This window comes from Motacilla alba, chromosome 6 (genome assembly GCF_015832195.1).
Source record: "Motacilla alba alba isolate MOTALB_02 chromosome 6, Motacilla_alba_V1.0_pri, whole genome shotgun sequence".
NCBI lineage: Eukaryota > Metazoa > Chordata > Aves > Passeriformes > Motacillidae > Motacilla > Motacilla alba.
Window position 1 is genome coordinate 11,816,193 of NC_052021.1, and position 288,358 is coordinate 12,104,550.

Sequence of the window (288,358 nt, forward strand, 5' to 3'; positions counted from 1 at the left end):
TTACAAATATCTGAATTTAGAATTGCTTCAGCTTAGGACAAGGCTTGCTGCACTGCCCAAAGATTTATGCTTTTCTACATGTGCTATTACAGTTTGGCAATGCCACTTGTCACCGATGGCCTTCATGCTGTACCTCCAACAGCATGAAGTGAGTGACCAGCTCCCATCTACAGCTCCTAAAGCATTTTACAAAAATGCATAAAGCTTCCCGACAGATGTGGGAGCAGGCACGTAGCACAGTGCATCTCTGCACCTTGTCCTCATTCGCTTTTGCTGCAGTGGCAGAGCTGAGCAGCACCTCCTGCCCTGCAGCCCCGTGTTGGGAGTGCAAGTGAGGCAAAGCAGAGTTGTGATGATGCAAGTTTAGACACACAGCCACATCACACTTACAGAAAGGAATACTCAACCACCAGCAAAGGGGCCAGTGACAGAATTAAAACCCGATGCCTGAGAGAAAAGTAGGTACTTTGGCTTTCTCTTCCAAAACAGCAGTGATCCTCTGAGGTCTGGCCATCAGCCCTTCCCCCTTTCCCCCCCCCAAAACATGGGCATTCCCTTGTGCAGTATAAAAGCCCTACAGGACTCATTAGTATCTCAGGCAGAATTAATAACAAGAATCAGGAATGATAGTCAGGGGCAGGCAGCTGCAGACCCTGCATAGCTGCTTCTGTGGGTAGGGAAGCAATTAATTTACTGCTGAACTCTTCACAAAGTGTTTTCCCATATTTTGGGAAGTTACATTGATAGTATAAGCAGCAAGTTCTCCACCAGAAAGATTAAAAAACCAAAAAATTCAACCCACCTCCACAAGTCTATTCTGTACTTTTTCATATTTGAGTCCCAGCACTATCAGACTAACGGCCTGAATGCTGTTTGTGTGTGATGAAGCTTCTGGCACACAGGGCTATTGCAGCATCTGCTATGGCCAGCCCTTGCTCCTGGCAGTCACTCCATTTGCAGCAGAGGTGGTGATGCCTTAAATTCTAGCTTTCACATTTTCCAGATTCTGCGCTGCATTAGTGTGTAACTCTGAACTTCATATAAAGTGTTAGCAAGTTCTCCTCACAGTTCAGTTGGACAAAACAATCCTTTTCCAGCCCGAGAACCAAGGGCACCATTGCAGCTTCAGGCCCAAAAAGTACAAACAACAGCAAATGGAGGAGAGCAATCTGGAGGATGGGACTTCAGAACCTGAAGCTGTAATTGGACAATTAACACCAGTGTGAAAATGTGTGACCCCTCATCCATCTTGGGTGTAGCCTCAGCCAGGCTCTTGTGCTGCCCAAGGTGTAGCCTTTGAAGGCCTTTTAATAAATCCCTGCTTTATTCCTTTAACACTGTCTCTGTTCCAGGTAGCCTCTCAAGGGATCAGTGGGAGGAGAGCTCTCATCTGCTGGGCAGCCAACCAAAGAGTTCCCAAGCAGGTGGGAACAGTTTTATGCTCTCCCAATCAAGGCAAGGCACACCTCAGTGGTGAAATTCCCAGGTGTTTGCTGTTCCCTCGTTAACACCGGTGCTGAAGCTGTAGAAAACAGTTTTGCATTTTGGAAAGATACCTTTAAACCAAGCTCTGAGGTTTGTGGGGTTTGCAGAGACCACCTCTCAAGAGACAGAACAAACCTAGCAGATGTTACTGGTCTCAAAGCACATGAGGTATCCTGTCCTGAGGGACTAGCCCTCATTAACCAAAAGCTACAACACAAGTAAGGTCAATAATAACACCATGTCCAACATTTGTAAATGGAATTCTGCAAAGCAAAATTTTTTATTGGAACATTCCCGACACATTTACATATGCTTTCACCACACTTTTGCCAGAAAGGACACCTTATAGAATAGAAAACCTGCCAAAAACATATGCAGTTCAACTCTGGGAATAATTTTTGAAAGTCTGTTCCTTCCTGGATGTGAGCAAAGGTTATTATGTGTCTAGAATAAATCCAGTCCAGACAGATGGAGCATCATGGGGGGAGGAGGACTGAACTCATGGTCTGTTTGTTTCCTGAAGAGCCTTTTGTAATGAACTTTTTACAAAGACTTTTTGTAAATCCATGAACTAAATTGCTTTATACAGCACTGGAATAAACAACTTATTGACAATTAGGGTTTTTTTAATTGCGTAAGAAATTAATCTTGGAAACAGAAGAACAAGGAGGAAAAACTGGATAAAATAATTTAAAAATGCGCACCTGTCAGTAGGCTGGAAATTAAACCTCTTCCAAAAAAGAGTTTCTCATTTAAATTATACAAGTAATCCCATCAAAAGTCAGGAGTTTATTATTTTCAGGAATAAAGATTTCTATCGTTCTTTTCAAGCTCTGACCAGTCTCAGATCACAGAATCATCTATCAAGATCCTCAATAATCCATCCTGTTCCCTGTGTCATTACTGTCTGTAATGAACAATGTGCCCTAGAAACTATCACATGATCTGAAGACCTCTGAATCTTTAACAGGATGCAGTCTTGTAAGATTTGCAGCCTCTCCTGGTAATTTTTGAAAGGGCAAAAAACACTGCAAACACATGCTGAAAATCTGAGCTTAAAAGAGAAATCTTATAACATAGTGGTGGTTTTCTTTAGCATCAGATATATATTACTAAAAAAAAAAAAAAAAAACAAAAAACAAAAAAACCCAAGAAACACAAAAAAAGCAGAATCAAAACAAGGAACTTATGATCTTAAGCCAAAACTGAGAAAGAGACCTGAGACAATCTTAGCAGGCCTTATGAGACTGAAGTGATTTTCAGCTACAGCTATTTTATGTTATTTTAACCTATCTTTGCTTGTAACAGTTAACCCTGTTGTGGTCCAACTCTTGTTCTTACTCAGGTACTGAAATGCCAGGTTTGGTGCAAATCCCAGAGGGAAGATATGAGCACATTTCAGTTCAGTTCCAGCTATGATACATCCCCTTCCTAGCTTCATCTCCAGCACAGTGCTTTTACTCCTTTCCCCATTCCTCCAGGAGGGGCAATGCAGAGTAAAACAGAGTGGTCGGGACTTCTGTCTCCAGGTCCTACTGACTGTTCCTCTCATGGGAAAACAAGACAAATTCAGGTAATTCAAAGTAAAAACCTTCTGCAAATATACAATTTGTGTTTGAGTGAACTCTTGAGTAAGCCAGTCTTTACCTAGTTTTGCTCACATTCAGGCTATGGTCTTCTACTACTTAAAAAAAACCTTGAGAGCTCCTTCACAGCTATTATCCACACATAATTTAAAATGAGGCTTAAATGGCAACCTGTTTATACCACAAAAGGTGAAATTTGTAAATGGATGATACTGTAAAAAATTCAACTAGCTTTTAATATTGAATTTCTATGGATCATAGGTTTGTTTCACAGCTCTGTGAAACCTGCCCTTAAGAGTAAATGAAGAATAACTACAATAGCATTTTTCAAACATGTTTCAAGCATGTTTTAATCATGACTGCCAGTACAAGAGGGGCTACAGCAGAAAATACAGGAAAAGCAAAAACTGGCTCAAGACTTTTCCCCCTCTTCTGCCTCCCCATGAGATTTTGCCAAAGCAGATGACGCACCAAACTGTGCTACATGGCAAACTGGAGCAGAGAATTCATCTGAGTCAAAAGTACCTCCCCTGTTTTCTTTCTTTAGACTCCACTGATAAAGGAAATTGGCAACATTCACTTAGGATCACTATCCAAATGCCCACATCCTTAGGCCATAATCTGAAACCCTGGCTTTTCACTCAGCAAACCTGGCATTTAGCAACAGAAATTCAAAGCCAAAGAGCCAGTTGCTCCAGACTGCATCATCACAGATGACCCATCTCGGGTTCACTGCTAAGTTATTTTGGTCCCAAATAACTTTTCAAAACAACAGTCTTCCAGCATAAGAATTTAAGACCCTCCAAAAGAGGGAAATATAAGCCAGAATGAAAATTTAAAATAAAATTTAAAAAAAAAAAAAGGGAAGACAAAACAAATACAAATTCAACTATACCCAGCAACATCTTGGGAAAAAGGAATGAATTAATGAAAAAGTTGTGGATAGCTCTGTATCTGATTTTATACAGTCAGCATAGAAATGCTTTATCATCACCTACAATATAAGCAACCCAACATTTTTAGTACTGTATAGAAGCACATTTTTTTTTGTACTAAAGAGAGTTAATTTTCATCTATTTCCTCTATTTCCTCCATTCAGGCAACTACTTAATACATTGATCTTTGTTGCATTTCCATTTTCTCCACCAATACACTTCTTGTAATTGGAATGAGCTGCTCTATTAAGCTTCTTAATAGATTCTATGTTCTCAAAACCCTATAACTTCAGGACAATACATTAAAATAGACAACAAATTAAGCTCGGTGTTTGCAAATGTGAGACCCCATCAACAGTGACCTTTAAAGTTACTGCAAGGACACTGTTTAGAATTGGCTGCAGAGAAACCAGTATCCAATATGTTCAATTGCATTAGTTTGTGCCAATGCTAAACACCCTGAGACTCTTCTGATGGCCAGGAACAAATGCCAGTTCTGATGTGAAGCAGCAATGCACACACGTGCAGATGTCAATGAATTCACTTAGAGCTGTGGGCGCACAGTGGTTGTGGAATAAACAGGAGCTCTGCATCACCCAGCACAGACATAGCCTGGTCTGAGTGATGGAGTCTGGGCTTGGGTTTGTATATGCAAGCAGTGTTGAGCGTTACACACAGCACAGAAGTATTTTGACAGTCTAACATATTTATTTTAATTATATCAATTTGATCCAATAGCTATGCCACAATATCACATTATCTTAGTTTGAAATACCATGTGAACAGAGTTTTTATTTGCAAACCATTACAAAGACGTAATTCCATTTAAAAATAGCAAGCAGTATAAAATAATTCTCTCAAAGCTGGTTAGCCCCGGTATGATTTCTACTTCTGCCAATAGCTAATAGCTACCTTCACATGCATTTTAGATCACTTCTAAAGTCAGTCAGAGGGGTTTTCTGCCACAGCTGAAGAACAAGGTGACCTGACAATGTGGAGAGTGAGCACCTGAAACACACTGAGCACCAGGAGCCCGGGGAGGGTCGTGCCTGACAGACACATTGCAAACTGCTGGAGTGGGTATTTGCCACAGCCCAGCCTCCAGGACAGGGCAGGAGGTCACATTTGCTCCAGCAGGTGTATCACCAATTCCAGCCTGAGATCAGACTGAAACAACACTAAGAGGTAGGAGGAACGAGGCCTGGTAAAGTGAATCTGGGTAGAGAGCCCAAAATGGAAGATTGTCTTCATCTAGCTTTATGTTTCCTGGGAAATGTTTTATTTAAAGTGAGTCCCCAGCTGCCCTTCACCTGGCATTAGCCTTTGCTAACCACTTCCACAAACAGCCCCATGGGTAACATCAGCAACACAGCCGCCCTCCTGGCTGCCAATCGACCCCTCACACCTCTATTTATTTTTGATCCCAATGCCTGTTTCCTTGCAATTTCAGTTTCTTTCAAGTTACACATTTCCGAGCCTCGCAGGGTGAACTGTGGCTGTTGAAATCCCCTGCTCACAGGCAATTAGTGAGTATACACTGCCATGTGAAATACTTTGGCATACAGTTCATTCTGCATTACCCTGCCTGGATGACCTGTATGGCACCTTCGACCAGCACATTACTTTTTTTAGCACGGAAATCGCTGTACAAACGACTTTGCTTTTGTTACAGTTTTTCACATTTGCCTCAGGCTTAATCACGAGCACAATTGCTAATTATTTGCACCTCCCACAGCGCTGACGGGGCTTATCCAAGATAAGAACAGTTCAGCCCCTCCTCCGCCACCTGCCAGCCCAGGCCTGTGCCAGCGCTCCCCTCGGTAACCCAGGCTGTGTCAGCAGCTGAGGACGAGCAGTAAATATTGTTTGTTTTCCTCGGGCACTTTTACTTGGAGGCCGTGGCGAGGGATGTGGGGCTGGGCGGGGGCACAGCTGAAACATTCCATGCTAAAAACAGGCCAAAAGCACTGTGAGAGATTGCTGGTACCACTAAAACCAAGATTTATTTAGCGTCTGGGGACAAAACCCAGGTACCTTGGTTAGCTGGCATGTGGTGGTTCTCTTCAAAAGCAGTATTAACATGTCTCCAGCCACGCAGGAGCTGTAGCTCTTTCCAGAGCTCCTCACCGGGCAGGGCTCCCTGGAGCCTGCCCACAGGGCTGGAAATACGGGAGCAGGAGCAGCTGGCAGGGAAGGCCCTGACCCGGCTCCCGGTGCCCTCGCCTTTCTCTCGGCAGGGCTGGAAACCCGGGAGCAGGAGCAGCCAGCAGGGAAGGCCCTGACCCGGCTCCTGGTGCCATCGCCTTTCTCTCGGCAGGGCTGGAAACCCGGGAGCAGGAGCAGCCGGCAGGGAAGGCCCTGACCCGGCTCCTGGTGCCATTGCCTTTCTCTCGGCAGGGCTGGAAACCCGGGAGCAGGAGCACCCGGCAGGGAAGGCCCTGACCTGGCTCCTGGTGCCATCGCCTTTCTCTCGACAGGGCTGGAAATGCGGGAGCAGGAGCAGCCAGCAGGGAAGGCCCTGACCTGGCTCCTGGTGCCATCGCCTTTCTCTCGGCAAGGCTCCCAATACACACCAGCTCCCACCTACTACCACTGCCTACTAAATTTGTCTACATTTCAAACAAGGCCGGTTAATTTCCAACGTCTTCTGTCCCACTGAAGAAGGCTACCTAAAGGAAACAAAAAATATCATCCAAAACAAGTATCTTGTACTGTCTTCCCAGGTGTAACATCCTCACGCTCAGTTGGCTCTCCGAGTGTTTCTCTCTGCAATAAAAAGACTGAAGCCCACCATTTTTGTCTCTGGCAGAGCTATTATGGATAAACCAGATCTAAGTTATTTTTCATTACATGCAAATGGCAAATGGGAAAACCTAAAGTCAAATGCTGCAGTGCTAACTTCCCAGGCAACTGCTTGTCACATGTGAACACATGGAAGATGCTAACAACAACACCTAAGATGGAAGTCAGCTCACAACAGCACAAAAACAGGGTTAATAGGAAACACTTCCTTGATGGCTTAATTAGACCTAGCCTGGCACAGCTGGACAGAAGCAGAAAAAGCCCTGCAGAAACAAAGTCACAGCAAACCATCCTGTACTATTCCATGGGGCAAAATGCCAACATTTTCCTTGTAAATCTCTGAATGCAGCAGTTGTCTATTCAGCAGAGACTCTTCAATTATTCAAACACAAACCATGTTTTCATATTCACGTGACCTCATCTGAATCTCACAAGGGAAAAGAAAAATTACTGACAAATTAATTTGAGTCAGGTGTTAGCCTAGTATCATACAGACAAAGATGGATGCATTAGAATTTCAATATCAGTAAACAGAACATTATGAGATTAATTAAGAAAATCCCAAAATACTAAATGTTTAAAAAAAATTCTACAGACCCATTCAACCAAAGGCTTTTGTGTGAGGCAGCCTGATTCCACATGGGATCTCAAATCTGAGATAGCAAATATTACTACAGTGTAACAATAATGAATTTCAGCTTGATGACAAAGAGTAAATTTTTTCAAGAAGGAGACCAAGAAATTACTGATATTATCTGCCCCACTGCCTGTTTGAGGATGAAGTTTTAAAAATAGGTATATCATAGTAACTACATTTTTATGCCATATATGGCATAAAAAATAAATACTGCTGGTCTTCCAACAAAATAATTGTTCAAAGTCTTCTGTCATACAGAAAAAGGCTTCAACTGTCAGTTAATTTAACAGGATTGAAATGATCTACCACCTCTTCTCTCCATTCATCTTAAGCCTAACAATGTACCATGAAACCCCCCCAGAGTAGCTACACACATTTGGGAAAGGTCTGATACTCTTGGCCCAGAAAGCTGCAGTCAGTGAGGGACCTACTGGCAGCCTCAGGGTGCCAAAACTGGCCAAGTAACACAAGATATAGATGCAACACTGTTTTGAAGATCTGCTTAATAACCTAGTGAGAAGTGGAAAAAACTGAGATGCTTTCATACAGGGGGAAATGATCTAAGCGCAGGAGTGAGCTACTCTGATCAAAGTTAAAGAATTTCCCAAACTCCTACCAAGTAACAGTTGATCTTCACACCTTTTGCCAAGGGCAAAACTTAGGTAATGGCTCAAAGTAAGGGACATATTTGGAGACATTCAGGAGAGTTTTCTTCCACAGAAGTCCACTAAGACAACACACAAAGAAACAATATTCTGTAAATGATTAAAATACTTTATTGGCTAGACAGAAATGTGCAGTATGTGTAGAAATATACTGAAATACAAAGTCCTCCAGAATATTCCTGTATAAAAACCACAATTCATACTTCTACATCTTATTTATATACACTACCAAATGTATTCAAGAGTATGAGTAAGGTCATATTTGCATTTCTTTCTTCTCTTGAAAGCACATCTGGTGTAGTCCAAGGCCTTTTTGTTTCTTCAGGAGAAAATTGCACACCTACCCTATTTCCTCATTTGGCCTGAAACCTGATGAAATTTTACATACTCTTCTCTCCCTTACTAGATCCTTTCAAGCTTGACTTCTGCCTCTTTTTCTCCCTTTGTCCCAGTATGCGATAGACTTTCTTCTTAGCCTCCTTTTGCCTCTTGAATTTCTGTTCATCCTCCTTCTGCTTAACTTTGAGATATTCTTTAAGCTGTTCCCGATGCTTTACTTTGGCTTTCTGTATCTTGTAATTATTCACTGTACTCAAAGCACTGAGTAGAGCTGATATCTAGAACAGAAAATAGACAATCAATATACATGCAGCTCAGTTTTGGTGAGCAAGAAACAGTGAAACCTCAGCAGACACATAATGAATCAGAGATTCAAGGCAAGTTCCTAATTATCTCTGCACCTGTTACCCAATTTCTAAAATGGTTTAATTATTTATCCTGTTAGGAAGTTAATCAAAGCTTTAATTTTTGTGAACTCTGATTTTAGTTAGATAGCTTTTAAAAGGCTGTGCCTAATTGCTACTATAGAACACTTAAACTGCAGTTTGGATCTTCTTGACTCTGCAAGCACTCTAATTCTCAATTTTGGAAGCAGAGTATTTGCTTCAAATCCTGTCTGTGTTAATAATGCATGGCAGTGGCAAGTCAAATAAAAAACTGCAGCTGCCAATTTAAGTCCCCCATAATATGAGAGCACTAAATCCAAGTGAAATACCCTGCAAGTGCTGTGACAAGGACAAAAGTCGTATTTAGGCTTCAGGTGACCTACTAGTCTAAAAAATAGACACCATCCACTCAGTGACAGTTCCATATACATACTGTGTGCCAAACAGGAACAAAACTAATTGCAAGTGATCCTTTTTCACGAGGAACATACATATCTTTAGCATTAGCAGTAGGTTCAAATGCCAAAACAACAGTTAGAAAAGCTTTAAACAACACATTTACCCTTCAGGAGTCCTTGTTTCAAAGTGATAATTACCTTCTTTTCATGAGGCTCCCTGATAACAGCTGGTCTCCACTGGTCTTTTGGAGTCTTGCCTTTCTTCTCAAGATTCTTAGGCTTGTTCTTAAAAGGCAGTGCCTTCTGCAGTGCTTTAGGAATGTGGAGCTTATTGAAGTGCCTCTTCTCCCTCACAATAGGCTAAGACAATGAATACAGAACATACATATGACACTCATGATCTTAAAAAGATTTAATTTTTCATCTTTTAGTGGAGAAAATACCCCACAAAATGCCACAAGCCAAAATAGAAATACACACTCCTCAAAAAAACCCCAAACCAAACAAACTACAAAAAACACAAACCAAAAGTAAAAAAACAACATCCTCTGACATCCTTGGACTGAACTGTAAATTATATGTTCACCTCAATTACTACAGCAGAAGTCTTAGTAAGCTTCCAAAGAAGATTTCCACCCTGCAGATTACTTAATAAACTTTAACTGATGCATAACAATCTACTCGCAACTGTTTAATTTCCATCTCATGCCAGGACTGTGCCTTGTAGATAAAAATTTGAAGTCACACATGCATGTGTATGAACATGTATTTATACTGCTCTCAGTTTGCACAGGTGTGAGACACACTGCAAATTTGACTGGTTTTAAAAAACAAAACAAAACAGAAATATACCTTATAGAGAGAATCCTTGTTTTGCTTCAGTTTGATGCCTCGCTCGTACCTCAGCTGGCCTGTTGTCTTCATTCCACTCCAACTATCTTTCTCACCTGCTGGTTTCAGCAGGGATGTTACGGGGTTATAAAACATTGGGATAGAAACAGGATACCAAGTCCTCACAAAAACAATATCTGAAAGAAAAGGGAATGTTAACTTGGCTCTAAAAATATGAAATGTAAAGAGTTCATCACATCCACACTCTAAGCAAAGATTGCCTAAACAGAACAGATACTACACCACATGCTAGCATTGTGTTTGGTATACAGACCAAATGTCTTCAACTTGTGGTAAAAGCAATGCAAAACCCCATAAAGGCAAGAACAGCACACATTCCTGAAGAGTAGGCAGCTGAATACCATCCTGTTCATCATTCACATTCAAGAACAACCAACAGAATTCATGTATGTAATGTGCCTGTATAATTACTGACAAAACAATTTTTCTTTTTCTTTGCCTATAAAAGAACTAACTTGCTTTTATTTTGCACTATCTGTGATTTTGGTGTGTTTATGAAAACAGGTCATATAAACCCAAGAAAGTATAAAGTCATATTCTCAATAGCACAGTGACAGTCAGCAAACACAGGAGATCCTCTGCACAATTTCCCCAAAAGGTTACAGAAAAAAGTTAACTGGAGTTACAATGACAGTCCTTGGACTTCTCAGAAAAGTGTCCTTCTATCACTTGTACCACTAAATTCAATTCATCATGTTCAAGGAGAAAGGCTGTGTAAAACACTAAAACCATGCTCCGTAAAGCATTAAAACACTTGAAGGTGCATGTTTTCAACTCAAGCCTTTTCATCTGCATACTATATGACATCTGAGTATAAGTGAAAGAAATCCAACATAAAAAATACTTCTTTTGAATTTCACTCTGCATCTCAAAAGGTATTTCTTACTCTATGAATTCACATCTCAATTATCAGATCCCAGAATTCTGAGACACGGCTTTACAATCTGTGAAGAAGGATAAAAGTTGTGTGATACCTTACATGCAATGTGCAACTTACCACTCATCAGCAACTTGTCTTCAAATGTTGCTCTGAAAGCACCCACGGGAGCTCGGAGGGCCTTTTTGATCTGTCCTCGGATACCACTCACACTACGGATCGCTGCACCTTCGAATTTAGCCACTTCCAACTGAGAGTTAAACATTCCCTGAAAATGTGAATTACCCACTGTCATTCAAGATGCCAAGTCTCTCTCTGGGTCCTATGCAGGCCACAAAAACAGAATTCCCACAAGCTATAAAGAAACAGGAGGAGCATAGCATTGTCTTTAGACTAAGAGTGCTGATCATACCAAAAACCCACTGAGCTGACTTTAGGTGAGCTACTGAAAGCAATCTACTTAGTCATACATCACAGGCAAGGTTGCTAAGCATTAAATATATATATTTAAAATTTCAAAACAGAACATATCTACAGAAGCTTTACAGTTCTCCTTTAAAGTAATTTGCTAGAACACAGGACACCTTAAAAACAACCAAGCTGCCCTACGTTGCTAGATCTAAGATTCTAATACAATACAGTTCTTGAAGGTTTGTGCTTCTTTCATATGTCACAAGAAAAGCAACAAAAAATCTGTCTATGCCTAGTGCAAGCACTTGAGTGCTTCATTGCTGGGATCACTGCTTAGCTGCTTGCTGCCTCAAATGCAGAACAACCTAAGCTTTGCCTGAGCCTGAAAGCCCAGCTAAGCACGGTGGGAAGGTCAGTGAACATTCACTTCTGCAGCACTTCCTACCCCAAACATTTTTGTAACTGCAACTGAGAAGTCTTAAGCACTGCTAGAAGTCTCCTTTGACTCCAGAGCTGAAATTTAGCAAGATCAGACTGATAAGTGGGATAAGATCAGGCACAGGTTTACATCCTCCAAAGGTGTCTGCCACTGCTAATCAGTAGGTTTTAGGAAGGAAGCAGGGGGTGGGAAGGAAAAAGAAATTACACTGAATGTGAATCAGGAGACTGTTCCAGAATTTTTGTCTGGTTAACAATTATTCATATTCCTTGGGTGGTAATCAGTACCTTTAGAGACCACATGGAAAGGAGCTCAAAAAACCACAGGCAGCTCCTGAGATCCAGAACAGCATTCAACAATAACTGAGAACGTATGCCTCAGGAAAAACAATCCCAGGTTGCATTCCTTCCTAACATCAGTACCTCTGGTTTTACAGTATACATACTTATGAACTTACCTTAATAAAACAAGTGTTCTTAAAAATTTTGAATGGAAAACCGGTAAGCTTTAATTTCTTTACAATAGTTATGGATTTATCTAAATCGAGCACAACTCCTGTGGCAGCAATCCGGAAGTCAGGCTGAAACATCAGACAAGAAAGACACTGTTGAATTTGTATTTCTCAGTGAAGACACCATTTAGAATCACAGAATCATAAAATAGTTCGACTGGAAGTCACCTAGATGACTTCTAAAGGTCATCTAGTCCCACCCCCCTGAAGTGACAGAGACATCTTCCAATAGATCAGGTTGCTCAGAGCACCAGCCACTCTGACTCTGAATATTTCCAGGGACAGGGCATCCACAACCTCTCTCATCAACCTGTTTGTGTTTTACCACCATTGTTGTGAAAAACTTCCTCCTCATATCTAGTCTAAATCAACTCTTTTAACTTAAAATTATTCCCCCTTATCCTATCACAGCAGGCCCTGCTAAGTTTATCCCCACATTTTCTTTAAGCCCTCCTTATGTACTGAAATGTTGCAATGAGGTCTCCCCAGAGCTTTCTCTTCCCCATTATGAACCCCAGCTCTCTCACAGCCTTTCCTCCTGAGAGAGGTGCTCCCTCCCTCCAATCTTTGTGACTGTTCTCTGGACCTGCTCCAACAGGTCCCTGTCTTTCCTGTGCTGAGGGCCCCAGGGCTGGCTGTGGTACTCCAGCTGGGGTCTCACCAGAGCAGAGCAGAGCAGAGGGGCAGAATCCCCTGCTCTGCTGCTGGCACTGCTCTTGCTGCAGCCCAGGATGTGATTTGCTCTCTGGGCTGCAAGTTCACACGACCACAGCATGTCCAGCCTCTCGTCACCAGAATCCCCAAGTCCTTCCCAGCAGGGGCTGTCTCAATCCCTTCACTGCACATTGTGCACTGACACTGGGGGCTGCCCCAGGTCTGGTGCAGGACCTTGCGCTTGGCCTCGTTGAACCTTATGGGCTTCTCCCAGGACCACTTCTGTTCCCCTGGACTGCATTCCATTCCTCAGGCATGTCAACCAGACCACTCAGCCTGGTGCTGCCTGCAAACTGCCTGTGTCACTGATGGTCAGTGCTGATCAAACAGTGCTGGTCCCAGTACAGACTGCTGAGGGACACCACTTGTCACCACTGCACATCAGGACACTGCTCTGGCCACCCTCCAGATGTGGCCATTCAACCAGCTCCTCCTCCACTAAACAGTCCACCCATTGAATGAGTATCTTTCCAACTCAGAGAGAAGGATGTTGTGGGGCACCTGCACTCCACATTTCACTTTGAAGATTCAGAATTTCTAACCTTTACAGAAGTAATGCAGCATGAAAAATGCAGATTGACTGGTACAGACTAGTTGAGGTCCTACTGACATAACATTGCTACCATTCACTAATGAGATTTCCACAACTGCCATTCTAATTACCTTGGAAACAATCTCAAAGTCCTTGTGATCTACCTCACCGTGTTCTCTTTATGAAACAGAATCTTACTCAGACAGAAAGTCTCAAAGGAGAAATGCTTTGTGCAGCACTCTACGGCACTGTATTATGTGAGGGACACATTATGAAAACAGACTTTTAAAACATGTAAAAAGACAACTGTGCAATACTACTTGAAGGCATATTTTAGGAAGGAGATAATAACCACCACTGATTACTGACAAGCTCATTACAATGCCATGCAAACCTTTTGTTACCAGGTCTGTACACATGAACCTACCTTTGATTACTATGTATCTAATAAAGATCATATCTGATAAATACTACTTTAACACTATTTATATTGGAATTATGGAAGTGCTTGGTTTGAAGGTACCTCAAAGATCATCTCATTCCAACACCTCTGCCATGGGCACCTTCCACTAGACCAGGCTGCTCATGGCCCCATGGAATCTGGCCTTGAATCCACAGCTCTGGGCAACCTATGCCAGAGCCTCATCACCCTCAGAGTAAACAATTCCTTCCTGAGATTTGTTAAAAAAACCCAACCAAACAAACAAAAATCCTCTCCATACAGTTTCCCACCTCAACATAATACACCTTTCAAAAGCTTGTATCCAGTTACTTTCATAGTTTCTACAACTATACTGTTTTATCATAATGTAAACTTTCTTCCCAAAACATATATATTTTGCACAAATATCCATAGAAAGCATTAATAAACATTCAGTGGTAACAAACCTACCGTCGTGCCACTGACAGACTGCACTGCCAAAAATCCTGTCCCCTGAGGAGTGATGGGCCCTAAAAGAAAATAAATTTTTAAATTTCTGAGAAGTTTTACTACACAATATCTAGTCCCTATTTAAATTCCAAAAGTTTAAAAAATACATGAAAAATATACTCAGTGAAGAAAACCAAAGTTTAAAGCACTCAAACTATTGCTCACATAAAGGAATGGTTAAGAAGAAGTTACACCATAAGGTGTGCAAAGTCTATCTGCACACAAATCAGGCTCCTCTTTAATACGCGACAACTTCGCAGAATGCTCAGAATTTGATTAAAAGCCAAGCAATTCACAAACTATTTAAATAATCCACAAATATTAGAGAACTGCCTATTTTCCCACACTACTTGGTGTTATTTTTTGTTCCACAAGGAAATTCCAAAAGCTGTACTGCTCATTCCAAAAGCTGCACTTCCTGGTACATCCCGCAAAGCCTGGGAGCTGTACAGCGCTGAAGCGAGACACGCAGCTGCAGCAGGCTCACCCCAGAAGGCCGCCCCGCAGTGCATGTGCTGCGGGGTGTACTTCAGCAGCCGCTGCCGCCCGTTGTGGTCCTCGATGTAGAACATGGGGATGGTCTGGAAGCGCCTCCAGCCCAGCGACAGGATCAGGGGATCGCGCGTCTTCAGGATCTTCTTGTACCACCGGTGCTTCTTCAGGCGCAGCTGATTGGGAGAGAAGGTGAACCATGCTACTACAGGATGGCAACAGTGATTCTGAAAGTCAAGCCTTAGTTTTTCAGGAATGATTGAAAGCCAATTCTATCTACACTAGAATTTTTATACACTAAGTTTTTTCTTTCTTTATCTTCAATAGCATTAACTGGGAAGATCAATCGGTATTTCACTCACTCTGAAGCCATGTGTGTATGCATACAAGCAAGTATTATATTAAAAAATACATTTATATATGTGCTAGTAGCTTTTCTGTAGTCACTTGTATATAGACCATGAAGGTCAGAGAACAATCAATGTTTGCAATTTAGCAATCACAGTATCAGACCTTAGTCCTGAGACACCTCTGCAGCTGAACAGTAAACAACAGTAACCTTTTCCAGTTATCCAATTAAGCCTGTAAAGATCCAGAATCTGCTACTGTTGAATTAAACCTTGTGTCAAAAGCAAATCCCTTTTCAGGAGACAAGGATGGAAATTTCTCTCTGTGTTTACTGTATTTTAAGTACACAGAAAGCAGTAACCCCAGACACCCTGAAGCACACCTGCACCGAGATGAAATCCACTCATCCCTTTAGCTACATACCTGTACATAGCCAACATTTCCCTCGCTGTTGCCTAGACCACCCAGGATGATGGGATAATGAGGATCAAAGTTCAGCACGAATTCACAGGGCACATTTTCAATCTCTATTCGAACATACATCCCAGGCCTGAATCCCTCATACTGCACTCTGGTCTCATCATCCTGATCTTCAAATTCCGCTCGATTAAGCTATGTGACAAAGACATAATTCACAAAACTCAAGTATTAGCAACTTCTTCAAGAAGGGATGGTTCTATTTAAAACATTCTAACATTTATATAAATCTTTTTGGGAAAGATCTAATATGTTTTGACTTCCTATTCAGAGGAAGATCTCTACCACCACAAAACCCTTCCAACTTGAGATCCCAAGTGGGCCTGTTAGTCTGCTTGAAAGACAGTACCCAGGAGAAGCAAATGGCTGAGTGACTTCTGATACACCTTTCACTGTGGTGACTTTGGATTTTAAAGATACAACTGTCCAAAGTACATTTTTTTTATTTAGAACCCCAAGTACCTTTTAAAGTTAATGCCCTGATCTTTAAGGTGTCACTTCATGAGGTTGCTGCAAGTCAGCAATTTAAAAATATTTTTGTGCATCTTCACACTGTACATCATCAAAAGCTCTTCTGTACCATAGGACAAGAAAGTAGATACAAGAAAGTAGTAGTTAAGAAGATAGCCTCATGAATAGCAGGAGCCTCACCCTCCTGTTCGTGCTCCTGATGTTTAGCTATCCATAAGACACTGATTCTTTTACTGGAATGTCCTTCTTTAAGTGCTCTCAGTGCATCAGCATACCAGAGCTCATATTATCCTTTGTGGCAGAGGCTAATACAAGGTGAGGATTAACTTAACAACCATTTAGGGCAAAATTTTGTCAGAAGACAAGACAGTGAAGTTATTAACATAAATAAAGTTATTAATGTAAGGCAGTTTTCTCCCAAATCAGTCAAAGAAGGAAGCTACTTTCAAGCTTACAAGTTCTTATGTAACAAAACAAAGGCCTGGAACAAAACCAACACTTCACATTCTGGATACGATTATGCTGAAGACTTCTACCACGTACAGAGCAGTAGTCATTAATTATTTTTTCTTCAAAATAACTTCACAGTTGGATGAAAAAGACTGTCACAGAGAATTTACTTCTCCATTAATAACACTGCTAAAAATCACACAAAAAATAGTACTGGGAAAATATATGGCAGAAATTAATATGAGGAGAATTTTCACCTTTCTACACATAAAAGGATACCTTTGTTTCAAAACTTTTTAAGTAGTTGAAGTTTAGATGATACATGCTGGCTTATTCAGTGATTTAAAGTATGGTTAAATACTGCACTCAGTTTTAATTAAGCTTACATTTGTTTGGCTTGTTTGCTTGTTTTCCTTTCCAGATAACAGAATCAAAAAGTGGAAGCATAAAAAAATCAAGCATAAAAACGCATGTATTTCTTTGTGTGTACTTTCTGAAATATCTCCTGAGCATCACCTGGGTCTCCAGAAAAGAATCTTTGGGGGACAAACTCTGTGAAGCATTTTTAAAAACATATAGCCAGATAAATTGTCAAATTAGCAGACTGTACCTGTGCTTGTTTATGCATTTCTTCTTTAAGATCGTCAAAGTATGTGGCATCCCCTTCATCATATTCTGCATCAAACATTTCTTTAAGTTTTCTTTTCTTGTCCATGCGCTCCTTTTTCTTTTCCTCCTCCTCAGGTTCTGGTTTGGACATTTTTTCATCTTCCTCCTCCTCTTCTTCACTTCCAGACTAATCAACAATAAGTTGTCAAACATGTAAAATGGTTCACTGAAAACAACCCATTCTGATCAACAGTTTGATAGATATTATTAAACAGCACTTTTATAGATATGATTAAACAATACTTTCTTATAGTGTCAATTATTAGACAATTAAAAAGCATTTCAATTTTAGACAGAAATTAGTAAGCTATTCATACAAGGAGACCACTTCAGCATGAGATCAAAAGATCTCATGATCTAATCATATTCCTTTTCACTGACAAAACTTTTTTGACTAAAGATCATTTTAACGTAAGGGAACAGACCTTAGAACTGACCTACCTGTTATTCTAGAGCTAATATAAGCATATATAATACAGGAGGAGAAAAAAGTAATTGTTGGTAGCATTGAGCTATCAACTGCTGGAAGGCTGGAAGCACTCTAGAGACCAGGGAGAAGGAAGTTTGTTCTCAGACCATTTGAAAACTGCCAAAATTATGCCATTACCCTCAGTTTTATAACGAATGCAAAGCCATCAAGTTGCTCAGTCCAAAAAGAAATTGATTTTTCAGTCTGTACTGTCACAGACAACTACAGTTCTGTTATTGGAAGATATCCAAGCCACAGCATAAAATTGCTTCCACCAACCTCCTTTATGCAGATAAGAGGAATGAACTAGGAAACTGTGTCAAGTTTCTACTGTTTGTTGTGTTTAAACAGAGTGCTATAATCTTCTGCATCAGGTGAGATGACATAGTACAAACAGTTATGATTACATTTGGTTTTAAAATACTTCTGTCCTGCCTCCAGATCCTCCAGCTCTTGATTAAGCCTGACACCTACTGTTAAATAAGTGAGATGACTTCTACATAATTAACTACAAACAAAAATTCAGGCTCAGGCTAAAAACATGCCACTCTAGATAAAGTCGGTAAAGAACATAAATTTTCTTTCATGCTCCCACTGATTTCCTTCCTATTAAATCTATGAACACCAAATTTATTACATAGGGTGCCTATCACTTGATAAGAAACACACACTCATGTTGTTAAAGAACATAAAAATGCAGAACAGACCTGCTCTCCTCCAGCAGCAGCCTTTCCTTTGTGCACAACCCCAGTTTCCAGATCTTCAAAATCTCCATACAGCTCTTCTGCACCAGTGAGCACCCAAGACATATGAGCATTAGTTAATCATTCTGCTGTATTGCTCCACACCCTTTCTCACGTGTTCAGTACTGTGCATTTCTCAGTGCTACTGTGGAGATTAGTTTCAGTCCAAATATTTTTGATTCCCATCAAGTTTTATACATTTGTTCTGCCCTCTCTACAGCTTCAGCTGACAATTCCCAGCTAAACTCAGTGTGGATCCTCCTTTACCCTTTCAACACCCTTATGATTTAAAAAACATAAATGAAGTTTAGATCACCCCAAAGGACTCCCAATACACTAGTTTGCACTCTAATGACACAAGACACTAGCAGAGCAATTGAACTCCTATGATTAATTAAAAAAAGAAATAGAATATAGCTGACAGTCTTTAGGTTAAAAGCATATGCTTATAGAAGCCTGTTAAAGCACAATCATGATGCATGTAAGATACAGCCACATTATTAATTTTTTCAATTATTTCCTAATTAAAAAACCACCACCTCCAAAACATCTGAAGATAGATCTCACTTTTCAGCAAACGTGAAAGGCAGGTTTGTCTTCCCAATAAAGAATAGCTTCTGTTTATTTCTACCATGACTATCCAAAAGAATAAACCATATATGATGAACAGATGAACTCAGATACATAATTCAAAGCTGGCATGTCCAAGTGTTGAGACTAAGGACTCCATTTTGTAATTTAAATTACATACTCTATTTTTTGGAAAGTAAATTTCCAGAATGTGGTATGTGCCTACTGTTTCTACAGAGACTGACAGCAATGTGTAATTTTGTTAGTATCTATATAATAATTTACATAATAGTTTGGAAAAAAAAAACCATGCAAATATAGCACTAAGGTACAATATTCTACAGACACAACTAAAAAGTCATACTTTTCTTAAAAATCTTGTATAGAGGAATAATTTTTACAAGTGTTGCACATACCATCTTCCTCCAACAGCTTTGCTGCATCTTTATCATCCTCCCACTTTCCAGTAACAAAGCAGTCTCGAATACTGCTCATAACCTGCAAAATAAATGTCATTGCCTTACACAGCTGCAGCTTTTCATCAACAGAAATGTTCCCCAAGACATTCCCCACTCCCCCACTGAGATACCACCTCAGAGACAATTCTCACATGCAGCTCCACATCAAGACACCATTACCAAAACTACACAATGCCTCCCCAAAAGCAGGATTGTGAACCCAGTTTAATTCTTGCCCAAAGATCTTTGCACTACCAAAATCTCTACACTGTATTTTTGCTTGGGCCTCCCATGCTTTTTACTTTTTGGCAAATAAAAAACAAACTGTTATCCACCAAATATTCAAGTGAGACTAGCATTAAATTGATTTACGGTAACTTGCCACTCTTCTAAGAAACAAACCTTGGAATCTTGTTACTTATACTGACAGCAAGTGGCAGAGTCCAAGACTCAGTGGCCATAGCTCCCACAGGTCTGTTTCAATGACATAAAGTCATACTTTATGAGACACAGTGAGGACAGAACGAGGCAGGATATGCAGAAGCAATTATCCAATGGCATTACCTCTTCTAAATCCCAATCTTGTGGCTTTTCTACCAGAAATTTGGAGCAGTCAAGAGCATTAGCCTTCTGTTTGGATGCTTTGTCTGGACGGCTGACACGAAACAAACCTCCAAGTTCATCATCTGCATCCTCACTCTCCTGGTCCTCGTCCTCCACAGCTAAACCAAACACAGAGGCTATGATGATTTCCCCCACAGTACATACATGAAATTCATTAACCACCTCTCTCCTTATGTTTCCCAACAGCTGCAGCAGTTTGAGGAAATAAAAGAACCAAACTGGAACAGTTTTAAATGTAAGAGCCTGAAGAAAAACATACACTTTTCATATAAAGTGAATTATATTAAAAATTCACTTATATGAATTTATTCACTTCACTTATTCACTTCACTTTTAATTATATTAAAAATATTGCCCAATAAGTAAACAGAGGATGCTTGTTCAACATCACAAATCAGAACAATAGCAAAATGACCTGTGAACAGGAAGGAACAGGAACAGGAATTAAGCTTGTATGTAAATCAAGAATACCAGACTGGAGAATCTGTCAGAAGGTCTTCCCACACCTGCACTGTGGAAGGTTTACAAAGGCCAAATTCTCATCATGTTCTACAAAGGTTCTGCACAATGAGATGGGCACACTCAGACAATCACTGTAAGAGTTGTGAATTAAAACAGGACAAATTACATAAATAGCAACTTTCCTTTTAAGCCACCTATTTTTCCCTTGACAAACACCTGATACGAAGTCATGTATAAGAGACTCTTCCACAGTCACTGTGAGACAGAAATTCCTGAAACCAGCCAACAGACAACATCCCTTTATGAAACACAATTACCACAATGCGTTTGCACAATATCTATCAGATCATTACACAAATTACCAAACCTTAAACGTTTGGAAGAAATAACTGTATAAGAAAACATGAGTAACAACTGAGTAGTCTGGAAAATGAACTCAAAATGCTTTTTATGGGAAAACTAAAAACTGTCTCCTCATTACAGTTATTAGTGGAAATGAGCATCAGCAATTAAAAAGTCAATTAACTCTCCTCAAGCCTCCCACCAAAAAACCATGCTCAAATATTCAGACTTGAAAACTTGGTAACAGCTAAAAGCCAGCATATATTGAGACAAGTTTCCAAACAGATCTGTACCTGTTCCATACACAAGTTTACGAAGATTGGGGGTTGATCGCTGCTGTCTTAGAAAGGCCTCAGCTGCCTTCTGTGTGAGGTCCTCTTTCCATTTAAGTGCACCTGAAAAGGGAAAAAAATTGCAAAAAAGAACAAGAATCAGCAACTACAAAAATAATTTAAATAAGGACATGACAAGAAGCTTAAGAAGTGTAGACACAACCCACAGTTTCTTTTTCTCATACTCCATATATACACAGAAACATAAACTGTGGATAACGAATTATACCACTGATTTTTATTTTTTAGGATAGAATTTTAAAAATTTATTAACAATAACAGATTTGATCATGTTCAGGATGATACATGTCTTCTTCACAGACTCACAGAATGGCTGAGGTTGGGAGGGACTTCTGGAGGTCTCTGTGTCCAGCCCCACTGCTCAAGCAGCCGCACCTAAGGCAGGTTGCTCAGCACCATGTCAGGATAGCTTTTGAACAACTCCAAAGATGGAGATTCCAGTTCCAGTGCTCAGTGAGTAGTTAGTGTATTTTAGTAACATTCCCCCGAACATGTTTTAGTCTTTCTAAATGTAATAGAGCATCATAATTTGTTTTACACACATAGCTATAAATATTAAAGAGAAGTATAGGCAAAATCAATGAAGTTTTGTTTATAAAATGGATCACCTTCGTTTTAGAGGAAGGAAACCTGACACTGCATACTACGATGTAAATGAAAGGCTTAATAGCAAGTATTGCAAGCTTTCCTAACTTGAAGTTTTGCTACTTAAGAACAATATATAAATACATATTTATATATGTATGACAGGCAATATTATGGAGTATTTACTAATTATATCCTTTAACAATTAATACAATTAGAGTGGACAGTAAGAATTAAACTGTTCCAGTCTACCTGTTGTGTCAGCAGAAAGATCTATTTTTTCTTCATACTCCTCTTCCTCTTTCAGCAGGTTCTCCACATCATCATCCTCAGTATCTACAGTTTTAACTTTGGTGTGTCTAACACTCTCAGCTTTCTTTGCTTTACTGTGCTGAAATCCATTCCTATTTGACTCTTCAGCTTCTAATTCCTCAGGTGATCCTCCTTCATCATCGTCACCCTCTTCAAGGGAAGAGTTCTCATCCTCAGATTCTGATGCCTCTTCCGCGGTGCAGTTTCCCGAATCTGTAGTGAGCACTGCTTTTCTTTTGGGACTGTGCTCTGAGATTTGTGGTTTCATTTCTGTAAGTTCACTATCCATATCATACTGCTCAGATTCAGCTCTTTTATTTGCAGCCTCGAATTCACTACCTGAGCTTTCATCTTCGCAAGTCCTTTCTACATCCCCCTCCTCCTCTTCCTCCTCCTCATCTTCCTCCATCTCACTGTCTTCAGGGGCAGTTTCTCCTTCTTCTTCAGAGCTCATCTCCAGATCATCATCGCTGTCAGCAAATGCTGGTAGCTCATTCACAGCTTCCTCCTGAGCCACCTCTGTTTTCAGACGCTTGGCTCTCCTAACAGCCATCCCTTCCCGCAAGAGCACTCTCTCACTTTCTTCCTCAGCATCATTTTCATCATCACCATCACTTCCATCTTCAGACACTGCTTCTTCTTCATCTTCTTCTTCTTGGTCATCTTCCTCATCACTTGCTACATCATCATTTTCCTTCTCGTTGTCTTCAAATACGGCCTTCCGACGAACTCTTCCAGTCTTCAAATCCACCTGCCTCTCTTCTTTTGGCATCACAAACCTGTTTTCCCAAAGACCGCATTTGGGGTAAGATGGTGAAGTACAAGAAAATTTTAATGAAAGAATGAAGCTTTATGTTAATATTTTGTAACAGTTCTACAAATTTTCTTTCAAAGAAAGTGAAGCTATGTAGACCATTAGAAAGGCACTGGCATCCTTTAATGTCTCTTTATTCAAGAATATTGAACCTTATAGCCAAAACTAATTCCAAGAAATTTCTTCATTTTCCATGGAATAAATTAAAACAGAAATGTCACTTGTATCAGCAAGAAATTCCTGGAAGGCAGGTCTACACTGCTTGCAAAACTTTCTGGTACCAATTACTTCTATCCCAAAATACAGTGTGGCATATGAGTAATCTCAGAAGAGGAAGAAACAGACAGTATGTCATTTTACTCGCTGAGCTCTATTCAGAATTTTTCCTAAATTAGAGATTCATTCATGCTCAAACACTGCTCAGCATTCAAAACTTACTCTTGTCCTACATCTTCTGAACCCAAGGGTTTAGAGTCCATGAAGAGAGAGACCTTGCTTGATGCCATCTTAACATCAATGGCTGAGTGTGTGGAGATGAGGCTCTGAACAAGTTCCTGATTTGGCCTCACTTCCTCCTGGAAAGACAAGATTTTTTACTGTTCAGTTAAGTTGAATAAACAAATGTCTAATGACAGCTATCAGACTAAACCAGCAGAAATACACATATGCAAGAAAAAACTGCAGAGCATTTTAAAGAAACATTTTCTCAGAATAGAATAGCAAGGTCTCCCTTCCTCTCTTCATATTTCAAGAATATCTGTATCAACCCAAGAAAAACTGAAGAGGGACTCCTTCACAATATGCAACCACTACAGTAAATGCCAGCAAACACAGTATCACAGGCCCAAAGGTATTTAACATTTAGCACAAAACAGGGGGAAAAAACTGAATTCAATTTGTTTGTAGGTAAATCATTTTTTCTCTCCCTTTGACCAGTCAAACCCCTTACGATTTCTTGCAACAACCACCATGTCCTGCAAAATAAGAATGGTAATAGTCCAGCACCAGGAGATTTCATAAATCTTAGGTCAATATTTGGAAAGCTATTACACAAACTTTAGGTATTTAATTTTCAGTGATCTTCCAATGTTTTGTAGAGTAACAGATAATAGAAATATCTCTTCTCTGAAATCCCTGAAGGAGAAAAGAACTAATTACCTACTATGGATAGATAAGGATTGACTGTTTTAAGGAAGCTTATTTTTAAACACTTATTTTGGCTTTAAGGATAAAAACTATACTTTCCAAGAGAATTCAAACCACCACCAGCAGTTTTTTACCTCTTCTTTTTCATGAGCATGGCTTCCACCAAGGTCAATGTAAACAGCATCTTTGTCATACACAATACCCCCTACTCCTGAGAGAGGGGCATAGACGAGCTTCTCTTTCTCATTTAAGGAACGTTTCTTCTGCTGCTCAGGGAGAGCACAGGGGTCTGGCAGGAAACTCACATCACTTACAGTGAAGTCTCCAACACCTGAGGGGACAGACAATGATTCATCAACAGGAAGCTCTGTACCAAACATCCCATTCCCCTGCCTTACCACTGAACTCAGAGAAGTATACATAAATTCACCAGAATCCCACAAAGCTTTGTTTGTTTCTTTGCTAGTTTTCAAATGACAAAAACAGCAACTCACTTTCCTGTGTAGGTTTGTAAATTTATTACTATGGTATTTCTTAATTTAAACTTTTTAATCATTCACTTAAAATATTCAATTACTCAATTCTGATCATAATAAACATATTACATAATTTACAAATTCACACCATTTAAATTAACTTTTCATTATTAGGGCTGACATGTTTTACATTTTAAACACTTTCTAAAGTGATACACTTTTAAAAAATTCTAAATACTGTGAATAATGTGTTTATCAGTGCAACAAAACTGCACAATTTAAAGCAGAACTATTTACAAGATTTATTTTCACAAAACCATGCACTATAAAAAAAATTTCAAAAACATAACAGGTATTTAGAAAGGTGAAAAATCTGTTGTATAACATACTTTAAAGATACAAACAATTTCAGCTATGCTATTTTTCACATATCAGTACAGAAAGAGTTCTAAGACTGATAAATTACCTGGCATATGAATTTGACTTTTGTTTTTTAAGTGTGCTCCTCTCAGGTATCCATACAGTGATATCTTCCTGTCACATTTGGGATTGATTCGAACATCCTCTGGGTTTGTCAGCTCTTCCATTCTACTCAATATTTAAAATAACAGTTAAAATATCCAGAGTCTCAATGGTAACTTTTGAGAAAAGGTAATTTAAGAAAAGAGAGCATTACTGCTGCCACTGCATGATCTGCAGACTCAAATAATCAAAATTGAATCCTCATAAGAAAGAAAAAAATCATGGAAAAAAATATCTTCTAAAAACATTTTAGAATTCTTTTCTAAAAGCTGTATAATTATGCTCAACAAATTTCCAGATTATTTACTGACACTTCACTGAACAGGTACTGCTTTCTTAGCACATTTTAACTACTCTTTATCGCTTTGCACACACAGCCCTCCTCTAATCAATTTCACCATCAGAGGGCAAACAGCTGAATGTCACATTCCCTGCAGCCACACAACACCTTCTTTTCCCCAAGAATGGTGGTGAGCAACACAAAAGCTACCACAGAAGAGCGGCTTCTGCGCAGGCAGAGGAGGGGGAAACTCCTTTCTACACTGCACATGGGAAGCAGCACACAGAGCCAAGGAAGAGAATGGGGCACAACCCGGCGTCAGATCAGCTTAAAGCTGACCCAACAATCATGAAACTGCAACACTCACAGCAACCTTAAACAACGTTACTGGAAAACTACAGAATGTGGAGTTTGCATTTTCCCTCTCTTTGCTTCATGTATTTTGCACAATGCTTATTTACTTCTCTGACAATTTTCCCTGAAGAATTACAGCTAAAGAGGTTCATTCAAGGCACCTTGGTTATTGTAGGAGTTTTGTCATAACTGTAAGCATTCTGACAATAAAATATGAAAGGTGAGGTAATTTCTCAAGCAGGCTGCCATCAGCTGCCATCAAGATTACTTTCATGCTCCAAAGAGACTGTGAATCAAATGCTATACTGGGAGACAGAGCAGAAGGGGTATTCCAGGGAACTCAGAGGACTAATTCACCAGCTGTTGTTTAAATCACTAGAATGCTGTCTCTTGTCCAGAGAAATTCAGTATACTCATCAACAAACAGGATTATTTTAATTATCCTGTGTTTCAAAAGTATTTACAATATACCAGAGGAGTGTACATGACCTGACTCAAGTGAAAACTGAACAGCACAAACCTGCAGAGGCACCTTCCCCTCCCAAAGCCACTCAGGGAACACCAAACACCCATTCACACATGGAGCCGAGGGCTAACAGCACAGCTTTTTCAAACAACAAGGTGCTATCTAGGCTGAGAATAAAGAACAGAAAGAAAAACACAAAGCACACACCTGTCTGCAAGAACATACGGGTGAGACGTTTGCCAAGTGAGAGGCCGGAATTTCATAACCGAGATAAAACGCCCCAAATTGTGAATTTCCTGCTTTTGATATTCTCCATGAACCATACCAGACAAATAAAACAACTTGGCACCCTAAACACATTAAAAAGACATAAAAACATTTAAAAAATCGATTTTATACCCATAAAGCTAACAAGAAAAATACATAGTTAACACAATTCTAATTTGTAAATCTTAATTGAAAATTACATTACAACTGGTTCTGAAAGATCAAACTAATCAGGTTAGTTCAACATGAAGACTGTCCCCTAAATCTCACTGGAAAACTATTCACATCCTCAAGACCTCAAACAGACCTAGAAGCAGATCCTCCTTGCACAGCACCTGCATCACAGACCTAGTAGCAAATTTAGCAGCTTATCACAATGGGATAGAGAATAACCACACGAGTATTTTAGCAAGCAGAAGAAAGATTAAACAATCTGATACAGTATCAACATTGTTCACTTCCCTATGTAAAAGACGTAAGAATATAATAAACATTTAAGTATTGACCCGCTTTTAACTCAGCTTCCATAAAGCAAAATACATGAAAAAATTAATGTTAAATGTCATACCGGATACACTTCAGTCCAGAATCTGTGCTTTAACTTCTTTTTAGTCTTCTTTAATTGTTTGTTGTTCTTGAACGTGTCCAAGTGGGTTAGAACTCCCATAATTTTGGGAAAGCCATGTACCTGGCAAATGTTCAGGAATTCAAATGTCTCCATCTCAAATCCAAAGCTGGCATCAATGAGCATGAGAACCTGTAAACACAATATTCACATTTCACTACAGCAATACCACAGTGCACACAGGAGCTCATTTCAATGACCACACCTTTAAATTCTTATGCTTCTCAGGAACCAAAATTTTGCAGAAGGTTCTGTACTTTATTTTTATATACCCTGAAAACCAACTTTTGCTTTTTATTTGAAGTATGGAACTTGGCTGCTAAAGATGTTCTAGAATCTCTAGGAATGCAGTAACACTCAGTATTATTCTGAACAAGTGTTTACCTGGTGAATTTAAAATATGTAAAATTGATTATCTTCCAGGATTTTCAGGAACATCTTAGAAAATCAATAAAATTCTTATATCTGTGTCTTGGATACACTAATGCCACTAAGGCCAAGTCTCTGGGTAAAATGAAAACAACTTTTTTCCCTTGTTGCAATTGCTGTTACACATCAGTAAAAAGCACTGACACAGCAGCCAACAGTCCCATGAAAATGGAAGCAAAGTTGGTTTAGGGTTTTAACAATGAAGAACTTAAAGTATACAGGAACTGATGCCAGATCTCCAAGTGCTGATATCATCTCAGCCCCCTAACAACAAATCCAAACAGATTTTCAGCACCACCATGTGCACACAGAATCTGAAAGATCCACCAGCAGAAATATTTGTACTGTTTGGTACGTGTCCTGTACTCAGTAGGAAACATAAAAGTAGAAGAATATCTAGATCAGTGTACACATGTATTTAGATATTTACATAGTTAATACTTAGACAAGCATCCCAATACCTAATCAGCTGTGAATAATATACTCCAAACCCACATGTAAAGTAAAATTCTTAACAAAGGGATCATGCACTGGATCCCCAGGATCACATGGGGCAATCTCTTGATCCAAAAGTTGCAAGTAAATTACAACAGTGATCACACTCCACTGAAATCAGCTGTATTACTACAAAATAGATGGAGACCTCAGGGTGCACAAAAAATCCCAACTAGCAAACTAATACATATTTCTACTTTGAACATTAGTTGAAAACTTCTTGACTAAAACTCATTTTCAGATTTCAGATCTGGTTTAACCAAATTCCTTAACGAGAAGCCACTGTGTCACCTTGGCTTGTTACAGCATCCTCCACTAGGAGTTCACCAGTTGCAGTAGCAATGAAGCTCAGCAGCATTTCCCTTGTTTCACACCCTCCCCACCATCACACACACACACACACACACACACACTTGACTTTCCCCCACCCTCAGGATGAGCAAAGTCCTGGGGTTGTTCCGGAACATAAGGTGTGTCAAAGAGCTCAGGTCTTGTTCCCTTTGAAACCAAAGACAGTTTTGCCTTTGATAGCAAAATATGTGTAGAGAAACCAGACAGTGGTGCAGTCCAATCAAAAGTAGAATTTTCAATATAAATTATAGTAGAGATCACATTCCATTGTTAACTTACCAGATCAGCAACTTTAGCCAGGTCAATCATTGTGTTAATGTCACATCCACATTCAATAATGGTCAGCCGGCGTTTTTTACCTGAAAACAGAATTAAGCATCAAAAACTGCAACAGAGGGAGCAAACCAATTTGTACAGTTTTCTTTTATCTGGGACCCAGATTCTGGTCCAGCATGTAAATCATCCAACACGCACCACTGCAGAAGTGTCTATTTTTATCTGTCTATAGTTGTACTAAAATACAATTTTTTAACTTAAAATTATCTGATCTTCATTTACTGTACATATGCCAGATCACACATCCAAATGATGCCTCCTAAATTCCTAAAAATCATGAGAACATGAGCACATCCCCGCTCCCAAGACAAGTAAGGAGCACAAAAGAAGCATTTCCATTTCTCCTATCTTTGTTCTCACCTGAAACAATTGTAACAGGACCCCGGATTTCAACCAGCTTTTGCCTTGTGAAGTTCTTGATGAGACACTTTATCACAGTGCTCTTCCCAACCTTGGGAGGGCCAACCACAACCACCACCACGGGAGGGGGCTCCAAAGGAGTCCGGTCAACCACGGGAATGTGATGCTTTTTAGTCTTCAGGTCCTGAGTTCTGAGGAGAAATTTGTAACAAATAAATACAGGAATGCCATGGATAGTGGCATTTACTACTTGAAAGTCTTCAGTATTTGCAAAGGCTTGAACACAAAATGGAGCACAAGCAGTGACACCAGGAACTCCCACTGAGCCTAAGGAGCTACACTGCTTTTCTCTGGATTAACACAGTGTACAATGCAACAGGGATGCACAAAGCACCCCACTCCTGACACACACACAAACACGGCGTGACTGGGTGAATAATGAATGCCAGGCAGACACACCAGTGAAAATCACAGTCCGTGCATGTCTACACAAAGTAACAAAGAAAGCCCAGGCGACTGCCACCCATCCAGCCGCCTCTGCGGGCTCTGGAGCCAGCTCCCACTCCTCACCGATGGAAAGTCCTGGCCATCCGCACAGCGGACTGCACTGTGAAGGCTTTGGGGTTCCTCTTCCGTGCATTCTCCTCATCGCCAATTCCCAGGTCATTGAGATAACGCTTCCTTTTCTTCTCTGCCTTTGGCCCGCTATGCTTTGCACGATGCTTCTTCTTCTCTTTTTCCTCCATCTTACTCGTTCAACAGTTGTTTACAGCAGCAGGATTCGGAGTACCTCCGTGTGACAGCGGGCGCAGCTGGCACAGGAAGAGAGCGCAGTTAGCACAGGGCACGCGTACGCAGCGCACCAGCTGGAGAACACCGAGCAAGCACCAGCACAGCCAGCTCACGGGGCCCATTCACGCCCTGCCCGGCGCACGGCAGCCCCCGGGCCCCGCACTCCCGGCCCAGCGCCCCGGCGGCGCGGCCGAGCGGCGGGGGGCTGCCGGGCACACCGCGGGCCCTCAGCTGGCGAAGGGATCCTGCCGGGGAGCCGCTCCCACGAGCAGCCAGCACTCACCTGGGCCCTGCGTGCCGGGGGCCCCGGTCCTGCCCGGCCCGACGCTGTCCTCCCGGCCCCGCGCTGTCCCCCCGGCTCGGGTGCTGTCCCCGGCCCCGCGCTGTCCCCCCCCCCGCGCTGCGGTGCTGTCCCCGGCCCCGCTCTGTGCTCGAGTGCTGTCCCCGGCCCGCTGCAGCCGCCCGGCCCACGTGTGTCCGCAGCGACCGCTCCGTTGCGGAGCCACCCTCCCGGAAACAGCGGCTGCGCGCGGAGTTCCGGGCGCGGCGGAGCGCTATTGGCGGCGCACACGCTGTCCCACAGGTGGGATAGTGGCCGCGGCGCGCAGCCCGCACAGGGAACCGGGACGGGAACCGGGAGTCGGCCCCTGTGCGCGTGTTCAGGAGTAAATTACTCTCCTGCAAGCTCTGTGAAAGCCCGCGGTAGCTGCCTGGCGGGGCCGGCCCTACAGCACCCGGAGCGGAGGAGGCGTGGGGACCTTCAGCTGCCGCGGGCTCGGGGCAGCCCCCGTACGAACCGGCAGCTGCGGCCCCAGTTACTGCGAGAAAGATAAAAAGTCAGTCCTTGCCAAGGACTATGGGAGGACGAACAAGTCAGAGGGTGAAAGCCTATGAAGAGCTTTCCCGTGCCGTGAGTTCTGACGGAATCCACGACAGAAACCGGGGATGTCAGCCCCGAGGGAGCCCCGCCGCGCCAGCCCCGTCCGGGCGCTGAGGGCCGCGCTCTGAAGCCGCCGGGAACGGTGACTCCACCACCTCCCCGGGCAGCCCATTCCAGTTTCTAATCGCCTTTTCTGTGGGGAAATGTTTCCTGATTTTCAACCTGAGCCTCCCCTATTGCAGCTTAACACTGTGTCCTCTCCTCCTGTCGCTAATACAACTTAGCTGGGGGCGTTTTGCAGGTACCAAGCCCTGCACGCACAGGACATGACCAGGCATGCAGAGGGCAAGGTACCCGGGTGAGAAGTGAGCCATTGTTTCATCTCAGGTCTGTGCCCCGCCTGAAGGCCAATCCCCCTGAGGTGTGCTGTAGGTGCAGACCCTGCTCAATGAAGAGCCCTCTTGTCTGGGGCGGACTGTCCTCACGGCAAGAGGCAGCGAGGGGCAGGGCTGCTAACGAGGTGTCCGGGCCGTGAACTGCTCCCTCTGTGCTGCTGCTGGCCCCATCCTGCCTCCCAGGCCGGTGGCTTCCAGCTGGACGTGCAGGGGCCGTGGCTGTCACACTCGTCCTGCTGCTGGAGGAGGCGGCTGTGAAGACAGGAATGTGATTTCAGGTTCCCATAAGGAGGAGCTCGGGACACCCTGCAGTGAATTAGCCCAGCCTGACTAAAAGTGACATTAGTGCATTTGTGTCCTCCTTATCTCTTTGACAAGCTGTGTAGAAGAAAATACATTTTTCAATATTTAGCACGTAAAATCCTCCCTTATTCTATAAACAGGAGTATTTTACAGACAGTAGAAGAGTAGTTCAACTGCTGAGCACATTTGGTTCCTGCCCCAGCATCACCTGACCATATGACAGCAGAGATGCTGGCCAGTCCAGGGGACGCTGCTATACCATTGCTGTGGAAGCACCTCCTAGGCGTTGAATAAGCATTCTCATCAAGAAGGTGTTATGAGGGAGAGGGTATATGTAAATAAATAAGTCTTCATGCATTTTTTTTTCAAAAATTTACTAAAAGAGTCATAGATACAATCATAAATACAATCATCTTTTTGTCCTTCACTCCCAAATACAACTTGTGTTCAAAGTGCCTTGCAGCTATTGTCTGAAGCCATACAGCTGTTCTGTAATACACGAGCTTGTTCCAATCCTTTAGGTCAAGGCAGAAAAGTTACAGCCACAGATAAAAATTACTGACAGAAGTCAGGCTAACTTTCTGGACTTCTTGTGTACACACCTCTATAGACAGTTTGTTCAGGGATATCAATTTTATTAATAAAATAATGGTCTGTGATTAAGTTTTATTCTCATTGTTTCTCTTGTTCTATAACAAATTGAGTTAATAACAAATGTATTACAATCTAAGCATACTTAAAAATATTCCAGAGCCACATTTTAAACCCAAAAATAGATCTGCATGTAGAGATTTCAGCATCCTAGGCCTAACACTGCTTTAACACACATCCATGGCAGTTCTCCAGAGGTACACGTGAAGAACCTTTCCATGATTACTGTGGACTTCTGGATAACCATGGATCTTGAGAATTCTAAAAATAGGCTCAATGTGCAAATGCAAAGATGAAACACATTTTTTCTCCTCAGAGTGCAATTCTACAACTTCATGAAGGTAAAAAAACCTTAATTTGGAAACTAGACAATCACAATTAAAAAAAAAAAAAAGACAATCTGCAAACAAATTACACAAAACAAAATCACAAAAATACTGCCTTTTAAAAGACTGTGGTCATTTTTAAATGAAAACACTATATATTAAGTACCCAGGGAAAGACCATTAGTGTTCTTTATGAGGAACACACCTAAATTACAAACACACCCAGTGAGATGTCCCCTGTCACCACCAAGGCTGTTTTCCCATGCTTGTACCCATCTTGTGTTAATGCTTTCTCAACTAAAAGCTATAAATAAGTCTGTTATCTAGGATTCCTTAAGTTAAAGTAAGTGAATTAAGACCAGAATAGAAACAAAACTCAGTACAGTAAGGCCACAAAAACACCACCATAGTGCTAAACCTCCTGGCAGAATTAATCCAGCACAGTGTGAGCACAGAGCTCTTCAGGGCTGACATCCTTCTGAAGATCAGGCTAAGCATGCAGGGTAATGTTGGGCTGCCCATAGCCAAACACGTGCAGGAATACTGCAAGGGGCTGGTGAAAGATGGCTTGCCTGGGGAGGCAGCTCACATGCAGCAGGCAGCCCTTGCTAACATGGCTTATCTTTCTTTCCCTTCCATACAGGGCACAAAACTCAGAAGAGCAAGCACTCTGCACGTAGACCTGCAAAACCTCTAGCCTCTTCAGACAACACTGGCAACTGAGAAAAAAAATCACATTCATTTTCCATCAGGCAAGTGGACCCACTGCCAGTTTCATGTCTGACCCAAATGACAGACTGAATTCTGGCCACCAAAAGCAGAAAGGTAACTTTTTGTCTGACCTTGATCTGCATTTTGCTCATTCTCAAACAGCAAATCTAACCCTATTCCCAAAATTTCATTTCTCATGCCCAGCCAATGAGGGTCATAATCATTTACTGTCTCCAGCAGCTGCTGCTCATACAATGGGGCGGGAGTGCCAAATGCCCTTTGACAGTCCCCTTCATGCTTTGGAAATACCGAAGGAGGACTAGCATTACTGGCTGCAAGCAGAGGTGAACTGTGCCTCATCTGCTCGGGCTCAAGCTTAGGTTCCCCCGCATCAAAACTGAAAGTGGAGCCCTTCCCAAAGGGAGAAGCGCTTGACTTGGCATACAAACAGTTCTCAACACTCAGGCCCTGGTTAGCACTGAAGTAGTTTAAGACAGGCTTCCTGTACGTGTTCTCTTTGGGTGCTGGGTACTGGTGATCTGTACAAGGCTGGAAAACGTCTGCATCTGAGTAGTAGCCTTCAGGGAAGGATTTCTTCAGGTGCGGATACTCCTGTGCCTGCTGCACAGGGAGCGAGAACGGGGGCGCACTCCCCACGCTTCCCGCACCTAGTGGGACCCCTCTTCCCGAGCAGTCCAAACCGAAGTCAGCTGGGGTCTGACCCAGGGCTCCAAAACTGTTATCCAAGCTCCTGAAATGCATGTCGAGCCTTGAGTACAGCTGCCCCGAGTAGAAAGGCGGCTGACCTCCGAAGCCCTGGCTCCCTCCTGGCAGGCCTGGCTGTGGGCAGAGACGGCTCCGCTCTGTCCCCGGGCCCTGCTGCGCCCGGGGCCGCTCCTGGCCAGCGCACCGCGGCGGCTTCGGCTTGCCCGGCCTGGCGTAGGCGGCGGCCTCGCTCTTCTTGTGGTTTAGCTGCCGGGCTCTCCGGTTCTGGAACCACACCTGCGGGACCGGCAGAGACTGAGCACCCGGGCCGCCGGGGAAGCCGCTCCGCCACCCGCCCGTCCTCCCTGCCCGGACCGCCCGCCCCTCTCACCTGGATCCGAGACTCGGGGATGTCGGTGAGGCTGGAGAGCTGCTCCCGCAGGGCGATGCCGGGGTACGGCTCCTTCTCGAAGGCGCGGACCAGCAGCTCCAGCTGCGCCTTGCTGAAGGTGGTTCGCTTGCGCCGGCCGCCCTCCCGCGCCGAGCTGGGGCCGCCGGGGCGCGCCCGGGGCTCTCCTGCGGGGAGAGAACGGGGAGCGGCGGTCAGCGGGGCCGGGCAGCGTCCTGTGCCCCAACGCCGCCAACACCACCACCATCACCGCCACAAACACCGCCACAAACACCGCCACAAACACCGCCACCAATACAGCCACCACCATCACCGCCACCAACACCGCCACCACTAACACCGCCACCAATACAGCCACCACCATCACCGCCACCACCAACACCGCCACCAGGCCCCCGCCGCCTGCCCGCCCGGCGCGGCTCACCGGCGGGTGCGGGGCTGAGGGCCGGGCTGGCGGAGGGGAGGCTGGCGGGGGGCAGACTGGCGAGCTCCATGCGGGCCGAGGTCAGCGGGCGGTGTAACGGCCCTGGCAGCTCCGTGCCTTAAGAGCCCTCCACCCCGGCCTTCAGCGACCCCCACCCACCCGGCCCGGCCCCTCTGCGGCTCCGAGGGTGACTCAGAGCCGTCTCCCACACCTCCATTGTCATCCCATCACTAAAATACACATAATGAGGGCTCGCCCCATCCAAGGAGCCAAAGTGTCTCCCAGCGAAGTCCCCGCTGCTGCCACTAAGGCATCCACCTTTCTTTAATTCAAATGGAGAGCAAATAATTTAATGAAGAAATGTTCCACCTTCAGCCTTCTGAGGGAGCTCCCCTTCTCTGTGCACTGCAGGCCTGAAGCTCTGCTGGAAACCAGGGGCTCCCCCAATGCAAGGAGGCCTCCATACCACCCTTCTCCTAAAGGCAAGCCATCCCAGCGCTTACTGCACCCAGGTGACAAGTCCTTGCCTTCCCTATTTGGTTACCCTGCTCCTATTCCCATCCATGGGACATTTCTCATCAACTTTACTGCAGGAAATAAAATGCTAGTGGCTTTACTAGACATTGCATCAACACCCAATGTTTACAGCAAAGGACAGAGCCTTCCCCAGCACACTCAGGTCCATCCAGGTCAGATGGAGCAGTCTCCCCCCGGAGTGCATGCTGAAGAGCTCAGCAAAGGTTTTCCCTTCCTGGGGCAGCTTTCTTTCCCTCCAGACAGCTCTGCTCATCCAAGTCAGGTACAGAACAAGCAAGGTCTGTGCTGTCAGCCCAAGGTGAAATCATGAACAGCATATTAATTCTAAAGAGTGGCCAGAAATATCATTTAAGAGAGCCAAGAGTGACATAAGGGACTTACAGGGAGCAACAGTTGCAACACTGAAAAGGATTAGATGTTAGAAGAGAAGCAAATCAATTAGTCAGTGTAATAATTTGTCAAATGAGGCCACTAATGGCTGTCACTGAAGGTGTTCAAGAACAGCAGCATCATTACATCATTTGTTTTCCATCTCAATTTGTCCCCATTCATTTTTCAGACTTGGGACCTACTCCAGCTTGCTGTGAATCTGAAGGGTACAGGGACAAAGTGTGTGTGAGCTGGTACACACTGTTTGCATTCTGTAGGGACCAGTGCGCCCATCATCCATGCTGCCACTTCTGGGTTGAGCTGCACAAGGGTTTTAACATTACACACACCATCACAGTGCTTCACAATGAAAAATTAATGTCCTTCCACACAGGGATGACAGTCATCTCCTGTGAGTCTGGTACTCTGGAGACTGGATTCCTTCAGCAGCTTGGTCCATAAGGCTCAGAAACCACTATGCTTAAATAATATTTTCAAGCAGAAGTGCATGTGTATCTGAGTGCTCAGATACAATAAGCAGACTTACAAAGCTTGGGGGCATAGTTTTATTGACAGTGTTCACTACAGCAAATTCAGCTTCAGCTATTAATTCTTGTTCTAAGCATGCAGGGTTCACCTCTAGCTGTCATGAATTCCTCACGGGGCTTTGCATCCAGTCGTGCACAAGCCATCTCCAGTGCTCTCTGGGCTAGCAAAGCTCATGCAGCTGCTCCTTCAAAAAAAAACCGATCACTTTTTTTTTTTTTTGGCCAGTTTAATTTTTGGTGAACTTAATACAAGCATCAGCATGGGACAGGGATGCACAGGGGCAAAGGGTAAGAGAAAATCGGGGAGCCTCAATTTGAACTGGCTCAATAAAGTATGGAATTGCATAGGACCTCTCCATCTCTGCAATTCCAATACAACTGTCCATGGGGTGCTGCACTGGATACTAAGGATGTTTGCAGGGCATAAAGAGAGAATACTCATTCAGCCTGGACAGAGGGAATGCTGGAACAAATGCTCAACATTTTCTTTCTGTATTTCCAGTTTTCGTGGCAGAAAAGATCATCTCTTGGAACTAACTACAACACAAAACTGCCCCTGTAGGCAGCCTGCAACATTGAGCTCAAAAGAGCAGGGAAACCACCTCCTCCAACACCCACATACACACCTTATAGACACAGCCAGTGCAGAAGAGATAAGAAGGAGCCAGCAGAGGCTTGCACAGACTTGCACTACTTGCTAACAGTGACTGTCCATCACTACTAGCTCGGCTCAAATAGAACAGCTTTTGTTAACATCCCCTAGCATAGAGAGAGCAGTTCACACTTCCCGGAGTTATTGTTTGAGGAACTCTGCCAGGCAGCCTCTTTACACCCTTCATTTTCAGAGATTTTCTTTGCAATGCTAATCGATAGAGATTGCGAGTTTTGTTTTTAAGTCAGATTCCAGGAAAGAAGATGACAATCGTTGCCTCCCCCTCCTTTTCCTCCTTTTCTGCTAAGGCATATGGACTTGGCCTAACATAAGAGCTAATTTCTGCCACGGCTGCAGATGGAAAATAGTCTTCTGACCCTTATTTTTGATTCATTTCACAAATAGAGAAATGGGAGAAGTGTGGGAAAAGAAGCAGGAATACCCAAAGCAGCATGCTTAGCAAAACCAGCATCTCTTTGGTTCATAGATTGTCTTCAGACTTCCACAAAAATCCACGGAATTTTGCTGTAGATTTAAGTAGAGTCCAAATGTGGAAACCCATTCTGCTGGGGGTCCTTTATGCCCTTTGTGATACAAGTGCATCTACAGAGGAATCCAAATCATGGGTGGGATATGCTGAGAATAGAACAGAAATGAAGGATACGTAAGTAAAGTGTATTTAGGAGCAACAACACAATTATCAGACAAGGACTAGCCTCAGTGCTCTTTAAAATGGCTCTCAAAAAAAGGTTTGCACCAATCCTATGCAGGGCACTGGAAGCAGCTCTGTTCTCTCCCTCCAGAGCAGCCCTCATGGCAGGAGTTGCAAGGTGGCCCTCGAGTCATGCTGGCGTGACTGGTATGCTGAATCACCCAGTGCAGCAGGGCTCTGTCACCAGGCGCCTGCCTGAGGAGTCTTCGGACAAACACCCTTCAGAAATCCGTACATCAAACATTTTCTAGGGCAGTACAAAGCTATTGATGTTTGAGCAGAACTTTCAGCCCGAAGGAGGCAAGATCAATTTCACTAGTTGGTCTTCAGACATTAACACCTCATAAAAAGGATGCTCATGCCTTGCTTATCTGGAATGTGTCTTTAATTATCTTTTGGTACACCTTTTGCAGCCCATTACTTACCAGTCAACACTGCTTTAATTATGGGCTTGGCAGTAGCAGGCAGCTCTTACATCGTTGAAATAAAAATGCCAGAAACCAACTCGGAAGAGTTGCAAAGAGATTTCAAGTTCAAATGGAAAACAGTGGAATTCAGCGATGGGACATGGATTCTCAGTCACAAAGATTTCATACCATGAGCAGTACTCTCATGGCCAGGGGCACCCAGGAACCCTCCAGAGAACATGAGCAGACAAGTGATGGTAGTGCTGTCCCCTGCTCCCCAGGGAAAGGAGCCCTTCCAGCAGCCCCACTTGCTTTGAAAAGTAGTTCAGTGTCCAGACATGTCCAATTCCATGGGCTGCCAGCAGGATAAGCACGATGGAGGCACATTTTGCACCGTGAGCAAAAAGAAGGCAAAATTTATGACAGTCCTTACTTTTCAAGAATATTCATTCCCCAGTCCAGAACTGGCTGTTGAGAGAGGCTGTCATCTACATTGAGCTTTCCCTAACAGTAAACACCTTTGTTAATCCAAGGCATTGCTCTAGACTTTTCTCCTACCAGAGATAGATGTTGCTTCTAATGCTTGAAGGTGGAGGCAAAAAATATTGCTGAAAACACCATGCACTTTTGGAACGTACCAGTCTTGCTCTCGTTCAGACTAAAATTTATATATTTCAAGGTGAAAAAGGCATTAGGCCCATTTCAGATAACTTGAAATAATTTTCCACTTCTACATATTTTCCGCTTATATATTTAAATAAATATAAGAAATAATTTAAATCGTTTATGTGACTGATTGTAATGCTCTGAAATCCAGGGTAATAATTAAAAAAAGCTTCTACCTACAAAACTGAATGTCTGTCTCACCTGATATTAAACTCTTCACCAATGACAAAAACTGGATACCTGCCATGGGAAGGTAGAAATCTATAACCAGCTCAGTAAATGACATACTGGTACTTTTTCTTGGAAATTATGATGAAGACCTCAGTCATTTTTCAGCTCAGAGTTTCTATTTTGTGAATTTATTCAGACTTTCTCTGAATGAATGTAAAATTTTAGCATTTAGAGCATCCTTTCACTAGGACTTAGTTTTCTAAGTTTAAACACTTAGTTTTCTGTGTTCTGCACATGTAACTTGCTAAAATCACTTGGTGCTTGCTGCCGCCCACCCAAGAATGTGGAGTGACCTTCACTGATTCCAGCAGTTCACACTGACCATTTTTTCATAAAACCCCTTCATTTCTCTACCTTCAGCCACCTCATTTCCAGACTGAAGAATCCCATCTTATTCATGATAGCCGCTCCATGCCTTCCTCATTCACATTGTCTCTTCCAGAGCCTTTTCTGGTTATGCTGTATCCTTTCTGAAAAAAGAAGATAGAGTGACTCTCAGAATTTAAGATGTAGAGGACTAATGGTGTTTTAACTACTGTGAAGGTATGTGCAGGTTTTTTCCAGGGCTTTCCTAACAGCTAACATTTGCTTTGTCTTTTTGACCCTCACTGAGCTTGCATTCTCATAGAAATATCTATCACACTCCAGAATCTCATTTCTGAGTTGTAATGGTAATCTGCTGTGAAACCTGAAAACAGTTCCTTACTTGTACTGTCACTATGCTCCTACTGGTGAGTTTTTGAGTCCTGTGGCAATCTTGAAAGAAATTGTCATCCCTGTAAAGAGAAGGCTGCCTTAAATTTTAAAGGAAGTGAGACCCTAGATAATACCAAAGCTAAAGTATTTGTAAAAATTGTGTACTTTGTGAAGTGGTAGCCCAGCAGTACCCAAAACTGTTCATTTTTTCTGGGCAGTAGAAAACAAGTCTTAGAAGATGGATAGGATAGGTAGGGAAGTGGTGATCAGTGCCCCCAGCCTCATGCAATACAATGTCTCCTGCTGTGGTGGAGGAAAAACCTGTCCTCTGTGGGACAGACCTGCCTGCCACAGCCACACATGGCACTGATCTGCAGTTTGGACAGGCTGAGCCTGAGGCTGTAAAGGGTCAGGATGACCACAGGGAAGGACAAATCAGCAGAGCAGAGTCCACACCAGTGTGGGAATGGGCTGGAGTAGGGTTTCCCTGTTCAATAAGCCTAATGAATAGATTATCAGTATTCTTGACCCCACAGGAGAAAAGCCACACAGCCATGCAGTAGGAAGCCTGTGGTCAGTAAAATCCTGCCTCAGGAAACATAAAAAATTGTGGATAAAATATCCTCCAGAAATCCAGGCTGGGCCTCCAGAGGGTTACTGAGCACAATTCAGTCTGGCGAGCCCTCGCTTGCTGCAGCACTGCTGAGATAAATATGATTTCCTTTAAATGTCATGGTATTTCATGCCCAGTACAGTCAGGCTCACAGGCTACCTTATTTTATGGTAATCCTTTTCCCTGTACTCTGTGCCGTGTCCTTCCCTGTCTCCTTTCCTTTGTGAGAAAGCGTCTGTCATTGTCCTCACCCGTGCTGTTCATGTAACTGCAGATATATCCTGTGACTGATCAGCTCCAGAAGCACTACTGGACTCTTAGACCTGAGAGGATCAGACCTCTAAACTGCAGATATTTTAGGAAAAGGACTATCTTCTTCTGTGCTGACAGAATACGAGCACACCACATGATACTACAGAAATACAACAGATCTCAACATTGTAGTCTGCTGAACTTGATTATGATAACTATTCACCTAAGGACGAGTGAATTTGGCCTTAAGGCTAGTCTGCTGGGACTGGAGACAAGTTGTCTGGAGTCTTCTCCTCCCTGTTTGAAGAACTATTGCTTTAACCTCCCTTGTCAATCCTATTCCTCCTCATCTCTCAAGTAACATCCCCACCCAAGTGGCAGTAGTGAGACATACTTCCCACCTATCTCACCCATCTGCCAGTGAGTGACCCCATTTCTGTGCTATATCTGTGCTGGCTCTTCTCTACTGCATTTAGTTTTCCCATCACAATATTCCTATTGCAGACACATAGGAAAAATATTCCGGACTATAAAACTGTGTCAATTGATATGACTTGTTCATTAAGTGAGAAGCACAAAAAAGATCCATTAGTTGGTCCCAATGGACCTTCAAGAACAGTCAACTAAATGGAAGCCTTTCCTTTTTCTCAACACTGCACTCTGTGTTTACTGCCATACCACTTGGCAACATAAGGCAGTGTCTTTCCCAATAGGAAGCAGTAATAAAGAGTTAGGAATTCCTTCAGAGAGAAAGAAGAAATAGTGTCAGATTCCAAATACTATGCATTAAAATACACATGCACTGTCATGAAGTGGTTAAAGGCCAGAACAAGGCATCAAAATGCTGAGGGTTTGCTGGAGATTTAGTCCTGCATCCTGTTATAACCAGTGTATGTGCTGCAGGACACTGGTGTGCAGAGTCAGGGCACTGGACCTGTATGAAATATGTTTTTTAATAGTCTAAGCTGCTCAGGGTTTTCCAACATAACCAATATGAATAAGGCTGTCTGTCACAATTTATCCTTGCAAAGTACATTCAGTTTTATTAAATACCCTCCCCAAATGACATAAAATCATTCTTTGCTCCCATACCTTTAAAAAAAATCTTGTAAAATGCTTGTATTCACATCCAATTTTTAAAATTCCACCAGATCCATGTACCATAAATCCAACATTTATAAACTGAGATTTCAAATGGACTTGTTACTTGTTAATATTTCATTTTCTAAAGCTACCTCACATAATAAAAAAAGACATCAGAGATGTCCACAAAATATTTTTAGGACTCAAGTTACTGACTTCCAGCAGATATGGGTAGAAACAAGTAGAGATCTATAAACTGCACAGCTGTGGTCAAAACTGAAGCTCTCTGTGCAACCTGGACTTCAAACTGGTGAGCCTTAGCTGTCTCTTTACAAAGGCTTATTAAGGCAATGTTGGTTGAAGCACACCATGATAAAAATGGCTGTTTCACCTTCCTTTTCCTCTTTAATAAGAGAAAAACCCACAGTGATATTGTTAGGATGAGCATATGGAACTCTGACAGAAATTCACCTCTAAAATGCACAAACTGAATTTGTAGCAAAATCAATGAGAATTTCATATGTTTATAACTTAGGGGTGTTACCTTGTTATTAATCTTTGCAAAGAATAAAGTATTTAGCTGGGACCTTTATAGCTGACAATCTCCAAGACTTGAATTGTACTCATAATTGTGTTTAAAATGTGATAAAAGAGAAGTAGTTTTATCAAACACCCAAGGAATCCAATGAGAAATTAGAAGGATGCAGGAGATATATGCAAAGGTAACTCATTCCAAGTTGCAAAGGCTATTCACCACAGCATCAAACAGAATTACTGTAGCACATTGTCTCCCATTATGCACATCTCATTACACTCAACATTTCCTGTAAGTATGGGAATCTGTTGAAAATCTTGTCCATTAACCTCAAGAATTTAATGCTTGACAAATTGCAACACAAAATATTTTAGAAGGCCATAGACTAGCTTCTCTAGTCTTAGAACTAAAAGATTAAGGTGATACAATTCTGAGTCCCCACTAAAATTTAAAAAATTACAGGTTAACTATCTACATTAGGAACCAGTCATTGCTGGCAGTGGTTTCATTATAGCACTGTGCCATTTAGCTGTGATTAAAAAAAAAGTCCTGTTGATAATTCTATTTCCTTAGGTAACTTTCCCTGAACAGATGCCACCTCTTTTATACCAGCTTCAAATCCAGTTTAAAATATGCTCCAGTTTATTTCAAAGTAACTTCCTAAGAAAAGCCCAATCCCTAAATCCTTGCTTATAAAGAAAGTTGCTGTTTAAACAAGTCACCTCACTGACTCTAGCATGATGACTCATGCCATAAAATTTGTTCTGAATTTGACTAATCCTCCCTCCTGCTCCTTCTTTTTTTTTTTTTTTTTTTTTTTTAAGGAATTTTAAAGGACAGGGAAGAGCTAACGTGTCTCTGTCTCTATCTATTCTCTGGCATCCACCGAGAACACCAAACAAAAGAGGCCGACTACCTGGCAAATACCCTTTGTACTTCCCGATGGAAGTGAGATAGCCAATATCTCTAAGTTAGAGATAGCAAATGTTCCTAAACTGAAGAGGCAACAGTTTTCTCCACTAGTAGGTGCAACAGGAACTTCAGTATTTGAAAATTGAAGAGAGTGATCTATTGATGTAAACAGCATGTGAAATGAGCCAGCTCTGTCTCAGGGATTAAGTAGAAAGGATGCACAGGTCCATCTGGTAGTTCATGGAATTAACCCATCTCAGTGTACACACCCAGTCACTGTGGAGACTTCGGGATGCCCTGGACACAGCTTCAGTGAAAAATAAACTAAAATGAATGCAGCTGTCTTTGAAACTTCAAAGAGAATCTTATGTCCCATCCTCATGGTACCATGTGGTTACTTTACCTGTTGATCTCATAAAGAACAGCTCTTTCAGTTTTAGATTCTTAATAAATGCTTGAGTGTTTAATACCAACCTAATTATATAAATGCAAGGGAAAAAAGTTATAAGGGAATAGGCTTTTTAATGTTTTTTTTCCTTTCCATTTTTTTTTTTTTAAGATTATGCTTTCCCTCTTTGCTATGGCCTCGACCACTATCAAAACAGCCTCGGTTTAGCAATCTGTGCAGCCTGCAGCAGCGTGAAGCTGGGTTAGCTCATCTTCTCCAGGGCTTAGGGAGCCCAGTCGTGGGGCTGGCTGTTGTGTTGATTGCTCCCTACCAATATCTGCGTGTTCTCCAGCACAGGACAGGCCTGAGAAAGCACGTGAGCTGTGGCAATCCTGTCACAACTGACATGTGTGTTCCAAACTACAACTCTGCATCTGGCTTTGGTAAGCATGGCCAGAGCTGCCTGCTGTCTGCACTCAGCCTTGGTGGTGTTCTGGGGTGTGGCATGCTGCTGAGAGCTGCCAGTTCATGACAACACACCATTCACTCACTTTTCAGCTCTGATTAGGATAAAAGGAAAGGAAATCAAAGTAGAAATCTCAGAAGTTATGGCAAAATAGTTTTATTTTCTGTAAACTCAGCAAAGTGAATTTGTTCTGTATTTTTTCAATAAGTCACATAACAGTGTTTGGGATTTGTTGTTTCCAGTTTAGATTAGACCTGTCAATAAATGCAATTCGCTGACAAATAACATTTCCAATGCTGAAACCACAAAGATAACTAAACTGTCAAAAATATGAGGGCAGAATTTCAAACCTTCACAAAATATGATAGAGCAAGCTTTTCAGCTACTCTGGGAAATGACTCCCTCAAAATTAGTTATCAGATGTATTTAACAACACCTTAGAAACCCAAGAAAGATTAATCACTGAAAGATGTGGACTTTCTGTTTTATGACAACTTGAAAGAAAGACAAAATGCCCCTTGAAACATCCTGTAAGTGCAAGTCACTGACCTCTATTCAGAGAAGCAAGGTAATATTTAATGGCATGTGCTGGCCAGACTAGATGATGCTACAGGTCTTCTGGCTTTAAATTATTAAAACTGGAGCTATATTCAGCTTCTTAAATACTCTAAAGATTCCTCTCTTTATCAAGAGAAATAGAATGTTTTGAAAAGTCAGGTCAAAGACACTGTCCTGGATCAAAATTGGAATCTCTGAATGTCCAGCCCCCAAGAAAGGCCTGAGCAGGGAGTTGTCTTCATGAACTATTTCCACATTCAGGTCCAAGGCTGCTGAGATGCCCAGGGCTGGTAGACCTGCCAATGCTGCTGCCCCACATGAAGCTAGAAGAATATCACTTAATAAAAAGATACTTCAATTTTTGGCAACAGAGAAACAAAAGTAAGCCAGCTCCCTGTCCTCTGCGGTGCGGGCGGTCCTCACTGGAGTGTGGCAGCGCGGGTGACACGACACCGTCTCTGACCCCACCTGGCCACCCTTGGCCACCCAGGCCAGTCTAACGAGGCAAACGCAGCAGCGGCGGCTGGTGCTGGCAGCCCGTGCCTTTGCCGTGCATGCACTGCCCTCTGCAGCCACCACCGCGCAGCTGCCCTGCAGCGCATCCGTGCAGCGCAGCCCCGCAGCGCATCCCCGCAGCGCACCCGTGCAGCGCATCCCTGCAGCGCATCCGTGCAGCGCATCCCCGCAGCGCAGCCCTGCAGCGCATCCCCGCAGCGCAGCCCTGCAGCGCAGCCCCTCGGCCCTGGCCGCCTTCTGTCGGCACGCCCAAACACGGGCCTCGCTGGGACCCGCCGCTCCCAGGCTCTCCGACCGCAAAGCTCGGCCCGGATCGGGATCTCAGCTCCGCCTTTGGGCGCGGCATTACTGGCAGGCAGCAGCAATTGTGTAGAATGTTCTGAAGAGGAAGAAATTAACGAATAGGCTACCAAAACACAAACCAAAGCAAAGCAAGCCAAACAAACCCGGGAGAAAAAAAACCACAAAAAAGTTAAATTTCAGAAATTTCTCCCAGGTACTAAGTAAGTGGGGCCACACACTCTTCTCTCCTGCATCAGCAAAGCAACACAGGCAAATTTCTGAATCAGGTTTAAGTCCACATAGCCAACCTCACTGGGTTTTGTAGACAGGATTCCCAGCAACAGTTTTAGCACAGCAGGATTTTTTACCAAACTCTCTTGTAATCTCCAAAGAACGCCCCAGAAAAAGGAGGAAAAAGAGAAAAGGGGGAAATAAAGCACAGGCATGTAATTAGCACGTAAATAATGGAGCAATGTGTTTAGCCTTCGTGCAAAGAGAAACAAGACCACAGTCCACATTTTACCGTGTGTCTCTACTGGCAGTCATGCCAAGCAAACAGGTAACAAAGCTCAAAGGAAAGCATAAACCCACCCAACCCACTCCCCAATATTTCTACCCCTGAGCACCTTTCCCAAGGCCCTGGTCCGAGACCAGATTCCCAAAAGGGCACAGAATTGAAAACGCTGGACTTAATACGCTTTGAATCGCCAGTTTTCAAAAGGGAAGGCACTCTGTACTGCTGTAGATAAGGACTGAACTGCCCAGTGGTAGGAAGGTCATTGTCTGTTTATTTTACCCCAGGGGCGCCACTGCAGTCCGCGACCCGGGCTGTGCAGCGGCAGGGACAGCCCCGCGCGCTCCGGGGGACACCGGGAGCCGCCTCCGCCCCGCGGCCCCGCGCGGCGCCACGAGAGGGCGCTCCGGTCCCTGCGGCGCGGGCCGGGGCCGCCGGGAGCCGGGGGAGCCCCGCGGGCCACAGCCGCTGCGAGTGTGCCGTTCCCTGCGTGTTCTACCCCCCGAGCAAACCGCGGCAGCAAAGCAGCAAGGAGTCAAGTTGAAAAGCTCTCTCCAACTTCTGTGCTGCTCCACGCTGCGCTCGGTACAGAATCGCAGAATCGATTAGGTTGGAAAAGCAATCTGTGACCGAACACCACCCTGTCAGCTGGACCTTGGCACTGGGTGCCACGTTCAGTCTTTTCTTAAACACCTCCAGGGACGGTGACACCACCACCTCCCCGGGCAGCCCGTCTGGGTGTCTAATCACCCCGGACTGCCCCTGCTGTGGTTCTGGAGTATGTCCTCTTGTCCTGCCACTGGCTGCCTGGGACAAGGGACCAATTCCCACCTGGCTACGCTCTCCTTTCAGGCAGTTGTTCAGTGATAAGGTTTCCCCAGGCTAAACAACCCCAGCTCCCTCAGCTGCTCCTCACAGTGCTTGTGTTCTTCTAGACCCCTCACCAGCCTTGCTGCCCTTCTCTGGGCACATTCCAGCAGCTCAAAACCCTTCCCTATCTGAGGGGCCCCGAACTAGACACAGCACTCGAGGTGTGGCCTCACCGGTGCCAAGTACAGGGGGATGATCTGGCCTGGTCCCGCTGGCCGCACCACTGCTGATCCAGGCCAGGATGCCAGTGGCCTTCCCGGCCAAGCGGGCACCCTGCTGGCTCATGTTCAGACAGTGCCGAGCAGCACCCCCGCTCTTTCTCCGCTGGGCCGCTTCCCAGCCACCCTGCCCCTACCCTAGGCCTGTAGAGACCACGCTCGGGAGCAGACACTCGCTCACAGCGGGGCTCCCTCCAGCCGCGGCAGGCGGTGCCGGGCCGCTCCCCGCCCGGGCCCGAGGGCAGTGCCCGCCCCGGGCTGGGCGAGGCCGCCGCCTCCGCCCGCCGGGCCCGCCCCGGCCCCGCCCCGCTCAGCCCGGCCTTAGCGGCGGCGGCGCGGCCTCCGCTCACAGCGCGGCGGCATGGCGGCGGCGGCGGAGCGCGGCCGCGATGGCAGCTGCCACTTCCAGCGCTCCCGGCTCATCTGGATGGTCGCCATCATCTTCGGCATGGTCCTCCTCGGCGTAAGGAGCGGCGCGGGGAGGGAGGGAGAGAGGGAGGGAGATCGGTCAGAAACCGCGGGGTGCGTGGAACAGGTTCCCTGCACCGTCCCCGTGTCCGCGGAAACGCCGCTCCCTAAAATAAACGGGGAGAAAAAGGAAACTAGGGGTGCCGCTTTGGCCAGGCGGGGAGGAGGCTGGACAGAGCCGTGCAGGAAGGCCAGAGTGCGGGAGAAGCCTTTGGTCGGCGAAGGGAAGCGAGGCCGTGGCGCCGGGGGCGCGTCCCGGGCCCGGTCCGAGCATCCCAGGCGCGGCACCGAGCCGGGGTTTGCGGGGCAGGTGCCCCGGGAAAGGGGCTGCAGCATTCCCAGCGCTGGGAGCTGAGGCGCTGAGCATCAGCACGGCTCGCTCCGGGACAGCGTTAGGGCATGTCAGTCCCGTAAGGTGCATTTACTGGTGAGGGCTTTAGGCACAGGCTGTACGAACTGGTGGTGATGGAAAACACACGAGTTCAGTCGCCACGTTCTCTTAATTTCCAAAAACAGACTTCAGCTAAGTTAGTTTGGATTACAGGAGTTGGGATATTAATGGCTTTTTGATGTATCTGACGAGTTTAGGAAAGTCATCCCTTGACTTGCACATGTTGCAATTTTCTTTCTGTTTGCACAGATTTTCTAAACTTAAGAACTACCACTGTAAAAATGATAGTCAAGGCACGTTAAGCCACTCACAAAACAGTTTTTGGGCTGTTTCAAGAAACAGAATGAGCTTTAAGCAGATTCCCATCACCACACCACATCTTTGGCGTAGCTAAACGTACATATAGTGAGAAACTGCAGTGTTGATAGCAGAAGCAAGATAAGGCAGTGTGAACTTTGGCCTAGCGCTTACCTTACATCCCCGGTGGCCTCTGAAGTGCACAGCTCATCACTCACTGCCTGCTTCTCCTCCCGCCTTGTGAAAAGCAGCGTGCACAGTGCTACACACTGCGGACAGCTCTGTGACAGGAAGGAAACCGGGAGAGAAACTCTGCATCTCTGGTCTTGGGATTCCTGCTCAGTGTTCTTCTGTGCCCTGTTAAAAATAAACAAAAATCTGACATTTTGTTTTTTAGGGGAGGAGAGAGGAAAGGCTAATCCCCTAGTTGTAGATAGTTGTTCCTCCTGAGCAGTGTATTCGTTGTTTGGCCTCCTCAGGTCACTTGCCTCAGATTAACTTCTTCAGGACAAAGACAATGGAGGTTTTGCAGCTTCCATGTCTAATAGGTAATGAGCTTACAACTTAAATACCACTTAACATGCAGATGCACTCTTGGTCCCCAGACAGCAACCTTAAACTTATCCCCTTGGCATCTGGTATGTCAAGGAACAGAAATTTCCTAGTTGGAATCTTTCAGAGGCTACTGGAAGAATATGGTCCTTGGACAAGGTTAATGGAATGAAAGAATTTTAAGTACTATGAATAAATGAGCTCTGAACTCATGGGGCTCAAAAATAAAGCTATTTTGAAGGTTAAATTGATAGTACTTCTGCCTTGAAGTAAGATAACTTTTTTTTTTTTCTTTTTTAGTGGGTAACACTTTTTCCTTCAACTATACCTTATAGTTACTTGGGATTATTTGGTACCTTCCTTAATTATTTAGTGGAACACCACCACAAATGGGTATGCTACGGGTAAGTTACATTTGACTGTGTAATTATTTTGCCTCTCTCTGACTCTTGTACTTAGTCTGTGTTATCAAGCTTTCCTGTAACCCAGTTGTTAATTAGATTTAAAGAGCTCTCCTTTCAAGCTCATTACAATTAAGGGTGTGGGGTAATAAGTATGTAGAGAACTAGACAGGCTAAGACCAGTTTGATAGTTTAAAAATTCAACTTCGAATTTGGCATCACTGATGGTTTAACAAGAAAGGGAGAAATGTTAAGATACTACTTTTGATGACAGTTATTAGTCCAAAGTTATACTTGTACCATCTACTGCAAGTCTTTTTCTTCTCTAGCTGTTACTCGAGCAGTCCAATTCTTTCTTTAGGAATCTTTTTTGATCCAGCTTCAATTAAAGAACATTTTCTACCCTGGTACTCACTTCTCCTGATCTACATGAAAAATAAATTGTTAACAAACTGCATAGTGCTGTTTTGCTGGGTTACAAAACCTAGTTTTTGCTACTGTAATTAACAAAAGAGCTAGAAAATATTTCCTTGAGCTTGCTCACTTCCTGTAAAGACAGAAATCAGTAGAGCTTTCTTGTTTATTTTACCATGTATCATGTAGAACCTTCATCTTTTGTCAGAGCATCTTTTGCTTTAGCAAGGTATTGAATTGATTCTAACTGAATATCCTGTCTTTTTTTTCCTACAAAAGGTTCTATACAAAAATTTGTTGGCCAACTGTGGCTTATCAAGTCACATTACATATTCTGAATCTATACACACATTTGTTTTTGTAGAACTAAATCTGTTAAAACTTAAGTAGCTCCTTAGGACCTAAAATACTTGTGTAAGTAAAAGGATAGATTTTGCATGCTTAACTAAGATTAACTTGTACTGCTTTCACTAAGCATTTAGCTTTTTGGCTTAATCTGAGTGATGAAAATTTTGGAAGCCTGGTGGATGCTTCAAATAGCAAGTCAAAGCTTATTGCACAAGTTACAGTTGCTCTGATTTTCTCAGTGGGCTTCAGTTTCTTTTAAGTATACACTTGTGGGGTTTTTTCAAGATGAAAAACACCCCTTCCTTTCTAGGTTAAAATAAGTTGTTGCTTCAGTGCTTCCAGATTGTTATATCCAAGATGCATTATGCATCTTGGAGAATATAAGTCTTCTCCCTAATTGTCAGCAAAATAAACTATGTTTTCTTTCCACCAGGTTCTGGATATCCTGGTTGATTCACATAGTGGAAGCCCTCTACGGTATTAAGTTATGCCAGTAAGTTGTTCTCTCCTCTCACTCCATCACAGGTTCTCTGCAAAGGATTTCTGAATCAAGTAGCATAAGCTACAGACTGATTGTGGCGGCTCTCAGCAGCAGTGAACTCAGAGGATGCTGGTAAAATTCTTGCTGCAGTGATTATTTGCTGTCCTCCACAGCTGGTTGCTGCCACTTCTCCCAGTGGTTACTGTTGTGCAGGGCAGCAAAACCAGGGGCTGGCAACTTGCAGAAGTGGCAGCAGCAAGGTTTGCCAGAGCTTGTCTGGCAGCCTCTGAACTCCGTGTTCGCTGGGTAACACTGCTGCTCAGGAGGCAGAGGGAACAATACACAGTGTAGAAATAGTCTGATAACTTCAGGTGTTAGAATTTTATCAGATCTTACCTCATCAGGATTGCAATACTGCTAATTACACGCTTAAACAATCTCACTTGTATTGTGGGAGCACAACTGGGCACTTGCATCTGGGGACTCTTTCAGATCTACTGGCATCTGCAGGTCCCTGGGATAAAATGCTGGAACTACTCAGAGCATACAAGCAAGGCCATCTGAGTCTCGGGTTAGGATAACCATGTGCCTGGAGGGGAGTGCTGTCCAAACACATCATTCTCCTGTTCACCTGACTTGTGGGTGCAGTAACTCAGAAGAATGTAGGTACTCATTAGGTTCTCATGCTCTGCAGCGTCAGGCCAGTCTGGCCACAGCCAGGCCAGTCTGTTTGCCGTGATGGGTTCCTGCTTCATTTGGGTCATTCACTGCTGTCTGTCCCAGGCTTCTCAGGTGACAGCTCTTGGAAGCAACAGGATTTTGTTTCATGGAATGCTGCATAAGTTGTTTTTTGGGGTTTTTTTTAAGATAGTAGAATATGGATTAATAATTTCTGCCTTCAGAATGAGAGTTAGTAAAAATTTAGTGTTTATCAGACTCTCATTTTAAGTCTGAGTGTGCAAATAAATGGGTATCAGGGCCTAAGGCAATTCTTCTAAGTATGAGGAAACTTGACTACCACTGAACATACCAAGTGAGTGTATTGTAATTAATTTTAGTAATGAAGTTTTACAGTGTTAAAACCCACAAAAAAAAAAAAAAAACAAAAACAGAGATGGGCTGCCCATCATCATCTCATCAGGAGGGATGCTTTAGATTACCTAACAGTTGTACTTCTGTGAGCACCAAACACCATTTATTTTTACTTATGTAAAAGTTGTGTCTACGTGGCAACATCAACAAAGGAGGCACAAGGGAAAACTGTGAGGATTCAGATACAAATTTGTTAATCAGCAGTAGTATTGCCATTGGCTCTTGGCCTGTATTGCTGCACATGGTCTATTCATTAAGCCTGCCTTGTAGCAACAGGTACATTTCTTAAGCCCTTGCTCTCCGGGTTTTGCACTAATTTGCCAACATTGCAGCTAGGATTATAAACAGAAAAACCACATTTATGGAATTGCTTACAGGAAATGTGAAACCACTTGTGTTTGCTGTTATGTTTACACTGCTTCCTTTCAGTAGGAGTACTTCTCAAGAACACTGGAGGAGAAAATGACATTTTCTGTAACATACAGAAAAAGTCACGTATGTTATGTTGAAACTAACTAACATAAGGAAGGTCTCTTCATAAATTAAGTGAAATGCCTTCAGCCCTGTTACCTGTCTTTGTCCAGCCACAAACTCAGGTACCTGTGTTTCACCATCCCCCATCACACAGTCATTGTCAGGTCTCTGCCCTGCCAGCATAGTCTCCCTTGACTAACACAGTCAGCAAGAAATTATATCCAGACTTGTGTATTAAGATCAGTATTCAGCTACTACAGTTTCTTGCTTCTTTGCACACAAACTTCTGGGATAAGTAATTTCAAATAGGACAGATGGAGATTGCCATTTATATATTGTTGAGGAAATTGTATGCATAGAATGTCTGAAAGAACAGACATTTTGTTCAATAAATAGCTTAAAATCCTAAAACAACAAGAACTGGTATGTTTAGTTAGCACAAGAAATGTCTCAGTAGGTGGAAACTAATGTGCTGAACTGAAATGTTCTAATCCAGTCTGAATCTCAAGGATGGGTAGAGATAGCTTACCTCACAAAGTAAGTTCCAGTAGAGCCTGCAGGAGCCTAAGTCTTTTGACGCATTTTGTGTTTTTGTTACAGAGCTAAAGGAATCACGGACCCAGCTGTTCAGTTTCAGTGGTTTGTTCAGACCCTTTTATTTGGATATGCTTCCTTCGGTCTCCTGGTGTCTTACAAGCCTACAGACAAGAAGCAGTACTAGAAGACAATGAAAGAGGTCACTTCTCACATACTAATCTCATTTTTCTGAAAAGACCCCTACACACCTATCTAGGTGCTGTAATTAGCGAAATTACATTCCTGCTGCATGATGCAGTGCCCTTCTACCCAAGCAGCTCTCCTCTTACTAAGCAACACAATTAAAATTCACAGGGCCCTATGGATAGTTCAGTAGAAAATCAGCTCTTCAGTCTTGGCACTGCCAAATTTTAATCCTATTTGTTATGCAAGAAGCCAAAAGTTGCTCCTCTGCAGATTTTGACATGTACACTCTGTCACTGACAGCTGGTAGCAGTGGTTGATAAATTACCTTTCCATGAGGAGAATTGTTCTTCTGCAACAGGGAGGGTTATTGACAGCCACAAGGCAGCTTGCGCCTGTTTTGTAATAGGATTTAAATTTACCTATATTTTCTCTCTGGGACTGACATTGTTGTTAAAGCCTGCTCTTTGCACTTTGTTTTGTCTGCTTACTTTGTTCCACAAAGGACAGACCACTGTACTGCTGCAGGCACATTGAAAAGACCAGGTCTCAGCTCAGGCTGAGGGACAGTGAGCTTGGATACACGAAGCACTTTAACTTGGTTTTATACAAGTGCCTTAAAATGCATGCAGCATGACCTCATCTTTGTAATGAAGATTTTAAGTTATGAGTTATTATCATATAAAGTAGCTTTGAGGGCAGCTTTTTTGAGAAGTGATTTATTATCCAAAGGAAAAAAAATGCTCATTCAAAAATCTAGCTGAAAAGTTGATATTTGGCAATGAAATTAGATGTAGTGAATAAACATATACATACCACTGGTTCCCAGATGCTGGTCTTCAAAACCTAAGGTTAAGAGACCATGATAAGCACCTCAAGAGTATTTCCTGTATGTGTAGTGAGTCTTCCATCAGATTGTCTTTTACTTTTGAATATTTGAACAAGAATTTAGCCTGTGTAGTTTTAGCACTTTTAAAAGGAATAACTATTTAAAATACTAACTCTGGTGTGGGGAGAAGTTTTACCATGCCACTTGCCATGATACTGTTCTGGAAGAAGGGGTAAGAAAAGGTTGTTCTTTAAGCTCTAAGAGCTCCACAAGGTGGTAACAAGTAACTTTGTGCCTTGTGCAGTACCTACAGGCTGGAACGCTTCTATGTGGGAAGCCTTATTCAAGCACAGATACATAAAGTTTTTTCTTTCAGTGGGTACTAAAAGCATAGAGAACTGAAGGGTTTGAGCTGGTGGCTTGTCGTTTGGGTGTTGTTGTTTAATGGCAAACTGTTAACTTAAACATTTTATATAGAAGTAGAAACTCATTTAGTGACTAGAAATCCAACAGGAATGTCAAGAGCCTGAGCTATGCTTTACTGTGTAACCTTTTGTCTTAGTCTGTGACCCTGGAATAAAGATTTTTAAAAAGTGAAGAAGTTGTTTTTAATACAGCCTAGAAATAAAATGCCCATACAAAATTCATAGACACCTTCTTGACACCAGTATCAGTGTTCACACTTAGAACATGGAGGATCAACTTTCCCCAGTCCCATCACTGATACTACACTGCCTCCCCTCCCATGGCCAGGCTGCACTCCAAGCACTGGTCAGGCTCACTCTCAGCCCTTTCCACTGGGCTCTGGAGTGGCTACAGGTAAATCACAGCTCTGAGAAGTTAACCACATCCTGTCAGAGTCCCCTAATTAGACAGGCTTCCTTTTAGATGGGCAGTGGCAAAGCTTCCTCAGTGCAGCCCAAGGAAGCTACAGTAGAAAAAATATGTACTGCCTTAGTTTAAAAAAATTACCAAGTTAGAACAAGTTTTAGCCAGGCCACTGGCAGCAGCCCCATTTTTTGAAACCTCTCTGGGGTTTTTGTTTAGCATGACAATTTTCAGCAGCTTTCTCTGTGGAGGTTGCTGGGCACTGCTTATCAAAGATTCTAGAAATGCAACTCCCAGGTATTCATCCACTTTCTCTCCCCAGCTTTGCTTCGCAGCTGTTCAGTTTTAACATTGGTTTAAAAAAAACACAAAACACCCCCAAAAATAAAAACCCTAACGGAAACAAACCAGTGTTTGCTGTCAGCCTCTGTCCCAGAGCTGTAAACAGCACAGATGCCTGTTTGCTGGAGTTCTGGAGGCTTCACAACATGATCCCGACTGCAAACCTGAGGAGCCTGGGACAGGTAGTGCTGACTGGCCTTGAGGAAAAGGAACAAACCCACAGCATGACGAGACTGAAAATAATATTGAGATATCATTTCAGAGTAAGTGTTTGTAGTGCCCTTAACAGCACAGTGAGATAAACATACCCTGAATATGTTAGAAAATTATTTTTAAAAGCCAGTAGGAGCACGAACACAAGCGGCACCTCAGCTCACAAAGACACATTGCTGGCATTGTCAGGCTCTCTGGAAATGCTGCTGGTTACACCAGGCATAAGCATTTCTCCAGGCTAGTGCTAGAACTAAAGGCTTACTCTTAATCATTACAGCAATGCTTTCCACTGCAATCCAATGTCCTTTCCACAACAGAAGGGCAGAGCAGCAGAAGTGCACCCTGTGTTCCCAAAGGGTGGGCTGGGAGTCAAACCACCCCCATCAGCACCTGACCCACCCAGCTTGCCAAAGGAAAATACTGCAAATTAACTAATTCACTCTAAAATATTTCAAAATATTGCTTCCCATTGAAAGGAAACCCAAATGAAACACACAGAAGAGCTTTTACTGTTGGAAAAGACCACTAAATAAGAAGGTCAATCACCAGGAAAGCTAAGATGACGTTAATAAAGGTTTTTCAGGATGCATATTTCTGCCATTTTGGCTGGTGACAGCACTGAAAAATAAATACTGTTTAGACATCCATTTCAAATTGGAAAGAAGAGAAAAACCAACCCTTGCTATGAAAACTAAGTGCAAGACTGGGTATGCATTATATTAACAATGTAAAGTAAATGCCAAGAAAATTAAAAAAGCAACCATGCCTGTTTTTTTTTTTGACATATTAAAAAACACCCCTATTAATTATTTTTTTGGCCTGCATTAGTGATCAAAAGGAGTAATTTCATACAAGTCAGAACCACCTTACTCAAAACAGTACTTTTATGCTGTGATTGCTTGGTAGCTTTGTTGCAGAAGAAAACAAAGAAACCACCCAGACCCATTTTCACCCTTAAATCACAATATATGGAAATGAGTTTAATTTAATCCTTAAAGTCAGGTTATCCGAATCAGCATGTTTGGCAAATCACTGCTCAAATCAAGCTTTGTTGAGGAGATCTGGCTGTGTAGATCAGGACATGCATCAGCTCAGAAACACTGCAGAGCCTGGACAGAAGCAGTGAGAGGTCTCCCACCCATTTTCAAGAACTTCTAAAGCTTTCAGGGCTGTAACTCATTTTTGTGAGGGAGCAATGAAGAACATTTCCCAGAATCTCAATATGTTGTCTTGCTTTGCCTCTTTTTCACGCTGACCCAGATTTTTCCAAACACAACAGGACTCAACTGTGCCAGACTTTGGAAATACCCAAGTGCTGGTTAATTAGGGACATTTAATTAGCTGTAGGGCCAGGCGGCTGGGTCCCCTGCAGAGCAGTAGAGCCCTGGTGAAGCTGGGGAATGGCCTCCTTGGTCACTGCCTTGGAGTCTGCAGTGAATTTGACCACTACAGGCAAGTCCCACAGCCTGATGGTTGTGGGCATTCTGGTACAGTCTCTTTTTGCAAGAGCTACATGAACAGCTCAAGAAATTACCATAGCTTGTTGAAAGCAAAATAAACAAAATCCCTCAGTATTTGCTTTCCTCCTGCTTTTCAGAAGAGCAGTAATAATATGGCCACAATCCACATACTGTGCTAGACCTTACAGCGCCCCTGCAACTCCAAACATACCTACAGCACATGCCTGAGGGGAAGGAGGGGAGAGGAGGAGAGAGAGGTGTGAGGAACATTATTGTACCATTTATCAGAATTCTTTGAGACCATTTTCACAAAGGAAAACCACTCAGGTGCCCCTTGTGGGAATACACAGGGTGACCAGTTTACTAACTTTAGCAATTACACAATTTAAAATGTCCTTCTGAAGATGCTCCAGGCCTCTTATCAAAAGGAAAACCACATCCTTCTCCAAAATTTCAGAAGTGTGAGAGACAGGGATTTTCACAGTTGCAACTGCACTTCCCCCCCACACCAGGCAAGTAAAGCAGAAGTGAATCAGAGTGCCTGCATTTAGAGGAGCTTTCAGACATCAGCAGCACAGGACAAGCCCCCTATATCCTTTGTGTGGATGCAGTCAGATGTGACTGATCTGGCTCTGTCCTTAAGGACCCTTGGTTTCTTTAGACTGACAGGCTGTATGGGCTCAGCTGAATCGGATGTTGATCATTTTTGACATACTTCACAACATTCATATTTGATTAGAATATTTTCCAAATACTGCCACCAGTTTTGGCTGCAGCTTAAAAAAAAATAAAAAAGTGCTTTTGAACATGGGAAATTCATCAGCTCAGGAGGGCACAAGGTACGGAAGGATTCCTCCTCCTCTGAGATGTAGCAGAAGTTTGGGAGCGCATGGAAGCAAAGATTTGTAATAGAAGAAAACTCTAAAGCCTTCAACACCCTATACATGGCAGATGCTTACAATTAAACAAACTGCAGAGAAAGTGACAGGAGAACCAAAGCCATCCAATAAACAACTGGCAGGAGTTACAGCCCAACCCCAGAGTGTTGCAGTTTACTTTTCCATTCAGTAAACCACATGCCTGTGTTTGGGTCTAGCAAAAGTTAAACAATAACATGTCAAATGCACTGAACTGCGCCGTAGGATGGGGAGTTTATGAATCTCCCAAAAGCTGTGGACCAGAAGGCAAGGTGCTGCCTGTGAGGACATGCCACCTGCATGGGAAGACAAACTGCTCCTGATGCTGCAAAAACGTGTACTGGCAGAGATTTAGATGTTAATCCCCAGCTAATAGGACCTGGCTGAAAAAAGTAAGGAATTAGTGTGGGAAGATATTTTGTTTCAATTTTAGATATACCTTGTTTGCAACAGTCCTGGGAAGAAGTTGTGCCGTGCCCCTGACAAGCAGCGTGTGCCTAGGACAGCTCCCAAAGCAGCTCAGCTGCAGTGGACCTACCTGGGTCAAGGCATCTTGTGTCTCTGGAGACAGGACTGTGCATTTTAGCCAGTGGCACCCTGGAAGTGAAGGATGGGTTTCCCAAAGTTGTTTCCCAAAGTTGCAGTGAGAATCCCAGAGAGCTGACTCAGCTGGTCCCGTGGACTCCTCTGACCCACCTGAGCCCAGCCCAGGACGCGCTGCGCCAACTCACTGCCCAGGAGCACAGCTAGGCCCAGGGCAAGGAACAGCACCTCCGTCTGTGCCACTGAGCAGGGCCCGTGTGGGACTGAGCAGGATCCGTGCTGGACAGTCCATGCTGCACTGAGCAGGGTCTGTGCTGGACTGAGCAGGGTCTGTGCTGGACAGTCCATGCTGCACTGAGCAGGGTCTGTGCTGGACAGTCCATGCTGCACTGAGCAGGATCCGTGCTGGACTGAGCAGGATCTGTGCTGGACAGTCCATGCTGGACTGAGCAGGATCCGTGCTGGACTGAGCAGGATCTGTGCTGGACAGTCCATGCTGGACTGAGCAGGATCCGTGCTGGACTGAGCAGGGTCTGTGCTGGACAGTCCATGCTGCACTGAGCAGGATCCGTGCTGGACTGAGCAGGGTCTGTGCTGGACAGTCCATGCTGGACTGAGCAGGATCCGTGCTGGACTGAGCAGGGTCTGTGCTGGACTGAGCAGGGTCCATGTTGACTCCCGCCAGGCTGGGGAGCAGTATCACACTAGAGAATTACAAATGTTCCATTGCTGAGGTGGCATAGCAGAATTTTAATTATTTTTCAAATAAATACAATGGTTAGATTTATATTTTGCTGAATAAACCATTAGTGAAATTTTAAATAATTATTAAAGTTATTTTTCAAGGTACATACACCACTCTATATAAAAATACTTCTTTAAATAAAACATTCAAAACCACATTATTAGATCTTTGAAACGCCATAGATCTTATTATATTTCATAATTCAAAAAGGAAAAGGTTAGCAGCACAAGTATTTAATTATTCTTTCCAAGCATACATTCATTTAAATGTCTCATTTTGAGGTTTTTTTTCCCCTTGGAAGATCTTAATTTTGTCTTTTAAGCCAATGAGACTTCAATAAAGGCAATATAGAATGTAAAACACCTCTGGTATTATTATATTCACATATAAAGTGTTTATTACCGAAGAGTGATTTACACTTTAAACTATGTTTAGACTTAATAAAAATAAAACCAAACTGCAAATATCATGTTCAACATCTTAAGCACCTTCTGGACATCACCTTCCTTCCCCCCACCCCAAACACATTTCTGAAATCATACAGTGATTTCAAGTGCATTGATTTTTGGTTGCTCCATCTGCTACATCTTGCCCCAGGTTTGTGAAGACTTGCTAAATGCAGCTCCCACTGATTAGGAAAGAAGTTGTAAATGCTCTGAGCTTCTAAAACAACAAAGTCCACAAAGTCCAGGATAATACAACATTTTAAACCAAATGCCCAGACAGCAGAACCTGTTGGCCACTACTGAGAACTTTATAACCAAAATTCCATTTTCCTCTCATGTAGGTACCTGAGGCATCCTCAAAATTTCCTGAGACTTGTGCCAAAAAACATGAGAGGGTAGTTAGGCCCTTACCAATTGTGGGTTTTCATCCCCAAATCTGCTCTTTGATGATGTGGTCCATTTCTTGTTCCAGTGGAAGCAGCAAGTATGTAATATGGACTCTGTCATCTATTTCCATACAGATTTCTTAAACTCTTCTGGCAGTGGAGAAAGGAGTTGTGTCTGAGAGGACACAGCTGTGATTTACAGAACCAAGGCCTATACCCATCATTCTGGACAGCAAGAAGGGAACAAAACTAACCATTGGGGCATCAATAATTTTTAGTTCCTTGTGCAAACCAATATGGTCCTTCCAAAACCAGACCAAACCTGTCAACTTCTATTTTTTGTCCACCATTTGTCAGACTCTGTAGTCCTGCTCCTTTGTGAACTACAACAAGAAGGAGAAAACACATTATTTCTGAGAAAAGTTCTACTGCAGAGACAGCCACAATGCTGCCCTTCTCATCCCTTCTTGCCTGTGTAAGCTACAGGGAGAGATGGATCATGGAACCACAGAATGGTTTGGGTTGGAAGGGACCTCAAAGACCATTTAGTTCCAGCCTTCCTGTTGTGGAGTTCTGTTCACTAGACCAGATTGCTCAAAGCCCCAGCCAGCATGGCCTTGAATCATTCCAGGGGTGGGGTATCCATAACTTTTCTGGGCAACCTGTGCAAAAGCCTCACCACCCTCACAGTAAAACATTTCTTCCTAATACCTAATATAAATCTGCCCTCTTTAAAGCCATTGCCCCTCGTCCCATGCAGCTTTCCTGGGGGCCCTCTTTGGGTACTGGAAGGTGCTTTAAGGTCTTCCAGAACTGATGTTAAATTCTGCCCAAATGAAAAGGCACAACTGTGTAGTGTGCACATTCAGAAGAGGGCCTGAACTTCTCTTACATTTCCTGCCATCCCCCTCTGTTATATTATTAGTTGGTCTCTGCCTGTAGTGATAAAAATGGTATTTAGGTCAATGTGTTCTTTGTTAATTGCATTAGCCATGTGCCTAAGACTTAGGCTTCCTCTTCTCCCAGCACTGCCTTTGGCTATTAACATGTGCTCTTTAAATACATGTCACTATTAACAGTGTACTCAATCTGTCAGGTGAGATGGATAGAGCCTGTTTTAGACAGACTAAGATAATCAGTGGAATGCTATTTACAAAATTCACATGGGTAGTGGGACCCCTTTTTATGTAGAAACACAAGCCAGTTGCTACTTTTTATACTGAGTCTCCAAAAGCAGAGGGAAAGAATATATTTGTGTTCGGTTTATGAGCTCTAATCATACTCGGTACTTTTTTCAATTTCTGCAAAGTATTTTGGAATTTTCTTCTGCAAATAGGATCATTTTCCCTTGGGAAAAAATTAATATTATATTGGCTTTTATCTTCCAAGGGTTTTTCTGTCCGTGTTTAAATCACCTTCTATTAGCAGAATTTTTCCTCATATAGTAGCAAAGATCAGAACATATTCGTGTTCAACCCCACACACTTCCTGAAGCAGATTTAGCAAACAGAAACTGCTTCTGGCTTGGAAACAGAAAATTTCTGTACTTGCAATGTGACTAAATCCAGCAGAAGGAGCTGTATTACTTCAACAAGGGCATCAAAATCAGAAGACCTTTGAGAGGTCTATATTCAAATGTAAAGAGAAATGCCTTCTCCCTGTTTATGGAATATCATTGGGTTCTACAAACTAGCTAAAATCCAGGCAGCCAGCTGATAACGAATTGAGGAATTCCAACACCAGCAGAGACTAAGAGCTTCCCTTAGCTAAGCTAAAGTTTTGAGTTGAACTTTTTTTTCCCAAAGACATTTACTACATTTTGAGCAGGAAATAAATATCCTGAAACTATTTGCTAACTGTTCAGCTTTGAAAGGTAGTATTTGTTGTGAAAGCCTCAAGGCTGGGGCTCTGCAGAATCCTTGTCAGAGGCCCTGTGCCCCCGCCCCGCGCCATGTCCGTCACCGCTCCGTCCAGGCTGCTGTGGGGTAGCGTTCCAAGAGCGCATTCCTCAGCTGGGCTGTGTGGATCTTGTCTCTGGTCTCCACAGTGCAGATCACCTGGAAAAAGAATTAGGACCATTCCTGATGGCATGGCAGCAATCTCAGACAAAGCCATTTCCAACTTAAACCTAAAGTACACTCATAAAAACAATCAGTTCAAAATAAAAACTCTGGCCCTCACATCCGCTCTCTGTGCTGGTAAGAGACGTGACATTGCAGACATCTGGGGCTCTTCCAGCCCATCTGCATGACCATAAAACCTTCCAAAACCCTACTTTATTGCCTTCAAAGTTTAAAGAAGACAGGCTGATCCTCTGCTGGCTCTTGGGCAAGGTACCTCTCTGCTCTTGGCCTCCCTGAAAACATCTGTTAGCAGCTTCTCTTTCCCTTTCCCTGTACATGGCATTGCTGCCACCTCACCCACCTCTGACTCTTACCTCATCACATTTCTGTATTTCTGGTATGTGTTTGTTCCAGTACCTCCATCTTTCAAGCTTTTTGTATCCTCCTTCTCTTGTCTGTCATGGAGTTATCCCCCAGTTCTTTATCATCTCTGCAGTATTTTGGCTGGTTTCACTTCTCACACACCTTCTTGCTTCATTCTGTTTTTTGTTTGCTTATTGCATCACTTCTAGTTTTCTTTTATGGTTGTTCTGCTGCTAAATAAGACAACTTGGGCAAAACCAATCTTGATAGTTTTTTTTTAATTCTTCACTTGCCTCAACAGGTACTATTGAAATCCTGTCATGTAGCCACTAAATATAACAACTTCAATGGCATTTTTTCAATTTTTCTATAATCTCTCTTTTTTGCATACTCCCATCTCTGCCCCATCACTTGAAAGCCTGGGCACTGGCAAAGATGAAGCACCAAAGTAAAGGCACAGAAGGAAAAATATACTTCACAATTTGAGACTCCTAACTTCCATTAGTGATAGTCCTGCTGGAATAATCACTGGTGTTGAAAGTGCCACATGGGGAAAAGACCTCACAGAAATGTGGAAATCTAGCAAGGAAAGGACCCAAGATGAGTCACGGTGCAGCTACAGAGAATTCATTGTAGCAGGCAAATCTACAGAGAGCAGAGAAACAAGAAGCCATGATAACCTTATGGTGGGCTGCTCCAGACATGCCATGTCAAAATGTTCCTATCAGAGCTGCATCCCTTTTAGAAAGCAACTAGGCAAAAGATACTCTAACTTGTTTACAAGGACATTTCTAAATAAGAAATTCGAATTCATGTTTTCTGGAACTGTCTTAAAATAACAATAAACCTTTAGCAAAACTGTTGAATAAAAATATAAAACACTAACACTCCAAGTTAATCTAAATAGCCATAGCTCTCTTAATTAGAAAACTGGCTACAGCTTCTCAAATACCCATCATGAAATAAGCCACAATTCTCATCTGATCTTGTAATTCTTCGCCTCTTGTGTTGCACATAGTTCTATTTGTTTGGTTCTTTGGGATGCAAATTAGATGCTAATTTCTTTCTTCTTCAAAAAAGTGGGATTTAATCTCAAGAGAAGGACAGTCGTAGAGGACAAGTAATAATGAGGAAAGGGGAGAGAACACAATGATTGGGAAAAGCATCTGAGAGCGCCAATGTACCCAACACCCATTATCCATTCCCTGGTTCGTGTAAAATCCCTAAAGCTTTGCAATGATATCTTCAAGGGGACACACACATCTCACATGGAGTCTGTAATTAAAAAAGCAAGATTTTTTCCCCTTCCATAGAAATCATGCCTGTTTTGTCCTGAGTAAATCAATTGCTGCTCCTGGAACCAGTCTGGATTGACAGATTCAGCCTTGAATGTCCGGTAGCAAGCTGTTGCTCTGCGCTGGGAGCAAGCATGGGGAAGCATTTTGATTTATGGCTAATTATCCTCTCTGCCCTTTCCTTTCTGCTCATGATGGAAACCAGGCAGACCTCACTAGACTGGAGCCAGAGAGCTTGTGAGAAGGTTGGATAAACTCTGTCATTTTGTTCTAAGCATGCAGCACAACCAGCAGCTGATATGGGAGATACTGTGCTGCAGTGCATCATGAAAGTACTAACAGCAACAGCAGTGATAAAAAGCAACCCCAGAAATTCACCTGATTTTTCACAGTTGTCAAAGAAAGGAGTAGAGAACATTTGGTCCCAGCAGGAATGAAGAGAGAATCACACAACACCTCAGGGCAGCTCAGATCTCAGCAGATCTCAGATCTCAGCAGATTTCAGCAGCAAGGAAGGCAAGAATTTACTTTCTTGCTTAGATTAAGCCAATTTACACTGCAGTTCTACTTTCACAAACTTTCTCTCTTGCTTGCTTTGCCTGGGACACATAATTTACATGAGTGACCAACAGAGCAACCTTCACATTCACAAGGAGTTTATGAGGTTATATTTCATGTGGGATGCAGAAGCATCCCAGTACCACTCACTATAGGAGGTTGTACAGCTATCGATGACCTAAGAGTAAGTGCCCCAAAATGGTCTTATCTAAGAATAAATGACAGAACCTATTGTCTGATCTTTCTTGTACATCAGACAAGGTAACTTATAACAACTAGAGAAAAATTTACTTTAAACTTATTTCATACTGATAAGTCCTCAGATAAGCCCCAGAACTAGACATGGGATTCCCAAACCTGCAGAGCTCTTATTGGCTGCAGGGCCAGCTGTGCACAGCACACCTTGCTTTTCTGTGCATCAAAACCCCCACAAAACCACCAATAACAGAGTGCATTTTATGAATTTCTCTCCTACATATATATTTGCTGGATTAAATAAATAAATAAACATCTGGTCCAGTAAACCCTTAAAATAACCAGACAGACGGATCTTTTACTGCATTTGAAGTTCCATTCCCTGTGACAGGTAATCTAAAGATAAATTTAAGCCAAAGGGTTCAGTCAGCCTGTGAGTTTTTTTCAGAGTAGGCCTACAAGTTAAAATTAAAGGCAAGAGATTTCACTGAATATTGATGGCTTGTGGGGTTTATTTAATGACTGGAAATTATTGAGGAAGCAGGACAAAGGCTGAAAAAAGATTAAAGGAAAAAAGGTATGACAAGTTATTGCCACACAACACCAAAATCCAGATGCATAAATCCAAATACTCTTCAGAATTACACTGACTTCAAAGAGAGGAAATTTCATCACTTCACAAAAGGAAGAAATTTGCAAAGTTCTGTGCTGAATAGGGTGGGCATCTCTACTCCCTTTTAACTGCAAGATCTCATAATGGAGGCACTTCACCTTTTAGATCTTATTTTCCTAGATTTTAAAAATGAATTTGGCATGCCTCTCAGCTCCCTGATGCCTACTATCTGTAGGCTATGTGTGCAACTAAAAACAGTGGGTGGACATGCTGAGCCAATGTTAGAGAGCAGAGGAAATGTGAGTAGTACTGCTGAATCAAGAGATTTCAGTCTTTTGTGCTTTTCCAGGCTCCATGTAACGTGCATCCTAAATAACTATTGCAGTTCTTGATGTCTGTGAATCATCCATTGAACCTTTGTATCCTGCTTCTTTAATTCTAGAAATCATATTCATCATCTTAAGCTGTCTTTTTGCATAACTTAGTATTCATGATACACCACATTTAGCAACATTATTGGTTTGTTTGCACAAAAGTCACCGGAGTTAAGAGTGAAAACTTGATTTATATACTGGTTTCTGTTCTGTATTCAGTTCTATATTCAGAAAAAGGGGTTTCTTTTTAAAAAATCAACAACTGGGCAATTTTCTGAATGATTTGGTAAACACCCAGTGTAGATTACTTCACATTACAGATTATTTGGTAACAGCAGCTCAGTTGATGGTTTGGGGATCAGCTGCCAGATTGTCCCCATGGTCAGAGCAAAGGAATGCTTGAGAAAGAGTCCCGCAGCTGTCAGCTGGTTGTGCAACCTGAGCCCTTATCTTTTGGCAATGGGGCATTCAGGTGGGTGAGCACGAGCAGGAACAAGCTGCAGCCGCATTACGTAAGGCAGGTAATAACCCAGCAGGAGCACTCCTCAGACCCTCCCCAGGGCCAGCCTCTCATTCTCCAGCCAGGCCAGGCTACCCTGTGCCAGTCTGCTGCGGAATGCCACCAGAGAACAGGACCAAATACTTCTGGAGAGCCTCAGAAGAAATGGAGTGTTGAACTTCCCACTCGCAGTGTCTCCACTTTCCAGGTGGGGAATGGAAACAGAGCCTTGCCCAGGGACATGCAGGAAATGCTTTGGGAATGATAGCATCCTCCTGCACATCTCAGCTGTACAGCTGCCTGTGTATCTGCTTCACAGGGCAGTAACAGGCAATATGTTGGCAACTGGCGACTCTAATCCAAAATATTCCCTTCCATCCTTTACAGAATGCAAGTTGGCCCAAATGAATTTATTCAAATTGACCAGAGCAGACCAAAATAAGTTATTGAGTTCTGGCCCGAGGTGAATGAACTGTATGAGAAAAACAGGCACTATACCACACAAAGCCAGGAATTTCAGCACCACTGCGTAAAGTTACTGAATGCGTAAAGTTACTGAAAAGAAAAGGAAATATTTGATTTATGATTTAGCATTTTCATGCACAGACAAGAGGGAGAAGTAGTGTGGTGGATGTTCTTTTTACAGCTGCTTTCTTCCAAGTTCTTCAAAACCACAGCACAGCGAAGCTCCCAAGAGGTCTGAAGTGAACAGACCAGAGAACCCATAATGCCAGACAGGAGTGAGCTCAGAGGGAGCACTGCCACCACTGCAGTGCTAAAGCCACCCACTGAAAAGCTGTTGGAGCAATTCAAAACCGTGCAGAACTGTGGCAATTCAAAACCTTACAGAACCCTCCTGGACCTGCCAGTTTGATTATGCTGGAGTTTCAGTGGTGAGAAGATTTTTCTAGCAAATTTATGAACTCAAAAAAAAATTTTTTTTCAACTAGGTTGCCTGAGTCCAAAAATTACACACTTATTAAGCAGACAAGATCCTGAACTACTTCATAGCAAAGAATGTCCTTAGCTTATTAAATTGCCTATTGATTTTGTTCATTGACTTCTCCCTGAGCCAACAGTAATATGAAATTAAAGGGACTTAAATGGTTTTGAAGAGGTTTACATATGGAAGCAATTTAAGCGATAAATTGTCCCAATTGCATCTGAGGAATACAACTGATACAGAACAGAGAAAGTTCACAGAAGCAGGTTGTAGCTTCCTCCCATGAATTGGGTAGTCATTTAGATATCTGTATCCACTTAACTGGTGATATCAGGTGATTATTTCATTAGCTCAGATCTTTCTTCTGTCTAGATATTCCCAGTCATCTAACCTCCTTCAACAGGTGTAAAATGTGAAGCCTACCAGACTGGTTACCTGTCTGATTTGCTACGAGTTATCTATTTCAATATAGGGACTTTGGAAGAAGTTTCCTAACCAGACAGGTAAGACTGAATTAGGGTGTAGTCCTCAGCAAGAAAGAAATCCAGAATGAATCACAAGGGAAGAGACTCTAAACTGGAGGTATGAGCAGGCAGAATCCTAAAGAAACTACCATCATATTCCATGAAACACAAGCAGCTGATCCATCTGCACAAAGCACTTCTTACTCTAATATAGACATACTCCTTCCTTATTTTTTAGTAAAGGAAAAAAAACCACTTATTTTTGCCAGTAAAATATTCCAAAAGTTTGGTTGGTTGGTTTTTTTTTCCAGAAGTGTAGTTTGAGCATAAAATTTCATTTTAGGAAGTCCTTACTTTTTCATGAAATCAGACTATCAGCAAGGATCTTCCCACACAGTGTTCCAAGTGTGCACTAGATGAACAAACACTGACCCAGAAAGGCATCTCACTAGAATGAAAAAAAACCCAACCAAAGCAGCTCTATCATCCTGATAAGTGACTAGAAGCCAAGTTTCTCTCTTTTTCTTTAGAAATAAAAAGGTACATCTAAAAGGATGATTAAATACTGAAGCAATAATCTTGACAGGACAGATTTAGTGTTTCAAATCAGCATCTGTGCTCACTGCTCTGTTCTGTCAAACACCTAATCTACATCCACAGTCAAAAGCACACACTAAAGTCAGAATGAAATGGGTATAGCTGCAATGCCTTCCTTGTTATTACTGCCAGTACAGCACAGGGTGGTAATTTTCATTCTTGATCCAGGTTTAAATTCATACATTGTTCTGTGTGCTGTAATTTATATAACAAATGCTTAAAATGTTTTGATGACACAGGTCTTTGGCTCTTAGATACAACAAAATAAAAAAACAAAATATCCCTCACAGGTATCAACTTTACTCTGAAAATAGGTATTTTTTTTCCTGTAGCTGGATAGAGCAAATTCATTTTGATGCTTATATGTCAACTCTATATTTTACCCTTTTTAATTACATGTGTTTTAATTTTCAAAGACAGCTTCACAATTCTCTAGATATCCGCAGATAGAGCTGCCTGCACAGGTTTGTATGTCTGGGTCACTACTTTGTACTTCACGTCTAATTATCCAATAGCCTTTCCCAGACTGATTGAAAGTCATCATGCAAATCCAATATCCAATTAAATTATTCAGGGATGCAAATTCCTCCCTTCAACCCTTTTGTACAACACTGTCAGATTCTTGAAGTGAAATTACACTGTGTTTAAAGTGCAGAGAATAGTGTATGGCACTGTTTGCATTCAGGACCAAACAAAAAAACCCAAACCAAACAAACCAAACAAACCAACAAAAAAAAAATAAAACACCTAAGACAGTAGATTTCATTTGATTTGCTTAATAGCAGTAGTAAAAACTACAAGCCTCGCTCCATAAAAATGGCATTGAAAACTTTATAAGACTTACAGGTTTTATTGAATCTAACCTTCAGTGAAAGAGGTTTGCAGAGCTAAGTGAGTCACTCAGTGGGATTTATCCACCTCGTGCAGCGAGTGTCTCACTATCTCCAAATCAGCCAAAGCAGTGAACTGGCCTGTCATCATGGCACACTGCAGAACAATGTGCATTAAGTCCTAGATGCTTGAGAGTATTGATGATATCAGGTACTACAGTGATCTGTAACCTACCTCTTCTTTATATCTGCAAGTGAAAATATTGGGCAGGCTTTTGGATCCAGGTGGGAAATTAAATTTAAACGCCAAAATCAAAGAGATTGCTTACCCAGCAACATTTCTGTACCCCAATTATGAGTGTGTTTAGCAAAGATCTCTAATTTGACTTCCACCTGGGGTTTCACAAATTAAGTCAGGTTGGACCTGGACAGCAATAGCATGAAATCAATAGGGCCACACCTTTGCCAAACCAGTTAAAATAAGAGATGCACCACAAAAAAAAAAAAAGGTCCTTTTAAGAGACACCATTAGCTGGTAACACCTATTCACTATTTCTACATCCAATCCTCAACAAAGGAATAATGTCTTTCCTGTGTGCTCTTGGTGGCTAAGAAACAAAACTGAGTCCCTAGTTTAAAAAGAAGATTCCTTAAGAGTAAGGGTGTTCTCTACATTGCTTTAAGGCAAACATGTCAGACAATTACAGCCAGCCTACACAGCTGGCTCTTCAAGTTCTGGATGGATGCTGCAGCTTGCTCACCTCCTCCAGCACCTGCCACACGTCAGGAGGGTTCATACCAGCAAAGTGCAATGCAACACCTGGAGTACTTCACCAGGGTGTTGCAACAGCAAGTAAAACTGGTCCTGTGTTATTTATATGCCGGCTAAGTGTTTGGCAAGAAGCTGTACAACACAGAGGAAATAATCTCTGACACTGCACACTCTGTTGTCCTTCTTCAACATAGGCATAAAGAGACAGGGAAACAGAATGAACCAGGGGAGGCCAGTACTATTAGAGAAACTGGAATTGCATCTCCTCTTACCTCGACAGTGAAGAGTTCAGACGTCACAAATGTGCGTTCTTGTTTGATATCCAAAACTCTAGATCACATAAGGGACAAATTAGAGATCACAACAATCCCCTGACATTGCAAAACAGTTTCTGAAAGTGTTTGGAGAGTAAATATCTTTCCTTCTTTCTGAATTAGACACAATTCTATGCTACAAAGGTGTTTTGAGACTGGAACAAAAATGAAGGAAATAAAAACTTTTCTGCAATATAACAAGAAAAAAACCCCTTTGATTAAATAATTACTTACAGAATTGGCTTCAGAAATGTTTGGAAATATTTCCCGATCTTTAATAATCTTTGTGCTAGGCTGTGATTATATTTCCCAACTATTAGTCTGATTTACCTTGCTTCTTCCCGAGCCAAAATCTCCAGTAGCTTTGCCATGTCTCCTGGGCAGTCAGAAATCACAAGGGAAAATCTGCACACTCTGTTATCCAGGGTCAGGGCACGAGCTATGCACTGTTGCAGCAAATGTAATTCCAGGTTTCCACTGCATATAACAACTGCCACTCTGAAAACAGACAGAAAAAAAAAAGAGTTTTGATTAGCACCTCCCTGTGTAAAGGAACTATAAATCATAAAGACTGTGCCAGTATCAGCCTAAGGTCTGCTAGAACCTCTCCTCAATAAGAATTACAGATTAGAGGGCTCCTGCCTCAGTATCCATTGGGAGCAGGTAGGGGAGGCCTAGAAGTTGGCTGCATTAGCTGGTCTGAAATGTTGTTTTCATTTCTCATTATTTCTCATTTTCTGGAGATTTGAGTTTATTAGAGATAATTAGCTGGAGAACTGTAGGTCTAGGTTTCAAGTTTTAAGAATTTGACATAATTCTCACCTGGAAGTTCTAAGTTTCAGCCTCTTACTGATGAGACAAAATGTATGTTCGAGGCTTTCTGTAACCATTGATTAAACTCATCATAACCCTGAAAAATGAGTGCAGAAATGTTTGAAGTGCAAGTGAAGAGCCACATGATTAGTCTAGGAAAATCTCTCTCTGCAGAGTCAAACCTAACCTCTTTGCATTTTCCCTTTTATTGTAGCTGTGTTGCTGCTCTGTGTGTACTGTCAGCCTCTTCTGAGGAATTCTCTCAGCAGTATTTTAGTGTACAATGCTGTGCACTAGAAATTTTATTTTGTCTTGAGGGCACGTATGTTTAAATACATTCTGGACTATGACCTGAGCCAAGACTCAATCCACTTAAGTGCTGAGTCCTCAAGCTGAGAGGCAAGGCAGCACTTGGCCACATGTTGAACACTAAGCACAAGGATAATCCCTGATTGTGTGGACAGTTCTCACGACTGGGAGGCAGGTGCCACTGGGTCACGGCAGCAGACAGCCTAGCTCCTGTCCCACCACAGACAGGGCTGGATGCCACAAGCGGAACAAGAGGAGACAACAGGCTGACAAGAGCAGGACACTGTCCTGGCAGGTGCGACGATGCCTTGTGGAGTTTCCAAATATCTGAATCGAGGAAAGGGACAAGATTTGTCAGGTCTCCAGGCTGGCATCTGTCTGGTTCAGCACAATCTTACCACCTGTGACCGGTCCAGTCAGTCTGAAATTTCTGCCACCTTGCCAGTTCAGGGGCAGGAACTGCCTTGTCACCCACAGAACAAGTAGATTTCCACCATTTCCTAGGACCAAGGTGCTCAGTCCCATGTTTGTGCCTCAGTTCCCTGCTTGCAGTAGCAGCTGTACCTTTTACCCTTCAACTCAGGCAGCTTCCCTGCCACCAGTGCTGCAAGCCCAATGGCCCCCTCTGCATCAACCGTGGCTCGCTCATACTCCAGCAGCCTCAGCATGGAAATGAGGATGTCCTCCTCCCTGAAAGCAAGAGACTTGGGTCAAAACAAAACAAATCAAAAGAGCTCCCAAAAGCAGAAGATAATACATTTATGGGTAACTGGGTTCTTGCCATCCACCCAGATACATGTGATCCCAAGGTGGTGTTACAGAATGCTGTGCTGCTGGGGGTGAATGTACATCTCAGACTCATTATTAACTGAAAGATAGGAGGGCTTGTTTACTAGAAATATCACCTAAATCCTAGTAGTAAGTATATTCCACAAATGTGGCTTTTTTGTGAAGATTTAGAAGAGGTTTGTCAAGGGCTGCCTTCAAGTGTTGTAGAACACAAGGACAAGTTTTACACCCAGAGCATGACCAGGTAGTAGTGGCAGGTGAAATTTTGGCCAAAGGTTGAGTTTGGACAAGACTTTTAGTCATATCACTTAGTTTTAGATAATCCTGTGAGCAGCTGGGAGTTGGACTTGATAATCCTTCATACATATCTTCCAGTTTGAGATATTCTGTGATTTCTCTGATATGTGGGTCTGGGTAGAAAGTCTTCATTGCCCCTCTTGGAAGGAAAGCTGCCCCATCCCCACACTCCCCCAGCCTGCATGTTGCATTTTTCATATACAGCAATGTGCATCCTGTACTATTCATTTCACTGTTCTTCACCTACCTCACAGCAACAACTTTATCCACAAGCTTCCCAGTCAGCTGCAAAGAATTGCTGCCAAAGCCAACTCCACTCACATCTGCAGATTTCAAAAGACAAAAATATGAAGTTGGCTGCTTTAGACATATTCAACATTTTTTAGAATCCTGGCTGGTTTGTGCCCTTAATGAGTGCAGCACACTGCTGTTACATGACCTTAAGTTGCTTGATTTTTTTCATGTGACAGAAATGTGTTTGGCAATGAAAGACTAACTCTCACAAGAAGATTTTGCAATTCTGGACCCCTTCAACAAACTTCTGATACTTCACTGGCATTGTTGCAGTGTGAGAGTGACCCTGCAGCCCAGTGCTTTTCACTGTTCAATGAGGATTGAAGGAGAGGGGACCCAAGCACAGCACTGGGCTTGTTAGCTCCAGCAGGACAGCTGGCTAAGAGTGCAGACGCAGGCAGAGCTAACTAAGAGAAATTAGAAGTTTCTTACAAAACTTACATTTAGTCCAAAACTTCCAGAAATTTGAACATCAGGCAAACAGAATGTTCTTATATTGCTTAACAGATGAGGGTTTTTGAGCAAATGATAAGGAAAGAACACTACCATTTATAAACACTTTTGTTCTCAGAACAGTTTTGTGTCTAAATATTTAAGCACTGCATCATTTTCCTGCCTTTTCCTAAAATCAGTGTTTTACACAAGAGCTTTCCCATTGACCTCAGGGGTTTAGATGCTGCATGTGAGCACAATGTTCAGACAAATATTGTCATATTTCTAAGTATTCGCATGCACTGGAAATAATATTTCACCCCATCTGGGTGTGGGGGGAAATGTGGCAGAAGTTGCTCTTACAGCTTGAATTAAATTCTGACTCTTCAGAGAACTCCCTTAAAATATGTTTGAACTGAAATAATTTGAAAATTAAATAGTTGGAGAAATCTGTTACAACCTTTATTTTACCTCCAAAAGAATACTGCATTTTCTCACCTCCATAGAAGTGATGGTTGTTGCAGGCCTGGTCGTCATTTGGGTGGCCAACTTTTAAGGACTGTTGCAATACTGGGAAACTTTCAGATTCAACTCCCTGAGGAAGAGAGAGGTTGTCACTTTTTTATGGAATCAGTTGTAACAGAAGTTGCCACCAAATAGACAGCCAAATCTACAGAAATTTCCTCTTCAAATTAACAATCAATTTCAAGTGTCAAAACAACCGTGGTACCACTAAACTGATTCCATGGCTTACTTAGGACCAAATTTTTAGAGTAAGGAACTTATTTCAAAACACAGAACTGGGTTTTATTTGCTTAGGAAAAGTCTTCCCACACTTTTCTCTTAAATCCTGCCAAACGCCCAAACACAGGAACTTCCCTGGTTCTTACAGGGTCTCCTCTGAGGCAAAGCCCATGGGATCAGATAGTTCCTGTCCCCAACATGGGCAGTCTCTGCAAGTGTCACTAGATATCAGTGTCTTTTGTAAACAGCTGTGGTGAAAGCCACCCAAACACAATGCTTAATAGGCGAAAGGCAACTTACAATTACAGAAATATGTGGGTTGAGGTGTTTGAGTGCAGCAGCTGACCCTGCCAGCAAGCCACAGTGGCCTCCTGCAGGGAAAATCACTGCGTCCAGCTTTGGCACCTGCTCATACATCTCCAGCCCCACGGTTCCCAGGCCTGACAGGTACACAGCACTGTCCTCCCTGCGGGAAGGAAGGGCACAGATCAGCAGAAGTCACAGTTGTCAGTGCAGGAATTATAATTTCATCTACTGCTTTCAAGATATTGTTCAGCAGAAAAAGATAAATGTGAGAGTAAATCAGCAGCACATGAGGGGAGGAGGTGATGCAGCAGGATGGTGCCATCAGGTGGATCATAGCATGCTGCTGCCTACTGGGGGAAAACTTGTGCCCTACTGGAAGAAAACCTGTGCTGTAGACAAGCCCCTCAAAGAGTTTTCAGACTGAAGAGCATTAACTCCCATTTTTATCAGGGGCTTACAGAACTGGCAGGGAGAAGTCACATTTCCATTGCCATCACTACCTCCAGCTTCATAAATTTTAAATGTTGCAGCCTAAACTACAAGCCAAGCCTCAAAAAGAAATCCCCTCTTTACTTATCAGTGGATTTAGTTTTTGTAAGGAATGGAAATTTTCATGAGATTTAAGCAGTGTGTTCAACCTCATAAATATCAAAGAGATTGCTAGAGTTGTCTTTCCAGAGTCCATGGCCAATATCTGATACCTTTGCATTAAGCAAACCATTTAGTAATGCCAAGTATTTACTGGCAAAATACTTTCAGGCAAATGTAGTATGAATAATAGGGACAAGCAGCATTTAAAAAAATTGAAGAAAACTCCACTCTACAGTCATGACTTGGATCTATTTCTAAAAGCTGGTTTGCATTTTATTTACAAGTTAGCGATGATGTAAATGTAGACCTACCAGTAAGAAAATAAATATGAGCTCCCTGTACAATCTGTGTTTTCTGGCAAACAGAATTGTAGATCCAATGGCTGTACTTGATTTACTTGAGCCAAGGATGTTTGGGTACTAGGAAACTGTTTTTATTACTGTACCTGTTAGACAGGCACAGAGAGGCTCAGTGTAGGAGCACAACATTCCTGCAAGGAGGAGACCAAGGCCCTTAAGAAGTTACCTCACATATATATAAAGACACAGAAAATTCTTCAGGGCAAGGGTCCATATAACTTCATAAGAAAGGATAGGAATAATGAACTTCCACTCCTTAGCACAGCCAAAGACAAAGGCAAGAAATCATAGTGGAATGAGTAACTGAATCCTTGTATTTACTGTCTTTATCAAGACACTGAAGGAGCTCTCTCCTCCTCCTTATATGTGACAAAATATATCACTGGTGTCCTGAACAATTCCAGAGACTTATTCCCAAATAAGATTCAGATCCAAGTTTGTGGAGCTACCCCTGCCATACTTACATGGGGTACAAGGGGATCTGCAAAAATGGAAGGCCTCACTGAAGGAATAAAGCCTCTCTAACAACTGAAAACTGCCCAAATGAGACTGCTCTGAGCATGGAGAGCTGTTAGCAATTTGAATCAGAATTTCAGATCATCATGTTTTCCTTGCTAACATCCAGTTGAAACATGAGTTCACTGATCAGCCATCAGCTTTTATAATAAAATGGGTGAATTTCTTTGCATTGTGACTGATAACTTTTGCTTTTTGAAAGTAAAAAATATATCATATGCCATTGAGGCAAAATGAAGGAAGAGGGCAGATAAATCTAAAGACTGTAGACTGAAACAAGCATTTTTGAGCCAGAAACTTGGATATTTGCTTCCTGAAATGTGTGATACATCAGCAATTGAAGATGGGCTGTCAGGCTTTAGTTTTCCAATGAAGTTTTGGTGTGGCAGGTAGAAGGCTCTGCTCCTGTCTGTTCCAAGGAGAGAACTCAGAGTCTGTTGGATAGAGTAAGAGACTAACCAGATCAGAAATAATCAGGTTTGATCAGCATTTAGATATGGAGTTACACAAGAAAAAAGTGGGCTCTCAAGGATGGAAGGTGTGTAATTCAATCTGCAGCACTCTTTCCTCCCTGATTCACAAAAGACTGTTTCTCATATCCTCACAGAGGTACTGAGTTAGTTATTGGCAATAGTCACATTGCATTTGTAATAAGGTCCTGAGCCCCTATAGTTAGTAAAAATTTCATGGCACCTAGGCAGCAATTAGGCAGACTTAATGATTGGATTCCGATTTGAAAAATCACATTTCCTTCCTGGGATTCCCCAGGAAGTTGCAACCGAGTAAAAAGCGTGCTTCATCTATTTGAATTCTTGCATGGTCATTTTCATGACACAGTATTTTAATTGCACTCCAGCAGTGGGAAGGGCTGACAGTGACACACCCAGCTGCCAGGCATCGCCCCTGCAGGCACAGCCCAACCCAGTCACGTAGGGGCTGCTCAGGAAGGGCAGAAGGAATTCCTGGGTGAGGAGACCCAGAGACCAAATTGCTAGGGATTGTATCCAAGCTAGAATTAAACTGAAATACAATGACATTTTGGGAGTTCCATTCTAACACTTGGGAGCTCAACTAGTATTTTACAAACAGCTTTGGCAAGTGACAAGAATTTCCCAGTGTAATGTGTGCCTTTATAGATAGCCAGTCTTCTCCAGTGTCAGACCCACACTGGAGAAGACTGGCTATCCGTAAAGGCACACATTACACTGGGAAATCTCTCCAGGTCTACACCTAACAAAACATTTTTCAGATATCCCATTATGAAAAGCCTCACAATTGAAGTGGGGGGGCTTCTTCCTTTTTCTTTTTTCAGTGAAAAATTGCATCTGTGAGGTTTTAATTGAACACAGTCACAGATTGAACAACTTGCTTCTTGTAACATGAAACGTGAAATAAATCAGAGTGCTTTAGTATTATTAATGGTAGTGTGTACATTTAGAGTTCCTCAGTGTTGGATGCTGAAGTTCTACACATGCATTGTCCCTGGAGCTTCATGAACCTGGAGAATATCTACCCTATGTAACTTAAATCATTATTTAGGGATTAGGGGAAGATTAAACATCAAATTACCATAAAATAATTTACACCTTCTGTGTGAACGTGATAGTTGATGCAAGCCAGCTGGAGGTTAACACACCAATTGAAAAATGGCTGACAGATATTTGGGAATCACCAAGTTATGGAAAACTGTGGTTTTCAAAGGAGCTTAAAAGTGTTTAAAACTCATTTGGATTCAGGGCACCTCACTCCCCACTGAAAATCCCAGTGTGGGACAAGACTGTGCCCATGGTGGCAGACCAGGCCCACGAACCAGCCCTGTGTGTCACTGGCTGGTGGCAGAGCTACAGAGGAGTTGAACACTAGTCTGTAGTATTGCCTTCCCAATACACCAGCTGGGAAAGAACTGAGGACTTCCTCTGTTCTGCTCATTCTGGGATCTTCTTCCCAGGCAACACCTCTCACCATTACTGTGCTTGAGGCAGCAGTGCCTGGGAGCTGGAGGGGAACGGGCACTCCCTGCAGGAGATGCCATACAAACACCCAGAGTGGCATGAAGCCTGCACAGAAGCAGCAATGGCAGGGGGACAATAACATTCCAGCTCAGGGTATCAGAGGGACCACTGTTAATGATTCACCCCCCTGTACCTTTGGAAAACTTTCTTGAAGAAAGGTAAAAAAAGAAAGGGGGTGGGGCAGGGGAATGCATAAGAGGCTACAGAGATTAAAGAGAAAAGGGAAAAGGTATGAGTTCTAAGCAGTTTTGCCCGTGTTATTTATGTTTTTGTTAGATCTGCTTTGTCCAGTGACCTCAAATAGTTCAAATTTTGATTTATGCTTATCCTTAGATACTTTAAAAGTATGTGTGAAGTAGCCTCTTAATCACCTTTTTTTCAAACCAGTATCAGTTTTATTCCTCGCACCAGATATGTGAAAATCTTAGAGCATTAACCTCCTCTTGCTCCACATTTTCCCACTGAACAATTTGCATTAAAGATTAACTTTTACCCACCTACCTTCAAACAGAGAGACCAGAAATGAACACTAGCGTAATGCTTTCTGACACAGTTACTAAAGAATTAACCTATAGCCACTATTATATTAGCCCACAGAAATCAGAGCTTGCCTAATTTAGGGGCAGAGAAGTGTGTTTCATTTTGGTCTCCATCCCCAGCTGTTACAGAAAGACATGGTTTGTGCCTGGGAACACGCAACTGTCCATATTGCAGGTAAGAGGAGCGTTTGGCTGAGCCGTGATAACGTTTTAATGAAACTAATTGATTTTGCAGAGCTGTGCAAGCATCTAATGAGCTCTCTCTAATGCACCTGGCTTTCACTCACTCTTCCAGGTAGAGGTAGCCATTCTCCTGAGCCAGCCTGCGGGCGTGCACCTGGGAGTCCTTGGCTGTGGTGCCGTAGGAGATGACCATGGCGCCGTAGTCGCGGCACATCCTCACCCTGGCCGGAGCCGTGCTGGTGGACAGGATGACAAACACAGGAACACGGAGCTCTGAGGCGTGGTAAGCAACAGCCATGGAGAAGTTACTGTCCGAAGCCACGATCACCCCTTTTCTTTGCTGCTCCTGCAAACCAGGGTTGTTATTGCACATTAGACGGTGCCACAGAGCTGTCCCATGTGATCCTGGATCATTCTAATGATCTGGCTTCCTTTTTTCCCTTCACTAGCTGATTAAATTGTGATGTTATGGTACACTATATGCGTGTCTGGTGTGATCTTAGGATTTAGACTCAAAGCTAAAACAGCACAAGATCAATCCCTGTGCCTGCACTCCTCTGGGTTCAATTCTTGTTCCATGGGAAAGAGCTGAAAAACTCAAACTGATCATGGAAGAGCTGATAGGAGGTCCCTCAGAGCATATATCTCTGCTCTGCCTGTATGAAATTATTTCATTTCATGCTTCCTTTTAATAGAAGATTTAATTTATATTATTACGAAAGGCAGGAATAACCACTGCTCTGGGCTGCTGTCTCATGCCTACTATAACAATTATTACTGCAGAGACTCCTATGACAATGGCAACAACCTCCTATGACAAATGAATAACAAGCTCTTCATGTAAGAAAACTGAAATTCATTACAAAATCAATTGGTGATCTAGATCTTTGTCATCATTCATTGTAATTCAATTTCATCATCACTCATCAGTTTGGTGGTTTCAACACATCAGAACTACAGTACACATAAAAACACTTGCATCTTAATGCCACAAGAAAATGCTGATCTTCCATTTTGCAAGCTTTTGTTTCCAACATTAAGAATTTCACCAGCAGATGAGCCAATTGCAAATAAAGTAGTATTTTACATTCAGACCTATCTCTGTTCACATGCTGTATTCAGTACAAAGACAAGAAAGGTTGTGATTCCATGGAGATTAGAGGTAAATTTATCTTCAACTCTGCTCCATTTTCATGAAGCAGAACTACTCCACTCCTTTTTAAATGCTGACATTTTGCTATACCTGAGGCAATGACATCAGAAGGTAAAGTACACCTCGTTCCTTCACAGACCCCGTGTACTGGAGGAACTCCTTCTTCAGGTAGATGTCCATTCCATACTGCTTGGATAGCCTAGAATACTGGAGTAGATAAATAATATTATGTCAATATATGTACTGTTAAGAAAAATCTTCCACACCCCATCAGCTGCCTGTTGAGGCAAGAATTCTACTGCTATACATGAGCTCTAAAAAGCAAAATTCATCTTCTGGTTCTTTATAAATTCACAACAGCGTGTTGTTACCTACCAGGTCCTTCTGCTTTATGGAAGTGATTTTCAAACTCACAGCAGTGAAATATGGACCACATGCCATTAAGAACTCAGAAAATAGCACTTGCTTTGGATCTTGCTGTTAAACACAGTACATTCAAACACAAACACAGTACTGTTCACACATTAAAATAAATATTCTCAATTATCTCAAAACCCATGCTTCCAGCACTTGCCAGAACTGTATATTGACTACCCAAGAAATAAGGTCATCATCTAATACATACAAAGGCCATTGGAAAATACCACCTTGAGCCCCATTTTGGCTCTGCCATGGTTTCTGCCACTAATTCACTACTGAGTGTTGTCTATTTTGCATCCTAAGGCAAGTAGAATATTAGTAAAGACATTTCTTACTCAAAGAAAAATGGAAACAATAAAAAACAATTTCCCAGGACTGCAAGTGTAAGCAGCAGCTGTTTGGAAAAGCTTGGTGTTTGGAACAGAAATGATGCCTGAGCTGAGGGGAATTAGCAAGCACATTACATGTGATGCAGTGCCCAAGTGCATGATTTAAAAAAAAAAAATAATGGCAGATATTTGTTGAGCTTTATAATAAGACACTCCCAGCATGTATCAACATATTAATTTCCTATTACCATATTCATTAAACCCAGAGTTTTACACAAGAGAACTTGTGAAACAGAGCTGCAGTAAGCCTGTGGGTGCCAGCTCCCTAGGCTTACTGCAGCTCTATTTCAGAATTGGCTCCATCTCCTCTATTGGCTGCCAAAGCAAATGAGGCCCTGGTGATTTAGGGGATCAAGTCCTCATTTAAGATAAGTCATGAAGTGAGACAGTTCCAAAACCAGCATGACAAAATATTTTTCTCAAGCAATATCTGGCGGTGTCGTACATACAATGTACAGTGTACACACTAATATGCACTCGCATGGTTTTCAGACTGCAGGACTTTCCAAGTGAATTTATATAAACTAAATATATCTGAAGCAGACACTTGCTTTAAAGTATGTTACTACATGTTTCAGGAGAAGGCTTCAAGGGTTTTTAGTGGATTTCCAAGCGTATGTTTAAGTTCCTCACCCATAGGTGGGGCCAGATTCTCTATTTTGCTTCTGAAAACCCTGACATGGGAGCTACCACTTTCTGCTCCTTTGCAAATCTGGCTGCAGAAACTGAAACAATGGAAAGTGCTTAGCACGCTAATAGGATAATAGTTTATATCCTAAACATCCTAATCTATGGAGAACATCTATGCAAAATAGAACAAGAACACCATAAAAGAAATGCTACTAGTGCTTCACATAGCATGCTTGTTTTTGTAGAGAATCTTGGATTCTAGAGCGAGCAATCAGAAAAAGGATTTAAGGAGATGAATCCTGTGCATAATAAAGTTGTTAAGCCTCCTGCATTTAAAACTGTGTCATTAAGTAGCTCTTTCCCACAGGGGTGGTGTACTTTGGATTGATATTTATCTTTAATTTTGATAGTCAGGATTTTAATTCTTTAGGTTATCCTTTTTGTCTTCCTTTAACTGAGGATTTTTTCACGTAGCCTAATTATAGCAATTCCCTCTAACAAAGCAGGCATCAGTGCTATTTGCAGTTGAACTGACCCGATGTGTGACCTCCTAAGACTCACTGAACCAGCCTGTAAGATTTCCTTTTAGTCACTGTGATCTTATCTAAGGACTACAGATACCATGTCTAAGGTACAACACACAGCACAGCCTCCCGCTGGCATCCACAAAGCTAACACAACACAACACAACACAACCCTTGCAACTCCTTCATCAGTAGCCAAACCAGGTGTCCAGCTTGATGTCAGTTCCTAGTTACGCTTACTGCCTCTTGGACATGTTACAATTCACTCATGATGCTGTATCTCAGCTCCAAGGCAAACTCCTGCCTAAGGAACCAGGATGCTCCATCCATGGTTTTACCTGCAGATTAGGAATCACCCTATACCAAGTGTTTCTCCCTTCAATCAACTAAATGGATTCTAGTCACACTCACTTTTTTAGTCTAAACAAATATCCTTGAAAGGGGCTCTTACCTCTACATGATGAGTCAAAATGAAGGTTTTCTGTGTTTTTCTTGACACCACTCTTTGCTTTTGAAACAGTGCATGAAATGCACTAATAACTTCTGCAGGAGCATTACTTTGAATAACAACAGTCATGGGCTGTTTTCACAGTAAAATATACAGGGTTTTATATGGGCATAGGTTTTCATATTCCAATAATTTTAAAAGCATAGTTCATAAAAAAAGACTGAAGAAAGTGAGACTGTTTAGCTTGAAACAGTAAATGCAGAAAGGGGATACAACTGAGTCGCATAAATCTGCCAGGGACAACTAGGAGAAAGGAGCTATTTAAGCTGAGGGGTGTCATGGTTTAACCTCAGCTGGCAACTAAATATCATCCTACCACTTGCTCATTTCCCCGCCCCTGTGCTCTGGGAAAGATGAGAATTGGAAGGGTAAAAGTGAGAAATCTCATGGGTTGGCATAAGAACAGTTAGTAAGAATAAATAAATAAATAACAACAATGTAATTAAAAGGAAAATAACAAAGAGAGATAAATAAGGCCCAAGAAAGACAGCTTATGCAATTGAAAACAATTGCTTATGAAGCAGCTGATGACCAGCCAGGCCCTGAGCCACATGTCCCCAGCCAACTTTCCCCATAATTTTATTGCTGAGCAAGGTGTCATATGGTATAGGATGTCCCTTTGGTCAGTTCAGGTCAGCAGCTCCAGCTGTCCCCTCCTCCCAACTCCTTGTACATCCACAGTCTACTGGGATGTACAAGGTGGGATGCAGTGAGGAAGAGAAAACACCTTGACTCTGCGTAAGAGCTGCTCAGCAGTAACAAAAACATTTCTGTCTTATCAGCAATATTTTCATCACAAACCCAAAACACAGCCCCATACCAGCTACTGTGAAGAAAGTTAACTCTACCATAGCCACCACTTTCCTGCATTCCAGCCAAATCTTTTGTGCCACTCTACAGCCCCAAACTGTCTTGTGCCATGTCCTTTGACACAAGACACACTTCTTCAGTAATGTGCTACAAAAAGCACAGCTGTCCTTATTTTGGGAATGCCAGGCTAAAAAACCTACACTGGAAGTAGTTCTGATGTCTCTGGATCAGCAGGCATCATATAGGAAACAAGGACAACTTTGAGGACTCAACCACTTCACTCCAGGGACTGCTAATCCCAAGCAGATTGCAAGGGTCTTACCCTGTGCACGTCAGAAAAACAATCCACAAAGATTCACTGAGAGTATGATTTGGAACTGCTGCTAAGAATTGCCATTTGGCAAAGACACTCTTTTCAAAAGGAAAAGAGATTACCCAGAGACCCCAGAGTAGCCTGCTTGAAGAGCTCCCAAGGGTAGAAAAACACTATGAAAAAGTACAGAAATACAGTACAGCTGCCATTGTACTTCTCTTATGCTTTAGCAGACCTTGTACTGGGATATCTCAGTAATTTCTATACCAATGACAGGTGCACCTGTGGAAATACCTGGTTACAGAACATATCCAGCCCTTCCTGGCTGGCCTGACTGAGAAGGCAAATCTGTACCTTCAAACCCTCCAAATATGAGGGCTGGTTGCAAACCAGACCCTCCCACAAGAGTGCTTATCCAAACACTCGTAGTCTTCCACCTCCAACTCAGGTTCCTCACAGCAGGAGTCTTTCACTGGGAGCATAATACCACAGTGCATTAAGTCTATGCCTAATGTGGTTTATCCTTTGTTTACAGCCACTGCAATCTTTGAGGGTTTAGGTTAGTGTAAACAGATAAGAAGAAAATTATTATTGACAGTAAATACAATTAATATGAACATGAGTCTTCTCACACAGATCTATCTGCTGCAATTCACACATACCCTTTCTTCATTTCTGATCGACTTTCATAAGGAAAAAGAAAAGAAACATTGAGAGAATGCAAAACCATAAAGATTCCCTACCATGCAGGGGGTTTTCTGAACACCACACTGGATTTTGAAGGCTGCTGCACTAATGTCTTCAAATCGAATCAGCCTGTTACAGCTTGCCAGGCTGGTCCTACTGCTTGGCTGAGGGATGCAGGAAAGGGCATCCCTAAGTAACTCCTCATTTCGGCTCACTATCTTCATTTCCCAGGTCTTCACATCCCCGTTCAGGTAATCCTCCTCACCAAAATCCTTCAGTCTCTCGGGGTTGATAGAGGGTGGCTTCTGCCCAATAAGGCCATTTCTTACAGGGACATCCTTACAGCAGTGAAGATCACAAACTGCTGGGATATCTTGTTTCTTTATTTTATTGTCATCCCTGAAAACAAATAAAAGAAACTTGTTAGAAAGGCTTGGATGATTACAGCCCAATATTTAGCATTTTAGAAGGATGCACATCTCAGTTGCTCTTTGCCAGCCTCAAACAGGCAGAGTGAGTTGCTACTGACATAATACCTACCTGTAGGTGCACTGAAAGATACTGTAACCTCCCAGCTGTCAGAAAAGCCACAAATAACTCAACATGTGGCCAAACTGTGAAACTGTCCTACCCAAGAAAATAAGAAATATATATCTGTGCTGTCTGGACAGCAAGACCTTCCTTAGTACTCAGTATTCAACCAGAAAAGATTCTAGTTCAGTGATTCCAAAAATTTTGGAATAACTGGAGTTGTATTTTCTGTACACAATTCTGTCCTTTTCAAAAAAGGCAAGGAGCTGCTGCAGACCATTCCCATAAACTATTAATAGCAGTTACAAATGCCACAATGTTGTACACATGCTCTCTGCCCTTGCATACTTGCAGAGCATACTCTTGACAGCCATCAACTGTCTCGTGAGGGGAAGGAAATTACTTTGATAAGGTATAACAATTATCTCCTTCTATAGAGCTAAAGAATTACATCTTCTGATCTGTGGTTTAACATTTCATGGGTAGATATCTGTGCAGATACGGCAGAAATGTGATGGCACAAAAATCTCCTTTCCCAAGAAACTTACGAGAGACAGTCCTGCTAGAAAAATGTGCTGGATTTGCTACATTCGACCGCCTGACTCTATGGTCCACAGCATTCTGTCCACAAGGAACAAGGTACTGTAGTGCAGGATACTGCAGTCCTACTAACAGATAAATGCAAAGCTTCTAGGAATTCTTGGAATTTAGAGATTATTATGGGGAAAGGGAGCATTAAGCAGAAGACCAGTGATTTGGGAAAGAGCTGATATCACCCCTGGTTTGTAGCTGTGATTAGATAGATGGTATAAGCTCCTCTACATGACTCACTATCAATCTATTTGGTGGAAATAGTTTTTTAAAAACAAACGTGTTAAATCATGTCAGAGATTCCAGTATTATCCCCAACAAAAAATATTTACCTTTTTCCTAAAATAATTTGGGTCTAAGTTTTGCAGCTATCCATCAACAGGACTGGCTAAAGCACATTTCACAGCAGTGATCAACACCATAACATGCTTTGCAGCAACTTCCAAAAGAATTTTTAAATATTTAGAAACATCTGGTTTTTGAGCAATTGCCACTTCGGGCAGTATCATCCATTTCCTTAATGGTATCAATAATCTGTGCCAGTAGCTCTGGTTCCTATTACACTTCCAATTTTTCCACTGTGGAATTCACATAACAATATGGGCAACATAAAATATTTTATTATTAGAATCAAGTAATATACTATAGCATCAATCATTCTGTATATCTTCACAGGAGAAAATTTTTGTAGCAAGATCTTTTCTCTCTAAAATTAATGAGACTAATTTTCTAAGATAAATAAAACATATACACATTTGTAACCTCTTTATGTTGAAACTCGTTATCTAAAGTATTTTCCCGATACAGCCTAACACCCGGCATTCTGCTTTCAAACCAAGTAACTTATCAAGGAGCTCTGTTCTATACTTTTCTGCATCTCTGCTCCATTGGGGTTAGACAGCTGGAACACTTCATAAAGATGTTAAGCTTCCAGTGTTAACTCGGGTGCACATTAGTCTGCTTAATGCAAAGCTGAGAACCAGATCAGACTGCCTCCCTGTGAACTTGTTACAGCACAATCCCCAAAAAACAACAGCAGCAACATCCAAGAGGCCACAGCACTAGTAGAGTTCATTCCATGCCTCTCCCTTCTGAAAAAATATTTTCCATGTCACAGGCTCCCATAACCACTCCAAAAGGAAGAACAGATACGTCGTATTGCTGAGCATACTGTCTAAAATGTTTAGCAAGCATTAGCAATAAATCATGTTCTTACCCTATAAATGGTTTAAAGGGGTCTATGTAGGGTAAAGAAAAAAAAAGGCAGATCAAAAGTTTGTGAGTTTGTGGGTCAATTTTTTTTAATCCAACTAGCATTTGAGATAGGAGAACAATTCTCATTTTTCATTGTATCTATTGCAATCAAAAAGTCTATAAAAACACCCAGCCAAAGATGACCACAAGAATTTTATCAGTGAAGCAGGATTCTGTGAGAACATACAAGTGCATGGTAATGCCTCATCACACTAATGCCATCAAATATTTATATCGCAAATAGACTGAAATGGTACATTGATTTTTTTGCCCTAGTCTTAGGTTTTCCCTTTTTTGGCAGAAATAAAAGGAGGGAAGTAAATCAGATTCTCAGTCGTTGATGTGCAGTACCACTCCCATGACCAGTGACTCAGGACTCCAATGGAGACAACACCTTGCGACCATTGGAAAAGAGGAACAGAAATCAAATAGCTGTAAAATATGTATAGGCTTTTCAGGCTTGAATTAGCTGTAGAGCACACCTGAATTATTGACATCTCAATATTTAATACAGAAAGTATCACACATTTGCATCTGAAAAGTCAGCAGCCTCTTTATCAAGGGGATATCATTCTATTGTATACATTATATGTATTGTGTGTATTTATTTCAGAATAACTTTGATTCTTCTTCTACACCCACATGTCTCATTTACATTAGAGAATTACATTTTCCCATATTGAGCCCACCCAGATGTGCCACAGACCGTCCTAGAGCTCTCAAACTCCCAAGGTAAACAGTAGGCTGAGGTTTGATCCCATATCACAAATGGGCAACTCATGGCCCTGTTGGGTCAAAAGTATTTCTTGCCTCAAAAGCATTCCACGTGCTTGGCAGAGATCTAGATGGATTTCTTTTACAGGGACAGCCAAAGCAGGCAGCAAAGCATGCAAGTGCTCACAAAAACACAGCACATGACTTCTCAAGCACAGTCACAAAACACAGCCCCTGCTCCAGCAGCCATGTCCACCAGATGAAGATATAAACCCAATATAAACCCAAACCCCAGCATTATAAAGCACTGTTCCTTTCAAATGGAGCTTTTCCTTTTTTGGAGCTTGTCACAAATTTTCATTAAAAGGTCTGTTTATTTCCAGACGTAAAGCAAACACCCGGCTGGCAAGCTTTGTTACATGGTTATAAATTACAACATTTTACCTTTAAAGTGATTAGTAAAAGCAAACATGAAAATACAGTTTATAAACCTACTTTTTCAAGAACAGCTGCTCAGCATAACTGGAAAAAAAAGAGAACATCCATATGCAGACTTTCCATAAACAATTAAGGCACAGGAAAAAATATCACTTGTTTACATAGATAACTTTACATATTTTAGAATCTCAAAGTCAATGCAAAAACAGTGTGTACCAAAATGTATTCCTACAATAATAAAAAGCAACAACTTGGAATGAATAACTTTTCTGTTTCCAGTTTGTTTTTTTGAACACACTGATAATATTCATCAAGTTAAACAGCACTAGGGAAAAAATTCAAAAATAGCAATATTAACAAACTAAGAAAATAATAAAACCAGCAAAAATAATTTTGGGAAGATGAAAGGCAATAAAGGATACTATACCTAAAGACCATAACTCGTGCCTTTGTTAGACAGAGATGTGTCCCAAGTGTGCAATGATGGACAGTTAACATGTTCCCATGCTGAAGCACTTCAGATTGCCTCCCTCAGGACCCACAAAACAGACTAAACAGATTAAACTGATGCACTGGATCTCCTCAGCTTCTAAAACTGAAGGAGCAAAATCTGCAAAATCACACATGTCCAGGGAATTGCAAAGTATGAAATACTAGTCACCATCCTGCCCAGTATAAATGGTAGGGGGAGATGGTATTAAAGTATTAGATAGAAAATTTAAAATTTCCCTTCTTAGAGAAAATAATTAGCTCACAGAAGTCATCGCAAGAGGACTCTACGAAGAAGAACAATGTAAATGGGCTCCTAAAAAAATGCACAACTAAACGGAAGTAGTGACCAGTACACACATTGTTCAAAAATTATTCTGTGATTCAGGAAGCTCCTGAGCAAACTTCACGAAAGCATGTGAGACAAAGTGTCTTAGGTGGCTTTTATTTTCCTCCCAGTTCCATTACTGGCCGCCCCTAGAGAGAAGTACAAAGTTCACCCAGCAGGACTGCTTTTTGGCCTGACCCAGTGTTGCCATTTTGATCGCAGAGGCACCCAATGCCAGCAGTTGGCCCATTTGGCAGCTTGTACGCTTTCAAAACGAATCACAACAGCATGTTTTGAAGCAGACATGAAGTGAAATTATAGACATACATTCCCATGTACTGCTTCCCAGATGGAAATTCAACTGTCACAAAAGGAAACTAATTTTAATATAAGACTGAAAACTCACCCTTTCTTTGTAATTTCCACAGCAGCTTTTGTCATCTGCATTCACAGTGATACACATTCACTATAAAGAAGGACTGACAGCATTGCAAAATGTGCAAATGTAAAATTTTCTTAAGCAAGGGTGTTTTTGATGTTTGTATATTTTCAAGCCTAATCAACAAGAAGGGAGGTTTAATCCATGAAAGAGCAGCTAACAAGCTCTAAGTGATGTTCATGTGCTAGGAAAGCAAATTACTTGTTGATAGAATTGCCTCAGTAATATTCAGGGCTTGACATGCTTCAATGATCTCAGACTTCACGGGAGTTTAACAAAGCTTGGGGAGAAGGATGTACCACTGATAGTGGACACAAAAAATACAGAATTGATGGGCCCCAAGGACATTTTGGCAGAATTCCCACGACAAAGGGGAAATTAACAAAGTCAACTCAGCAGCTGTGCTAGAATCAGCTCTGACTGAGTAAAAGGTGATTCTGGCAGGGGCAGATTGTGACCACCAACCCAAGAAACCACTGACTTGGGAGGAGAAACCACTGACAAAAGAGGAGAAAGACTGAGCACGAGGACTAATTAACATGAGAAACAAGAGAATCATTAACCAGTAGAAGATAGAATGCTTATTAATAAGAGAACTTGTAGCAAATGAAAGCTAATTCCTTTGTTTGTTAAAATGTATAGATATTAAAAAGCATTGATAGTTGGTGTGCTTGATTTGTAGAACCCACAGAGCACCCAAGCTTGTGCAACTCTCAAGTATAATGAATGGCTCTCTCAGTGTGTAATTACTGGCTTGTTGCACACCAAGTAAGGAATCTGATTTTTGTGGACAATGACAGCATGGCACAAGTTCTGTGGAATACCTTTGCATTCTTATAGGCCTGTGCCATGACAAGAAGGTCCAGCTCCAATGCCCAGCTTGGACTGAGCAGTCACAAAATGTTAAGCTTGAATACCACTTCAAACTCATATGCACATGTTCTCTAAATGTGGATGTTAATTTTGTCCTTTTTTAATATTTTGGGTGTCAGGGTTTCTTAAGGTCATACCTATATGCTGCCATCATCTTCAGGCTCCCTGAAGACTTTCCTGGAGCACGCTGACCAAGAGACATTGGTAAGATACAGCTTTAGACATACTGTCATGTGCTTTCAGGTAACTGGGCTCAGATCTTACAACTGCAAGTTCAGAATACTTATTAAGGCAAAAGGTGACCCCATTTGAAGTCACTTCTACCTCTTTCCTCAGTGTTGAGCAGAGATGGGTCATGTACAGGGGGCAAGGCAGGGTGAGCAGCCTGCTTATGACTGCAGTGGGGCTGGGGCTGGGATCTCCTCTTACAGGAGTGAGAAAGAGGCTATCCTGGGATATGACAGAGAGGGCCCTTTCCCTCATCCAAATCCCTTTTACCCAGAATCTCTCCAGCTCCATTAATCCTTCTAATTCCATATCCCAGCGCTGTGTCCTCTGAGCCTTCTTGCTACATGAGCTTCCCACACCCCTCTGATACTTTCCTTGTTTGTTGCAATCCCCTTTTCCAGTAGCTCATAAACATTCCTGTTCCATCTCAGCTCCCGTTCTACTTTTTTACCCATTCCCAAATACATCCAAATACTGCAACAGTAGCAATTCTTTAAAGCATCTCAGCAACTTGTGCAAGAGTGACTTTCTGAAAGACAAATGGTAGAAAAATAGAGATTTGCTGAGATAAAAGTATCAAGAAGGATCACACCAAATGTCATCTTCACTACCAGAAATTCCAGGTTATGCACTCAATAGCGTCTGAGCGCCCTGCACACCACTACAGAGTGACAAGTAAACTCCTGCAGGCACAGGGAAAGAACACAATAAATTTGACAATTCTCTCTCTTTGACAATATATTCTAAACAGATCAAAGACAATACTGCACTCTAAATATGACTGTCTTGAATTATCATTATTTTGATATTGAATTGAATTATCAGTTTTATGTGTACTACTATTAACTAGAAACACCCATTTGAGACTCTATCACTCCAACTAGTGGCACACAGAGGATGGAAATATAAAATGCATATCTGACCTTTATATATCTAAAGCCTATGCAAAGTGAGTGTTCCTAAATCCCATAGAAATCACCACCACCTTCCCCTAAACAGAATGACAAGTTCAGCAAATATTAGCTCAACTTTATTGACGGAAACTGGGACACAGACTGATCCAGTGACTTGCCTAAGACTTCCGCAGAGCTATTTATCAGAGTGTCCTAAAGACAAGAAGGTCGGGGCATAGTAACCATGCTGGGTGACAAAAGTGTAAAGCACTGTGACCATCCAACGAGATAGCTACATAACAACCATGCCTTGAGACAGAGCAGGCCTTTAGAACTCTACTCACTGTATACAGGTCTGACAAACCCGTGTGACGCTGCACCAGCAACACGCACAAAGAAAGCCCAAGCTCATGCAGCAAACAACCAAGCTGTATTATCACCTCTGACAAAATCTCTCCTTACTTTTGGCAAGTCAGATATACCAGAGCCTGAGCCTAGCACTATATATGCCTTCATCTGTGGTCATAATCCATTGCCATTCTTCTGTACACACTATGCACATGTCATTGCTTGCTGCTGGCAATGGCAACTGGGTGTCAGCTGCTAAATAGAAAGCACTAGGAAAAACAATCTGAAAGCAAGAAGAATTCACATGGCCACCCATGATGGAAATGTTGAAGCAGAGGTAACCGTCTCTCAAACAGACCCATCCATCTCAAAAGTTCTTATAAGACATTCACAGCTGTGAATGTCAAATGATAGCTATCCAACCCTGCACAGAGTTGGGCAGCTAAAACTCACTGAGCAATTAAACTTTTTCCTAAGTTGAATGTATTCTAAGTCTAGAGGTTCCCTGGTGACTAACACATCTCCATAATTCACTTCCAATTGGGAACGAATAGCATAACTCATAATAGAGGAAAGAGTGGTCCTGTGCTGAGAGGAGATCCACAGTGCACTGCAGAGCAGCTCATGTAATGGGTGACTTTGGGCGAGCCCTTTTTACAGTGCAGACCTTGTCTTCCCATTTATTAACAGCATCAAGCCCACTGAAGCAATCTAAATGTTAACAACATCTGTGACAAGGAGATGCAGGAAATGAGAATTGTTCCTCGTTTGTACCACATCTGGCAAAAACAGAGCGTGCTCTCAATAGTGGCATCCAAAAAATCAAATGGAGGGAAAAACAAACTATGGAAAAGGTTAAGAATGAGGTTGCACAACACCACCATGCCGTGTGTGTACACAGCCTCAGCTCATGCTACACAAGGACACTAGATGACTCTTAAATTCCATCTGCACCATCCAAGTCTGAAAACAGGAATTTAAGATCACCATTAGCACCATAACAAAGACAACCACAGAACTGTAATAACAGGATCTGACATGGGCTATCCCAATATAAATTCTAAGCAGTCCACTGGCCTGTCTAGAGTTATTTCTGATACCATACTCATGAAGAAACAAAAAAGCTGAACTCTGTGGGCTAAAAATATTAAAATCTCCACCACTTCTAGTGGATAATTCCAAGAGCAACCCACATGCACAAAACCCTGGGAGATTATGGAAAATTACAATTTCCTGGATTTTTTGTTTGGTTTGATTTTTTTAAGGAATTAAGGAAAGGAAAAAGAAAGCATTACCTATAGAGCACAGCAACTAAATAAACAACGAGGCGAAGCAAAACTCCAACTACGACACCATAAGGAGGCAGGAGGGGTCCAGGGGTTGTCATGTCCGTAGGGCTGGCCCTGGGGGGACCCCGAGGGCTGACCATGACCCCTGAGGGGGATAAAAGAGAACTCTAGCTCTAAGTCAGACAGCGATATTCTCCAACCTTTGCCAGAAAGGATCGTAGTCTTCGTCTTCCCTGTAGCGGTCCCTGGGACTTCTGTTTTTTAAGACCCTGAAGTAGATAAATTGTGCTGCAAAATTCATTGTAACTCCTGGTGCAAAGCAAAGCTGGGAGACTGCTGGCAGGAGACACACTTGCCTGTGAGAAGTGTCAGCCCTGCACTGCCAGGGTGGGAAATAGCAGGCAATGTGCTGTAAGCAGCTCTCGGGGCTGGCTGGGGGGGAAGTGCCTTTGAAAAAGATGGCTGCTGCTATTTAAAGAGATTATTTCAGAGCCCAACCTGTCCTTGTCAATTTGAGTCAGGGCCTGGATTATGCTTGGGTGACACTCTGTTAGCAGGACACTTGAAGCTTTAGTTACTTATTGCTCAGCTGTGGAACATGATCCCCACCGGCTGCAGGGCTGTGGCAGGCAGAGCAGCAGCAAAGGGATGCCAGGTTTGGGGTGGCTGAGTCTGCAGGGATCCTTTATGGCAGCACCAAGGGACATGGCTCCTCATGACTGAGGCACAGAGGAGACAGCTCAGTTTGTGTGGGTCTTCTCTTGGCACAAGTCCCTGCAACAGGAAAAATACAGGTATCTAGATCATAAAGAACAGAAAACATCATCTAGGGGAAGGACTGTAGCAAGTTAGCTATATCTATATAGATATCTGTTATATCTATTGATTTATATAGAAATACATGTGTGTGTGTATATACATACATACATACATATATATATATATATATATATATATACACACATATATATATCAACTCCCTCTAAATCTGTCTTTCTTTGCCCTGAGAGAGCACTAGCAAAGGCAGAGTCACAGTTCCAGATACAGAAGGGCTGTGCAGTGGGGATGGGGCAGAGGTCCTTTGATGGTACCTCTCCTCTCAAATATATTCCTGATGGAGTGCAGTCTCCAGAGTGCCTGGAGGTGAACCAGGTATCTATTTCCAGATATGAGTGGGCCCTCAGTACCTTCTGCTTTCTACTGAGAGCATACAAGATCTTAATCTCTAAGACAGAGAACAGACATGTCATGAAATCTAACCCAAGCTGTGACCTAACTCTCCCCACAGGATATCATGAGAAATTCTAGAATCAGATTTATATGGGAGAGTCAGAATAAATGCTCAAATAGTCTCCTGGGAGCTCTGGAAAGTCTGAGCTGTGCTGGTGGAGCCTTCCCTACACTGGCGTGGCATACAGGCCCATGTTCTCTTGCCTTCATCGGTACTGATGAAGCTCCAGATTCAACATTTTTTTCCAATTTCTCACACACAGACCCCTTTTATTCTTTCTTTTCCCGGTGGTGGATGTGCAGGTTGTGGTGGTGCCATGTGCTACAAGTGGCCACAGCCCAGCAGCACGCTGCTGCCAGGGGAGATGAGGAAAAAATGCACTCAGCTGCTGCCAGCACTTGCAGCCCTGCAGCCAAGTTATGTTCAGGCCAACTTCACTGGTGCCTTGATGTGCAGGGGGAAGGCAAGGGGAGTTACTACTCTGTTCACAACACAACTGAGCTGCAATGGTGGGCAGGAAATAGAACTTTATAGCAGTAAAAATGGCAATTCCTTTGGCTCTTGGGTATCTGGGGGTGCAGACCGATGCGCTCAAGTCTAGACATGAATTCAGTTCCTCACAAACAAGGCTCTGCTCTGTGACTGACACTTGTAGACCACACTGCATGAGTGAACGGACTGCTGGGACCATTTGGTCAAGAAGCTGGAAAAAAATTAATCAAGCTGTTGCATGACAGAAGTACAAGAAGCATTGAATTGCTATCTTTGTAAAACACTCCCAAACAAGCAGCCAGCTATAGAAAAAGGATCTTTGGGAATTTCTGCTGCAGATTTCAGCCCATGTCAAACATTCTTTCAAAGCCCTTGCCACTTCCAAACCTGTTCACAGTGCTTTAAAACATACCACAACTACCACAGGAAGGAAAAACTAGCTTTCAACTTTGACTTTTTCTTTTATATGGGTGGAAGGAAAGGATAAGTAAGATACAATTGCAGTGCTGGTACAGTCAAGCGATATCTAACACAATTGCCATGAAGCTGTCAAGGATACTAAGTTACAGGTCACCCCAGATGATAGTTCTTTTCAAATCTAGAGTTTCTTCCTTCCTAGCTGCTCTTTGGTGGGTCCTAAGGGAAGGAAGCCAATGCCTCAGTGGTGTATATCTTTCCGAAGGTTTCGTTTACAACTTCCATGCTGCCACCACTCACACTTTGTGTGTTTGTGCAAAGAAACCATCGTTCATACCTGCCCAGCTTTAGGCTGAGACCTCAGTAAAAGCAGACTTGGTCAGAGGCACTGTGTACATCTGAAATGGCAGTTTTTGGGAAGTGGTTTTATCCACATCATAATCAAATATTATCTTGTACTTAGATAATTTTGAGTCCAAAGAAAAAAATAAACCACGCAGTTAAATCAACAGAGAGAACTGGAATACAGTGCTTGTGTGCTGGTGTGTAAGAAAAAGCAATGATTAGCCCTGGAAAGAATTGGAAAATCCAAGTCCCAGAATAACAGTTTTACACTCACCAGGTCATATATAACTGCCAGCCTTCCTCCCTCAGTCCCTGGTGCAAAACCCATTAAAAATAGCATAATGTGGAGAGTAACAGCTGCTCCTTTTTCTAGAAAACCTTTTAAACAAGGTTATGCTGCACTTTTCCTGAACTAAAAAATAAAATAGAACCATTTTGCTGTCAGAATGGAAAACAATGCTTCATTCTCTTGTAACCAGAGAGAACTCAGTTTGGACAGCACTGAGAAAAATAGCTATGGTCATTGTAAATAAGGACTTTATTGAATTACAAGACTTGAAAGATTGTTTTGAAGGGTTAGCCAAGCTTTTCCCTACACTAAATAAAATTAATAACATTTCCAACCTCAGTGAGAACAGCATGGGTGGGAATTGATAGTCTATCCAAAGCAGAGAATTCTTTACAGAATTTGATCACTTGCAGAAGGAAAGAGGGTGGAGACAGTCTGCAGTTAAGCCAAGAAAAACAATAAAAGTTTCTCAGAGAATAGCAACTCAGAAAACCAAAATTATAATTGAGGATTATGCAACATATTGATGCAAATGTGGTGGTAAACCACTGTGATAATCAGTATGGATAAAAAAATATGGGCAATTCATAAAGAATTGCCAACTTAAAAAAAAATGAACTAGAAAGAAGGAAAAAAAGAAAAAATAGGCACCAAAAAGTTTCCCATTTCCTTCTAATTAAAGATACTAATTTAACTCCCATCTCAGACTCTTCATAAATCAATATTCATAGAGCAGACCGAAGTTTCAGCCCCCAGTGTTTATATTTTTATTTGTTTATGTTTGTCAGCAGCTGACCCACAACAGTAAAATGTCACATTCCCATTTACCACCTTTAGGGATCTCAGAAAAAGCTGACAAGGTAGATTCAAATCAGTGGAAACAGAATTAGTTTCCTCAAGCTGTATTTCACAGAGCCTAAAAGAAAGGGCAGGCATCAATTCAAAGAACATATTTACTGGAGCAAGAGGCAACAGAGAAGCCTGGATGTGCTTTATCTAAAGTTATGGTACAGACGGTATCTGTTAGTGTGGGACAGACTGTATCTGTTTTATGTAAATATTTTGCAGAAAGGATGAGATATTTCTCAAGGCAAAGAGCAAAAGTTTACATTAGAGTCCAAAAATTATCTCCTCAAAATAGTATCTATATCCATAAGAGGGCTAGTACTAAGATGCTGAACCAATAGCATTCGATGAGGAAAAACTGGCGGCACAAAGCTTGTGCCTTGCTGTAACAAAAAAAATGTACATTCTCTTCTACTGAGACTAAAAAACTGATAAGAACCAGCAAAATATTTTGTGCTGCTATTTGAGATATTTAACTGTAACATCCTGCTTATCTCAGTTTCAAGTGGTAGGATAACATTTATAATACATGCAGAGGCAGCAGATTAGCATTGCAGATGCATGAAAGTACCCAGCAGTCCATTCTAAGCTCCCTCACAAAACTGTATTAATGAACAAAGACTGTATCTAGTTATCTTTGAGATCCCTTATGCTATCACTGGCTCCAGGGTTTTTGCCCACGTGGGTCTAAAGCACTGGTCATGCAGTTGTGTTCACACAGAGTGGAAGTGCCCTGGCTGAAGCCCACACAGGGAATCACTGAAAATACACATTTGATTTTCTGTGCAGAGAGCAGCAACCGTGATCAGCTGTTTCACTTCTGCTTTTCCAGACACACTAGGCCATCAGAGTGGCACCATATAATTTCAAAGTACTATTGCAATAATTTTTTCTCACTAACGGAGATCATCAGGCATTCAAATGGAGAGCGAACGTGAGCTGAAACACAATTAACACTGGGGGGTTTTAACAAACTTATCTCCCAAAGGGATTCTGATTTGCCACAGCCCGTACATAGCCACTACACGATGCTTTTAAAATGCCTCGGAGGATGTCTGACCCAGCACGGAGAAGAACAGGCGGCGTTTCTGCCGAGCGCGGGTCGGTGCTGGCCGGGTGCCGCTCCCCAGCCCCCGCAGCGCGGGCACGGACCGAGCTCTGCTCCCCTGCGGCCCCAGCGCGCCCAAGGTCAGGCACCAACAGTCGGGGCTGTGACCTTGGCCGAGACACTCGCGGATCCAAATCCCCCTCCCTGCCCTCCCGCTGAGTCTAATTAACACTGAACTCTCGGCTGCAGCTCAGGCTGTGCCGGAGATCAGCTCACCTGAGCTGCTGCGGGAGGACGAGGGAGAAGCAGCCGCCGGAGCCAAAGATGGGGCAGCAGAGGAAGGGGCCCCCGGGTAACCTGGTGGCCAGAAATAGGTCACCTCAGTGCCACCTGAGGGGCAGCTCCCCAGCTGCCAGGGGCCATTCACACGTATTTGCCAGCCCGCTCCCCACGGCCCTTCCCCTGCCCTTCTGCCGGGCTGCTGCCCCCACCTCGCCTCGCCTCCTGCTCCCACGCTCCCCTTCCAGCAATCCCATCAAAGCTGGGCAATCAAGTCCCTCCCAGCGGCCCCAGCAGAACACTTTGTGCACCCTGGACTGCTAGAATTTCTTCTAAATTCAAACCATAGGCGTTTGCCCCATAAGCTTCTCCTAATGCACTTTTTTAATGATCAAGAGATTACTTCAGAATTATTTATAGTATCCTGATGATTCAAGTGACTCCTGTCCTCACCTTTGATGCTTCTTATTCATCGAACACATGCAACGAGCCCTCCATTTCCCTTCGACTTTTTTATCCTCTAATCTTGTATTTCCTCTTTTCTCAGCGCTAATGAGAAGAGACGTTGGAGAGTCACCACTGTGGAAGTCATACCTTCATTATTCTGTAGATAGCAAAAAGCAGTATGCAAAAAGCTAAAAACAGATAGCACTCACGGAAATAAAAATTACAGAATGACATAGATTAATATCGCATTAAGACATAATAGTTCTGTTATTCTTACGAAGAGTTCCAGTGGGTGGGTATGAATTCAAGAAAATTTGGGATAGATAATCTAAAGCATTTTAGTGCATCTGGACAGAATACTGTAGTACATCTTTTAACTTTGAGCCATCTTTCAGCCAAGGCAAGGAAGGCTGTCCTAAAAACTGACATTGGAAACAGCGTCCATGCTATGCCAATTTCCTACATGGATGCTGTTTCAGGTGATAATTCTTGCTCTTACTTCTTTCATCCTTAACACTAACTAAACACAGCAAACTAATATCAAGTGTAGCAACCATCAGGCTCCCTCCTATGAAATACATATGGAACCAATTGCACTTTAACAAACTCATTAGAAAAAAATTTAGAAAAGGGGTGGAGGACAATAGTCGAGTTCACATCTGTTTTCCAACAATTGGAATTAATGTTGTGCCTCTAGAGTTTGTGGAGTGTGCTAATCTGTTCATTTGTTCATATGCTCACAAGATTTTTCATGCCTTGAATCAACTTCTAGTAGAAATCTTTCCATGGGCCCTTCTCTTCCTTCTTACAGTTACACTATTGCCCTATGGCAACTACCACACATTCTCCTGTTAAGGAGTGGCATTATGAAAGTATTTAAGTGATCTTTTACTGCAATTTTTTCAGCTGAAATTAAAGAGGTGAGAAGCCATCAGTACCATACAGTAATAACTAGCTGTACTGTTGGGGAATCTTGTTGGACAGGATCCATCATGTGATTAACTACACAGGCAGCAGGATGAAAATAAATTCATATACATTCTTGTTCACTCTCTGGCTGGAAACATGCATTGGAATCATGTTTGAAGAAAAATTGCAGCTAAAGACCTAAGGGATCTGTAATAACAAAGGAACTACTATCATCCTGCTACAGTATTGTATATTCACTCACACACGTATTTTAAAAGGAATTTTAACCAGGGATTTTTACTGCATTGGCTTTAAAATTATACACATACTGTAAATTTTCAGAGAAATGGCAGCAGAACGATTAGCTTGGCTTCTCTCTCTGGCAAGTCATTCTTCCCCTTGCAAGTCTCCATGACCTTGTGGTAATTAAGAGGAAAGGAGACCATGCTGAGTGTCAAACAAAAATAATATTTATTTCAAGCTGTTTCTCTGTTTTGTTAGGTATCTCCACTCACATGACATTACCTCTATTCAAAGGCTTCACATACGTGACTGATGCCTTCCCTAATGGAGAAAGGCACACAGGTGTTAAGTAACAGACCTTTGCTATTGTCATGACTCGTGTTCAGCAAGGTGCTACTCAACACATTAATAGCTTCTCAGGTAGTAGCAGGTCCTTCATGGAAGAAATTGTGGCTTCAGTTTCAAGCAATTATCTCATTTAATTGGTGTGGTTTGCAATACCGATCTGCTAAAGACACTAGCTGAGTAATTCTAATTTGGGAATAATCAAGTACTTCCCCTGTATTATTTTCCCCGAATATTATCCACCACAGACTCACAGATCTATTTCCCATTTTTATGTGACGCAAATGGGCGCACATAAAGTTACAACAGCAAAGGGCCACAACCTTCTGCAATAGAAAATAGAGCAAATATCAGGCCACCATATGTGAAATACAAGACTGGGAGTAAAGAGTCTATTCCTGAATCACTAATTTTGCTGGGAATATAGTTAATCCAACTTTCTAAGGTTTCTTTTAAAGAAAATAAAGGTTTATTTTCATTAAAATGGGTGGGTGCACTGCATATCATATTTCATAGGGTTCCTGAGGCATGGCCAGCCTTCATAAAATGCCTGAGATCTGTCAAATGAAAGGACATAACTTGTTAAAATACAAAACAAACAATATAATTCACTAATATTCCATGTGACCCACCTTTTCCTTCAGCTCTCTGATTCAGTTTCCTTGGGGATCATTGCTCAGGAAGCTGAAGCCACAGACTGAAAACAGCCTGAAGCCATGGGATGCTTACCTAATACTGGCAAACAGAATCCAGCCTAGTGTGCTGGCACCAAGATGACACCAGAGAGTCAATTCCTGTAGCTGACTCACAGCTGGCTCTAGGCGTAGCACAAAATGTATTGTTTTGAAGAAGGCTGGATCAGAGTTGTTTGCTCCATGACACACAGGCTTGTTAACCTCTCCAGGGAGGGCAGAGGCAGAGCTGATCTTCACAGTGCTTCACTCTACGAACCACGTGATAAGGGTTTTTTAACTGCATCAGAAATTATGCCTTTATGACAACAGTAGGAGAACTTGACATTTTTTGATGTCCCCGGCAAACTGAGATAATAAATATGAGTACAAGTCGATATGCAACAGACCAGAGAGGGGCTTGCACTGGCACACTGAAGGTGAACACTCATTCAAGGTGATCACTCATTCGAGGCTGCAGCCATAAGACCTGTAACTCCAACAGAGGCTGCTGAGAACGACAGAGGCATGGAGGCTTTGTGTAGACTGCCAGGGATGTGTGCTAAAAATCTCTACTATCACAAGCTTTCAATGGCAATGTCTACTTTATTCTAATGAAATCACCACTGCAAGAGGCCCTGCTCACCAAACAGAAGTACTGTTGCAGAGCAAACTTCTGCTTCCCTGAGAAGCAGCCCAAAAGCTGCATGTCTGCTCTGCACACATCAGCCTCTCCAGGTAATAAAATTCTGTTTCTGCATCTGTTCAACAACTACTCCAACCCAGCAGTCAGAAACCAAATGAATTAAGAGAGTGAAAGTAAGTGACCCCTTCCAAACGGATCATGTAACAAGTCTCAATTTACATTAGGTATTTAACAGCCTCCAAGTAGCAAGAACTCCTGGTCATGAGCAGCTGACAGAAGTTAAGCCTGTGACAAGAGCCTAAGGTATCTTCACAGTATCTAATGGAGATGAATCTTCTCTCAGGGGCAGGTAGGCAGACTACACAAACCTTGCACAGATTTCATCATCCACCAGTGTTAAATCCAGGGTGGTGATTATACTCTTTCATTTCCTTCTCTTCAGGGTAAGGCACTTTCCTCTCCCTACAAGGATTGCTTTCCTACCATATTTTTGTCTCCTGAAGTAATCTCCACTTAATTTTCTCTGTGTTTCACATAAGGTCCTGTTTTTCCCAAGAGTTTGCTCAGCTATATCCTTTGTCAGCCCATGCTACAGGATTTCATGCCCAATAGCAATGTGATTTTTTCACATGGCACATATGTCCTCTGTCAACCTATACCCTTTATTTAGTCCATTCCTTCTCCCTGTGCACCCCGTGGGATCGCTGTGCAGTTATGTATTGCTTTTGCCAAGCATTTAACTAGTCCAAGAAAGAGATACAGAAAGACTGTACCAAAAACAAACAAAAAAGCACCTCCCAAAATAGACTTAGTCCTTATGTTTGCTCTCCCTTTCACCAAACTGCCTGCTGGCATAAATTCACATCCCTGTTCACTGGTATGCTTTTCTTGGCTGCCAGTATCTTGGGAACATCTCAACAGCTGGATTTTGTGCAAACCTACATTCATATATGATCTCATTGTGTTCTCATATATGGCCATTTTGAAGATGAATGTGCTAAAGAATGCTTTCTCTGATGGCAATCAGTTACTGACTAACTTCTCAGAACACAAATATGTTTGCATCATATTCTTTCTTCTGCTCTCACATGTCTCTTCTGAAAAACCTGCTTTACAATTTAATGGGTATTGCCACATTCCCAGATTTTCTGTACTTTAGTTGCCAGTTGTCTTACCCTGCAGCTTCCTTCTGAGTATTTATAAATTACAAAAGCAATCTGAGGTAATTACCCAAGATGACCAAAAATCTCAGGACAGGTAGTCCTTCTGAAAAGCAGAATCCCACTTGGCAGAAATATTCTTTCTGGCTGCATTTCCTTGCAGTGGAAAAATCTACTCTCTGATTACAGAAACAACCCCTGGAGGATAATACTAGAGAAAACCCACACTATTTTGTTTAGTTCTCCATGGCTATCAGACCAGCACCTCACTGTAGTCAAACATAACACAGTATGCAAAAATATGCAGCAAGTGCCTTAGAGGGACTGAACTGTTCCAGGAGTCTGAGAGCAATTCAGGAGGAACCTCAAGGAAATGTGCTCTTAAAGAGGGTGAGTGGCCTCAGCAAAGGTGGTCTGGAATGGAAATTGCTGTATTTTTTACAGTGTGTTGAAGGGAAAACTGTTTCAATGAATGTTACTGCTTTTTAGTGTGTGGCATAGAGGATGGCAGAGAGCACTTGCAGAAATCCTCCATGAACAGGCTCCCTTTGCAATACAGAGAATGCCTTGGGTGATTCTGCTTAAAAAAGAGACAGAGCCAAAGGACAAACACATTCAGAAAACAGCAGAACAGCAGCCAACTATTCATAAAAATTCTTCTTGTGCTCCCCAGTTCCCTCTCTTTAAATCACAGACAACACACAGATAACTTCTCACTTCAAAAATCACAGCCTACCACATCAGCATCTCCTATTGAAACACAGCGTAAAACTGAGGCTAGACTCATTGTTACCTTTTGCAGCTCCCCTCTCAGGACTTGTTAACAAGAAATTAAGATTTATGTAAGTTTTCAGCAGGCATAATAAAATTTATTCTCAAAACAAGAATTTGTAAGAATTGCTGTACACTATCGTGATTCAAGCCAGAATACCCAGAAAAACACTGCCACTCCAATTTTCATAGCTAATTTAATTTTTTATTTCATAAAAATGTTAATGTATTAAAACTAACCCTGAGGGCTTAATAAATATTGAGGTTGTTCTATGCCTCATCAAAGTTATCAGATAAATTCCAGTCACAGAATCTCTGTTACTGAGACCATTTTGCCTTGCAACTGAGCTTACAACCTAACTTGTTACGGAAGTCACTGAGGATGACTATTCCTCTGAACTCTAAGATAGCATCTCTACAGGATCATTTTCAGATATTCAAAGTACTTGATTTTTTGACTGCTGGGGGGGTGGTAAAGACCAAGGAAATCTGTTCTAGTATGCAGGGGTTTATTTTCAGTGCTTAAAACACTGTCTATTCTGAACAATGGCCTTCAGGATTAAGTAGGATGCCCTCTCATTTTTTCTTGCAGTAGTTTGAAAAAAGATAATTCAAATGAACACGAGGAATAATATCAGGAAGGAAACACCTTAAGTGTTTTAACATCAGCCTAGAGGGGTCAAAGACTGATGCTTATCCAGTCAATACTCAAGAACCTGCAAGACAATGTTGAACCAAGATCCCACTAAAAATCACACACATTGCTACCATGAATACTGCTATTTTTGTGTCTGATGTTACCAAGCCCAACCAATTTCAAACCCTGCCAAACTGAGAAGAGCTCAGATGGCTCCTCAGGAGAGCCTATGATAATGTCCAAACATGAAGCACCACAGACAGTTGTAACCTCCCACAAGACTGCCACACATTGTACTGCCCAAGGAAGATGTTTCTGCGCTCTTCAAAAAGAATATACAATGGTAAAAGCCCTATAAGCTCACGAGATCTAAAGATACTGTGTTTTCCAATGCCCTGTCTGCCCCAGATGAAATTCTGTAGGGAAAGAAACATCCAGCACCCTTCCTCCTCCTTTCTCCCTTCCTCACCTTGCCCTACTGCTATATTTACAGCATCCAAAGATTTTCATTGAATTCCATTGTAATCTGTGTAAATAAATACAAGCATAAAAAAACCCAGTTTTGGGGAGCCTGGGCCACTTCCAGCTTGTCTGAATATCTGGGCTGTGCATGGAGCTGGAAGGGTGTTTTTAAAAGGAGGGAAGCAGAAGAGAACAGCTTAAGAATCTTGGCTCAGGCTGGGCATATTTCCGCCTAACTCTGGCTAAACCTCAGCACGAAGGGCTGGACGAGGAGTCGATAGGAAGCTGGGGAGAGAGGGAGGGAGCGAGGGAGGGAGAGAGGCTGCGGGGCTCTCCAGCACAGCCACGGCAGAGCCCGGGCAGGCTGGAACCATGCTTTTCCTCTGGGCACTGGCATTTGTTCTAGTCCTGCAGGAGCAAGATCCTTTAGGTAAGTGACTCTGAATTTGCAAAGCAGAAACTGTGGCTTAGTCTCAGTATGGTCAAAGCCTTTGCATGGGGTGGGAGGTGGAGGCAAATAATTACTTAATTTCTCTATGGACTTTATGTGAAGGTGACACAGGTATGTGTCAAAATTCTCTGATTTGAGAGGAAAAATTCCATTTTTGCAACTTTAAAGTCTGTCTTGTAGGCACATTGCTTTGATAGATTTGGAGATTTTTTTACTTCTTACAGGAGATAGTATCACTCTACCTTCAGAAATTTAGGACCACATTGAGGTGCTGCAGACACAAATTCTGAATTTCCATAATTACTCTTCTGGCAGCCGTATTAATATCACACTAATCCACTTGGAAATGAGATTGAAGTTCAAGGTGATTAGAGAAAGATTCTCTTTTATTCAAAGCCTTCTTTTTAAATTTCCTGGCAACAGCATCACCATTTTGTTTCTTCTGTTTTGGATTGCTTATTCCTGAGATTTTGAGGTACATAATGAGTTCTCCAAAAGCCTTGGGAGAACAAAGTATAAACAGAAAACATCTGATAAGCCTGCATCTGAATTCTACTTTCATTAACAAGAGATTAGCACTGAATAACCTGTAATCACATTGTAGTGTGACAAAGCTATTCAGTTTGGCTAGTTCAAGGGTTTACAGTCCCTGTGTAACCACAAACCTGGCTTCCCAGCCTGTTTGTACTACATCTTTTCTGCTAGCTGAGGCTCAGATTTATTTTCCCTCTGGTCCTACTTTCTTGACAAGACAATAGTTGTATTTCATGGCAGGTAGTAAGATCCTATTACTTTCAAAACATTTCCTAAAAAACTCTTAGTCCCTTCTGCCCCAAGTTCTAGTCACTCTTCCTTACCCTGACTCCCTCCTACTTAACTGGCTTCGTGATGTTTATCTCAGTGATGAACTAAAATATCAAAGCAACAGCAAGAGCACTCTAACTTGTTTTCACTCCACAAGAATTCACTATCCTTTTCTGAGTTCTGTGAGCTTCACCAAAATAAATGTGAAATAAAAGGAAATAAAAAATAGCTTTGTCTATTACCATAAAAGTAGGGTTTTAACCTAAAATAATTCGCAAACTCAGATAAAATTCAGTTAATTAGAATAGCTCTTCAATAATAACTGCAGAGGAGACTAGCACCCTGTATCATGCCAGGTGGCAGCTACTCAGTCAGCAAACCATGTTTACTGTCTTAATGGTTTTCATCATGCAAAATGAGAAATTTTGTGTCTGTCATGGCCAGGGGAGCACCCTGCCAGACTGAAGGCTTAAAAAAGCCATCCCCACTTTACCTCTGCTACCCTTGAGTTGCAGAACGTGACTTTTGATTCCCTTGCAGATCCCCCCATCCTAACTCCCACGGGTTCTTCTTGAAAAATTATTCCGCCAAACTAGAATTTACATTTTAATTCAGCCATTAATATAAACAATCTCATATTCAAAGAGCTCAGTCACCAAATTATTCAGGAGGAGAGGCTGGCACAGGAGCTCTTCTGGATGCAACCATGTGCTCCTGCCACAGTTTACAGTGCTTTGCTGCCCGTGCCGGGTTAATTTGTGGGGTGCTGCTCACAATGTAGCCTGGGGCACAATACCTGCCCCATTTCAACGTGTTTCCAGGCAAATCGTTCTGAGGGGCGTGGCACCCCAACAGCAAAGATTTTGCTCCATGTTTATGAGTGGCAGAGAGGTGACCTGGAGTTCTTGGGTAAACAAGCACCTGCCCCCGCGACACGGGCCATTAGCAGAGCACACCAAACCCCGAGCGAGCGCCCTACCAGGGACAGCTTCCAGCGGAGGCACTGCGGCTCCACACCGCGGCGTGACTTGCTTTCAAACAGCGCAAGTTTCGTCCGGTTCTACTGGTTAAAGTAAACCAAGTGTATGAATGTTTCTCTTCATTCACCTGACATTCTTTGAATTCTCAAGATCTTTTGAACCCTCTGATATTCACATGCAATATCAAAGCTCTATAAGGAGATCTATAAGCCAGACCATTATCCAGAAAATGAAAAAAAAATCCTTTCAGAACAGCCAGATTCTGCCCCAAATTGGCCGATTGCATTATCACAAAGAAGCATTTTTTTTCCCTAAGAGATTAAAACACTGCATTGTAGAATTAAAGCCACAGTAAAAATTTATGATAGATATCTTATTTTAGGCCTGACTTGGACTCATATTTTTCTACTAACAAATTAATAATGGTTTAACCTATACTCCATGTTATAGGTATTTTCTGTCCTTATAGAAACCCACCAACATTATTGTCTCCAGTGAAAGGATTACAGTCATTGCAGAACCCACCTTTGAGCTCTAACAAGGAAGGAGAAATAAAGTTTGCAACAACAAAGTGTACCCCAAAATAACTGTAGTTTTTAAGACTGTGAGGTATCTGGAGATCAGGGTTCAGTACAGAAGTAAGCATTTTATAAAGAGATTTTATACATCTGTAAAGCCCTATGTTTTCTTATGTTTAGTTAAAAGGAATTTAAATTTTGGGGACATCGTAACCTCCACATGTAAAGCAAAAGTTAGTATCAAACTCCCCCAAAAAATTAGGAATTTAGAAATATAGGACTCCTGTTGTTCACCTGCAGGATGAGGCTTTATTTATAAATACAGCTGATCTGCTCTGGCTGAAGCAGATCTAAGTCCTGGGCCTGAATGTCAGGATCTACTATGTATGTATGTGCGTGCGTGTATCTGCCCTCCTCCTGCTATTCTACTTCTTGAGTTGCTGCAGAATGCATGAACTGTCTGCCAAGAGAAAACAGATCTTCAAGCAAGTTCTTAGATTCATTTAGATTTTAGGGGAAAAACTAAAATCATATTATTTCATTTTACTTCTTTCTACTGCCATGACTTAGACATATGAAAACTACACAATCACAGAGCTGACTAATAAGTCACAGACTCACCTCACCCACTCCCCATGACCATTGTTTCTATTACTAAATACAGACCAAAAGCCATGTCCTCAGACAACTGAGAAATTCTTTATCCCCTGATACCAGTTGGTTATCCTCAAACTGATGGTGGCATCCATTATTTCTGTCCCACATCCTCCATTTTCAAGCCAGCCTTAAGCTAATTCTGCACAACTCGGTCTCTTTATAGATACTAAGACACAACTCCTCTTCTTCCTAAACAGCTTCCCCTTCTCTAAACATGAGTGTGTCCTATACAGCTTCTAGCTATAATCCTCCTAACGAGGAAAATAAATCCATAATAAAGGCAAACTTTTATGGAGCCCAAAGCATCATTGTAGGATACAGCATGAATTAGAGTAACGTACCTGCTAATTACATAGCTTGTGTCTCTTATCAGTCCAATTCCCTGTAGTCATTTTCCATTGCAGAAGCAAGTGCAGGAGGATATTCTCTGGCTGCTTGTTCAGAAGACCAGCATGCTGAAAACACTCTCCAAGCCAATAGCTCCCTCACAGGAACATTTAATTACTATCCTTCTTCCTTTGAATGAAAATACACAAAACTTAAGTGCTTCTTACAATCACAGATATGGTCAAATAGCAGAAAAAGGAAAGTCTTTCAAGTAGCAATTTTGCTTCTGGCACATAGCCATGGCAAGGGCCCAGATTTTTCTCTGCCTTAAAAATAAACCACCCACCGGAAGCATGAACTATCCCTGGTCTTGTGCACTCCCTCTCAGCCTCCTCTGCTGGGTCTGTGAGAGATGGATCTCCTTATGAAATGAGAATTACATGGGTCACAAGAGCAAAAGCTGCCTGTACATGAAGTACTATTACACAGAAACATATGCTATCTAGTCAGGAACAATTGCTATGAGGTCCCAATTCTGGTTTTGCACATTTCACAAGCACAAGTGATGTGTGGGAGCAGAACACACTGTGACACCAAGTCCCATACACAGGTGGATAGGAAACACTGGGCACAGATGTGAGAACTCATGGGCTGGTACCTGACCCACCTTCATTAACAGATTCCCCAACCCATGAGATTCCCCCTTTGCTCCTTCTCTTTCAGGTAAAAAAGAATTAAAACAAGTACAATCTTAACTGATGTAGGATCTGAAATAATATTCATAGCAGCATATTCTACACCTTGATAAAGAGAATATGAACCACGTGTGCAATTTTGGAACTTGACTTTCTGATACGGTTATTCAGCTTCTAAAATTAATTAAAAAATAACTAATTTCATGGAAGAAGCTTATTTCAGGATGTTTCCCTTATCAGAGGATCATAAATCTTGGATACCAGAGAAATCCCTTGGATTTTTTATCATGTTCGAAAATTTTCCAGAACTTGACATTTAGGCAGCAGTTGAAGTATTCAGTGAATGCATAGATTACAGATTAATCCCTAATCAGGCATTAAAAACTTTCTGTTTACCTTCTTGAAATTAAAACAAACAAACAAAACCCCAAAACCACAAAACAAAAACAAACAAAAGCCAAACAAAAAACATCCAAAAACCCCAATCCTCCCACAACTCCTAAATTTCAGATCTTCCTATACTGTCAGTTTACTGTCTAATATACTATGCCTGATAGATCATATTTAGCCTGTATGAAATTTGCCTTGTCGTTCTGCCATAAAAGCTAGAGCCTAGTAAAGGTGTGCGTACATTTAAATATTTACATGTGTATGCATATATTTACATGTCTATGTATATATTTGCATGCAAATATAAGCAAACCCATGCAGTTGTCTCCAGTGTGAAGCATATGGCACTGTGTAAGTTGCTAAGGAATTTTATATATTTATTGCAATTCCTGCAGTCTTCATTGCAATCACTAAAGGTAATAATTCCCTTATCTTTAAGAAAATAGAGACTGAACTCTAAAAAGAGGTAGAACTACCTGGTTAGAACTACCCAGAGGTGTCAAATTCACAGCTAAGCATTAGTGTTTTATGGATTACAGCCAGAAAGATGCTCTATGTCCAGTTAAAGGTATGCTTCTGAGTGGCTAAGAACTTGAAGGGAATCTGTGCCCTAAAAAGTATTTTCAATACAACACTTGCTATCCAAATCAATTATTTTTGATGTCCTAACAATAAAATTTGATATGGCTTGAGTCACATATGACAGCTTAAAATGAATTTGGATATACTGGTGATAATGAAACTGGTAGTGACACAGAAAGTTAATTCAGTACTTCCACAGCCATGGATGCCAATGTAATTAATTATGAGCTGACATTACTGGAAACTAACTTTGATGCCTTGAAGAACAGCCACCAAAATTAAATATGACTCACAGTTTTAGCTTAACATAGTCTATGGTCTGAAAGTACTAGTACTGATAGTTATTAGTATCAGTTCAGGTTCAAAGCAGTTGAATCTTTCCTGAATTCAGCTGGAAGTTATCTTCACCAATCACTTTTGAAAACCATGTGATTTCTTGAGCTAGCATTTCAAAATTACATGCAAATTTCCAAGTGGAAGAAAGATTTTTAGAGAAAAAATAATTTAAGCAAGGATCAGCAAATCCATTGAGAAATCTGTTGCATTCCTCCCAAACTGGATAGTGGATTAATCATTTCAACTTGATCCTTCAGTTCATGACCTTTTCCCTTTGGAACATAAATCATTACTACTGCCATTCCTTTTCTCATCAAAGGCTGTCTGGCCACCTTATGCTCCATGCTTTAGGAATAAAATGATACTACTAAACCTAAGGCAGTGCAAACAAAAACACAGAGCATAGCATGATTTCTTGAAGAGTTAGTCATGTTGTCCTTTATTCCCCTTGCTCTGTCACGTGTTTTCAGGCTTCCTCATTTGCCATCTGGTTCCTGTTTCCATCTCCCATGTCTTCCACTTGGCTTGTGGCCTGCTTTGTTTTATCCCTCCCACCCTACTGAGTGCAAACAAGACCTTGCAGTCAACTTTCAAAACCACACTGATCAGAAAATGAGGCCAAAGAATTTTACAGGTTTTCAGACCAATGGGAAACATTGTGGTCACTCACCTTGACCTTCTCTGTAATGCAGACCGAAGAACCCAACCCAGCAATTTCTAGATCAAGCCTGTAACTTCATTTAGACCAGCAATGTGTCATTAGGAAGGTTACTTTAAAAGACCTACCAGATCTCTGTGGTCACATACTTCAGTTCTGGCAGTCCTAGTAACCACAGAAAATGACAGCAGAGGGGCAGCTGCTCAGGTTTATTCTGATGCTTCCCATTAACAGCTACTTGGATGATCAAAATGAACCATTTAACAGCACCTGGACAGAAAGAACCCTGACAGTCCTAGAAGAGAACTTCATCAGGGAGCACAGGGAAGCAACACCTTGCGGGTTGGGGAATATATCAAATGTACAGGAGGCAGAAGAACCTAACTGAGGGATATTCTTAATCAAAGGCCTATGCTCTTCACCTGTTTAGTGAGGCTGCTTTGATTCTTACTTCATTGCTCTTTCTCTCCCTTGCCATAAAATCAAGTTTTGTTCAGTCAGGCTGACCATAATACATAGATATTACTCTCCATTGTGCTACTTCTTTCAAATTTTAGGCATGTTCTTCTAGTAATCAAATCCTTATTAACAACCAGTTCACCATTTCCCTGCTGGTGTCTGACTGCATCACAGCCCAGGGTGGTTAGAACTACCCAGATTTATGGGCACCATCAATGTAGCACAGAGGACTTAATCAGAGGAAAAAAGGCATGAGTCGTTTTCTCATCTTGAACACGAGAGTTCCGGTTCTTGATGGAAAATAACCAGCCTATATATCAAATAGAATGGATTTCAAGAATTTAACTAAACATCTCGCTTGCAAGAAACATCAGGTGGAAATTTGCAGATGGGACATTAACTGAAAGGTAACGTACTCTCTGCCATATTGAAATGTTGCAAGTGTCTGCATGAAATAATCTATTAAGTTTCAAATGAGATATTTAAGACATTGAAATATGCCTCCTACACACTTGCCTAAGCTGTCAGAAGTTGCAAACACCCACACATTTTAAATATGTAATTTATATGGAATACAAAGAACACTTCACTTTTAAAAGTGGTTAGCTTCAAAACTTACTACCAAAGTTTGTTTCAAAGCACATGCATAGAGACGAGACAAGTATAAATTCCAATTTACATTTAAAAACTTTGGTTCAATAACTTCAGAAAGCAAGTACTGGAAGTATCCTAAGTCATTCGTCTTTGGATTACATAGTTTGCAGCCTTATGCTCTTCACTTCCTTTACATGGTGACTGTAAAGTCACATGGTGACTTCATATCTATGAAGTAGAGATGCTGCTGGAGCAAGGTCAGTGCCAAAGGCAGATTGTGTCCCTTTCTTTTCACCAACTGCAATAGAGAAGGGCAGTACTCCTATGCAACATTCCACGTGCTCTCTATGAGCACACGGAAATTACTGCTTTGGCTGAACTGCCTGACCATAGTGACCCAGGTATGTGTCATATTTACAAGGGACCAGATGCATCCTGTGAAAAGCCCATCCCAGAGATAAAGTTGTGGCTTAAGAGCTAAAGCCAAACAACAGAATAACAATGAGTGTTTTGGGAAGCCAAAGCCTCAAGTCAGGACTCAGAAAAAAGAAGAAATCTACACTGACTGTCCCAGTCAGCAGCAGCTGAAATAGCCTGTACTGGTGTGGTGGTGAAGGGGCAATTGCAACAGCCTGAGCAGCTCTGTTCTGGTGTGAAAGTCACTTACAAGACATGGACATGCAGGTCCTGAGAGGGTTTCTCCTAGCTCAGCCCTCTCACAGCTCCATACTGTGTGGTCTACAATTAGACACGCTTTTGCTTGTACTAACCCTTAGCCTTGCTAACATCAGCTGTCAGGTGCTTCCTGAGGCACTCAGGCTTGGCCTGTTTGTCAAAGTTTTAGGCACTGCACTAATTCTGTGGCTCTGAATGATATCTTACAGCCCTGTCAAACTAGGACTTGGTCCTCCTTCAGTAGGTCCATTAGAGCTGGTAGCGCAGCAATGAGCTGTGAGTGACGGAAAGCTGTCTCCCTCCGTGTCAGGAGAGGAACCCACCACCCCAAGGAACCGGGAGCTACTGAGTCCTGTGTCTCATAGCAACCTCTTTACCTCATTCTCTAGACACAAACAAAGCTGTGCAGTGCTTTGCTAAGCTCACAGTGAGATGCAACAACCTTACACTGGCTGTACACAGTACCTATCACAGTATGTATACATGTGCTTTGAGGAACTGTCAGTCATCCATCATACCTAACCTCCCCACCTACAAACACCTGCCTAGAGAATCAGCCACCACAATTTCAGCATTTCCACACTGTTCCAGTGAAAAAGGACACATAAAGAAGCAAAAATTTTGAGAAACAGCATGGTTCACTTGACCACTATGACAGTAACAAGGCTCATAAATCACCACCACTAGCAGCAAAGAGGGAAAAAAACGGCAACTGCAAAGCAGCTGGTGTTGAAATACCTGCTGTATTTTAGCACTCTTCTGTAAACAGGTAGACGAAGTCTTTGGGATTCTGTCCTAACAGCACCACCTTCTGGTACTGCACTAAAAAAACCCCCCAACCAAATCTCTGCCAAACCGATTTCTAAATCATGCCCAGTAAGTCAGGTCACTTTGTAATTCCTCCTCCTCTCCATCCTCCACCCTCCAATTCCAAGGATGCCATTCCAACTCAGAGTATATCTCTCATCGCCCCCAAACTGCAGTGATCCTTACTGACACATGTTTGCCATCACCTGACATCTACACTCCAGAAATCTTGGCACAGGCTTGAGATGAAGCACTGCAGCAGTTCCAAACCACTGCTCTGGCACACCAGCACTGAAGACAGAATTAGTTATTGCTCTTGTGTGTCTTACTGTTCATTACAACACAAGCTCAGTTTTGTCTTTGTTACAATCAAACAATGACAGAATGAGTTACTGCTGCTTCCTCATTACCATAGCTGCTTCAAGCATCAAACAAGAGCAAAACCTAACTTTACATGCAGGAAGATACATTATCACTTTAGCACAGTTTAAAATATTCCACTACAGTCCTCTGAATTTCAAACACATTTGAAAATTTAAATGTTACTGAATGCTGCACGGAAGTTATGAAAAGCAAATAGGCTCCACTAAAGCATGGACACCAGCAGCTACTGATCTTTCATGGAGCACAGCCAGCAGAATGAAAAGTTCAAAGAGCAAGAGCTCACGAGTACTGAGAGGTAAACACAGATAAGCGACAGAGAAATGTGACTTCGTATACAGCAAAGTCAGCAAATGTGCTCAGCAGAAAAACAATCTTTATTGTTTCCCGTCCCATTGCAAAGTAAGACTGTCTGGGACACCTTTTCTGGCTTAGAGGAATCATTAGCATCCATTTGGAAAGTGGACAAGCTTAGCTAGTCTTCAAAGTTTTACAGCACCAGCTGCTTCTGAAGAAAGTCTATGAGGAACTGTTGTGTAAGGCAGATCTTCCCAACAGTTAGGTTTTACACAGTCACAGCCTATAAACTCACCCTACATGTGTAGGAAAAAAAAGATTATGTAAAACAAACACACATACACAAAACAAATACCCGTGGCAAGAGAAAACACCTTGTTCCAACCAACATGATGTGTGAAGGCAAGTACTGGGTCACAGCTGCAGTTGTTGGAAAAGAAGTTCAATTCCTACATTTGGTTCATCAACAATACTGTGTAGCATGCAAAATACCCCTTCAGAAACCAGAAAGGCAAGGACTGCTATCAACCCTCTGCCAATTAACTGTGTCTCTATTTCCAGCTGCTGCTGATCCTGTCAGTATGGTACCTGGAAGTTTGGAAAGAGGAACCTGGTGTAATGAACATATGCTCCACGAACGCTTAGATACTATTGAAGAGGTAAGAGGGATTGTGCTGGCTCCTGAAACTTACCAGACCTCTGCCCTATCCTTTTGACTGAAGAAAAAGGATGTTTCTAGACAGTGTCCCTTCTTGACTTTATTCTAGTAAAGGCTGGACTACTCTTCTCAGATGGCATAGTTTGTAACTATCCATAAAGCCATTATCACCAGAAATATATCATCTTGATGAATTCCAAAAAACTGATTAACAATTTTTTATATATCAGCCTTTTCTAGAATATTTATAATCTAAACATTCTAATCTGTGCCTTTAATCTAAAAATCTCAGAATCTGTATTTGTAAAGTTTCACATTGACTTATGGGTAGATGTCTTAAGCACTCACAAAATACCTGTTAATTATTCTCAGCTGGATAGCTCCCAAACTTCATGCTGTGGTTCTCAAATGGGAACATTACCTCTCTTCTGCTCTAGTCCCAGGCCCCGTCTTTCCACCCCATCAGCTCCTCTCATCGTCCATGCAGATTCTTCCATTGCATTTAATAAATTCCATTTCTCAGAAACGAGAAAGAATTAAAAACAAACTAATGCAATGCTCCAAAAAGTCAAATTCTTCTTTATACAGGGGTGCTGTAACATAACTCTTGCAAAACCAAGTGCTAATAGGTGATGCCACTAGAGGCCAGCAGAACACAAGAAATGTTTAAACCTGCAATGCGCATTACACATTAAATTAGCTGTTGGCATTATAGGACATGAGGTTTGCATTTCCGCAAACACATCTGCTGCAATTCCTTCCCCTTGACCCTTTGACTACTTCCTTTCTCCATTTGTCTCCCTTGTTTCCATTAGAAGGTAATAAAAACAGTGGAGCACCTAGAATCAGAAGTCAAATCACTCCTCAACATCATCAGTGAGACAACACTGAATATCCCCACCGTTCCAGGAACTCCTCTTATAGACGTTTTTGATGGTCAGTATCTCGTCAGGTATAACCTAAGCTGAAAAAAGGGTTACAAATGTTATTATTAAGTATCCCATATTTTCTCTCTCAAGATATGAACTAATTCAGCTCAGGGTAGCTAAGGCCTCACAACTGGGGGCCTCAGGATCCCAACTGCGGGTCCAGTTAGGAAAACCAGATTTCAACAACCACTAAAGAGAGGGCTGGGAGAAAAGGAAGCAACTCACCTTAGAACATCAGGACAGACTAAGTTATCTCAAGGTTCCCTTCCAGATTTAAGATCCTGTGATTCTTTAGCTTCGTGTGTGACAAAATAAGGCACGGCATCAAAATTTTACAAAATTGGAGGTATTGCCATTTTGATATCCTAAATCCATCTTTGACCTGTAGGCCCCTCACACAAAACATGCTCCTGGATAAACGTTTTTGGAATAAATTAAACCACAACAGAAATTAGTTGGATGAGACCACTTATTCTACTTCACTTTCTTATAATGCTCTATGCTCTTCATCCTCTGCCTAAATATCAACAGTGCATTTAACAAGGTGAGACATTTTTGGTGGAAAATAAACCACTTATGGACAGATATAAGCATCCACAGAAATGTTTATGAAGTCAGTTTTGTCAGTGCTGGGCTGTTTGTTCATTTAAGGTAGCTACAGTGCACTTCCATGATGGAAGTGGGCTTGAAGCAGACAGAAGTGGAGTTTATGCTTGTTTTTGGTTCTTGCAGTTGGCTGTATGGATCTGGTAACCATGACTGATACTGTCCTCACCCACTTTGTTATCCATTGAAGTTTATGGTTTTCTGTGAGGGGCAGTTAACAGGTTAACAACTAAGTTACTCCCCTACAATGGAAGGGGCTATTCCAGTAAAGTGAAAAGTATTTCAGTAAAGCATTGCAGTGAATTTAAAACAGAAATCAGCACATTTGCAGCCAATCTATAGCAAGTACTACTCAGATGGATCTTGCAACAACTGCCAAACTGCTTGAGAATTACAGATTGGACCTTCCTTCTATGATTTCGTGAATCAAAGTGACAATTCCCCATTTCAGAGAAGCAAAATTGATGTTTTAAAAGAGATTTATCCACAAAGATTGATCCTGATCTCATAACCAAAAATAATCACATCAACTCTTCTCTATACAGATACCAGCTGAGCACTGTGAAGACAGAAGACAGCTGAATGTAACCGTGTGGTTGTCATAAACAGTTGCACTTCTGATCATTTAATAAACTTGTGTTTCCAGAATTCATGCAGGGTGAACAATCCTCAGCTGTAGTTTGTCTTCTGTGTTTCTGTGCTTTGTAATAAAAAGGTACAGTTTTAAACTTTGCATTCTAAATCTTTCAGGAGCCCTATTTTATCAAAACTGCTTTTCAAATACAGAACTGTCAGTAAGAAAACAAGATCAGGTGGTGTTAAGGACTAAAGCACAGCTAACAAATTTCCCCTAATTCAAAAGCTTCCTCTTGCAAAGAAGTCAACTCTTGCTATTGGTTTCAGCCAACAAAGACAGACTTCCAGCTGCAAATTCCTCTCAAGACATGCTCAGACTGTCTGAGAGAAATAAGTGTATGGTCTGCCTTTGGACACAGGACACTCTGCTGCCACTGACCAAAATGGGAGTCCTGTCAGCAAGTCCCAGTCAGAGTTCATCATTTGGACACACAGCTACCATATTCTGTAATCTTCACACTCCCCTCCCTTGCCATGGTGACAAATGCAATCCAGGATTAAATCCAGGACATTGCCTTTTTCTTTCAAGACAAATAGCAATACAACTTCTAAGAAAAAGGACCTGCCTGACCCCTACACAACAGAGGGAGAACATTTACACATATGTACTTCAATAAGGGGAGTTTGCACGTTCTCGATTAACAAGCAATCTATTTTCACTGACCTAGTTCAGAAACCTTTCCCCTGCTTTGTACTTTTTATCTTTATGTGTTTTTATTTTGAGAACAACAAGCTGGAGAGATGTCATCCATGCCAGCAGGGGAAAAAACTCAGAGTTCCAAGAGTAAGAGAAATTACAACATGCAAAATGAAAATACTGAGCAATAACTACAGATTACATGTCTCATGTACAGACAATTGCTCATCAGCAGCACACAACTCCCTAACTCTTACCAAAACAACAATTTCTGAATAATCCTGTGGAAGAGAATTTCTATGGAAAAACTAAGTTACATAAACTGAGTCATCACTCACGTACATCAATATGAACACCAAAAGGCACAGTCTGCAAAGACTTAGCTTTAATTTCATAATCTCTTCTTACATATATATATATATATATATATATATATATTTAAGGCACGATCCAAAACCTTTAAACATTAATGACAGAATCTTCACTACTGTCAACATTACTCCTGCCTTGTGACAGTCTGCCTTAGCAAGAATGAAATGTGGAACACATCTTCCTTGAAAAGAATCAAGGTAAAAAAACCAGAACTTGACAAAACTTCTTTAAAGCAGTCTTAACTAGACACAAAACCTCGAGGCTATCTCCACATATCAGAAAGTAGGCTAGCCCAAAACCAACTCTGCAAACAACAGATATAAAACTTGCATTAAAATGGCACTCAATGTTTATACAAAAGAACACCTTAAAATCATACAACTGTGATTGTTGTTAAACAAGCATTATTTCAACATGATATAAGCAGAAAAGAAGTAATGACCATTTATGGATTGCTGAGGGTACTGTACAGAAACCTGAGCAGACGGCACATAAGCTTGGTATTTTGGAGAGTCTTGGCATTTATTACCTACTACTTATGAACTGAAGATATATGCAGTGTTATCTTTTAAAATGCAATTGCTTTAGAAGAAACAGGTCATTACATATTTACTTATGGAGAAAAAAAGATGCTCTACAGCAAGTATGTGAAAAGAGCAGCTTCTTTAAGAAAAGCTCAGTGCTCCATTTAGTCATTTCCACCACACAACTTGAGTAGGATTTTCCGGTAGTCTCCTGAAGTATCACCCTGAAAAGGAAGCCAGAAAAAGAAAAGTTGAACAATCAAAAGAGGTGAAGCTACAGCTGAAAAGCTAACAACTTTCTTTCCAGGGACATTTTCGGCTCTACTTTTACAGAAATAAGCAGCAGAGCTTACATATGTGGATATGATCACCCCGTATTTACTGAAGCCAAGTTTTGACCAAGTTCAGTCCATTAAATTGATATGGCCTGTTCTGCTTCTGAATGATAAATTATAATGCCAGATCAAAAGAGGAACAGGGGGAAGAAGCCATACAGAACTTTTTCACCAATGTCTCACTGCTTTTTACTCATACATTGGTGGTTACAGGGCATGCAACTACTGTAGAAGAAACAGTTGGAACATGCTATCCTCCAGAATCTCTACTGGATTCTTTCCAAACACCACCAAGTTACAGCCCCTCAGTGTCCACAGCAGAAGGAATAAACAGGGGCTTAATAGGTTTGACACCCTCATTACAAGGTAAATCAAAGTGGCACCACTCACTCTCCTGCAGTTTTTATCACCCCACCACTGGCCAGGCATCCTCTGGGCTGTTGGTACCACTCTTAACAGCAGTAGCAGGGTGGATCAACTGCTAATGAATCTCAAGTTTAGTCTATTTGCAAAGTCTTGTACTTTCAAGAGAAAGAGGAGGCAATCCTTTAGAAGATTTTTAGAAGCTCTACATTCTTCCAACACACAAATGGAGTAGAGCAGCCCTGTTACTCAACTGAATGACTAAGTGGTTCCCACAAGATCATATAAGGAGATTGGGACAGAGGGGCCTCAGAAACTACATTGGACCAATTTCCCTTTCCTTCCTTGCCTGTTAACTTCCTCCCCATCTCTAGTTCATCCAGCCCCCATGCAAACCCAAGCGCCTCTGGCCCTCAGCCTCCATGCTCCTGGCAAATGCAGCAATCCAACACAGCCAGCCACAGTCAGTGCAGGTAACAGCTGTTCAGCACAAGCAGCAGTGTACTGCCATCATAAGGGGTGCCATGGCAGGGCAGGTAAGGTCTCCAGGGCTTACAGTGATGTCTGTGTAGAGGGATCTGCCATACATCCGCTTGTACTCTGCACGTATGTCCAGCAGGTCAACCTCGCTGCGCGATACCATGATCCGGATCAGCGTCCTGTCCTTTGTTCCTGCTCCCTGAAACAAACAAAGCAACAGTGTAATGTACTGGAAAGTGTATGATATAGCACCAGTGAAAATAATAAAATGCCTGTTTACTGACTTAATAAGCTTGAACAGAATTTAGCCTATCATGATAAAATAAATTAAATTTAGTGGTAGGACACTAATTTCTCTGCACAAGAATAGCTCAAAAAAAAGAGGGGGATTGACAGAGATACAGGGGGGTCAGGAAAATTTGCTGAGTTAAATGGCCTACTTATTTATTTCTGCTAGAATTCCCTACTTAAAAAGTATCAATTTCAATGAGTTTTAAGCATATTTTTGTTTCACCAAGTTAAGATTGCTGTTTAATGCACGATTGTATTTGTTGCTCTGTTAATTTGGATCAAATTAGCTAGATTTTTCCAGCCTTTCATAATAACGACTGCATCATGACTGTTAGTCATCTGCCCACTGAAAAATGTAATCCCTTCAGCTGCACAGTTCCTTCCCAAGAGCTGTACAAGCATTTAAAAAACTCCACACGATAAGTTTATGTAACTTGTCACAGACACCTACCTTCATTGCTTTATGTAATCTCTCTGCAAAAAAAGCTGGTGTGTTCTTGAGACACTTAACTGCAAAAAGGAACAGAGGAACAGTATTACAGAAATAAGACATTCCTCCTCAATCAGAAGTCAGCAATTTTTTGAGTTTACCCGACATAGTCACATGCTTGAATTTTACACAAACATACGCTTGATACAATGCAGCTTCCACTCCTTCCATTAGTCACTGAAATTATTTTTAATCCAAACAGTAGCTGCAATACAGTTAAAAAACCTACACTGCATGGCTCAAAGCAAACATTTCTGTCACTAGAAACCGTCTAGTGTGAAGCAACCATAATGAACCTTTGAATTCTAATGACCAGATTCTTGTCTGTGAAGGGAAAAGAGGGGATGAGGAGGGGGCAGAAGACTTGAAGTTATGCATAGGTAGTGGTGCTCCTGGCTTCTTAATTCTAAATTTTTAGGCCATGCATCTACAATGTGTGACAAATTCAAGTCCTGCCCTAGCACAAATTAGGAAACCACCTATGATAGCAGAGAATCTTAGGTGATTCCTTCTCCTTAAGGGTGAGTCATCACAACCCTTATTTTAAAGTCTTATTTTAGCCACAAAGTTCATCAAGACTCCTGAAAATTTTTTAACATGCTCATTTAGTAATGAATGGATGGTATATTTAATTAGCATAGTTCAGCAGAAATCTGAAAGAGCAAAATCTAAGTCAAGTTACTGTCATGTTAATCAGGATAATGAAAGAATCCTCCATCACTGATCAGAATTAAAATCTATATATTGATGCAACATTGTTACAAGTAAAGAATCGTGCAAACTGTGGCAAACTACAGAGGAAACAGACCACACTTGACATTTAATAGCACAGTAAGATATCAAAATCCATCACACAGAATCAACACAGAACTAAAGGTGTAAACCCAGACATGTTTTTCATAGCAACACACATTCTGTATAGGAAGTACTTTTCTCAGTAGGAAAATTTAGATGAGAGATAGCAGTTCACCACAAAACTGTCAATGATATGTACAATACTATTCAAAAATGAATGACAGAATGAAATGCATGTTTCTGTATCATTCTATTTAGCTAACAGAACACACCTGCATTCTAAGATGTTTAAAGATATTGTTGTAAGTTACCAGTTGTACAATCCAGAAAGCTTTAAAGAAAGCAAAATTAAATATTTTCAATTAGAAACCCCTTTTTTTCCTGCAAGTAAGGTTCACAGAAACAAGCGACATTAATATCATTTACTGATATAGGTACATGTGAATATACATATAAATAAAAAACCCCATAGAATCTATTTAATAAAGGGAGTTATTCAGTGAATATTAATAACAAGCCTTGCTCAAAAGGCTATTGATTTGTCTGCCAGCTACAGTCTCAGTTTTGAATCTGGATCTACATGGAGACCAGTCAAGTCACTATGAAGCTCCCTGAAGTCAAATGCCTTCTAAATGCTGAACAGTTTCTTTACCAAGGCAATATTTTTCTACAAACAGAGAAATATCTTTTCCCTAAGCTTGGTTTTCTAACAATAATTTTTGAGGTGACACAGTTTGAATCCTGGAAAAGGTTTGCAAAACAATCAGACACAATGAGCTAGATCCAGTTTGTGTCATTAAAAGATCAGTGCAATGACAGTGTGGCCAAGCAGCATAAGAACAGTAGTTACATAGCTCACACAAGCACAAGACAGGAGTGAAAGAATGAGGCTTTTAAAATTGATTTTCATTTTGCCAAGATTTTGTTACAAACTTCTGTGAAAAAAATATGTTGTGGTTGAACCAAATATCCTCTCCTATCTCATTTCCAAGTGATGCAAAGTCTATTTTTCCTATTTTGGTAGGAGTTTTTGGGTTTGGTTACATTCCTACCATATTCAAAACCAAAGAACAACACTTTTCAAGCAGGAGCTCTAGATACCACAGTATATTTACAGTAATAAACAGAAAAAGAAATTGAGATGTAAAGAAAATAGATAGGAAAATGGTTCACAGTTATATCTATAATAAAGCATTTTAAACAAAACTACCGCACAGCAACCTGAGGCCTTGTCCCAACTTCATGGAAACAAATGACTGCTTCTGAAGAGACAACAGTTGGCCTGAGGAAAGAGTTTTCACTCCTCAGAAGTACTGGGAGCAATTAAAAACAAAGATTTAATAAAACTGTAGTCGCAGGAAATGTGAGGAAAAAAACCCCTTTGCAATGAAATTTAAGTTTTCTTTCTACTAAATAGAGGTAGAACTAACTAATTAGAGGGTTAATCCCTGTATTTTAATTAATGCTGGATTTCCAAAATTGTCCCAAATACTCCCTTCTCATTGACCCAGTGGATGATAAAGTTCACTTCTTAAAACAGTGTCAATTATAGTTAATAATTCTCTCACCATTTTAGCATGTGAAATTTAAATTCTGCAGTTGCCTGAAATAAAAATGCTTCATCTGTCATTTTGAGGTTAATTAACTTTACTAATCACAAATGACTTCACAGAAAGCTCAACATTAAAAGCAGAAAGCTGGAATTACCGCTAATAATAGCACATCCTTAGCTGAAGTCAGAGGCCCCACCTGAGCCAACTGTAATGGAATAGCAGGAATGAGCGTGCTAAGGTAGCACATACCTACTGCCAGCATGCCCATCTCCAGGTCTCCAGACATCTCCCGGCATATGCTGCTTTCGATGTCCCGGTTACACATCCTCTGGTACTCGCTGAAGACTGCAAATGGAAAAGAAAGATTCCAGTTCCACAACAAGAGGTGGCACTGGAATGTGCTGGATGGCTTCGTTTCGGTGGCACTTCTCAGCTGGACACTACAGTGTACTCACACTAGTTTGAACATCTCAAGGATTAGTACTGTGTTATCAACCATTTACATGTTATGCTCCTTCTAGCTTGCCTAGATGTGTCCTTTTCATTAAAGGGCTAGACCAAGAAAGCATGGCAATTTTTTAGGAAAGCTTCAGGTCTCAATAAAGTTAAGAAGAAAATATTCAGGTTCTCATATAAGGGCCTCACACCCCAATAGCACAATGTAAAAGTTCTATGTAGTTACTAAAACATTTCCACCACGACAGACTGATGTAGCACCTTACATTAGCAAGTAAAAGGTCTTTTACTTTTTACATTTATATTACATCTTTTACATTTTAAGTGTCTTGCACAAAAAAGTATGCAAGACTGAAACAATTCTAGTTTTTCAATTCTTTAGTCAGAGGATCATTTGAACAATATGACCTCTACCTGCTGTGATATCTAAGAAAGGTGACTCTTGTTTTTCCTCAGCAGAATTCACCCTGTTTTTCATTGGTATCTTGTTGGGCTCATTTTACAGATGGAGGAAATTCAGGCACAGAGCAGTGTTGTACATTTTTATTATTACACACAACAGAATCAAGTTACAGTTTACGTAGGACATCATTACCTGCTCTAAGGTGGGCCCTGCTTCTTGCACACAGAATGGCATTGAATTTGGATTCATCAGTTCCTAGACGGTTCTCTCCAGCTGCATACAACTCCTGAGCACAGAAGGGAATTCACACTTCATTACTCAGAAAAGCAGTCAGGCTGAACAGCTGAGTTACAGATTTGCTTCCTTGCAGCCTCTTCTCCTTTTATACTTATTTCTTAGCCTATGCACTACTGCAAAACAGGAGCAAGCAATAAATCGCAACAAGTTCTAACCTTCCTATAATATGCTATGCTTACAGTCTTCCTAGCTTGCTGATGCAGAAGTGCTCCAACACAAGAGTTTCAGATCACTAAAGGAGGGGGCACTGTTCAAGAAGTACCTGAAAACTGTTTTTCCTAACAGTCCTTACATCGAGTTTTTCTTCTACAATTCTAGGTGTGCTCGGGGGGGACATTGTTGTGTTTTGGCTAAGGCACGCTACATAGAAAGCTAATGACATTACTATTTAAATGACACTAGTATGGCTAAAACAATCCAGGGTTTTCCCTTTGCTATGTAGTGAAATAGAACATACAGAAAAAGAAATGGGGCAAGCATTACAAAGTCAAAGTGCCTTATTTGCTTCAAAACTCCAGACCTCCTTAAACACCACGCAAAGGCTAATGCAGGTGTTGAATAGTTTAAAATTTAATCCACCCACATATCATCTCAAATCTCTTTGGACAATTTCCTTAGAAAGCAGCACAATCCAACACTTGCAAAAGCCAAAGACCTGACAGAATGAGAGGTAAAATATCCTATGACCTGTACTCCCAAGAGCTTAATCTCTGTACTGCACCTACATGGCTCTAATGCTCTGTCACAGCTTTTTATATCTCTTCCATGTACTCAAAGATAAGCACTGCATCAGAAGTCATCACAAGGTGTCTAGAACTAACAGTAAGCAGAATCCATGCAGCCAAATTTCAGCATATTGAGTTGACTATACTTAGAAACGACGAAGCATTTCTACTGACCTGTACATCTCTTTGGACAGCAGACATGTCAACATTTGTACTTTCATCTCTGTTTCCCTGAAAGAATTAGAAGATCCAAAAGTGTTACTGGTGGGCTTTGATGGGCTGCCTTTTTTTTAAAATTACCGAAAACACAATCAAAACCAAACCAAATAAAAACCACACCATCTTCAAACAGACAACAAACAAATTCCAAAATCCCAGCAGGCAAGTACCTGAGCAAGTGAAATTAAAAGCCTCTGAAAGTGTCCAGATGTGTCACTTTTTATTGCTTCCTCCAGAGTTTTCTTATATTCTGGAAAAGAGATAATCATGAATCCTCATACAACCCTGCTCATTTACTAAATTCTTACTATCAGTCAGTGATTGAGTAAGAAAAGGAAGAAAAGTTTGATGCAACAGATCAAACCTGCTTTATAGACCCTGTTGAGTTCCTGAATATGCTCATTACTGCGGGAAGCTAAGATTTCAATGAGACAATTTTCATCTGTGCCAACACCCTAAAACAAACAAAAGAGAAACACTTCAGAGTCTTCATTTTTACAACCTAGTACAAAAGAAATGTAACAAAATTATAAAGGAAAAAATTCAGAATATAATCTTGTATAGGAAGTCAAAGCAAGTAATCTGAAAGAAATCCAAACTTTTAAATGGCAACCAAGTATTTTATCAGCTCAACTATTTCCTCTAGGTTATAAATTTGTATCTCCTACACAAACCTTTATAGCTTCCTTGATTTCATAAGCATCAAACATCACGGGTGTCTTCATCATTGCCAAGATTGTCCTCTCAAAGTTGCCTGAGAGCTCAGACTTGAGATCCTTGATCAAATCCTAATGAGAAGGAAAAACAAGGAAAAAATGCATAAAGACCAAACTTGACAAAAGCAAGCACCAAAAATATGCATTCTACTAAGAATTCTTCATGCATAAGCACCAACAATGTATGTTCAAAGTAAAGTTATTCCACTTAACACTAAAACCAGTATAATGGTATATGTACACTGAGGTCATTTAGGTCCAATTAAATAGACTGCACAGATCCAAGAGTCAAAACTAACCATTTAGCAAAGAAACTGCTTTACATGTTTCATCTGCAACACTGCATGAAGAAGTCAAGTGTGGGTAAAAAGTAGAACCCTGAACTGGCTATGACTTAAGAACCATCTTCCCCTAATGCATCTTCCAATCCTCTTTTCCCACCACTAAGTCTTCTGACTGCCACTGAAGGGATGTAGGCTCTCATTTCTTCTTCTTTCTGTTCTCAAAATGTACTTACCTTTCCATAAGCTGTTTTGAAGGACAGGATTATCTGCTGCCGTTGCTTGTTTGAACGACTTCCAAGACAATCGATGATTGCCTGCTCATCAGTTCCTGTACACACACAGAGACATCACAGAATGAATGAGGATTCAGCTTTCTGTCTCTATTTCAGCCTGTTCTAAACCCAGCAGAATGACATAAATGCCTTGAATTCATCTACAGTACCTACTCTTGTGTACAACCACAGAACTTCGAGCTCACAAACACAGTAAGAATACAATGAAAACCTCAACCAAACTCATGATACTGTTTATGCCCACACGAACTTCCAGTAATACTTCTGATAACGAAGGACTCAGTACACACTCAGTCCCACTCAGTACACACACAGCAATAGAAAAATATCAGTGCTGAATGGAGATGCAATTCTACTTTTAACTGAAATGTAAATCCTCAGACTGCTCACCGAATCCTTTCATGGCCTTCCTTAAGACTTCTGCATCCTTCAGAGGGTCAAAGCCTGGTGCATCAGTGATTGTACCTCGGTTTCTGTGCTAAAATGAGATCAATAGTGTTAAACAGCAGTAGTGTTAACAGCATATTAGTGTCAAATAGTGAAATACTGTGGGGATTACTACTTAAGAAAGGTGATCACTTATCAGTTTTCTTTTTGTGAGAAAAGTAGTAGAGAAAACTCAAACCAATCCTGCCTTAAGCAATTTGTTAATTTCTAGACACAAATTACAAGAAAATTCAAGATCAGGGTTTGCTGACATTAAATCTTTGATGATACTGTATATACAACTGGCAATATTTGCTAAAGCTGGGAAAGGCAAGATTAATTAACTTGAATTCTTATCAAACCTTTTTTCTTGGATACCATGGTAAAACATAATTTGTTTCAAGACCATATAAGCCTATAGTGCTTGCATTTGGAAAGGTTCCATCTCTCTCTTTACTCAAGCTTCTTTTCAAAACTTTTTTTTCAATTTTGGGATTGGTTTACACTAACAGACACAAAGAAAATGCAGAGGAGCATATATACAGTCACACCTCAAAAGAAAAGCAGTGAATGCTCTTACGGTTACAGGAGTGACTGCAGGCCCTGTAGTTCCTGAGTAAGAGGGCATAGATGGGTTCACAGCTGGACCTGCTGGATAACTTGGCATGGGCTGCTGCCCTGGGTGAGTTGCTGGAAGTCCTGGATAGCTCATAGGCTGCTGACCAGGCGGTGGTGTGGGCTGGCCTGGCACAGGGCCACCCGGGTATCCTGGGTAAGGTGGCATTCCCGATGGGGGATTTCCTCCAGGTGGAGGGTACCCTCCGTACGAGGGCTGTTGTCCTGGTGGGGGTTGCCCAAAGCCACCTGGAGGAACTGGTGGATAACCCCCAGGTGTGGCAGGATACATGCTTTGTGGTACATTTGTCCCTCCAAAGGTCCCCGCCAGGTTGGATGCCTGCAATGACAGCAATAAAACAAGAGAGGGGAAGGAGCACCAAGAGCTGAATTTCAGTAACATCCTTAATACAATACAACCTCCCTCCCCACCAACACAGACAGATAGCTCTTTATCTGCAAAAGAGAGCAAGCAGGATGGAAAAACCTCCCTGAAATTTTACACCAAATAATCCTTTCTTTGCCCATGGCAGCTTTGTGTGATCACAAGGGCGCACCTGGATGCAAGGACTTGAGGCAACCTTTGGCTGTTTCACGATGTGTTAGTAGTTTACAACTAGATGTTAGTAGTTTACAACTAGCAGGAGTTCCTGGACTACATTTGGAAAGACTTCTCCAGAAACTAAAATGAAACTATTCCACTCCACATCAAAATCTTAGCACTGAAACCCCTCTTCTAGAGAGAAACCAGAAGTGACATTGAGTGACTGCAGCACTGTCAGATACTAGTTGCTGTGGATATAGGCTCGTGCATCCTAGATAGCTTGTTGTTCAATTTGCCTGCTGGCTGCCAAATCACTTCATTTAATCACTGCCTCAGAAAAACATCTATAATGCAAATATCTTCTTACAAACTGCATTCGTTATGCAGCATAACAGATTTCTGAAGACTAAAGTTGTCAGAAGTGTCACTCACTTAGGCTCTGTGAAAAAAATCACATTGGAAACGTCTACATTTTCTTCCGTCAATGTAAAAGGTTTTTACTTCCATCTGTTAAACATCAGTGCTTGTAAGAGACTGTTGATCCCATACTCTTTTCAAGGATGAATCATTGATACCTCTAATTATACAGCTTTTTCTCTTACTCTGGTCAAAATCCAGGTAAATATCCAGACTGTGTTTGCCCATGTGAATTCCTCTACACAGAAAATGTCAAGTTAAATTAGTTTTATGTCCACGACTTTTGAAGTTAGACTGTTAACAGCATTTAACTAGCGCTCTGTTTTCCTAAAACAAGAAATAGCTTGCAGTAACCATTTTCCTCAATAGGCAATATTGAATGCTCAACACCTAAACAGATTTGACACAAAGGCACAGAATTCAAGTGATAAACCTCTCAGTGACAATTGCAGAAGCACAACTTTGCCCTTAAGGATATCACAGCAGAACACATTAAATGAAAGCAAACTCACCATTCCAGCCATGTGGCTGGGATTGAACTGGTTGGCATAGCCAGCCACATTTTCCAGACCAATTGGAGGTGGATTTGAAGGTGGATAGGCAGCACCACCCCAAGGACTGCTACCTGAAATCAAACACAGATGTGCTGAAACAAGAAACGATGCCTTTTTAAAGTTCTTACTACTTAATTTCTAATGTAATGTATTTTCAACACTACCAGGGAAATCAACAGAAGAGGTGTAGGGTAGCAGTGCAATTACTATAAAAAGAGAAGTCTCACTGGGTATTTCTAATCATGTTAGTTATCACTGAATCTGTAAGTTCTCACTTAAAACAATTCTAAACACTCAAGACTGTTAACACTATATTTTGACTTGAGAGAACCTGAAGTACAAAGTTGTCTGGGTATTCCAGTAGGAAGATACTATTAATTCCACTTACTTTGCTAACTTGAGAGATATCCACAGAGCACAACAGTACATTTCCAGACAACAAAGTCATAAAACCTGTCTGCACACAGCAGTATAGTCTTAAGAAAGAATACTCTGCTGAGAAATAGGCTTTATCCTCCTGGCCAGTTTGGCTTCTCACTGTATACCGCTTCCCCTTGCTGAGCTAGCCTGCCTAACTCCACATTTCACCAGACCCTCATGACTCCAGTCCTTTCTTTCTACCTTACAACAACATTAATAACTGTAAAGTTCTTAATGAAAATACCCAAGCAGTGGTTGGGTATTTCATCAGCTTTATGTTATTATTAATTGCTACCCTTTTTAACAGGCCTCTCCCTTTTGTATGCAACCACCTGCCTAAGAATAGTGAATCAAGGATACTTTCCTATTTCTTTGGGGATACGGTTTTTATTCTATGAATGATTTCTCCCTATATTCATTTGTCTCACTACCTACCTTGAAGACTCAGTATCAACCAGACATTGATCCTTGTCATTTATTTGATTTAGTCAAGTTAAGACCATCTCCTAATGTTCTGTCCTTTATTTGAGATGAATGAAACTGGACATTACTGTATGAACACATGGCAGAACACACATATCAGACAAATCAGAATCCCCAGTCCAGAAAAAACAGGATTTAACAAGCAAGTACAGAAAGCTTTGGGGAGTCAAGGAAACCCTCCGCAGTCTTGTTCTTCATCCATGCCATGTTTCCACTCCAGATAGGACCACCACTGCATTTAATGTTTATTTAATGTTTGTTTCATCTGAACAACTTACCTGGGGCAGCTGGTGGGTATCCACCCGCTGGGGGATAGCCTGGGTAACTCATTGCAAAGATCTGAAAAGTATGTGTGATACAGTTATTTTCTGTAATGCTTCACTCATTACACCACATTACACTAAGGGGCAATATGTATATCATAGCCAGTTACCGAAATATAGACATAACCAGCACACCTGGTCCCGGCTTTTCCCTTGGAAACCTCTTCTTATTTCCTGACTAATAAACAGGCAGCTAAGCAGCTGCAGAGTCACTCCTCACACTATTTTTCTCATTTGTTGCAGTTGCTACTTACTGCTTGGTCTATTATGTCATTAGGGATGTACTACTTGAGCTTGCTTCCTTTACAGTGCTATTAAAACCTCCAGAAGTTTCCGGCCTATACAGAACTGTCTTATCAATGAAGAGTAGAAAATCATCTGACAAAGAAGCTACATCTTCAAGTGAGTAACTATAAGAAGTTGTTAGAAGGCACCTAAATGCAAACATTTGCAGAAGTGCAAGGTCAGAGTAAGAAGCAGAAGGGATACACCTTCATGCTCACACCACTGCCATAAAATATGAAGGGTTTACTGGTAGGATAAGATCACTAGAACAAATTGAGTCTCTCAAAATGGATAGTGCCTCTGTCAGCAAAGAAATGCACAAAGTCATTAGCTGTCCAAAATAGAAGTGGAGGTCAAAAAGGAACAGCTAAATGAAGGACAAAATGAAAACTGGCTTCCAGAATACAAGGGCCTTATTTTAAACAGAATAGCTACCAGCAAGAATGGTAAAAGTAACTATGAAGAAAAATATCTATAATGAGTGTTAACTTTTTGAAGGTTATTTTTAATGACAAGTCACATCCTATGTTTAGAATTGCTGTGGAAATTACCCCATTTTCCCCCCACTCCTTCCCCTAAAGCACTACCTTTTGCATCTGGCATGTTTTGCTGTGTTTTGGGTTTCAGCTGTGGAATTTTGTTTTAGATTTGGTTTGAGTTGGCAGGAGGGCTATTCTTGTGAAATTGTTTTCATTTTGCATGATCACACAAACTTCCCTTTCTGGTTTGCATGGCTCTATTGCATAGCAACGCTGAAATGGAAAAACACCTTTTTTGTGGTTTTCTTTTTTAATAAGGAAATAAAATTAGGAAATCTGCAATTTACTTAAAAACTGTTTGGACTTCATGCTGCAATGCTCATTTATATTTAAAGAGCGAGAAATGAACTAACAGAAACTGCAATGAACAGAGCACACCAAAAGTTATAATCCTGCTTTACTTCTGCTCCAGTATGTAGCATCTAACAGATTCAATAAATAAGTGAATGCAGCTTCTCAGCATTAGAAAAGCAATGCCTGCTCTTAGCCATGCAAAGACTGACCCCAAACTCACGAGGCCGAGAAACAAAAAGCAAAACATTCTCCCTCTGCTGCTGGAAAACGACCAGGCAGTTTCTTCCCTCCTGGCGCCTGGCCCCACAATTGCCAGAGGCTGGAGCGGCCGAGCCCCGGACCCACGCTGCCACCTCCGGGCAGGTACCCAAGCATGGAAGGGCAGAGAGGCCAGCAGAATAAAAATTACATTATAGAAACTCAACAGAAGGCAGCCTGGCACACTTCAGAGCCTCTCTAATTCAGAAATGGGCTTTGTGTAATAAAGCACAGAAAAATAAAAAAGAGCAATTATTACCGCATCACTCAAAAAGCAACCAAAGAACCCCCACAATCTTAGCATGCATAATGTCAATGCATACATTTTATATGCAAATAATTACAACACTGAAATTAATGTTATTTCTTTAGGTACAACCATAATTATATTTTTAGTTATTTTTTAGCTTTACATGTAAATACAATAAAAACAGGGTACTCAAAAATTTTAAGATGCCTTTTGCAATAAAGCTTTAGGTACACATCTAGGGCAAAAATCCCTTTTTTTCTGTGGTAGAGGGTGAGAAGCAACAGGATAGGTTTTGTTTTCTTAGCAAGTCTGTTTGATTGCTTTTAATCCCATATAGAACGCTCATTTCAAATTGTAAAAAAACCCCAAGATTAAAAGAGCCTTTTGGCTATGAAAGCTGAGGTTGAGAAAAAACAGCTAACCTTGAGCCACCCGAAAAAAAAAATGCTAGTTTCTATATAAAAATGTTCCACTTGCTTCTTTTGAACACTGTATTTATCCAGGGCTTTTCCAAGGGGAAATTTTCCCAGACTGGTTTGATTCCAGGCAAACTAGAGCTGCAAACACACTGACTTCTCATGTTCAGAAACTTCCCTGATCATCACCTTTTCCACAGTTCATTTGAGCTTCTGTTGGCCAGTACTCTAAATTTAGAAATATTAACATTGAAAGTCACCTTTCCCACCCATTCCCTCAATCCAGCCTCCATTTCATCTTCTACTCTCATCTTCCACACTTTCTCCCGCTACATCCGCAATATTTTATTAAAATTCTTGGTGATGAGCAGCACTTGCCTGCTGATAACGAAGGGGTGACACAGGCAAGGGAACAGAAGATATGGAAACCCACCCTGCTGTACAAACATTGCGTGGGAGGACACAGGAACAGCAAGGTCTCTGTTTGCTCAGTCAAAAAAAATGTAGTGCATAAGACAAGGGAAAAATCCAAACAACCAAACCACACACGGAAAGAGGGAGTGCCTTGAAGAAAATAAAGAACAACTACTGTCAAGGTCCCCTCCCCATTCCCAGTATTCAATCCCAGAGGTCCACCACAGAACTTTATTTAAAGACCTGAGGTTTTACTCCCACAGTGAACATTGCTATCATGCTTCACACTGCAAGCTATAAACCATTCAGGCTCTTGAGCATTTTCCTGCTGCTTGGCAAAGCAAAGAGAGAACAGACCTGTTCATAAAAGATTAAATCTGTAACAGACTTTCAACAGGAATCTTGAAAATACGCTTCTGTAAGATACAGTACAGAAGAAAAGGACTACAACTTGAAAAATTTATAAAAAAACTACATTCCATAATGGCAGAAATAAAGAAGAAAACTTCAAGGCTGCCAGAAAGGTTCTGTTTCAAGGTGCAACAGCAACAATCTCAGCCACTGCATTCACACCCATTCCTGGAATTTATTTAATGGCTGCTATTCAGGCTCCAGCTATGCCATGGTACAATAACTTAAGGACAAAAAAGGATGAAAAACCATAACATTTATTAGTTCAAAATTATTTGTTTGATTATGCCCATTTCACAGGGATCACTGAGTAAAGTTGAACCCTTGGCCTTGACTCCTCCACAAGGTTAATTACCAGGATATAGTAGACAAAGCAGCCCGAAGCTATAAATTACAGTACCTGCTCCGAGACTGATCCCTGATTGTGAAACCAGCAGAACAGAATTTATCACCTTACAATATGCTGTCGTTTTTCATCAGATATGAGCTCAGGCATCCACCGCTGTGCTTTTCCAAGACAAGGACAAACCACAGTCAGACTGAACCAGCTAACTGCTATTTACCAGCCTGAGCAAGACTTATCTTTGACTCATGCACTGCAGCATACAAGTTGTTCTCTCCTGTATCAGTTATAATATTTTTCATCCTGATGGATAAATATTCGGCAATTTTGTTTTATCATTAAGTCTTCTGTGTATGTGACTCCTGTCTATCCTTCCTTCCACTATGAAAAAAACTAATTTAGTAGAATGGGTTTATCTTCCAACAAGGCTGAGTTCATGCCAGCCAAAACTCAGGAAACCTCCTTTACACAGATCTTATCACTCATTGTTCACCTTTACAAACTTTTACTGGACTTCATCCAACAATGTATATTTAAGGAATATTAACACATCGTCTACTTCCTACAAAAAAAAAGCTTCCTTAACAAAAAACCCAAACCAACTCACAGCTGTGAATAGATGGTGGAACAAAACCAAACTCAAATACGAGGTTTTTCTAAAAACAATGAATTTTAATTGCTTGCTGGTATCATGACTCAGGAGCTCTGCCAGTTTTAATGATCTTTCTAATTTAATACAATAATCTATTTTATTACAGTAAATAATCTAAAATTGACCTGCTGGGGCAAGGGGGTGAGACAGGTAGCACTTGCAAGCTTTAGTCAAAATAAAATAGAACTGAAAAGAGATGTCATGTCCAACAAAGAAAAGCTGAATGGGAAGACGCATCCATAAGCTACAACTGAGCTGTAACAATAATACTAAGAACATTCCTGTTGCCTTTCCAGTGACAGAAGCCCTGCATATATATTCAGGGCTTCAAAATCCAAAGAACTTAGTTGAGCTGCGTGGACTTTCAAGATCTATATGCATCTAAAAACATGAGTTAATTCCAAGAGATCAGTTTCATTTTGGATCCCTACTCTGCCCTGATGCAAGTAGCACTCTTCTTCAGTACTCTCTTTCAAATACGTAAAATACACAGTCAAAACATTTATGACAATACAGATAGATGCCTCCCAAACAATAAAACAAGCAAGAAAAAAAAAAAAACAAAACAAATTAAGGTTAACAGATGTTTGAAGAAGTAATGGAATGAGGTTGTTCTATTTCAAACTCATAACTTGTCACAGAAAATCATTTGCTGAAAAAAAAAATACTATAAATAGTCTGAGCTGTGTTCCCAACTGACTAATGCCTCAGGGATGTATACTTCTCTATTTTAAGTTCCACCATGAAAGAATAAATTTTTACACCATTAGTACAAGTCAGAATATGTAAATACCAATTACTCCATGAACTGCAGCCATCGTGTAGTATTCAGCGCCCTAAAATAATTACTAAAAAAATATCTGATTGTTCATTTCACACCAGCAGTTTTTAATTAGCTGCTGTGCCAGGGTGTGGCCCCACTGCAAAGGCAGAGGCACCAGGAACAAAAGGACGACACAAGGTTTCCATCAGGTCTGCAGCTGCTTGGGCCGCAGAGGGGGCCGGGCTGACACCAGGCTGCTCAAGTGACAACTCCCACAGTCGGGCACACAGGCAGGAGCTGCATGGACAAACCCTACCTGTGACAAAGCCTCTCTGCTGACAGCCTTGGGACTCCCCAGAGGAACAAGAGGTACAAAGACATCAGCATTTTCTTAACAGTGATGACTTTCACACTTCAGGACAGGGAAGGCTTACACATTCAGCTATCCAGCATGGATAACTGGGATGGTTACTGCCCCTCAGTGAGCAAATGGACAAACCTTCATTCATTTCAGGCTATTTCATTTTCAGCTCATTAATTCTTTCCACAAACAGAATTATTCAAGAACCAACTTAGAGTAGTAAAAGACAGAGACAGGTATTTCAAAGCAACCATAAACAAGGAATGTGAAAAGAAAGCAAGACTATAGCCTTCAAATCTAGACTGCACTTGAGATCAGCAAGCTTGAGTCCTCAAAGCTTACTGCTGAGAAGTGTTTTTCCACCTGAATCCTAACATTTCTAAGATGCATTTATTCTCCTAGCTAATAGAAAACTAAGTATTTTTAAAACTCTGCCAAGCATAGCAAGCAACCAGTTATTTTGACTATAGATAAGTACACTGTTTACTGAATAAGTGCAAATTCCCAAGCTTAAAGTTGTTACCTCTAGCAATAATGAAAGACATATTCACCCTGTCTGCTTCAGGCAACTTAAGCACTTAATTCAGAGCAACTTACTAGGCCACAGTCCAAAATCAGACACGAAGCCAGAGGTCTTTGGGGTGCAGGAATTAATTATAGCAAGTATCACTTCACATACATATTGGCTATAGTAAAGTTTAGCACAAACAAGAGACCTTTAGAAGTATTAAAACTCATCCAGATCTTTAATATGGGACTAATGTATTTGACAGTTCTTAAGCTCACCAGAAGTTAAGATCTAAAAGCCTGGTTTGGAAGCCCACCTCTCCCACTGGTGAATACTTTCCCGACACTCTCAAAAAAACCCTCACCACCCACCCTTTGCAGTAAAAGAAAAAAAAAACAAACAACAACAAAACCAACCAAAACAAGAATTCCAAAATACTTTTAATCTTCCCTTACCAATTAAGACAGCACATAAGGCAAAAAAGGAGGCAACACCTGGGAAGAACTTGTTTCCCTTTCTTTGGAGATCTTAGACAAGACCATTTCTACTGACCAGAGGGCACGGTGACAGAGTGCACTGCACAGGAAACAGCAGGTAGTGGAGCTGGGTGGGGCTGTGTTTGTTTTATTCAGTTGCCACAATCTAACGACCGGCACTGGTCAGCATTCAGCATCTGTGACAGCTGAACAGTATGGATACAGTTGCACACATACAAACAAAAAACTAGCTGCCAGGCAAAAATCACACAAGAATGTGACAGAATTGTCTCTTAGAAGGACACCACTGAGTCCCAGCTCTGTCCCATAACTGATTCCAGGTCTACCTCATTCAGGATCTAACTTCTTATCACGGTTATCTAGCGAGTGCTGATAAAATCTGGAACAAGCACAGAGCAACAATAGAAGCACTACACAGTAAATACCTACTGCTGTTCTTAGGTTTGCTTTTCTACTTTGCATTCTTCCCAGCTTGGGGAACTGAGAAGGAAATTCAGCATTTATACCAACCACACCCACTTTCAAATAAACTGGCAAAAGGGACAACTCAAGTTTCAAAAAGGTAAAAGTGCTGCTCGCTGAGGGGTAAACATGCAGCCTTTTCCTCTCCTTTAAAAAGTCTTTTGCTACCTTCAAAAGAAACTCAAAACAAAATACACTGCATACAGCTAACAAGTCCCTGTCCTTATTTCCAGCAGTTTACGTAAAACACTTTAAAAATACATACAATAAGAAACATGGTTCAAGGTAGTAAACATAAACATATGAAATAAACAAAAGAAATAACATTGATGCCATTACTCAGTTGAATATTTAATGTAATGGAAGCCTCCAACCACAATTTGCAGCTGACAGAGAAATATCTACAAATTATTATATAGAGGATTGGCTAAAAATAAATGAAACTTTCAGTTTGTTCAAAAGCCCTACTATTTCTGTAGTCACAATTAAACCACCTGCTGTTTTCAATTATATCACTGCTTCAACTAGTTTGTTTTTTTATATATACCTCTATTGCTATCACAGAACTAGAATTAGGTTGGTTCTATCTTGGCTCTGATTAATGCAGTGCTATTGAACAGACCCTATGGAAGCTCCATCTTCCAAAACTTGCTAGAGGTCTAGGAAACAGCATCTCCTGTAATGTTCAAATCAGACAAACTTCTTGGCTTGATTTTTTATAGCAGATCAGGTTTTGTATTTTAAGTTGTTGTCTAACACTATGTCTTTACAAATCTGACTACATAAACACCCCCATGAAATAGCTCAATCCCACTGCTGGTTTTGTTGTATTTTCAGTGAATTTTGACATTTCACAGAGTTCTCAGTCTAACAGTTCAAAACTTCTGGGGACTACAAATAATAAGCTAAAGAAGTGACAAATCATATGAATGAATGTGATGGCTACTCCAGAAATTTTAAGTACAGACAGACATTTTGGCCCCTGACCCTAAACTAAAGTCAGGCAAGAGAAAGGAATAAAAATATCATAAATATAGTTGGCATAAAATCATTAGGCACTCAGCAGAAACGTATTGGGGACAGGGTTACAGGCAAACACATAAGCAATACTCAGTTCAAGTTATCTGATGCATCAGTGGGAGGAGAGTGGTCCACATGACTCTTACAGCAACTCAAAATACAGGAAGTTATATAAATAGCCAAGCTATGGGGAAAGCGTTCATACACTCAGGCTTTACAGCAACCATACACTTGCACTGGGCTTGTATTGTACCTGACATTACCCTGCGTGTTCCAGTAAAGCACTGACTCACTCCACAGAAAATAACTGTATGCAGGGGGAGGTACCAGGGAATGAACCTCCCGCCTCCGATAGCAGCTGGGCTTTCAGGTGCATAACCCTCGTAATCAGCTCCTTCATCAAAACGCTCCGCAGCAGCACTTTCCCTCTCTCTCCAGTCTGTTTTCTCTCCACACCTCCTGCCCCAGTGCCATCTGATCCCGTTCTAGGCTGAGATGCCTTCCATGCTTCTGCCACTCCCTTCAGAACGTTATTTCTCGACAGTCCCCTCTTAACAGGAAGAAGCTTCCAGGAACTACTATAAATGTATTTAAAAAGAAAAATATATTCCACACAAGTACTCCCTCACTGCCCTTACAGAAGTACTCCCTTACAGAAACAGGATGGGGACAAGAAGGAACTTTACCTTTTCTGAATATGGAGATATTTGTGCTGCGTTTTGTCACACACATAGCTACAGCACAGCAAGAGTTTGAAGAGTTTCCATTTTAAGAAAACTAAAGTGGCTTGAAGACACTTAAAGACGCTTAAGTGTCTTAAAGACATGCCAAGTACATATGATATAAGAAAAGGTGAAATATACTACGAGCAGTTTGGAGAAAGGGGCCTTCGGAGGGGGAAGCACTGCGTAATGGCCAGCCTACCACCTTAGGCTGCTTTCTTCCGACAACCGCACACATTAAAATTACAAACTACGGACACAGGCAAAGGACCGAACTGCAACTACAACAGCAAAACATGCCCCCTCCTCTGAAACCACACTTCCCCAGGAAACAGGCGTCGCTTCCTCCCAGCGGCGGAGCCGCCGCAAGCCCGGAGCTCGCCCCGCCAGCCCTTGAGCCGCTGCCTGTCACCCCGCGGGCTCCGGCCGCCCCGGGATCCCCTCTCCTCCCCGCGGGGCCACGGACACGGGCCCGGCCCACAGCCCCGCGGGCCCGCCCGGCCCCACCGCACCGAGGGCCCCGGTCCCAGTCCCGTCCCGCGGCGGGGTCGCGCCTACCGAAGGTCCTGTGGAGCCGCTGCCGCCGCCGCCCGTCCCAGGTGCTCGCCGGCGCTGCAGGGCGGTGCCGGGGAGCGGCAGGAGGAGGAGCCGCTGCGTCCCGGCTCACTCCGCCCGCCCCGCCGCGGCCTCGGTGCGAGGGAGGGCCGGGGCCGGCCGGTGCCAAAGCTGCCGGGGGCGGCGGGCCCGGGGCGGAGCGCGGTGAGCGCCGGGGAACAGCCCGGCCCCGGCGGGGACAGCCCGGCCCCGGCGGGGACAGCCCCGCGCCGGCCGCGAGTGGAGACCGCACAACAGGTTTGACCAAGGGGCGGCTTCAGCGAGAGGCCCATTGTGGATAAAAACAAAACACAGGCTATAGGAAAGGTAACTCCACCCGTCACCAGGGCGGCCTGGCCATTCCCCAAGAGCACAGCGTCGCCTGAGGGAGCGGGTGGCCTGGACACGGCGAAGCCAAATCCTGGAAGCTACGATTCTAATCCAGGTTGTAAGCGTTCAGCACAACATCGGATTTAAACCCAAAACCACCCCTGATTGTTCTCACCAGGAAATTTCAGAAAACATGCTTTCCAAAGACGGTGGTAGAGAAAACCCCCATTTTATATAAAAAACATACTTTTCCTTAAGTAAAATTCCATTAAAAAATCAAGAGGAAGGAGATTGTTCGTGTCGACCTTTTCTAGTACAAGCAGTAATAGCTAAAGGCTTCAAGAAACTTTTTTTTTTCCTACATGCATTCTTTAAAGATGAGTGAAGTTGCTCACATGGAAACATTTAGAGAGAGAAACCAAGATAATAAAAATAAAAAATAAAAAGAGCTAGCATTTTCCAATTTCTTTCTTTTGCCAAGACACTAATCAAAGTAGCAAACACAGCATTATCTAACTGAATCAGAGCATTATACAACTTGGGTGGGGAACAAACCTGACTTTGCAGCTGGGAATTTTGTGAACAGGGTCTAGAACCTCTTTTCCAACACTTGCTTCTCTAATATGTATGCTTTGTAACAGGCAATTTCATTTAGAATGAAACTAATTTGGATAAATGTGTTCACACTTCTTAAAGCATCCTGTTCAACCCCCAATAGCTTTCAGTGGAGGACCTGGACTTTTTCTCCTGCATACAACTTTCACATACCACAATGGCCAATCATTGAAATACAACAGCTGTGATTGAACTAAAGAAAAGAAAGTGCCATTTTCCCCTCTCCCTTATCAAAATTTTAATTGCTACCCTGGAGGCCAAGGCGGCACTCATGGGAAACAGCTACATTTAAAGCAGTCTAAAGCAGGTGAATAGCCATATTTGAATATAAGAACAGCGGTGGTGGTTTAAGCCCAGCCAGCAGCCAAGCCCCACATAGCATCTCTTCCTTCCTGGCCAGTAAGATCAGGGAGAGAATGAGAGAGGTAAAAGCCAGAAAACTTGTGTGTTGAGATAAACAGTCTACTAGGAAAAGCAAAAGCCACGCACACAAGGAAAGAAAAGCAAATAATTATCCACTTCCCATGGGCAGGCAGGCAGGTGCTCAGTCATCTCCAGGACAACAAGACTCCACCACACATAACAGTTACTTGGAAAGATATATGCCATCACTCCAAATGTCCCCCCTGCTTTCATAGACTGAGCACCATGTCATATGGTCTGGAATGTCCCTTGGGGTCAGTTGGGGTCAGCTGTGTCCTGCCCAACTTTTTGTGCACCCCCAGACTCCTCACTGGTGGGGGTGAGAAGCAGAAAGGCCTTGGCTCTGTGCAAGCCCTGCTCAGCAATAACAAAACCTCTGTATTATCACCACTGTCTTCAGCACAAATCCAAAACATAGCCCCCCACTAGCCACTGTGAAGAAGATAAACTGCATCCCAGTCAAAACCAGCACATTAGCTTATTGTGGTTTAGCACAAATTATAAATTATCTTAGGATTTCTTAAGCTTCACTGATAAAGACATTTCTTATTAATAGGCAAAGGTAAACATCAACACAGGTCCTGATGCAGAGTGTATCCTGATGTTCACTGTGCAGGCAGATGGAGAAATGAAGATGTGCCCAGAGTAGCTCAGGTGGAAAGAAGGCCAGGGATCTTTGTCCTCCGAATCCGCTGGTATTGCTTCTCTTGGGAGTTAAACTCCTCTCACCTGTGTCAGCCAAAAGGGGCCACATTAGCTCTAACACAAGAGTTCTGTTAACCAGAGTAACTTTGAAACAGGTTAGGAGCCATTCAGAGGAGCTGCTGCTCCCATCAGATAAGGACACAGCAACTTCTACAAAGCATTATTTCTTCTTCCAGCAGCATTTGAAAAAAAAACCAAACTCATATTTCTGCAACTTCAGTACTGCTATTTTTTCATGCAGAAAAGCCCTTTGAATATCAATGCCTAGGCTGGCGGGGGTGTATGAGGAAGCTTGTACTGCTGCAACCAGCCTGGTATTCATTCCAGACCAGGTTGTGCTCACTTTGAAGTCAATTGCAATCCTCCATGGGTTTAACCAAGGTCTACATTTGGCTTACTTCTATGAATCCCTCTATTTATCCAGGCTCAGTGACTGGAAGTCTCACACCTTTGATGCTCCATTCATAAACAGAAAACTGGACTAGCTGTGGCAGCATATGGAATATTCTTCTGACAAAGAAATCATTGTATGGAAACCTACTACCTGCCATTTTCAGACAGTCAGGGACTGAGACATTTGCTTAACATATTTTACTTCTGGAAATTTTTCCACAGGAATGATAACCTCTGAGCCCATGCTTTTTGGGACCTCTGGCTGGAGTAAAAGCCTTTTCCTGCAAAAAGTGCTACAGGCAGCACATGTACTTCTCAGCATCTATCTAAAGTTCCAGGAGTTTTAGTATCTTTTTATTTCCCAGCCCCTTGGGCTTTAATATTTAAGCTGGTATTTGACCAGGACAGAACCCCAAAGCACCATGTGCTGTGCCATTGAACAGAGGTTTACTTTTACTCATATAAAAAAACGTCACTCTGTATTGGCAATTCAAACCAAATTCATACAGGCAGTGATGCCACAGTCAGAAATGAAGCAGAAACAAGGCCTAAAATCCTCATTGGGTGTTGGGATGGTGGGAGCTTGTCTGTCATCTCAAGCACAGTCCCACTGCTTTCCGACATTGTGCCGATACTGACCCAGTACCAATTAAACAGAGAAGCCTTTGTGGGAGAACCCACAAAAAACACAGCAGCATTTCCTGCAAGCACTGCATTTTCCTAATGACTCTTCCAAGCTTACAAGCTCCAGCCTTGCAGTTTTCCAAGTGGATTTGTGCCATTATAACACACAGACCAGAACTGAGTGGCAGAAACTACTACAACAAAAGATCCACACTCTGTTATTCACAGGTACTGTCTTCTTCATTTTACAGCATTTCATTTCTATTCCTAAAATATTCCATTGTTGACAACTCAAAAAGAAAAATCTTGAGTGTTTACACACTAAAAGTCAGCGGAAAGTACTAAAGAAAACATAAAATCTGCAAGTATTATAACGCATTCTTTCAGACGTCTAGGACCCTCGAGTACCAGTCAGTGTGAGGTACATTTTTGGGAGCTCTAGCCTGGAACCCAAATGGTCCAGGTTACCCCAGAGGTTACCTGCATAAACTTGATCAGGTTCAGATCTCTGAAGGTGCACATATATACAGCCTACATTCATTTTGAGCCCTAAGGAAACAATATACAAAATTTATAACTCACTCTCTTATAAGAAAGGGTGTTCTCTCACAGTCGTGCTGGGTTGTAGCTCACTGTTTTACAGTCCTATTGGTTGATGGAGATTTTAGAAGGGCATTTGCCCAAATCCTTTCACTCTGCTTTTGCCACAAAATATATTTATCTTCCCTCCTTGCTTTTTTACTGCTCCTGAACATTCTGTAGATCATATACTTAATTTTTTTTTTTTGCACATGGGTTCTAACTCCATCAGCTTGCAACTCTTCTATGCACCTGTTTTCCTTCTTCATAACTGGGCCTTCAGTTAAACCAGATCGCTGCAAGACAATATCATGTATTTGGATTTGCCTCCCCTCTTTGTTCCTCCACAGGTTCTTTGTATGTGCCAGCATATTAGACTTGAAGATGACAAGCATTTGATGATAACAGCATTATCCCCAATTTGTGTTACACTCCTGAGAAAATTTTACTGCTTACAATCCATTGCTCAGAGGCAGGCTTAGCTGAAATGACCTCTGCACTCCAGCTTCATTTCCTCAGTGCATTTTTGTTGCAACAGGAGACTGCAATGTTTAATGTCTGCTCTGCTACTAGTGTGGAATAAAGGTAATACAGCCTGGGGCTCGACTTGCTGTGTGCTGAGGAATGCAACACTACAGCCATTTCATAACTGGGCCAGAACTTGTGATAGACTGTACAAACTATTTTATCAAAGACTATCTGCCTTAGACCTGGGTAGGTATCTAGCATAAAAATTTTTTGTTGAATTATTTTCCTGCGTGTATCTTGCAGTTTCCCCCAAACCATCATGGTGTGCGCTTTGATCTGTGAGGCTGTCATAGCATCTTCCATTGTTACTAAAGCATTCAAATTAAGTTAAGAGTGAATTGGAACGTCGAGCATGCATTTGTATGTAAACCATTATCCTCCAGATGCAGCCAAATATAGCCTTGAAATAAACATTTTCATCAAGGAGTAACAGATGGAAGTGCTTTCATTTCCATTTTGTATTAACAGAAACTTCTCATTAAACTCTTGAAGCATTACAATTGGATAGCTCTGTGCTTGGTGGGCATAGCCTGGCTGACTTTGGTGGGCTGACACTTCGCCACCTACACTCATAGAAGTCACAAATTCACACCTTTACAGATCGTATTTTCTACCATTTGTTTAGATTTTCTGCTTTGAATTGTGTCTTGTGAAAAACTGAATTCCGAACTCCAATCAGCATTTAATTCTAAATAACTAAGTTAGCCAACAGGAAAAGGAACTCACAGAAACAGACTGAGCACACACTTCACTTACAGAGTTTAAGCTCCCAGTACGGGGAAATAGAAAAATATCTGCTAGTATTTTTAAATACTGCTGAGTGCAATTCAGTTGGTTGACTGGGATCCCCATCTGCATGCATTCTGGATGAGCCATTCATCCCTATGTGTCAGCTGTGGCAATTTGTAACACCATTCTGAGCTGATTGTGTCATTATTGTAAATGACGTTCCAGCCCCACAAAGTTTCTGGGTGGAGCTTAATATGACGTAAACACAAATACCTACCTAACTACTTTTTTCTCCTCCAGGAAGTAGAGAACAAAGTAACTTGGGCATTCAGCAGTATCAAAAAGTTTTCAAGCTATTAAGAGAAGCCATTATTGTAGGGTTATGCAAAAAGCTTTATTAAAGAGTGATTTAACAATGATGATTAAACAGCTACTAAACAATGGCAACAAGGTGGTCAAACACTCTACTATTTACCACACTTCTAATAATTAGGCTAGCTTATGTAGAGGATGCTTTAGATTTAACATAAAGTGTGACTGACCTTGCTGTAGATTTCAGATGCCAGGCCAGGGATCTCTCGGTCTTGAGGAGAGGCCTTGGGAGGCACCCCTGCTCAAGGGGACATCACCACTGTGCAGCCACTGCCACATAGGAGAGCTCAGGCTCTGGGACTGCAGATATCTGCAGTGGAAAGTGATTGGCTTGTAGTCAACTCCTCTCTGGTGGCAGCCATAGAAGTTTTAGGTGTGTCTGGTCTCAGTTCAGGCTGGTCCTGTTAACTCCCAGTAAGACCCAAATTCTTTAGGTGAAGAGCTACAGCTTAGCATAATATCTCAAGGTTTGCACAGCAGGGCTGGCTTCAGCCAAGCCTGTTTGTTGGTGATGCCAACAAATGGTGTATCACTGACTCAGAGCAGGTGTGCCCATTACACCATCAAGTTTGGGAAAGAAAGATCTCAATTCTTATATTCCCTCACCTCTGATCTAACTGTTTATACTTCTGTCTCACAGCAATGCTTCTGTTGTACTCCTAATAGAAAAAGGTGGGATTTGGAGTCACTCATAAAGCTCCATTTAGCCTTGATTCTGGCTTTGACACCTTTTAGCTCCTCCCATCAGGTCATGAACCTACAGCTTTTTTCCTGTCCTATTTACTGTCCTGCTCACTAGAATTGAACCCTCTCCTCTATCTTCTGTTCTGCTCTCCTCACCTTTAAATCCTATGTCAGAATACACAATATTGAACTATTCTTCTTTTCCTTCATTGACTATATGCCCCTCTTTCATATTTGTGTGGTAATTCTGTGAAGAAAGATGTGCCTATGGCTTATATGTGTATTAAATACATCAAAGCACTCATGGAGCTGAAAACACAACTACTCAGTAAACATCAAGATCTGGGTAATTTTAGCTTACTATAGGCCTAGTATATGACTTCAGCCTGTTCATTCTTCAAATTCCCTTCCTTGACACTGGAAATAAATACCATTAATCAATCCTCAGTGTAATGATAAAAACTAAGAGGGCTACATAAATATCCTACATGTACAAGACTTCTTTGTAACTCTTAGTCAGAATTGAAAGGCTTAATAAAAAATTGTCAAGACTGCAAAAAACACAGTTCAAACTGTTGTTAAAAGTGTAGCTTTTCACAGGTTCTGATCACTAATGCCTGTGGGGGTCATCTGTGCACAGCGAGCTCTGAGGGGCTTCTTCACCTCACTAATGATATGGGTCAGCACCTCCTCAAACCATGCCTCCAGCTGCAGCAGCATCCTACTGTGGCAAAACAGTTCTTTGGGACATAACTCTTGGAACACAATACACCAAGTCTCATATAGAGAAGCAGCATAATCTTCCCATGACTCAGCCCTGACTCACCAGGAACCTTTTCCACATTTAAGGAAAACAATGTCATTCAAGCCATCTTTAGCACAGATGACCTTTTAAGCAAGATTGCTCAAAATATTTTGCAACTATTAACAAGTGCAAGCACTGCAAATTTGCCTTTCATAAGTGTCCCAGCCCAACCTTACTTGCAGGTAAGCACCCTAACCACAGACTAGGGGTCAGATCCTGAGAGAGCTGGACAACACAGTATTTAACTGAAACTGAATAGAGTCAGATTTATGTTCTTGGTATTGACAGCAACTAGACAGCATTTGTCTAAAAGGAAGAAGGCAAATTTAAAGCTGAGTAAGCATTTTTCCAACAGGTATTGCCCACCCAGCTGATACTTTGAATCAGCACATACTTCTTTGCTTGCCTTCCAGTTGCAGGAGTCTCCTGGTGGCGTGGAATGCACAGCAGTGCAGCCTCGGGTGGCCTCGTGGCACAGGTCCCCTGCAGCCAGCACCCCAACAGCCTCCATTCCTTGCAGCTCCGCAAAACTCCATGCAATGGTCATCCACCCTTGCCAAGGAAAACTCTTTTCTTTCTCCAGCTCACTGAGTCCTAGGTGATTACAGCTGGCCACAAATGCTTTTTGGTTTGCTTTTGGTTTTTTGTTTTGTACCTCTTATCCTTATTTTGAACATTGCAAACCGCCTTTGATTAAAGTGTTAAGGAAGGGAGCCTCATTGCATCCTGAACTAGACTAAATATTCATATTTAGAAGTAATAAAAAAAAAAGAAATTGTTGTTTTCTACAAAGCAGTTGCCATCAGCAAAGCCTATTCTCTGAGCTGGCTCAAAGCACAAAGGAATGACAGCTCAGTGCTAACATTTAAGATTCAGAGTTTCAGTCTATTTTAATACATTCTATGATGAGTCAGAGCCCTTTCCTAGAAATATGGAAAAGCATTTTTTCTTTGCTTAAAATAGTTGTGCTATGTCACCTGAGAAGCACTTAACACCATAAACATGAGCCACCGATATTCCTGCTTCCTTCAATTTTAATTTGCTTATACAGCAGAGAACACAAAAATGTGTTAATAGAAAAAATTTAACAATGATGCTCAGATGTAAAGAGACCAGAATTAAAGTGTCTGAGTTTACAGTTCTGCTGCAGATTGTGGCTAGTTAGTTTTGTTTGTTGAAGCACAACATCATTAACCAAATTGCTGAGATTTCACAAAATTCAAGTATCCCAGGAAGATACAAGAACAGAATAATTCTCATCTCTCAGTTACCCATAGATTTGCCAACAGAGGGAGTCCTCTTACTGTCTACCAAAGCTTTGTTGAAGTGACGGTGTCCCTGCTGAGCAGCTATCATCGCACTAATAGCAAGGATGAAAAAGGTTTGCAAAACAGAGTCACCTCGGGGTATTTAGCAAATCAAAACATGGGGTAATATCAGACATCCAATCACTAGGAGTGCACTGGAGGATTCAAGTGGTCGTTTGTGTTATTATAGCAATTATATCTATGGGCAGACCTATGAAATATCTGTGAGAGTAATTACTCTTAAATACATTGAGAAGAATTATGCCAGATAAACATATAGTTCCCTTATGTCTGCAAATCAATGTTTAACTGTAAAACTCCTTTGAGTTCTTTCCTGTTGTTATAGCTATAGCTCGTCAAACAGCAGCTATTCTGGCTGTAGTATGAAGGAAACAAAATAATTAAAACCAAACCAAATCAAAACAACCTTCCCCCCCCCACCCCCCAAAAAAACCCACCAAACCAAAAATAAGACTTTCTTCTACAATGTGATTTCCTTAAAGGATCATGTAATTTTGATCTCAGCCAAACTAACTTGTATACAGTAAGACCTTCACAACTTCATTTGCTTTTTCCTCACAGAATAAACCAAACTTTCTTGTGAACTATGAAAATGTTAGTATAGTATTTTATAGTCACTGTTTGGATCCTCATGGTTTCTGCTGCTTACCCTTTACCCCTTACTTGAAGTGGCCAGTTCCCTTATGACTTGACGGAAGGATTTCAACAGCTGATGTGATAATGACATGCATCATGTTCCAGATTAGCTTGGACACAGCATTTTAGTGCATTTAAGGGAAAATTTAAAAAAAGAAGAAATAGCATTATACTTATTACATCAAAGTAAACACTTTACAGCTACAATGTATTGCCAGGGCTAACAGTTTTGTGGAATATTAAGTAACCAAACCAAGAACTGAGCAGCAATCAGGTGTAGTGATTTCCTAGCAGTAGCATAAGGACAAAAATGTGAGGTTACAATCACATCCGTGTGACAGTAGCTCCTCCCTTCTCACAGAAATTGCCATTTTTACTGTAGTCAAGACTGAAGTGCTCATGAAGCATCTCCTAAACCTCTGGGTTTTCTCAGCCTGATATATCCCAGTGAGTCTTTTAGAAAAATAATACAAAACCAGTATTACCTGCATCTGTTCCATCCCTTTCATCCATTTACTGGGACCTGGATTTACACTGAGATTCCAGCAGCAGTCCTAACCTCAACCAATCATCTTCTAAAACAAGTTCAGGATCAGTAAACCAGTGCCAAGAAAACTCAGAATTGCACCTAAATTGAGCCTAATTATTGATGGGAGTAAAATTGAAGGTTTTTTTCTTTTTCATTTTCAGATGAGTAAAGTTCTTTGTTTTCTACTTCTTTTAACACTGCAAACAGATCAGCTTTGCAAGTTTTGGACGTCTGGCCATTTTAGATAAACATTCCAACCTTTTAAGTGTTTACAGACTAAACTGTAGAGCTAAATGTTTATGTTGCACTGAATAACTTCAGGTTTGTATTTAACAGAAAGACTGCTAAAGTAATATTGTTTCAATCAGTAGGTGAAGACACATGCTACTGAAATAACCAAAATTTTAAAGGAAGATATTAATACTAGTCTGTTCATAAATATTTAATACATCTCTATGTAGTAGGCTTTATAGTTGGAATATATGAAACTGCCACAGTTCACAGGGTTTCTAATTTTAAAACTATCCCCAGACCTTTCAAAGGCAATTATTATAGCCATTAGCTTCTAAAACTAGAACGCAGCTTTTTGGGTTTCAAATAGTATGTTTCTCCCCCCTAATTCTAGTTTAATATTAAATAAATCCTTGGCCATGTATTTCAAGGAACATGGCCTCAGATATTGCACAGAACAGGGTTTGGATCCTATTATTGTACCTGTGCAGGGCAAGAGTTTACCCTGACACATGCAAAACTACATAGAGCAGAGAACTGGTCTGGTCCAGAAAAGAGAATTTCTGGACCAAAATATCTGTTCTCAATCAAATCTTAGTCTTAAATAGCGATCTAGCTGTTGCTGCTAAGATTAATTTGAATCATGTCTCTCTCTCCTTGGTATTTACATTTTCCTTACTATTTGGGGACAGCAACAATATCTAATAGTGTGTAAATCTGAAAGTATATAGTTCACTCCAAAGTACCACTTTGCTTGCAAAATGAAAACAAGCTGGGGCACAATATTGCTTCTAAGAAGGAGGGAAACAAGATGAAGAGAGTTGCAGTGGCATCAGCTTGCAGGCTGTGTTATTCATTGCTCAGCTGCTCATGTAGAGACTTTCCACGTTAAAACAACACAACGATGAGGATATTTCTTAACTTCTGTGGTTAACTTGTATGTTTCCATTTGACTGTGAGTTTCAGCTGGATGTGTTTTCCACAAGGTCAGAAGAGTTTGCCCTGGATCGGCTCCTCTGGGGATCATACCATTACACGTTTCCTGTTTTGCTCATGACAACACAGTAAGCTTTTTCAAAGACACAAGCTGTATGTGTAAGCCTTCTGAGCAGAGTTACTACTGTACCACTGCAAGAGTAGGACAGCACAAAGGAAAAAACTCTTGACTGAAACTTTTCCCATCTTTCTACTGAGTCCTTCAGAAGCTCAGTTCAAGCCCACTGCTCAAACAAGTTGAATTCAAAGAGCAACCACCTAAGGGTTTAACGTGGATTTTCAAATTCCTGAGTGTAAAGTAATCAAATATAGCATTTAGGCTTTGTCTTTTGTCCATGGCTTAGGCAAGTCAGTTTTCACTGTGTCAGAGTAGTTGCTTCTCAAGTCTGGTAAGGTGAAGTTACCTGAGACTCAGAACAGATACACCCTTTCTAATGAACCCAGAGGTAATGAGTCAGCAGTTCCTGAACCAGCTGGTAAAAACTGGCATCACTATTCCTTTTTCACAGACTGCTTCATCAATGCTTAAAACAGCTCCTTATCCCAAACAACTTTCTGAAAGTTCCAAGTAATTTAGAAGTTGAACCATGTCAAGTGATTTACAGTAACTATGCTGCATTGAAGAAACATTTAGTCTTTTGAAAGGACCTAACCTCTGCAAGAGCTTTCTGTTAATATGTTGTATTGTAAAAGGATCTTTTTAAAGACATGGCAACAGTAAAAGCATGGAAATTACAAAGGGAAGTGTAAAAAAAATTACTATCAAGAAACACAGTTTTGGGGTTTTCTTAATCAGTTCAAGAGGAGATGCAATATAGACACACATTTGAAAGTCCTAGAGATGATCTATAAAACCGAGTGCTTTTTTAAAATTACCGAGTAATTTTAAGATGGTTTATAGCAGCTAAATATCACTGAAATTATACCTTAAGACTTGATGTAGATCTCACTTTTTCCTAGATGGCTGGAAACACAGTTCAAATCACAACATTGCATCCCTCATGCACATTTCTACTGCTGTCTGGCCACAGAGCATCTTTGGAGCATCTCAAAGATAAGAAAGAAATTGTCTAAAATGGTCAGGTTTGTCCTGACATGATCTTGAAATAATGTCATTCTCCATACAGGAAAAAATAAAAAGGAGGACTTTGGACTAATTCATAGAATCTGATAGCCCTCAAAATTGGGACTGTTATTCATAGTTCACAAAACTTTCCTGTGAGAAAATGCTTGCAGTATGTGGGACAGAACAGCAGGAGGGGATCAAGCAAGCCTTCAATTTTGGGAGCTTCAGGCAGCAGGGAATCCCAGGCATACCAAGACTGAGTCCTCCCTTCCCTCTGGTGATTTCTGCCTTATTATCACCCCAAATGAAGCTCTGCCTTTGAAGAGCCTCTGCCGCACCTGCAATCAGGAATGGAAAGCATTGACAAAGATGAGCCAGAAAGAGTGCATTGTACTGCAGGATATTGGTATCTAAACTTAACATTTGGGGAAAAAATCAAAGGAAGAATTTAAGAAAATGCATAGAAGCATCGTCATTCCATTCTGGTATTTCCAAGGATCTTGGCAACATAGTATTTCCTCAGCAAGCCAGGAGCCTGTTCCAGCTACAAAGATGGACCACCTCACTTCACACACAGTGAAAAACAGGTATAGAAAGCAATCTGATGACTGCTTGAGTCTCCCAGCGAGATCTGTGGAGGCAGATCCATAAACAGTGTTCAGGGGCTGCTTGCATGAAATTCAGTACAGGACTGGAGCTAAATTCTCTGTTCTGTCAGCTGTTGGTAGCGTGCAAGACTCCAGCTAGTGAGCTCAGATCAAGCCTCAACAGGCACATGCTCACCTCTTAAAATAGTACAGTCTAGCAATAGATTGTAAAAAGGCAAAAATACTCATGCTATAAAACCTAATTACCATTGCAGCCCATGTCATGGCCTGCCATTGCACACCATGCATAGTAAAGGAAGGGTTTTATCCAGGACTCTGACAGCTCAGCATGGTGGTTTCCCAGCCCTGGAGTACCCCAAAAAAGCATATCAAAGGAGAGATTCCTATCTATTTTCCTATAAAATAGAAATATTTTATGAATATGAAATATTCAAAATAGAAATAGAAAAATAGAAATATTTTATGCTATGAAATATTTCTGAAGGAGTGAGATTATCAATGCTAAAAATGGGAACCACATACCATTGATTCATCTAGTTGTATTCCATACCTAAACAAATCTGATCTCAAGTGTGCATTTATGCACGCTCCAGCCAAATTATTCTCTATGTGAAAAAAAAAATATTCCACTGCCTTTATCTTTGCAGCCTCATAGTGTTCACCATCAACAGAGTAGAGGAATTTCCCTTTCCTGACTACAACCTGATAGTCTCTGTTTTGCCACTGTTTAATAATAATCTAATGTTTGAGTTCACCAAGAATTTGTTGCCATTTACCTTGAATTCTCTGTAAGGGGACTTCAGTTCTTTGAGGGTTTGAAAAAAATTTCATTCTCTATTCATGCTCTACTAATGTACTAGATGAAGTGCTAGCTCTGCACATATTTTCTAGTCTGTCCATGTTTTACAAATATAATAACTGGGTCCTGACTATCAATAAAATGGCCAGTTTTGATCACTATCTTCTGCACCTACAACCCCAAGCTTGCCTCATATGTATTTCCTTGCAAAACATTGAATAATTTATTTCTTATTCACAGATTGCATTTCCACAGTTATTTCTCAGCCCATTCTAACATTTACAGTTTCTCTAAATCTGGTATTATATGAATATTTTACTAATATGCTGATCCTATTTTCTTTTACAATAGGCTCATGATGTACTTTCAATGAAAGCATTTCAATAAGTAGTTTATCTATGTACATGAGATTAAAAAAAAAAAAGAATAAGCATTTGTTCAGTGTTATCTCCCACTATGCCTTGCATTTGCAACCTATTGCTTCTAACCCTGAGTTCATTTCTAAATTTATTATACTCTAGGCTTTTAAAATTTGTTTGAAGCTTATCAATTGAAACTCTACAGTCCTAATAGTGGAAACTTAAGAAATAGTTTACTTACCATCTGTGTCAAATTAGACTCTTACTTCTACCTCTATGGCCAGAAATAGAAGAACTGAGCAACTTGAAGAACTGAGCAACTTAATTTTTAAAATCCTTTTTCTAGGATTTGGGGAAAGGTGGGGGAAGGCTTTAATAGTGCAGCCACACCTTGCCAGGTACAAGTTATTAACAGGAATTACTTACCTTCTTTTATAGATATATACACACTTGACAGTTGCGATGGCCACAGTACACAGAGTATCACCATACAATATGAGAAGGCTTTAAGCATTCACCCTTACAGAGTAGCACCATATCCCATCAGAAGGCCTCAGATGTCTCCTCAGAACAAGCTCCTCTTGTTCTTTAGCCCAGCCTTTTATCCCCCTCATGTTGATGCATTGCCCCTGTGTGCCTTCTGTTCCTTTGGTGGTTGGTCAGTGTCCCTGGGCACTCCATGGCTCATTGCTGTCAATGCTGCTCACCTGCTTCTCACAGCTGCGCCCACTGGGGATGAGGCTCCCACAGCCCCACCCCAATTACCACAAACTGTGCACCTACACACTCATATTAGCTACCAGTGTCTAAGAGATTGACATGAGCAAATCACATGAAACCTAAACTGAATAACACGAGTGAGAGAACTTCTTCAGAATATTCCAGAAAAGAGTGCCTGATGTGTTTGAAGAAAGTTTACATTCCAAATACACTTGGATTTCTAGTTAGGAAAGGCCCCCTGAAATAGGGGAACTCTCCCCTCAAGATAACCCTTCAACAGGCTCTTGCTTGGAAACTGAATATGCAGAGGGATAAGAATAGAGAGGCAGAGAATGCCCTGCTTAGAACAAGAGAAAATAGCAGCTGCTACTATGACTACAATGCACTTGTGCTTGCAGGACAGCTTGAAAGTTGCAAGGGACTAGAAAGCACTACTAACTTAAGAAAAATAAAAATAAAACCTCTAATTCAGTGCCTAATTATGTCTGTTTAATTTTAAGTTCTGCTGAGTGATCAGCTAAACACAATGAAACAAGGACAGGCTAAAGCACAGAAGATTTAGATGGAATTTTGAGCAAGGTTCTAACTCTACTCCTAAAGGCAAGTGAGCTCTTACTAATCCTGTCCTTAATAAATAATCATTTAAATTGACACAACTACTGATCCTATTACTGCTTAGGTACAAAAGCCACTTTTTATGTGTAATAATTGCACAAGCACTACTGAGATTTCCATTCAACAGGCCATCTAATGTCTGCAGTTCAAGACTAGGGCACAGCACTTCTGGCAGAAAAAAAAATAAAATTCAGTCCCCAGTGTAATTGCACTAAACTGATAATTAAGTGTTTAACGTGATGTGTAATGAAAGGTCGAGGGTAAGGTAAAAGAGATGACTTTCACCTCTGCTACAGCTTGATAGCAGGAAGATTCCTTTAGAACCTAGAGATACAGTAGGTTGTTGGTTGAAAAGGAAACATTGTGTGGATTTCTATGAGGCTTCTGTGAACGGCAACAAAAGTTGTCCTTTCTGAGAAATGTACCCAGAATGAGAATATCTACTGCTGGACAGCTTGGACAAAGAGCTGGGACTGCCAAAAGCTGTGGAAAGCTGCCAAAGGACGAGGAAGAAAATAAAGCGACAGAGAAGTGCTAACATTTTATCAAAAAAATCTTTAGGGTAGGGAAAGGCAAACTTAAAAATACCAACAGTCACCATACATGAACACCCTGAAACAGGAAAGAGCAGAAATTCCAGCTGGGGAGCACAGTAAAAGATTTTGCACAGGAAATGGGGAGATCACATTACCATCAAATGTTGATTTTCAGAGAGGGCCCAGATAACCAGTAAAACAGTTACAGTCCTGTAACTCCTTTTAATACTATGAATAGTAGAAAATGTAACATCTAACCTGCAAGAACCCTTATGGATCACCATCTGCAAACAGCAGGAAATAGCCACACACTTCACTTGCTGAAGTAGGATGCAGGCACATCAGTCTACAGACATTTTCAGGTAACGTTTGGCTGATATTCACCAACATCTGAGCTTTTGTTCAATCATTTCCTGGGTTAGAAGAAAATTTGTATCAATTGTTGCATAAAAATGATAAGGCTAAGCAATTAAAACCCCTATGGAGGATTACAATTTTGCAGCCACTCAATTGTTATGATTATCACTTCAAAAGTAAACCAAACTTTTTTCCTCCATATCCAAGATAAGTAGAAAGACCTCAGAAAACCTCCACCAGCACATTTCCAGAAAATAAGATCAGTGACATAGTGCTGCTGAAGCAAGAGACTAATTAAGTCCTGTCCTCAAACTGATTTTTCTTCATTCAAGCAAGCATTCTCACATATACTTCTCCACCAGTTTGGGAAGGAATTTTAGAGGAATATCTTCAGAGTTTGTTCTGTTCTCATGTAGTCAGGCCTGACTTTAAGAAGAAGTTACACCTGACTGTGGAAATTGAGCTGCTGCATTACTGCCACAGAGAGATTAGATATTACTAAAATTAAGATCATGGAGCCACATGTCATGCTTTGCAGCATAGTTACTTCTCTCATTACAATCTTTAGCAGCCGCTTGTTCAGTAGTATGCAATTCAGTGCAGCTACACAGAGTATGTGCCTATGCATTTCTATATGCATATGCATTCTATGTTCCAAACAAACGTAGCTGTTACCATATATACCTGCTCTTTGAGTCACTATTTTAGCATTAGATACTAATGGTATCCTGCTTTATTGTTTGGAAGCTGCATATAAAATAGTAAGAAAAAGTGGCACTGATTAATTTGCATGATTAGTGAAAGCAGTCCTGTGTAAGGATTACTTGATTACCACAGGCTGTATAAATTTCACTAAAAAGCATTCAGTAGCTGGCACTGAACTCTACGTGGCAGTAATGTACCAGCTCAGTCTGTACAGCCAAGGCTTAAAATAGGCAGAGGATTACATGTAGCAGGTGTAAATTAAGAGATATTAGGACTTGACCCTGTGAAGCATGAGAAAAAGTAACAACCTGTGAAACAAATTTAAAGAATCCATAATTTACTACAATTTTAGGAAGACATGTCCCTCCATCTCCCGCACAACTAGAAAAATTCCCCTTCATCTTTCTGAGAACATATTCATGCTTGCTAGAGTCTTAAAAATCTACTTATATTTTTGTGGTCATCCTGTCTGGCTTTGTAGAATCTTTTGGAAGAGAGCTCTACAATTTTCCACCCTAAGATATCTGATATCTACACTAAAAATAGCCCCATGGCAATTCCTCTGTTGAAGATACACCTACTGGTATGTGTCATGTTGATCATAGTTTAGAATCCTCTTGGGCACTCAAACTACTGCTGATGTCCCAGGGGCTGTAACAGAATGAGTCTCACTGTGCTCTTTAAACAATCATTAATAACTTATGCCCATAATAAACCACATGAGAGCGTATCTATTTTCTGCACCTCGAGTATCTCAAACTTAGTGTTCTCTGACCATGTGAGGGGAGGAAGGAGATGCAAATCAGCGAGCGAGAAGAGGGTATGAAAAACATGTTAGCATTGTTTGCACAGCTGTGGTGTCATGTTTTCCCCTTGCATTACATTTTTCAGTATTCCTGTCCCACACAGTTAAATACTCCACAAATATCAAACAATTTACCTCTCATAATTCATTAAGAGCCAAGAGTTATAAGAGCTAGGCAAAGTCCCAGATCTATGGCTATCTGCTCATCTTAGAGAAATGTGAGCTAGTTCTCACTAGGGTTTTTCCTGAAACCCACCTCACCAAGGCTTCCAGGAGTACAGCAGTAACTCAGGTGCCTCAGCAGAGACCTCCAGAGCTTCCCTATGGCTGCAGTTAGCTGCAGTGCATGCTCCTGCAGTAGAATGCTTCCTGACAAGTTCTGCTTTGTAGTTTCTTCATTTACATCAAATAATTGCATTCTGTGTGTAAGGAGTATCAAATATTATAACGAAAGAATTAAAAGGCTTGAAAAAGTGCACCTTTAAAATTTAAGTTCTCCTGTAAGGAAGCTCTGTAGTGTCTAGGTGTTACTCTGACTAAAACATCTCTTCTACCATATTCTGGAGAGTATAGGCCTCCATTTCTGCACTGCTCTATGAGCCAGCACTTTCTAGTTTATTGCTTGAAAAGACATTCCTGCTTTTTTTCAACTATTAAAATGGAATTTCTGGAGCAAGTAAACTGAATTAAAAAAAAAAAAAAGAAAGAAAGAAAGAATAACAAAATCAGTCTCCATTATTCTATATTCAAACATTCAAATTAGTCACTAGATATCTGCAGTCTTGCTTTTATGTTTTTTGGCAGCATAATTATTGCGTAGATGAACTTTCCAAATGGAAACCTACAGAACAACAGTCAGGTCTGGAAAAGTCTAGCCCATTTTCTTCTTTCAAACACAAGTTTGTAAAAATGTCTTATTGATGAAACAGGGAAACTGAGGCCACCTCAAAGCATGAGCAAGAACCAAGCTACTAATGATACTGCTCATGAGCTAAATTGCCATGAAAACTAATATGCACCAAAGGCAGAGAGAGGAATGGAGTAGGTAGGGTGAGGGGGAAACATCTTGAAAAGTGAGAACATGTTTGATAGGATCTCCCCCTAAGGGGTAGAATATCACTCCTCTGCCCTGGGAGCCTTTCACTGCTCCTTTCCAACTGCTGGCTTCAGCCTCAACTCCAGTCCTGTTACCCACATATGCACAGTTCTGGTCCATTTATACTCCAAGAGTTACCTCGATTGAACTTTTATAAACATGTTATAAACAATGTTATAAACCTAACAACTGTTATAAACACAACCGTGTCACAAGTTAGCAACTGCATGTACTGCAGTACATCATTCACCTGCCTGGAGTTCCATTCACTTCTTGCAGGTGCAGAATTCAACACTCTATTATTACCTGGCCTTAAACTAGTAACATGGAGAAGGTCTGTCCTCAGCTTTGGGAGTACAGGTACAGGGAAACAGGAAAGAGAAGGAAGTCATTAAAGGATTCTGATTCTAGAGACTTAAACTTCAAGTTCAACTTTGAGGTTTTTTTGAGAAGGCAACTGATAAAAATCCCTTAATTACTTGTAGAAAAAAACCCACATTCCTGCAAGTCCAATAAGGTACACAAAATATGATATCCAAAAGCAAGTAATGCAGTCACAGTTCATATTAGAAGGAGTTTCGAACCAGCATGATCCTTCCATGTGCTCCAGGCAATCCAGTTTCTTAGATATACAAACAAAAACAGATGTGTTGATTTTTAGTGGCAAAGTGATTTATCTCTATATATGGTATCAGTACTAGAAAACTGTGTACAGATGACATCCACAATTTAATAAGACCAGATGTAGTTTGGAGAGCAGGGTAGCAGAAAGGAAACACTTCACAAATTTTAAAAAGCTATTCTAGAATTAATTTTTTACTTGGTAATAAAGAGCCTCAAACAATTTAATATAGTAAAATGAAAAGGCAATATGATTATGGAACAAAAGAACCTTCAGAGAAATAAAGCACCATGTAATTAGAAAAACTGAAACATATTGGCCTGGAGAGTGGCACAGCGTCAGCAGAAAAAAAACTAAAGCCCACCCAAAAATCTGATAACCAGCAGCTGAGGACAATTTTAATTTGGAGAGTGATTACCCACTGGAGCCGATGCCCTTTCTGTTGCAGGGGTGTTCTTCAGATCAAGATGATGATCAAGAAGATATTTTTAGCCAACGATACTAGAAAGATTATACAATTCTTGGCAAAATTTACTATCTTGCTGACTAGGGTTGTTCAGAGCAAGCATTTCCATAGGCTTTTCCAGCTTTAACTCTGTGAAGAGTTACACCTTCTTCAAAACATTTTGAGGTGAAGGCTCTTACTTGGTTTTTTACACAAACTCCTGCCATCCACTAAGGTATCTTGTAACATCAACTGTATTTTTAACAAGGTTGCTACTTCACAGCAGTAGAAGAGAAGAAATATGAGCATACACACCAAAGCTGTTAAACCCAGTGCTAAAGTGCAAGCTCAAGTGAAGTGAGCCATGTTCCAGCTGTGTCTGTAGGGCTGAGTAGTCAATTAATTAGGTATGTCTTTTTGTAAACAGCTGGCAGTAATGTAACAGGGATTTTTCTTCCTATTCCATTCCAAGCAAAATTGAGTACATTGGATGGGAATTAATCACACATTGATAAAACACACCAGAACACACTCATGAGGAAATTCACTATTGAAACCTTGATCAGCAGGTTTGCTGTGCCTGCACAAAGCTACGTACTACTGCAGACACAGAGAAAAATAAAGGAAATCATTAGGAGTACGTATTTGAGATTGGAACTAGGCAGAGTTCCATCATGAAACCTCTTTATAGGTTTAAAAGCTCTTTGCTAAGAAATTGAAAAGACAAGTAAGAGGCATATATTGCTGATGGTCACCTCCTGAACACCTACATTTGACTACCAAATCTCATACATTTGTGTTTTCTGGGTACAATACATAGCATTCTCTCTTTCTTTTGTTCACCATATTTTTCTAGTTACTATTTCTGACCTTGATTCTTTTATTTTTTGGCTGGGGTACTGGTTTTTATTTGGTTTTGGGATTTTTTCCAAAGAGAAATTTTGACTTTTTTGTGCTCTTCACCATAGATTTTGTTTTTCAAACACCATGAAATTACTCGGCAACATCTTTCAAGCCAAGGAATTAACCTGAAAACACTTAAAAGAACATATAATTTTTGCCTCCTATTCCTCTACAGTACCAATCAAAATAAACAATATAAACAATATTGTTTATAACAATATAACCTGTTAGCCTGCCTTTCCTACAGTAATGGACACAGGAGCTGGAGCTATGTAGATGTGACCACTCTGTCCAGGCAGGCCTCATGCTGAGCTTGGCAAAAGAAAACAGGGGATAAAATATGCCTAGAAAAATGTCCACAAAATCTAAAAAAAAAAAAAAAAAAAAAGAAAAAAAAGAAAAAAAAAGAAAAAAAGGAAGTGAACAGAAAGAAGTGAAAGGGTTTTTCTAATGCCATAGAGTAGTTCAGTGGCTGAACAAGTAATAAGAATACAGTTCTTCCCAAGTTCCCTCTATTGCCCTACCCACAAGATGTGCTGCTGCATACCAGAGATTATTCTATGAGATCAAGACTTGACTGTGTCTTGATTCACTGTTTAGAAGCCGAAAACAGACAAACAGTTCAGAAGCGTAGTAAGAAATCAATGGATCACTGTTATTTCTTTTCCAGTATCCATTGTTTGCTATGAGATGCTTCCACACAGCATTTATGGGAGCTCTCTAACCAACAATGCAGCCCTTCTTAATCCAAGCAGTGACATACTTTTCAAAGTTTCATTTCCAAGAAGATACTTCAGCAGCTAAAGGTTTAAAATTTCTTAGCCCTTTGTCAAGCTCTATAAGGGGGCTGGGGGAAAGAAAAGATTGGTAGATTCAGCAGTGAAAATAAATTCCGCAAAGAAGAGAAGTTTTGGCAATGAATAATAAGTGGAAAAAAGGTCAAAACATCAGTTGTGAAAACTCAGACTTCTAAAAAGGTTCCTACAAGGTCTCAAATTTATTTACAGACAGTAACACATCTATAATTACAACAATCTTCTGAAATAGGTCAAGATAGCCTTTTCCCTGCAGATTAGTTATCCAAGGCACAAAAAAGATAACAGTAACTTTCCCAAAGTCTGACTTGCTGCAAAAATAATAAAGCCAGGTCCCATACTTTCTGGTCTTGATATGTAACTCATTCAAGACAGCAGGCTTTACTAACACAAAATGTTTTAAACACCCTGAAGAGGAGCAAAGAGTTTGTGGGGGGTTTTTTTGTTTTGTTTTTTTTTTATTGCAGCCATTTAGAAACACATGACAATGCTTTATCAGAGGCCCACTGTAGTAGTACTGACATCAAAATTCAGTTCTCAACATATAACTACTGATTTTTACTCACCCTGGTTTTGCTTATGAATGTAAGTAATTTGTACTTCTATGGCAAAGCAAAAAGTAAGAAAAGTTTCTTCTTTCTTAAATAGAGAACACATCAGCAAGTCATAATAGGTAATTACAAGAAGGTTACACTGCATCAAGAAATACTTAACAGTATGCTTAATAGATGTATAGAATGATATGCAGCTGAACTACTGAAATGTAGAAATTTGTTGACGATTATCTACTGCAGCTAAGGTTAAAAACAGGTACTTTGAGGAGAGTGGTCAGAACTCCAAAAGACAAGTGCCCATGCATTCGGCTGCCTCAGTCATACTGTAGGCTGTACAGATGCTGTGTGACCAACACTGTCAGAATTACATTTTCTCTTTGAAGACTGGAAAAGTGTGGTCCTACAGAGTAAGACTAAGGTTTGTGGTTTACTGATTGGAAAGATCTGCTGTGTCACTGTCTATATGAGCTCCATTGTGGCCAACCCTTGGCCAAAGGATAAATATATATGATTTCCTATTCTGCCAAGACATAGGCTCCATTGACATGTACATTTGAAAGGCTAAACTAAACTAACCCACTTCATCCAAGCATCTATGCAATTTAGCAATATCTCAAATCTATAGCTAAAATTGCAGGCTTTTCTGCCTGCAAAAGCACTGAGAGCTTTAACCAGTGTTTATTTTCAAGATAGTAAAGCAAGACCTGCAAAGAAAAAAAAATTAGTTTATGCACTAATGTGAATAATGAATTCCCTTAGGCATCCCTAGAGATCCCTAGGTTAACAGTTAATGCAAGGGGTTTTGAACAAATTCTGCAAGAAAATCTAGCTTAAGCTAAATCTCAAAAATAGAAGAGGTATCAGCTATTGGACAGGATAGTCAAAGAAGAAAAATTATATTTTAGCAATTTGTCCTTGGCAAGACACTATTTTTCTCTTAAAAATTTGTACAGTCATATTTGTACATCATTTTCCCATGGAATCTGAAATAATCAGAAGTTACTGAAAAGATGAAAAAGAACCACAGCCCTTTACACTTATACCCCATTTTCTTTTGGGTGAAAGCTGAAAAGGAATAGCTGTGTTATGTGCTAACAGATCATCAAAAGCCTTCCAGGAAATGAACTTACTGTCCACGTAGAGCAAGCAACAGAATCACTGAGCCTTGATTAACCAGTGGTTAAAATAAACAACTGGGAAGCACCGTTCCAACAGCCACTTTTAAAACCTGAAAACAAATAAATTTATAACTATAATAACTGCTGCTGGAAAAAGTGTGGGTGGTTATTGCTTTATTCTTAAGCCAGGGACAGCTTAAGTTAGGAGGCACCAAATTCAGCTATTACAAAATATACTTCTTCAAAGCAGAAGGTACTCTGTAGGATTTTTTAAAAAGCAAATAACAGTTTAGAAACCCCAAAACTATGTTAACAATGCATGTTAAAATTCAGTAGTTGCTTTAAATTTTTAATTTGTAAATTTTTTCATGAAGTGTCATGAGAAATTTTGGCATCCTGTATGTTTCATTTTGTTCAATTTAGAATAACCAAAATCATTTTTTATCACTTGGTGATTGAAATATTTACCCCACATTAAACTCTCCTTTTTTTATGTTCCTTCTGTGTTGGAAAAAAAAAGAGAAAAAAAAGCTAGAGGTGGGAAGTCTACTTGGAGGAAGTTTGTCAGTGCTACAGCTTCAGTCAACTTAAAGACTTGCAGTGTACAATACTTGAGAAGTTCTAGCTAACCACAGTCCATAATAAATAATTCCTTTTTAATAATCATAAAAATTTTACTGGAAAACTAGTGAAAAATTATTGGAGACAGCATAGTCTACCGTTGAGTTAAAAAGCAATAGCTGCTCAGTCAAAGCAAAGTGTGGCTCCTTTAAAGAAGATCTGTTCCCTCCTTCAACAATTTGACTACACTAATAAGTTAACAGAATAGACAGAATAGCCAATAATATGGTTTTATGTGGGTTTTTGTTTTTTTTCACAAGGCATTGTGAAGAGCTGTCTCACAAATATTAACAAGGAAAATAAATAGTTGTGAGCACACATGCATGTAACCAGAGACATCCACCTCTCTTCTGCTAGGGAAGAAATCACATAAATTTATTCTTCAACAGAGGAAGAAAAAATAATACTGGAACAACCCATTCTCTATTTATTAACTGTATTATTGCCACATTTATTAGAGATTGAAAAGCAGAAGAGAGTCAGGAAATGAGGGTGCTCTGAATAAACAGGCAAAGGAACTCTTTTTTTAAAGAGAATTAGAGGAATAAGAGGGATCAAGAGGAAAAGTATATTCTGTGTTGCCTTATATTGAAATACACTATCAATACTTAAAATTTTATTACACAAAAAGGCAGCGCCTAGTACTATTAAATAAATTGCTTTAAAATACAATTTTTCAAGAAAAATATTAATGGGCATCAAGTGTAAAGTCAAAACCAAATAACAGTTCTTACTGGCATATCAAACAAAGTTAAGTCATGAACATTTATACAGGTATATTTGAGAAAGTAAATCTTTGAGAAAGTATTTCTAACATTCAAAACTATGCACTGTGGTTTGCAGAGCAGATGCTGGACTCCTCCCAGGATGTGGGAGCATTCCACATAGAGCCAGGATGCTAGGAGTGATTATGGCAGATCCAGAGCCTTCCTCCTGTTAGAAGGGTGGATTATTAGTTCTGGGAATCTGTCACAACCAGCCAGTGGAAAAAAAGGGAGCTGGAGATATTCCACTTAAGGTATAGCATAAGTGGTTTTTTCATTGCAGGCTAGGGGGTTTTTGTTGGGTTTTGGTTCATATTAATTCTAACAATGTTGTCCAAAACCACCAATATCCCAGTTTAGCCTGTACCTATATTGCTGCATGAGCAGAAGTTGAAGAGTAATAGAAGAACTTAATGTGAAAAAAAATGGTTTAAGTGCAAGGCTCATAATAAATTCTTAGCTTATGCTTGAAACTTCAGGGTTTGGGCAGGCACTTGAAAGCCACAAACACGCAGGTGGCCAAACCAATCCCGGCTGCTGCAGGGATCCAAAGCCACCGCTGAAGGTTTGGGGTTTCACTGCCTTCTCCTGGGGACCTGTTGAGCTTGAAGGGATATCAGAATTAGCTGACACTGTGCAGTGAAGTGTCTGTAACAGACATAATCGATCATGGGAAGAACAAGAAAAACCTTACATTTGTTGCCCACAAGTATTCCAGAGGCAGTGAGCGGGGTTGACGTTTGCAGCCTTTCCCAGCTCGAACGCCGAGGAGCCCAAGGCAGACGGGCGCTTTAAATTCACTGCTTTGCGGGGAGGGTGTTTGCCTTAACAGTGGGGCAGCTTTACAACACTGTCTGAGTGCTGTGAAAAGAAAGGAGTAAGTTAAATGGAGGCTTTCAGAGCTCCCCAGTAGCTTCTGTCACTCAAAACACAGCCACTCTTAATCCCAGTTCCAATAAACAGTAGAAACCATTCCCCTGAAATTCGTGTGGCCAAGCAGCATAAAGTGAAGAGTTCAGACAAGCTCCTTGCTCTCAGGTCCTGGGGGATGCCAGCAGCTTTAGTAGTCAAGTCAACTCATTAAAAAAGGCAGAAAACTAGTTCAAAGGTAAACAATAAAATAAAAGACAAATATTCTTCACATGTCTAGATTCTAGTCCTTTAAAGAGGACTAGAATTCAGTGGGACAAAAATTCTGGAAGCAGACTGGCTGACTAGGATTTTTTTTTAATTGAAAATTTTTCTCATTTCAGAGGTAAAGGCACAATGAGACTTTGCATCCCAAGTGTAGACCATTTTTTCAAGGAAGGGGATGTATTTCAAGAATACCCACTGTTAAAGCACACTCATCAAGTCCCGGCTATGTGGGTTAGTGATTGGAGTTAGAAATTAGAGGTCAGAGCTTTGGCTGTCCCTTCCTGCTAGGGGTTCACATTTATCCACATTCAAATCAGGTCCTTGGTCCAAGTTTATATACCTACAGAGTTTGTTTTAATAACACCTAGCAAATGGATACACTAACCCTTATTTAATATTGATAAAGGACTTAGCAATTCAAGAGTACCATTGAGTTCAAGGTCACTGAAGAAAAATATTATTTTAGAGCGTGAAAATAATTATACAAGGCCATTTTCTTTTTCCCTTGATGGCTGAAACTAGTCTCACACCACTGATAAAATCCTGACTTAATGGGTGTTTAGTGTCCTGTGACAAATAATACATACTTTTGATTCCATTCCAAGCAAATAAGTAAACATCAGTACTAAATTGGGCCACTGAGCCTCACAGAAATGACAAATAGCCTCCATAATGAAAGAAACATAAAAATAGTACAAGTAAAGACAAACTATTCAAGGTATCACAGCGTGAAAACATTTTGTGATTCCAGAAATGCCAGTATGGCAAGCTTTCATGTAATATTCTGTGCTCTTCAAAAACACAGACGGGGGTCATCTTACCATTTTGAAACCCTTGTTAACAAAAATGCTTGGTTGAGAGCTGTCTTTCCTGCCTCCACAGAAGAGAAAGCATAAAAAGCTGTATAGCTGGGTGAGGAAATCAACAACAAAAAACCCAAACAAAACCCTCAGAAACAAACAACCCCCCTCAAACAAAGAGCCAAAACAAAGAAACCCAGCAACAACAACAAGAACCCACACAAGGGGGAGAACTACTATAATACATCCTGAATGGATGGGAAGGGGAAAGGCAGGAATTTGCATTTAGCCCCAGGACCATCACAGAAGTAACAGAAATACACTTCATCCTCTCAAGGGCAAGGAGGAAAGCCAGAGGGACAGTGGAGTTCACGTTCTGGTCTCAGGTAGGCTCACCTATAGAACATTATGCCAATGTTTTAATCCAGACCAGGACCATTCCTGTCATAATATTGTTGAGGTTGTTCTCACTTGTTTTTATTCACATCTCAGAGCATTCATAGCATGTGCTAAACAAATCTGTGCTCTTACTGCTGGTCTAGATGGCAAGACTATCATCTTGCCCTAGGGAGAAAAAAACCACAAAAATGTGTAGGTTGGGGATACCAGATCCATTGATCCTTTTAAAAATAACTAAATCACTAACACAGTGGTATAATCCTATTTGCTGTCTACCCCTTGCACTGGGCTATTACTTCTCCAAACAGACATTCAGAACAATAAGCACTCAAACTATTACAGGCCAAGAAATGAAACAGAGAATTTAGTGATAAAGAATAACTTAGTAAGGAAAAGTGAATGATTAGAGAAGCAGATTGAAAAGAATAAGGCTTTTCCCCAAACTTTGAGAATTACCAGAAGCCAAAAATTTAAGACACCTAGGCAGGATATATATGACTCCTTCAATTTCTACTGAGTTCTAACTGAGTGATTTTCAAGCTTTCAATGGAATATGCAAGTACCACAGAGCCATAGTAGTCTGATTAAAAATGCATTATAGAACCCAGGGAGACTAAACTCTATCTCTGGTAACTTAGTGGAATTTATTAGTCCTTGCAGACTGGCTGCTATTATGAGGAAAAGCAATTATTCTTGTTAAAGTGTGACCGTTAATTTAAAAATGTCCCAATGTAACCCAAGTCTCCTGCTACCATAGAGCCATCAAGCCATCCAGAAAGCAGATCTTTATGGGGTATAGCATGAACTATTTATTTATTGGTCTTCTAGAGCCATTCCTTATGAAAGAATTGCAGTCACATAGCTATGATGGTGGAAGGAAAGAGAAAATATTTCAAGTGTACAAACAGTACAAGGTAAAGGTACTTTAAAACAGAGAATAGAACTGAATCTGAACCCTGTTCAAACTGTCCAACCAGAGCTGAAAATTAATTATTATTTTGGAAGTACTTCTGCAACTCCAGCTGACACCCCAGCCACAATTGACCACAAATCAAAGCCAAACCACAACATTTTGCTGGGGATATTAGTGGTCACTGTCAGTTCTTCTCAGAAGACTTTTTAAAGATAATCATAATTTTGGCAATAATTGCAGCACAGTCATATTTTCAATTCATCAAGGGGAAAGTTTTAAAAGAAATAAAGGATTTTATTTCTAATATATTGTTGAATTCTCTACTAAATTTAGGTAAGCTTAAGACAAGTGAAATATTCTGGTAATGCTCAGTTTGCCAAGGGATGCCTGATATTCTTCTTCTAACACAATAAAAACCACAATACAGATAAGTCATTGTGGGGTTTTTTTCCTAGCTGTAGGAATCCTCTTATCTCACCTCAAAACATCTGGCAAAATAGGGAAACAGATGCAGGATACCAAGATCTTCATGCAAGTCATTCATGACCTAGAAAGAAACAGCTGAAAAGCATGATCCTTTCTTGTGCTGTGCCTCGATGGGGATGTTACTATTTCTCATCCCCACTTTGCTATATTTTGAATATAGATACAGTCAAAACACACATGCTTACACCAGAGAAAAATGACAAGCACATATAACATTACACCAGTGGTAAAGCACAACATGAATTTTTTTCTGAAGGGCCTTCAGTTGTGCTCTGGATCCCTCTGGCTCTCATTAATGAGGGGCAATACCCTGCACCCCAACTTTCAGACCATAAAAACCAACTTGCATCTGTTCCTTTGGAAGTAATCTGTACATGGCAGCATTCCAATTCTTAAAACAGTAGATAGTAACCCATTGCTAACATTTGAAGGGTTTTTAAAATTAATTCTCCTTTACTCTGAACCTAAGACAGCAAAGATGAGAACAGACTAGCAGCTGAACTCCTACTCACTGCCATGTCCTTGATTCAATGTACATTAGCAACTAAGCAAAAACAAGCTAGACTGTCACAAAAAAGGTTCAACAATTTCATATGTTCAATAATTTCATCTGTACCACTAGAAGTGGTAGCAAACAAACTGCATATTCCACATATGTGAAATAAATGCATAATTACTAGCTAAAATTTCAACTTTTTTTGTTTGTTTGTTTTTTGGAAAATCTAGCTGGTTTGGGGACCCACAGACTCAACATGTATGATATTAATTTAGGTTTTTCTGTCAAAACATTATCAATTAACATAGGGGTTTTTTAAGTAGAAATTTCACTAACTCAGAAACAATGTAACAAAACCAGCTCAGTTTGTTCAAGTAGTGCCCTATTTTGCTAGAAAAATGGATACATTATTCTTGAAAATAATTTTATTGTAACACTTTTAAATTAAATATCCAGAGATGGGGAAAATACTTTGTGAATGGAATACATAACTGTGCCATTAGCAAAGCTGAAATTTGGCAATGGCAGGAGCACACAGTACCTTTGACAGCACTGGTGTCTGTGCTACTGAGCTGAAGCACGTTTCCTGAAAGATGTTTCACCTGAAGGCATGAAAGGCAACCAGCATAGGAGTAAGCCAACAAGAAAAGATTTAAACTATGATTTTATAAACTTACCCTTTATATTTCCTAGTGTAAAAAAGTGCAAGACCTTTTGCTATGGTTTGTGAGAACTAAGATTACACTGGGACATCCACCCATTCCTTCATGTCCTTATTTACCTAGCAATTCACTTCTGACACTTTTAAGGAATGTCTCTGACAGGGTTGATTGGGATGAATGTTTTTCACTCAGTGACAGGGATGCTGTGGCAGAAACAGTGAGGTGGACACACATCAGCTGGACAATGTGTTTCTGTAGCTACACCGTCACATACACAGTCTGTAGCTGGCCCTGGCCTACAGCTCGGGCTGAGACAAGTGGAAAGAAAACAAGGTGCAATCAGTATTAAAGGTGGGAAAATAAACACTATGCTTTTTTCACTTGTTCATCAATAAACATATTATCTGTTCATTGGCTGTCTACATTTCTGAGCAAATATGACATTCCATAAGGTAGAAATAGTGGAAAGTTAATTTTGGAGCAATTACACCCTTGCAGACTTCCTCAGCTTTCATTTTTATTTTTCATTCAACAAGTTATTAGTGTTAATGATACCCCTGGCTAATCCCATCCTCACAGGACCAGGTGGTACATGTTAACACTTCCAAATTAACAGCTGTGTTTCAGATAGAGACACTGGTAGGCTTGTTCAGCCCTTTAGAGGAGAAGAAGTTACTTGTCTCACTGCATTGGACAGGGTCAGGTCAGTACTCATGGGCTGGCACCAGTCTTAAATTAAGAGGTTCATTGTAAGGGTCTGCAGTAGTGTTTAGGCCAACACAGAGAGTAAAAATAAAGTTTCAGGTTAGCAGGCAAGAAAAATTACCATAAGAATTCAAAATATTCCAGTTTTACACCAAGAAGAGCAGTATACTTTTCCCTAAGGCATGTGGACTTATACCCTTCTCATTCATTTATTTACTGTAATCTTCATTTTTCTTATTCAGGATTGCATTTAAGAAACGAAGAAAATGTCTCGCTAGAAATGCCTGTTTTGCCTTCAGTTGAATTAAACTGGGCTAACATGAATAGGGACTTGAGTAGGGACGAGCAGTTTTATACCAAGAACTGTTTTTACACAGGCTTTAGAAGAGCACACATTTCCTTGTGAATATATCCTTTTTCTTGGTGAGTGACTGGAACGTAGTGCTCCTACTAAACGAGACATACATGTGAGAGACAATGATGTCTGTCAATTGTATTAACTGAGGTGAAAAAAAAAACCTGGATTAAAAAGGAAGAGGACAGTTTTTAATGTTTTGAAGTAGTTTAGTGCTCCATTAGCAGTGCTAACTTATGCAATATCACTGTGATTTTTATCTATGATTGACAGATATATATATATGGAAAGGGTTTTTTTACTAGAATTTAGTCCATATTTGTCTGCATCAATATCGTTGTTCTCATAAAACCATATACCAGGACTGATGTAGTAAATCTAATCCAAAACCTGTACAGCACACATGTGTTTTAAAAGCTGATGACTTTTAGGCCCTTGGTGGGATGGTAGCAGGGAACAGCTTCTTCCCACACAGAGCTGTAAAAGCATCAGTACTTACTGCCTGCACCAGCCAGCTCAAAAGCAAATGGCCCTGGCAAACTCTGTAGGTGTGAGAGGTGTGCTGACCGAGGCAAGAACCGAGCCCTTGTGTGAGACAGAGGTCCAAGTTTCAGAAAAAAAACCACTCATGTCTTCAGTCATCTGCAGTTCATTCCTTTTATTTGAAGAATTGCCTGAAACCTGCTTGAAGTTTTCAAGTCTGATATAAATATTGTGCTGACTCAAAGTACCTAGGAAACAAACTTCCCTCCAAAAGGGTTAGTGCCAATTAAGACTGGCAACTAATTCTAGCCTACTCTAGAATTAACATGGCAGCTCGGCATGGATAAATATTTACACTCATGAACAAATAAATCATTCTGTTATCCAGACTAAAAGAAAGAGGGGATAAAACAGAAAAAGCAAACCCACCAACAATCCTGGTTATATAAAGAAAGCATTAAGAAGAAATTAGTGAGAGTGCAGCACTGACACAAGTAGTAGCAGAATGCTCTGTGATGGCTGGGGTGCCAGAAGATTCCCATACCATGAATAAAATACTGCTTCCAGACCTGATCTGACTTCAGAACAATCCCAAAAAGCAGTCATACACTCCATTAATCAAAAGATAATTGTAGATACAATCCTAACTTCCAATCCCACCACAGCCACTCTGTTTGCAGGTCCCAACAGTTCCTTCTTGTAATTTACCACTATGGCCTGTGCCATCCACTAATCACCATTACATGTACCTTTATCTCTGGCATTCTTTTTTGTCTCCTGCAGTTGCTCTAACTCAAAGCCTTTTTCTACCTCAGCAAGCAGGGTTTATAGTTATTGGAAGAAAAAAATCTGGTGGAGCTCCTAGGGAAAAGCAGAGAAGTAGCAAACAATTAGGCACTATCTCTGTCTCCTGGAGCTTGCAGTACCATGGAATTGGTGAGACAAGTAGATGGGCAGAGATACTATATACAGTAAAGGGACACACAGAAAAATGCAAATGAAACCCTCCATGCATTTTCGAAAGGATCAAGTAAAGAACCCTCCTTTCCCTCCTTGGGTAGTTGCTTGAGGATTTTTATTGCATTCTTTAACACCAAGGTCTTCAAGGGGCTCCATAAGTAGCACCTAACTTATTATTCGTCTAGGAACCAGGTACGAAGCACTGAGGCCATTTAACCCTCAGTAAGGGGGTCTCCTAGAGCATAAGGAATATTAGAGGGATCCCCAGGTGACACAAAATCCCTGGGCCTCCCCACTTGCCTGCCATTTCTCTGGCTGCAGAAGCAACCCTCAGCAGCTGTTCCAATGCAGACACTTCCAGGTAAGGAAGATGGGCTCCCCTGCACCTACTTCTCTTCTCCCTAACTGCTACTGCTCTTCTCATCTGCTCTGCTCTTTCCCTTGGACTCCCTCTCTTGGATTCCTGGGTCAAGCAAGTGAAAGGGGTTAGGATGGGCTAAGAAGAAGGAACAAGATACCTCAGCTACTGTTTTGGACATGGATGCTGAACTTTTAGATCAGTATTAGAAACAAGGAGATACTGCCTTTCAAAACTGAAATAATGGAACAATTCAGATGACTGTGCTGCAGCTGAAGAAGTTACAGGAAGAATGTAAAACAATACAGAAAGATCAAGCCACTATTTCTCACACAGCTACTCAGATCCAGGGCTTATTTCATGCAATTACTCAGCAATGCACTGACATCTTAACAGAGAGCAAGCAAGGAGGCCCCAGGACTCGAAACCGCAAACTGGCCAGGTGCAGAATCAGTGCGCTCCAAGAGGATCTGTTACACCAATTACCTACTTGGTGGCTTGAGACAGCCTTGCAGGAATTGTGCTTCACACACTATCCACAGCAAATCGTTACTGCATATGGTATATATTTACTAACATTCTACATATGGATGAACTATGCCTTTATACCCATATATTTCCAGGATTTTCTATGTCAAACTATAGGAGGAAGAAAACAGGAATTGTCACTTTTGTACTTAAGCACTGGGCTGCAGCTGATCCTTTAGATAGATGCAAAAATCCATGGAGTGCCATACCCAAGCACTAGCATTTCCCAGACTCACTTTGACTAACTTTGGTTTATGCTACGTTTCATTGCTGGCAGGGGAACTGTTGTACCTACCCAGCAAACACAAGTGGATTTAACATCCATAACTCACCAATGTCACATGCAGATGTGCCTTCACACATTACAACTCTGCTGAATTGCCTTCTCATAATTAGAAGAGTGCTCACACAGTTTCTACTGCGTAGCAAAATTATTTCATAATAAGATAAGAATCTCTGCTGCAGCAGATGAAAAACATTTGTTTGGAATATTTCAGCCACACTGCAGATGAACAGCCTATTGAATTATGTATATCCTGATTACAGAAACCAGAGAATACAGTGGGTTCAAGTTACCCATGTTCTCTAGTCCTACTGGCAGTTTTGGATATTCGTTCTATTTTCCTACTGGAGCCCCATCTAATCTAGAAGATTACTAAGAAGACAGCAATTCAGACCAAGACAAATTTAGAAGCACAAGAATCCAGGATATTTGTAGTAGGGCACATTCATTTTTAGAACATGAAGGAGCATAAAAATTTTCTTTAAAAAAAATTAAATCACATATATAGTTTAAAGGCTGACATCATCTAAAGGTATGAACATTGCAAGCGAGAACATAAATACATTAGATTATGAAACAAGGCCTGGCCAGAAGTGGAAAATTATGTTCCTCACTCTTGCAAAGATGTTGTGGGAAGGGTGCAGCCACAAGATGTCCCGATCACTAAGAGGACAGGCTGAGTGAGCAGTTATAAGAAGATTTTGGATAAATGACATGATTACTTAAACAACAGGACTGAAGCAGCTGAATCATGTCCCTGTGTTTGCCTTTGACTTGTTTCAAGGCTTCTATTTTCCAAGTCACTTAAGCTATTCCGTTTATTCAAAGTTTGATGTTAAAGTTCCAGTTGTTTTTTACTTCATTAGCAGTACTCAAATAAAACCAAGAGGATTCATAGATGTTTTGGCAACATAAGGCTGATATAAAATCCACGTAGTTAATGTCACTTATACTCTGTCCCAAAATAATCAATAGGAAGGTATTGTGCATGTCTGGAAGATATTTCAAAGCCATCTCACTACCTTATTGGGCACTTTTGTCTCAAGTATTTCTGAGAAGAATAGATGCAATAGGCCTTAGCACCTTTTTTCTGTACTGTCATGTCTCTGCGAAACAGACCATTTGTATCTGTCTTCTCCTCACTCATGTATGACTCCCAGAGGTGAAGAGTGAACTTCCAATGAAAAAACTGCTATCTTGAATCTAAGTGGACTGTAACAAGTGTGGCAGTAGCATTTTGCTAAGCTAAGAGCGGAATTAAATACAGAAATGAGAAGCAACTGCCAGAAAGTGTTCCAGAAGAAATTGCACAGGAGACCAGGACAACAACTGAACCTCAAAGAGTGGGTGCTTTTCAGTCAAGCTCCTCATAATGCATGCATTTGCAGCCTTTCCCTTTCCTGATATGCCAAACAAAGCATCTATTCAATTTTCTCATTCCTCTGCATGGTTACTAGAAGCCACCAGGGCTACTGCCAAGGGGCAATGACAGCCAGAAGCTCTCAGTGTTCAAACGCATCTGGTGGAGCACACGGTGCCCCTCACATCGTAAAGGGTTGCTGCATTCATGAATGCAGCTGCTGCAATACATGCACTTTAACTCCAACTTTTCCTGCCCCGGAGCAATCTCTACTGTTCTGTCTAACTAAAGCAATCCAACCATCTACAATGAGAGCTATATTCAATTTAGGGAGAAAAAGTATCAAAATATACCAAAAACTCTTCATCCAAAACATTGCATCACCTTGACCACACTTTACTTTGACCTCTGCTTTTGACCTCTATTGCTACAAGAACCCTTTGTGTTATCTTTTCTGCCTGTTCAGAATTCCTATTTCCTTCATAGTATCTCACTAAACAGAGTGCACAGTGGAGCTGCCAAATAAAAATACATGTATTTAACTTAGCAAGTAAAAGAGGGAAGTGATAAGAATAGAAATTGTCTTTAAGGAAGGAATTAGCATGCCTACAAAAAAATCCAAACAACTCCACAACAACAAATCAAGCAGCTTCAGCCTAGTTCCCCCTTCTAGATTTTCTATCATATCCTGACTTTTTAAATACCATCTGCCAGAAAGGCAAGGTCCTCAGATGTGCTATCTGTTTCTTGGGATTTTTCTTCATTTACCAGCAAATCATGGAAAATCCTCCTCCACAATTTAAGTCACTAAGCCTCATCCACCTTTTCCTTCTTTAAAACACTATGCAGCTGTCTGAGTATGGGATGCAATTTGACTGAATTTCTCTGTGATGATCTCTGTTGTGGACAGAATATAAAGACCTTTTACACTGGTAGAAATTTGGTCCTTCTCATGCTGATGCACACATATTTAAACGCACCCCAAAGGGCTTCTAAACCAAGAGAGTATACAAAAGAGTGAACTGCATTTGTGCTGCAAGGACTTTGTCACTAAAAAAAAAAAAAAAAAGAAAAGAAAAAAGGTAGCCTCACTGAAGGAATTCAGTTTGATTCAGCTGTTCTAAGCTTGACCTTGAAGTTCTGGTAAGTTACAATCTTCACCTGCATTTAAATTCCTGCAAGCACATAGCTCTGCTGCCCTAACTAGCAGCTCTCAAAAGTTGAATGCATCCATCTTCGGTGTTTGCAGCTGACAATTGAACAGCATTTTCTACTGTGTGTACACTGACCCTCATTTTCTGTTGCTCGCAACCAGGCCTTTTCAGAAGAGTGACTTTTTTCTTGGCAGAGACATATGGCTTATTACAGCAAACCAAGATGCCAACTTTGATGTTTCAAAAGTCAGACTTTTTTTTTTTCTGTTATCTAAGTAAAGAAGGCTTCTTTTCCCCCAAAACCATATTGGGAAGACACATTAATTTTTACCCTTTTGTCACTCTGCAAAGAGCACAAGGATCTATGATCAAGTTTTTAAGTTACCTCCTGGTAACTTAAAAAAGTTTCCTCTGAAAACTCGTAGTTTGATTACTACGGTGTTTGTACCAAGGCAAGAAATAGCTGCCCTGTTCCACTTATCGCAGGGAGGGCAGCAGGGAAGAGTTTATGAACTGTAATTACCAGCTTACCCACTCAGGCTCCTTCCTAAAGCAGGAATCATTCATCATCCTCTTTTGTGCTACCGACTCCTTAAAAGGCCTACTCAGCTTTAACTCCCGGGTATCCCACCACAGCCAGGCTCCCCAAGAGCCCACGCCAGGGCTACCTAGATGGATTTCAAAGGGAACATCGCGCCGCTTGCCTGCCTTATTTGGAAAACCCTCACTCTGCACGGCTTGGCACAACCTCAGCTGCCGCGCAGGGCTTCGCAAACCTGGAGCTCTGACAGAGATTTAACGAGAAGGAACCTCAGATCGCAGTGAAGTCCCAGCACCAGCAAGAAACAGGAATGAGAATAAAAAGAGAGGGCGGGCTGACAAGAGCCGAGCGAAAGTTGTCGAGTTAAAAACAAGCCTAAAAGGGCCCAGCGAGGAGCCCTCGGGCGATCTTTGGGCGTGTTTGGCGCAAAAATCTTCAGGAAGGAGGAAAAGGAAGGCCGGGGAGCGAGCGAGGGAGCCGGTCCGACCCCGGCGGGCGAGCGGCCAGCGGTCCGGGGACACCCGCGGCCGGCGGAGCGGACACCCCGGCCGCACACGCTCCTCCGGCCGCGCTCGGCGGGGCAGGGCGGGGGCGGAGCGGCGCCGGGACGCCCCTGCACCCCCGCGGCGGCCGGGAGGCCTATGGGGGCGCGGCGCCGCCGCCGGAGCGCAGGCAGCCCCTCCCCGCCGCTGCCTGCAGGAGTGGGAATAAAGACAGATAGCGGGGCAGGCACCGGCCGGGCGGGCGGGACGGAGCGCGCACAAAGTTTCTTGCGGAGCCCGCGGGCGGCGGCAGCGATGCCCGTGCTGCGCGGAGCGCTGGGGCTGCGCGGGCGCCGCCGGCCTTAGGGCAGCGAGAGCGGCGCGGGGCGCGGCAGCGAGCCCCCGGCCCGTCCTCTCCTCCGGGCGGCCAGGAGGAAGCGCCCCGGGCAGGCACGGGAGAGCGGCACCGCCGGAGCGCGGCGAGGGGGACCGGCACCGCGGGGCCGGCCGCGCCGGCGGAGCCGGGGGGAAAGATGAGCTTGTTGTCAACCATCGACACCAGCGCCGCGCCCGTGTACCAGCCCGCCCAGCTCCTCAACTGGGTCTATCTCTCGCTGCAAGACACGCACCAGGCCAGCGCCTTCGATGCCTTCAGACCCGAGCCCTCCTCGTCCCAGCACCCCGACCTCGGCTACACCAAGAGCACCCCGGAGCTGGGCTCCTCGCTCAGCTCCAGCTATCTCAACAGCTTCTTCCAGCTCCAGCGGAGCGAGGTGAGTCCGCCGCGCCGCCCGGCGCGGAGCCCCCGGCCCCCCCGGGCCACAACCGCCATGATGCCTCGGCAGCCTCCTGCCCCCTTCCCCGGGCCGGCACCGAGCCCGCCCCAAGCGGGGCAGCCCCGCTCCCCGCCGCGCACGCCGGGGCGGCTCGGCCACCCGAGCGGGCTCCTTGTCCTCCCGCCTGGCCGCCCCTTCCCGCCCGGCGCTCCCTCGCTGCCCGTCCCGCTAACGGGCCGGGGCGAGGCGCCGCCGCCGCCGCGGCATTGGCGCGGCCGCCGCCTCCTCCCGCCGCCCGCCAGCGGCGCGGGGCGCCCGTGTTGACAGTCTGGTCAATGGTTACACGGATTTCCCGTGCGCAGCCGGAGGGACGGGGGGCAGGACACGCAAAAAGTGCTACATCCGTCATAACGTGCAAAAATACCACCGCCGCCGCTGCCAGCCCCCCCCCCCCCCCCCCCCCCGCCTTTTATTTTTTTTCCCCCTAAAGCGTTACTTACAAAACTTGATACAAGACTACATATGGCTTATGAGAGATCAAAGGCAGGCACTATTTGAAAGGAAGAAATATAAACAGGAACGTGATAAAAACAGCAAAAAAGTTTTGTGCACGTTTTGTAATGCAAAACGAGACTAAATGTAACCAAAGGGAAGGAAGCTAAAAAACTGGGATATGCAAAGACAATTCGCTGTGGAACTCCCTGTCACAGGAAGTTGTTGAGGTCAAGCACTTCTGCATTGGAGGGGTTTCACATGTGTGGAGATACTGCAAGGTGGCACCTCACACAGCACAGCTCCCAGCCTCTCCAGAAAAGACCCAGCTACAGTTTGGCACTCTGCTGTGGAACTCTTGCCGGAGGCATTCAGCAGCGGCTTTGTTTGATATGGTCAGATGGACTATACATCCAGCCTGCTCTGGCACTTCCCACAGAATGACATTTCAAAGTCCTTCCAGCACCTTTTACATTAAACGTCAACTTAAAATGTATTCTCAGTCGAAGTACACCCTTCTGTTCTGTCAGAAAAGTTATGGACTTATTAATTAAAACCAAATCAAATCCCCTAAGTGCTCTCGTAGTAGCGCTGCTGAGAGTTGAGAGCCAGATTTATATAGATATGTTTTCCTTTAATTAGAAATTCTTTCTTCTTTAAGAATTTAATAAAGCACATCCAATGTCAAAATAGGCACTATTTCTGAGAGTATGCAGTTCGAAACCCGTTCAACCTGATTAAGTGTTATTAAGCATGACATGACATAGACAGTTCAACAACATATAGACCTAACAAGCACATTGATTTTGCAAAAAGATTAGCAGGCAGTGCAATTTAAACTATTAGCTACCTACCTGTTGATGACAAATTGTAGATTTTACCCCTTCCTGCTTGGCTTTCAAGCTTTATGGTACCCAGGTAGCAGCAAGCCTCCAGGAGCTGGGCCAGCATGGATTCCAGGTTGGGACTCTGTTCAGGCCCATGTTTGTTGAAGTTAGGATACATTCTACTCACAGCAGGTCCTTTATTTTTTTGGAAGAAAAAGGAAGAAACAAGTAAATGGAGTCTGCATTCTGGAAGTCTTTGAAACAGTCTCTGAGAAACAGTTTTCTCTTCCTGACAGTTCCCTGAGTTCATTTTCAGCTTCTACTGTACTCTGTGCGAGTAGGGGCTAATCCTTTTGTCACACTCCTTTTCCACTTGGCTCATAGTTCTTTCCATTTTCCCCCTAACCTTTCTTCTGGAAAATAATTTGCCTGCTATGCCAGGCCTTCCTCAGGCCCCTGTCTCCGCCCCAGCTCCAAGCAGTCAGTCCCTGTGCAGCCTCCCCCCAACTGTGCTGTTTTCAGATCCCAGAAGTCACCTTCTGTGTGGATTCCTATCATCCACAAGCTATAAATTTATTCTGCTCTTTTAAAACTCATTACAGTTTCCTGAGGCACATGAACAGCAGCAGCAACTGAGACTTCCAGCTCTGTAGAAAGCCAAGAGCATTCACCATTCAGAAAATAAGAAGCCATTTCATTCTATACAGCTATTTTATTATTTTCAAAAGATAAAGCATGTTTGTTGGTTGCCATTCCTTTTCCAGCCTGTGATGATAGCTATGTGGCTGATGGAAACACTTCTATGTTTCCAGTATTCACCTGAACTGTGTCTCAATAGACGGTAACCTGAAAAAAGGGAAAGGAGCACAGCTATCTCCTATGGTATGGGAATGCATCCGCCCTGCTGGATATGCCCTGGAGGAAGTAGGGAACCCTCTAATTTCCCAGGCTAACGCTGCCTGCTTATACAGCAGCTTCCATTCAAGGGTTTAGTAGGTGCTAGAGATACTGTTGCTCAAAAGAAGTTCTGTCAATATGTTAGTGCTCTGTTCTTTCCAGAAACAGGAAACTAGACTGCTTTTTGGCAGAAGTCACCCAAGAGTTTCCGACAATGTCATGCTCTTAATTCTTGAGATTCTAACATCTGTTTATTTGCAGATGCCATTGGGTATACACTACACATTTCAACTGCATAAAATTATTTTGGAGAACATTAGTACTGTATGCTGTTTCTGCAGCAAGTGGGCTTATGCTATCTTTGGAACAACACATAGCTTTCCACAGTCAAACTGTTGACTGTTTTCTACACAGTGCTTGCTTTGGTTGGCATTTTTTTCCCCCTCACGGTTTTGTCCTGGGTTGGCTTAGCCTGGAGCTGAGCTGTGACAATGATTGACACATAGCTGTACACAATATTTGGAAAGTGACCTAATGAGGGTCCAAAATAGCAACAGATTGAAAAATGATAGGATCATAGGGTGTAAAATAGTTGTGTGTCCTGTATGTTGCCTTGCAATTGAAACTTGCTGGAGAAGAACACTTGGAATAAGAGACAGCACTTGTGAAAAGTTGCTATTATACAGGGTTTGCAAGTCTGCATGGCACTGCCTGTGTATGTGACTTGCATACTGACCAAAGGAACAGGACAGAAAAAAAATAAAAGTGCCAGCACCCACAGAGTAGTCTTGTACTTCAAGATTTTTGTCCTCCAGACTTTTTCCACTACAATGGATGCCTTCTAAATAAACATGATGAACACAGCTGTTTGGTGCATAAAAGCCCATTGTACCAAGAAAAAAAAACAATAATAAAGGTTTAAACAGTAAAGCAACAATGAGTGTTTTGTTCTGTGTGCAAGACTCGTTTTGCAAAACAGACCTGCTTTAAACCAAACTTTATGGCAGCATTTGTTGTCCTAGATATGAAATAAAAGCATGTTAGACCATTAAGATGCAATAAATTGGCCATTGAACTGCTCCACCCTCATTATAACACCATCCATCAGAGCCAAGTATTTGAGGTTTTGTTGTGAGGCTGGTTACATGGAATTTAATGCCTTTGAGACACAGCCAGGTATCTGTGGCCTTGTCATTGAGGGTTATAATTGAAAAACCTAGAGTAAGGGGGCAAGAGACTCATAAGGTATTTTTCTACACTAACAGGAAGCATCCTACCAGGTCAATGCTGTCTTTGGCCAAGAAGAGACAGCAAGCAGTAACTAGAAATTATCATAATATAATAGTTAATTTTTTTTTCTCTACTATGTGTCTTTCAAGAGCATAATTCCTTCTAGAAGCCTCTATGGCATCCACTTTCTGGATCTAAACCAGATTTTATTTAAGCCCAAATAACTGCACATACTAGATGAGAAAATAATCACCATTTTCATGTTTCTGACTAAGAGACTTCCAGATCCAGTCCTGATAGGCAAGAGGAGAGCTAACTGGGAATGAGAGTGCACTAGTTCAGTTTGCTGCAGTAAAGTATGGATCACTTGCTTGGAAAGAAAAATGCATGGAGTTAAAAAAAGTTCACATTATGCTGTGGAAAATAACATTCAAATCCCTGTGAAACAGAAGCAAGTCTAAAGCACCAGGATGGATTAGGTAACTTCCCAAAGAAGATAGTGACATTCATAAGCTAACAACAAAAACTGATGAAACACTGGAAGAACAAAAATGTAGGGAAGGAAATTGGGAATTCTACAGAAAAGATATTTTATCAGACACACTTGTTGTCCATCTGTCTTTCATAGAAATAGGGGGGTACGTACTAGGCTGATACTTGATGAAGAAAGATCAGTTATTTGGCCTAGATGAAGTCATTTGGAGGATAATTATAAGATTAAAAAAAAAAAAAAACTCCATTCTCTTAGTATCAGAAGAATACAAGGATTGCTATACCAGATCAGGCAATTGGCTCCCTGAATTAAGTGCAGTATCTTTGAGAACAGCCATAATTAAAAGAGTTAAAAGGGAAAAGCAAACGCCTTTTAAGAGGCTGCTCACAACCAGTATGGTCTGAAGGCAAACTCAACAGAGAGGCAGGTTAGCAGAAATTGCCATATGTTCCAAAATGTGTCCAATTTGTTTAATTTTGTGTAACATTATTAGTAATTCTACCACACAGCATGTTTTTGATCCACAGGGTGCTTAATGTACTAGGCACTCAAGTGAGGACTTCTTGCTTTCTCAGACTGACAGAGTAGCAGTTTACAGTACCTGAATATGTCCTTTAATAATAATGATTACTATTTGATTTATTTCCTAATTTTAATTTTTTCTCACTATTCTTTGTATAAGCACCAACACTGGAGTGTCCTTAACCTTCTCCAAATTTTATTGAAAGGGCACTAGCCTAACAATGTCTGTGTTGCAGGAACTTGTGCTCTCTGCCTCAGGATGATTGTATTCTACTGATACTTTGTGGCTACTTCAAGTGCCAGACAAGTAATACCAAAATGCTTTTCAGGAAGTCAAATGTCAGTTCTCACATCAGACCTCCTGAGAGATTCTAGGGAGGTGAATCTATTATGTTAATCAGAGGACAACATGCATTTGGAGATCTTGGCAAGACCAGCCTCTGTCCTCCTGACACAGCCAGCTCCAGAGCCCTTTTGATGATGCTGCCTCAGAACACAAAGTGCAGCTTTCACAGCCCACTGTACACTGGTCTCAAAATCTTAGATCCTATTACAGGTATTTGAGCTAATAACTATTCTCTTCCTAATTCCAATTGCACATATGCTTTAAAATGCAAAAATTCAGGGGTTTATGTCTATAAGCATTCTCCTTTGCACTCTGTTCTTATCTCTGCAGCCGTGGCCTCCTGCTCTGCTACTTCTGTAGCCTTTGGAAAACACCCACATTTGCCAGGGAAATAAAAACCCCACATGTGAATGTGCTATAGGAAGTGGAATCAGAAAATAAGATCTATATCTTGTATAAAAGCGTGAAACTCAAATTATTATCCAGATTACACTCTTCCATTTGTATCACCTTGGTATGGCTTTAGGCTTTCTCTATTGTCCAGGATTAAGTGTTTTGTTGGTGTGTGTTTCTGTAAGTAGACAGTCCTGCGTGTAGCAGATGCTCTTCTTACTCTTGACACTTAGGCTGAATTACCTAATAGCAATTTGATTGCAGGAAGAAATGCACAAGAGCCAAATTTGATTCACCAAAGACAGTGTTCTAAATGCAATTATGTTGCTTTTACTCTGGCTTCCTTACCTGTCTAAGAACAGCAGAAAGTTCACAGAAGGAAGAAGAAAATGTGCTGACTTTACTCCAACAGCCAGAACCTCTTGGGTTGTGTCCTTACCCACAAACTGCCCCTGCCCCCAGCTTATGCTGCTGTAGCTCTACAGCACACCTGCCCTACCTCCAGCTTTAACTAATTCAAAGATGACTTACACCTGGGCTTTACTTTATTTACAGTGGAAGTATTATCCACCATAGTAATCTGCAGCGACTTGCTTTCACATCGCAATCAGAACCACGCTTGGAAAGCTGGCAAGAGCTAAAATATTAATTGCTGAAAGTAAATCAAGTCTTCAAGAAGAGGAACATGCATTTCTGCTTTACTGTTGATTTCTTTCGGATAGCTTGAAAAGAAAAATATAATCAAGAAATAGAAGATAGACCAATTATATTTATTATTCCTGATTAGCTGAAAATCATTGCCAATTCTTTTAAATCACTTGGGATTTTGTGTCTAGGCAAATTCCTCATTGAGAGAAGCACTGGCATGCTTTTTCTGCCTCATAAATATATTCACATCTTGGAAAAAACCTGTCAGGCACTATATAGAAAAGAAAAACACACCAACCTATAATTGGAGGCAGAAGGATGTAGAATTCTTGTTACAATTATATTTTATACACAGAGCTTTCATTTACAGTTATTTTATGCGTTTACAGTGTCTTCCATGCCAAAGCACCCAAACAAAGGGGTGATGTAACTGTGTGTTGGGTAATGATTTTTCATCCACTCCTCTTTTGCTCTGCAGACACAGACTCAGTTATTCAGAAGAGAAAAGGAAGATCCTTCTCCAGTGAACTGCTCAAATGATCAGACAACCGAGTCTGACTTGAACCAATAAATTAATTTATGAAGTGTATGGAATTAGATGACCAAGAGGTGTAGTAAACTGTTTTTATCCCAAAGGCAATGCCACTCTTCCCCCTCACCCAGGCCTTTTTGGTTATGTTTGGGGGATTTTGTGTACTTGTACAAGATAGATAATTTGTAGAGATGGTCCTGTTACTTTGGTAATTGACAACTAGAAGAAAAGATTGCATTTTACTGACACCTGCTAGGTGAGGATTAATGCCAAGGAAAGTTTTCTAGATGAGAGTTTAAGTGAACCATAAAAGGACTTTGAAAAACAATTTAAGTGAAATTTAAATCTAAGACCAGAGAATCTTTTCCATGCTGCTTTAAGGAGCACGAAAAATAATGACATAGTGCACTTGCCAAAAAGTGCAGGCACAGATCATACAAATCACAAAGCCAAATCATACAATTCTGATAGTATGTATTTGCATAGGAACAATAGCAGCTGTATCCTCTTACCCAAATTAGATGCATACATAAAAATGCTACCTAAAAAGTGATACTGGGTCTAAACTTTCATTTTCTGAACAGATTAATGAAATGTCACAATTAATACCCATACCTCTCCCCAGTCTGTCTTTCTCAGAAAAACTGCCAACAGCCTGATGCCCATTTTGCTAACTCTGGAATTGCTCTGTCTCTTTTAGAAAGCCACAATGAAGTTACTAAATTAAATGGAGAGAATATAAGTCTTTTCCTCATGGTTTACTTAGGTTCTGTGTGGGTTCCAGAGTAATTATAATAGATCAAAGCAACCAATTAAATTTTACAAAGCTATTCAAATCTTACAGTAATGCTGACTTAATTCAGACAGACAGTATTTCATAAGTGTAAAAGCCTGGATCACTTCGTTTTTCCTGCAGGTTGGTTCTTACTCTCAGAACCATAGCAAACGATTTGTGATCTGCTAAAAGTAGAATCTAAAATTATAGACAGATTCACTTGAGGAAAGCAGAATAAATGCAGGGTTACAAGTCCTTTCTCCCTGTCCCTCATTGTCTAGCCAGGCCAGCACAGCTGTGGGGAGTTTTGGTGGCTTTTAAATTTTCACATATCACAAGCCTAGCCCCTTACTTTCTGTCAGAGGTTTTGGTGTAAGCAGCTAGTAACAAATCCAATACTTTGTGTGAGAGGAGTTTTAAGAAGCCTCATGTAGACCCTTTTTCTTAGCTCTTTCAACTGCTGCTGATGGGAGAGCTGCTGCCTGGTCTTCCAAACCTGTTTCTCAAGAAGTACATTTTGTGTTTCGACAACTTTAGTTTGAAGACTAGCAAGTGCCCTCATGATCCAGGACTTGAGCTCATATGCAAAGCAGAGATAAATTCCTGCTGTATTAACTGGCCACCCACACTTACTCCCTGCATGTGGCAGGATTTGCTGTCTCTTTTCAATGAGCACAAGTGCAATACTCTACATAGAAGGATTGTGAATACTTGTAAATCTGTATTTACATCTCATCCAGCTAAATGCTAACCAAGCAAACCCTTAGGGGCATCAGCTTGGTCTCACAGATTTCTCTTGCTTCTAGGAGTTCCAGGTACCTCAATGATCTTTGCAGGGGACTTGCAGCCTATATTTCTTCACATTAAGGGAGCCTTCTAGGCAACTGTTTTCTAAGTAGTCATTACGGCTGTGGATACTTGTGGTTAAAAGGAGAGCAAATGATCTATTGTACAGTCATTGCACCCTGAAAATAGAGCACTAGCAAGAGTTTTTAAGAGGGTTTGAGCACCAGCATTTGATCCTTGAAATACAGAGGTGTTCTTATATAACCATCTTTCTCTAACATACATTGCAACTGAAATTAGTGGAATAATAGAGTCATTCCTCTAACAGTCACAGCATGGGAAGAAAAAAAACCCTCAAATCTACTTGGAAACCAGATTTCTCAGTTGTTTTTTTATAATTTATTTGAAGCAGATTGTGATATTTTAGGTTTGCTTGCTGAGATCTCACTTCAAGCTGTGCTGTATCACAGTTGATTAAGAGGGTAGCTTTAAACGTAGATAAAACTATCTAAAAGCTGGAGTCACAAAATGAAATTCCAGCCTGTCATTTAGTAAGAGAAATAATTTATTTTCCTCACTATATTCAATTTAATAAAAGTTTTTGTCTTCCCGTGAGTGCAGGAGCCGAGGCCCTGGGCGCACTGCGAGGGGCCCGTTCTGGGCAGATGATGTATTGTTTCTACCTCTGACAGCGACCTCAGCTTTGCCTCTTTTAAACTTTGGCAGCCGTCGCAGAGGTTTCTGTGCCAAGAAGGCATTACTGGATGTAAATGATATAAACAAAACTGTCTCAGACTTAGAGTTCTGTTTAACCCAAAATGGACATTTCTCAGCAAAACCTTTCATCATGCAAGAGCTGCACAGGAGGTGAATGCTTTCCTAAGTGTGTCTTGAACAGGCACATATCTATTTCCGGGTGTTATTTTTCTTGCGTTTGGAGTGTCAAAAGACCTACCAAATGAGAGGAAACTCGACTCTTGTTTTTCAGACTGCAGGTCAGATTGAGACAAGATTTCCTGCAGGAAGCAGAGATGTTAACAGAAGGTGCAGGGATCAAAACATGTCCATCCGTTTGTGCCCTCACTTCATGCTGTACAGCCTTCATGACCTGCTCCTCACCAGAGACCCCTGTCTCGAGCAAGAAGACTTGTGTCTGGGCAGTGGGACAGAGGGGCTTGCCAGGGACCCTCTCTGTCACCTCTCCCCAAAGGTCAGGGAGGTTGGTGGCCAGGAGAGACCCAGCTCAGGCAGGCAGGGGACAATCCAGGGCTCCTGGGGGGATGCGTTAAAGCAATTTGCAATGTGAATGGTCTCTCTTGTCCCTAATATAGTACTCATGTGTTAGAGCTTCTCTTGAACATAAGTGGGCAGTTGTTGGACATTCAGCAGATGAAAAGGAACACTGCAGAACTTGGTGCAAGATTTAGAAAGTTCCTTCAAGACTGCATGCCTCTGACCAGAGCAAATCTCTGTTGTCTCCCACATCTGCCTTTAAAGGCTTTTTGTGAGGTCCCTGTACACTGTGGAAAATATGTGTCCTCGCTGATAGCCACAGCAAACCCTTCCCTGAGGCTGAAATAAGGAGGATCACACTACTAGCAGAAAGCCAAAAGGCCTACCTGAGCTCCAGCAAGCCTGGAGATGGTGACCGAGCAGTTCCTGAGCTGTCAGCATAACTTGACCACTGTGCAGCACAGAGGGAGCAGGATTTTTTTAAGGCCTGAGAAAGTCATTGAAAGCTTTGGATCCAAGTGTTAAAGACCAGCAGATCTAAAGCAAGACGAGGTGGTGGCATGTGTTGCTCTCCAGCCTTGCTGTGATTGAAGGGACACAGCAGTCATGCTCGGAGGAGCATGTTGCACCCACTCGCTGTTCTGCAGAGTCTCAGCAATTACAGCCTGAGAAGCCAGAGCCAGCTGAGCTGTCAGATTTAGAAGAACTAGATTAGAGAGATCTATATGCTGGATTAAAGATTCATTGCCCTTCAATGACTCGCTTCACAACCACTGGCAGGTCACTGTTTATAGCTGTCTCCTTAAGATGCTGTTTCTGCAGAAGGAAAGGCCTAGTGCCATCTATCTGAAAATATTTAGAAATAGACATTAGTGTTAGCAGTTGAACATAAACATGTATTTGTCTAAAACCCCCTGCAGAAGCAAGATGAATTAAGGTATACTTGGCTAGTGTAACTAGCTAGGAATGCATTGAGGTTTACTTGGCTAATCTACATTTTATCTGTAGTTTTATATGAGAACTTAAGTAATTCAGATTTTACTAAAAGTCAGGCCAAAGACCAGATTTTTTTGACAGCTGACTTAAAAGTTGACTTCAGAAGAAAACAGAAACCTGAGTCTTTTTTTTCTTGCTCCAGGCAAACATTTTCTTTACTGAGTGATGAGCTTGGTTTTTAGTTTTCCAATGATAGAATGGTACTGAAAAAACTCTTAAGCTGTTTTTTTGTAAAAGTATCCAATTTATCAGAGGAGCTAAAGCAGACACAAGCCATACAGGAGCAGTTTTTGAGGTTTTCCAGTTCAGCCTTGGTAATTAAACTTCTCTATTTCTTCTGGCTCAAATTAATTCAACTAAATTTATTACAGTATTTTCATTTAATCCTTCTGTTTTCAGAAGGCTTTGGGGTTGGCCATAAACATTGATGATGATCTTAAAGGTCTTTTCCAATCTAAACAATTCCACGATTCTATTCTGTGATTCTGCATTGGATGTTTTCTTTGAGGACAAAAACAGGGAACTATTTTAACCACTTATGAAGAGCTGAAGCACAGAGAAGTCAGATTTGTAGTGCTCTTCTCCAAACATGGTTGTCTTCTAGTGCAACTGTTGTGCTTTCACACCTATTGCATGTCCCCGTGGATAAAGCCCACATCAAAAGCAAGCCTCAGGGCACTAGGAAATAAGACAGCTATAGGCCTTCGGGTTAAGTTTTGTATATTACATGTACAAGCAACTGAATTACTGTTTGGTTAGCTCAGATTTCCCTCTCCTCCAACATGAAAGTAGCAACTGAGGGCACTAACTTGTCTATTCTACTGTTTTATCCATGACACAGCACAGGGACCACACAGTTGTTATCTTTGTGAAAATCCAAGCTGATAACTTTAGCACCTTTTGATATTTCAGTGCAGGGCTAATGAGTAGCATGGCTAGTCTGGTTACTGTCATACAGGCTGGAAAATATTTACAATTTACAGTGGATGAAAACCTTACTTTTTCCATACTGATGACAGGGCAATCTAACTCCCTTTTCCTACAAACTTCTAACAGCCATGGCATTTGTTGACTTAAACTTCACTCTCTCCATTAAGACTGCTTTATTTGCGTGTGATTTATTAGGTCAGCAGCAAAATAAGTCATCAAAAATTCTCTTCTCTTTGCTTTTCAGTTATAGCTTATTTCATGTCGTGGAAGCGTTGATGACTGGACTAGATTGCAGGACCATTGGAGTGCTACAGGACCTCACTTCAGTATGTGCAATTAGTACAGAGGTGGAGAGAACCATAAGCCCAAATCACACTAACTTCTAGAGCATCAGACAGATGCACTGGCCAGATACAGCCCCCATCACCCAGCACAAGTCATTCTAGCTTAATGTAATGGTGGATATGTTCATCTTTATCACTGCCTTAAGGGTCCAGCAACCACAAACTGAACTTGGGGCAGAAACTGGTTTTTCCAGAGATACCTCTACTTTTCCAGTCCATGCATAATAAGAAGATACCATTCCCACATGAACAAGTTGCCATTGCTTATTAATACCAGCTGGTCTGGTATTAAAATAATACCATACATAAAATAATACCAACATAAATGTCATAATTGAGAGGCTGTTGTGCTCTGTGCTTTCTAGTCCCTTTTAAAAAGGCACCTTTATAGATAAAGCAGTAGCTATACATACCAAAAAGAAATTTGGAAAGTAAGACTTGCCCCTTATTTATCTTACAGCGTTTCATTGCATATTTACAACAGTTGTCTTTCTTCTCAACATTATACCATTGCTAAAAAAGAAAGTGAAGAGATAAAGCCAGGGTTTCAGGGTTGCTTTTTCTACCTCTTGACACATCAATCCCAAAAGATGTTTCTGAAAGGCAGGGACCCAGCCAAGGAAATCAAGAGCATTAGCCAATCATTCTTGTAATGAGGAATATCTCAGAGGTGAATTAGATACTGGAACTCCTGAGTCACTCACGTACATTACCCAACTGGAAATCAGAGTGAGGAAGCTATAGAAGACAATAGCTGCCTTTCACAAAGGACCACACTGCAACCTTACAGGTTATGTGCCCTTTAACTGGAAGCACTGAGCAAACAAATAACAAAGGGAACTTTGCTTCCTAATACCACCAACAGATGCAGTTCAAAGATCTGCCCAGCACTGAGGTTACCTTTGCAAAATACATACAAGATTTCTAGTTTGGTTCATATTCAATTAAATCAACAAGTTTCATAGGAAGGAAAAAACAAACAAATAGACAATCTTACATTACCAGCTCGAACCTCCCACCAAGTCTGTTTCTAAGTTTTACCACCAGGTTCCCCATCCCCCCAGTAAGGCAAGATAAGAAAATCCTGAATTCATTGCAGCTGGGCTGATGAGCCTTGTAATTAGGACATGCAGTGTGGTCTTTCAGGCGCCTTGAGAGCACTAACCCTTTCACTGCCAAATGCTTTTTGCCTGTTCAAGCTCAAAATGAGACTCTATTTGAGAGGTCTTATTGTCTACCATTTAAAGAAATAGGTTGGCTTTGCTAGTGTTGCATTGTGAGCACAGAGCAAGTCATTGCTTTTGATGGAATCTCATGAGAGGAACAATCTCCCTGCCACCTCCCAGATGAGTACTCATACACTTGAGACCAGAGTGAGTCAGAATGCATTTGTTTCTTCATCTCTGTTTTCTGTCTGAGGCCATCAACACTCTCCCTGGCACTCTAATCACACCCCCCTGGACATCCCCTTTTGGTGTGAAGCTAATTCAAAGTTTTTATTCAAAACCCTTCTTAAAAATTCTCTTTGCAGCAGTGCAAATAGTAAGGGCTGAATTGCCTGTTCTGCTCAATTGAGTGCCCCAGAAAGGAAAAAAACCAGCAAACCAAAACTGTTTTATGTATCTCAGCAATATTCATTCACCCCTTGTCTTTTACTATGACAAAATGGAGTCAATCACCATTTCATCACATTAGTTACAAGCCCTAAGCTTTGATTCCAGGGGCCAGGATGAACTTTCCCATTAACACCCTTATTATATAACTTGGCTTTTGGGAATGGTTGATTTCCTCATCTCTTTCTGAAGAACTAGAGATTTCCAGAGCTAGAAACAGGATGTAGCACCATTTGTGCTGGTACTCTTTATAGCAACTTTCAAGTGCCAGATTGATGTGTTTTTCACATTGACTTGGAGTCAAACAGATTTAAGGCCATTTTCCAGGTCAGATTGACAGGAACTGCTGAATCGGTTTGCCTGACTATACCCAGAGGGATGGGCTGCATCTTGGAATTGTCTAGGCATTTTCCAAAGGAATGCATTGTTCTTTAAAGTACCAGCGTCACCAGCAATGTCCATCTTCTCCTTTACTCTCACGTTCTGGGATGTTATATTTGTTTCTTCCTTTTTTAACACCGGGCCTCAGGATGATTGTAGGGAAATGTTTCACGGTGCCGTGTGTGGGCTGAATGTTTTGCTGTGTCCAGCTGTGGCATGCATTGCACAAGTGCCCTGCCAACTGAACTAGGCGGCCGCTTTTAGAGCAGTGTGCCACTCTGGCCACAGAACCCTTGGTGGCTGCTGAGGGTATGATTTAGTGTCAGTGCAGCCCATGGGATCCGATGGGATCCTAGCCTCTGGCACAGCTTCTGGCTGCCACACTTGAAACAAAAGTTTGTGAAGGTTTGCTGCCAAGGTGGCAAACTGCAACTTGTTTTTCAGTATTGACCTGAAACGTGCCAGGAAGGGTTGGTGGAGGAGTTCCATAATACCCAGCTGTGGCTCCAAATTGCTCCCTTTTAATGAGGGCAATAGCTCAGTGTAAAGGATGGGTAGGAAAGAAAACAGTCATCACTGCATGCCATATGTCCAATTCACAACCCACTGTAGGCAGCTGATAGATTTGTTTTGGTTTGTTACCAAGTTGGCCCTGGGGGAAAAAATAGCAACCTCCTGATGGGCAGGAGTTATTCTGCATCCCCAGAAGATATTCCAGATTTTGGCAATAGGTAAAGAATTTGTGACTTCATACGTTCTGTGTTCATACTTTCACCCTTCTATAAAATCAGATGATAAGGAATTTGCAAAGTTACTAATGGGTGTAATGCAGGTGAAGTACTTTAAGAATCTCTTGGCAAGAGGATCTCTTAAAAAGAAGGATTTTGTATTTTTCCAAGAGTATATAAGAGAAAGTGGCTCCTAGGGAGACAAGAACTTCTTGAAGACCCTTAATTAATACTATTTTGGCATTCACAGCACTTCCCCTTCCTTTTCAAAATTTGATGCCAAGAATTTCTCATTCCAATAGCATCCAATAAATCCTAGAACTAAATTCCAGTGACCATTGGAGGTCTCTTTGGTTGCTTGATGGCTAAAGCAGCTAAAATCTTTTTATTCATTTTTGAAATACCTTTTCCTTTTAAAATCTGTGGCTTTAACCCTGAAACAAAGTGTCTGATTCTCGTCTCAGCCACATCATCTTGCACAGCACAGAACTATGCTACACAGGATGTTTTAGCCTCAGGGCAGTGTGAAGTCCCAGGTGAGATCAGATTCCACTCTGGGACCTCTTGAATTGATCCTGCTGCTGTGCACCAGCTTCAGCTTTGCAAGAGGAGTCAGTGGAGTTCAGCATGTTGTGTTTGACTACAGTGCAAGTGGGTGACGCAGATTACTAGGCTGAATTCTTCTGTACACCATCTGTGGAGGGATGGAATTCAGGGATAGTGGGGGCTCACCCAGGTATTTGTGCCTAGAGCTTTAATATTATGTTTTTGGTATGCAGCTGTCACCCAGAAAACACTCACTGTGCAGGCACCCTGAATGTTTGAGATCTCTGAAATTAATTTAATTTCAATTTCAGGTTAATTTCACAAACTCTAAATCAATTTCAGTGCATGCCTTCAAAATATATATATAACATCTATAAACGCATGAAAACACGTACAAAGACCCCATTGAAATATTTGAGTTCAGTAGAATTAAAGCACAGAGTCACAGATTGGACCTCTTCTTACCTCACTTTGCCATAAGCCAGCAGTAATTCTCTGATGGCAGGAGAATTACATGAGCATAGTGTTGCAGACCTAAGGTGAAAACACCACGTGAAATGTGTCCCATCACGTGAGGATGGAAAGGACAATCAATAGTTGGTCCTATTTCTACAGTGATTCATTATGGTGTTAATTTTTAAAAGAGTTTTGATTTTCCTTCTGAACGCCGCTATGCAGTTTCTTTTGGACCTTAAGTGGTTAAAGTGAATTAATCCTTGTTATCTCCATTAGGGAGAATACCTATTTAGGTGTTGATGGGTTTCCTGCTGTTCCAAAACTACTGAATAGCAAATTAGGAGCTACTGATTTTGATCTGCAGATTGGGAGAGTGAAGATCCTATTGAGGTGAAGTACAAAACCTAGGTATTTACTGTTTATCAGGAAATGTTTAAATCACAGCAGGTTCCCCCTTAGAAAATCCAAACCAGATGTAGCTCTCAATGCTTCTTGTTATTATTTGAACATGGGACTCTGTGTTGACTGTCTGATTAACCAGATTGGAAACTGGAAGTAACTTTGCATTTTTCTTGGTGTTCTTTCCTTTCCCTGACTTCAGTAGTCTTTGGGTAAGTAGTTTTGGACACAAAAGGGTTCTGTTTTGTGAGGTGTACTTTCAGCTTTTTCCCTGCATAATCTAACTGTGCTATGAATGCATTACGGCCAAACACAAGAAAGCAATCTTTGCTTAGTGGAAAGGTTGCACTAAGAGAACCGTGGCAAGCTCAAAAGTTTCCTCAACAGTGGGGTGACCAGCTCCATTGCACTGCCATTGTGAAGCCTCTTTATTAATAGCCTGTATATTGCTTCCCTCAAATGCGTAGCCATGTTGCTAAGAAAAAATAATCACTTTGTTTTTTCTGCTATTTTTATCTATCCCCTGTTCAAATCTCCCTCAGACCAATCCTTAATACAGTACTGTGCTGCATGTGACTTATTTGTGTTCTTTTGCAGGCCCTGAGCAGCAGTCTCTACAAGAGTGCATCACCTTATGGCTCGCTTAATAACATTGTGGATGGGTTAAGCTCTCTCACCGAGCATTTCTCTGACCTATCCCTTTCTTCAGAAGCCAGAAAACCCAGCAAGAGGCCACCTCCTAACTACCTGTGCCACCTCTGCTTTAACAAGGGACACTACATCAAAGACTGCCCCCAGGTGAGTAATATATAATATCCTGAAAAAATACGCATCAAGATTTTCTTCAATCCTTGATTTAGCGACACAGAATTTGACCGAAATACTTTAGAGTCAGTAACGCTGAAGAAGTATCTTGACAAAGTGCCATGCTAGCCATGTGTTCTTTTAATCTATTCTTTATCACAATGCTGATGGACAAAGTACACTATTTCCTTTGCCTTGTATGTATTACAGAAGACATTAATCTAGGCACACAGCTAAGTAGATTCTGGTAACTTAAAGAATGGCTACTCTGTAATTTTCTGTCAGGCAGCGCTCTGTGTAGTCAGTTTGGCAATGGCACTGAATACAACAAGTTAGTTACATATGCTAAAGGAGAAGAAACTGTTACATTCAGAGAGAACTTTGAATCAGTATCGCAGTAACACAGGCTCCAGATATTTTGGGTGCAAAGCAAGTCTTTTTTTGTCCTGCAGAAGAGGTTTGCTATACTTCGCAAAATGTGATGGTCTTTGACTCCTAGAACTTTTCTGTAATGGCAAAGCTGCAAATATTTATTTCTTTCAAAAAGAGGTATAAACCAGTGTGCACTTAAAGCACTTGCCAATCTGCAATTTTTTTCCCCTGAGGCTCCCAAGGACAGTGAACGAGGTTTCTTAATCTTCTGGTTTCAGCTGGATGCAGTTGTGTTGCTGGCTTAAACTTTCACAATTTCAACAACATCCTATGTAAAGTCCCAAGGAAATTAAAATGCTGCCAATACTCTAAAAACACAGATGTGGACATTACCAGCATCCACTTCATTATGACTTTAACCTCCTAGCCTCTTATTGTGTGACTTTCAGCAGAGTTAATCTGCATAAAAATTAACTACAGTGAATTTGCTGTTGGGGATGTCAGACATTTATGAACCAAAACACAGGCAGAAAAACATCTGCCAGCAGAAGAAGGAGAGCATGAAATCAAGTCTAGCATCAGATGAGCTTTGACTGTATTCCTCTTGGTGTTATGCATAGACTAACTTTATCACTTTCACTGTATATCTTTCATTAATTCTAATGAAAGCTATGGAATCAAAGTATGTTTGCAGTCTTGGGTGTGGCACTTGAAAATATTTTTACTTCTTATTTTGATCTAGGTTGAGTAAGAATTTTCTTTAGGAAAAAACTAAGAAATTTTCTTTGCTAAGAGATCAAAAGTACTCTGGTTTCTTTACTTAAGTGTTTAATCTACTTAATTTAGCATGTTACCAAAAAATGTAAAGATAGAGCCATGTAATAGCATACATTACTTAACAAGAGGATTGAAACTCCAACTACTAAATATGTGGCAGAGTGAGAAACTGCTGGACTGGGGGTGGATGGTTGCACTTTGCCGTGCTGTGTGAGAAACCACATGAGTGTAACAGGTCTCTTGACAATCAGTATGTGCAAGCTGCAGCTCACACAGACCAATTGAATGTGTCAGTGTTGGAGCAGTAATGTATTATTTATTTCATAGGTATTTTATGGTTTGAGGCACTAGGGATTAAACATGTTAGGGAAAATTGAAGACATGCACATATAAATCCAGGAGATACGAACAATTAAGGGTTGTGTAGGAACACTAATTCTCTTAAATTGCACATCCTGTGTAATTTTTTTTTTCAGATTTCATTTGTAAAGTCTTCAATTTCTCTGTAAATCAGGAAGTGGAAAGACTTCCTACTGGCATACTCTGTGACTATCCTGTGAGTTTGGGAGGAATGAGTAAAGGAACACAGGGAAACATCTGCTCGCTCACCACATGCAGTCTATGGTTACAGGCAGCCATATCATATAGCTCCTTTTGAAAACTGATCAGGTTTTACTTGGGAAACATTTCAGTATTTTGCCTTTGCTACTGCTGGTGTGGGAAGCTGCTCCAGAATCTCAGTCCTCTCCTAACTAGAAATCTCCAATTTCTAGGATGAGTGTAACTCATGGCCACTTTATAGTCATTTGTTCTCCTGCCAACATTGTCCTCCACTGAAATAGCTCTTATCCCTCCCTGGTGTTTATCTCAGGATGTATTAATAGACTGCAATCATATCCTCTCTCAGCATTCAATCACATCCTCTCTCAGCATTCATTCTGTAGACTAACCAAGCCAGGTTTTCTCAGTTTCTTCACACAAAGTATACAGAGCCTCTATTCCCCTGGCCTTCTCAAGGCTGTTCTCTTGTGCTTTTCACATCCTTGCTCATGCGTGGCTACACGTACGTGTGGCATCCCAGAGCAGAGCTCGTCAGTGCCTTCTGTGTGTGCACGGTTCTGTTTGTGTTAGTTAAGGGGCAGGTGATATGAAATTGGTTCTGTTTAACTGGAGGTATCTTCTAACACAGGCAAGTGCTTTGTGGTTTAATCAGCAAGTGCTTTCTTGAGGAAAAGCAGAGTTAAGCATTCACAGAAACATACACACTTCCCTTATGTTATCTGAGTTGGAGGACAGTTCTAAAGAGGATGACCCTGTGTACACAAGTTATGGTCAAAACATTGAAAACATTGTGCACAGAATGGGAGCAGCAATGGCAGGATCAGGTTTTTGTCATAAAGTCCCCATTTGTTACCACTGCTTTTGACAAGAACTGACTTCTTAATTTGAACATTATATGCACTGCTTAATATCTTAGGTTTTGATGCTAGGTTTTGCTAGTGCTGTCAAAAATAAAAGTTGTTTAGCAAATCCTACCAAAAAAAGGGCTGTAGCTATGTGTTTTTAAAGTACTAAAACCTGGATAGAGAAAAGAGATAAACTAATCTGATCTGGACAAAATATGTATCAGTAAATCATACAGTATTTTTCTTTTGTTTTTATCAAACTGCCTAATAAGAAACACATTTTGAAATGGGGTGTTCTATGAAGTTTTTTTCTGCATAGCAAAGAAATTGTGTGACAGCTTTAGGATTTAATATCCTCCCCTAATTCTGCCTGTTATCACCACTGAAAATAGATGTTGTTTTTCTGTTGTTGTAAAAGTTAATGAAAATGCATGTATATCCTCCAATTTATATCTTATGTGATGATCATATTCCAGGAGGTTAAATAATTATAAACAAAACCTGCCAACTTTAATTTTTAGGTACCTCTTGTTTCTGCAATTTGTCTAATATTGTGTCCACAGCTATCTGTTTGAAAATTGGGATTTAGTAGACTTCTATTATTTTACCATGTAGTTTGTGTCATACATGGTGATAGAAAGTGTTCTTTTCTGTTTAGGAAACTACCAGAAGTAAGAGCAATGTTATGATTGTGATTCATCATTTCCAATTTGCCTACATTTGCAAAAAGCTGTTTGTTGCAATAATTATATCTATAAAAACTCAGCACTAATCTTTAGTATCTTCTTTATAGCATACCTACATTTTTTCCAAAACTAATTTGTGACTTTCAGTGGCTTAGACAATAACATCTTACTCATACCTCTCTGATGTTCTTGCACATACAGAATTCTCATTGACTTGAATTAAGTGAAAAATGTATGGAGAATAAAGGTTAAAAGCAGTGTTCTTAATATAGCCCCGCTCTTAAATTATCATTGACAGTGCCATAAAAAATACCATAAAAATAAACAAGATATTTTTCTTTAAATAGCAAAGAAGGTAAGGAATAAGAGTACTTTTCCTGTCTGGTTTACAAGTGGTTGATTGCATTTTATATATATATATATATATATATATATCTGTCAAAACTTTGTATACTTATTTGTGTACCCAAAGGTACTGCACCTATGCCTGTACCTATACCTTCCTCCCCTACCAGGAAAAAACCCAATGATTTCTGGACCAATATTATTAAAGATATATGATTCTCTATGACATTTTTTAATATAGCAGGTGTAGAAATTATTAGATCTTTTAAAGAAAGTTACACTGTCTTTTTCACCCATTATCACTATATCTTTATTTTTAAATCCTATAAAATATAAACAATGAGTTTCTTTGTACCAAGTGTGGCCTATACAAAATGAATCTTGTTCCTTTAAATTGTTGAGAATGTTATTGACATGAATTCTCTTCCATGATGTCATCAACCTAAACTCAGACCTATCATAGAGGTTTAATTTGCAGAAAGTACAGAATAATGGGGTATGGTGTTTGTGTCCAGATACAGTCTATGTAGAAATTTGTAAATAAAGCACCTAGTTCACATTCTAAGATATTGCTGAGTGAATGAACCGTTGCCATTTTTCAAAAATCTACTTAGGAAAGTAAATACACAAATCCTGGACCTCATTTATTGCTTATGTCATTCCAGTTGTTCATTTAATAAGCAGCAACAGAAGCCCAAGCTTGGAGCTCCAGCAAAGCATCTCTGTATTCACAATTTTCAAACTGCTCTACCTGGTCTTTCTGCCAAGCACCAGTTGCATCTACTGGTGTCTCTGCCCTAACTGTATTCAAATACTGTGCCAGTGCCAAGCTCATTGAAAAAACCTTTCTGACAACTCCTGTGAATTTCTGAACAAGCAAAGAACCCTCACCTCATGCTGATGTGATGGGGAAAGTAAATGGGCAAATATCACTGTTCTGCAGGCAAATTCCCATGCACTGCCACTATTTATCCCAGTTTCTGGGAGACAGGGGAATGTTGCACAGTGTGTTTCCCAATTTTACATTGCACTTACAGAGGAAAATACCATGTGCATGCTCAGAGGAGTACAGGCATACTGCTGCAGACATGTATGTAACGGGAAGCTGTTAGTCTCTTTCTACACTGCATGTTTAAACCTGTGAAATGCATGGCATGGTCCATGTTAATGTGGCCAACAGTGGGAGTCTTTCCACTGCCAACAGGGATCTTTGAAGCAGATCCTGTAAAACTGAAGTGCCTTGAGAGCACAAATTCAAGTCAATAGGAGCAGTAGGTAATGGCTGTGGCTGCTTGAGTTTGCATAGATTTGCTTTTGTGGTTTCATGCAGGATGTGGAAGAAATCAGTGTCAAGCTGAGTTTAGTCCTTTCTTCTTGGTCCATAGCTTGGCCTGCCAGATCACGCTGCCCTGAAGCTGTCCCTCCCTGTGGTCAGATACACTGGATCTTTGGCAGTGGAGCTGCCTCAGCAGGCAGCTGCTTGGCTGCAAGATTGGAGCAACTCTCATGCCTGAAACATTCATCTGATTTGTCTTGTGCCTTATGGTTGTGCAAGGATCTCAAAGGTGCATAACATTTAAGGAATTCACAGCTGTGATTTCTCCAGGTAGAAGTTGGCAATGAGGAACAAACTAGCATCTCTACAAAGTTGGAAAAAATTTAACTTTCTGGTTTTTAGCTCCAAAATCTTATTTTTTTTTAAAAAAGCAAAACAAACACAAACTTCTTGGATTTATCTTCCCTTTAAAGTAAAGGTGAGCCTTCAAAGAGCTCTGGAATTAAAGGAGATCACAGACCTTAGAAAATCCTAACATTCACTCTGCAAATGTTTTTGACAGTTGCTACATTTTTCATTTTGTAGTAGCTTTTTGGATATTGTGTGACAGCATCCAAATAAATGTGTGTTTTCACTATTGAATGGAGTGAGATATCATTATTGTTACTCAGTTACAGGATGAGAGGTTAATCTCCCCATTCTTGGAGGAATGTGACACCCTGTATGGGCCCAATTTTTCAGGTTCCACTATAGTTTTTGATCAGAGTATACTTGGTGGCACTTAATCTGGTGCTGTACAGGCCTCTCCTATTTATGCTCCAGTTCTGTTGGCCTAGAGAGTTACTGAAGTATCCCTGATATAAATAAAGCAGTATTTGAATCACCAAAATTAGCATTCTTCTTGCAGAGGTAAAGATGAGAACATGGGAGACAAAAGAAAACAACAATTTTACATCTGGTAAGTTAGTGTCAGTAAGATAGTGTTAGTCTGTTCTCTGGTGTTACTAAGATCAGTGCTGAGACAGAACCTGTTAGCCTGTGTTACAAGGAGGGAAAAGATGTTAAATCTCTGCTGTATGGAATTGCTTTCAAACCATGTGTGGCACTCCAGAAAAAAAAAAATCTGTATGCCCCTTCACTCTCTAGCTTTGAAATACATTTAGGCAGGCGCATTTCTTCACCTACACATCGTTCTAGAAGGAATTGTAGCTTTTAGGTTTCATTCTGCAAATACTTATGCACATACTAAAATTCCACATTACAAGATACTGGATGAATAGAGTCCTCCTTATAAACAACATGCTAATTTCATTTATTCCTATTTTCTCATTGAGAACCTGCATTAAACTATTGTAGATAATTTGGACTTAGATTTTAAATTTTTTTTTGTCTCATGGAGCCACTTTGACAACTCCATGATATTAAATATACTACAAAATTTACTGCAGGCTGTTATTTTTTGTTCTCATATTCTTGAACTTAGCTGTGCCAAGTTTTCTCAGCATTTCTGAGATTAGCTGAATATATTTTTTCAGATAATTTCTACTTTTATTATGAGGACTAGCAGAAATCTTGCAACCAAAGTATAGTGGGCTATAAATTGGCCACATCCATCTTACCTCTGAAAATGTAAGCTACTCAAGTGTCTGAAAAATCAAAAAATACCCATTGTGCACTTTTTTGGAAATTCTCAATAAGCTGTGCATGTCATGGATTCAAACCATTTATCAGAGGCCAAAAACTCAGACAGCTGTAGATGAGTAGAGGGGATCCAAAGAGCCCTGTTTTGACAGCACGTTCCCAAAGTTCTTGTGTTAAAGCTGTGTCTAGAGTATGTGGCATTTATGTCCAGTATTTTGATAAACTGTGTGCTTGAAAAGAAGATACTGAACCCTAACATACCAAAGTAAGAACAGTTGGATAGTGAAAAAGAAAACAGAAAATACCTAGTAACCTGTGTCTGTGCCCCTTTCCTGTCTAGCACACTACTTGACATTACATTCCCAAAAGTCTGGAAGTCCAGCCAAACCCAAGCTCCTCCTTCAGCCCATGACTAAGCTGTTATTACTGTGCTTCAGTCTTTATGTACTAATACGAGTTCAAATGGGTTTTTTCATCCCTGTGGGATGTCTGCAATGCAGACAGAGGTGATAAAGGCAAATGCTGTTAAGAGAGCAATGCTTGCTTGGTCTTTGCAGTGGCCTTGTAGTGGGGTCCCAGGTCCTGTGTGATAGTTACCAATGGACTGTGGGACAGGTGTTGGATCATCCACCACAGAATGGGATTGCATTTCATTGAGGTTTTCCAACTGCTTTTTATTCGCCTTTGAATCTCATTTGCATATTCACTATGTAGGTAAATTCAAGCCAACTGGCAACTAGCAAAAAGGTAGATATCAGGAAAAGAATACTGTTTAAATGCAAAACCATAAGGATATCCAGCATTTAAACTGAATATGGTTTTATCACTGATTAAGCCTCCTCTGGCTCCAGGTTGGGCACAGAAATTCAGGGTGAAGTGAAGAGGAGAAAAATCAGTTTGGAGTCTCTGAAACATGACTTGTGTTGAAAGGCTGAAGAACCAGTGTTGTTTGTTCCCATAAAAAGTCACATTAAAAATTTGCAAATATGTAGAAAGCCTCACATGAAGGGCACAGTTTGTTTCCCACAGCCACAGCTAATGTGTCCAGTAGTGGCCTTCAGCTGGGCTGCTCTAACTGTGAGGCCTTGAAGTAAACTGCTCTTGATCATTGGAGGACTGTCAGAGCAGTGCAGGTGAACAGAAACCAAGATTTGCACCGGTGATCCAGGGACAAGTGAGAAGAACATCCCAAAGCACCTCCCAGCCTTGTGTTTCTGCTATTGCACATCTGCATGCTAATATTACAATTCACTACCTTATACATGCACAATTTATATTTAAAATCCATGCACAGTAAACCAGGTCCAAATCCTGTGCAAGTCATTGAGAGACTTTTATAAACTCATTTGAAGTAAACTGAACATAGGTATTGCACTGGTCTAAATTTGAACTCTGTTTACTAACAATTTAGTATTTGCTTAGTTTGCAGTAAAAATCCTGATAAACCACAATTAGGTGTTTAGCTTTGAAATTAGTACTGAGAGCATTCCTTTTGAGGAGGAAGGTAAGGTCTGGTTTCCAGCCCTCCACCAGCTGATTTATAGATAAGGTAAAGAGAGAGCTACCAGGTCAAACCACACTCATTTATCAATTCCTCATTTGCACTGATAAGAAGTGAATAATGGAAAATTAGGTGAACCATTTTTTCTCACTTCATAAAAGTATTCTGGTTTAATGTGAAATATAGGTTGTGGAATTTCCATTCATGTTTGGAAGTGTTTGAGATCTGATTGGACAAAGTCTTAGTAAACTTGACCTGAACTCAGCGTTGGTCCTTCTTTGAGCATGAGGTTGGACTTGGACTTGGTGATTTCCCAATGTCCCCATCAAATTTAATCATAGGGTTATTTATGAAAATTAACTAAATTTTCATGCTCTGCAATAAAAGATAACTGTTCTTCAAGATCTCTGTCTCCCAGCTCTTATATCTAGCATAATCCTTCCTCACTATGCTTTTAAATAAAAGCATAAAAGTAGAAGCACACAGGCATTTATTACAACATCAAATACATAAGAAACCCCCCCCCAAACTTACCACCTGTCAAAATGTCCCTGCACAAACACTTTCTGTAAAAAGGTAGCTTCATTTAATCTATATTTTAAAAATGAATCAAATAACTTTTTTTTTTCCAAAGGAATTTTCTCCAGGAAAATATGTTTCAACAAGTTGTTCAGCTGAAAAAGCAAAAGTTGAAGCAACACCTGAAGTGGAAGCTTTTCACTTTGCAATGGCCTGAATTTGTTTTGCAAGAATTTGTTTGGAAATGTTTCAAAAGCCTAATTTACCCAAAATGAAAATTTACTTCTTGGTGTTTCTGATTTGAAATTCCAAAAAATTTCACATCTGCCAAATGTATAAATATTTTAACTCCCTTACCCAGTTTTAACAGAACGTTGTTTCCCTGTTTCTCAAAAATGAAAATGTGTTTTCTTATAAAATGCATGCCCAATTAGAGAAGGCCTTCAAGGTCAGAGCAGAGGCTGGGATGGTGTCATGGAAATGGGAAACGCTCTGGCTGTTGAGGAGAAAGTGACTGTCAGGGGTGTCAGCTGCTGTGTCTCTCCCTTTTCCTTTGAAGTTCCTGTCCAGAGGAGGAAGCTGGCAAACAGCAAAAGCAGTGAACAAGAGCAAATGGCTGAAGGCAGATCAGCAGTTTCTGCTGGCAGCAGCCAACGGTGGCAGCTCAGCCCGTCCTTGCTTTCCTGCTCGTCCCAGGACAGTCAGTGGATTGGGAGGGCACAAATCCAACCCAGGGGCCCCCTCTCATTTTCCTGCTGTCAGCATGTACCACTGTCCTGCCTGTCCCTCCCATTGTATCACTTCCCTCAAGAAATTAAGATACTAAATGGAAGTTAATCCCTATTCCATTTCCCTGCTATAGCACAAATACTGGTGGTATTCTACCGTATCTGGCTTATATCACTAAATGTAGAAGGAGCCTTACATATTTGCATATGTCTCCTTTCATAGCTATAAAAAGGTCTACTAGGAGATGTGAGCAGAGTTTCTCATCTAAATATTGTCACCTGTGCCTGGTAGGATTGCAGATATCCTTCAGACTGCCTGAGAGAGAGAGATCAAAGCAGGAGAGAAGACGGCACTGCATGGATCAGGAACACAGAACTGTGCTGTGCTGATGCAGGGAATGTCAGCTTCATAGACATGAGACTTGGGGTAAACTTAGTGTAGACTTAATTCCTTAACATTTTATATTTTATACTATAACCTATCAGTCGTGTTTCTGATAGAACATTGTTATTTAAAGAGGCTTGTAGAAGCTTTTTTTAAGAAAAAAAAAAGAGAAAAAAGGTTTTAAGACTTTTTTTTTCCAAATATCCTTCATTTGGCAGGAAAGCTAAAATGTTTGCATAGTAATTGGAGAAAACAATGAATAAATCTTTTATTTCAGAGCCTGGTCAGTGCCAAATTATTAGCTAAAGCAATAAAGCCTATATACAGGCACTTAAATTGAAACATTTGGGGATTTTAGCGGCACCAGCAGACATTTTGGAAATGACATAATTTTGATAACTAGTTTATCCTCGGATTTCTGACTGATTTTCCACAAGAAACTTGCTACTCTTTGTTTCTAACTCATTCCCTGACTGTGTAGAAATGGGCATAGGAGTACAGCAGCACCTTCTGAGATCTTCTGTATTATTGAACCCTGTAAATATTTTTTTTTTCATTTTGGAGAGAAATAACACATTTCAACTAGTTTTCAACACAGTCTCAAGCTATAACCTTGGAAATGAGTTCAAGGTAACCCTGAACATTTCCCAGGCTCAAAGGTTTCACATACAAAATACTGGTTTCAAGTCAATTTCTAACTTTAAACCACATTGCAGGTGTGCAACTATAGTTACAACTCTGCAACAGCCCAGGCAAATGAATACTTGCAGCTGAGCCAGGCTGCCCACACCACCTGGCAGCCAAGAGCACCCACCCCAGGTGCACACTCAGCCCTCCCAAACACTGCCCTGTCAGTCTCACAGCTGAAGGAAAGGAGACCCTCAGAAGGCTTCATGAGAGCAGAGATAGCTTCTGAGATGGTTTTATATAGAAGTCATGTTTCTCCTGTTCCTGATGACACAGTTGAAAAAATTAGACGAGCAAAAAGTGGGGAAGAGAAAGGCTTCTTCCAAATAAATGGCAAACAAGAAGACTTTCCTTCAAGATCAAAGAAGATTGATCATTTAAGTCAAAAGATGGCTTTGATTTAAATAGTTTTAAAAAAGAAAATGCAATACTAGTCATTCCAGACCTGTATTTTGTATTTCCTCTTTTTTCTATTTCTTCTATAGCAAGTTTGAGCTCTGCTGCTTGAAACAGACTTCTGTAAACTCTGGCTAAGGAGATTCAATAGATTAGAATGTAAAGACAAACCTCACTGCTGTGAGGTTTTTTAAGTTTTCTCAAAATTCATGAAAAAAAATCCATCTGTTATGTCAGCTGTCTCAAGGCCAGATTATCTGTACACTTTATGTGAGGACAAACCAAAATGGTTGCAGTGGCTTTTGTGCTGCACTTGCCATTGGTCCAAGTGTTTGCACAAAACATGAGAAAGAGGAAAATCAAATCAAGCCCATGAATTGTCCAGTTTCCTTGAAAAGAACTTCTTGTATAAATAAAGGGCCTCGTCCCTAGCCTGAGCTGTGAGATGGGATGTACATATTTACCTGCATATCTCCTGCCACAGGCATGTACCTTTCAGGAAAGGTGGTCTGAGGCAGCAGAGAGGGCTGTTTCACATATGAAACTAACCATACTGTGGTTTTACAGCATGCTAGTCATTTTTGCACTGGTGACTCAAAATTTCTATCAATTTTTAGCTCATTAAAGTATATTACACAGTTGTATCCTATGTGATGTCATGTGGTCCTCAAATGTGTAGGTGAAGCCCTCAAGAGGGGACAGAGACCTGTCTGAATGCTATATGAAGTTATCTTGAGGTGACTTGCAGGGGAGTGTCAAAGCCTGGCTTCCATGTTTTTCTGCAGCCTTTTTTTTTCTTTCAGCTTTTCTCCAGTATCTGTAATCACACTGCCCTCTCAGCTTTTTACCATTTTTGTAATTTTGCTATTATCCTAGACTTATCTGATCTTCTAAAACATGACCAAAAGCTTCTTGTCAATCCCCCTTTCTCTGTGTGACCCAGACACAAATGATACTTAGAGTCTCCTCATTTTCTTAGAGCCCATAGAAGACAGGACTGTCTGACTAGATAGTGTGGCACTCGAAGTCTGGGAGCCAGATGTCCTGCACTGGGAGGGAGAAGAAGGATAAAGCCGGTTGTAAAGGTGGATATTTTATGCCAGCAACTATCAGCCTTAGCAAATATGATGAGCTCTTTCAATCATCCAGAAGTTGTTGGCATAGCACCATGTACAGCGCTGACAGAGTTACTGCTTCTATTGCTATTTCTGCTGTTCTGCAGTGAAAGCTATGCTTATTAATAACAGTCTGACTTTTCAGCCACTGCTAACGCTCCTGTTAAACTTTTAAAAAAGTGGTCTCTCTTGCTGCTGTTGTTTACAGAAGTCTCCTAAGCAGCAAGTCTTAACTGTAATTTTATGGTTGATTTGTGATAAATTATTTCCTTTCATACTCTATTGAATTTATTTAAATAGAAGGTAGGAGACACTACAAAACTACAAAGCAGTGGTATTAACATGAAACTACTGGAAAGGTTTGGTTGGGGTCTTTTTACATGCTGACATATATAGGTAAATGATACAATGTTCTCCTCTATAGGTGCTTGAGGTAGAATAGATCCAATATTAGTGGGTACAGCTAATATGGCTGTAGTGCTTGTGCTGAGCTCACAATGTGACTCACATGTTGTGTTTGTTTGCAAAGTTGGAGAAGGAGCATTTTTTTTTCAACATTAACGTAATTTTAACTCTCATCTGCTTTCTTCTGAGCTCCCATTCCTGATTCAGCACGCATGAGTCTGCTAATGAAATCCAGATGTCAGACGAAAAAACAATAAGCTCTCCCACCCTTCTGGTGGATCAGGTTTCTCAGAGAATGGGAAAAAAAAGAATCAGGAAAGATTCCTAGAATGTCTGAAACTTTAGATTTCAGTGTGTGTTCAGAGAGCAGAGGGCAGCAGGGGGATGGTTTGAAGGTAAAATTGATAGCAAGTCAAGATTCTTGGTGCAAACGTGAGAAGAAATTGGGTGATTATGTTATCAGTTACTCTGAGCCTTAAACAGATCTAGTATATCCCAAAGTCAGTGCTACTAGTGAAGAATTACTGAATAATGAAATAATTCATTAATAACAAATAATTAAAAGTGGTGTCTTCTGTACTTCCAATAACAGTAGGATGCACCAGGGTTTGTTTTGACTCTGAGAGGCGTCTATCCCTAGGCACATGTGGGACATTGCAACTTTCCTCATTTCAGCTATGTTTGACTTGAGCCAAGTCACAAAGTGCTGCTTTGCTGCGAGAAGTTTCCTTTGTGACTGAAAGCAGAGTGGTCAACAGCAGTGGCCTCCTCCCAGTGGCCCCACCTCTCCCTGTGGTGCTTGCAGACCTGGGCACGTTCTGCCTCTGCTGCAGGCCACTGGCCAGGCTACTTCTGATGCAAAAGTCCTGTAACCCTACTTGTTGAGATGCATTCTGTAGATTTAGGATTTTTAAATGCCACAGCTTCACATCTTTCAGTATTGCACTCTTTTTCATGGAACACTGTGATTAAACCTGTTATGCCAGAGGTAAATCTTGCAGCTGTCAAATGGTGCAGTTACTCATGGATGCTGCTCAGTAGTAGTTTAGTATCTGCACAAGCTCCAGAGCTCTCTGCTGTCAGACTGAACAGAGCTGTTGAAATTTGTGCCTCCTACAAAGGGAACTGCTCTGTAACTGCAGGCCCTTCAAAGCACACATTCACTACGGTGTATTTGGCCCAGGTTATCAAGCTGTTCATTATTCATGAGCTGCTCTTATCTGAACTGTGGTCACAGTGGTCATAACTTGTGATGATGGATGGTTAAGAGCTGGGTCCAGCGTGCAGACTTTGCATTAGAGCCTGTGTTGTTTTAACCAGTTCCTCTGGTAGTTGTACACAGGGATTCAACAGGATGACTGTGCACAGAAACCACGGTGGGGACCAGTGGCAGAATCTCTGCTCTTGAGAGGGGCAGGCCAAATGATCCTTTCATGAGGGATGCAAACCACCTCAGTGCAATCCCTTGGACCTTGCCATTCTTCTACAGGAGGAAGAGCAGTATCTTATGAAAGCATCACTCTTCATAAACATTTCTTATCACATATTTTCTTTCTGCCTCATAGTCATCTCTGTTACAAGCCCCTGATGCATTTGATGTCTGATAAGGGCCAAAAGCAGAAGCTATAGAGATAAGAGCCAGGGAAGTGAGACAAGTGAGAAGACAGCTGTTGCCTGAAGACTACCAGCTGTTGAAAAACAATCAGAGGGCACTATAGAGCATCACCCTAAGGTAACTTAAATAAAGACTTTAGCTCTGGTCTCTGTTTGTGCAAAAACCCCTATTGTTTCAGTAGGAACTGAAGACAGATAGAACCAACTTTGTATGGTCAGCCTGCAGAAATAGGCTGTTGTCTCACTCCAGGAGAATTATTGGAGCACATACAGAGGGTCTGACCCTGCTGACCCCATGTTCTGCATCATGTCATACCTTCTCTTTATCTCACCTCCATTCTTGAGATTCTTTCCCAATCAATTAATCTCCTTATCCAGCTACTAAAGGTAAACCCCTCATTTATTTTCCAGAGTATCTAAAATCAATATTTTGGGTATTCAGTCCTCTTTCCAAGAGGCCTTCCATTGGTGTGAGAGAATTAAGGCTGAAGACTGGATATTTAGCACACCAAAACAGAGGAGGAATGGAAAGCACAGGTCTCATATTCCTTGTATACAGTTCCCAGAAACACAAGCCTTATCTAGCTTTTCCAAACTCAACCTTTTCCCATTATTTTCTCTTTTAATCTCCAGTGACTCTCATGTCATTCATCACTGCCATTTTATTAATCACTCTAGAAAAGATGTTGTTTATCTGCTTAGTACATCTTGCAAGTTAAGATACAGAGGTTTCTTCTCTGGATATTTTAACATACCTTGGGTGGTTATGTTACAGCAAGGAACACAGCCAAAGTGCAGCAAGCATAACTAGTTAAATGTATAGATTCAGTTTTGTGAAAAAGCAATTTAAAGTTCTTGAAAAAGCCCAGATTACATTTTAGTAGGTCTCCATGTCAGACTTAGCTAGCAGTTGAATAACCAGCAGTAAATATTCACTGCCTCCTTGTGAAGTTGATTTATTCCATACTGATTCTTAAAAAAAAAAATAAAAATCCTGATTCCTTCTTACTTAAGGTAGAGATAAATAACTGATTTTGGACACTGTAAAAAGTACCATACTGTACATGTCCGTAGGACAGATCATCTGTCAGCTGGTTTTTCTTTTAAGCCTTCCCTGACTCCTTGATTTACTGTTGGAGAAAATTATATGGACTGATCAGATAAACATCCAACGGAATACAGAACTGGAAGAACTGGTGTTCCACCGCTGAGCCTTTTCTGCTAATGAAGCATCACTTCATACAGGTAGAACTAAACATTTAGCCTATAGAACAAAATACTCTATTTTCATTTCATTTATGATCAATTTCTGGGAAAGGAGTCTGGTTTTAGTCAGATCTGAACAGTCTGGTACAGTTTTAACCTACAGTTGGGTTACCAGTATTCTGATATTCAGGGTTTTTTGCTTAACTATGGCTGGTTACTAAATTCCTTTGACACTGTTCTTTACAACAAAAATAGCATTTTTAGTTTTCCAGAAGTATTGGACCAGGAAATACGTTTGCTCAAATTTTTGTAAAAAGGAAGACCGCTGAAAACAATCTACTAAAGATCTGTAGGTATTTAAAGAAGAAATTGTCATGCACTCAGTCCCCTTCAAAATCTAATATACTTTTGCATTAATATATAAATCAAGAAATGAGGTGCTCGGCACATCCATATTAAACTTCTAAAGCTGAAAAGCCCCTGGTGTTTGCAAACCTCCCCACACTTTTCATACTAAATACCACTTTTATTCTCCCTGTTACTCTTCAAAACACAGGTGCTTTACAGGAGACCTTCCACATGACTTCAGAATATTAAATCACAAAAACAACAAACCTGCTGAGGCTGGCAGGGATCTGAGAAGATCAGCTAATCCAACCCCCTGCCCAGTACTCAGGTGTTGAGTATCTCCAAGGATAAAGGCACCACAACCCCCTTGGACATCCTGTGTCAGTGCTCAGTCCCCCTCACCCTAACACAGCTCTTCTTATATTTAAAAGAAATTTCTGGTATTTCAGTTTGTGCCCATTGCCTTTTGAATCAGATAGCAGTGAAAAGTGTCTAACCTGTCTTCTTTTATCTCTCCTGTGCTACATATCAGCTACACAACACAAAATCTGAGGAGTATTTTGAATTAAATATTAGTCATGCTGAACAGGTTTTCACTGTGAGGGAAGATGGGGTGGCCACATTTTTGCCATCTGAGATGCATAGTCTAACAAGGTGGATGCTAAAATATGTGATTCATAGGATGTCAGAAGTCACTTGGACCTAAACTGGATGTGCTTAAAACAGTTGCACTTACCATGCCACAGTGCAATGTCATGGAGAGAGTTATGGTTACATGCACTGCAACATGCCATTTCCACTTCTGGATGTAGCTTCTTCAGAGCTACCATCCTACCAGTCCCATAAAATAGAAACTAAGAGGTATAGTCATGATAGATAATCACGTCTATGAAAAGCAGCTTTTTGTCCCTCAAATACACTCTGAGGAAACAAAAACCAGTCAAGTCAATGAATTGAGAGACTTTTCCCCATCTAAGTAGTTGACATGGAAACTCCTCTGGAGGCAGGCAGTGCATTTCAGATGCTGGGGGCAATGAATCTCTGAATGCATTGGATTAACACTTGCAGAAACAATGATACAGAATACACATTTTGACTGCATCAAATTCCGTTTTCTCTGTTCCAATTTAATGAGAGAGAATGGAAAGAAAGAGAAACAAAAGCAGAACTTAATTTTCAATCAGAATATCTGCACTAACTTTAGTATTTTCATAAAATTCTTGACAGAGAATATTCTTTGCACTGCAGATTTTGTGTTGCAGTGAGACAGTTTGCTATTAGTTCTCTGTTTTCAACATAACTACAGGACCAGGATTTTCAAGACCTTCACTCCTTCTTCTCCATCTTTGCTGGGTTTTACTTACCTCACCCCCTCTCCTGAACTTGCAGCAGTGTTTTGTGTATTAGGCTTTAAAGGTCAAGGCAGGAAAGCTCAACGTGGTCACCCCACAAAGACAAATGAGCATGATTCTGTTCAAGTCTGTTAGGATGCATCTGTTTGTAATATTGGATTATCTGGGCCACAGTATCAAACAGGAAAAGCCAGAAGATGCTGTTAGCTGAGAGTTTCAGTTGGCATGGCACTCTGACTTGATATGGCTGGCGTGTTCATGTGATGGAAAGAACTCAAAATCACAATGATTATGCCAGTCTTGAGTTGTCAGGAGGCGCAAGGCAACTTCCTTGAACAATTACTGTACCTTTTACTTTTCCATGTGTTTCCTTATAAATCAAACATTTCTCCTTTTGTCCAATGGCACTCCCTAGAAACCTATCTGCTTCTCTCTGACCCAAGGCTGGTGATACAAGTTTTGAATACCTGCATCTCAGTTGACTCCAAGGCCCTTGGCTCAGATGTGGGGCAGTACTGCAGAGCTGGCCTGTGGCAGATGCATGCTCTGTTCCCAGCATTTTACTCCCCACTTAGATCCTTGGAAGTAGTAAACTTTCTGCTTGTTTTTGCACAGCTGACCTAATTGCTCAGAGAACTAAATTAGAGTAGGCTTTTCTTTTTCTTTTTAATGACTAGCCCTGATTAAAAACAACCAAAAAAAAAAAAAAAAGCCAAACCAAAACAAAAAGACCCCCAACCCACCAAAAATCCTGTGCTGTTGTGCATAAGATCATCTGTGATCAAGGAAAAGGTTACTTTTTTTCATAGTGTCATACTGTAAACTGAAGTTTAGCTGATTCTAAATCATTCTCCTGAGAAGAAACATCAATTTATGGTAACAAGTTGTAGCCCTTCAGTTTTACATTTGCCTATGGTAAAACATGGACCTGTGCCACTTCTGCCATGATTGAGATCACTGTATCACTTAGCTGATCTCTTCATTATTTACCACATCCCAGACACTCTGCAGACTTTATTATTCCTTATTACCTATGTTCCTCTTGCTGACTACATCTTCATGTAGTAATATCAAAGTGAAACAAAAGACAGGTTTGCTTCGGCATCCACATATTAAGAATAAGGAATTTTTATTTTCAGATTCAACTCACTCTTAAACTGCTTTTGATACTGAAAAACACTCATTACAACCAATTCAACTATGGGGCTGATTCAGGGAATGGCAAATTTGTGACACTGAATTACTAAGTCATCACTATGAGTCAATGCTGTTCTAATATTTTTCCAAAATATAAAAGCAATTCTAATTTTGAATGTTTGGCTTTGACCTTATCTATAGAATTGTTTGTATTGGTGTAATTATATTCCCTTGCCCTATAGGAATGTTGTATAATTACAAGCAGGCAATATCACAGCTTAAATATTATCTATAAAGACTAATATATTAAAATCCTAGAAAACCTCTGCAAAAAAGGTTTTGGAACAACAGCACTTCAAAGTTATATTTGATGAAAAATTACAAATATTTTGTGCGCTGATGAAAATCATAAAACATTAAAAAAACCCCAGTTGAAACAGCCTAGTTTCTGTTTTATCAAACTGATAGAAGCTTACAAATAAACTCAGATATTATTTTTTGATTTTTTAAAATGTTCATATAATTTTGGACAAAAGGTATCTAACTGGCTTTTATGATTGCCCAATGATGTTTGAATTTGTGATGCTAGTCATTTTGCTATTCTGGTACAGAAGTTTCTCTGAAATATTTTTTCTCCCTCCTCATTTGCTTCTTACACTTTCAATCACACTTTATGGGTTTTCTCTAAGGCCAGTGACTAATTTTTATGGCCTACAAATCAATCCTGAACACCTTCTACATGCATAAATATACATCATCAATCAATCTAATGGTTCCTAAATGCCAGCAGAAGTTGTTGTCACTGTTCTAATTTCTGTCTCACTGTTAAACCAACCTAGCTTTGATTTCCCTTTCAGCTTTGCATTTTCAGAGCTCTGGCTTAAGCTAGTCAAGATAGGAACTAAGGACTAGAAAAGAATAAGAACACTGTACATCCATGCTTTTGGCTCATCATTTCAGTGAGAGAGTTGTATCATGGTGGTGATTCCTTCTAGAGCCATTTATGAGAGTATTTATGTCTTTATCATTTTCTCACCTTTAACTAACACTGTTTCACTCTGGAGAAGGTTGCTCAAGAAAGAGAAATTAAACATATAGCAAATAGTGATTTGTTTTAGCAGTGATCATGTAGTTTTAGTTAATGCTGTAGTTCTGAAAGGAAAACCAGCACAGCTGGCAGATAACCATGATGGGTCTATGGAAAATATTCCTCAATCTAAACTCTGCTAGTTCAGAGAATATGTGCTTAAAGCACTTGGAGATGGTTAGCCAACAGAGAAGAGAAATTCTGGGAGGCAATGGTTTGTTATTTTGCAATCAAAGTTAAATCTTAATTTGTTACTTCTTTGGAGGAAAGTTGTAATTGTCAGGCACTAGATAAAATGAAAAACATAGTGGTACCCTGAGGAATGCATTGGTCAGCTAACAGAATCTAATTTTTTTTTAACAAGTTGCAGCCACTGTCCTCTTTTATCTAGAAGTGGAGCAATACTATTAGTCATTTATAGTATGGTCACTTGTCTGGGATTCACTCTGCTAGGCATTGTTCTTCTACATAGTCACAAAGGGGCCTGGTCCCACAGGAATGGGGAAACTAGAAAGTGAGTTTTCTCAGCTACTATTTAATAATTAATATTAATAGTGGAGAGACAACTACTTTATACAAAATAAATACAGAAAATAAAAGATGGAACCTTCCTAAAATCATCAGGTTTTCTATGACATACTCTGGTCTTTCTTATGGCATCTTGCATACAACATCCATTAGGAATGCTTTGTCTTTGTACTGTATCAGTGTGAAGCTCTGCATCACAGCATCTTTAGGCCAAATAATGGACTACTTCTAAACACTTTTGGTCCACAAGCTGCTCTTTGATACTGCTTCATGTATTAAATCCTAACACTTAAATTCTGCTAAATTATAAAAACATTTTAAGTCAAAATTTAATCCCATGCATTGTTCAGTGAGGACTGAACTGTCCCATCTGCTATTGTCTCTGCAGTACCACATACTCACGACAGAAATACAACAGAGAGATTGTGTGCAGACCTCCCCAGTTTAGCTGCAGTGTGCACTACGCTCAGGAATTTCAATCACAAAGAAGATCTTTTTTTACAAGAAGGCGGTAATGTGCCCTTAGAATCCATTGGTATCATGTAAAACAGAACTGCATTTGTTCTGCCTAATGGACTTTGCATGGGGCATCTTTCTAGCACAGTCAGAAATATATTCTTTGGCTGTACCAGTTTGCCCTGAGGCACTGCAGTACCCCACAGATTGTCCCCAGGGAATTCATGCTTTTCGAAATCCTAGCCTGGTCCTCTTTGGTAAATGTGTGTCTCCCTGGACTTTCAGTGCAGCATGTTGCTGTTGGCTACATGTCATAACTGTAAAACATAGGTTGAAAACAGCATGGGAGTTTTGTCTCATTTTGTTAATATAAAGAGAAACTGGACCGTGTGCCTGTAGTTCATTGAAATCAATCATATTGCTTATTTCATGGAGGAGGGGGATTGTTTAATGAGAGGTACATTCTTACTTCAATTACATTGTAGCAATTAAAATAGCAATCTCTAAAGTGAGCAAAAGTATATGGCTTTTAGCAACTGACACTAAATTAATGGAAAAATTCCTAGAGAACTTGATTCCACAGAACCTTGCTGGGTCAGCAAACTCCCCCAACTTTCTTTCCTTTCTTTGGTGGTTATAGTACTCAACTTTACAGAAATGTATTCTCTAAATCATGTATTTTAAAAATATATCTTTTTCTTCTGTAGGTCATAATTAGTTTTATTAGTTTCAGAATGTGGGAGTTAGATTTTCTTTTTTCTTTCAGTAAGCACAGATGTTGTGCATATTGACCTTTAATTCAGTTCTGCTTACTGTCTACAGGCACAACAACAGAACATACAAGCTTACATGGTCAGAGTCAGGCTGAACTCACTGAATCCCAGCCAGTTTCCTGCACAACATGCTTCTCAGATATTTTTGTTTGCATTTATACTTCTTGTAATGGAAGTGAGAGAATGGTCTTGTGGTTTAAGATCTGGACTTAGATTCAAAAACCTGTAAGTTGGATGCTGACTAGTAATATACACTTGTATTAGTGATATTAGCAAAGCTATATGTCCATGTTTTATGGAAGATGAACTGTGGCAAAATCCCATCTTACCCACTAGAGTCAGCTCTTTTGACCAAAGTATTTTTTCTGTCATTTTGTATAGCTCCTTCTGCAATTTACTCAGGATATCCACTTAATAGTAAATGATAAATAATTTTTAGACAAGGTTGAAAAACATTTAATCACTGCTGGTCTGCACTGGTCTGGGGATCAATGTGTCAAGTCAGCACAGCTGACATACCACAGGTTTACAGAGCACTATTTACAAAAGACATGAGAAGCCAAAGAAGAATTCAAATATGGTTCAAAACCAAGGGGAACCTGGTTTAGCCTCCTGGACGTGCCAAGCAGGGCTGGAAAGCAAATGAGAACAGTGTTTCATGAGATTTTCCTACTTCTGGTCAGGCCAGAAATTTTGCAAGAGCAGCTTTTCTCATGATATTTTGGCACTTTTGCTTCTGGTCTAGCCTGAAGCCTGGAGGCAGAGCCATGTGAAAATACTGACGGGAAAAAACAGCTTTCTCAGTGTGTTTGATCTTCAGCTACAGCTTGAAAGATTCATGTTCTCATACTTTATCTGTGTCCAGCTGTTGCTTTCAGGTTTAAATGTTTTTTAGCTCATACCTCCTCCTTTTGCTGCTGTAAACTTGCAGCTTCACATACAGCTTAATCCTGTCACCAGAAGAAACTGAAAGCATAAAATGAAGTCTCATTCTTAAAAGAGATGACTTTGAATTAAGGAGAAGAAGGTGCTGTCCTTGAAGCCAGCCTTCAAACTACCTTAACACCACTGTCTACTTTACCCCAGAACTTCCCTCTTGATGTTAGAACATTGTGTCTCACTTGAGTGGGGACTTGATGTAGCCACTGTAGTCATTGACAAGACTACAAGAGCTCAGAGAATGTAGTCCACATACCCTCAACCCAAAAGCAATCCTGTGTCATTTTCCGATCAGTCTACGGCATCATCTAAAGGACAAACTCATTGGGGCAGAGACTGACCTTATCCATGAGTTTCTACCAGGTCTGTTGTGGCAGAAAACTTGCCACAAATTGCAAATGACACTATTAATACCAGCCCTTTCTTCTTTGGAGCATTTATCCTCCGTATAAAGTAGTGAATCATAGAATACGTGAGGGTTAATAGGAAAGGATCTCTCTTGCCCTCTTACTAGGAAGCTTTTCTTCTACTCAAATGAACAGAGGGTCTCTGCAGCCTCCCTTTGACAAAGGAGATGATCTTGACTGTGGATAGCAATCAGAAAAGAAGTTAAACTCACACTTACCCCTCCCCTCAATTTTTCAGATGACACTATTCCAATGAACATCTTAGCCAGCCTGTTTATGGCCATTTGCAGCATTACTCTAAACACAGGGTCATCTGTGCCAGGATGCCTGCCTGGTTTCTATCTCACCCTGTTTATCTGCAAACACTTTTTCAATGCAACCACCTGCCAAAACCAAAAGCTGAAATTTGGTGGGATTTGTAGTAACACACCCTGTGTTTTTTTCTGGAGTGGGGAATAGGAGGGAATGGGAGGTGGATGAACTGAGCCTTTCAGTCTTTCTTCAGTGTGGCTCAGAGCATTGTCCTCACCTAATCAATCTTTCCCCAGGCGTGTATGTGTATCAGGACCCATTGCATATGTTCTTCAACTGTGTTCTGGGGACAGGTGATAACCATACTCTGGACCACTGAAATTTCATGTAGGCTGGAATTTATTTCTTGATTCATCTTCAGCTGTTTCTCAGATGATAAAAATAGGCTCCTGTGCTAGTGCTATCGCTGCCTATTTTGATTAAAACAAGATGTGCAACAAGATCCTGTTCTGATCCATATGGTTCAGAATAAGGGAAGGGTGAAACAAAGTTTTCTTTCTAGCAAAGTTTTGGGGAAAGGGAGAGGAAAATGAACAAGCAAGAAACAGGCAATTAATTCCCATTTAGGTCTTTTTAGAGCCTTTCCTAAGAGTTCGCAAATTGCACCGGGTAAGAACTCAACACTGCAGCTTTCTTAGCACCTCAGTTTGTTGCATACATATTAGTAGAAGAAAGGTACTTGCCATGATTAAACCATTACCCTGGGTGAAATCAGCAGTTGATCCTTGCTTGTTCCTGTGACAAGCACAAAATAGTACTGCATAGTTTTTGATCTCTGTCAGCATGCCAAAGGAGGAATTAAGGACTGGAATCAGGTCTGGGCAGCAGTTACCAGAAAAGTGATCACTATGCTGGGCTTCAGGTGGACTCACCAAAGCAGTCCCTTTCACTGATGCTGTTGATGTTGTTCTCAAAGTCTGTGCTTGTCTCAAATTACTGTACCAAGCAAAAGCAAAAGAGCTTCCACACATTCAAAGCCACGTTCATAATGGACAGAACTGGAAAGTGATAGGATGGAGAGCAATTCCATAGTTTGGTACTGCACTATAACAAGAGTGTTAAGTCTGGACAGATGGTGATGTGCCCAGCCTGAAGGGCACATACTATCTACCCTCAGAGCAGAGACAAATACTCTTCATGGTGCCCTCTTAGTTCAGTACTGATGAATTTTCTTTACACAAAAAGTATCCTTACAAACCTTTTCATACTGTTTTAGAAACCTTGCATTATCAATACCTTTAAGAGAAGATGTTGAAATTAAGATTTCAGATGACTTTTAGTTCCACTATCAGTACAATACTTGATCTCAAATATCTCTAGCTAGTACAGTTGTTACTCCTTTTAGAGGTCATTGGAGTGGTCTTTAATCTAGATATATCCAATTCAATTTAGCAGGCCTAGAATATTTTCTATAGGACTCCAAACCTGGGAAAGTTTAGCTGAAACTTTGAGAATCCTGCTTTTATCAAAGCGGATTAGAAAAGAGAAATAATGTAGCCCTGATCAAAGTGAAGAATATCAGATAAACTACTATCCTTGAATGGGCTTAACCAAAGGTTTCTTGTATCCTTACTCTAGAAAAGAAAATGGCTTGGATTGTGTGGAAAGGAATTATACTTAATACCCAGAGCCCCTTGATAGGGTACTACAGAAAAAAGAAAATCAGAGACAAAAACCACACAAGTCCCACCAGCCCGGAGTGTTGCTTCTCTTTCGTACACATCTTTGTGATTGGAGATCTTTGATCATGGAACACCTGTTGTCCTTTAGAATCAAACATGCAGTATTGAAAAGAGCAGAACACTTTATCAAATTATTTACTTATGGTCTTTGGGAAAGCGTTTCATACTTCAGCTGCCTGGATTGTTTTCTGCCATAATCTGGCACAGCTTTATCTCCCAGCAAAAGGTGCTAAATCATCAAGTGTGTTCAGGCACATCTGTGATGTCATACCATATGCAGTAACAATGTATTTATTATGTGATGTGGTGTGCATCTGTCCTAGTAGGTCATTCCTATCGTTGTCTTCATCAGCAACACGCTTTTTTTTTTTTTTATTCTTTCTATGTGCAATGTTTTGTTTTACTTTGGGAGCACAGACAGCTTTGGCAAGCTTTAAAAGTTAGCAGTTGCATGGACCTAACTGGACAAGTGAGCAGATCAAAACCAGGAGATAACAGTGTATATTTATAGGGAGATATGTTTATGGAAACCTATAGGAAAGGCCAGCTTCCTTTTCAGAGAAGACAGAGATTGTGCATGCTCATTACAGCTTTGGAAATTTTTCCTTTTACCATTTTACCAGATTCTGAGTGAACATTAATTACAAATAAATTCTTGCTACTCCTGTCATCTCTAATGCTCTATTAAGCTTCAGTTTAATACTTTGTTGCTCCAAAATCTTTGGGACAAATTATCTCCTGGCTTAACTCCACCAACTGTGGTGAAGCTACATTAGAATGGATTTGGCCCTACATTTTTTCCCCAGTGCTGCTTTTGCTTGACTCTGTACATGACCAGAATATAAAGACAGCAAGCTTACATTAGAAACAAGTCACTAGAGAAACCAAGAAATCTTTCTAAGCTATCAAATGTCTTTTCATGGGGTGTAAATGACTGCACAGTTCATTTCCTTCCTTTTCAATATCTTCTGGCAGGAGGACAGTGCTAACTGTCATGTAAACATCAAGTTTTACAAAAGAATTCTCAAAAATAAGTAAAATACTGGTTTACATTGCTTAGTTCACTGTTCTCACTGTTTATACACAAACCTGAAATTCTCATTACAGAATTATAAACAATTGCAACCCCCCAAAAACATTCATTTCAGAAGACGTAGTCTGTTTCAACATTTTCATGGTTCAGCTGGTGCAACAGCCTCCTGGATTTACTGCTGGTCTGCTGTGCAGCAGACCCCTAGAAATTCTAGCAGAGAACACCTCAGTCATCTAGATTAGCACAGTCTTTCCCTAGAGCAGTGTTTTCCCACTCTTGCTGTCCCATCTTACATGACTCAGCAATGGAGTTTCACACTGAAGACAATTCCACATTCTAATTGATGGTTTGCTTTTTTATTGCTCTTTCTTTTCAGGGTTGAAAGAGAGCTGCTTTTGTAGCCTTAAGGCACGTGGCAGGAGGAGATGGAAACATTTCTTTCATAACATCTTTCTGATTATAAAGCCCTTTGATCCTAGAAGATTTACTTTCAACTGAAACAAAAACTGAGACAAAACAACCATTTGTAATCACTGGTCACTAGTACAATTTGGAGTATCTTATCGGGCAGGCTAATAACAAATTGGCACAACCTCACAGACACACATACAGGAATATCTGTCTACCATATTATTAAAAAAAAATACAGTGGAGGAGAAGAAACTTTCCAAGTTTTGGCTAAATCTATTGGAAAGAGAGTGTTATCCTGTTAGTACAGAAGACTCTAAAGATAGTGACATCAAAGCACCAGGAGAGCAATGCTCTTCCTCATGTAGTGCACCGTGCCAGCAAATTCTTTGCCAAAGATGACACTGTGGCAAAGTGGTGGCTTAAATTTAGACACTTGCTAAATTGAGAGCTGTTGGAAAACTGCAAAGACACCTAAGAATCTATGAGTATACCTATCTGAAATGCTGCAGGTAGCATTAAAGTAATAGTCCCTTTTACATTGCCACAGAACTAAATCCACCTAACCTGCACACCTGTGCCGGCATGGTTTGCTCCTCGGTGATGCTGAACCTACTGACTTGGAAACTGAAGCACAGGTGTGCAGCCTGTCCAGCTAGGGACATGAGAGGGGTTGTTGTGCCATCTTGGGCAAGCTTTGTCTATTCTGACTGGAAAATGAAGAAATCAGAAGGTGGAGATGCATGAAATGACACACTAGTTGACTGTAGTAGATATTTACACAGTTCTAGCCACGAGTGAAAATCTGAGCAGAATGGAGAGGAAGGATAGTGTTGGAAGCTTGGAGGAAGCAGCAATCGCTGCCCAAAATGGAACAGCCTGTTGAGTTAGCCTTGCCATTTCCTCAGCTGATGCTGCTGCCTTTCAGTCTGTATATTCTCCAGTGTTCTCTGCAGTCAGACTTGAAATAGCTGAAAGAGTGGCATGCCTACAATTTCCTAACCTGACAGCTATACCTTACTGCTGGAATTTTCTTCTTAGACATTTAAACTGAGGTCACACATCTAATAGTAGGAAGAAGATGAGTAGCAACACCTCCCACCACTTACTTTAGAACAGCCTGACTATGTTCACTTTTAAGTGCTGACAGTAATTCTTTACTCCCTTGGAATTGTGTTTGATGTATCTACAGAAGTGTCATTCTGCTTCTGAATTCTATGGGATATTTACTTTTTTACTAGCAAAACATCATCTAGACTGGGATTTTGACACCAAATCTTACTGCAGTAAGATGAAGCTGAGAACTTGATACATTAAGGCTCCTGTAGAAAACCTGATACATTTGATTTTTTCCTTATGGATTATTTTCCTAAGTTTTATTTGTTACTTTATAAAAATAACTTTCTGCTTACAGCTTAATCTATGCTTACACAAACATAAGTCACCTCAGCAAACTAGAATTCCCACGATCTGAAATCCTCATCTCCAACATTTTGGAAACTTGGTCAGAATTTTAAAACCACCTCATCCAGTCCAGCACTGTTCTTTGATGACCTTTGGGAGGTACTGCTTGTTTTAAATGTCAGCTGCCAAATTTCCAAATCACTCACCGATAATTTACATTTCTAGCTGCAAAGCACCTTTTTCCCACAACACTTGATTGCCGAAGCATTTTTTTAGCATTTGCTGGATTCTTAGCTCAAAAGACAAAAACAAAACCTAATTTTTACTGACACTGGTTGAGTTTTCCCACCCTGCCGGGGAAGCCTAAATACAAGCAGACTGGAGCAGAACAGGAACAAAGAAGCCATGCTGGAGGAACTTGCTCTAAAAACACAGCTGAGCATGCTGAGTTCCCAGCGCACCGGAGATGCAAACAATAATGTAAAGTGAGGATGGAAGCTCTTGCTGTGAAACCTCTTGTTCTCCTGCACCTCTAAGAATATGTCCAGCCCAGAAGAATTTACATGAAGATGGGTGTGAGGCTGCCCAGCTCAGAGGTACAGCCAGTGCATGCAACTCTGCGTAAAGCCCTTTGTGTTTTCGAGGGGCCAGTCTCTTGCTCGGGGAGCCATGTCTTTTTGTTTACCCACTGGGGTGCTGCCTGCTGCTCCTTATTAGGGCCCCTGCCTCTACAGGCATTTCTTGGTACAGTCAGTGCAAGCATTTTTTAACTATTACTTACAAAATGGCAGTGGCTTCCCCAAGGCCATATCTTTGTTTCTTTGTACAATGCTGTGATTGTGTAAATTGTCTTGCGTAAGCACATCAGCCCACTCTGGAATTAATTTTTTCCCCCCTTATGGCCTTTCATTGTTGTTCTTTTATGGTGGGATTTGTTCTTTTGCCATCTTGTCACAAATCCATTCCTGTGGCTATGTCACTTTTAAGAAACAGCATGGCTAAGTCTGGCCTTTCAATTTGCAGAGGTCTGGGGAGCAGCTACTTCTGCTGAGAGCAATGTTGTCGGCACTGTCACACAAAACTGCAGAGTCCCCAAAACCTTGAAGCCCAAAGCAGCCACTTATGTTCCTGTATCATAATCCTTTCCTGCATATAGCCCAACAGACTGTCTTCTAAATTCAGTGATTTGACTTGTGACATCAAACCTGGGACTATAAGAGAGCTTCCTCTCTCAGGGATGATCAGGCAAACAAGTCCTTGGATCTTGAATGCAGACACTGCAAGCCTCAGCATTGTGTACAGATATTTCTTCTTCATTCGTATAAAGAGCAAACCACAAGTGAAAACCAGAGTGTGTGAGAAACCTGCAGTTTCAAGATGGCACAGCATTTTGGAGCATGTTTGTCTCCATCCATCTCCACCTTAGCTGTAATCCTGCTTCAAGGTGTGTTTTAGTAATGTACAAGATCCCTCCCCAGGGTCATAGATCTGGCCACTATTTCCTCAGCTGCTAATATTCATCTGGCAAGTTATAAAAGGGTAAGAGGAAAGCACATGTAGAGGCTTCCCCTTTTTCTTTTGCTACAAACAGAAGAGGTCTGGCTGACCAGCAGGCTTTGCTGGCTCAGCGTGTACAAGAGCCCATCAGGAGGTGTCCATATGGGGGACACTGCTACAGGACAGAGCCTCAGGGTTTATTACAGGCCATGTCTGCAGAAACCATCCCAGCTGACCGGTTGTCAGCTATGCAGCAGGCCCATTTGGAGTTCAGGAATGCAATAGTCAATTTGAGATTAGACGGGAAAGAGTTAACTCTCAGGCTTTCTTGGAAGAAAGGAAAATTGCACTTAATTAGCTTGTGCCACCTAGAAAGATTTAAACTATGTTTTTAGCCAAAGAGAACTCAAAGGGACCACAAATCAGGATCAGTATTGTTGATTTACCAGAAAGGATGTAAACCCTGTTACCTGAAATGTGTTGGTTTGTCATTATAAAGCAGCACCCATGGAGTTTACTTCTTGCCATGTGTACAAACACAGTCACATACTCCACTAAATAGCCAGTAATGAATAAGCCCAAGTCTAACTGAGGGCAATGGAAATTCCATTGTCTTCCATCAAGCTTTGAAATGAGCCTGAGTCAGACATACAGAATTTTTGCATGTGTGTTTGTTATAATACAGTCATACTTCAGTGAACAGTGTTGCAAGATGTAAAATACTATGTTCAATACTCTAAGCTAAGTACATAAAATGAATTACTTCTATTCATCATGTTTGCCCTTACAAATCTATTGTTTCAGCCACATTAAAAAACAATCAATATTCTTAAGGCTTGAATGCTACAAAGGCTCAGATCAGGTATCATAGACAAACCACTAAAAAAAAAAAAGAGAAATTACCTTCCTGTAAATAAAGTGTGTCATCTTCAACATAAAAATTTAGAAAGAGTTTACCTCCTAATGTTAAAAGCTATACTGTCTAAATGATGCTAGATAAATATAGGGTTATGCTGCTGTAAGAGAACTTAAGGAGCTTGATGAGGGTTAGAAGTATTTTCTCTTTGAATGGCATGATTGTGATATCATCCCTGAGTCTAGCATTAGATTTTATTTAAATAAAATTAATTAGCATAAAACAAAAATGCTGCAATAAAGTGGAAGCTGCCTTTGTAACAGCGATTCTCCGGGTATGCCTCACTCCCTTTTCTCCCCCTAAATGCTCACTAAACTTCTTGTGCACTTCTGGTGAGCTGAAAGATCCACAGTCCACATTTCCTAGAACCAATTCTGGAAGACTGTGAGTCTCATTGATCCGGAATGAAATACTCTTCTGGCAGCATACTGTAGAGCAACCTTACCAGCTCTTTGTCTTGTGTTAGCTGCATGGCTCGTGTATAAGTATCAGACCTAATGTTTTCAATTCACAATTGGATCTGAATGAAGAGCTGTTTTACACAGGCTGAGATATCATTACTGTTACTCTGTGCTATTCTTCTGAGGCAATGTTTGGCACGTGTCCTCGACTGAAATGCTTTGTGTTTACTGCTATCAGTATTACTCATGTTCATGCTGTTTGTGTGTCTCAGCACACCTGATCTCTGAATTTCAAAGGAAACTGTAAGTAGAACCTGGTGCTGGTTGCCAGCTAAAGCTGATGAGCACCTGCCTTTAAACACTGCTGTTGTGCTCCTCCTGCTAGCACTGGACTTCTCTGCTAACACTAACAAGAGCTGGTTTAAAAACATTTAGATTAATCTGTACCTCTGCATTTGTTTGAAGCTTGGCCTAGCTAACAAGAGCAAGATTTCTACTTTGTTAAGTAAGGAAAATTCTGAAAACCAATAAAAATGGGAAATAGCTCATTTAAAGGAAATGACCTGATTGGTCATACTGTTTATCCCATAATCTTAGGAACCTTGGAAATATTCATTCTGTTTATACTTTGGCTTCAGCTACAGCAGAAAGTATTGGTTGTGCTGTTCATTTTGGTCTAAGCAAGTAATGGTGAGAACAAGCTTAATTGCAGAACTAAAATGCATGGAGGTAGCAGGAGATAAGACCTGCTTTTTATGTTTTTCTTGAAGAAAATCCTGAAACACAGAGTTAGCATGATGAGACCTCAAGAGAAGATGTGGAGATGATTGACTGCAGAGATCATTTATATGTCAAGAGATAACAAAAATCACCAGAAAGGTACAAGATCACTGGCTATATGCAGACTTAGCAAGGGGGAGAATTAAACAATTATTAATCCTAGCTTTCAGTGTACTAAAAAGCAATTTATAAAAAGACATGTAGCTTTGTCCTCCAGCAAAGCATCTTCCCTGCCTGCCCAGGTCAGTGCCATGCCAAGCTGACACCAGCCAGCGACCAAGGGGGCTGTGCACCATTTGATGTGCAGATCAGATAGGGAGGCAGCACCTCTGGCCAGCAGGTGGATGGGCACTAAAGGAAAAGTAAGAATTAATCCAGGAAAAGATGCTTTGGGGATGAATCTAGCGCTGTTTTTATATTACTGATCAGAGGAGTTCAAATGGCTTGTGTTCCATGGAAGGGGATGAGTAGTAATGGATTTTCTATAAAAGTGATGTTATAGACATTTGTTTTCTTCCTGGCAGACAGGCAAAACAGATCTGTGTGTTTCTTGCCAGGAAAACTAAAAGAGAATTAAGCTGTAAAGCAAGCCCTCATTTTCTGGGGTGCTCAATGAAGATATTATCCTTGAAATTCCCACGTAGTAAGATTTTTAAATTTTCAAATGGTGTTTCTGCCAGTTTATATATAGAAATGGGGATCAGACATAACATGAAAAAGGCCCAAGTATGTAAAGTCCTTAGATAATCACCACTTTCCTATTTTCTTTCATCTGTTTTTGATGAGAGTGTCCTTTAAACAGACATTTCTATCCTCTTCAAACTGAATGCTAAGGACTCCAAATTTAGCAGGAAAAATATAATCACCATACAGACCAGAATAACAAAAACTGCTGGTGAGGGTCATGGAACTGAACTAAGAACAAATTCAGCAACCAGGCTTATACGCTGCTCAGCCTGTTTAGAAATATCATCTCAAAATTGCTTACTTACACATGATGTAACGAAGTACTGAAAATTTAAGGTAGGTGCTTAGTTCATTGAAATAACTATTAATTGATTGTTGCTAAATATTCCCTTCCGAAAATACACAACTGGAAAATTAGTGTTCTACTAGGAAATCCAGATGCATGCAAAATGATTCAACGCAATCACCTATCCTGCAGAGGATGCCTGCACTTCTACTTTTTCTGGAATTGCCTGATTTTGGAAGGATGACAAAGGGCAAAAAGTCATGATGTGGACAGCATGCAAACACAAACCTAGATTTCCAAAAGGTGTTTTGGAAAACAAAGCCTAGAAACATCCCCTTCAAGTCTTCTTTGGCACTAGGTTCTTTGAGGTATTGTCAAGAAGAGACAGGAGTTTAGTTCACTTGTACAAAAAAGGAAGTGGAGATCCCATCCTTTAGGTTGCAGTCTTGAAAATAGCGATATGATATGATAATAACGGGGTAGATTTTTATTTCTGAAGAGCTGATATGATGTGAATGTGGGCTATTTGGAGGCAGAGATTTTCTATCCTCCATATCCCAGTTATTTCCCCATTTGAACAGAGAAATATGGGCATGGAGGTATGTAGATTCCTGCAGACAGCTCAGGGCTGAGCACAGCTTTGCAGGCTCTGCTACAAACATATCCCTTTTGCTAGAGAGCAGCATGCCAGCAGGGAGTGACAAAACAGAATAACATGTACACATGGTTTTTCAAAACAGAGTTTTACACTTCTTAAACACTGATAGAGACCAGTTACCAAGTATGCATCACCCATGAGAAAAAAGGATTTCAGTTCTTTGAAGTGGTTTAGAGTGAGAAACCAACCTGTACCTGTGCATACAGTTGAAGAAATGAATAAATAAAGCTGAAAATTTTCTCTATGTCCTCAGTATAAAGTGCAGCTAAAGGAGCTACACCTCCTGTTCATGCACAGGTGAAGATTGCTCAGTGTCCCCCTCTCCTCTCACAAGGTTCATTCAGTAACTTCACACACTAAGCTAACAGAGCAGGGAGGAGCTCAGAGCTGGACTAAAGGAGACTCCAGCTGACCCGAGAACTTTTCACAGACACAAATCTTGGCCTGGCAAGAGTGCAAAGAAGGCCATGGGAAAAACATGTCCAAGCATGCAGGCCTGACGTGTAGTAGTGTCTTATGGTCTGTCACTGCCATGACTTGGAGAGCTGCTCACTTTAGAGGGGCTAATGAGATCACTTTGAAAATGTGGTCTAAAACCTTCCCCCCCCCCCCCCCCTTCTCCTCTTCTGAGCCCAGGCTTCCTTCCAATAACCTTTAATCTTCCAACAGAAATAGTCACAACCTCCATCTTTAAAGGAATATATCATACATAAAGGTTATAACCCAACTGGAAAATTAATAATGACATATTTCTTCTAGAGAGATTAAACTGATATCAACAGATCTTTTTATAAGGCTGGAATGTGTGTGAGGGTCTCACTAACCCCAGCCAAGCTGAGGCACAGGGCTTTCCATCTGTGTTGACCTTCATCACAGCCTCTGCCTGAGGTGGGCAGCACATCATCCCTGCCACAGACTATTGAATGGCACACAGAGGAGTAAGGCATGACCTGAAAAAAGCTGGATTCAGTCCCAGGCAGCTCTTCCCAGGCCTGTCCTCAACCACACAGCTTTTTGCCACAGAATGATCTCCCTGTGTACACACTTCAGTGTAAAAAAACAGCATTTGAAATTAATATCTCAGAAGTTTCTGTTCTTTGAAAATTACATCTGATGTCAGCCTACTGGCAGAACACATCAAGTGCAGGCAAGGGAGAAGGGGAAAACAAAGCAGAGGATGTGAACTTCTACAGAGCTCAGAAGAAAAACTGTTGTTATCGTTGGCCTGGGTATTGTGGCTTTAAATTACAAATTACTTTAAATTGTAAAAACATCCATAGCAAGCCCTGGAGAAGAATCCCCAGAATGGCAGTAAATAAAGAGCATCCTGTCCCTCTTTATGCCACAGCTAATGTGGGAGGTAGTTTAAAATCCTAGCTTGGCAAGTGCTGCATGTCAGAGTTGATGAGTTGAAAGGATGTGCATGTACACAGACCCAAACAAAGAACTTCTAACACACAGAAAAATTACTGCACTTAGTGGCTGTAGATGTTGGGCAGCGCAGCAACATTTGCTCTTAGACTAGTTGTCCTGAATTTTTCCAGAGGCTCCTATTACCTTGGAAGTGGCAGGTGGCTTTTCAGGGATCCTTGGGGCTGCTGTCATAGGGGAAAGTTAAGCTCACAAAGTACTTCCTTGTCAGATCCCTCACCACCCTGGGAAGAGGACGGATTTCTCTTTCTGTTTTGTCCCGGGTCTGGAGTCTGGGAGTCCCACCTGCTCCTGCAGCTCACATCCCCTGAAACCAGATGCCATGCAGCAGCTGCATAAATCACTGGGAACAGGGCTGCAGTGGGGTGTCGAGCAGTTGGGAGCACATGGGGGAGTGACTCCCTCCTCCCTTGCAGGCCTCCATCTTCCCCTAAAGTAAACAACAGCAGTCCCCACTGTGAACCCAGTTGCGAAACCTCGTGGCTCTGAACTTTAACTCTGTGATGAGCAGCCAGCCCTTGCATGGGCTGTGCAGCTGAGAGCTCCTCTGGCCTGTGCTCTTCTGCTGCCAGCCAGGGAATTCTTTCCATAGCTTGTACAGACACCCTAGGAAAGGCAGCCTGCTTGCAAACGTGCAGCTGAATGTGGGGGTGTGGGCAACTTAAGGCATCATTTTTCTTGGGCCAAGTCAAGACAAAAAGTGCATTTAAATAAATTGCTAATACCAATTTACATGCAGTCAGCTCCATCAACATTTGTCCCATGTCAGGTTACTTTTAGTTCTCCTAGATGCTCGCAGCATAAGAAAGCAGCATAAAAAGCAGGTCAGTCAAGTTGTAAAGTTCAGTGACAGATCAGAGTAGTAACTTCCTTTACAGATGAAACTGTAAAGTTCAGTCAGAGATCAGAGTAGCAACTCCCCTCTGACTAGATAATGCAAATGATTTTTGGTTCAGACATAATTATAACAACATGTTGTAGACGCTGATGTGGTTTTTTTCCAAGATGAAGTTCCAAAACTAGCAAAAGCTACCACATCACAAATGAGGAAACCACTCCCTTGGTGAAGAGAAGATGGTACAACATTAAATCAGTGGAAAAGAAAACCCTCAAAAAGCCAATAGATGCATTGAAGCCATCCATATGCAGAAGTGGTGGTCCAGGGATCTGAGCAGTAATGCTCTGCAGATGCCTTGCAATCCAAGTCATGTTTAAAGGAATCCTTACAGTCTCACCCACACAAGAGATTCTGGTTTAAAGCCAGCTCCAGGAAACAGCATTCTACAATGTTTCTTTCATACAATGAGGACTTTCTGGGTTTTATTTTATAATTATGATTATAGCACTCAGATAAAGACTTGGAACCCAGAGCACTGCATGTTGAGATGAAGTTTATACCTTCCCCTCTAAAGATTTCTCTCCTGCTGATATTTTAGTTAGAAAAACGTATCTTTTATACTATTTCATGATGAAATATACTGTCCTGAATTTTTTCAAAGCTCTCTGTAAGCATAGAACCTCCACTCAAATTATTCATATGAGTTCTTACAAAATAAGAACAATGGCTCTCACCTTGATAGAAATTTTCTAACTTAAGGATCTCATTATTAATGGCTAAACCACTAATTAGTTGAAATTGAGCTTTCAACCAAAATCTGGGCTTTATTATTTGGGCCTTTCCTGTCTATCTAAAGATACAGATATGACTGTGCATTCCCAGGCATTAAGAAGTAAAACTAATCTGTGTGTATTGAGGCAGAGAACCTGACAGGAAGAAAAAGAGGGCTTTAATTGTAACTGCAACTGAAAATTGTAACTACAACTGAAAATGCATTAAAACCAGGAGAGAAAGAAAGAGCTTCAGGAGAGCAGATCCTTGTTCAGCACTCAAGCTCTAAATCTCACTGTAGCTCACCCAGGCTCACGTTTCAGAGCCCTGGAAGATCAGCAGGCTGAGCTTGGTGAGATGTGCTGTTCACAGCGTGGTCCTTGGGCTCTTGCGAGAGGAATCTCAGTTTAGTCCTCTGTAGTAGGCTTTGAGCCTTTTCCCATCACTTGGGATGTGGAAGTACGTAAATTTATTACAAAGGTAAACTGAATTGGGCTCTCTTTTTGTGGCAGAGGGGAAAATGGGAGACAGCAAACAATGTGCCATGGGCACAGGGCACCCAAAATGCCCGAGTGAAATTTGAGGTGTGTAACCCTCCTGTAACTGCAGTCGAGCTCCTTGCTGCTCACTGTTTGAAACGCTCTCACTGCCATTGTGCCATTGTTGTTCTACCAGTACACAGCTTGGCTTAAACTTTTTATTTCTTCATCTGTTGGGATGGGGAGGCATTAGATGTACCTGAACTACACTTCACCACTCTCTTCCCTAAAATCCAGGACCTTCTCAGGAAAGTCTAACTCCTTTCTGTGCTTTCCTACTAGCTCCAGAAATAATTTTTTCATCCTACACACATCATCCAGAGAGAGAAGGAAAGAAATTTCCTCTCTCTCTCTCTTCCTTTCTTTCCACAGCATGGAAATGAACTAACTGGGATGGCTAAGTTTTGAAGCCTCCCTTGTGCAAAGACACCTAACCCAATCATCCTTTGAGCAGCTGCGTAGCTCTGACTTAGATCAGCAGAATGCTGGCATCTTCAGCTAAAATGCATCTTCACTGGAGTATTTTTTTTTGCTGCCTTCATTATGTATCTTCTTTTAGTTAGCTATACTCCAAAAGAGTTTAGTTAGTTTAGTTTAGCTATAATAGTTTAGCTAGCTATACTCCAAAGTCTGTTGGATTTATTCCAACAGAAGAACACTCCTTTTGCAGGCTAGCTGAAACCCTGGTTAGCACAAGATTATGTACATTCAATGCTCACCTTTCTGCAGCTTGTAATATATCATTTAAAAAAAAATCAAACTCTCCCTGGAACATAAGCTGGTGCCAGAGGTTATAGTAAATTCTAGCAAGTGGAAAGAAATTTTCCTCCCTAATTTTGTTTTCCTCAGGGAGTAGTGGTTTCCACGTAAACACTTCTACGACCAGGCCCTTTGAGACAAGCCTGGAAGAATATATGTTCTGCCTAACACATCTCCACCATATCTTAGCAGCTAAGAAAAATAATTCTGCGGTCTCAAAACATTTCACCACTATCACCTCAGCCTGGCTAAGCTAAAAATTAGAAGAAAGACCAAAGAAATGTTGGTATGTTGAGAGAAATCTATGGCTCATAATGGCTGATATGTTATTTCTGGATTTTTCCCATCTATTCTGCTAGGTTTCTAGCTCCAGGAAATAGTGTTTGAAACCATGAATTATGGTACATAAGGACAGAGAAAACGTAGCATGATAGTCATTCATTTCTCATTGCTACATGGAGCAGTAAGCAGCACCAGCCCGTGACATCCAGAGAATTTGCTCTAAAGTTTAGATCATCATTGCAGAACATACAAAGGACTTTTTTCTTCTCTGTTTTTGTGTAGGGTCTGATACACATTGTCTTAATATAGAAGATCCCCTTTGATGTCCATTCACATTTCATAAGCCAAGAGGAAAATAGTTAGGGCCTTGGAGGACAAGGGGAAAATATATAAATGTAAGTTATTCTTGGAAGTAATTTGGATCCCAGCTCCAGACCAGAGAATCTTTGAACCTGAGCAAACTGTTCAGTGTCTGAGCCCAGCCCAACATTGGGTTGGCAGCTATGAAACAGACAAATCCAAGCCATGGACCTGGATGCTCATAAGCTCCTGAACATTCTGTATTTCTGGTTTGTTTGTTTTTTGTGGGTTTTTTTTTTTTTTCATCCTGAACTCTCTCCCAGTTATTTATACAAGACACCTTTGAATCTTTTGGTTAGTTTCATTGGGTTTTTTTTCCTCACATGCACTTACTTATAATGCCAACCAAGATGCTATTAAATATTTGTAATGCTTACTAAGCAAAGCTCTGAGTAGTGAGCCTGGATTAGAGTACCCAGAGATTCCCTCTACAAATTCCAAGTACAGGCTAAAAAAAAAAAAAAAAAAAAGCAGTTCTGGGACTTATAATTATAGAATGCTTATATTTAAAGCATGCACCTCCAGTAAAGCAAGTTCTGAATTCATTTTGCACATAATCAATGACATTGTTCCCTCCCAGCAAAATAGCAGTTCTTTATCCCAGCAGAGCAAAGTGGGAGACAAACAGAGCAGAAGACTATGTGAGTGTGTGTGGAAGAGCTTGGACCCTGGTCACTTGGTGACTCAAGGACTGCAAAACAGAAACTGAAGCTTATTATGACAGGAACAGAAAAGCTTCATGTTCAAGGAGTGAGATTCCAAGAGAGTTGTGAGGATTTTTTTTCCCCCTTCAAACAAAGCATTTCTTTTCTAGTCAAGTCCAATTCCCTCATGGAAACCCAAGCCCTAAAGTAGCTAAAACAGCCTTTTCTCTCTCTCCAGTCAGTCTCTGCTTCTTGGCTTCTTGAAAAGAAGGAATTTTGAGCAGGAAGTCATGTTGGTTAATGGCACAGGGCAGAGCTTCCAGAGGAAACTTCACCTACAGCCATTTATAATGTTGATAGTGATGTGGTTTGTGGCCCTTTCTTTTTCCCTAGACAAGATTGAAAAATAGATCCTGATCCAAATCCCATAGCTCTTGGTTTTTAGACACCTGAGCACTCCTTATTCCCCACAAGTCTCCAAGAGATGCTGGGTCTCAGGAGTGAGTGCAATAAACTTTCCATTCTTTGCTAAAATTCAAAGGAGCCTTAGGACACTGGACACTCAAGTCCCACTGTTTCTGACAAAGCCTGTCTGGCTTTCAGCTTGCAGTTCTTTTGCTTTACAGGCACACCACATCTATGTCTTATTCTTTGTGTTCACCAATACTTCTTCATTTTCTAGTACTGCCCTAGTCCTATTAGTAACCAAAACAGTACATTTTAACAAAAACAGTAGTTTTGCAGTTGCTTCTGATTTTGTATCAGAACCTTGTAGTTCTAGATAGTATTGCAACAAACTGCAGATCTTTCAAGTAGGGTAGAGTGGGATGTTAATACACCAGTTGGCCCCTTATCAGTAATCAAGTTTTTTTCTCTAGATGCCAATCAGTAAACAGCCAGCTCAGCAGCCATAAACTTCTGTTTTCAAGCAGTGATATATCCTGCTGGGTAACAACCCTTTTGATACTAAAGATATCTCCTGCCATGCATTCTCCACTGCCAAGCAATGATTGTTGACATAGTGTTTCATTTAATAAATATTACCAGTGTATGAGCATGAGGGGATGATTCAGCAGCATCAGGGGCCCTATGGCAGCACTCCTAACAGGAAGACAGAAGTGATTGCTTCATAGCAATGGAATCAGGCCCCAAACCTAGGACACTTTGAGAAACATCCTTTTTGCAGTAAATTGTTGTGCCTCAGGGTTGCATTAATAATGACAACATATGCAAAAGCAGCAACTTGTTTCTCATCTGTAAAGTGGGGATCATGATATTCTCCACTCTAAAGCCTGTGGGTCTCTGTAAACTCATAACACCAATTGAAAAACCTTTCCCATGCTCCATCCTCTCAGCCATACCTTTCTAAAGCTTTTCTTCAGAATCAAAATTACTGAAACTTGGTAACTGCTACTTACAGCTGACTTGCCTTGGCAGCCAGTTAAACAGATTAAGCTTGTGATCAAAAACTCCTAGCCAGTGTTGAGGAACTGACTGTGATCCTAGTATCTCTTTTAATTTTTCTGTAGAAAATTGGTAACAGACTTTCATGGTTAAATTAATAAAATCTGCTCATCTTTGAACTGCTATGCCAAAAAAAAAAAAATCAGTCTTTTATAGGAAGAATTCTACATGTGTAAATAGCAAGTTACACAAATAAAAGTTGCATTACTGTTCCTTTGGCAGCAAAGAATTTTAATTCATCTATTAGGTTATCATAGCCTGTTATCTAACACACAAAGTTTCTGTGATGTATGAGAAAATAAAATCGAGAGATCAGTTATCCAGGTGTCCACAGAAGAAGATAAATGCTGAGACATTTATTCACCCAGGAGGACCACATGCTCAGAAAATAACTGCATTTGCATCTTTGTGGTTATTCATGAATGAAAATATTCAGTGAGAGGAATAAATGTTCACCAAACTTCCCTGAAGAAATCCAAATGTTTAAAAATTTGCTTGTCAGTAACAGATTGATTTGTGGAAACTCTCAAATTCATGAAAGGCAAGTTTGCCACATAACTACTGGATGAATTCCAGGGAACCTTAATTTGAGACTGGTTGAAGAATTAAAGGGTATTTTAATTATTAAACAGCTGTGTAAATCTAGTGCGAATTATAAATCCTGTCTATTCGACATAATTTTTTAATAAACTTGGGTTATGATTTCCATACTGTGTGTTGAATAGATGTTGCTCTGTGGAAAGTGCCCTTTCTGTTACCTGACTCAGGCAGGACTGACCCCACTGCAGACCCCAAGTCTATGAACATTGAATCTGCCCTGTCTGGGAATAAAGCATGAGCAGACAGCAGAGCCAAGTTAGACCTGCAGTTATACTGTGTGCTCTTGCTGGATGAAAATGCTTTTTTTTTCCAATTGACTCTGAAATAAATATTTAGCTATATGCCTTTGAGAGTAATGGTTTGTTTGGGTTTATCTTCTACACCATCATGTCACAGTATTTGGTAATTCACATCCCTTGGGGTGGCTTCCTACTCGGAGCATTACACAAAGAATGCATTTTCAGACTAGATTTCCAGTAAATAACCCTGCAGTTCCAGGAGATTGACTAAAATAGCAGCACGCCTGCAGCACAATGCCACTTAAGTTCAGATCTCTCCCTTCTTCTGCTTCTATCCTCTTCTGTTTCTTCCCCAACACTAGCACAATTGTCAGTGTCCTCTTCCTGCGGGCACCTTGGTTTTCACCAAGCCCTTCACTAGCTCATCTTTGCCTGCTACGATGCTCCCATGGAATCCTGCACTCTTGATTCACATTTCCAGCCCTCTCCATAGAGTCATCATCTGCCACATTACAGTAACACTGCCTGTGTGAGTTCTGGCAATGCTGCTGAGTCTGGAGACACCCAGCACCTTTTCGCAGACTATCACACAGAAACAGCCTCAAAAGAGAGATCACTCTTGGTAAAGAACAATGACTGAACCGATACTTCGAGAAATCTAAAAAAATCTTCTAATGGATGTAAAATCTTGAAGTGTATCTTTGCCACATTGTTTTATGAGTTGCAGTTGCCACATGTCCTGCTGAATACTGTTTTTTTATTAATTGCAGATGAGTTTTTACCATGCCTAACTCATTGTTCTCACTCTTTATAAATCCTTGATTCTGGTCTTGAATGCAGTTTGGTCCCTAGTCTCAGTGAGTGCCAGAGATTGGAATTATGCATTGCATAATGCATATCTTTTCAGTGTGTTATTTTCTAATTCAGTTTAATATCTTAATCTGTGTGAGAGCCAGGAGAACTTCCAGTTTACCCACTCTGCACTTCTACCATGTGCTCATTCACTTATTGTGTAAAAACAGGGGAATTTTGTTAAGAGAGGCTGACCAGCCTTTATTTTCACAGATCACCCTTTTGACCTTCTCACAGCCCAAATCTAAACAGGTACCAGGGTCTTTGCAGGATTTTAACTACACAAGCAGAATAACCAATGCAGCTTTTAGCCCTCTCAGAATGAATTGGTCAGAAATATATTGTCAGATTAGAGGGAAATCTGTGCTGGACAACTCAAACAGTCACACATCTGAAGGAACATCATTTGCATTTGTTTAGCTTGTAGACTAAATGGGCTCTTGGAGGTGACCTTACAGTTTTGCATGCAGACACCATGCTTGGTTCAGCCATTCCTAAAATGCATTGCTCTCCTCATTTTGTCAGCTAGCATACTGCGGGAGAGGGTGCCAGCTGGCTGGCTGACATATCAGGGTGAGTTAGCAATGTGTTGTGAGAATTGTAAGAAAAAAACCTGAATGCTGACAAAACAATTTTCTCCAGTGTTTTTTGCAGTCCCTCACTTTCCACTTGATTTCCTTCTCTTTCCTCCTTATTTTCCTTTCAGCCCTGAGCATTTATTGTCCTTTCCTCTGTTTCCCTGGCCTGCCCTGGCAGGAGGTATCACTGAGCAGAAGAGAAGCCTCTCTCTCACATCTGTATAGCTTTACTGCTACTCGCTTTTCCGGGCAGGACTTTCACTTACCCCATATTTCACTCTGCACTGACAGCTTGGCCAGAGCATAGCACATTTTCCAGGCACAGATGTTTCTATCAGATTCATGCTTGCTTCTTGGAGACACGGCAGAAGGAATCTTTTTACTTGTACTTCAACTGATACAAATCATCCCAAACCAATATACAGCAAATTTCTTTATCCTATTTTTGTCTTTCTGAACTTGCTTCAGTATTTACATATAGAAAGGCTGATACTTAATTCTAATTTAAAAAAAATAGATACACCATTAAGGAAAAATGACTGAATTTTAAATATGCTCCTTTTCAAATAGCAAGACATTTGATCACAGCTCTGGTCTTAGAGTAAGTGACAAAACATACAAGGTCTTAAATTTTCAGTCAGATATTTATTTGCATAAAGATCTTCCTTAAACTTTTGGGAATTTCCAACTGTGCCATAGGTCATCCTGCATGAATCCAGTTGTAAGACTGGAACCTAAGATTATATTTTTTTCACACAAAAACTCTAGCTGACTGACTTTTTAACTTGTCTAAGAGGGTACAGTTGCATCATAGAATCTAAGTAGTCTTTAACAAAAAATATGTGCAGATCTATTACCAAGAAAAGAAGAGACCAAACTATGAAGATAAGCACAAGGTATTAATAAGGTGCTATTTAAAACACTGTTTTCTCAGAACCGTTACTGATCTGGCAGCAGGTCACAGCAGAGTAACTCAGTTCACATCGATGCAGTCGTGTAGAGTGTTTGCACACCTACACTTTCTACATTTTTTTAATGCATGTATTTTAAATACAATGTGAATAATCAGTTGCTTAGTCTGATCATATCAACCTCCTTATCTTTTTTTTTTTCCCTGTCTTTTACTTTCCTTCCTTACACCATTGCCATACAATGAAAGAGGTGCAGGGGAAGGAAGAAGAGAAGAAAACAGAAAGAAGGAGTGCATTCTAAGAGCTCTTCTGGCAAACCTTGCATATAAGGTTCCACCTCTAGCTGGGATCCAGAAAGCAATGTCCCAGTGCTCCCAGTAAAAGGGTAAATGTCACTCGGTACAGCCTTTCTGTACTTGCTGTTCTTTCTTCACAGCTGAAGAAATAAGACAAAGTAGAAAAGTAAATTGGTCAGTTTTTGCACAGGCAGTTTCCAGAGAGCAATGCTCCTAAGGCAAAGCAGCGGCTGCGCTAGAGGACAACCCCCAGCTGGCATCAGGGTGCTGTGCAGGAGAAAAATGGGATGTCTGCCAGTTCTCAAACCAAATGGGAACAAAGCCATAGGTATACAGTCTCTAACTTCCACAGCTGCCAGGAAAGTCTGTGTCACATCAGTAATTCCATAGGTCTCCTACGACCATTCATCCCAGTCTGTATCACAGCTCTGGTTTTAATTGCATCTGAAGTTAACTCAGCAGAAAAATATCTTTGGCCCAAGTGATAGACAAATGTTTTCTTCCAGTTTTATGTAACCCTATATCATCACCTGAAGAAAAAGACAACACCCACCCTCACCAATCAGTCTTTTCTCATAGTCTTTCTGGTGCACATGAGCAAGCATTATAAAGCATTACAGCAAAAACTGTCACAAATTATTTGTTTCAATGAAACAATCGTAATGCCTAGGAAACAGCCAGTTATGTGTTTGTTTACTACATGTTGTTTACATCTATCTGATTTTAATAGATATCCTAATGGACATTTTTTCAAATATATTTTTAATGTATAAATAAAACACAGGATTATCCATTCCTAGCATAGTTTGATCAAAAAAACAATTACACTCTGTGGCATCTTGCAATCCTGCCAGCTGTACAGTTGTCTTACATGGGAATATAGATGCATGTTTGTCGTGAGAGCTCCCAAATCCCTGCATTCTCCATAGGAAAGAATGGGACAGGAAATTTCTGGGTTACTGGGTTCTTTGATGCAGATGTCTCTTTTGCTTTCACACGTATTTCCACAGCAAGAGGAGATCCATGCTAAGCAACAGACACAGAGTTTCATTCAGCAATGATTCTTTTCTTTTTTTTGTCTGCTCTAAAATAGTCTGAGTGTTAGGAAGAGTAACAAGCACTGAACTTTTCCCCACATACATTACTCACACAGAGGAATGAAAGTGGGTTGAGATAAGCCTACTTTTTTTTCTTCTCTAAGGCAAAACCCAAGTTCAGGTTCAAATTAGGTTTGTTATTGGAATAATAAGACCACAATCCAGCAAAATGTACCTCATTTCAGTATAATTTTTATGTGCTTTCGAAGTTAAATATATATTTAAGAATTTGCTTGCTTAGGTAATAGGGCTTATGACAGAAGATTTAGGCAAACACCTAAATTTGGGGATTCTATGATGTTAGTTCTCATGCTGAGAGCTTTAGATGTGAAAAAGTGCCAAAGACACAGACTTTACATTCTCAAATATTTTACCATATTCTGCAATCTTAAAGTTCAAAGAGAGCTTTTCATTATCAGCAATAAAACTTGATCAATTGTTTTTTTCTTACACTCTTTTTATTCTGTTTGACCCACATTGCTATAATAAGAGTCTAAAATTATTCACTTTGCCTTGTCACGTTCCTTTTAAGGCAAGATATCCAGTAATCCATGGGGAAGTGTGAGGAATAAGAAGGGCAATGACATGTCCTAGGAGGCATTTGGAAGTAAACCTTCTTCCCCTTGAGCTCCTGTTCTAGATCTGGAAGAGTTTTTTTCCCCATAACACAGGTTCTCCTTCAGCCATATTTTGTGCTTTATATCCAAAAACTACAGTAGGCAGAGGCTTACTCTGAGAACCAGAAAATTATGCCTACTCAGCATTTTGTGTAAATATTTTCTTACTAGAAGTTTGGCTTTTGTTCTGTGATATAACCTGAGGAATAGTGGCTTCCTATTCCTATGGAATATACACAAATGAAAGAAAGAGGCAACCAAAATTCTCAAGATGTAACAAGACTGTAGGCACAACTTTTCTGGAGGGTCTAAAAGGCTTGAACTCTTCTGTGGGGTTCTGCCAAAGCAACTGCAGTGCATCAGATGTGTATTGTCCCACCTGGTAGCAGCCAGCATCTTAAAAATGTACAGGCATTAAAATTTCCCAGTGATTGTTGTGAAGTGACCTAACGTATACAGATTTAAGGTGGCTTGGGGAAGGATGTTCAGTGATTTTCAAAAAAATAATCTGTTTTTTTTGGGGGGAGAAAACAGGGTGCCTAGGAGGGAAAGCATTGGCATGCAGGCTTATTCCAGTGTGCACAGGAGTATTGGGAATTCAAAGTGATATCCATATAGTACTTCAAGGAAAGCACAGTAACAACAAATGCAGAATATTACTGGTTATCATTAGTTCTGCATCAGTTACGAGGCTCTCACTAAAAGAAATTTTAAAACTCATAGTCTTTAGCACTTCATATCCAATTCTCAAATCAGACACCAGTTGCAAGAGGAAAAATGTTACCACTCCTCTATTTACATTAATCCCACTGGTAAGGTCTTATTTCCAGTGATTTCTCCAGCACAATTTCTGCTGCCATTGGTTAAGCCCAGTTTGAGACCACACGGGTCTTTCAGGTCTCTGTTATCAGATTTTCCTGTGGATTATGAGCAGTAGGTTTTGTCTGTACCATAATCTGTTAACACATTCTGACAAGAAAATGCAAACTCAAAATGCCAATAACAGAAAGCACTACTTTAGTCCCAAAGCTAAGAAAAAAAACCAAAACTAAACTAAACCAAACCAAAACAGCAAAACCCCCCAAACTTTAACAGTTGCAGCAGAAATAGCCAATGTCCATATTCTGTAGCGGAACAAGATAGTATCAATGTGGAATATTTTAGAGCAATATAACCAGCTTAAAACCACTCAGATTTTAACTGATGGCATTTTGACCACAGCATACAATCCCAGATATGCAATTTACTGAGTATAAACAAGCCAGAAGAAGAAGGGAGAAAACTCCTTGGCGCCTGCTACACGTAATACACACAAGTGCTGCAGAAATCTGCTGATAATCCCCATTTCAGTTTGTGTTCACAGCTAAATCTACTTCACTTCCTCTGATACTGAACATTATGCAGTGCTCTGAGGTCCACCACTAGCCATAAATCCCAGGCAGGAAACAGTCTTCAAGTCTAAGGAGGAAAGACAGCATTTCATTTTCTAAAGCCAGCCCAGAGTAACCAGGTCAAACAAAGTTTGGAGCTGAAGCTCTTGAAACTCAGGGTATAATTGTGTATGTTTTTCTGTTTGTTTTGTTACCGGTTAACCGGATGCAACAAATAAAACCTTATTATTTTCTCTCTCTGACTGCTTCGTTGGGAGCTCCTCTTTGGGAGCCAACCTCTCCGTGAGCCAGTGCTTGAGGTCATAGCTCCCTAACTTCAAGACATCTGCTAGGTCAGACATAGTTGAAGAGAATCAGCTGTTTGCAGCCAGCACATTATTAGCACACTGAGTCCCAGACAAATGCTGAGGGTCTCTCTCTCTTTTTCCATCTCTCTAACAAACACAGAATCACATATATCCACATATTGTATTTAAATTTTCTTGATCAGAGATCTATCTCCATTGCCAATACAGAGCATTAAATAAAGAATTTGAGCTCTTAAATGTTTGGTTTATCAGCTAGAATAATTACAGAAAAAAAATTACAAAACGAAATACTCTCTTCACTTCTGGTGCTAGGGATTGAGTTTGTCCTGTATGGTACTCCTAACTTTCTGAAAAATCAGAGAAGATACAAAAAAAGCCCCTAATTTACTGTGTTGGATACCTGAAAAACAGATTGATGAACTATATTTTGTGAAAACAAAACTCTTGATGGCTGAAACTCAACATTCAAATCCAGAGACTCTCTAAAGCATTTCCTCCTTATGAAGCACTTAGTGCCCCTTCTTATATTCATTATTTAAAGCACTTCAATTATTTCAGTAACAGATGTAACACAAAGGCAGATAAATATCCAGTATTTGTGTTCATCTCTCTGATATGCACGTACAGGAAAAATGTAGTTAGTGAGGAATCATTTCTTCTTTTTAAGTCAGCAAAGGCTTGTCCTAGAGCTCCTTCAAGCCACCTTTTCTGCCTTAAATGAAGTGTTAGTCGGAAATAGAACAGCCAGTTTACAGTAAGGAAAAAAATCTGCCTGGAAAAAAAATACACCAAGCTTGATTCAAAACTTACACACTGGAGTGCCAGCTTGGCAGCAGTTGAAAGTGCAATGGAATTGAAAGGTTTCCATCTCACTGCTAAGCTTTAACACAGCATGTTAGATATTCACAGTGCTGTGGCACAGACCTGCAGCCCCAAGTGTACTAATTTCTACAAAGCTTTTGAAACTCTCATTCAGGTGCCTGGAAAAGCAGAAAGTACAAGGAAATTGGTAACATACCCCTCAGGGAGTACCTGAAAGCCAGTCAAAATTGCAGAGCCTGTATCTAGGGAATTGCAGTAAAAATCCTTCTATACAGTTCATCTCTTTAACAGACTTTAGGAGGGAATTGCCAGGAGCTGGATTCACAGCCAGTATAAAGCCACCAAGCAGCATTTATCCATATATCAGTATCTGTTTAGCTAGGGTTCAGTCCCTGCTCGTCTCCACCAGATCTAGTGTTATGAAAATAAGTAGGAAAAGTCAACATCTATTAAGGGCTCTTTTAAGCTCTATCCACTTTACCCTCTGTCATCCAAATACACTTTATTCTTTCCATGTATACCAAGAACTAATTTCAGTTTTCCATCTATTCTTTTCCAGTCTGCTGACACAAAGCATCAGGGAAGCAATGTATACTCAGAGATTGATGCAGGCTCTCTACACGACTCTCTAAGTCTGTGTCTTTTGCAGTAAACAAAGTCTTGCAAGAAAAGTAAGAATGCTGCAATGAACAAATGTAGTGCAATAATAGTTATATTTTCCATCTCAAAGTATTTCCCCCATATTTTATCTGTTTACATCATAGTAAAAAGATCAAAAATTGGTTGAGTTTTAAATTTTCATTGGACAGTCCCTGGGGAAAGCTCTTCTGCTGGCCTGCAGAGACCGTGCAATCCCTGCTGAGCACAGGTGCAGGGGAGCCAGTGCAAACTGTCAGCCTTGTCTGCAGTCCTCTCTCTGCCCTTGTAAGATCAGCACACAGGAAGAGCATGGGGTAATGGCTTTGGTCTGCAGGAGTTTGTCTTTCAGAACTAGACTGAAAAACATGTCTTGGTAAGTCCAAAACAAGCACCGGGTTTGAACCAAGACGCTTCAACAGGGAAAACAGAGCCTTTTATAAAAACATTCTTGCTAATCTACTTGATACCATTTGAGCCTCCAAAAAGTACCAGTCTGAAATAAAACATATCTTTCATATGCTGACTGTAAGTAATTTTGATTCTGTGTCTTTCAAGTTAGAAAGTGTGGGGCACGTAGAGCATTTGACAGTATCATTGTTCATCATCTCCACTTGAAATGGAAATATGGAACGTTTAGTCTCTTGGGATTTCTTCAGTGGAAGTGAATTATGATCCAGCACTGCCCCTTGCTTAGCACATTCATGACAGGGTATTAACTCCTTCTTTAATCAGCTGTGCTCTATCAGATCCAGTACTCTCCGATTGTATTTCTGAGCAGCAAGATCAGAACAGAGTTTGGGTAAAGATACCACTACTGGCTCAGGGCATCCCTCAGTTGCAAATTGGTGAGGTATGAAGGAGGTTACTGGGGGGAAACTATTTTACGCTTAGCTTGGTTTTGAGGTCTCCTCTGACATCCATGGCTGGACCTACCAAGGGCTGGGCTAGCACTTTGTCTGGCCCAGTTCAGCCATTCTGGCATGAATGTGCCTATATGAAATGATAGTGCTCAGTGAAGGAAATAACCTTTAGTTACAATAAAAATGAAAAAGGCCCAACTTCAGAGTCAGCAATACTGTTACCATAGCTACTATTAGATCTTCATTTTAAAAAAATTGAAGTATTAGGCATGCTATACAATAAAACCAAATCTTGACATAGAACCACCCAACTGCTGATGTCAGGCACCATTCAGGATGTGATTCAAGTACTAGGTAGTAATAACCTTGGAAATTCTTTTCAGTTTGTGGAGAGGGAAATAGGCTTGCAACTCATTTATTACCTATTCTTTGGGAACAAGGAAAAAGGTGAATTAGAAAATCACAGGGAATCTTATTTTCAAACACAGATTAGATTTTATAGGTTTTTTTAAAGATGTAAAAAATTAAGGTTGAGTCTGTGCTTCATCACTTCAAGAGTGATAAAAATGTTGCATTGTTTTAGCATTCAGCATGATCTGATCTGGTTTTGGAGTTGGAAAGCAGCACAATTCTGTGTCAAAATAACACAGTTAATATCTTTAGCATGTCATCAAACAGATACATAAATTTAAACATCACATGCCTCATTTTGTTTCTGACTGGATTTACCAGGTATGTGCTTTGAGCTGTGTGTCAGCACCATCTTTTATTTGTCCAAGACACAGAACGTCTGGGCATGTACAGGTCAATGTACAAACACACGCTGCACTCACTTTCTGAAGTATAGGCTCATGCTGAAAGTCCTGTTTACAGCATCTGACAAGTCATTCTTAAGCTCTTTTTAATTTCAGTGCTGTCTAAATTCAGCTCTTCCATGTTAATGGTAATACATACAGTAAGAAAAAGATAGGAGTCATTTAGCATTAAAAATATTTTAAATGTACAGTACAAACAAACCAATGCTCCTCTCTGAAAGGTGCATTTTTATCAGTCCTACACACACAGGCTACTAAATCACAAAGGGAAGAGATGAGAGGGCTCTTTGAGCCTGTCCAGGGGACAGGAAGGAGAAAAAGCAAAGGCACTTGTGCCCTTTTATCATTCTTTAGAACACCAGCTTTCAGCATCACTGGGTTTGGTAAGAGTCTCCTTCAAAGACAATGCATAAGCAGAAGAAGGCCATATCAGAGGGTATGAAATTTGGCCAGCAGGTTGCCTAAGGTTCCAAGTATAGATGAGTTTTGAACTATGATATGAGTAGATTTTACGCTCTGTAGTGAATCTAGAATCAAACTTGTTGTTTGCTTTTTCTTGAACAGCAGATTTTGCTAAAGTTTTATTGTAGCAGATTAAACTCAACCAAGACTACTTCAGAGGAGGATTTTTGTCTGCAAAACACCCTTTTACCCCTCTCAGGAGACATGAAGACTGTAGCAATGAAATTACTTTAGTAGATACCCCTCAATAAAAGGAAAGGCAAGGCACAACCTGGTATTTCTCCTTTTGATTTCTCCATACCACCTTTTGATAGCAACAACAGGAAGTCTTGTGTAGATTTCCCCAGTCTCTGCCTAACCCCAAGTACATGCATATACGTAGGTGCAATGTAGAAACTTGCTCTAACTCAGAGTGCTGGCAGCCAAACTCCACTAAAATACAGGCCTCCAAACACTGAAGCCCTGCTCTTGGACCTCATCCTTCTGGAAGAATTAATTACTAGGAAGGGTTTGGGACTTTTCCCCCTTATTTTACATCCCCTTGCTCTTCCCTGCTTTCTGGTGAAAATGTGTGCTACTCTCCCACTCTTGCTCCCCTTCCCTGATTTCCGTGGTTCAGATGTTTGAAAACACTTTGTAGAATTCTGCAAGCTTCTTCCAGCTATGCCAAAGCAAACTTGAACTCACAGCCTTCTGAGGCTTTCCCATCACTGCTGACACGCTCTTGGTGATCTGCCTGCTATGAAGTTTTTGCTGGGGTTTTCTGACCATTTCTGCACATCCACCATGGAACAGCTAAATGAGATATGGATGCCAAGGGAAAAAAAAAACCAAAAAAACAACAAAACCCTACATTGCTTTCCCTTGGTTAGTTACAGAGCTGTTTAAGTGGAAAAAAGAATTAAAAACAGAGGGGGAGAAGGGGCAGAGGGGCAGAAAAAGAGAGAAGCAGTGTGGGCATGTGTATTTGAGGGAGCAAGGAACTGTAAATGAAGGTGGTGTTTTCACTAAGTACTGTCTCTTTAAAAATAAAATTAAAAAAAATACCCTCAGTGTTTTCTTTAGTCTTTTTCATTCTTTGGCAGCATCCCAAAGATTTCACTGTCCTTGTCTCCAGCATCTGGAAACCATCAGGGTAAACAATAGAGTGCTAGGAACTGGAACCCCTGCCTCAGCTCCCGTGGGACTTCACTCTGGAGAACATGAGAACACAAACCATTGGACACCATGTGGTCAATTACTTCAAACTAACAAATCTGTGTGCCTTCCTATTTTCTGTTTTCCTTGGCACCACATGACCCTTTCACAATGGAACCCAGCTGTTGAAAAAGCCAGACATTTTCTTTTTTAACCTCTTGCTTACTTTTGTGCTTGCTTTCTGCAGCAAGCTCAGGGCTGGCATGTACCCTAGGTAGAAGTGTCCTGCTTATTAAAATCCTGGCTGGCTTTAGTGTTTGCCTGTATTAGTCAGCAGAGAGGCTCGAGAGTATTAACTTAACAGGATCATACTGCAGTGAGGACTCCACAGGTGGTCCTGTGTTTTCTGGGTTTCCTGATATTGCATGCCAGGACTTAAAGCAGATACACCAGGACACTTTTATAGCCTGCCTGTTTTGTGCAATCAGTAATTGCATGTGCAGTTGTGACCTACTTTTTAAAATTTGTTCCTAGTGCAGGTGCTGTATTGGCAATTGCAAAGAGCTAAAGTCATCTCAAAGCCAAAGGCTGTTGAGGGGGCCACCCCCTTCTGGTGCTGTGAAATAAACTTTGCTCTGGATTAGCCATACTTGCTCCAGCACTAAAGCTGGTGGTCACAAAGCAGAGGCTGATGGGTTCTTGTTCTTCCCTACCTTCTGTTTCAAAAGACAGTGTTTGAACTATGGGAAACAGTGCAGTGTTACTGACTACACACAAGCCAAGACTTCTATACTGTATTTAGATACATCAATTTATATGTGTGGTTTACTTTCATTAACTTTCTTCAATGAATGGGGATGTTGAATGGAATGGACTTGTGCAAGAGATTTAGGACTTCATCTCTAAGTCACCTTTAAAGTTGCTGAACATCCCTAGCACACACTAAAGAAAGGCAGCTGACATTTCATGTATAAATAATCAATCACACATGCTCCTAGACTGACAGCTTGATTTCTGGGAGAAAGATAGGTACGTGTTCAATACTATGCCTAAAAGATAGGAAAAAACAAGGATGTGCCATGCAGTTGGATCCTCACAGCTGGAAATCCACTCAGAGATGTGGCTTTACCTGTATTCTGGGAGTCAGCTTCAGCACCTCTGACCTCAAACAGGTGATTGCTTATCTGCTGTGCAAAGGCAGCTCTGTTACTCTGTAAAGGTCGGGGAGTTGGCACCAGTGGAGTCAGGAGCCTTGTGCAGGGTAACCGGATTCACAGTGGCAGCTATTTCTATCAGATCTGTATCCCAGAGGGACAGGGCTGGCTCACTGACCGGGTCCAGCCTTTCTCCACAGGCTGCTCGGTGAGGCTGGATACAGGATACAGCCTCTGGATACAGGATACATCCCTCTGGATACAGGAGGGCTTTCCTAGGGCTTCACTGGTCAAGTCCTGACATCCTGGTTATACACTGAGCACTACTCACCTTACTCATTTCTAGGTTACTGTGTGGAACTGTACTGCCTAATTTTTATTAAAGTTACAGGAATCTGTAGAAACTTTGAACCCTATCTGTTGATTTCCATTTAGAGCAAGCAGTGGAGTTCCTTTAAAATTTTTTTCAGCCTCTTTGGATTTATATATAAAACTTTTTCACTGTAATGGTCTCACATTGAAACACAACCCAACTAACAGAAACAAAATGAATAATAATATATATGTATCTGCTGTGAGCTGCAGAGATCAACAATAATCCTGAAAGCTGGCAATTTTAAACTTAAAAGGCAGACTAACTAGGAGACAGCTTGGATAGGGTGAATAAGCAATCAGTGCTTGAAAACCTTAACTGCAAGCTTGTTAAAGATATGCTGCTGAGCCTAAAACTAACAAGATGGGTGCCTGGAATTGGTAGAATCTTGTTCCTCCCCTTTCCATAAAGTGCAGTATATATTTTGTGTACACTTTCCAGTTATATTTCTTTTAAAAGAGATGAAGATGAATCATTAAATGGATTTGCTGAAGGAATTTCTACTGCAGGATCTAAGAATTTAGCCATTTTGTAGCCAGTAGTATTAATAGTTGATTTTTTTTAAAATCCCAGGTCCAGTCTATAGCTCAGTAGTAATATTAGGGAAACTTTTTTTCCCTTTTCTGGCAGTACTTTTTGATCCCAAATGTCTGCAGAATTGATTAACGTGATACTGGAAGGGCAGAAGGGGTAGGGGGAAGGGGAAAGTTAGGACTATGCAGTAGCAACTTGAACAGCACAGGACATGCTTAATCTTTTAATATTTATGGAAGAGTTGGTTAAATGTATGGCAAAAGTTCAAATCAATTTACTACTTCCCTATGTGAGCATCTTGGACAGCTTCTTGTCTGGCTGAAGTATAGATACAATTCTTTAAGGAAGGTTCTGCCTGTAGCAAGAAATCTATGTCATACAAGAGTTAAGGGAGCCTACCTTAACTAACTGAAGGAGTCCCAGTACAACTTGGGTGCAAGCCAGGACACAAATGGAACCACTATAATGGCACTGATGGATGACCTCGTTCCGGTAATGAGGAAAGAACACATCCATTCTCTTCATCCTGCACCTCTTTAGCATTTGACACAACTGTCCATGAGATACAGCTGTTCCACCAGGAAGAGGTGACAGACAGCCAGAGTGATGTGTTGGGATAGTTTCAGTCTCTTTCAACAAGAACAGCACTTCCAATATTTGTTCCCCTTCTCCAGCTCAGTGTTGTGACATTCCACAAGAATCAGTTTCCCTCTGGTCTCTTACAGAATTTGTGTGTTTGCATTTACTAGGTAGGAAAGTTGCATTTAAATGCCAGCAATAGGTCTATGCGTGACACAGAGCACAAGCTGGTTTTCACTGCCTCTAACTCTATCACTCCTATGTAGTGAGCCTGTGTTCAGTGGGGTGAATTGAATTCAGGGATGAAAAACAGCTGCTTGAAGGTGAACAAGAGCAAGAGCTGACACTGGCAGCCAGAGGACAGAGCTTTCGGAAATGTTTTAGGACTAGCGCAATCTGAAGATTCAGCAAATTTAGTCACTTTTGTACAGCTATTTTGGTATTACTCCCCAAATCTAGCTTGTCCTAGTTCTCAAGGAATGTTTTTCCATCTCTCTGAAATGCTGCAGTTATCCACTCTTTGCTGAGGCTGCTTTGCTGCTCGAGTGCAGTCCCGTGTACCTGACTATGATGCCTGCATGTCTTAGGAAGCTGAAGGCATTCAAGTATAGTGCAGAATCTATCTCCAGCAATTCAAGAGTCAGCTTGTGTTCTGTAGCTTTCCATAGAACAGCAGTGCAGGCTGAATCACATGCTGTGATCCTACAGACCAAGTAGCACCAAGTTCATGAGATATTCTAAATAGCTTTGATTATTTGGTCCACAAAATCTTTGAGTTGTTTCATGAACTGGGCCATGTTATCTGAGGGTACCCACCTATTAGTATCACCAAGAATTCCACGAGCACTTGTCACCAAAGGGCAAAAACCTTTTCAATGGAAAGTTTCCTTTATCTTCAGGAACAAGAGCAACTCAGGAACTGAGGATTCCCACAAGCCTCCTCAAGTACACGGTGTGCACATTTTAAGCATATGTTCAAGTAAACATGTACTGAAATATATATGTTTACAATATATTTAAAAACTACAAGTCCTGTTTAGAACAAGATTTCCCCTGCACTAAAGGAAAGGGGGAGAGATGAAGTGCTTTGGTCTTAAAGCTGATTATACTGGAATAACAAACTTCATGGGATACTTTCTTCCATCTTTCTGTGAATCTAAAGGATGCATATCTTATGGCCAGCTTTGAATTAGCACAGCATGTAGAATTGTGATCTCTTTCAATGTATTAAGTAGCATGTTTAAAATGAGTTAATGTTTGTTTGTGGTTGCTCTCTACTTAAAGGAACCTCTTTCTCCACCGGTCAAGAGCATTTTCATTTCCAGTCAAGTGGGGGAAAGCAAATGCAATTCTGATGTTGTACATCAGAATTGCATTGTGGTACAAGAGATAAAAAGGCAAATTTTCAAGTTCCCAGAAAGCTGTTAGAAGAAAAACAAAAAACATAATCTATGCTCATTTTTGTTTTGAAATACAGAAAATCCCAAGCCGACGTGCAATATTGTTCCATTTCTTGCAGTTTCTACACTCTGTTGTGATCTCCTGCTCATTTTTAAATCGAACTGGTAAATCATTAATTGAAAACAGTTTACTAGTGCAATTTTGTGTTTAAAAATAATTTGCAAGTTGTATACAGTCAGATTTCTGTGACTTTTTTCATTAATTGCTACAGCTTGTGCATCTGTTTCTACAATAGATTTTAATAAATAGGTCCATAAGCCGCATTTCCTGCAACTCCTTACAGTACAATCCTACATATCACCACTTCTGACAGATCACAGACTATAAAGTTATATTTCTGCCTCATGGGGCTGAGTTATTACTAACCACTGAGCTCCACAGAGTTGAGTCTGTTTATCATAATGTGACTAAAAAGAGCAAGTAGTCAGGGTGGAGAAGAGTGCTGAGGAGGGAGAGGTGTAACTGGAAAGAAAGCTTCATTTGTAGATGACAGAGCACTGCTTTTCTACAGAGATGAATGACTTGGAGGAGATTTTACACATCCTGTTTTTCCTCCACTATTCAAGTTTTTAAACATTACCACTGATCCTAAAAGAAATAAAGAAGAAAAGAAGAAAATAATACAGAAGAGCATGAAAGTTACAGCTGAAAAGAAAAAAACCATGAAAATAGAGAATTCTGTTGATTAACTACCAGTGAATTCAGACTCTATGATGGTCATTTCATCTCATTTAGTCTCCTGTGTTCAGAAAGAGAACTGACTTCAGGTTGCTGATCATCAAGAAGGATGTGCATGTAGGCAAGGCTGGAAGAACTGATTGTATTGCTGACACCATTTCTGCTGAGGGGAAACAGGGCACCAAAGTCATACCCGCCTTCAGCACTAACCAGCATTTCGGAAGCTGATTCGCATTCAGATGTAATACACAAACTTTCTTACTTCCATTTAACTCACCAAATTTCCAACTATCTACAACAAGTGTGGTGTCTATTTTGTGACATCAGGTCTGCAACACAAGTTTTCAGAGTATTCCTTTCAAAATCTGCAGCTGCACACTGAAATTCCTGTTAGGAAGAGACCAAAGGAACACATTGTATGTAGTATGTGAGGAAATGGCATTCAGTTTGCTGCTTCTGTAGTCAGGTACCACAGCATACTGGGATTTTGGTTCTTGGTTTAGACAGTGCCACCTGGTAACTCTGGTTCAGCTAACACCTGAGCTTGTTTGTTTTCACGTACCTGTTTACATGACTGAGCACTTGGCTTAGGGAAAGCATACACGCAGACAGTACAGATGCTGCAAAGGGAAGTTCATTTTCCCACTGGTCAGCATGGTCACAGGCCCTTTCCTCATACTCTAAATCTTTCTGTGGTACTACACCATTAGTCCAGGAATTTCAAGCCAGCCACAGGACATCAGGATGCCTTGGGTTCGTACTTTGTTCCGCAGACTCTACCTTGTTTTCAGTCTAAGGGGCTGTTTGGCTCTGTTCATCAAAGGGAATGAAAATATCCTTTGCTTGTGGGGCTATTAGTCTCTATCTGAATGGTCTGAAGAGAATTACCATTTTCAAATTAGAGCAAAACTCAGTGCTCTAAGCCTTTTATTTATTTATTGCAGCAAATAGGTTTGTGAATAGTCTCTATCTCCTGGACAAAATAAAAGTTCTCCATTATTTATATGCCCTTTTACTGGCAAGATCCAACTTTTTCCTTTTGTTCTTCCTATTTACTAGTGCAAATACTAAAACAACCTGCTCCCAGCTGTTGGAAGCCCCACGCTGTCCCCTTCCCCCTGCCAGGAGCAAACAGCTGTTATTGTGCACAACACAGGCACTGCAGGATCAAATCCAGGCAATCTTGATCACTGCTTTTCTAGGGAGAAATTTTGAACTGTAGTTTGAAAAACTCACTGCCGAGCAGGAGCTTCATGTGCACTTCTACTTCTGTTCTTTGTTCATCCATAATACTGGTTAACAGAAGAGGCATTGCATGTTTTCTCTTGTAGTTTAATCTACTTTTAGTGGAATTAATTGTTTGAAAGAGGGAAATGCAAATCCTAAATTGGCCCCACACACTTCAGCAGACTATTGCTAAGTTGTGGTTGAAAGCAATTTCTTCTGCAAGTTTACAAACCTGACTTTGCTGTAACAGTGCTGCCTTATATTTTCAGCATAGCTCTCCACATGCAGTGTCAAATGTATGCTTGAACAGAGTCCCAAAACAGCTTCCAGTGAATACAGACAGTGAGAATGTTTTCCAAAGCAACATCCTAAGCAAAAATCTGCAAAGTTATGGTTGTGTTAGCCGAAGCAGACCACCCAGCTTTTATGAGATCACTTGAGGACTGCCGCAGCCCACAGCAGTCACCTGAGCAGAAGCTGCAGGCTGTGCTCCTGCCTGGCTTCCTGCAGGACAGCAGCACCCAGCAAGCAGGACCTTTCTCTGCTCCCCAGGGGAGATGGGGGCACATCCAGGAGCACATCAGCACCTGCAGTTTAGGCAGACAGATACCTGCAAGTTACCCCAGTGACAGATGTGTACAGACCCCCAACAGCAGCACCCCCAATCTTGTGTTCTCCACGCTGCCCTTCTGCACCAAGCCAGCCCTGGTGAGCCCTTCTGCCTGCAGAGCCGTGCTGCCCACTGCCAGTGCCTGTGCAGCCTGCAGAGATCACACTTGTAAAGTCTGAACTATTAACTTTAAATAGCTCTCGTCCCTGGTTAAAAAACTGCTCTTAAATGCAGATCCATCTACACCCTGAGCTGGCTGCAAATAGCTGCGACTTTTCTACTAACAGGTATGAATACTGACATTGGAAGTGCTCCAGTTGTTTGGAGACACTGTGAAACAAAGCAGTTCAGTTTAGAAGCAGAGTTCAAAGGCAGAAAAGATTTTTGCAGCTGTTGTTCTGCCCTGGAATTTGTTGTGCATATCTCCTTTTTGGGAACATTTCTTTGTTTCACGGTGCCTTCAAAAATATATTGTCATCACTATCTTCTTGCCAAGTACCACTCCAAGCCGGTTATTCACTGCTGCCCTTTTCCCAAGTCAAACCATACATTTCTAAAACATTTCTCACATTGATGGGGAGCAACATGCTCAGTCTCAGGCCAACCTGTGAGGTAAATCAGCTGACTTCCATTTCCTCCAAGTGAAGCAATGACACAACAGTCTCATGAGAGAACTGAAAGATAGTCCCTGGGTGGGTACAATTTTTGCTATCAAGAGCTTTTTTAACACCTCTGGTTTGACATATTTACTCATAACAGATAATTTAACTGGCACAAACTGGAAGATGTCATAGAGAGAAATTAATTGGGAAGCAATCCCAATTTAGAGACTCAATTTTTTAAAATAAAAAGTTTAGGTAAGTCCTTTTGTATTTCCCTACCTACCCCTACTTACAGGAAATAGCTACATGTTTAAAGCTTTATAAGTTTTATATAAAATAGCACTGTGATGAATAATTTGATAAAGCCTGAGGAAAACAGCAAAAGGACAGGATAGACATAGTAGAAAATGAGCTCTATTCCAGTTCACATGCATCTACCCTGATATTTTGAACCAGTTACTAGATCATGAACCTAAACTGAATAACACTGTGTGATCAGTGATAGCAAATAAATAAATTCTGGGGGCTGCTCCTAAAGTTTTTCTGAGAAGTATTAATATGTTTAAGTTTACCAATGTCACATGATACAACACAACAAATTTTTTGCCATTTCACAAATCAAAAAAAAAAAGCAGAGCATTAAAACAACATCTCAACTACCATTTTAACTTTAAAACACTGTAGTCCCACCCCCCTTCTAGAGAAGATGACTATTTTGATATGTAATACTTTAAGTATATTTTTAAAAAATACTGAAAGAGCAGGAAACAATGTCAACTGTTGGAGAAGCTGCTGAGATAGCATCGATATGAATTTCTGACTGCTGGGCACATCCATGTCTGCAGGTTTATTTGGTATTAACACAATACTTCCTTGCTAAGCTGCAAATTGCAGTGAATATGTAATTCCATGCTGTTTTCTTATATCCCTCTCCTTCATAGCTTCTCCTGTTATGTTTCTATTTTAGTTCACTGTGTCTGTTCACTACAGATTATGTTTAATACAGATTATTTTTATAGTCTTTAAATTGTCTGTCCACACACTCTGAAGAGTTCTCTTTACCCATTCTTGACATATTTCTAAGCAGACATGGATCTGTTCTACTGTTTTATACCTGGTGGGGACTAAAGGACAGGCAAGGTAAGGGATTTTTAAATATTCCTTCAGCTGATGTTAAAGGCGTGACTTTAGTTTATGCTGTTTAAACTCAAATCCTAAGAGATGGTTTAGGAATAAGGCACTTATCCACAGATAATTTAGAGAAATTCCTTTTATACTGCTTATTCAGATAACAAGAAGAATGAGGAGGCCTTTCCTGTTTATATCCCAATTTCATGTGCAGAACCACATCCTTAAAAATAAGTGGGTGGTGGGCAGTCTCTTAAGTGATTTCTTGCACATATTTCCCTGATTGCATCCTGGCAGCACAGAACATGCTGCCCACAGCCCTGTCCAACAGCTGTAGCATCTTATTGTACAACCTAAGCACCCCCCACAACCATCGGAATGGATTAACAGTGACATGCTTGACATATATTTCTTCCTTTTGTTTTCAAGGAGGAACTGGAATGCCTTAGAACACAATTCCTCCTCTGAGCTACTCCAGCATTTCAGAAGGGATCACCTGAGGCACTATCCTACTGTCCCAGTCTTCTCTGTCCATTTCCATTAGCTCTCAGTATTTAGCATGGAGCTTTAGTATATGAGCCCTCTAACAATATTATATCAAAGTGAACTGTAACATTGACCATTATAAGGAAAATTATCCATATTTGCTGAGTGAATTGTATGCCTCATGCTAGGTATACATAACACATACTCTTTTGTTTCTGTTTACCCATGGAAGTTAAATGCCTAATAATTATTCTTCTCTTTCTGAGTAAATTTGCTATTGCTGCTGTCATTAACTGCACATTTAGAGCAATTATGTATTATGATGAAATTGTTTCAGTTTCTCAAAACTGGTTCAAACCCCATTGTTTTTTCCAATACCTCACATATTGGAAGCTATTTGGTAGCTTCTCTTCCTGAAGACCTACTGAGTGTACCCCAGAACTTTCACACAGATGATTTATTACTGTGAAGAGTTAGCAAAATGCAAAACACAGGCTGAAACTGGTCTCCACCCCAAAGGTGCATTTCCATACCAGCAGATGTACTGTATAATTTTAGAGTACTCTGTAATGGGAGAAAGTGGGAAATAGCCCAGGACATGTTTTTAATGGCTGACAAAATTAGTTTAACTTTTCACTAAAACACAGCAACTTCTTCAGTGAGGTATGTTTTAACAGTCTCGTTAGAGGACAATTTAAAATAGAAAAATAAGATTGCCTGAAATCAAGCCTTCCAAGACCTGCATTGCAGCTGTCTTCATAACAAAAATACTCCAGGGTTAACAACCTCTGTTCATTGCCCCAAGTGTAGAGAGTTTTAAGTGAGCTCAGTGCTTGTGTTCAGATAGTGGGTAACATGATATTTACAAAACCAGTGGATCTGTTTTCAATAAAGTGGAATATTCTTGGTTACATCATGCTATCCTGAGCCATGTACTTTAACTCAACAGCAAGGGCAAGAGGAACCAATGCTGTTTGTGAGGAGTCTGCTGTCTCATTGAGCAGACTGTCTAAAGGACTCTGTCTCTTCCGTTGGTTGTTGTTGATGTATTTGTCACCAGTGGAAATGTCTGCTGTCTCTCGGCATACTTCAGGGTTTACTAAGAGTCCAAGGAAGAGCAGGCTTCCCCTCCTTTGTGTTGCTGCCTCTCACTGGCACCTTTTGGAGAGCTCAAGCTGTCCCCTAGGGCTGGCAAGAACCCTTTAATTCTAAGTGTTGCACAGGAGACAAAATTATCTGATATGAAAATAGCTGCATCTATATGTAAAGTAAGTGTATAGAGAAATCCATTTCTTGTAGGTTTAATTTTGTCCAAGAGTGAACAGAGCTGAGAGAGTGTATTGTACAATTGCTAAAGATGGCACTGCCCCAGAAGAAAGGCCATTTATTGCTAGTCAGCTGTCCTAAAAACTAAACCTGAACTTGCCCCACAACCCCAGCTGAAGGCGTGGTCAACACAAGACAGCCCTTTCTCCAGTTTTGCCAGACCTGAAGACAAACAGCAGCTCCTGTAGAGTTCAAAGTTTAAACAGAAGCCCATTTTCTGTCCCCTCGAAGGGCTTTTCCTGGGGCCCTGTGCCTGTCTCCTGCTCAATGAATGCTGTCTTTGTACCCACCAAGTTGACAAATGCCAGCACTGCAGAATAAGGATGACATTTCTGCTGTGGTATTAGGGCTGAGAAAGGGGATTATTCCGGGCAGTTCGGGCCAGGATGCAGCGCACGAGGGAGGCTGCGCGACGCCGTTGTTTGTGCTGCGACAAGGAGGCCCTTGAAGGCCGCGGCCAAGCCCGAACACAGGAGCTGTGTGTGGGGAGACGTGCGCGCACAGCCAGGGCACTGTCCCCAGCCAAGTCCCCGGCCTGGTGGCACACCTGTGTCAGCTTCCTCCCGAGCCCTCCTCATTATGCCCAAAGAGCGCACAAAGAGCCAGCTGCGCCGGGGCCGTGAGCCCTCCGTGCTGGCCGGGCCGGGGCCACCGGAAACCAGGAGCAGCCACCTCTTTTGTTGCCTTTCCAAAATCGAGGGTTTGTTTTGAGCCTGAGGAGGATAATGAGCCTCTCACCAGGCACACACTGAATTGCACATCCCTCCAAAATGCAGAGCGGATAAAATTAACTGGTCCTTGGAAAGACTGAAAAAAATAAATCAAGGGGCTAGAAGACTTTTGCTGTTGTGCCAATCTCCTCACAAGAGTCTGAATCCACAGCTTACCAGAAGAGCATCCCCTTAAACATTACTCCTTGATTCGGAAAAATAACACTCAGAGATCTTATTATACATCTGGTGTTGCTGACTTGTTTTTGCTCGTGTTCTATTTTATCACTCCTTGTTGATTTTTTTTTTTTTCTTAAATCAGTAATGCTGCTGAAGCTGTCCAGTGTGAGATTATCCCACATAACAGAGAGGAGTACCTTAATATGAAAAACAAAATCAAGGACTCCTGATAAGGTTTTCTCAATGGTTTAATTTTTTTTCCCCTCCAAGATCAAGGAAAATTCACTTGTACTACATCCCTGGAAGCAGAGCAGGCATGAATCTATCCTTAGACTAGCATCTGTCAGTTGAAAGAGTACCAGGACAAAACAAGAAAGGGGAAACAGTAGCAAAAGGCATAAAGAACTGCACATCTCCCTTCCCCAAATCTTCATCCAACCTCTCCAAACATCTTCTGCAGCAAACAGCATGATAAGCATTTTACACCAGATGTTACTTGCACAATACCTTTTTAAAAATGAGTAGTTTCTTAGCTAACAACAGCGAGACAGCATCTAGCAAAAATATTTTCCTGTGGGCTATTCACTATGCCAAGAAAACTGCCTTAGACTTAAGAAACACTGAAGATGGCCTTGGTCACAAATGTGCTCCTATGACAAGAACTGAACACAGCACAAAACCTTGTCATGCCTTCTGTGCCCTACAGCCCTTTGGTGGATCCGCTGGTCCCATGAGATTTCAATTAGAACTTGTATTCTTCCTTTCTGTTGTTTAATAATGAGCTTTTCACTTCACTGGCCTGTGGATATTGAAACTATCTGCTATAAAAGTACAAAAGTGGGATCAGATATTTTGAACAGTGATGAATTTCTAAAATAGAGCTAGAACCTCAGGAAAAAACTGTTCCTCGTCATGTAGAGTAGCTGAACAGCTGTCCTTCCCGTGTGCTTTGTGGTGCACTGTGTTATTCACTAGTAAAAGAGATACCTAACTTGGTAGTGGGGTCTGGTGCTGGCTTGTTTTTTTCTGAAAAAAAAAATTTCCTTTGGGTAGAAAGATTTACTCTGCAAGGCATGTTCATATGCCAATCCATGATGAAGAATATGGAACTACCAGTTGGCCTCAGGCCACTGTCCTATTTTGGTTCAGCTGCTAGCAACAGGTTTGGGGTACTGCCAACATCATATGCTCCAAGCTGTCCAGTGTGAGATTATGGTGAAATGTGTCCTATGGTGACAGCTACTGCTGTGTACACAGGAAAGAAAATGTTGCCTTTCAGGAAGTGAGACTTTAGGTATCCATGATAAGGAAATGCTGTGAGTGTCTTTGACAATAAATTCTTAAATGTAGGAAATGCCATGGGTGCCACTGGACAAACATACTGTGAAGATTGCAAATGGTTGATTAATTTTGCTTTTTGAAGAAGGACCAGGCAAAGCAGTAATACAAAAATTTGGAATAGAAATGTCATCTACTTGCATGAAAGGAAATGGTGCTTACAGCTCACTTGTTTAGACAGTTCCCATTTTGTTTCAGTTTTCTTACTATATTCTATTCAAAACAATTTATATTCAAAATGTTTAACAGCAATGTCTATCTTATACAGAATGGGCCTAAAACATCGGTGTTCAAAAGACTTAGGGTACAGGCAGGCAGCCTGATGAGTCAGATATGAGTTTCCTATTTCAACACAGAAAATATTTTATTTCTCTCAAAAACTCACACAACATCAATGGCCTGAGTCAACCTATGACCTTTTTGTTTCCCAGGAAGTTTCAGATAAACCTCCTTCTGGCTTATTTTATGACTGAATAGAACAACAAAATCATTAGTTATGAAAAGACAAAGAGTCAGTTAACTAAAAGAAGGCAAAATCTGAACAGTTGAAAAGGCTATAAATTTTATTCCTTTTTGTTGTGTAACATTCACCTCCTAGATGCCACTTTCCCCATTCATTCTAGCAAGAACTCTGATGTGAGAAGTGCTCTTCACCCAACACTACCTGTGTTGCCCTCTTACCCTTCACATATGTATTAGTAGGCTCATTCTGTACTTACTGGTTGCACTCCATCCTTCCTCACCTTCAAGATACTACATTTTTCTGCATGTGATTAAGAAAGACATTACAGAGGGAACCAGCTTGCTTCAGCTTGTTTTCATGAGAATTTCAGTAAAATGCTCTAAGTTCTTATAACACTACAAGCATGAATTATGAATCTTACAGAATGGTTGATGAAGTCTGACAGCTGCTAATACTGTTCTTGGGGAATGACAAGTGATTCTTTAGATGATTCAAGTTAGCTTTGCACAGAGTGGAAAAAAAACTGGTCAAGAAGCCCAGTGGAAAACACAAATACAACTGCAGGAACAGGAGGCACTGAGAAGGGAAGGATGGAAGAGTTTAGAGGTGCAGATTCCTGCTGTATTGTCACTAAATGCACAGCAAAGGATGGTGCCTTTGGGTCATCTAAAAATATGGTTGGATATGCCTATGAGCTTTCACTGCAAGCCCATGGCTGTATTTAAAACACTGAGACTTTCTGATGCTCTTTAGTTAAGATGTTAAAAGCTTACTCTTTCACAAAGGAGAGAACAAGCCTACTGTAGAAGAAAGCTGTCTGGGAGTTCCTCCCAGGCACGTGTACATGCACAGGTGGCCAGAGCTAGCAAGGAGCACTCAAGCAGTGTCATGCACATGAACCAAGTCAGGTAGCTGGCATTTGGTTGCTCTTGAGGTAGATGAACAAACGCATGACTGCTCTGGGCAGAAAGGGTGGGTTTCTAAGACTTCCTTCTATGCAATATTCTCATGTATAGCTTGGCACAGTATTTCTAGAGGAAAGATTACTAGGACAAGAAAATAAGTCCCTTCACATTTATGCAGTTTACATATCAGCATCTGAGGTCATGTATCATTTCTGGGCTATGCATAGCATGTCTTTTTCCAGGCTCAAAAAGAATGCTGTAATTTAAAGCAGGCTGACTCAATTGGTGTTTGTATGTCATCTCATAGGCAGCATGGCAGGGGGGAAGGTGGAGGGAAGGAGGCTGAGGTGGAGAAAAGGAGGGCGGTTGCTCATCTGGTCTTTATTTCCTTTCCCTGTTTCTTAATAGTTCAAGCAAAGGGCTCATTGCAGCCAGAAGCAATGACACTCTTGCTGTGGTATTTCATCTTGGAGGAGGACAGGCCACAGCTTGCCCTGTGTGCTGGTGTCCTGGGAGCCTGTACTGCTGCACTGCTGTGGGGTAGGGGAGGTTACAAGGGCAGGTGGTCCTTATGCTGCATTTGGTACAGGAGGAAGCTTTCTAAGAGGGCCCAGCTTCATCTTCTGCATAAAGAATTTCCTAGCTGGAAACCCTTACAACTCTGTAGGTATTTGTCTTACCTTATGTTGTTTGGTTTTTTTAAATAATGTATCAGTGGAGATGCCACAAGCAGATAATGGAAAATGACATTTCTGACTGCTTTGACTAGTCAGGTTGTAGAGAAAACAAACTGAACAAAAACATCCAAAAGCAGAGACTTTATAAAAAATGGCTCAAAGGGGTAAGGCCAGCATTACCAGTGACAAGCCTATAGTAGTCCTTGTTCAAAACTCCTGCCTGAGAATTGTGTAAGAAGAGTCATGCATACTGCTCACTTTTGTAGTAACAAACACTGATTGAATTCTCAGAATGTGAGGTACACTAGCACTGCCCATACTCTAGATGAAAATTCAAACATGGAGAGATCAAGTAACTTGGGCACAAACCAACAGAAAGAGCCTGTAGTCAAGCCAGGAATGAAACCCTGGGCTTGCGGAGGCCCAGTCCAGTGCCTTAACCACAAAATCACATTACTCTCATGATCCTGCACTCTCCTGCTGGAATTTTCTTACTCTAGTTATACCTATTTTCATGCAGTGTGTGGGATATGCCATGAAACAGGTCTTGAAGCCTTAAGGATTTAGTGGGTAGTTGAAAGAGGTCCTGTCCCTTTCAGAACAGAAGGAAGGAAGAAGGCTGAGTTCTCCTAGAAACATCCTTTCCCCTGAAACTTGCCCTTATCATCTTAACAATATTTCCTTTACTTGCCAAGAGTTGTTTTGAAGAGATAAAACCTTTACGTGAACAAAAGCATTTATAATCCAGGCTAAAAGAAATTCAGCATTATAATAATTCATACATATATGAATGGAAAAAAAAAAAGTGTGCCAGTCCAGAGGGTGCAACAAGTAGCATAAAAAAATCAGAGCAAAAGAAGCCATTTCCTGAGTGGTAAGTTGCTGAGGCTGCATTTCATATTGCATTGAATTAAAATATTCTCTGTTTGCCACCTCCTTCTCCTCCCCACCTCCCAGTGCAATGCTTTCCCCTGCACACCCTTTGCCCTCCCTGTAGAGTACAAAGCACTCATCCTTTGGTCACTGTCAGCTATAAACAATGACTATACAGGAAACTGCATACAAAGTGGATATAGTTCCTAAATTTTTTTAAATTAATTAATAAAATTACATAAGTAATAATATTAAAGTATCTGTTGTATGGGTTTAAACTTGTGGGCTGTAAACTGGGAGGATGAGAATATCAATATTTGGGGATTACACACTTTCATTTAAAAATTAAGCAAGAAATTAATGTTATTTTTAGATATATGAACATCAAAGATACTAATTGGAATACAATTCTTATTCATTGTAATGTCCTTGTTAATGTCATCCAAGTCCTAAAACAACTATACCCCAAATGACGAAGTACCTTACCATGAAGCAGTTGTCTCCCCTGACATCCTAGGACATCAACACACTGTGTTTCTAAAGAACAAGTGAAAGCAGCAGATTCCCAAGTTGACGTTTCTTCTTAAGATCACTGATACATTAAAGTCCCTCCCCAAGTACTTTCAGCGAGTGTAGCACAGCAGATATTTGGCTTGGAGGAAAGCCACAACAGGTCCAGATTTACAAAAGGATAAAGGCACCAAAAGATATGGCTCGTCATACAGCAGGATTTTACAGTGCCACTCAAGCAGCAGAGAAACCTCTCTCCCCTCAGCATCTACAGAGCTCTTTAGTACAGGTGTTTTCTCTACTCTTCTCTGTAAATTGTCACCAAAGTTATATCCAGCTGCACCCAGTATAAGATCAAGGTACAGTAGTTCATGAAGAGCAAGTACTAAATGTTTTGGAAATTGCCATGTCTGCAATTAAATTTACAATGTATCTTTCAAACAGTTCAAATAGTAAGGTCAACGCTATTATTTTGCATATAGTTGGAAGAGAGAAAAGCCTCAGATTCTCAGCTGTAACACACCAAAAAACAGCATAAGCTCTATGGTCACCCCATGAATTGGAAAATTCTCTGATGCAAATACTCTTGAAAATATGCTTTGACCAAATAGTGGTGTACCCACTGTAGCCTGGACATTTCTATGTCCATGTCTGGACCCTAGTCTTCCCATGCAGCTTCTTTACCTGGACACTTAATAAGGAAAGAAATACCATCACAGAGTCAACTGGAGATCTGTAGCTTTATCTCATCATCATAATTTAATCCACATCTTTTCTTCAGGTAGAAACTTTGCATAAACACATCTCAGAACAGCAGTAAAGCAGAAAGCAGTATCCCAGTTGTTGAATTTGGCTCCAAAAGCACCTGCTACTCAGATTTGGAATCAAATTGCCTTCAATGACATCTGTCTGCCTTCCCACCTGTTCTGAACAGTCTCATGACCTATGGGGAGGCAAGGGGTCTATCAGAACTACTCCACTGCTTTGTATAGGACAGATCACAATCCTTAGATCTGTCAGTTTCTCACTAGATCAGTGCCCCAGCTGTGGCACATTAGCCCTAGGAGAATTGTGAAATCCACATGAAGGCATCTGAGGTGAACCAGTTAAACAAGTCCAAAACTATGAGTCTTGACCTCAGCTTGGAAGAGGTAATGCTTGATTATAGCAAGGGTTTGACCCTACCTTCTCCAAAACCCTGATTCCAACTACTAAATAAATATGAACATATTAAATAAAGTGTGCCACCAGAGGGGGAGGGAGAGGAGGAGAGTATTGCTATTGTATGTACTAAGCAACGGATGAAGAAGAACAAAAGAGTCCAAACATCAGGAAACTATTAAAATGAATACATTCCTAGTTTCTTCATAATTAATTCAGCATGTCCAATTTTGTATCAGAGAAGGGAAAGGAAAGATTTTGACCACTTCCTTTTATCTCAAGCTGTTTGGAAGAATATGATCTCGTAAGGCTGAAAAGAAGTGCCTCACTGCATCCCAGCAGGCGAGTGTAATTTTAACTCTTCCACGTGCCTAATTTGATATGCAAATCTGTATTTTCTGTAAGTCATACAGTTCTTAAATTACACAGCAAAGACCCAGCTTTGCTTAGGCACACTCTATCCCCACTTTCTAGCCCCACCCCCTTTTTTACTTTGTGCTGCATTAAACATTACCTTGAAGGCAGTTTTCACTATGCAATTTCCTCTGTGATTTTTTTTCAATTTGCTTGCTTTGTTGCACAATTTAACATTTAGTTCAAATTTTAGTGGTTACCTTCCAATGCATAAGGACCTGTTCCTGAAACTTTAGGTTCTGGGTTTGACAGAGTTATGCAATACTTTCAAAAGAAGATTCATTGGGCAGCTATTTATATGCCCAAGTAATTTCATTGTTTTCGAGGTCCTACAGGAACAAGCACATTAAAGCTGTGATTGGCCGCAAGCATAGATAGCCCATGCGGGAGCTCCTTCATGGCCATTCAACAAGTAAAAAGTAGCATGTGCAGGTAAAATAAACCCTTGAAATACAGTCAACCAAGATAATTATTTGCAGCTTTCATTAACAGAAGATTTGGGTAGGGTTGGCGGAGTTCTGTGGCTCTGAAAATCTACCAAACACGTGAAATGTTTGGTTGCTGCCTGTTGCCCTGTATATAACACACAATATACTAAATATATAGGCATACCTGGAAAATTCATGTGAACATTTAGGAAATGCAGAAGTATATCTGAGATTATTTAGAATTGTGAATGCAAGGGGAGTTTACCCTTGTATTAAGGCTCCAATATAGGGACAACAGGTTTCTGTGCAATACAGTATGCACTCAAATGTTCTTCTATGAAAAGGATTGACTGAAAAACAAATGAGTGTTATTTGCTTGTTTTTTTTTCATAATAGCACTTATTTAAGTAAGATGAAGGTCAAGGTTCCATTATGCTACACAAGCTACATTAGCCTAGGTAGCCCAAAGTGATTTATACAATGCCACAAGAACTGCAGAAGTGGCAGGAAACAGCAAAAGGACCTTTCCCCATCGCAGATGAAGAGCTGAGGTACAATCTGACCACGAACAGAGAGAAAATCTCTTAAGGCTCTATACTCAATCCAGGTGCTGGAACTCCAACACCAGTCCCATCACCATGTTACCATTCTACCAAATACTTCTGTCTCCTACTGTTTGCTTGCATCAATATGTCCTTTTTTTATCTGGACAGAGGCCTGTGAAAGCAGCATGCTATTCATGAACAGATTTACTTACTCAGACTGGATGGTACTGAACGTTTACATGTTTCCTATATCTATATTAGCTGTGGAATGATGAGTAGGACTGGCAAAGAAAACCCATACTATCAACCTCTCAGACCATTCAGTGTTGGATAATTGACACATCATATAATTGCAGAATTGCCAATTAGCAACTATTCAGCTTCAAACTAACTTAGCACAGTAATGATATCATATCTTTGCTCCTGACAGCATGGCTAGGACTCTGAAAAATCTGTGAAACCAGATATTGATTTAACTGTTGGAATGTTTGCCAAGCCAGATTCTTGGATCTCTAGACTTTGATCAACATGTCCGTGACAACTATGCCTATTGATTTAGTCATCATCAGAAACTATACGTGTGTTATTAGTAACAAAGTGCTAAACCTTCCTCTTGGTTTACCTTTGTGGAAACTGGATCAAAATCACAGTTAACATACACCACACTGTTGAAAAAACAGTGTTGTCAAAGTAACCAAGAGGTACAGACTCAAGCCATACATTGGGCTTCTGTCATATAAAAATTTACCTGTAAAATTTTATTGACCCGACTTAGTCAGTATGCTTTTAAATCTTCGCAAAAATTAAGACTTGGAGAGTGAAAATGTTTGTAACAGCAGAAATAGGGTATTTCTTCAAGAAAAATACAAGAAACAATGCTGGTTTGTACTGCACACTGCACAAACTTGCATGTTTTGTTTAACATTCTGCTCCTGGGAAATTGAGTAATGAACACTTTACCTGACTGTAACAGTTTCATTATTTAGGACCTCAGTGGCACACGTGTGACAAAAGGTTTCAGCAACAACCAATGAGCTTCAATTCAACTGAATGAAACGTTGGTTTCTGTGGATGCAGAGGTGGGAAAACCATACAGTAGACTCCCCAGTCAGATTGAAGTAGCCCTAAGCCATGCCACAGAGAAGTCTCCTAAGAAAATCCCAGTCCAATAAAACACATTCTGGCCTCCTCTTTTAAGCTACACAAACAAGCTTAAGTTTTCTTTATTTTTCAGCCATGTCTTTCTCAGATATAATTTTATCTATCATAAATCTTTAATCTGATATATCCAATATAATTAGAAGTTCCATAATTCATATTGTTCAGCAAAATAAATAGATCTTTCTGTTTAAATAGTAATGCTGTAGTGAAGGGCCTTTCTGACCATTATGCATTTTTTCCTTTAACAGACCTGTATCAAGACTTCTCATTATATCACTAATACACAAATTAAACTAGAGACAAAGCCAAAAACAAGCATTAGTTTTGTTTCTGTATCCCCTAGATGCTCTTTCTATATTGCATGTACTAATTAAAGATGTAGTGCCTGTTGGTTTATGTCAATACCTCAGAAGTCTTCGGTGTCAGACATCAGCAGTGTCATTCCTAAACACATCACCTATCTGCCTACGTATTCTGTTGACACTCAAGATTTAGATGAGCACAAAAGTGAGGAAGGACAAAGAAAAAAAGTTGACCCGTCCAAAGATTCCCTTTTATGCGCCATTCTGGCCTAAGTGTGCAAGTGTGTCCTCATTCTTTACACAGTATGCACAGAGCTGAGACAGGTGAGAGCACTTCCGTGAATTTCTCAACACTCTGCAACTTGCTGCAGCCTCAGGACTAGAATGCCACAACACCCGGTACACTGAATCAGTCCTTATATTTTTCATTTTCTAGTTGAACCTTTTGGGGATGTGTTATCATATCTTTATTAAAAGATATGATAGGCACATATAGCAGTACACAATAATAGTAATAGGGCATTTTTAATGCCATCTCCCCATTGTGCTGACTTTCAGTTGAGAGTGTTGGAGCGTTCACATTCCAAAATACAGCTCTGACCCTCCCACTCCCACAAACCACTCAGGAGCCAGTCAGTGCATCAAGCTGTTGTTTGCTGTTACCCTTTTCTCTTCATTTGATGAAGCCTGCATACAAGCAGACTCTCAGAGTTCTTCTGTGAAGGGGATCCACCTACCAATGTTAGGCTGATTTCATCTTTTCCTGTGCTATACAGAGCCCTTTCAGCTGTGTAACACAAACCTGGGGGGAGATGAGGGGAAGAAAAGCATTAAATTGTGTCTCTGCATTTTGCTTTGAGGAAACTCAGCCTCATGTTGTTTATAATGAATCTAGTTTTAAGCAGGGCATGTTGGGGGAGGGGAGCATGTTTTGTTTTTGCTGACTCTGCAAACTGCTACTTTGAGGGAATTGTTTAGGGAAAGCAGAGAGTCCTTTATTATGTACGTCATTGCAGAGTGATTTGGCAGATCCCTCATGAGATGCACTCTGATAGGCTGACAGAGAGCTGGACTGGCCAGTTACCAGCAGAAAAGCTCAACTTAAACACTTTTAAAATCTTATGATGGCCAATTTGTGGTTTTGGCTCAAATAAGAAAGAAGATGAAAAATAGAGACAGCTGGGTGTCAGTGAGGGATGGAATATTGAGGTAATTTTTGTTACTGTGCCACACAAAATTCACTGGCTTTGTACAATGATTGTTTCCAGCCAAGGCAAACACACACACTGACTAGATACACCTGCAAAGGTGATGGCAGTTGTGCCAGTGCTTGTCCAAAGTCAAAACATCATAAAACTCCCTAATAGCTAGATCTTGACAATGAGACATACTTCAAGCGATGGCTAGTTTCTGGTCCTCGTAGCAAAATCTGTTTGGTTTTGATCCTCCCCAAAAGCCTAGCTGCCCAGGATGCAGTAAATCCTTTAAACATCCAAATGAAGACACACCAAGTTTTTGCAGCCAAGTATAGAAACCATGCCAAACACTTACCTGGGCCTACAGGTGACAACAAAATATTGTGCCATTATGAATAGGAGCATAACTTTGCCAGATTAACTCTGCACATAAATAAATACATCCCTATCTGCAGACAGAGTAAGAAAAGAATGCTCAATACAGGAATTGCAGGACCTAAACACCAACCAAAGCCTGTTATTAACCACCATTCAAATGGAGCTGGGGTGGAGAGAGAATAGGAGGCTAATGGTTTAAAGAAAGTAAATCCCACATTCTGTAAAGTAAGGATTTTTAGGTTATTACCAAAGACAAAATGTGTCTTCTTGCTCTCTTTTGGCATTTAGTTAAGGAAAAACCTCTGGTGAAAATAGTTCTTGCCCTCCAGCTGAATGAGCACTGAGATAGCTCAGTTGCTGAGTGACCGGGTGCTCGAGCACCCTGTGGGCAGGGCTGGCTGCTTCTGTGCCAAGGAGCAGGCTGTTTCTTGGAAATGTTTATGCAATTCAGCTGTGCTCCTGCTGGAGCCAGACACTCTAAATTAAAAAAAAAAAAAAAACCACAACCAAACAAAAAAACCCAACAACCCAACAGCTACAAAAAAACCCCAGCAACAAACAAACCAGAACACCCAGCCTCAGATCTCCCAGGCCATTAGTGTATCTCGCTCAGATTTCACCTTCTACCAAATGCTGTCAAATACCTGTTTTGTTTGGTTCTGCAGGGTGGAGGGAGTTGGAGGGTTGCCTTCACTGCTGTCAGTGGTTCCTAATGATGTTTCCCACTAGAGAAAATGAGCTTGCTTGTTTGTAAGTCCAAATTCCCTGTGGGGCACAGCTTGGGAAACTGAAGATATGGGAAGGAAAGTAATATCTATTAGGGCAACGTGTAAACATCCATAAAGCAGAATAGCAAAACACCTACAGAGAATGTTGTAACTTTGCCCACAAACTAATTAGAATCACTGACTGAGGAGAGAGCTGTGACAGTCAAAAAGTTAAAATAAAAATAAATCAAAAGTTTAGTCTAGCAATTATAACAGGAAATAACCAACAGAGTCAGGCCTCCTACATTCTTTTCCTGGTTCTGCTTCTGATTCACCAAGAAAGTTGGAGAAGCCAGATTTTAAAAGTAGCTTTTAATTTCGAAAGCCTCCATTTCTGATGCCTAGTTGTACACACAGAGGACTTAACAGACCAGTAACTTCAGTGCTCCCTGTGCATGTGAGGGGCAGAGCGTTTCAGGGCATTGGTGTCTCTGAAGTCACGTATGTGACCTGCACAAACCCACAGCCACTGGCCCGCCCAAGTGGCTGTCTCTGAGTTTCCCATCTGGGAATTGTGGCTGGCACAACATATTGCTGTGGGAGTCTGATGTTTAAATGCTCTTTATGGCTGACATAACATATTGCTGTGGGAGTGTTATGTTCAAATACTCTTTGTAAACATTTACAAGACTTCCAAGATGCACTCTGTCTCCAAAGTCAGTGCTATTTCTTTTGGAAATAATGAACCCTGTGAAGTACACATTTTCTGAAAGGACCGCTGCTTGTTAGGGGCACTGAGCTGCATTTTCAAGTCTGGCTGCAGGAGGAGTTTAAGTAGAAGATGACTTTATCTGAGAATCAAAATAATTTGTCTTCCATTCAATAACACCACCCAATAGAAACTGCAAATAAAACAATCTGTGATGCCTCAGGAGGAGAGGGCAGGTGTCTAAAACACAGGAGCTCTCTGAACGCAGGGTTTCTGTTCAATTCCATAAGGGTTTCTAAATGAAGAGAGCATGTGGCTTCTTCTTACACTGAGTTGTGCTATGAGCTCCTGAGAGGCAGAACCAAATTAAGTATCCAGAATAAGGATGTCTCTGTAAATTGACATTTTCCTGCACTACATTCAGTTGCAATCTCTCATCTTTATCAACGGACACCATGGGTTGGAGAGCTACACTCTGAGTGCCTGCCAGCACTCACTCAGTTGTGGAAGTCTGAATGTTTCTCACTATATCAATGCACTATTTTTTCTTCTGTGCTATACTACTGTAAATATGTGTGTCCTGGTCAGCTTTATCTTTGTTGTCAGCCAGAATATTTACAGTGGCTTGTCAGAAGCAAATTATTATAGATGTTTGTAATGGAGGTTGCTACTGATCTGATCTTCTAAAGAATATTGCTATGCTGAGGAATAAGCATTAAAACCCCAGAGAATGTTGTTTACTGACACTACAGAAAGAAAAAAAAAGGCTGGAGTAGGTTTGGTGTCCCCTGCTCTTCCACCCACAGCGTGCGGGGGAGAGCGCACTCAATGTTCCTTTCCCTTCTTGCTCCCACATGCGACCCAGGAGGTAACACAGTGTTCACCATCTCCATCGGCCACTGGAGCCTGAGTCTCAGAGCTCCTGCCAAGCTCAGGTCTTCTGCCAACCACCTGCTTTTGCAACCCGTGTTTTCACATAGAAAGCAATTTAGACCTACACACTGAGAAATCGTACAAACTCCCAAAACAAAAACAAATGCCTTCCCAGCATGATGGCTCATTTCACTTTTGTAAACTTTATCTGGAAGCCTTAAAAAAGGAAAGCTTCTTAGGCCTGACATGTAAGTAAGTGACAAAAAACCCTTTGATAGGTGATCATAGTACACTGCCACTATACAGGCAAAGTATCTCCCTCTAGGCAGCAACAAACTAAACACAGCGACATGGACAGTGTTTCAACACCTGCTAGGGACTCTGGGAAAATGGCTTCATCTTTACAGCTATTCTAGCACAGCTGGATGCAACACCCTCATCTTCATATACCTCACCATATTTTGTTAAGCACAACACACAGTTTTAGTGAGTGAATGCATGTACAAAAAATAAACCTGGTATTTGCGTACGGTCACTGTCAACTCTACTGGCTTCCCTAGATAAAAAGGCTTTCTTTAAGGAACATTTAACATTCAGACATCACAACACACCATTTGAGAATCCTTTCCTGTTTCCTTCAAAAGGCAGAAATAGTGAAACCATTTACAAAGAGCCAGAAAACAGATAAAGTTAATAAAAGTTATTATTTCCACTAGTCAGAATGTCTTTCCATCATACTCAATCCCAGTTTGTGCATTCCCATATGATAACATATAGGTTGCAAAAAGCAGAACTATTAAAAATCTTCTTAACTACAGGATTTTAGTGGAAAATAGACTAGATTTCTAAACTGGAATTTCTAGTAAAAAAGTAGTCCTTTATCACTAACGAGCTACTCCTCCTAATGATATATATGTTGCTAGTAATGTATACTCAATAGAGATGATTTTATCATAATGAAACTAATATTAAAACTATTTATTCCAAAAGTGAAAGGGTATATTTCTAAACACTCAGTGTAACTAACAAGCATTATGTTTTCTTGAACTTTTGAATACTTCCTACAGAAACTACTCTCAGAACTGTTAAACTCTAGCTTCAACATATGAACTCTTCATTAAAGGGACATGTCCTTCACACTTACTTTCAATATCTTCTGGCCAAAGTTTCCTAATTAAAAAAAGTCTTTATTTTTCTACTACACACACCCAGACCCATCCACTTTCAGTCATTCATTGCTACTTCCTTTTGTTTTATAGGCTCGTCCAAAAGGAGAAGGCCTGACACCATACCAGGGCAAGAAACGCTGCTTTGGTGAATATAAGTGCCCCAAATGCAAGAGAAAATGGATGAGTGGAAATTCCTGGGCTAACATGGGACAAGAATGTATCAAGTGCCACATTAATGTCTATCCTCACAAACAGGTAGGAGAAATGCAGACTTGATGGCAACAGGCTTGGAACTAGGAATGCTGTTGACTTTGTAAAGAGTGGGTAAGACTTAAAAAGAACTAGACATGCACTGCAACACACTACAGAGAATGTTTCCCAGATGAGCTGTCTCAGTCCTGGAAATCTGGACAGGCGTCATCAGAGTTGCAAAATTTGAATGTTCTTTCTTTCAGTACAAATACCTCAAACCCAAAATCTTTACCTGCCTTTTTTTATAGAAAGAGACTGTGGCTTTTTAATCTTAAGAGTAAAAAATGTTCAGCAGTAGCAATTGGCCTTGTAGTTCTTCTGATTCTCTTCATATTTACACCAATTTATTGTTTCATTCCACTGGTGTCAGCAGAGTTACTTCCCATGTGTACTGCTTTTTTCACTTGTTGGGTTTTCTCAAGGGGCTATCTCTACTTGCAAAGAGTAGTGATAAAGGAGAACAATATTAAGATGACTCCTGCTTACAAAATTGGTTAATGACACTAATTTAAAATAAGAATCTCAGAGCTTCCAATGCCTCTTGTTCCTTACCTCTGCTAAGACAGCTTGTCTAAAAAATCCAAAATCCAGGCTAAGTCACTTAGCACATGCACAGAAGTATGGTCTTGAGAGAAATCACAGGACCATTGCTAGCACAAGACCATTTATAGCACAAATTTATAAATATTTACCTTGTTCTTCAAAATTCTTTCCATCATTTATGTTGATGTTCAAAGGGTCAAGAAATCATTCAAGAAGTATCCCATCCACACTGTACAGGAGGCATTATAGACTTAGAAGTGTACATTTTTGTAATAAAGTTTTGCTAGTAGTCCACTGTGCAGAGCTGCCCCTCATGGCAGAGCTGGAGGAGTCCAGTCTGCACAGCAGTACTAAAGTCAGACACACACTGTGGGAGGGTTGCAATCTGCAGTGCTTCCATAAGCTATGCTTGCCACCAAACCACATACAATGCACTTTCTGGGGAATCCTCACAGCATGTGCAGTGCAGCTCTCCACAGTCAACCCCATCACGGTTTCCATGCTATTCCCTAAGCACACCACAACTCATGGATGTGGAAGAGCATGTGTCTGTCCATGTGTTCATGTCCCAGCAGCAGGTATTGCAGTTATTTGAGATTTTCAAGACAAGAGTGCATTTCAGCTATGCTTCCCAATATAAATAACTTGTAACCAGTCACTAGTGCTCTTCCCCAAAATGTGAACTTTGAACCTCAAGCTGAAAGATTCTATGTCCTTTTGTCACTGCCTTACCTCCATCTGCTTCTACTTCTCAGTGTTACCATTGTCATCTTTTCTAGTCCTTTTCATTCTTCCAGAGGTGCCCTGTGCTGCTTCTGATTAACCATAACAGCAACAGGCAGTGAAGGGAGCAGCATCAATTCATGCACAGAGCCAGCAGCAGCAGAGAGCTACTAGGCTGCAGGAGGTCTGTGCTGCTTCTTGGCACAGCTTCCTGTCTGCTATCCCATACTTGGTGTTTGGACATGCATCCAGTGCCACACCAGACTCTCTAAACATTTATCAACATTCATCAGCGGGGAGCTATTCTGCCCCACTGTATATTGGAATATACTTTATACCTAGTCACTGGTACTCTTATACCAAAAACTGTATTTTGTAAAAGCACGGTGAATGATTTCAATAGTCCAATATTTCTAGTTTGAGAATTAAAGCACAAAAAGGTCTTGTGCACATCATATGGTTTTATTATTTATTTGTATTATTATTTATATTTATTTATGTATGTTATTTTTATTTATTTACATATATTATGTATATTTCTATTATTTATTATTTTTTAAATAGCTCTGCTACACCACCTTAACATTTTCTAGATATGCTCTTTAGATTTTGATTATCTTGTCGGTATCTACCATGGCAGGGGCCTCATTCATGTTTTATTTCCTATGCACTTATAAAGGTTTTTAAGCCCTCACTTCCCTCTCAGTGGATGTCCTCAGTTAATTATGTGTGCCTTCTGCATTTATTATATGGGATCAGAGTATTTACATTCTCATCTGAATCTTCCACTGGACAAGTTTAATAATTCACCTGAAAAAATATCTTGCTTCCCCCTACACACCATGGGTCTCTTGTGTCATTTTAACTCCATTTAAAAAAAAATTAAGTGTTGCAGTTAAAGAAAACAGCAGACAGACACTACAAAACAGCAGTGTCATCACAATATGTGATGTGATTGATCATAGTACAAATAATCAATAAATTAAGTTTTCTCTGAAGTTTAACAAAACCAGATGAACTGAAGAAGTCTGACCTCCTTTCAAGATCAGAGAGTATTTACTTCTAGCGAAATAAATTATTTCTCCTTTCAACCAATCTTGTCAATATTTCTCTTCAGCAATGTGCTGGAATTCTTCATCTCCTTACTCTTTGCCCTACCCTTTTGTAAACATATAATTGAAACCTAAGAAAACAAGAAAAGGTATCTTGGAACATTATTTTAAAAGCTAATGGTCATTTTATCAGCAGATGAAAATCACTGCTGGTCCATCAACATGAAGTAACCTTTTGTGAAGTTACAGAAGCTTCCAAAACTATAAAAACTGTCAACATCTCAGCCCATATCTAAAACAGTCAAGGACCACAGTTCCCTGGTGAGGGCATATGATACAAAGTTTCCATTCAGTATATTCATCCTGAAAACTCACACCAGGTCAAATCAACTCCCCCTGTTCCACACCCCGTCCTAAAAAGTGGTGGACATTTACAGAAAGGTGCGTGTGTGTGTATAGACAAGACAAAATAGTCACCTCTGAGGATTCTTCCCCAGCCTCTTGAGTGGTCTAGTGATATCTCTGCATTGTCCCAGTTTGTCACCAAACAGATCACCTTGCAGAGTCTATTAAACAGCTGAAATCCAATCACAGGCCATCGAGCCTTGCTGTGTCACTGTAGGAGAGCAGGATGCTTGTGCTCAGTTTAGGACAAAAGTTTGAAAACCTTATTCCAGGATTACTGGAATTCATTGCAGTGAATTAGGAGTTTCTTCTCAATTGCCAGGTTTGCCCTTTTCTCCCATCCTCATCTCCATAGCTGTATTTCATCTTCCCCAGCCACTTTGCAAATCCATGGACTTCCCAGTACTATAAGGTTTGTCCATGCCTCACAAAGAATGGTTTGGTGCTGAAGTACTTCCATGTAACTGGCTCAGGCAATAATAATCAGAGTACTGAAGATAATGATCTCCACCCTGGATCGCTCTGGGGTAGCCATTCAAGCACATATGTTGGCTCTGTGAATGGCTTGTGCAGCTATGCTCAAATCTTGATTTCCTATGCATACCTTTCGTTAGTGAGTCCCTGGAGAGGAGAGCAGCCACACTTTCCTGCCACCTGCTCATTGTTCCTGGAGGCTCATTTCACTCCAGGAAACTATCCCGGGCCAGGTCCCCACAAGGGGTGCCTCAATTCAGCCCTAGGCTCTTAGTCCACATGGCCTAGCTGTGAGAATGAGCTTTTAATCTCTCTGAGGCAGGAAAAGTCTTCTCAGCACTTTTACAGCTGTGTATATACTTTAGAGTGCTCTATAAATACAGCTCTGAATCTCTGTATTTAAAAGAGATGGTGGAGCATGTATTACTAGAAGTAACACAAGAGCCTGACAGGAGGGCTGCTGCCGTTCATTCCCCAACTCATCCACCGAGTAGGGAATCAGGTGGCTGTCACACCTGAGCTGCAAAACTGCTCCTCAAGCAAGCATTGCTAAATTATTCCACTGTGTTCCTCCTCCTGCATTTTCACCACTCTCTCAAGTGACAAACCCTCCCATGGGAGTGCTTACAGGAATGCACAGAGCATGGGGCAAAAACCATAGGCCCATTGAGCTCAAGCCTAACTGCAAACTAAAGAACTACCCAGACAAATTTGCTCTATGGCAATCTCAAAAGTTGTTTCCCAGGTAGTCACTTTAGCTACTCTAAATGTAAACAGGAATCTCAGACAAGACTTAAACCTCTCCTATTCTTCCAAGAAATTTGGATTTTGTAGTTGTTTATCCTCTTTCTTACCCTGCTTCAGCAACAGAGCCAGTCCTTATAGTCATTCACCAGCATTCTTGGCAGTGTTACAGCCCAGATGCCAAGCTCTGAATTCTCATTTTCTTCCCCTGCCTACTATAGCAGCAACATCTGCACCCGTGGTTATTTCCTGGCTGGCCTCTTATCAAGGCTTCTTCTCCGACTTTGTGGCTAAGGCCAGTGCTGTTTGTGATGACAGCTGTTGCCCTGGTGCAGTACCAGCCATCTGGTGACTGACTTGTCCTCTTGGACGCTATTTTCTTCCAGCTGTCAGGAATTTACTGTTGGACTGGAAATAATTTGGTATGTAAATACATACCTCATGATACTCAAGTTATTACTTTCATGGGCAATTCAGTAGTCTCATCATAATTCTCATATCTGAGTGCAACCACAGACACCTTGCTTCCCTCAGTATGGGGAGGGGTGGGTATGATCATTCAAGCCCTGCATACTTGTAGGCTTCAACAGTCTGAAGCCTACAAGTATGATCTTTTGACTCTTCAGATTTAATAAACCCTCTCCAGCATGCCCACGCTTGTCTACTCCAGCTATGGGAATACACTTCACCTCAGACTGCTGCTTTTCTGAACTCTGAAAAAAGAGATTTTCACCATTTATCTCATGCTGTTATCATTCATTCCTAGCTAGCCTGTCCCAGAGGCATGCCGCTGACAGAGGCTGCTTGCTCTCTTTAAGCATCCTGCCTCTGATCTGCTGCCTTCTTATCACTGTCTCTTGGATTCACAGTGACAGCCCAGGGCCTTGGTAATGTCCCTCTTCCCCCACGCAGATAGAAAAGCAGAGGGTCTGCTGCTCAAAAATGGACATTGTATTTAATCTTTTCTTCCCCAGTGCCCATTTTTTTTAATTGGACTAAAAATTTACAAATTCATGATAGCATGTGTTTCTTGAGGGAAGCATGGCTCCTTAAGACTGTTAGCCTAACTATTATCCTGCCAGCAATAGCTGCAGAACCTTTCTCTTCACATTCCTAATCTAAAATTTAATCATCTCATTTGCTGCATTAAGTCTTGATGTAAATGAGTCCACAAAACTATTTTTAAGTGTTTTCTCTCATTTGAATTCTGATGTGATCTTCTATCCATCAGTGGTGCAATTAAATTGTTCCATTGCACAGCAGCAAATACAAACAGAAGCAGACAGATTATTCCATTCTACACCTTGGTGGAAGCAATTTCCCTCAAGATATCCTAGTGATGCTTTCTTTAACACCTAACACTTCATAAGGGTGAGTTTTTTGTTTGAGAGCTTTGGGGTTTCAGCTGACTGTTGGGGAATGCAGAGGTCATGCAGTACATCTAGACTGGGACAGCAATAACTCATAGTCAAAAGTTAATTCGCAGGTCAGGAATTGAAATATAAATATAAATTTCTGTCAGCTTCATTCCCCTGCGGCAATATCTTTATTCACCACCACCAAATGCTTTCCTGGTGGAGCTGCACAAGATTATTTCCACCCTGCAACTACCAGGAGAAAATTAAACAAAGATGCACAAAAGTGAAGTCCGGAAGAATACAACTGTGGATGCTTGCATTAAAAAAAAATAAAAAATAAAAAAGATAACAAAATTTAACTTAACTTTTGCGGTCAAACTCTCCACTTAACGGAAAAAAAAGGATACCTTTCCCCTGAGGAGCATAGCAGGATTTACTGTTGTTCTACAAGACCCATTTCACTGCTTTCTAAGAAAAGAGTTAACTTTTCAGCCAAATAGCCTGTCCTCTTCTCCACACCCTGTCCAAGTGCATGGCTGAGTCCTCAGCAGCAGTGCAGAGCTCTTGCAGCCTCCTCAGTTACTGGTGTCTCCTGCAGAATTCAGGCAGCCCCCAGAGCTGACACAGTGTGCAACAGCCAGGCCCTGCTGCACACTCTTGTGCAGTGCCCTCTCCTTCCCCTCCGCTCCCACCACATCAGAGCTGGGGAGAACAGCCCAGCCCTGATGGACACACAGCTCTGTGACTAACATCCTACACTTTTAGCATGGAGTTAGAAAGGTTCCAAGAATATAAGTTTATTACTTCTAGGTTCTCCTCAATTAGTGACAGACAGCAGCAGGACAAGAGCACTTGCTACTCAGGGTGATTAAAGGGTTCTTTTTTGCCTTTACAAGAAACCCATGAGGAGAAAACGGTAAATGGAGATAAGCTGGGATTTCATTTTATGCAAAAGTTGGGTTGAAATGGTTTTGAGACGCAAACCACAGAAGTACACTACCAATTTCAAAGACTCAGCCCTCCACCACCTCACCAGAAATGCAGTCGGGGCTCTGCACGGCTTCATTCCTTCCAGCTGGCCCTTGGCAACCTGCTTTCCTGCATTTGTAACCCCTCTCTCCCCAGCCTGTGTCGTAACATACTGGTAACAATAACAGTTCTGAAATCAAAATGCTTTGCAGGCCAAAAAGCTGAGCTCAATCAACGCCGGGGGAAAGCAAACTGTGGAGAGCTATTGTTTCTGAAAACCATCCAAAAACTCTTGGCGCTTCAAGGCATTCCCAATGTCCTTTGCACTATTTCCAGGAAAAATGATTCCCAAGGCCTTGCATATTAAAAAAAAAAAAAAAAAATCTGGCTTATATCAATAAACATGATAACTGCTGTATTTTTCTCTTTAATCAGAGCACAGCTAGCATGTAGAAGCAATCAGAGCTGAGTCAAATAGCCTGTTTCAAGTGTAGCATTTCAAAATTCTCATTCGCTGTTGAAGAGTGTAAATTAACCCCTGCGACTCCAAAACCTGCGCTTCATCTTTGTATATTTATGTAATGCAAATTCTTGCAGAATATTTGTGGGCAGATGTTGGTGGAATAAGTGGTAGATGAGGTAGAAACACAGTTTTCTGACCAAACATACTTATTCAACTTGCCTGTCTTGTGGAATAAGCAGTGTCTGGACCAGAGCTTGGACTGCAAGCCTAGAAACAGAATTGCTGGTTCTGATCTTAAATCTCAACATAGCGACATCAAACATTTAAAGCTCAGTATGGCTGCAGGGCATTTGGAGATGAAGAGTCCATCTACCTTCCTCATCTGACACAGGAAATCCACTTTGCAGTTGAAATGTAAATGAAGTTAGACTCAAAGACCTACATGGTGCAGGACAATATCGTGGTTCAAAACACTGAATCAGGAACAAACTATTGACAATCACTCCTGAATCACTCCTATATATTGTTTTGCCTAGCTGTGCAACCTATTAAGAGTGTTGCACTTAAAATCCAGTACAAGCAAGCAAGAATTCACAGACATCCCTTGTTCAAGATGATAGAATATGTTTTGTGTCATTTTAGCTATTCAGAGAGAGAAACCCTTCTACTCCCTGATACATGAGCAGTTCTTGCAGTATTAGATAGCAAAAAAAAAAGCTTTAAATATCTCTGTTCCTGTCCACAGAGTTTCAGGTAGATGGCTTGACAAAGAACTTATAAATGAAATCTTAGATGATCAGGTGTACTTTAAGACCTATGACCTTACAGATAAAGAAAAGTCTCTAAGATTAAGAAAGGTGTTAAGACATAAATGGCCAACACAGTGTAATTTTTATTTACCCACCTACTGCAGATATAAGCAAGGATCTAATATCCCTGTAAAAATAGTGAGAAGCTTGTGGCTAGTTTTCAGATTTCACACCACATGCTGTGTCTACCACAGTCCCATGGAAGAACTGCTGCCTTCATGGCACTGTGCAATGAAACAGCCTTCCAGATACATTTCATGAAAACAGATCAGTTATGGGTTAGGGAACTTGGAAGTGTTTTCCAAGCAAACAGTGCACTTTGTTAACTTCTACTTCACATCTCTGTCACTTCCCTACCTATTAGACTTCCCAAACCTTTAACTTTGTCACAATATTTAAAATGGGTATTTTATTTCCAGAATGACTGTGGGGCCTTTTACATGCCATGCAACGTGAAAGCACAAATACCTAATAACAATGAATCAGCCTAATTTCCTCCAACACCGTGATTTCATGAATATTATTAAAAGTACTTAATTTATTACTCAGATTCAGTGCAAAGGATTGTGTCACAATGTTGGATTTCATTTTGGTTTTGTATAAGTTTGGATTAAAAAAAAAATTAAAGCTTTGCAGCTGCTGTGCTTCAAAACTTTCAACCTCAAAACCAGGGGACTACCTATTGGGAAAGCACCATTTAGCTATGTTAGTATCTGTGCTTAGTTGTGACAGTTTCCTTCATGTAGCAGCTAGTCCTAACATTGAGAATCCCTGCTCTGCATTGCTGGGTAATGGGATTCCCATGCTTTACATGTTAATGCCTTTGGGACATCTAAATTACTGGAGCTAAGGAAATGAACTCTTTTGTTACTGCTTTTTATAAATAAAGTCCTCAATTCAGTATTTTTGTAATTTGTCTGCAACAAAGTTAATACCACCTTTATGAAGAATGACATTAAATTGTGAGGTCACTCTGAACCAATGAAGGGCTGAAAAAAATCACTCCATGCCTTCAGCCAAGAAACATGGTGTCTTTTTAATTACCAGCAGAAAGCTCAGTGAGGGCATAAAAGTAGACTTAACATGCTTAATAAAGAGTAACAAGGACAAAACCTTGGATCTAATCTGATTTCCTTCCCACCATTGCAGAGACCCCTGGAAAAGCCGGATGGCCTGGATGTGTCAGACCAGAGCAAAGAACATCCTCAGCATCTGTGTGAGAAGTGCAAAGTTTTGGGCTACTACTGCCGCCGTGTGCAATAAACCTTCAACGTGGCCTCTTCCCATCCCCATCATCCTTAGAGGTTCTCTGGCAGCATGCGATCAACAGCAGCACAACAGATCAAGATAAAAGCTAAAATAATTGCCAATATTGCCTATCTAATAATATGCCTTACCACTAATAGAATGTAACATTTCTCCTGAGCATGTGCATGCATGCAATAGGTATTTACAGGACTATGATTTGTATACATATATATGTAAATTTATATATGTACACACAAGGTGTTACTGATGGTGTTCACTACAGAACTACAGTTACAGGTTCTGCTGATTGTTTACACAGACCCTATATCACAGCCAGGTGAAATGAAGTACTTTTCAAAAGGCAAGGAATAATATCCACATGGAATATTTGTTACGTGTATGGCTTTTGCAGAGGTTCAGTAACTGTGGGGCCACTAATTGTAAGCACTCATTCACAACATGAACACTATTCTTATTATATGACATGACAAAGGAAGATGAAACAAGCCACAGCATAAAAGGGGAATTACTGCTTTCCCAGTTTTAGAAAGTCTTAAGAGTTTTGTGCTGCTGATTTCTTGGACTTTTTTCTATTTGTTACCATCTCTTGGGCAGGGCTTAGGCAAAATAATTTTTGCAGGACATGGAAAAAAAAGTGAATAATTGTTTGAGGGGTGTGGGTTGGGTAGGAAGGGAATGCCATAAGATTCCAAGAGGTTTTTGGAGGAGACAAAATTGGCTTGCTTATGCAACTACCGGATCCTTCTCTTGTCATATAATCCCACTGACATGGCCCCTTCTATGTGCATGATGTGTTCATTAGGCTACAAGCACACTAAATTTACTATGAATAAGGGGATAAGAATACTTAAAACTGACCCCAATACCCTGAACTAAAAGATTAACCAAACTTACTATTTATAGTAGTTTTAAAGCCACTTTCTGGAAACATTTTTATGTCCTGTTTTCTACTATAGAAATTTGTTATAATATGAAACATGTTAGCCATAGGGGTGTTTTAAGGCATGGAGAACACTCTATTTAACCCTTTTTCTTTATGTCTTCCTGAAAAAGATCTACGTACCTGGGGAGAAATTTAGGGATTATATTTCATTGTCCAATTTCAGGTAGAACTTTGCACAGGGACAGCCTGCTGCAAAGAACATCTCGTCAGGGATTGGCAAATATAAACTGAAAGTACCTCGAGATAATATCCTGATTGTACGTCTACATGAGAGTACATTGGCAAAAGGACACAACAAGCAATTAATTTGTAGCATGCACTAAAAAAAATTACAGGAATAATGTTTGAGGTTGGGGGGGTTTACATCAGCAATTTGCATTTTTTTGACGTTTCCTTTAGGGAGATTGATTTGTGTGAATGATACTTAGAGAAAACACTTTAAATCCTAAATAACTTGATGTGAACTAAATGTGTTCTGAGGACTAGATCCGTAATGCAAAGACAGTGGGGAATTATGCCAAGTGACAACAGGGTGTTACCAGTATGTCAAGACAAGCTCTTTTAAAGAAAGCAGGAAACTTATCATGAGCATTCACCTGCTTTGCTATAAGCAGGGCAAAATTGCAAAATTGCATCTGCTTGTTCGGTGGGAGTGGCATGTACATATCTTGCAAACTCCATTATTTATGGGCAGCCCGAGTGACCCAGCCTGCTGCTCACAGCAATGGATGAGCAACTTGACTCCTGGCTTCTGACCACAGCTCTCCCATAGCTCCCTGATTTTGGGCAAGTCACAAGATCCTTCTGGACCTCAGTTTCCCCAACTGCAAAAAGGGGGTAATAGTACTTTAGCACACCTACCTCACAGGAGAGTTGTGAGGTTTACTTAATATCTCTTAAGTGTTTTGGCACCACTGGATGAAAAGTGCTATGTAATGTTAAAATAGAATTAACTAAATTAATCACTTGGAAACTACTTTTTCCCAGTTAGCAACTCCAACTAAAATAGCTGAAAATAATATTATTGAAAGTAACACTAATAAACAGTTCAGTTGCCTCAGTGAAGATATGCAGTTTTAGCATTTTCAAATGCAAACACGTTCTTTTGCACAGACTCACAAATTAACTTAGATACAAATTCTCTCAACAAAGATACTAATCTGTCTATACAAATAAGAAAATACACAAGCAAATCTAGGGGTGGATTTTCTAAGCTTGACCTCTAGGATTAATCTCAATAGTTTGTTTCAAGCATGAGTAATTTTGAAAGAGCAGCATTTTAAACCAGATCTATTTTTTCCTCTTGAGCACTTAATAGTACAGGAACAAAAAAAAAAAATCACCTATATGGCTCACATATAGCTAAACAACATGTAGAAAAAAACCCTTAGGTGAAGATAAGGGAAAATGTTATTTTATTTTCTCCCCGAAACTAAGCTGTTGCTATCAAACATTTTGTTCAGTACTGAAATAATCTCCCTGTTATGATAACCACTAAAACCAGTAAAATAGCACAACTCTTGATATAGCTGTATCACTATATCACACACCAGCAGGTTCTGACAAAAAGCTGACTAAAAGATGCTATTATAAGCATTAGTATTTTCATGACAGTGCCCTATTAAGAATTGTTTATCCAGATTCAACACGGCAAGGCAATGCCTTTAGCTTATGGATTTTTATATTGTACTAAAAATACATGTGATCTATTTTAACACAATGTCTATAGGTGTAGCATAGTAATTCCCGAGAGCGTACTTGCGAGTGTTCAGTATTTACATTATTGATGTGTTCCTAGGCAGAAGACATAAAAAGGATTTCAGTGATACTTAGCATATCTGTAACAAAGAGGAGAGTAGGTTTCCCCCTGCCCTGGCGCTGAGGGAAAGCAGACGAAGAACACAACACGTGGAAAAGCAAGGAGCGACCCTGCCGCGGTTTGTAGTGCCCAAGGCGGAGGCGCAGATGCGGCGGTGCGGGTGGCAGCGGGAGCGCGTCCCTGCGCAGGCTGAGCCCGCCTCCCTAAAGCCGGGCCCGGGCAGGGCAGGAGCACCGAGCTCGGCCGAGGGAGGAGCCCCTCGTCCCTCCCTGCATGGCCTGGCCGCTGGCATTGCAGCTTTGGGCACGAGCATCCGCTCCACACTGGGCCTGTGCAGTGGGAGCTGCTGGAAAAACACACCCGCATCAGTAGTTGTGTATAACAGCTTATGGCTATTGGCTTTTAGTTAGTGGCACAGAAGGGACATTTCTGAATTTTTATTTCAAGGGAAAGAAAGGATGATAGATTACAAAATGTAGATTGCTTCTACTCCCTCCCTCCCCACACAAAGGTAATTCACCTGTAGATGTAACCAGCTCTTTCCAAATCAGAAAAAAAAGGGTAAAGGTGCAGATTTTTGATTGGAAAAATGAGGAATTGATTTATCTTTTAAATTTTAGTGACTGCTTTCTCATCTCTACCAAGCTCTGCATTGAGAGCATCAGCTAGCAATCAGTTGAAGGCATTAGTAGACTGTATTGGCAGGAGTGAAGCAAGCATCAATAAAAAATGTTTTAAATCAATACAGGCCTCCCTAAACTGACTATTCTTTAGGGGTGTACCTGAGAGCAGTTTGGCTCTGTGCATTTATTTGGCAAACTGGATTTTCAAAATCAGGTGCTTGCTGTTGACACCCTACCAATATATCCTGTCCTATTCTACCTTTTTTTTTCATTTTCACCTTTTTTGAGATTTTTTTTTAAAAATTCCATTTATTTCTTTAAAACCAACAACAAAAACCAATCAAACAAATAAACACCCCACCATTTGTTTCATGAGTTGGTCATAACATTTCGTGTAGAATTTGGCATTGGCACACCTCTGGAAAAATATTTGAAGAATTTGAAATGTGTGTCATAGGTTTTTAGCTGCTTTAACCTAATGAGGCTACAATGAAGTTATTACAAATACTTCATTTAAAGATGATGAAGAAGTATCCTAGTAGTTTAAAGGATGGCCCCATTTTAGCCAGTTCCTACTGCTGCTATCACAGATGTAAAATGATGCCACACAAGCAACGTTTGAGGCACTTTTGTCTCAAAGTTGCTATTTAATTTCAGATAAATACACAAGAGTATATATTGTTTCTGAAAATAGGTGTATTTTGAAGTTCCCCATTATATGGGACTTAGTTTTTAAACTAAAAATGTGAAGTTGCATATGTCTGAGAGAAGCCTTATACCTAGAAGTATTATCTGCATTTTACCTTTTTTATATAACATGAAATTTAGATTATACATGGATTGTATACCTGTGACATGCTAGTATTTTTTTTAAAACCCCAAACCTACTTAAAACATTAAAACTTTAGAGCTTTTGGAAATGTCAGACTCCATAGATTAGTGGTCTTTGTCCTGCAGTCACATAGAAGATTTTTTTTTTGTCCTATTCTGGATCCTAAGAATTGTCCACTGAACAGTAAGCAATAAATCATCAACACGTGTTTTTCAAGTTAAGGAGATAGACATATATTTTCCACTTGCCTTTGCCAACATATCTGAAAATGTGATTGAACTATCCCCATAGAAAAATCATTCTTTCAGATATCACTCCACTCCCAACTGGGCTTCCACCCGTATCTCTTTCTTATCTGCAAAACCAGTGCTGTCCATTGAGTTTGCTATATCGCTCGAGTGCTCAGAGGGCTGTTTGAGATCTTAGATATAGGGATGATGGATTGTGTTTCTAGGATGAATTTCAAAGGGACAATCGTGTGCAGTTACTAGCTATAGATGATTGATATAAATGTTTACCCCTGTATGAAGTATTTTACAGTTTTACTTGCAGATGTGTATTTATCTTGAGTTATACTTGACATAGAGTTTCTTTCAATTTTTTTTTTAATACTATGTGTGTATTTTGGAAACCTTTTTAGATGTTAAAATTTTTGAATGGTTACAAATATTTCTTATAATACTGAATTGTTATCTGGAAACTCTTTGCAGTAACTTTTTTGTATATATTTGAGGGCCTCTTTAAAAAAGTATTGTTTGTTTTTTGGGCAAAGTTTTTACAATTGGGAAGCTTTCAGAAGGGCCTTCCTCTCAACTAGGATACTAACAGAGGTAAGAGTTTTCTTAAGTATTTTGCAGTATTTTGCAGAACTAAGGATGTATCCTCAAGAAAATATTTATGGAAATAATTTACTTTTTTTTTTACAATGCTTTTGTCTGTATAAAGTATGCAACAGAACTACATTAAGAAGGAAATATTGTCTACATAAAATATTATATGAAAGTTGGTACATAATTCTGACAAAAAACCTTGCAATTCTTTAAGCCATATTGTTTTTGTTATCCTTGGATGAAAATATCAGTATTAAGTAACCAGTGTATTATTCAAGTGCTTAGACTTATATGAAAATGCTTATACAGTTTATTTATGTGTATTTGGGGAACGACTGCTAGAAAAGCTATCACTAGACATGTAGCAAGTGAGGAGCAAATAACAGTATACTGTCACTTTATGGCCTTGTGAGAGACACAAAGGTGTTGAAAGCACCGTGGAGACTCAGCTTTCAGAAACTCCGAAGCACAAGTGGTGGGTTTCAAATGGTGGCTCTTTCCTTCCCCATAACTAGAGGGGAAGAAAGTTGGTTGGGACACTGTTTAACTTGACTTTCACAACTCTTTGCAGACTGTGAGCTCAGCTATGCAGTATCATCTACAGCAATAATATCAATCAAAGGATGTAAGAGAAAAGGATTGAAGTAGATTATTGTAGGGGTTTACGTTTATTTTAATTAGAACTCATAGCAATATAGAATATGCATGTGCACGTATTCAAAGCATTTTACACTTTACATTTCATGTAGTTTGATTATATTATGAAGGATTGAGTTTTTAGTTTGATATTTTACCATGCTAAAATGGGAGGTCTGCCCAGCCCTATACTGGATTCTTGTTTCCTTTAAAAGGTTATTTAGTACAGCACTCACTGCATTGTGTAATAGTGCTAAAACTAACACTATTTTATGAATTTCTTCAGCTTTAAAAAAATTAACCTAATGATTATTACATTTGTTTAACTGTACCCACTGACCTTGTCAGATTCAGTTGGCAAATTGTGTAATTTCTTTTTCTGTAACTGTTAATAAACTTGTACAGCTAAAACAAACAAAACCTATGGACAAAGACCTCAGAGGTGCCAGTTCTGTTTCAGCAATCAAGATGACAGCTTGCTCATCTGGTGACTGTGTTGCTACCGAGACTGTAAAACCTCTGTTGTGGATTGTCCATAAAATGGCATTCCGACATGTGCCTTATTTGCTGGATAGTATACAGCTTTCCTCTAGTATTCTAGCATTTTATTGCTGTATTAAAGTATTGCAAAAAAACAGCAAGAGTGTGGTGTGGTTTTCTTGAACATTCCTTCCTTTGACAGTTTACTCCCAGCTGCAGTGTGTTCCTGGTTATGGCCTGGCCAGGCACAGTCTGGTGCCTGAGGAGCAAACCTGCCCTACCACAGCCGTGACCCAGACCATGGGAGGAAGACTTTCTGCACTGCAGTGAGTCCCTCTGCTGCAAGGAGCCTGGTCACATCAGGGTGACAGCTCTTCACTGCTAGTGGGACACCTTGGGTTAAGGGTTCCAGCTCCTGTTTTTAACTGGCTATTCCTTCTCAAGGAAAACCTTCTATAATCAAAGTATACTTGTAGTCTTCGGTTGGATAGGAAAGTTTATGTGCCAGAAAGTTGCTTTAGTGAAAAATAACATTCAACAATCTTTGCAAACACAAGAACTTAGCAAGAACTAGACCTACTAAATGCTTGTTGTGTACTAGCAATGCTCTTCTCACACTCCCAGCCAAAGTTCAGTGGCAAGTACTTTTCTCCTGAGACTGTCAATACTGTAGTGATTGGATGTTAAAATAAGAGTAAAATAATATAAATTAAGGTAAAATAATCCAATAACTTTGGATTTTAGGTATCCTGCCTCTAACACAAGAGATTGCCTTCATTTAAAACAAGCAGAAAATATTTATTAGACACACCAGCACACATTTTTTTATGCCTGATCATCCCTACAAAACACACTGCGTATTTGCCACTTGGAGATCTTCACCACATTGACACCCTTTCTATCACATAGCAAGTCTGATTTCCGGATTTGAGTCCACATTCAGGCCACATGAGAGAGAGCAAAAACACATCTACATTTGTGCAATTGTTAGGCAATTTTAGACAAATACGTGGAAGAAGAGGTTGACAAGGAATTGTACAGTTCTGAAGCCTTGAAAACAGTGACTATTTCATCAAATGGTGAGAGACATCCCCAGCTGAGCCCCGTGGAAAGGGAAAGCACATATTCAGAACTTGTTGGTAAATTTTTGTTTGAAAAATAAAACATACTGCTCTTCACTTAAAATTTGGCTACAGCACTTTCCCATAGCAAAGACAAGCCACAAAGCCAAGCTCAGAACTGAAATACATCTTTCTTTTTACAGAAGACCTGGGGCTTCCCGAAAAACCCACAAACACCTCAGATTTAGCACTCAGACAAGAAAACATGCTGAGTAGAACTGCAAAGTCTTAGCTCCCTATTACCACATTTTCTATGATTCCTCAAAGAAATAACTTTTTAATATTTAAGACAAAAGTAGATGAACACAAATGATGTGGCATCAACAAAAACAATCAAACTACTCTTCCATCATTTTCATTGCCGAAGCATTTCCCCTTCCTACTCTGTGTGAATGAGGGCAAGAGACAACGCACCAACCTGCTTGCAATAGAAGGGCCAAATAATTCCCACTACAGGAAAATAATAGTGCTTTCATTCACAGGGATTTCATATAACACTGATACTTTGAAATAAAAAGCTGTTTCATTATTCTTAAATTAAAACCCATTTAAACAGCACACCAAGGCTCCTACTCCTCATGTTAGTCAAATCACACAAAAAGCTTCTCCTCGGATCATCCCACTGTATAGCAGGCCTTCAGACTAGACCTAAAATCCCAGCTAGGAAGGGCAATATTCATTGTTGTATAACACAGTCAAATGTTTAAAAGGCTGCTCCTGTCTCCATACCCCTTTGCAAAAATATGTACACAAAAGATGTTGGCAAGGAAAAAGGAACCAAAACACCAAGGGCTGAATGCTGACAGCCCAGACTTTCCACTAAGAACAAAAGAAATCTCTTACCTGGAACATATAAAATTCTTACTCTTGATCAGTATATGTAGTTTGTGATCCTGAAAAATAGAATGCAACATTTAGGTTTGCTTTTCTCTAGTGTAGACCTTCTGTACTTAGAGAACCACATAATTTGTCAACCCCTGTGTGGGGACAACCAGCACTCCCACTCATCAAGCACCTTTGTTTTACTGAAAGTAATGCAATTGTTCTTCCTCAGGATCTGTATCTCAAACACATTTCAGATAACCAAACACAGAAAACTGGTCATCCCTGGGTACAACATTGCACAGGCACTTGGCTCCAGGGCCAGTGATGAGACCAGGAGCAGCAGTCACCCTGGGCATTCTTTGAAAGTTTTATTTCTATGCCATGCCTTTTTTTTTTTTTTTTTTTGTAAGAGGTAAAAAGGGACCTTACATGCCCAGTTTACCCAACCAAAATCCATCCCTGCAAAGAAAGCAAATCATAGCCAAATGCTTTAGGTACGTTTTAAGGGAAGTAGGGTGTAGACCAAAGACACTTCTAGTGTCTAGGTCTAGACTCTTCTAGTCGCCACTCTAGTTTCCTGTTCACCAGCTGAGGCCAGAGAAGAGAATGCCAGAACACCATAAGAAAGCTTTCTCTTAGACAATTTCTGAACACATCAAAGCAGCAGGTATGGGAAATCTAATGCTAGCCAGCTCTTCATTAAGCTTCCTTAGAGTTTTGCAACAAAAGGAGGTACAACTCAAAGGATTTCCAAGGAGCCAGACATACCCCCCTTGATTTCACCCAGCAAAACTTGAAGGAATAATACAGGAAAACACTGCAGAAGTAATAGGAAGCAAGACCTCAAAACTCCCTGCTTGCAAATGAAACAGTGATAAATAGACAAATACCAGTAGCACAGGAAAAAAAAAATACCTCTGCTGAGTACTCTTTGGTCAAAATTCAGAGAGCTGAACCCCACAGCCCCTGAAAAGGGCCTCCTTTTTCCTCTGCCTCACTTGTATTGGCTACTAGCCCTGATTGTTGAGGGCTCCATCTGTGCTGGCCAGCTGTGTGGGGGGTGGGAAAAGGATGGAGGGGAATGAGGGTGGGCACCGGCTCCTCCACAGGTGCAAGGGCTTCCTGCCTGGCTGTGCCTGCTGCAGCACAAACCCAAGAGCCCTTTCCAACAGTGCTACAGGAAAAAGAGCACAGACATGAGTGCCACCAAAAGGAATCTTCACAGGCTGCTGGGAGGCGAAGGATAGTTCAGTTCACATCCAGGAGAGACAACTCTCATTTTAATGTTCACAGGAATTGAAATATCCACACAGTCAACGCTTCTGCAGCTGCAGAAATTTCACTAAGGGATATACACAAGTAAACTCCACTACACAGAATCTTGACTAGAACATGTTGAAATCAATAAATTAAAATTGCTTTCCAACTTGCCCTCCTAACCCCTCTGAAAGTCTTGGACAATTTGTGAATACAAAGCAATTACACACAGCGACTAATACCTTGCCCAGCTACTGAGGTGTGTTACTTCTTTGGATACCTGGCTACAAGTTTTAGAATTTTTTTAATTAAATGGAAGCAAAAGTGCCTGAGTTAAATAAAGACAACTACTCTCACCAACATGTTCCAGGATTTGAAGGAATGAAACTAGGTTTGTTAAGTTGGGAGGTAAACAGTAATATATTGATTCAGAGTAGCAAAAGCAAAACCAGACACAAGTAGCAGCTGAGTCCCTGATACTCAGTGAAAGACACCCCAAATGGTGCATATTGAATAACAGATTTTAAATTAGCTGGTAATAGTCAGGAATAAGTCCATTGTGCTCTCCAAAGATTGTTCAACTCAAAGTCATAATAGTTTTAAAAAAGAGACAAACAGAGGATTTGGAAGTAGGAACAAGAAAACAAAGAGAAAACATCATTATATAATTCTTATCACTTTAGAAGGACAAAACTGAAATAAAAAAATTCAGGAATGATGAAATGAAAGAAATTATTTCCTTGCGAAAGGCTACTGTGCACTGGGCCACCATCTTCTGGAGAAGAGATCATTAAGGGCAGATGTGTTAGTATCCCACAATATAATAAATGACACAAATAAGGGAAGAAATATTAATTGCTTCTACAACTCTCCTAGGAAAAAGGAATTTCGGATACAACATCTGAGGTAAATTAAATTAATTTAAATTAAAACAAAAAATTCACACAGCAGACTGAAATGCATAGTCATGGTGTATTCTAGCTGTCAAAAGAATAAATGAGATCAAAACCAACTACTAAACCACATAAAAAAATATTAAACTCTGCAAGGGTTATTAACCACAAAGCTGTGACCCTGCTCAGGAAGTCCCGAAGCACAGAAGCCACCAGCAGCAAGAGGTGACGCCAACAGAAGGTTAACTGCCTGTGGTTCATATCTTTTCCCTCACTAAACTGCTGTAGGAAAGAGAATATCTGTGTAAGTGCTAGTCTGATTGTTGTCTGGCCCAAGGATTATTTTTTTGTGTGATATTGGGAGCTGCAATATGTGAATGTAAACATACTTCAACCCCATATGTAAGGAATTACGTGGCACCCAACAGGCACCTGATAGCTGCTGGGAAGGACTCAAACAGGCATGCCCAGGGAAATACCCTTCAGATCTTCAGCATTCATGCTCTGAAAGAAGACCTTGCAGCTCACCTCTGCTCCCGCTTAGTTGGGCTAATTGGCAGGAAACTAATTGAAAACTACCATAATTTGTAGTCTCCAACAGAATATTGCACTACTGCAGCAATTTTTTTTTGTTTGGGTTTAATTTTTTTTTTAAATCCCTTGCGTACAGCATTTTAAAAAAAGCTATTCCTAATTAGCTGTGTTTAAAGCTATTTTAAATGCATCTATACTCTGCACTCCTGTTTGCTGGGCCACAGCACCACTGTTGCTCTCCAAGTGGCAAGGACAGGGTTTAGCCCTCGATTAGCCTTACCATATGGTTTTCTGGGGTCACAAAAGAATTTACTGCGCCAAGGAAAAATTCTAAGAGGTGTTTAATCACCTCTTAGCATCCAAAAGGTCCAGTAAATGGAGCTCATAACAATGAGGTTAGAGGCTCTGGCTGAGCCATGCACCATGTCACCATGGGAGGCAGCCAGGCTGTGCTGGTCTCCCACAGCGGTTCCAGCCATGCTGTGCTCAGCCCTTCTGGCTAGCACCGAGCCACAGCCAAGGACACCCTGAATTAGCAAGGAGGTAGGTTAACCTGCACCCATGTTTCCCCATCTACTGATTTTAAGTCACACCTTTTACTCCAAGGGTGCAGCTTCACACCCAGGAGCTGCAGGAAAGGCATGAGATGTGCATGTCTGGATTGAGAAAAGCTTTATCTTTTCTACCATAAATATCTCTGCCCATCTCTCTATGTATGGAGGAAATGTCAGTCTGAAGCAGACAGAAATACTCAGACCAAAGAAAATACATCAGGAGGCTTTTGTAAAATAAATGTAGCCAAGAGAAGAAAGTGACCTTTTTCTCCCCTGATTTCCTTCCTGCACTGAACCCCGTGCATCTCTTCACAAGAATTTAGCACAACAGGAGAAGCAATAGGGTCTCAAATAAGGCTTTACAGTCCCAGCAAAGGGGAAATTCAGCCTGAGGTGTGTGTGATTTGCTCTCTCAAGGACTGAGGTGTGAAGTAAATCTCAGATTTTGTTTTAATAAGAATTTAATGCACTTCATAAACATGATCTTCCCTTCAACATCTTACCAGTAAATCTGGCTGATTTCAAACAGCTTTCTAAATATGATAAGTAGGAGAAATTTGTCAGCTGGGTTCTTTTTGTAAAGATAGACAATAAAGCAGGTAGTAATGGGCATATAAGCCTCACTTTCACCCTGCACATATTCTGGTTTTCTTAAGAGTTAAAAAAGGCACTTTTTTTTTCCTTAGCACAGATACTGTCTAGTCTCCAGCATGTAACCAATCTCCTCTGGGGACACCTAAGAAAGAAAGAAAAAGGAAAAGGAAAAGAAACAGAAATCTGCTACTAATTCCCTCCAATGCTGTGTTCTGTTACCCAGAACAAGCAAGCAAACAAACAAAAAAACCCCCAAATTTCCTAAAAAACTCAGCTGGGTAAAGTCTGTTCAGTGATTGGTGTGAGATGTGTATGTTTAGATTATAAAACTGGTGAACTTCATCAGAGGGTCCTTCACCTATAGATATAGGTTGTGAGTGATTGTGCCAAAAATAACTGGAACTGGTAAATAACTGGTAAATTTCAAGTCCCCTATGCCTCATACCTCCCCACTTTCTCTTGCTTCTCTCAACTCCTCCCCACTGCCTGTATCTTAAAGTCGTTGCTTGTTTTTATAGCCTGAAGTTGTATTACATGCTTTGCATCATCCCCATCCCTGGTTTTTCAAAAACATATTTGGAATTACACTAACATGCTGTCCCCTCCAAACATCCTTAATTGTGTTGAGGCACACATTCCAGCCCTTGCCCCACACCACCTGCAGCACAGGCAAACACGCTGGTGCTCTCCACTGCCAGTCATACTCTTAAGAAACTCCTTTGTTCTGCAGAAGGAGACAGGTAAGTGACCACAGCCACCTCCCCAACCTCACAGGAAGCAAATCAAGATCTCTGTAATCCAGCCACAATTGCGATTTCTGGTCTTTCTCACACAGTCCCAGTCACTGGCTTAGCAGAGAACCAAAAAAGTCTCTCAAAAAAAGATGAAGCAGACAGCACTGCTTTCTAAGGGCTGTGAGCGGAGGTCGTGCTTGCTCTACTAGTCCCAGGTGTGGCCAATTGCAGCTGGGTTACAGCCAAATAGTCCTGGCCTTTTCTTCTTCCCAAAGCTCCTTCTGTCAAACCTCACTGAAAGAGCTCCAGGAGGATTTCCCATCAGGGATGAATCTGATTTTTCTGGCCCATGAATGGCCTGGTTGGAGCCTCTTTTCTTGTTTTGGTGGAGCCATTGCACAGCTCCTTGGGGTGGAGAACACACTGCTGGGGGAGCACTTGGCTCCCCTCAGCTTTAGGGAAGACAAGTTACACAGTGCAATGGTTTTGCAGCACAGCAAAAATCATCCCAACCAGAGAATGCTGGGTATGAAAACGATCTTCCTGATTTCTCCTTTCAGCACATTTTGTTGCCTAGCGAGAAGGAGGCCGAGATGGAATGAGCAGACGGGTCTGCAGGATCGGTGCTGGCAAACGTGGAAAATTTTACAGCTTCTGGCTCCAGCCCCAGCTTGTCCCCACTTTCCACGAATGCCTAATTGAGACTGTCTGGCTTTTTCCGCAGAGGTGGGAGCCAGTTTCCAGGCAGGGCATATGGGTGTATTCTGTAAGTCTTTGCCTTGTAAAGTTTTAGCGCCCAAAAAAGCCTCCTGTCTCCAGGATGATTCAGTTGGCTGGTGAGGGAGTGGCTGCCAGGCAGGGGTGAGGGTTGTTGCTGTTGACAGGAAAAAACAGAGGGTAGAAGAGGGGAAAGAGCAGCTCTCTTGTAAAGAAATGATGCTACAGCAATCGCCTCATTTTGTATGGGGCA

At 40.9% G+C, this 288,358-nt stretch overlaps 7 protein-coding genes across 9 annotated transcripts; 3 read left to right on the forward strand and 4 right to left on the reverse strand.

The window, feature by feature from the left end:
- Nucleotides 1-8,198: 8,198 nt before the first annotated feature.
- BMS1 (BMS1 ribosome biogenesis factor) lies at nt 8,199-30,501 on the reverse strand. The gene is made up of 23 exons (XM_038141233.1): nt 30,382-30,501; nt 29,877-30,118; nt 29,307-29,497; nt 28,890-28,969; nt 27,279-27,467; nt 26,651-26,793; nt 25,288-25,409; nt 24,480-24,676; nt 23,638-23,774; nt 22,326-23,164; nt 21,429-21,530; nt 20,272-20,429; nt 19,666-19,747; nt 18,644-18,720; nt 17,409-17,594; nt 15,824-16,012; nt 15,048-15,228; nt 14,522-14,580; nt 12,330-12,452; nt 11,143-11,290; nt 10,086-10,261; nt 9,432-9,593; nt 8,199-8,727 (listed from the first exon to the last, which is right to left on the reverse strand). The coding sequence occupies exons 2-23, from the start codon at nt 30,050-30,052 to the stop codon at nt 8,491-8,493; spliced, it is 3,954 nt and encodes a 1,317-aa protein (XP_037997161.1). The 5' UTR covers nt 30,053-30,118; nt 30,382-30,501; the 3' UTR covers nt 8,199-8,490.
- Nucleotides 30,502-30,671: 170 nt separating this feature from the next.
- LOC119702287 (homeobox protein OTX1 A-like) lies at nt 30,672-39,415 on the reverse strand (the record flags this gene model as incomplete). Its single annotated transcript, XM_038140052.1, has 3 exons — nt 30,672-34,366; nt 34,461-34,645; nt 39,379-39,415. Coding segments are annotated over 3 exons (1,161 nt in total), but the record flags the coding sequence as incomplete, so codon positions are not given.
- A 7,811-nt stretch (nt 39,416-47,226) lies between these two features.
- TMEM254 (transmembrane protein 254) lies at nt 47,227-53,995 on the forward strand. The gene is made up of 4 exons (XM_038140053.1): nt 47,227-47,390; nt 48,936-49,039; nt 50,232-50,291; nt 52,446-53,995. Exons 1-4 carry the CDS (start codon nt 47,289-47,291, stop codon nt 52,564-52,566), a joined length of 387 nt encoding a protein of 128 aa, XP_037995981.1. The 5' UTR covers nt 47,227-47,288; the 3' UTR covers nt 52,567-53,995.
- A 4,432-nt stretch (nt 53,996-58,427) lies between these two features.
- LOC119702285 (putative threonine dehydratase) lies at nt 58,428-91,560 on the reverse strand. Of its 3 annotated transcripts, none has more exons than XM_038140048.1 (12): nt 91,194-91,560; nt 86,358-86,384; nt 82,829-83,171; nt 78,582-78,698; nt 77,443-77,684; nt 73,133-73,298; nt 72,587-72,683; nt 71,610-71,685; nt 70,841-70,966; nt 69,485-69,652; nt 69,113-69,170; nt 58,428-61,331 (listed from the first exon to the last, which is right to left on the reverse strand). In XM_038140048.1, the coding sequence occupies exons 1-12, from the start codon at nt 91,325-91,327 to the stop codon at nt 61,233-61,235; spliced, it is 1,653 nt and encodes a 550-aa protein (XP_037995976.1). In that variant the 5' UTR covers nt 91,328-91,560; the 3' UTR covers nt 58,428-61,232. The 3 variants fall into 3 exon arrangements, with proteins under 3 accessions (XP_037995976.1, XP_037995978.1, XP_037995977.1); XM_038140050.1 differs by lacking the exon at nt 91,194-91,560 and adding an exon at nt 88,567-91,134; XM_038140049.1 differs by lacking the exon at nt 86,358-86,384.
- An 11,140-nt stretch (nt 91,561-102,700) lies between these two features.
- Nucleotides 102,701-114,957, forward strand: PLAC9 (placenta associated 9). The gene is made up of 4 exons (XM_038140054.1): nt 102,701-102,855; nt 112,598-112,695; nt 113,510-113,630; nt 114,775-114,957. Exons 1-4 carry the CDS (start codon nt 102,798-102,800, stop codon nt 114,783-114,785), a joined length of 288 nt encoding a protein of 95 aa, XP_037995982.1. The 5' UTR covers nt 102,701-102,797; the 3' UTR covers nt 114,786-114,957.
- A 915-nt stretch (nt 114,958-115,872) lies between these two features.
- On the reverse strand, nt 115,873-136,796 carry ANXA11 (annexin A11). Its single transcript, XM_038140051.1, has 15 exons — nt 136,634-136,796; nt 127,836-127,896; nt 126,613-126,725; nt 125,105-125,479; nt 124,489-124,576; nt 124,039-124,133; nt 123,480-123,593; nt 123,170-123,260; nt 122,976-123,055; nt 122,761-122,817; nt 121,757-121,850; nt 120,955-121,050; nt 118,319-118,377; nt 117,653-117,775; nt 115,873-116,622 (listed from the first exon to the last, which is right to left on the reverse strand). The coding sequence occupies exons 2-15, from the start codon at nt 127,885-127,887 to the stop codon at nt 116,563-116,565; spliced, it is 1,497 nt and encodes a 498-aa protein (XP_037995979.1). The 5' UTR covers nt 127,888-127,896; nt 136,634-136,796; the 3' UTR covers nt 115,873-116,562.
- Nucleotides 136,797-173,010: 36,214 nt separating this feature from the next.
- Nucleotides 173,011-281,033, forward strand: ZCCHC24 (zinc finger CCHC-type containing 24). The gene is made up of 4 exons (XM_038139990.1): nt 173,011-173,559; nt 189,727-189,927; nt 265,743-265,907; nt 274,594-281,033. The coding sequence occupies exons 1-4, from the start codon at nt 173,320-173,322 to the stop codon at nt 274,705-274,707; spliced, it is 720 nt and encodes a 239-aa protein (XP_037995918.1). The 5' UTR covers nt 173,011-173,319; the 3' UTR covers nt 274,708-281,033.
- Nucleotides 281,034-288,358: the final 7,325 nt, after the last annotated feature.

Bases quoted from the DNA above. Each gene is read 5' to 3' on its own strand.
- ANXA11 (XM_038140051.1), bottom strand. From the start codon at position 127,887: ATGAGTTACCCAGGCTATCCCCCAGCGGGTGGATACCCACCAGCTGCC. The intron at 125,480-126,612 runs GTGAGTTTGCTT...CTGTCATTGCAG, and splicing joins CCAGCCACATGGCTGGAATG to GCATCCAACCTGGCGGGGAC. The intron at 123,261-123,479 runs GTTTGTGTAGGA...TGTTTGTTTTAG, and splicing joins AAATCAAGGAAGCTATAAAG to GGTGTTGGCACAGATGAAAA.
- ZCCHC24 (XM_038139990.1), top strand. From the start codon at position 173,320: ATGAGCTTGTTGTCAACCATCGACACCAGCGCCGCGCCCGTGTACCAG. The intron at 189,928-265,742 runs GTGAGTAATATA...TTTGTTTTATAG, and splicing joins ACATCAAAGACTGCCCCCAG to GCTCGTCCAAAAGGAGAAGG. The intron at 265,908-274,593 runs GTAGGAGAAATG...CCACCATTGCAG, and splicing joins ATGTCTATCCTCACAAACAG to AGACCCCTGGAAAAGCCGGA.
- TMEM254 (XM_038140053.1), top strand. From the start codon at position 47,289: ATGGCGGCGGCGGCGGAGCGCGGCCGCGATGGCAGCTGCCACTTCCAG. The intron at 47,391-48,935 runs GTAAGGAGCGGC...TTTCTTTTTTAG, and splicing joins TCGGCATGGTCCTCCTCGGC to TGGGTAACACTTTTTCCTTC. The intron at 50,292-52,445 runs GTAAGTTGTTCT...TTTTTGTTACAG, and splicing joins TACGGTATTAAGTTATGCCA to AGCTAAAGGAATCACGGACC.
- PLAC9 (XM_038140054.1), top strand. From the start codon at position 102,798: ATGCTTTTCCTCTGGGCACTGGCATTTGTTCTAGTCCTGCAGGAGCAA. The intron at 102,856-112,597 runs GTAAGTGACTCT...CTCTATTTCCAG, and splicing joins GCAGGAGCAAGATCCTTTAG to CTGCTGCTGATCCTGTCAGT. The intron at 112,696-113,509 runs GTAAGAGGGATT...TGTTTCCATTAG, and splicing joins GCTTAGATACTATTGAAGAG to AAGGTAATAAAAACAGTGGA.
- LOC119702285 (XM_038140048.1), bottom strand. From the start codon at position 91,327: ATGGTCAGCCCTCGGGGTCCCCCCAGGGCCAGCCCTACGGACATGACA. The intron at 72,684-73,132 runs GTAAGTTGCCTT...TCTCTTCCTCAG, and splicing joins ACCCACATATTTCTGTAATT to GGAGTTGAATCTGAAAGTTT. The intron at 69,653-70,840 runs GTACAGCTGCTA...GTCTGTTTTCAG, and splicing joins CCTGAGTTGAAGGGTAAAAG to AGTGGCAGTTGTTATATGCA.
- BMS1 (XM_038141233.1), bottom strand. From the start codon at position 30,052: ATGGAGGAAAAAGAGAAGAAGAAGCATCGTGCAAAGCATAGCGGGCCA. The intron at 12,453-14,521 runs GTAGGTTTGTTA...CTGATGTTTCAG, and splicing joins AGTCTGTCAGTGGCACGACG to CCTGACTTCCGGATTGCTGC. The intron at 9,594-10,085 runs GTATATTTCTGT...TCATTGTCTTAG, and splicing joins ACAAGGATTCTCTCTATAAG to CCTATTGTGAGGGAGAAGAG.